The sequence below is a fragment of the Leguminivora glycinivorella genome, chromosome 12, assembly GCF_023078275.1.
Source record: "Leguminivora glycinivorella isolate SPB_JAAS2020 chromosome 12, LegGlyc_1.1, whole genome shotgun sequence".
Lineage (NCBI taxonomy): Eukaryota > Metazoa > Arthropoda > Insecta > Lepidoptera > Tortricidae > Leguminivora > Leguminivora glycinivorella.
The window spans coordinates 2,146,246-2,434,603 of record NC_062982.1 but is presented as its reverse complement, the minus strand read 5'-3'; the positions used below and the strand labels follow the sequence as shown (position 1 = coordinate 2,434,603).

General features: G+C 38.9%; 7 protein-coding genes and 3 long non-coding RNA genes across 10 annotated transcripts in view; 3 read left to right on the top strand and 7 right to left on the bottom strand.

Moving 5' to 3' along the window:
• LOC125231951 (GTP-binding protein REM 1) overlaps positions 1–45,280 on the bottom strand; it is a 288,730-nt gene extending 243,450 nt beyond the window's left edge. Inside the window, exon 1 of the mRNA XM_048137557.1 lies at positions 44,791–45,280. Coding sequence (XP_047993514.1) covers positions 44,791–45,280 — 490 coding nt within the window. The remainder of the gene's footprint in view (positions 1–44,790) is intronic.
• Positions 45,281–81,293: 36,013 nt separating this feature from the next.
• LOC125232172 (beta-1,3-glucan-binding protein-like) lies at positions 81,294–108,795 on the top strand. The gene is given in 10 exon segments (XM_048137802.1): positions 81,294–81,337; positions 94,188–94,405; positions 98,421–98,645; positions 101,272–101,528; positions 102,380–102,513; positions 105,834–106,000; positions 107,141–107,365; positions 107,910–108,055; positions 108,607–108,616; positions 108,619–108,795. Coding segments are annotated over 10 exon segments (1,581 nt in total). The 5' UTR covers positions 81,294–81,308; the 3' UTR covers positions 108,789–108,795.
• LOC125232175 lies at positions 82,826–91,568 on the top strand. Its single transcript, XR_007177718.1, has 3 exons — positions 82,826–82,975; positions 84,029–84,031; positions 91,537–91,568. It is a non-coding gene; the product is annotated as an uncharacterized LOC125232175 (long non-coding RNA).
• A 1,212-nt stretch (positions 108,796–110,007) lies between the features above and the next one.
• LOC125231950 (beta-1,3-glucan-binding protein-like) lies at positions 110,008–130,712 on the bottom strand. Its single transcript, XM_048137556.1, is given in 11 exon segments — positions 110,008–110,311; positions 110,817–110,903; positions 121,884–121,897; positions 124,085–124,164; positions 125,009–125,153; positions 126,148–126,219; positions 126,222–126,313; positions 126,742–126,875; positions 127,491–127,690; positions 128,023–128,247; positions 129,956–130,712. Coding segments are annotated over 11 exon segments (1,281 nt in total). The 5' UTR covers positions 130,086–130,712; the 3' UTR covers positions 110,008–110,209.
• Positions 130,713–132,630: 1,918 nt separating this feature from the next.
• On the bottom strand, positions 132,631–140,384 carry LOC125231949 (beta-1,3-glucan-binding protein-like). Its single transcript, XM_048137555.1, has 9 exons — positions 140,021–140,384; positions 139,378–139,600; positions 139,122–139,126; positions 137,575–137,762; positions 136,502–136,620; positions 135,471–135,634; positions 134,601–134,825; positions 133,733–133,863; positions 132,631–132,838 (listed from the first exon to the last, which is right to left on the bottom strand). Exons 1-9 carry the CDS (start codon positions 140,190–140,192, stop codon positions 132,656–132,658), a joined length of 1,410 nt encoding a protein of 469 aa, XP_047993512.1. The 5' UTR covers positions 140,193–140,384; the 3' UTR covers positions 132,631–132,655.
• A 1,753-nt stretch (positions 140,385–142,137) lies between these two features.
• Positions 142,138–162,610, top strand: LOC125232173 (beta-1,3-glucan-binding protein-like). Its single transcript, XM_048137803.1, has 10 exons — positions 142,138–142,294; positions 145,923–146,031; positions 147,376–147,494; positions 155,299–155,480; positions 156,094–156,230; positions 157,810–157,976; positions 158,475–158,599; positions 158,856–158,973; positions 160,007–160,137; positions 162,062–162,610. Exons 1-10 carry the CDS (start codon positions 142,159–142,161, stop codon positions 162,260–162,262), a joined length of 1,425 nt encoding a protein of 474 aa, XP_047993760.1. The 5' UTR covers positions 142,138–142,158; the 3' UTR covers positions 162,263–162,610.
• Positions 162,611–174,201: 11,591 nt separating this feature from the next.
• On the bottom strand, positions 174,202–270,937 carry LOC125231617 (calcium-transporting ATPase type 2C member 1). Its single transcript, XM_048137082.1, is given in 19 exon segments — positions 174,202–175,639; positions 176,439–176,578; positions 178,474–178,711; positions 179,790–179,953; positions 189,630–189,799; positions 191,000–191,126; positions 201,006–201,191; positions 204,439–204,618; positions 205,122–205,324; positions 209,866–210,011; positions 211,883–212,049; positions 213,179–213,310; positions 213,532–213,769; positions 216,278–216,536; positions 217,144–217,300; positions 229,713–229,799; positions 229,802–229,877; positions 246,679–246,777; positions 270,767–270,937. Coding segments are annotated over 18 exon segments (2,868 nt in total). The 5' UTR covers positions 270,869–270,937; the 3' UTR covers positions 174,202–175,639; positions 176,439–176,441.
• Positions 256,155–257,582, bottom strand: LOC125231618. Its single transcript, XR_007177639.1, has 3 exons — positions 256,492–257,582; positions 256,329–256,414; positions 256,155–256,236 (listed from the first exon to the last, which is right to left on the bottom strand). It is a non-coding gene; the product is annotated as an uncharacterized LOC125231618 (long non-coding RNA).
• On the bottom strand, positions 259,206–259,991 carry LOC125231619. The gene is made up of 3 exons (XR_007177640.1): positions 259,543–259,991; positions 259,380–259,465; positions 259,206–259,287 (listed from the first exon to the last, which is right to left on the bottom strand). It is a non-coding gene; the product is annotated as an uncharacterized LOC125231619 (long non-coding RNA).
• Positions 270,938–272,324: 1,387 nt separating the features above from the next.
• LOC125231846 (NADH dehydrogenase [ubiquinone] flavoprotein 2, mitochondrial) lies at positions 272,325–279,060 on the bottom strand. Its single transcript, XM_048137425.1, has 7 exons — positions 278,918–279,060; positions 278,659–278,784; positions 277,583–277,773; positions 276,628–276,775; positions 275,264–275,323; positions 273,456–273,532; positions 272,325–272,485 (listed from the first exon to the last, which is right to left on the bottom strand). The coding sequence occupies exons 1-7, from the start codon at positions 278,951–278,953 to the stop codon at positions 272,386–272,388; spliced, it is 738 nt and encodes a 245-aa protein (XP_047993382.1). The 5' UTR covers positions 278,954–279,060; the 3' UTR covers positions 272,325–272,385.
• Between the last annotated feature and the right edge of the window lie 9,298 nt (positions 279,061–288,358).

Here is a 288,358-nt window from a genome sequence, read left to right as displayed (position 1 = left end):
AAGTTAAAATCACTCTGCTACTTACTTAAATAAGTAGTTTAAACTTATAATAAACTTTTTTCTTTATTTTTCACCATTTCATTCATTTCATTTCGTTGGAAGTGGAAGACCTAGGCGAACTTTTCTTGATCAAATCGGGGAAATATTGCAAAAAGGCCAGGTCAGAAGTAGTCGAAACCGACGAGCGTGTATGAGAAACGTTATGAAAGTGTGTGAAGCGAAAGTGGTTTGTCAGGATCGTAGTAAATGGAAATCCGTGATCTCTGCCTACCCCTCTGGGAAACAGGCGTGATTGTATGTATGTATGTATGTATGTTTCACCATTTCGAACACTATTAAGTAAAAGAGTTAAAGATATGTTCAAAAGTCTTATTTCGAATGAGTTGCTTATAACCATTTTGTATAGACATAATGGTTTTAGACATAACATACATACATACAATCACGCCTGGATCCCACAAAGGGGTAGGCAGAGCACATGAAACTATTCAGGTTTCAGTGCCACTCTTAGCAAACAAGGGGTTGAAAGAAAAAGAAATTGTGACATTGCAGTGACAGGTTGCCTGCCCCTCGCCCACGTCACAATTTAACCCATATCCCACAGTCGACTTCACGGGGAAAGGGGGTGGTGAAATTCTTAATCCGTCACCACACGGGACATAAATAAAAACTTAATGGATTAATTCACCACCTCAGAGACTTTTTGTTTTAGATCATTTCACCTAGCAAATATTATCCTTAGTCAAAATGATTTTAAACATATATTCCTAAAGATACAATGTTCTACTTAGATCCACAGCTTACCTACATTAGCCTTCACTATGCATATGCAACCCTACTTCATTAAAGTAAGGTAATGCAAAGTTACTCTCAGAATGCTACCATACGTGCTGCGAGTGCCCTATATAGTTACGCCATGAGCTTTTTAGGGGAATTCTCTTTACACGGATACCTAAGTATCTGTGCACTGAGAGAAAAACAAACAGTTTTCATGTTCGTTCAACAAGTTTTTTGGTTAAAATAGCGCCTACGTGCTCTTTGGTTCAAACAACAAGCTACTTGTCATTTGAATCGGCAATATATTTGAATCAACAAGTCGATTTTATAAAAACAACCTGACACATATTGTTTTAAACATACGTTTGGCTGATTCAAACGGATAAACCGCAACAAGTCGAACTTGTTAAATTCACAATGCAAATTTCTCTCAGTGTGTGGTGTCTGTAAGTATGTATAGTATGATTTCCATTATCTTATTGAGGTTTTTGAAGAAACATCAATATTATTTTATTGCAATATCAACTTGAATTTATGATTTAGGTTTCTCACGAATTTTCGGCCATTTTTGAGTTGAATAAAACACAGCTTATGAAACTAAAGACAATTGTAATTTTTCCGTATCCTCCAGGCAGGTTCAGAGATGAGCATTTCTTTTTTTTTTTTTTGCCACAATCTAGTCTCCACCAGTGGAAAGACCACCAGAGATTTGCTACGTGGATGTTTTTGTCTGCCAATCAACTGGACCCGTTCTTACCAGTACTACTCTACATCTACAAGGTGATATAAAATGAAGTCGGAATGTAGGTATGTATGGGGCAGCCATATTTTCCCCGATTTGGGCATTGATCTCATAATAAAAGTTGTTCATAATGACCCCAAGAGTCACTAATATGCATAGTATGGATGGTCCTTTTTATTTCATGTGTATATGGATATATGGACCAATATATACTGGTATTATTGGTGATTATCAAACACATCTGTAGCACGTCTCTAGTGGAAAGACACCCTGAAGGCTTTGTCACTTGTTCTTTATACCAACCTGGGATATTGGCTCAATTTTTAGTGGTTTTGCCGTCTTTATTCTTTAACTCTTCTTTCTTGTCGTCTTTATTGTTTTTGAAGACCGGTCTGGCCCAGCGCGTAGTGACCCTGCCTGCTACGCCACGGTCCTGGGTTCGAATCCCGGTAAGGGCATTTATTTGTGTGATGAGCACATATATTTGTTCCTGAGTCATGGATGTTTTCTTATGTATTCATATAAGTATTTGTATATTTTGTATATCGTTGTCTGAGTACCTGCAACACAATCCTTCTTGAGCTTACCGTGGAACTCAGTCAATCTGTGTAAGAATATCCTATAATATTTAATTCAAAACGTAAACTGCTGCATTTTGTGCCAAACTTTATTTAAATACAAGCCCGAGTCTCGCAAAAAGGATAATGTTTGTCAGACCTTTGTTAGCAAACATTACTAATTTTGTCGCAAAGTGGCTGCATTTAGGACAAAACTTTCTTAACGGTGTATGTTAGTTTTAACAAATTAGTTTTGTGGATTGTCATTGTAGCCATTGCCAAGTAGATATTATGTGACTTTTTCAACTAAAAGCTACCACGTTGTCGGTGGACGATAAGATAGAGTTTATGGTTGATGCTGTTGATGCCATATGGAAATAGCGCCTTTTTGACCCGTACCATTTTTACTAAAAATAAAATAAATAATAAATATTGGGGGACACCTTACACAGATCAACCTGGCCCCAAACTAAGCAAAGCTTGTAGTATGGGTGCTAGGCGACGATATACATACTTATATAGATAAATACCTGACTCAGGAACTGTGTTCATCACACAAATAAATGCTCTTACCGGGATTCGAACCCGGGACCGCGGCTTAGCACAATAGCACTTATGGTTGAACATATTTTTATGCTGTTATTGAAGCGAGACACAGCGATGGGACTATTCATTCGCGTTTGCCGACTGTTTTAAGTGTCGTGGCTGGGCCGTTAGACATTTTAAAAACAATTCATGAAGTTTATCTAAATCACATTGGATTCAAGCTTTCTATCAGTTTACAAGTCGCTTCTTATAACTAAACTAGCTTAGGCCCGCGGCGTCGCTTGCGTTAAATTCTAAAATTTCTGAGTGCTCCATACAAACTTCCTGGGAGGTGGGAGGTTAGAAAGAGATCAAAGTAGTCTATTTCTCTCTCGATCCCTTCAACTATCTCCACTTGAAAAAATCTTGTCAATTCGTCGCTCCGTTTTGCCGTGAAAGACGGACAAACAAACAGACACACACTCTTCCACATGTATAATCCATACTTCCATACTAATATTATAAATGGGAAAGTGTGTGTGTCTGTTCGTTTGTCCGTCTTTCACGGCAAAACGAAGCTACGAATTGACGTGATTTTTTAAGTGGAGATATTTGAAGTGATGGCGAGTGACATAGGCTGCTTTTTGTCTCTTTCTAACGCGAGCAAAGCCGCGGGAAAGCTAGTGTTACATAAAGTATGGATTAACTTCATTAATAAATTCATTATTTTTAAATACTTAGACCGCCTGTTGTTTACCTTTGTTCGTGTTTCTTCCTTGTTTTGTATTGTTGTATTTTATCAAGGTGTGCAATAAAGAGTATTGTATTGTATTGTATTGTATACTTTGCAGATTACAGTAAACATTTGACAGCAAAACGTTTAATTATCCGAGCTCATTACATTTTCAAACCACTTAGGAGTAATTTTTCCGGCACAATTTTATAAAGCTGTTCTTAATTAAAACCTGATTTTACTGACGTTTGAGTAATTGTATACTTTAATAAAATTATTTTTTTCTTTGTTTTGCATAGAAATAAGTCGGCAAGTAGTTAAGTTAGTTAGTTAAATAAGTTTATTTAAAAGTACATTATACAAGAATATAGCTATTTTTACAACTACGATTCTCTTACGCAACTTTGGAAAAACTCACATTATTTAACCTTATACGAGTATATTGACAACCGGTCTGGCTCAGTCGGTAGTGACCCTGCCTGCTGCGCCGCGGTCCTGGGTTCGAATCCCGGTAAGGGCATTTATTTGTGTGATGAGCACAGATATTTTGTTCCTGAGTCATGGATGTTTTCTATGTATATAAGTATGTATTTATCTATTTAAGTATGTATATCGTCGCTTAGCACCCATAGTACAAGCTATGCTTAGTTTGGGGCTAAGTTGATCTGTGTAAGGTGTCCCCCAATATTTATATTTATATATTTAAGGACTGTATCGATAAGTATAAGGACAAAACAAACCTCGTCTAAATGTTGACATGTGCATAATTTTATATTATTATGTTCCGAGAGTATGATCTGAAGGTATTGGTAAGCACTATTTGATATAAGAAGGTCTAATTTTTTATTTATTTTAGAGACTTTATGGTACTTTCATTAAGGTCTAGCAAATAAATTTCGGACAACCCCTATCTGGCTTAATTTGAGAATATTTCAATGACTGTTTGTACGATTTCAACAAACAAAGGTTAATATGCTGCCAAAATATATTCTTTAAGAGTCCTCTTCATGGTTTTTCAATTGGGTACTTGCAGAATAAATGCGGTGAATTTATATAATTAAAAAAAACGCTATTTTGAGCAACGTTCCGGATTGTCGTAAATTTTTGATGCAAGCAGGATGAGAGAAACAGATAAAAAATTTAGCCATAGGCCAAAGTCTAACTGACATTCACGGTGTTTGAACAGTGCCTAAACCAAATCGATATAAACAGTGTATGATAGTTAAATTCGACATCAAAGTCGGAGTTAGAGGAAGCACCATGCCACATTCTCTAAATGGCCGCCATACACAGATCCTGGGTGGCTAGCCGAATGGCACAATCGCTCACGAAACGCTTACGAAACGAAGCGCTAGTAGATATCTATCTCTATCGCGCTTGCGTATAGGCGCGACAGAGCCAGCGGCGTATTGCTTTCGTTTGGCGTCGGAGAAATGCCATTCGGCTACGGGGCCTGAACTTTATTTCTTAAAAATAACTATGGCTAGACTATGTCCAGATATTCTGCTTTGTGTCTTGTTTTAAGAAAAAAATATAATAGCAAATAAATACGGCTACTCAAAGTTGTCCTCATACTTAACGATACAGTCTTTATATATTTAGGTTTTTGTGATCACACTACTATAAATATGTAGTATCATGTCAGAACAAAGTGGTTCAGTTCGAATCTGGCCTTTTCTACTTATGAAGTTGGCTATCTCCTTTTATTTCCATAATTATTTAATCTTAATTCAGTTTTGAATTCGATCATACACTAGGCCAGTAGGCCATAGCGTCTATTTCAGATGATTCATGGTGCAATGTCCGAGAAACATCGCTTTTGATGACTAAAGAGACCTATGCGAGAGCGAACATATTTTTCCCCTCACTAGCTCGGAAACACGTGTTTTGTCCTTTAATACCAGCGGGTAAAAACGTATTTTATCCACTAGTGGGTAAAGTAATTTGACCTTGAATAAAGTTAAATTAACTGCTTTAAAATTGATAAAAGTAGGTGAATCTAGTAATAAAGATGATTTACCACCTGTGGAACTACTGGAAGCAGTGATAAACGCATTTTTTGCGTTGTAGTTTCCTCGCTATAGTGAGGGGAAAAGTTTTGTGTTACACTCGGGTGCAAATGTATTTTACTTCTCGTGTGTTAAAAAACTCGCAAGTTCAGGATTCTATTCTCGAACCACTCGCTTCGCTCGTGGTTCAACTATAGAATCCTTTCACTTGCTCGTTTTTCAATTCCACACTCGGCGTTAAAACACAACTTTGCCCCCTTGTATAACAAATAACTATTGCCACTTAGCTGAGAAGGGAATAATGCAATAAACATACTAGTAATTATGTTGTTTATTCACTTCTTTTGAAAATAAACCGTTACAAAAAGAAATACCCGCAGAATAACTCAACAATTCCGTCCCACGTCACAAAATATGGTTGCCCAAATTGAGACATTATACTTCAATAGGAGCTTAATTCACTTTTTTCCCTTCGCAACGCTGAAAAAAATAATTCTCTCCGTTTCTCGTATAAATTACCTTTTCCCCCGTTATATTAATACTAGCTTTTACCCGCAGCTTCGCTCGCATTAAATTCGAAAATTGCGGAATGCTTCACACAAACTACCACCTCCCCTTTTAGGGGGGTTATAAGGAGTCAAAAAGTAGCCTATGTCACTCTTCATCCTTTCCACTATAATATCGACTTAAAAAATTACGTCAATTAGTCGCTCCGTATTGCGTGAAAGACGGACAAACAGAGACACAGAGTCACAGACTTTCCCATTTAAAATATTAGTGTAGATAAGAGGGAAAGAAAGTCTCAGTTACAATTACTATAATATATATAGAATATTGTTTTAAATAGAATATTGTTTTTTTTTGTCTGATTTTTACTGTTGTGCTATATTTATACCTATTGTTTTTATTTTTTAGTTTTACAGTGCTTTGGTTTTACTGTTATGCTGTGTAACTTATTTGAATAATAAATAAAAAATAAATAAAATAAAATATTTTTCTGGGTTACAATTATTATGCACGAGTTGCCAAATTTGTTTAGAAAAAGTTGCAGAATATAACAATTCTGTAGTTGTATTTTTTAAAGGTGTTGAAAAAAATCAATTTTATTGAAAATTTTATTCTCAAACATGGTAGAAAAAGCACACGAAACTGCTCGTTTCAGCGGCACTCTTAGGGCCACTTGCGCCAACGAAAATGGAGGGTTTACCCACCATTTTATATGAAATTTGATAGATGACCGCCCACTAACCCTGAGTTAAGTGGTTGGTGCAAGTGGGTCTTATAATAGCAATATAGGGGTTGTCAAAAAACGATACGCAGTGACAAAGGTTTCTAGGCTGTCGCCTACACTACAATAAGTTAAACTTATAATTATCACATACTCGACTTTAACGACACACGAATTCTTAATCCATCACCCGGAGACAAAATATGTATATGGTACGAAATAAATAATATTGGTGGACACCTTACACAAATCAACCTAGCTTCAAACTAAGCAAAGTTTGTAATATGGGTGCTAGGTGACGATATACATACTTATATAAGGTCCTAATTTATTAGATACAGATATTTTTACAGCTGATAGTACTCGGTCTCTGGAGTATATTAAACCGTGAAACATTATAGCTTTTACGATGTTTTTTGGAGAAAACGGAAAAACAAATTTGTACGTAAAAACACCCTGTTTATGTGATTATTAAATGAAAACTCATTGAACAGATTCTAGTACCTCTTTTACGTACCACTTAACTGTAACTGGCCACTTCAATGACATGTGCAGTTTTCCCGCCGAACCTTTACGACATTTACAACAAACAATTGTTGACATGACAGACAGTGTTATTGTGACATGTGATAATGCACATGATGATTTTTTTAGACGAAATTATAATAAATTTTTTGTTAGGAAAATGAAATCAAAAAAGTTACATGAAAAGATTTCTTAATTTATATTTAAAGTTAATTATTTTAATGTAAAGTATCATGTGTTAAAATATCTGCAACGAATAAATTAGGACCTTATATAGAGAAATACATACTCGGGTTGGAAGGTCAGATGGCAGTCGCTTTCTTAAAAACTAGTGCCTACGTCAAATCTTGGGATTAGTTGTCAAAGTCGACCCCAGGTTGCCATGAGCCGTGGCAAATGCCGGGATAACGCAAGGAGGATGATGATAGAGAAATACATACTTATAAACATACTTAGAAAACATCCATGACTCAGGAACTAATATCTGTGTTCGTCACACAAATAAATACCGGGATTCGAACCCGGGACCGCGGCTTAGCAGGCAAGGTCACTACGTGCAACTACGCCAGACCGGTCGTCAATAATATGATTTAGACCACCCTTTCTACTCGTCGGAAGCCGGTAAAGTTTTAAGGTAAATATTGGATTCACCCTAATTGTAAAGGATTGTCGCCTCAAAATCCTCCATAGAGCCTGAAAAGCTGTGGCAAATGCGAACATGTTCATGTTCGCATTTGCTTAAGCGAGTTAAGCGAGTTACTTAAGCGAGTTAATTATTTAAAAGCTCCGAAACCTCCCAATAATAAACGTAAATTGTAGCTCAATTCAGTGCGGCTACCATTAGTTTTAAATAATTTACTCGATATCGTACTGTAACTATGTAAGGTGATGTGCAATGAAACAACGACATGATGGAAGTGTTCTTTATTCTTATGTCTCACTGGCACATTCATACTTTATACATAAGTTTGTCTCTTTCATTCTACCTGGGTTATTACCTATCTAATGGACGTATTATGGTTCGATCCGAATATCGTCTTTTGCCCTTACAGTAGAAATAAGATGACAAATAAGAACTGTCAAAGACCGAAAGTGATATCCAAAACTCAGTTTGAAGTGTCATTGGGACTATTAAAATTCAAAAATTATAGAAACGTGAATAATTTACTTTTCCCCTCACTAGCTCGGAAACACGTGTTTTGTCCTTTAATACCAGCGGGTAAAAACGCATTTTATCCACTAGTGGGTAAAGTAATTTGACCTTGAATAAAGTCAAATTAACTGCTTTAAAATTGATAAAAGTAGGTGAATCTAGTAATAAAGATGATTTACCACCTGCGCAACTACTGGAAGCAGTGATAAACGCATTTTTTGCGTTTTAGTTTCCTCGCTATAGTGAGGGGAAAAGTTTTGTGTTACACTCGGGTGCAAATGTATTTTACTTCTCGTGTGTTAAAAAACTCGCAAGTTCAGGATTCTATTCTCGAACCTTCAACTTTAGAATCCTTTCACTTGCTCGTTTTTCAATTCCACACTCGGCGTTAAAATACAACTTTGCCCCCTTGTATAACAAATAACTATTTCTAACTGTTAAATTGAAACCCAAATCATCTACTGTATTCTCCAAACACAGCTTTTTGTACTGAAAAGTCCGATTAATCCGTTAAACTTAAATTGTGTAGGACAGCTTTATTCCACCGTCCCCATTCTACCATTTTACATGGCCGGTTTTCATTCTTACTTGTTAGATATTCCGCTAATTCGCACGAAGCGCTTTGCTTCTTATTTTCAAACTTCAAACTTCAAAATTTTTTATTGCCACAATAACTTACTAAACAACTTCATATAAGTACTTTTCTTATAAGCACTACCAAGGAGTGGAATTCCTTGTCGGCGGCTATATTTCCGAACTCATATAACCCGGCAACCTTCAAATCAAGAGTGAACAGACATCTTCTGGGCGAGCTCACTCCATCGTAGGCCACGTCTTTGCCTTTGGCTAGTCTGTGTCTGTGTTGTGAGTAAGCCAATTTATAAAAAAAAAAGATAGCTACCGCTGTTGTCAAAAATGGTAACGTTTTTTACATTTGTATTCTGCCTCTTTCACACTCATGGGATCATTTAAGTGACAGATTCTCTTTTGCAAAATTCAGCAGTTTAAGCGTAAGCGAAATGATAGATCCAGGTCGCAGGTTCGAGCCCTACCGGAGGTGTGAAATTATCCAGTTTTCCTTAATTTTAAAATATATAATACCTTTATCTAGTAGTAAAACTACATCGTACAATCAACAACTGTTTACACAGCTGTGAATATAGACAAATATATGTATACAGAACTTTATTGAACGTAGCTGAATGTACAAACTGGTTAAAATATTTATGAATTCATTGATAAATGGGCCATTTTTTTCAAAGTTGTCCCCCAACTTTTTTGTAACATGGGTATTTTTTACGCGATTCATACTCAGAATCGAGAGCTCTTTCGATCCTGCCGGCGTATCATGCTTCCAATTTTATCACTTGTCCACGTGGATAAGACAACTGTCACTCTCACACTGACATACTTGCCAAAGCGTGACGGATGCTTTATCCACGTGGATAAATGATAAAATTGGAATCATAATACGCCGGCTGATAGGAGAAAAAAATGTCCCAAGATTTCCATACATTTTTTTCGAACCTTCCATTCCGTTACCGCCATACAAAATGTATGAAAAAACGGTAACCTTTTTTCTCCTATTAGGATTGAAAGAGATCGCGATTCTGAGTAAAAAAATAACATAAAAAAATCCAAATACAAAAAAAAAGTGGGGTGGACAACTTTGAAAAAAATGGCCCAAATATACCATGCACTTTTGCAGCTCACTTTAAATTAGTGTTTACATATTTTTGGCACTTTAAATTCACAGCTGTGTTGTTGACTGTACACTGTACAAGCACCAGCTGTTGACAGTACGCACTGCCGCTTTCAATTTATTACACCAGAATAAATGAGTCTTTTTGAACAGTTACATCTACTTTTACAATTTTCACCACGCCAACTGGTAATAAATTTTACACTTATTTTACAAAAAAATGTTTTCCAGATTATTTTATTACCATCGAATTGAATAATATATTGTTATATTTATTCATTTATTTATTATTATAATATATTGATAATGCTGAACAGAAAGTTGCATTTTATATTGTTATATTTATTCATTTATTTATTAAAATGCAACTTTCTGTTCAGCATTATCCAATAAAGCAATGTTTTCATATAAAATACCTACTAACGACACAGCTTTAATTCATTACATCATTAAAACAACAATTTTAATTACTTAATCATACCCCATCAATCCAATTCAGCATACGTAATTAAGAACTGAAAACATTACCTGTTGTTTCAGTCAACAGCGGCAGCCATGTTTTAACGAACCGCCTTTCAAAAATATCGCAACACTTTATCACTAACTCCTTTGAAATTTTGTATACATCTTTATGAAAACGATATCTGAGTGATATTCTCAAGTACAGCTTTAAAAAGGTCGTATGTGTATATGAATTCGTAGGGAGATAAGTCTTTTGGGTTTTACAGGACATTTTGTGCTGACAGTGCTTTTTTAATGATCGTTATGGACTGATGGTACAATGTGATTGTATGTTTCATAAAGCTTAAGGTCCCCCCACATCTAGCGTCTCGCGAGCGTAGCGTCGTTGAGCCAACTGTATGGAAAAAGACGCAGCGTCGACGTCGCGTCGTCAGGCTTTGCCCATACAGTTGGCCCGACGCGACGCTCGCGAGACGCTAGATGTGGGGTGAACCTTATTTGGTTACTTCATGAGCAATTTAAGCATTCGGTTATTTGTTGAGCTTTTTCATTTAAAGATATTTAAAAAGTATTTACCTATAACTGCATTTATTTATTTTACGAAAAAATAGTTTAAAAAAAAATTGTTAAGTTTTATAGCTTCAACGAAAGCTTCTCCAAAACCCCCAATAAAGTGTAATTTTAGCGAGTTTAGTACATTTTTACGACCAAGTAAACTAGACATGTTTAAGGTTTGAGTGTGTATTACCTGAACGCAGTAAATTACTTTGGTAAAACGTTATGTTATATAATTTTCAGAGCGCTAAGGTTGAATTTATAGATTTTTCATATGATTCGCAAAGTTGTCAAAACTTTAATAGTAGTAGGTATGTCTATAGCAAAATATTAAAATCATACGTCTTCTTGAATGAGTACTTTGCCTAATTTATATCTTGTAACAAAATACAAAATATTTATTCAGCAAATAGGCCACAGGGGCACTTTTACACGTAACATACATTTTAACAAAATTTTTATGTTTGAATTTAAATTACACACTTGATACAATACTAATTTTACCTAATGTATAACGCTACTACAATATATTAGAGATGTATAAGGTCTCTTCAAGTCGAATTACAACTAAAACTACACATAATATAAAAAAAAGTACAAACAGACATAAAAATCAAAGTCTAAAATTACTTTAGAGGTACAAATGACTCTAAATGTCACAACTTAAGATAACATGTATAGTATACTAATCTATTTATCCTCAGAGGTGTATAGGGTCTCCAAGTGTCAAAATCATGTAATTAAAATATTAACTTAAAAAAAAAGAAACAAAGAAACAAACTAGAACCGAAGTAAGTGTGAAATATAAATCAGGATTCAAGTTACTAATTTGTTTTAATAGCCCCTGGTAGCTTAAACAGACCGGTCTTCACAGACAGCACCCGTTCACGAGTATGACGCGTATCTCAGCCATCTCAGCGACGACACAATATAATATTGTCTACAGGAAAGACATCTCCATTCCCGAACGTTTCCTGCCTCTTCTTTTGCCATCGCTATTATAGACGACAATATTTCAAACAATCGTTTAGAGTATGATATCTTTCAAAGATATTTCTCAAATAGGAAATAGGCTAAAGTCGTGGCTCGAAGAAAATATTTTTTATAATTATCAAGATTTTCTCAATTTACCGCTAATGTGACATTATATTTTTTTTTCTTAGCCTATTGGAGTGTCCCACTGCTGGGCAAAGGCCTCTCCCCTGGCTCTCCATAATTCCCGATTCTCCGTTACTTCCGGCCAGTTATTTAGGAAGTCGTCAAGGTCGTCCCGCCATCTTTGCCTGGACCTGCCCCGCCCACGCTTTTTCGTCGGCATCCACTTGGTGACATTATATAAATTAGCAAATTCAATACAAATTGTAACAAATATAAATAACTAACATATTTCCTGATTTATAACTGTATGTTACGAATAAAAAATTTCATTTCATTTCATTTCATTTTTCAAGCAAAAAAATGGCACAGTCATATTTTAAATTAAATTTGCAGTTGATTTAAATAACTATGATTTGCAAACGACATGATTTGATTGACACGCAAACGATTGTTAATGGATCATATTAATATTAATTAATGCCCGCATGGTGGTAACACACTATTTATAGCAATTTCAAAGTGAATTTTCAAGGTTTTAACCTCTAGTAACCTTTACATAAAAAAACCGGCCAAGAGCGTGTCGGGCCACGCTCAGTGTAGGGTTCCGTAGTTTTCCGTATTTTTCTCAAAAACTATATTTCAAAATAATTTTCCTAAAAGTTTTTATAAAGTTCTACTTTTGTGATTTTTTTCATATTTTTTAAACACAGTTCAAAATTAGAGGGGGGGGACGCACTTTTTTTCCTTTAGGAGCGAATTTCCGAAAATATTTATATTATCAAAAAAGATCTTAGTAAACCCTTACTCATTTTTAAATACCTATCCAACAATATATCACACGTTGGGGTTGGAATGAAAAATAATTTGCCCCCAATATTCACAAGGGGGGTCCTAATAAAGGGGTTTTTTTCCATTTTTTTTTTTGCAGAAAAAATAATAAATTTGTTGGCGTGATTGATATACATATTGGTACCAAATTTCAGCTTTCTAGTGCTTACGGTTACTGAGATTAATCCGCGGACGGACGGACGGACGGACGGACGGACAGACAGACATGGCGAAACTATAAGGGTTCCTAGTTGACTACGGAAAAAAACGTATTACGTAAGTATAATAATATGAGTTCTAAAATCACATACAACCTTTACAATTAAGCCCTTTTCATACTGATTCGCGTTTACAGAAATGAAATTGTATTTTCTCCGAGATCTTTATACGTTGTCGACTTGTCGAGACGGGGGAATATTAATTTCTCTCAAATTAAGATTTTATGAAGATTTTACAAGAAGTAACGCTAGAAATCAAATTTGGTCGATCAAAATCATGGGATTCTTTATTGTTACACGATTATTTACGCATGGTGACGTTTTTAGAATTTCGCCACCCTCTTTCCTCCGTGAGTGTCGTAGAAGTCGACTGTGGTATATAGGTTTCATTGTGGTGTGGGGAATGGGCTGGCAACATGTTACTGTATCACAATTCTTGTTTTCTTTTTACTCTTTAATTTGCCATGAGTGGCACTGAAACTTACAGTTTTATTTATTTATTTATATATTTTATCTTTTTGAAAACATATTTCAATGACATTACAGATAATCCAATGCGTCATGAAACTTAAATAAAAAAAAAACAGTAAATAAGAACATGAAAAAAAACAAACAATAAAAGTTTACAACTAAACAATTGATTTGGGCGATGAGGGAACAGCGTGGCTCCGTTGCGTCGTTTGCCCCAGTATAGGATTCGGCAGGTTGCCCCGGAACCGCTGAAAAACCGCACCTTTCGGCCAGAAGTCTGCGCTCGCGATGGTGTCCTGCAGCGGCCGCGGCACGCGCACAACAAACGAGCTGAAGTGCACGTAGTGACGCGACTGCAGCTGTTGCACCCTCAGCATGTAGCCAGTCTTCCAGCGAACGTAGTCCACCACCTCGTCTGCCACGGCGAAGTAGTGCAGGCGAGACACAGAGCGCCCTACTCGGTGTTGCGACCCTTAGACCAGAATTAACCGGCTCTGCAGTGCCACACAAAGTCTTTCGAGGCGCCCTGCGTGTCTTTTTTTTTCTTTCCACCAGTGTGAATCCCTCCTTATACACACTGGCGCGGGAGGACTTCTTGAGTGGGGCCCGTTCATCACACACCTTAGTAGGTGCCTTGACCCGGTCAGCTGTTCGAGGCTGACCCACAACATCGGCATAAGCACGCTGAAGTAGTGTCGAGTTTACCGGGGGCTGTCGCGCGCGCAGGAGGGTTTTATTAATGTATATAAAATAAATGATTCAAACAATAAATCCATATCAAAATTATTTTACGTTATCTACTTAATACCATCAGAATAGGCTAGTTTCCTTTCATTTAAAATAAAATATTTTATGCAGTGCAAAATGAAGCACCGCATAATTAGAAGAAAAATATGGACAGTATTTATGTTTAAACATAATTTATATTAAGTCAAAGAGAAAGATATAAAGTAAATGAATTGATCGTGACGTCACTCCTCAGTATTTCCAAAGAGGATCGAGTTCGAGTATTATAGACAGTTATTGTGGAAGTAAAATGTGTAGTCACAGTGCATCTTAGACTTCCATCTATTGACACAGGCTTAAAACTTTTGAACCTCAGTTTTGACAATTTGGCCCATATTCTTAGCTTGATATGTGTTAAAATGTCAAATATTAATTTTAGCGCCATCAAGCTGAGCGTACCCTAAAGGTGTAATGCCATCCGGGCCACGGTACCTTTTTCTGTATGGTGCTGAGGTACGTTTTTTTCTTAGACTTTATCTGGCTATACGGAGTTATATGTCTTTGGTATTTCATAGTAATTCCATATTGGCAAATCGTTTTGACAGTTCTTAAAAAGAAGCTGATTTGATCAGTAGGAAACTAGCTTATACACCAGACCTCCATTTATATAAAATGGTCCTTCGAACCGGATACCACATTAATGTAAATAAATCACAATGCTTCAATTCAAATTGAAAATCGACAAATATTATAATCAAGCTCGGACCCAAATGGCACGATGTCGGTTACAGCCATCCGGCAGCCGGATTCGGAACCGGATGCGGTCCCGGACCCAAAATTGATTCGCCTTTACCTGTCGTTCGCAAACATTGGATTGCGGAGGTGTAAAAGTGGATGTTGATGTTGATGTAGGTTTAAAAAGCCATTGACAACATTTTAGGGACGGTTCTCAATTTATTTGTGATGTTAAATTGAACTGAAAAGGTACACAATTTTGAATATTTATTTTTAACTACGCCTGTTGTGTCCCAAAATACACATTATCCTCACTTCGCCTCATTTCTTTTCCGTTATTTAGCCTCGATCCCGGCGGAGAACCGGGATAATCCCGCGGGATACGGGCAAATTGAGAACTTCCCGGATAAGATACCTTATCTAATATCTGAACTGTCTTTTGGTAGTAAACTTGGGTAATTGTTGTCAGAACTTGAAGGTACGAGCTACGTGGTTATAACTAAAGAGGTTCAATATGATAGATATGGCAAATTATGAAGATGTGGATAGGACAAATATAGTATCTAATATTTAAATAAGTAAGGGCCACTTGCACTGACGAAAATGGAGGGTTAGCCCACCATTTTATATATGGAAAATTTGACATTTGACAGCCCACTAACCCTGAGTTAAAAGGTTGGCGCAAGTGGGCCTAAGCAGTTTAAGTACAATTACCAATCACTCACTTAATAATTTATTGATATTTTAACAAATAATTGATATAATAACCACGATACCAAATAAAAAAAAACCCGATATAGTGGGCCGACTGTCACCAAATACGGCTAAGAACACTCCTGACTAATTCAGCTTTCAAACAATAAAAAAGCGAAATCTAGTTCGGTTCATCCGTTAAAAAGCTACGATGCTACAGACAGACACACAGATAGACAAACAGACAGACACGTCAGACTTATAATACCCCGTCGTTTTCGTCGGAGGTTAAAAACGATGACAGAAGACCAAAATTCCCTGCGTTGTGATTTACTCTTATTGACTGCTTCTAATTTTGTTATTCTAGTTGTAGATAAACTAAAAACTACAAACTACGACAAAAAGCATGAACATAAATATAACTATTAAACTCCCGTGAGACTAAGACGGGAGAGAGAGGCGGGGTCGTTACTCTTGAAAAAGCTCCTCGGAAATTGAGCGAAACATGTCGAGCGTTATATCGACTTAACACGTATGTGAGTAACCTACTTAAAATATTTTATATTTATTTTATATTTTTGGCAGTCCTCAACTGTGCGTTTCTCCAGAAACTTCCTGCCCCGCACAGCTAAACTGTGGAATGAATTATCGCCGGCGGTTTTTCCGGACCGATACGACCTTCAAACCTTAAGAAAAATATTGTGAAAAAACGCTACGGACGGATTTGAATAAAAAAAATAAAAGCATTTCAAATAAAGACATAAAATTAAATCCCCACGCACTTCATCTATTTGAAAAGAACGGTAAACAAAACAGGTTAACCCATCAAGGTTAAAAGAGCTATCAATCGTAAAGTTCACAAGAAAAGTGGTAACAGACAGCCGGATAAACAAACAGCGTAGTCTCAATCAACAGGCCAATTCGACACACACTAATTTGACATCTGTAGGATATCATATGTCTGGCATTTTTTTATGTGCTTACTGGTAGCTATATTGGCGCAAGACGCATAATTATATGATAACAATAGTACCGGCTAATAACCTATCACATAATGTATTATTCAAAACAGATAACAATGAATGAATTCATTGATAAATTCGCCTTGCATTTTTGCAGCTGATAGTACATTGCATGCAACTAAATTTTTTTAGAAAGTTTATATAGTCCAAGATTTACTTGTAGAATTAAGGGCATGGTTAAACTACGAGTATGTTAGATGGCGCGCATCCCCCGAGCCCCAAAAAAAAACTTGCTGGTAACGGAAGACATATATACTTAACTCCGTATAGACAGATAAAGTCTAAGAAAAAAAAACTTGCCTCAGTACCATATAGAAAAAAGTACGGTGTCCTACATGGCATTACACCTTTGGGGTACGCGCAGATGGCGCTAATATTAATATTTGACATTTTAACACATATCAAGCTAAGAATATGGGCCAAATTGTCAAAACTGAGGTTCAAAAGTTTTAGGCCTGTGTCAAGAGATGGCAGTCTATGCACTGTGATTACACATTTTACTTCAACAGTAACTCTTTATAATACTCGATCCTTTTTTAGGGTTCCGTAGTCAACTAGGAACCCTTATAGTTTCGCCATGTCTGTATATTTATATCTAAAGTCCGTCCGTCCGTCCGTCCGTCCGTCCGCGGATAATCTCAGTAACCGTTAGCACTAGAAAGCTTAAATTTGGTACCAATATGTATATCAGTCACGCTAACAAAGTGCGAAAAAATGCCGAAAAAATGGACGCAAAAAATGTTTTATTAGGGTCGCCCCTACATGTAAAGTGGGGGCTGATAAACTGTAATGCTGTGTTACTTTTTGATTAAATAAATAAATAAATATAAATAATTATATTTTCATTCCAACCCCAACGTGTGATATATTGTTGGATAGGTATTCAAAAAAAATGAATAAGGGTTTACTAAGATCGTTTTTCGATCGATTTCCGCTTGCAATATTATTACTTTCGGAAATAATCGCTCCTAAAAGAAAAAAAAGTGCGTCCCCCCCCTCTAACTTTTGAACCATATGTTTAAAAAATATGAAAAAAATCACAAAAGTAGAACTTTATAAATACTTTCTAGGAAAATTGTTTTGAACTTAATAGGTTCAGCAGTTTTTGAGAAAAATACGGAAAACTACGGAACCCTACACTGAGCGTGGCCCGACACGCTCTTGGCCGGTTTTTTTCTATATTAGCCGTACTCTAAAAATTGATACCATTCAGATATCGTTTTCTCAGTGTAGTTTTGAATCGACCAGTAAGTCTCCATCAAGTCGCGGTTAAAAATACCCCACGCGTCACGTCAATTTCGGTTAGAATGTGTACTGATGAGGCGTAATGGCTTCCCGAATACGGGATGCATTCAGTGGCTCAGAGGGCTTACATTGAAACGCGATTACGGCCCAGCCACGACATTGGTCTAAGCGCGGCAGCGGCGAGCGGCGGCCATACATTGAAGCGAGACACAGCGATGGGACTTTTCATTCGCACGTATATGGCTGCCGCTCGCCGCTGCCGCGCTTAGACCAATGTCGTGGCTGGGCCGTTATAGAATTCAGTTATCAGTCTGTCCATATCAATTATGCAAAATAGATATTCGAATAACGCTTTTAAAATATGAGTAATGTTAACTTTTTCCTGCGGCTTCGCTCGCGTTAAGTTCGAAAAATATGGAACGCTCCATACAAACTTCCACACCCCATTTTAGGGAAGTGGGGAGTTAGAAAGATACAAAAAGTAGCCTATGTCACTCTCAATTTCTTCAAGTATCTCCACTTAAAATAGCACGCTCATTCGTCGCTCCTTTTGCCGTGAAAGACTGAAACAACACACACTTTCCCATTTATAATAGGTAAGTATAAGTATGGATGTCGTTAAGGCATACGAAATTGTTCTTTCGGTCAGGCCCATTACTTATTGACAAGAATATTTCCCTTATTATACTATTTGCCACTTAAAAAAAACCGGCCAAGAGCGTGTCGGGCCACGCTCAGTGTAGGGTTCCGTAGTTTTCCGTATTTTTCTCAAAAACTACTGAACCTATCAACTTCAAAATAATTTTCCTAGAAAGTCTTTATAAAGTTCTACTTTTGTGATTTTTTTCATATTTTTTAACCATATGGTTCAAAAGTTAGAGGGGGGGGACACACTTTTTTTTCCTTTAGGAGCGATTATTTCCGAAAATAATAATATTATCAAAAAACGATATTAGTAAACCCTTATTCATTTTTAAATACCTATCCAACAATATATCACACGTTGGGGTTGGAATGAAAAAAAATATCAGCCCCCACTTTACATGTAGGGGGGGTACCCTAATAAAACATTTTTTTCCATTTTTTATTTTTGCACTTTGTCGGCGTGATTGATATACATATTGGTACCAAATTTCAGCTTTCTAGTGCTAACGGTTACTGAGATTATCCGCGGACGGACGGACGGACGGACGGACAGACAGACATGGCGAAACTATAAGGGTTCCTAGTTGACTACGGAACCCTAAAAAACCCTGGCGGCCTAGCGGCGTGCGACTTTCAACCGGGATAACGCAAGGAGGATGATGATGTCTACATTGTATATTACTGACTCTGTAACTGTGTCTCTTTTGTTTCCTTTATGTACAACTAGCTTTTGCTAGCGGGTTCGCTCACGTTAGAAAGAGACAAAAAGTAGCCTATATCACTCTCCATCCCTTCTACTATCTCCACTGAAAAAATCACGACAATTCGTCACTCCTTTTACCGTGAAAGACTGATAAACAGTCAGACACACACACTTTCCCATTTATAATATTGGTATGGATAACGCTTACATACATACATGACTATTCACCACTTAAATTCTACACTGACTGAGACGTTCTGTCACTTTAAACCGCTCAATCTCATTTCCCTGAAGCGTCGCCGTCCCGTGTCTAAAGTTGGCATGGTGACAAAAAGAATAGTTTATTTACTAAATAATCGAGCGCTCCAGACAGACTCGTGCGTAACGTATTAATAACGTTTAAAGCTAGGAACAAAATATGGGACGCGTCACACTGACGCGGCTGACGACTGCGACTGATAAATGTGATGATGATGATGATGTGTTCCTGTTATCCCTCACTAGGGACATAGGGCTCTTAGAAGAATCTTCCACTTTTCACGATCCTGGGCGACTGCTTCCAAATCCTTCCAGCCTAGTCCACTTGCGCCAGCCTCCTTCTCCACTGACCGCCTCCACGTGGTACAAGGCCGCCCCGATCGTCTACTGCCAGCCAGTGATTGCCAGCAGAGACCCTGCTTGGACAGGTGGTTGTCTGCTCTGCGTAGCACGTGCCCTATCCATCGCCACTTCCGTGCGCGTATTTCCTGGCCTACGGGTTTTTGTCCCGTCATCTGCCACAATCTAGCGTTTGAAATAGTTGTCGGCCAGTAAATACCCAAGATGCGCCGGAGACACTTGTTAATAAACACCTGCAACCGATTGGTGATGTCCTTCCTCACAAGCCATGTTTCGCAATTGTACAAAAGGACCGACTTGATGTTAGAGTTGAACATTCTAATTTTCGTACCCCGAGTTATTACGGTGGACGTCCAAACAGGCTTCAGCTGGGCATACGCTGCTCTCGCTTTATTGATGCGACTGATAAGTGTGCACAGTCTTAAAACATCCAGCGCGCCAGAAGGCCACGTCCATGGCTTACGTCCGATAGTTTCTCCGATAGTAATTCAGTGTATATTCATTATCTAGATCGCGGCAGTGGACGGCGTCCGCCGGACGCGTCCCTTTTGTTCCTATAGTTTCAAGGATTAGGCGCGTAGACAAAATACCAATCAGTCACGATTCATAGCATAGCTATCTCTTGCTTTCGCTCTTAGTGAGATAAAGAAAGATAAGTACAATACGTTACGGAGGGTGAAGGGTTTTCCACTATTACACTATGATGTTGAGTTTTACATGTTTCCACTGAGCACACCTACCATAATATATAACCGGTGGACACTCTATTTAATAGTGCACTCTATTTAATTTTAGAACAAAACGGGACTTAATTGTGTAAACACTTACATTTATATTTGGCCTGACGTATCGAACATCACATTATGCAATTTCTCGCCAGTCTACCCGTGACCACGAACATAATGTGATGTTCGAAACGTCGGGCCAAATATAAATGTAAGTGTTTACACGATTAAGTCCCGTTTTGTTCTAAAATTATGAGTGCAAATCGTGTTATTCTAAATCAATACACTCTATTTACCATTGTAAAACATGGAAAAAATGGATCAGTTACATTTGCCCCTCAGTCGGGATTTGACCCGCTATACCTTATCGTTAATTGGTGTCTAATAAACAAACTTCTGAATATCCCAGACAAATTTAATTACGGATTGTGAACTTTCCACTCCAGTTTTGCGTACTATTTGAATTTGTGATTGACAATTAGCGAAAACCGGGCGTTTGTCTGCGGGTTCCCATTTCTCCCCACCGGGTACAGATGGGAATAGAGTTGTGCCAGCTCGTTCACTGAAAAGATCGCTCCCAACTAGTACGTTCTCCGAAGTGTACATATTTATCTAGTAAAATAATGTGTCATAAATAGTATAAACAGCAAAGTAAAAATAAAACGCACTTGTTTCTGTATAAAACAACACTTCTGGTGTTTCGGGTGTCCATGGGCGGCAGCGATCGCTTACCACCAGGCGACTTGTCTGCTCGTTTGCCTCCTATCCCATAAAAAAGCGAAGCATTCTAAAGGCCCAGGACACGAAATTTTATTTTCAATTTTCCTTTAACAGTAAATCGGTATTCCTCTGCAGGTTCTGAATAAATGTTTATTAATAATTAACAGCTGTTAAGCTCTCGCTGATGAAATCATTTATTCACGGGGTAGTGCGTTATTTCAAAGGTTGTACAACAAGGTAATTTATGAAACTTAGGGCCGGTTGCATCAAACCGTCTTGTATCGTTAAAGCGTTTGCTAAATTTTATTGTATGGGAAGTTCCATAGATGTCTGCTGCGTGACGATGATGTGTCTGCCAAATGTGGTTGATGCAACTGGCCCTTAGCCTTCTATTGCAACAGTTATCTAGATGCCTACATACTCAGATGCATACAAGCATACATACACTCAGTCCCAAAAAAAGCATTAATACTTATCCTTATATTATATTATGAATAGAGAAGTGTGTTCTGTCTATCTGTATATTACCTTTTCACGCCTTAACAGCTGAATTACTTTTTAACTGTTAATATTTTTTTATCCCGCAAACTATTCCTTAATAGGATTGAAGTTACCTTAGTTCCGCCCAACTGTGAAATAAAAAAAATTCTGATGGCCCCTGGTAATTGATACAAGCATTATACTCATGGATTGTTATTGCTCGTACTTTTTTATCAGGCGCAGACGCTATACAAATGCCGCACACGCAGAAGAAGCTGGCAAAAGCTATAATCTTATTACATATTTTAAGCAGCTTTATTGTATAGATTATAATTTACTCTACGCTTCTATTATTCTACGTTGTCCAAAAACCTTTTGTCCCAGCAGCCTATTTCGGAAATTCCCTAACGTCCCAGATTCGTATCTGAAAGCCGTTTTGTCCTATAAATGTGACGTTCTTATAAAACGTAACACGTTTTCTATACAGCTTCACAATCCCATGACACCTAAGACAGGCGTTGTTCCCGATGCTTTCCACATCGTATTAGTATCTATAATAATTCATTTTCCAGAGCCTACTGTGTTTTCCATTCTTTTCTGTTTAGTGTTATTTCTGACCAAAGAGGATCGAGTATTATAGAGAGTCACTGTCAAAGTGTAATTACAGTGCATAGACTGCCATCTCCGACACAAGCTTAAAACTTTAAAACCTCAGTTTTGACAATTTGGCCCATATTGTTAGCTTAATATGTGTTAAAATGTCAAATATTAATATTAGCCCCATCTATCCGATCGTTTCCCAAAGATGTAACACCATCTAGGCCACCGTACCTTTATTTCTAGGGTTTAAGGTACGTTTTTTTCTGAGGCTTTATCCGTCTATACGGAGTTACATACGTCTTTGCTTCTGAACAATATGATGCATTCAATATGCTGCGCTCCATAGTTCTCTGGCAAACAACGAGTTTGGACTGCTGTGGTTTCGTCAAAGACCAGGTTTGAGCATCGTAGGTGAGACGCACAAATGTCCATGAGCCTACGTTTGATTGACAGAGGTAGGTCTCCTTTCATTAGGTGTTTCATTGACCAATAGCTCTTCCAGCTCTTCATTGTCTAGAAGCATACCAAGCTATATTGGCCGCGATGTAGATAGCCTCGTCGGTGAAATTTGAAACGTCACTATGGATGACGACTACTTATATACATAGAAAACATCCATGACTCAGGAACAAATATCTGTGCTCACCACACAAATAAATGCCCTTACCGGGATTCGAACCCGGGACCGCGGCGCAGCAGGCAGGGTCACTACCGACTGCGCCAGACCGGAATATGGATATCATGGATATCTCTCAAAATGACTTTCTTCAGTCAAAAACTGACAAACAATGAATAGTCTCGGTTCACCAGAGTCGTCAACTCTAAAAGCGATGAAAATTACACCCTAGGAGACAATACCTTTCATTGTGCTAACTATCTCTTCGCGAAACTCTTTGTGAGACTCTCCAATATAAAAAGACCCCTAGTGTCCTGACTGAACTACTGTATAGAAGGTCAGGGTTATTCTGGTCTTCGGATTGGTAGAATAGTATTTTGCATTATGTTGACGGCATTGTTGAATCCGTTTAGATAGGCGCGTTTTGTAGAACACTTTGTAGCGCTTTCTGTCATTTCAAATTGATAAGATAAGGTAGATCTTCTTCTTTATATTTGGGTTATTTTATTTAAAAACATTCAAGTGGGCTACTTCGACAAAATGACATTGACATTTGACACAGACAATACTGTGCCTATTTCTGGGTTGATAATTTATTGTATCTCAACGTCAATATTTTCTTGTTGAACAAGCAATGAACGGCAAATTGTCACTGTCGCGCGATAAATGTCATCATTGTCAAATGGGCCACAGATAAGAAAATTGACATTCAAAATTCGCATTCAAAACCGGGTGGACATAAATTAAAAGACCAAAGGGGTTTTAAATTGGCACAAATTAAGAATTCCTTCTTTCCAGGTGAATCTTAAAACATTTTACATTACGAAAGGTAAATAAGGTCAAATTATACATATTACTTTAGAAAGAGACAAAACGTAGCTTATGTCACTCTCCATCCCTTCAACTACCTCCACTTAAAAAATCACGTCAATTCGTAGCTCCGTTTTGCCGTGAAAGACGGACAAACAAACTGACACACACACTTTCCCATTTATAATATTCGCGAGTCAGTTTAAAAATGCGTACAAAATGAGAGAATTTAAAGTTACATTATATTGAAGCCCGTGATGACTTGAAAGTTAAAAAAATATTCGTAGCTCAGCCGAAACAACAGGGTGCGTAGCCGAATGGCACAAACGCTCACGAAACGAAACGCAACGCTCACGAAACGATATCTATCTCTATCGCTCTTGCGTATTGGCGCGACAGAGCCAGACTACCTTTCGCGGCGTTTCGTTTTTGTTTCGTGTCGGAGAAATGCCATTCGGCCCCGTGGCCACTACATTATTTTTTTTTATACCACGTCGGTGGCAAACAGGTATACGGCCCGCCTGATGGAAAGCGGTCACCGTAACCTATGGACGCCCGCAACTCAAGGGGTGTCACGTGCGCGTTGCCGACCCATTAGAAACTTAAGACACAAGTGCGGAAAAGAGGAAGTTTTTCAGTACAAATGTTATGGTCCTCTGAAGTTTCGAACTGACAAGAATGAAACCACTTAAAACCACCATATATATCTACACCCGTGTGGTGACGGGTTAAGAATTTCACCACCCCCTTTCTTCCCGTGGGTGTCGTAGAAGGCGACTGTGGGATATGGGTTAAAGTGTGGCGTAGGCGAGAGGCTGGCAACCTGTCACTGCAATGTCGCACTTTCGTTTTCTATCGACCCCTTATTTGCCAAGAGTGGCACTGAAACTTGAGTAGTTTTATGTGCTCTGCCTACCCCTTCATGGGATACAGGCGTGATTGTATGTATGTATGTATGTATATATCTACAATTTTGTAAGTAAATTTAATTTCATAGTATACCTACTTTGTAGTCGTTCAAAATCTTCCATTGATTATTCCACCGACCGATTCGACCGGTCTGGCTCAGTCGGTAGTGACTACCTGCTAAGCCGCGGTCCTGGGTTCGAATCCCGGTAAGGGCATTTATTTGTGTGATGAGCACAGATATTTGTTCCTGAGTCATGGATGTTTTCTATGTATATAAGTATGTATTTATCTATTTAAGTATGTATATCGTCGCTTAGCACCCATAGTACAAGCTAAGCTTAGGTTGGGGCTAAGTTGATCTGTGTAAGGTATCCCCAATATTTATTTATTGCTCAAATAACCACAATATTGTTTTTCAGAAGAAAGCGTTACTCGCGAGGCGTAACGATTTCTGAAATTGACTGACGTTTGCTCGTTTAGTTGTTCCGTGGCATATTTCTGACAGTTCCCCTTCATCCATTATCGCAATGTCAAGATTTGCCACACAAAGTGAGGTGAATATAGTACGAAAAGAAATATAACATATTTGGACGTATTTGAACGATGCGATCTGCTAGTGTAAAAGTAATAAAATGTATTATATATCGTATACTTTTAAACGAGCAATTCTTTTTTATATATATATATACAAGTATTGCTCTACATATATATATGTATGTATATACCGACGATCTCGGCAACCGCTCTAACGATTTCGCTGAAATTTGATGAGGGGTTTTCGGGGGTGAAAAATCGATCTAGCGTAGCCTTAGATCCCGGAAAACGCGAATTATCGAGTTTTCATGAGTTTTTCTTTCGCGTCAAATATTTTTTTTTTGTATTCATAAGAGTTTTTTTATCTAAATACGTAATATAATAAAATAGCTGAACCGATCGAAGCTCGGTCGCCCAGATATTATTGATTTAAACTAAACCGATTTAACGTACAATCTATTTACCCTTCCGTGCTGGGCGCTGTGAGGGCTGTATCTGGTCGCGCCCTATCCTTGTGGGGCGGTCTTAGTCGACGTTTTGAGGACGACTGGGATGAGCGAGCGCCGGCCGCGCGGTGGCTTATAAAGGGCTGCGCGCGCGCGCGGGTTAAGTGCGTTTTCACATTATCCGATCCGATATCGGAAGTAGGACCGATATCCCGTACATTTAAGGCGCCGTCTTGGATTTTCGCCTTTGAAATCCTTCCGACATCCGATATCGGATCGGATAATGTGAAAACGCACTAAGGCGGGCTGCTAGTACCGGGCTTATTGAGGAGCGCTTATAGCTCATACTTTTACTACGCGCGTTGGTTTCTTTTTACGTTGCATTATAACACGTTTATGTGAAATAGTTTTTGAGTTAGAAGGGGGTCAAATGTGGCTCCAAACGGTTCGTGTAATATTACACACTGTGCTGCTTGCTACTTTTGTTACTTGAACCTGGCTTGACACGCTACCGCGTCTCTATAAGAATAAACATATTGTTCATAAACAAATGAGTTTATTCCTTTATTGTCCATCTTTTCCCTTCCATATCTCATGAACGATTGGTCGCAGATAAAAAGTGTATAAGACTTTTTTGTAGAGAATTTTATGAAGATTACTTGTGTTTTAGAACATTTTTTGCTATGTGCCACAGTTTAAGAGTTATTCGCGAAAAACTAAAAAAAGGGACCTTTACACCCCCCTCCACCCGTTAGCTCCTCCCCTACCCATCAGTACTTTGAGTATGTGGATTAGAACACCATTCCCTACAACTATGCCAAAATTCGCCTATACACGAATTATTTCCCGCGAGATAGGCTTCATTGAGTGTGCTATACTATAGAAGGAAAGTACGTGAAGCGATTTAAATCAGGAAACATCGTAATTTCAACCAAAATGAAGAGCAAGGGATTCCATCTTCGTGGAATCCGGTGATAAGCAAGTCTAAACGTGAGAAAACTTCCGGTCACACACCATGGGATGTCGTGAGTGTTGTATGTAGGCCACAGAGAACCTCCTATAGAGTGGCAATCTTGTATATTTTGTTCGCGATACGAGTCACCAGTGTTTGGGGTGCGAGGAGCGGGCGGGGAATGTGTTAAGCGCGCTGTGATTGGCCGTTTCAAAGACGGCGGGCAGTCGCGCCAGATGAAAAGGGACAGAAGTATGACTGTCCCTCTACTGACGCGTAAGTGGCCAATGTAAGTTGACCTATGCCGGCTCTGAATAAATTATAAATATGACTTATTTGTGGAATGTAATGCCGTCTTTTTTTAAATTTGAGCTTCTTGTTACCTTTCCACACCATTTCACACTACAGGTGGACATCTTTAAGGCATCAAAATACCCTTATCCAATTTTTTAGTGCGAAAAACACGCGCTGCTTTCGGGTCTGTTACTTGGTCGATACTGATCGGGCACGGCGAGCGCCCGCGCTTATATCAGTGCAAATACTAGGAAGGCTGGCGACCGCGAGTCGTCTTGTAATGGATGTCTATAGGGGTTGGTCTGTGATGTAGGCAGAGTGGCAACCACAGAACTAGATTTAGATAGAAGAAACAAGTTCATCTATTTGTATGGCGGCCGAGCGTGTCATTTTGTACTGAAGTTGTTACTTGCCTGTGTTTTTAAATATGTCTCAGGCCTCTGAGTATTCATAATTTTTGTGTTGTTGTAATTAAATATCACGTAACGAGGCATTTTTAATGTTTTTGTTGACTTCAACTTACAAAATCTGACGCACGAAAGCTGCAAGCTGCGATTAAAGACGGACAACTCACTGGATTTTACTGAGTTCATTTGACACGCTAAGTAGATACGTTTGCTTGATCTATGGTATATATGACATCTGTGGTGGCAACCCTAGCGTAAAAGTGACTAATGACAATCAAGTGCGGGTAGTTCGATAAACTCGTACAGCTAAAAGATAGTATCAACATTTTCTAGCTGTGGCTGTAGGTGTACATATTATTCTAAAGTGCCGAAATATACGACTTTGTGGCATCAAACCTGGCTTATCGACCTTTATTTACACTTTATTTCAGTTTATTTCAATTCAATACTTCAGCGCGTTTCCAAGATCAAACAGAAGGACAAATGCACATACCGATAGATGGACGTACAACAGTGATCCTATAAAGGTTCCATTTTTTTGAAGTACGGAACCCTAAAAATAGCTCACGACAGGACTGGCTTCGCTCTAAGCCCCACGTTATAGGTCATTTAAATGCTACACGCAAACTCTCATTTAAATGGCAAGTTTTTTTCACAAATGCAATTTAATCTGGGAAACTGCTTATTTATGTATAATGTTTCGCACAACAAAACGTTTTTGTTTAGTTCTTATAGTTTCGGACAGTTGAGTCGCGGAAATAGATATTTGTTATACAAGGGGGCAAAGTTGTATTTTAACGCCGAGTGTGGAATTGAAAAACAAGCAACTGAAAGGATTCTATAGTTGAACCACGAGCGAAGCGAGTGGTTCGAGAATAGAATCCTGAACTTGCGAGTTTCTTAACACACGAGAAGTAAAATACATTTGCACCCGAGTGTAACACAAAACTTTTCCCCTCACTATAGCGAGAAAACTACAACGCAAAAAACGCTCTTTATTACTAGATTCACCTACTTTTATCAATTTGAAAGCAGTTAATTTTACTTTATTCAAGGTGAAATTACTTTACCCACTAGTGGATGAAATGCGTTTTTATCCGCTGGTATTAAAGGACAAAACACGTGTTTCCGAGCTAGTGAGGGGAAAAATAATATACATTATACAGCTAGCTTAGCTATTTACGTACAGAAAGAACACTTTCTACAAAACCAAAGGTGCGTACCACACAGTGCGAGAAGTGGTTCATTATGTGACAGGTCGAAACTTCGAAGGGTCATCTGGCCCCGTAGCCGAATGGCATTTCTCCGACGCCAAACGAAAGCGATACGCCGCTGGCTCTGTCGCGCCAATACGCAAGCGCGATAGAGATAGATATCTACTAGCGCTTCGTTTCGTGAGCGTTTCGTGAGCGTTTGTGCCATTCGGCTAGCCACCCTGTACTGAAAAACGTCGTACGGTACACGTGCAAACAAGAAATTCGTATACTCGTGTCGATTTAAAACACTGCCTTCGGTCGTGTTTTAATTTATCGCCACTCCTTTTGAACTTCCTTTTTCGCACTTGTATCGTAATGTACTATTTCAGTAGTTGCTTTTCTTACGCACTACCCAAGTAACAATTTCTGGTCCTATAGTGGTCGAGAGCACCAAATTAAATCACATTAAATGGTCCTATAAATAGTCTATATTGGTACTGTAGAGCCGATTTGGCGCAATTATGCAGCCATTTAGTGATATAATAGGGCTATAGCAGTATCATCCGTGACGTTTAAGGTCTATAATGGTGATGTGATGATGACTATTGTGCTAATTTGTTGACATAGAGGACACAGTAACGCTATAATAGTATCAATTTATGCTATAGTAGCATTTGAGATCCCGTTATACAGGTTTTTTGTTCTGTAATAGCAGTTGCCGTCCCTTTTAATGCGAATGAATGAAATTTCTAAAATAATTTAATGTGTGTAATATTTAACAAAAACTGTTCTAAACGAGGAACTTTATGAAAAGTGGCGTGTGAACTTGTGAAGTTTAGTGTCAATCAAAATAACTTGGATTTCGTATAATTCTATCATTACTGCAAAAAGGTATGCGATGGAAATTTTACCGTTAAAAGAATATTAGTTTAATGGAGTATTTTAAGTGCGCCCTCGATTTATACCTGTTTTGAATAAAATAAATAAATATAATTGAATACAATAAAATTATTGGCACCATAGTTTCTACTATGGATCCAAGAAGTAAAACATACGCTTTTATAGTTCGACTATGTCACTTATCATACGCATTCACTGCCATAAGCCCGCCATTGTGGATTCAATTAGGGTTGCATGAGACTTTAACTATGTACAGTTTAACTTATAAGTTCTTTATATAGAAAACAATACTTGTTTTCAATGTTTTGCTATAGAAAGATCTTCTAAACAGTTTTTTTTTATAAAACATATAGTAAACTCAGCTATAACGCTATTGTGTTTTAAAAGAGATACCGAAACCATTATTCCACAGTTCTGTGATATAAAAGAGTCATTGTGACGTATACGGCGATGAGATATAAAAGGCATTAGAAAACGACTATTAACGCTTTTCAAAGCTATATAAACGTATCCTGAAAACTTCATTATACAGCAAAATAGCTCTATAATGGTATTCATATCACTACTACAGTGTTAAATACTGTAGCAGTGTTTTCCAAAGCCACTATATCCCAAAATAGTGGTATAGTTAGGTTTTAATTTCTGTTAAAATACGACTACTAAAAATACTATAAGCGGCTTGTTGGGAACCTTAATAGCGCAAATTGATAGCATTACAGTGATTCCTAACACTATTATACAATAATATTGTTCTTTAGTAGGTTATTTGATCCTGTTATAGACCAGGCCTATAGCAGCTCTATAAAATGGTGATATAAACGTTTACATCACTTCCTAATAACACCTTTTAGCTGTATAACACAACAACTATAGCGGCTTGTCGGGAACCTTAATAGCGCAAATTGATTGCATAACAGTGATTTCTAACACCATTATATAATAATATTGTTCTATAGTAGTCATATTTGATCCTGTTATACACCAGGCCTATAGCGGCTCTATAAAATGGTGATATAAACGTTTACATCACTTCCTAATAACACCTTTTAGCTGTATAACGCAACAACTATAGCGGCTTGTCGGGAACCTTAATAGCGCAAATTGATTGCATAACAGTGATTTCTAACACCATTATATAATAATATTGTTATATAGTAGTCATATTTGATCCTGTTATAGACCAGGCCTATAGCGGCTCTATAAAATGGTGATATAAACGTTTACATCACTTCCTAATAACACCTTTTAGCTGTATAACACAACAACTATAGCGGCTTGTCGGGAACCTTAATAGCGCAAATTGATTGCATAACAGTGATTTCTAACACCATTCTAAACCCCACTTGATTCTAAACAGCTTCAGGACGACTTGACTCGCATATCGAACTGGTCCACTAATAATAAATTACCGCTAAACATAGGAAAATGTAAGCATATAAAATTTACGAAAAAACGCATTCCTATAAATACGACATACACTATAGACAATATACCCTTAGAAGAAGTTTCGCACATAAGGGACCTCGGCGTAACGCTAGATAAGGAACTATCGTTTATTCCGCACCTTGACAGTATAATAAAGCAGGCCAATAAACTTCTTGGCTTTATCTGGCGCAACTGTAAACAATTTAAAAATATTTCTGCACTAAAGACAGCGTTTTTCGCCCTAGTCCGCAGTTTGCTAGAATATTGTTCTAATGTTTGGAATCCCTTCTACAAATGTCACATAGAACGTATTGAAAATATACAAAAGAGATTCGTATTTTTTCTATCCGTACACCGTACACCAGAAGAAGCTCCGCTCTCTAAATTCATACTCTAAGCGATTAAAATATTTTAAATTGATATCTCTCGAGGACCGTCGTTGGATTTCTGACCAAATCTTACTGCATAAAATTGTCTCAGGCACGTTAGATTGTCCAGAACTTTTAAATAAAATCAATTGGATAGTACCACGACGGAACTCTCGAATAGTTAATTTTCGGCCCTTCTCATGTAAATCTTATAGAACCAATGTTGGATCTCATAGTATAATATCTAGAATCTGTAAAGAACATAATTTACTATTTAAACAAAACAAAATAGATATCTTAAATACCTCGTGTAACCAGTTCAAAACATATTTGTACAGACTTAAAGCCAATGTTAATTTATAAAATCGTTATAATGTTATTATGTATTATTTTTACTTCACGCTGAGTTCCTATGTATCGTTGATCACTGTTTTCTTTTGTCTTATTGCTACTTCTCTGAATGTGTACCTACCGTTTACCTCACCTTAATTTCACCACTTTAAAGTACAACTGTAATAATGTATCAACTTACTATTTAGAATAAGTACTTATTATGTAATTAAGTAAACAAACTTTCACTGTTAAACGTAAGCATGTCGTGTTTGCCTGTAATTGGGTGAATACCAAAGCAAGTTATTTTATTTTCCATTTAAACATGTAAGATTATGTATTACACCTGTTGGCGAACCTTAAATAAAAGAAATAAATAAAAAAATCAAAAAGGTAATCACGGTCTATATCCCGGTCAATATAAGTCTAACAATTTTCTTCTTTTAATGAAATATTACGGTTTTCAGCCTGTTGAGCCCCGTACCGGTCACGGCGAAGTTTTCCAATTTTCTCTTTTCTAATTAGTTATGGATTGCTAATTAAATGGCTGTAAGACTTCGTATTGCTTTGGAAATATTCATGCATCCATACTTAATATTATAAATGGGAAAGTGTGTGTGTCTGTTTGTTTGTCCGTCATTCACGGCAAAACGGAGCGACGAATTGACGTGATTTTTTAAGTGGAGATAGTTGAAGGGATGGAGAATGACATAGGCTACTTTTTGTGTCGTTCTAACGCGAGCGAAGCCGCGGGCAAAAGCTACTAATATATATCCCCGTAATTCTCTGTTTGTGGTTTGTTGGACAGTGCAAGCGACAGAGTTCTATGGAGGAAAAGAGGGGAGGCAAAAATACCCGTAGCGTCAAAATCCAGGAAACTGTGTATTTCACGAAAGTTATCCTAGAAAACTATTAAAAAAGTAAGTGAATGGTCGTACGTCAAAGAGAGCATACAACTAGTGGCCTGTTTCAAACTACAATAACGGATTGACACTTGCGTCAAACAATAGCCCTTATTATGCTTGCATTAGCATGCAGAGGCTATTGATTGCCTTGAATCGCTTAGTGAGAGCGCTTCGTATCCTGTCACTTGATATCCAGGACAATACTTAATCATGAAGCTATTTTGGGTTTCATCGGTAGAAAATTATCAACTCGCAGCGATCTAGACAAAATCGTACCTGCAGTAAGGTAAAATATGCATCGAAATTAAAAAACTTCTGAAAACTGTCTTCACTTTCCGTCAACTGTGACTAGGATCAATCCCCGATCAGTTCGTAATAAAAAAAGTACCCACATTACGATACAACTGCGGAAAAGAGGAATTAAAATTACACCGAAGGGAGTGTTTCAAATCGACACGAGTTACGAATTTCCTTTTCGCTCGTATATCGTGCGATGTTTTCAGTACAGATGGAGCCCTCTGAAGTTTCGACCTGACAAAAACTTAACCACAAAATTAAAATTTTCATGAAACATGGCTAAGAACACTCCCGACTAACTCAGCTTTCAAACAAAAAAAACTAAATCTAAATCGGTTCATCCGTTCCCGATTTAGATTTAGTTTTTTTCGTTTCCACAGATTTATTTCAATTGAACCTTAATTTGAATAGTTTATTTATTTATTAAAAACACTTTTTTTCTGTCTGTCTGTCTTTGTGTGTCTGTCTGTGAGACTGTGTCTGTGTGCGCAGACAGACAGACAAACAGACAGACAGACAGACACGTCAAACTTATAACACCCCGTCGTTTTTGCGTCGGGGGTTAAAAATTCATCACTGTGCGCACTAGTATACGGGCTAACAGCACCATCTATGCTGAATATAGGTAACTATTTCTTTCAACCCCTTAATTGTTAAAAGTGGCACTGCAACTTCAGCAATCAGCAGTGTTATGTGCTTTGCCTACCCGATTTTGGTAATGTGTGTGTTTGTGGATTCACCTAAATTATTAATAATAACATGACATAACATGGCATCAAACAATAGGTACCCTTGTTAGCTGTGCTAGCATTAGATCTGTGAATACAGGATATTGATTTGTTTGACATTGCCTGCCGAGTGTACCGGAGCGAATTGTACGTACGTTGTGTGTTCTACTCATAGCTGGGCACCGTTAATCCAATAAGTAGTTAAATTCGATTCGGGTTAAGAATTTCACCACCCCCTTTCTTCCCGTGGGTGTCGTAGAAGTCGACTGTGGGATACGGGTTAAATTGTGGCGTAGGCGAGAGGCTGGCAACCTGTCACTGCAATGTCACAATTTTCGTTTTCTTTCAACCCCTTTTTGCCAAGAGTGGCACTGAAACTTGAGTAGTTCATATGCTCTGCCTACCCCTTTATGGGATACAGGCGTGATTGTATGTTGTATGTTGTTGTTTAAATTCGATAATCGTTAATCCGTTACTAAAAAAGTTAACTTCGTTAATCGTTAAAGCATAACGACAGATTTACAGACAGATAGATACATTTCGACAGATTTAACGTAAGTTAAAGTTAATCGATAATCCGTTAACACTGGACTTGGACTCTAATTTGCTACTCTGACACTAGTACAGTAGCAAAACCCAGGATTCACCAAATCAACGTTGGTGAAAGTGAAGCGACGTGAACCATACTTCTTTAATATTCCGGGCTTTTTGCGATCGGAATCTGGAAAACCTAGGATTTACCGGTAAATCTTAGGATTAGGATTAGCTTTTATAATAGTGTTCAGAACGTGTTTTTCGCGGTACAACTGGCGCGAACCGTGTTGGATTAACGATTAGCGGACTCGGATAAATTTAACAGAAGTTAACGAGTCCGTTAACATTTTTAAAGTTAACTTAAATGTTAATCCGTTAATCGAAATGTTAACTTCGTTAATTAACGATTAACGGATTAAAGAGTTAATGCTCAGCTGAGCATTAAATTTCTTTTTTTTATTTTGCCAATATATTTTTTTTATTGTTTTAGGGATTTTTTTTTTTCAATCTCACTGGGAGACAAAAAGTGTCCCAGAATTTCCATAGGTACATTTTTTTACTTTCCTCTTTTGTTACCCCATACAACATGTACGGAAAATGGTAACAAAATAAGAAAAAATCGTATGGGACATTTTTTTAACTACTAGGATTGAAAAGGCTAGTAATTCTGAGTAGAAATAGCATTTTTTTTTTTCAAAAATATTACACTTCATAAAAGTGGCAAAAAAAAAGAAATGCTCAGCTATGATATGATTCTACTGCACTGCCCAAACCTCGATTATATGTATTAGGAAACATACAATTGCTAAACCCTGTACTCCTTTTGGATGTGAGTCTATATTTTGTAAACATTATATTATTCTAAATGTTCTGATATAGGTATCTGTTAGTTTTAATGTTAGTGACAATCGTTGACGCTACTTGGCGATCCGAACGCCGTCTGTCTCTGTCGCGCCACTACATAAAATAGAGAAAGCTAACTACGATATGCTTACGAAAAGTATACTATGTAGTCTATGTACATATTATAACACGAGCTACTTAAACTGCGTGCGTAGCGGAATGCACAAACGCACACGGAACGAAACGCTCGTAGATATCTATCTCTATCGCTCTTGCGTATTGGCGCGACAGAGCCAGACTACCTTTCGCGGCATTTCGTTTTCGTTTCGCGTCGTAGAAATGCCAATCGGCTACGGGCCCTGAGCGTTCGACTCAAACGCTACTAGAATAGCCCTTGATTGCCTGATTCAGTTAGTAGACTATCTGCGGGCCGATTTTTGAGTCTCACGCGTTCGAATTCAGAAAATTGACACTGAAAATAATAAGCAAGTCACCGTTTTCAACCGATATTTTAGTACTGACCCCCACAACTGATATTTTAGTACTGAGCCTGTGTGGTGACGGGTTAAGAATTTCACCACCCCCTTTCTTCCCGTGGGTGTCGTAGAAGGCGACTATGGGATATGGGTTAAATTGTGGCGTAGGCGAGAGGTTGGCAACCTGTCACTGCAATGTCACAGTTTCGATTTCTTTCAACCCCTTATATGCCAAGAGTGGCACTGGCATTTAGTAGTTTCATGTGTTCTGCCTACCTCTTTATGGGATACAGGCGTGATTGTATGTATGTATGTGTATGTATTTTAGTACTAACAAAATCCCGTATGCGAGATTCTAAAATCGCCCTCCTGAGCGGAGCGTTCGGTGAAACTGCGTACATTCTATGCAACGTCGACTCAGGGCACTTGTATGAGCTTCAATTGTTTGACATGCACGCTCACTTACCGATAGTCAAGACACTTGAATCACACCTCGGACACTGGCGATCAAATATATGAAAGAAGCGCGTTCCTAGCACACAGTCTAAGCTCGTGTAGGTGAACGCGTACCATGCTTGTATGAGTGAGATATGATATGACAGGTTGACTGTTCGCGTTTTTGACAAGTGGTAACTGTGAGGTAACCGAGAGGGGGTGGGCGGCACTTTCAGCGGGGAGCGGGAGTGGCCATACTGTACGATAGTACTCTTTATTATACTGTGCTCAGGCCATACACTTAGCCAAACATTGATCGCAGTTGTATGTTTTCCATCAATGCTCAAATGTTGGTTCAGCGATGTGTTTCTTAGATAATAACGCTTTGCGCAGTTCTTGGAGCAGAATAATTTCGCTATAAGAGGTGTTCAAGTGGAAAAGGGGTATGTGTAATGAACCTTTAAAATTGTTAATGTCAGAACTACCAGAATAGGGATGACGAATAAGTACATATAAAAAAATGGCATTCTGTTTAGTCCGTCAGTTAGATCGTCCAAAAATACTGAACACATATTTTTTGCGTTTTCTAATTAATGAAAAAATACAAGGATATAGAATTTTAGATCATCAAAGTTCCGGAGTGGGGGCTTGTGATGTCACTTCTAAGTAAAAATTGTACCTAGGCGTGACGTCACGCGAAACTTCAACGCACTGTACCGTCGTCATTTTTCGTTTACGAGAAAAAAGAAAAAATACGTGTCTAAAATTCTTTGATAATCTAACTGACGGACTAATTAGTTTTTTTTAGTCGCCTCGCCTATGAACAACAGGGATTTCAAATATCTAGTTTTCCCTTTGTCGATATTTTCCTGTGCTTTCTTTCAACAATTACTGTATGTTATGATTGGGGAATCAACATTGAAATAGTACATTACGATATTTACGATACAAGTGCGGAAAAGAGGAAGTTCAATACCAGTAAGTAAATCGACGCGAGTATCGAATTTCCTCTTCGTTATAGTCAACCAATTGGAACCCTAGGTACTTTACAACCATGTCAAAGTGACAAGCAGTAAGAGATTTCTTACAATCTGATTTTTAACGTCACTATGACATAGTTCCTATTAGGGTTCCAAAGGGTTGCAAAGGGGTTTGGTTGACTGTATGAAAAGGAAATTCGTCACTCGCGTCGATTTACTGGTATCAAACTTCCTCTTTTCCGCACTTGTATGGTAATGTATGACGCTGACGTACGCATGCTTTCAACTATCTGATGGATTCTTCACATAACAAGCGATATCTCATACTTGAAATGCGGCAACATATCTCATACCTACTCGATGCTGATAGAGTGACTTCACCCTTACCTATCAATTATAATAATTCAAAAAAGAAAAACCGGCCAAGAGCGTGTCGGGCCACGCTCAGTGTAGGGTTCCGTAGTTTTCCTTATTTTTCTCAAAAACTACTAAACCTATCAAGTTCAAAACAATTTTCCTAGAAGGTCTTTATAAAGTTTTACTTTTGTGATTTTTTTCATAATTTTTAAATATATGGTTCAAAAGTTAGAGGGGGGGGACGCACTTATTTTTCCTTTAGGAGCGATTATTTCCGAAAATATTAATATTATCAAAAAACGATCTTAGTAACAACAATATATCACACGTTAGGGTTAGAATGAAAAAAAAATGCTTTACATGTGGGGGGGGGGGTACCCTAATAAAACATTTTTTTCAATTTTTTATTTTTACACTTTGTTGGCGTGATTGATATACATATTGGTACCAAATTTCAGCTTTCTAGTGCTAACGGTTACTGAGATTATCCGCGAACGGACGGACAGACAGACATGGCGAAACTATAAGGGTTCCTAGTTGACTACGGAACCCTAAAAACTAACTGATCTAAACAAATATACACTAAATAATACTCTACTCTCTTCTTTAGTTAAGTAAGTGATTATAACTAGTACCCAATAGGTACGGAAGTAGATAAAAATACGGAAGTCTCATTAATCTTTTCAAATATTGTAGAAAATCTGATATTTTCCGACAAAAATTATACATTAGCGTTTGATATATCGAGTCGTTTATTACTATTCTCACGCCTGTCACGGTCAAACTCCTGATGTCATTTCAGTGGCTGAAAAATGGATATCCGCCCCCGGTTCTATATTTCACGACAGAGTTCATAGACACGAACGCTAATAAGTGTGTCTTCCGTAGTAGTAAATTATTATATTTTTGTATAATTTTATTTTATAATTTTGCTTCGTCGCTAAGATGGTTTTTTGTTGGGTGTCTATATTGGTTCCCATAAAGTCATAGATAGATAGATAGATAGAATACTCTTTATTGGCACACCTCAGCAAAAGATACAGTGGAGACAAAACAAATGATTATAAATAGAGGCAGACAACAGGCGGTCTTATCGCTAAAGAGCGATCTCTACCAGACAACCTTTGGGTAGCTGAAATAACAAACATAATCAAAAAGAGTAGGTGCTTCGAAAAAAAAAAAACATAATTTATCGTTTGTCCACATTTTCGTTAGTCATAATTAAAAAAAATAATCATAATTTATCGTTTGTCCACATTTTCGTTAGTCATAATTTTAATTTTCTACGATACGCATAACTTTTCAGGATTGTCATAAAACAAACCTACCTAATCTACAGATGACCATAATGAAAATCCTGGCCATGACACTATGACTTTCAATCATTTTGTCAAACAAACAGATCCGTTATTTGTTGTAATAATGTATTTGTATTTTTATTAGGGTTTCCTACCAAAAAGGTATAAAAAGAACCAGGGTGCGACTCCGTCCGACTGTCAGTCCGTCACATTGCTAAATATATCAGAAAGTAGGTACTTATATTATCGCGCGGTTTCTCTTATATAAACAGGTACTATTTAGTACGATCGTTTGTGTCTCTTCTTCTGGAAGTGTGTGAGAGAATATCATTTCCGGGACTCTGAAGTAAAGCAGTGAAGTTAATAAGCAATATTGTTTGATGTAGGTAACATATGTGCCGAATATGGAGTTTGCCGAATACGGATAATCCACAGAATTTTCACATTATAATAAAAACACAGTATAATAAAGAGTACTATCGTACAGTAAGGCCACTCCCGCTCCCCGCTGAAAGTTACCGCCTGTCAAAAACGCGAACAGTCGACCTGTTATATTTCAAACATACAAGTATAGGTAAGGTAGTACGCGTTCACCTACACGAGCTTAGACTGTGTGCTAGGAACGCGCCTCTTTCATATATTTGATCGCCAGTGTCCGAGATGTGGTTTAACATCTTAATAATTAAGTAGCCAATCCCTGATTGCGTCCGTCCGGTGTAAATGCCAACATGTCTTGAAAATGAAAATGAAATATTTATTTTTCAAGTAGGCATATTACAATGCGCATATGAACGTCAAATAAAGCTACGCCGGCTCTAACCCTACGCCTCAGCCTCGAGAAGATTTCAGTCCCCCCTCAGTTGGGAGGGGGGTATCCACTATGGGACCGGCAAGAAACTCGGCGGGCAACTTCTTTTCAAAACATTACATCTTATAACTAACATGCATTAAATAACAAGATACAATTTAACATGCAAAAGTATTCATCAAAGAATATGAACAGACTAGGTACTCTATGGAAATTAATTTCAATAAATTATATTATTGCTTAATAATACGTCGTTCTTCTTCAGAGAAAACATATCAAATTGTCACAGAAGAAAAAGATAATATGAATCTCAATATCATTAAATATGTAATTTACCTACACAACATAAAATATAAAATATTTGATGTGCTTTCTTATCTGAACTGTGTCCTCTATACATAATACAATTATTTTAATTGCTATTCGTTTTTTGTAGTTTCTGGTTCGGGCCATGCATGTTTGTCTGTCAAATAGTCCTCGACTCTGTAATAAGCCTTTAACATCAATGATTTTTTTTAAGTAGTTCTTAAGAGCTGGGAGGGGTAATCTCAAAGCAGTGTCAGGTAACTTATTATAAAAATGAATGCATTGCCCAACAAATGACTTCTGTACTTTACGGACACGAAACTTCTTTATGGCAAGCTTATTTTTGTTTCTAGTGTTATAATTATGGATATCAGAATTCTTAGTGAAACAGTCTAAATTCTTAACAACATAAATTATACTATCATAAATGTATTGGTTGCAATTTGAACGCTGAAAAACTCGATCAGTCGTTTTAGGCTTTTAAATGACATGATGTCTAATATTCATGGTAATTCAATTCCAACTTTACCAAAACTGATTACCTATTATGTGGCTTTATTATCACACGTACTAACTTAACCGCGATTTGATAATTTCCGAAACTTAATCCAAGTTTAGAACACCGCGCCAAGTTAAATTCATATCTTCTGTAAGCAGATTAGGGTAATTTTCTCCCTGGTTGCCCCAACTGACTTGAGGTAAGAAGAGAAAAAATAAAGACTGTCAATAACCAGCCCTGATCGATAGAGATATCTACTAGCGCTTCGTTTCGTGAGCGTTTCGTGAGCGATTGTGCCATTCGGCTAGCCACCCTGATCTAAAATAACTTTTGACACAACTTTAAACTTTAGTGAGACAATAATAATCATCATCCTCATCATCCTCCTTGCGTTATCCCGGCATTTTTCACGGCTCATGGGAACCTGGGGTCCGCTTTGACAACTAATCCCAAGATTTGGCGTAGGCACTAGTTTTCACGAAAGCGACTGCCATCTGACCTTCCAACCCAAAGGGTAAACTAGACCTTATTGGAATTAGTCCGGTTTCCTCAAATGACATTTCGCACATAAGTTCCGAAAAACTCATTGGTACTCGTGTTCGAACCCGCGACCTCCGGATCGAAAGTCGCACGCCACCGCTAGGCCACCAGCGCTTCGCAATCTTCGATATGCAATAAATAAACATCTGGTAATTATGTTGTTCCCAAAAAAGGAAGGTTACACTATGAGTTGACAGATATCCTAATACAATGATATTTATATATAATACAATGACACCAGATTTAGAGCTTAAATCATTTATTTAAACTTTATTACACAACAAAAGAAAGAACAAATTGAAAACTAACATTTTCTACCAGTTAATATTTAATATAGCAAAAAAAAATTCTCAAATGTGGGTGCAGTGAAAATGTAATTAAAATAAATAAATAAATATTGGGGGACACCTTACACAGATCAACCTAGCACCAAACTAAGCAAAGCTTGTACTATGGGTGCTAAATACATACATAGAAAACATTGGGTTAAATTGTGGCGTAGGCGAGAGGCTGGCAACCTCTCACTGCAATGTCACAGTTTCGTTTTCTTTCAACCCCTTATTTGCCAAGAGTGGCACTGAAGCTTTAGTAGTTTCATGTGTTCTGCCTACCCCTTTATGGGATACAGGCGTGATTGTACGTATGTATGTATGTAGAAAACATCCATGACTCAGGAACAAATAAAGAGAATTAAGAGAACTTGTCAATAACATTTATGGAGATGACAAATCCAAATGCCCTGAAAATTTAATACCCAATCTGTAGTTTACTGGTCTTTATAATAAAATGAATTCAGGATTATTTACTTGACTGAGGCTAGGCGGATTGTACGAAATAATATGCTAAATAAATGCAGGAACTTTTCGAGAAAAACTTGGAACAAAGGGTTCGATCCAACTACTCATAATAATGTATTCATTCTTGTATTTGTAGGTAAATATGAAGAAAAAGAAGGGTCAGGTCAACAAGTCTGCCGTGGCTGAACATTTGTTAGAGTCAGGACCAAACCACTAGATCGAACTACATGACCCTAAAGTCCTTTCCACGGAACGTCATTTCTACAGTAGAAAAGTGCGTGAAGCCATTGAAATCAAATACATCGCAATTTCAATCGGGACGAAGGTTTTAGGATCTCATCCACATGGAATCCTGTCATTAATAAGTGTAAAATAGGTGTATGTAATATGTAGGGGGGGTACCATAATAAAACATTTTTTTCCATTTTTTATTTTTGCACTTTGTTGGCGTGATTGATATACATATTGGTACTAAATTTCAGCTTTCTAGTGCTAACGGTTACTGAGATTATCCGCGGACGGACGGACGGACGGACGGACGGACGGACGGACGGACGGACGGACGGACGGACGGACGGACGGACAGACAGACAGACATGGCGAAACTATAAGGGTTCCTAGTTGACTACGGAACCCTAAAAAAAAGAAATAGTTATAAATATTGCCCCCTTTTCTGATAGCAGAGCTGGTAATTAATCAAGTCTAAAACTTTGCGTGGCAGTAGTTAGTAAGCTTACAGTACGTGAGCAATAAAATCGGCTACTAATCTAAATTAAAGGTAGGAAACTTCAGACGGCCAAGGCTGCTCGCAATTTATTTCTCCTGGGAAAACCTTTTGCTAAAGAGAGAGAATTAGGTTATATTTAAAAAGGAAATATCGTCACTACTTTTAAAAAAACTTGTATCTTCGTCTGTCAATGAAAAGAAAATTGTAGTAAGTATGTATGGAATATAGACTTTTAGCATATAGACTTACTGCGTTTTAACTTTGAGGAACAGCGTGAGATACGAGATTTTTAAAAGTAGTGACGATATTATACATTGTGTAAATGTAATACGGGCGAATCTCTTAACGGTGATTGGTATGAGACATAAGAAATGTAATTAAATAAGTATATTTTACGTAGAATTAAAATTAAAATTTTACTGATACAAAATAATTCGGTCCACAATGTAGTACAAACACACTCGCGTTAAACTCTAGTTGCCAGTTACTTTTAAAAGCTCAATATGTCATGTCATTAACTGTCATCGCAACCATGTTTGCAGTAATTTTAAAAAATGAACGTTTAAACCACATCTTAATTAATTAGCACTAATTAACTATGTCTAGTTTAATTTATCGCCCGTATAAGGATTACACACTGTATAGGGATGGATAATTTTATAAATGTGTCTCTCATCACAAAAGGGTACTTGTACCTACTTCAAATACCTATAATAAGAACGGTTTCATCTGAAATTAAATTTGAAATCTGTCCTTATCCCCAATAAGTATTTCTGGTTTAAGACATTTATAATCTCATAAAGAATTTACAAAATTCGCTTACATGAGATGTTAATTTTATATAAGTAAAGATATTTTATGGCTAGCGTGCAGTTCATACAATCATAATACATATTTAGGTTTACAAGTTTACAATAAGTATTTTGGGATCAATTTAAATTACATAATTATGCATATAAAGCAAAATACATTATTTTGGTTTGTCACTTAAGTACATTTTCCATATAATAGCCGAACGTAGGAAAGCTTTCCCGCTAAACTGAAACGGAAACCTTGGTTTCGCTCGGTCATTGAATGGTTGACCTAATCTTGCCTAAATGTTGTAATACATTGACGTCAAATGCGTTTCCTAACGTCACACTATGCTGATGGATATAATCGTAAAGTCCACGGTTTTATTTTGTATAATATTATAGGAAAAAGCCAATACTTTTGAAAACGGGTGCGTAACGATCGATATAACTTTTTTTGATATATTTTTAGTCGTAATAACGATCATTTGATATAATTATTGAATCATTGTTAAATGTTAAATAATATACTAACAAATTGTACAATTCTTTTTTAATATAATGATCAATTTTTCGAATAACATTTTTTATAACATACTTTGAGTGTAAGCTGATTGAAATGAAATGAAATATTTATTTTTCAATTAGGCATATTACAAGAATAATAAATTTCCGATAATAAATAAATTGTATAACACTAATTTCTTCCAAAGCACAGTTAGAATAAAAAAAATGTACAATAAATTAGATAGATTAGATTAGATTAGAACTGTGACCCTTAAACAGAAGTAGATGTAGGTACTGCTATCAGAAAAGTAGGTTAGGTTAGAACTGTGATCCCTTAAAAAAAAAATCGACACGAGTTACGAATTTCCTTTTCGCACGAGTATCGTACGTTTTTAAGGACAGATGGCCCTCCAAAATTTCGACCTGACATATAATGAAACACTTCTTGCACTAGTGCGTAAAAAACCACCATCTGTACCTACTGAAAAAAATTGTAACAGAAAACTGAATACAGTTTTTGAAATAATGAACTAAACTATGATATAATAATCGGTTTTAAAAAAATGTACGGGCATCGCTGTTAAAATACATGAAATTATATAAAAATAATTTCCAAAATTTCAATATATCTAGAAAGAAAAATAGGGAACACATTTGTATAGAAAATGTAGAACGTATATACCTACTGTTCAATATTCTTAAAAATGATTTATTTTTATTTTCACTTACGGATTCAAAACTGTCTCTAAAATAACGGCTAGTTTCAATACCGCACAGTCAAATAATTAGAATCCTAGGCCACTCTAGAACCCTGTCGTATTGAGACCGTGCTTTATTTGCTGAAGAAGTCAGTTTGACTTTTACTGTGAAAGAGTTCTAAAGACGCCTAGGATTCCGATTGGTTGACTGTACTTTGCTATTACAAGCATTGTTAAAATGTTTGTTTATGTCCTAAAGATAAATTAGAGCACTAGATGAGAAAACGCACACATCCAATCCGAAGCGCACACTTTCCGCGAACTCATTAGCGAATTTAGTTTCCGTGACGTCACTCGTATAATTTAGGGAAGACCGGGAACACTGGACTGCTTTTTTAAGATAAACACACGGGTAACCTTCTACCTCGAGTGTGCGTTTATTTTTACCGCAAAAGTAAACCGTACTGATTTACAGTAGCCTTTGAAGATACGCAGATGTTTCTAAATCTAAAACTTGTGCGTTGCCAACTTTGAAAAGAAAGTTTCGGTTATAAATAGCGGAGGTGAACGTGGGACACTGACCTCCTTTCTGTGTGATGTTGAAGGTGCGGAGTCTGTAGGAGTCCTCATCGGGCTCCTCCTGTTCTTGTTGATGTGGTTTAGGGACGTCTAGGAAGGCGTTGGAGCGGCGTGGTTGGGTGTTGTGTCCTGGCGGAGGTCTGCGTCGAGCTGACGCTTGTCTGCGAACTTGTGGGGGTGTTTCGGCTTCGGCTAATCTCGGTTCGGAGCTGTAGCGCGCTCTGGTCTCCCTGTCCAGTTGTTGTTGCTGTTGCTGCCGTCGGTGTCTCACGCTTCGGCCTCCAGTGATCCTGGCTGACTGGGAGCGGGCTGCGGGCCTCCTGCGGGGGGCGGGGGTGGTTTCCATGGGGGCGACTAAGGCCTCCATGCTAGCGGAGGCCGGCGCGCATATCGATTGCGAGCGCTTCGTACGTCCGTCCGATGCCATGGTCGCGGCGGTACTGACGGGCGGGCGGGCGGCGGACTTGTTGCATCGCTCCCAATTCAAAAACATCTATACAAACATATATCCCAAAGACATGTATACACGTTTCTAAGCTAGTGACTAAGACCGTGTATACATATATTTGGAATGTTCGGAAAGTTTGTAAACTCGATTGTTAGCCCATATAACCATAATCGGTCGCCGTTCCTACGCAAATCCTCCTATTTTGTGTACACACAGGTCTTCGGGTCTCAATGCTTAGTCGCAGTACGGTCGACGTTTAGTCGCGGCGACCCAAATGGGGACGATTGGTAACAGGCACAAATGGTCACAAAAGTGACAGAAGTGTGCACTACGCGTGCACACATTGTTACCGTTTGGCGACTACTTTCCCAAAATCATTCGTTCATTTCATTCTTTTCAAATGGCGACTGTCAGAGACGTCAAAGTAAAAAAGAAATAAAATCATTTGACATTAAAATGTAATGGCGTAAGAATTTGTTAAAGATAAATATTGTTTGCATTTGTAATATAATGTGGGCTAATTACCATGGCCAATTAAATTGCTCGAGTGATTTCATAAAATAAGTCTAAATTTATCAACGCGCCATCAATTTAACTCAGTTTAACCAGTAATAATATTATTGACTACTCGGTGTTTGCGTGTTATGTATATTGATTGGTGAAATTTTAGTGCTCCGGTGCATATACTATACTGAAATAATAAAAATAATGCCTAGACAACCAATAAAGTTGTTAAAATATGGATTAAGACGGTAATATTCCATGTAAAAAACAGTCGCCAAACGGTCACCAAACGGTCGACAAACGGTCGCAAAATGGTCGCAGCGTACACGCGTGACCGAAAGCAGTGAATATTGATTGGATTTTCAAAATGGCTAATATATTCATTTTTTCCAGGTATCCTCAAACTTTATAAACAATTAAATATGCCGTCGTACTCAGTTGTCCTCACTAAAGAAGATTAAAAAAAATTGTAACGTGCGTACCGAGCTGCTGGGTTGTAAAAGATCGGGGATCATATTATTATGGTCTTCTATAGAGCAACTAGTATTTTGCGGCATTTCACAATTGACACTTGTTGAAGTAGTCTTCATTAATATTACTATCAACATTCATTTCAGCGATCTGTACTTCTTTTGTCAAGATTTTTGTATAGCACTTATCTATACATCTACAACTTTGTAATGTTAAAGAGACATAAATAAAACGTAGTAGAGTAAATAATGTGTTTTTTTTTGTAACCCAAACAAAATACTTGTAGATACGAGTGCGGAAAAGAGGAAAATCGATACGAGTAGCGATAAATTAATACACGATCGAAGGGAGTGTTTTAAATCGACACGAGTTGTGAATGTCCTTTTCGCACGTGTATCGTACGACGATTTTCAGTACCTAAATCTAAGCTAAGAGTTTCGACCAGACAAGAAATGAATCATTGCTTGATTTGCTCGCACTACTGCGTTAAAAAAAGCAGCATCTGTTCTGAAAAAAACTATCATTGCGCAACAGAAATTCTATTAATATCACAGTAAATAGGTACTCTATTTCATTTGATTCCTACTTTTATTATGTAAAGCAACACTACACTTCATTTTTATCAATAAGAATTAAAAATTATATATTTAATACATTAAGTAACTATAAAGTGCTTATCTATTTGTATTATCATTCTGCACTTTTCTTAACTTTCCCACATTTCTATAAAATGTCGAAGAGTGCTTAAATGGTCGTCGTCGTTTATTATTATTTAATTCGCTCATATTTAAATGATTCAAAGCAACCAGTCCACAACTTCACAAGACAGTTTGAGAAACCTTCGTATTTCAGATTGTCATTTGCGGATACAGTGGTTTAGGAGCAGTTCGGTAATCAGACCTACACATGTGTGTACAAATTCTGTCAATGTCACTGTCAGAAACCGTTCTGACAGTGACAATGACAGCCACAAATTCGTCCACATGTTGTTACCGTTATGTGTGCAAACGTCGACTAATAAAGTGTCGTTAAAAGTCATTCTGACAGTGACATTGACAGCCACAAATTCGTACACATTTTGTTACCGTAACGAGTGCACACGACGACTACATTTTGTTATTGTATCAATACGGTCGCATTGTTTGCACGACGTTACCACGCGTTATGTCACATTTGACAGTTAGTTACTGATTTGAAGATTTTGCGACTGAAATGGTTGTATGGGAGATTAATAATGGATCAAAGCGGTGTTAAATATTTAACTGTTGGACTATAGGAAAGTTTGGTAATTTACTTTGTTCTGATGATTAATTTGAGTTTTAAAGTAGCACCCTGTTTGGAGCTTTGTTAGTTTGATTTAACTATTGTGTTTTCTTCTTCTTCAACCTAGCGTTTTCCCGGCCTAGCGCCAGGGTCCGCTTTCCTGCTCAGCCTTCTCCACTTTGCCCGGTCTTCGGCATCCTGAGGTGAGAGATTGTTCTCTTCCATGTCCGCTGTCACGACGTCCAGCCATCGCTTCTTAGGCCTACCGCGGCCGCGTGACCTAGGGCCTTGACGGTGAGGTTGAGGCATCTGTTTCCGACGTAGTCTACCGGTGTTTAGTCTTGTTTAAATTTTACTTGTTTCGGGAGCTCCCTGTTTCTTCCGTTATTTTTGTTATTACTTTAAATTGGCATAAAAAACATCACATTGTAGTAAAAATCCTTTTGTTGCTTTTACGGTACACATTTAGAAATAATCTTTGTGATTAAACTGAAAATTTAGTTTAGGACAACAATGATAATAAATAATGAATGATAATACTAACTTTGTATGGGTACCCTGTTTGTTCGAAATAAAAAAAATGTTATTATAAAACATTTGCATGCTTAGTCAGCAAAATATGTCTTTGTACACAAATACTTTTTCTACTTGTCGACTGTAATCTGTCAATTAGGCCACCACAGACTAAACTATAAGTGCTAACTTTTCAGTGTTGGATACTCTATGGCAGTTCCGACTCAATTATAATAAGCTCATTATAGTTATTTATTTATTTATTTATTTAATCTTTATTGCACAACAAAATAAGGTACAAATGGCGGACTTAATGCCTCAAGGCATTCTCTACCAGTCAACCAATGGGCTAAACCAGAAAGATTAAGTAGGTGCAGTGTCTTAATAAAAAGAAGGAAAAGGAAACTGTAACCTAAACTATGGATAGCTATGGTTATAGTTGATTTTAGTTAACTGTAATAATTTCAAAAATAGAACTTCATACAATTTCTATACTAATTTGCTATACCTGGCAAATTTTCCTGCATCTGAAACACATTTTTTTTTATCTGTCGCGTTATTGGCCAATCAGAGACAGTTATTACAAACAATTGGTTGCTAGGTAATTCGATGTTGATACAACGATGAACGACTCTATTAACATTAATTTTAACTTGCATGAATGATGATATTTCCGTCCATGATGATTCGTAGATAGATAGAATACTCTTTAGTATACAGAAAAAAGATACAGCGGAGACAAAACAAATGATTATAAATACAATAGTGATATAATTAAGCTTTTCACTCTCGTACCGTACTATTAGGCCACTCAGCAAGCTTCGTGGCCTAAACATGGTACTCGACTGAAAAGCTTTGTATTATATCACGATTGTATAAAATACTATTTCAATAACACCTTATTGTACCATAATTATATTTTGCAAATAAATAATTTTTCATTTTCATTAAATTTTTCATTTCATTTCATAAATACTAGCTTTTATCTAAGTATCACATTAGTATCAAAAAATCCTCATTTCCACAGATATCCAAAGTAAACTTTAAGGTAGATTATCACGCCCTAAAACCATTGTTTTCCCAAGTAAAATGGTACTCAAATAAAACATATCTTTGGGCGATAAAGTCGTTGATAAGCGCTCGATTGTCTACCGCCCTCCGTAGATAACGGCTTCGGGCTCTGCATTTTTCCGATGAATGTTTGCGACGAAACAGGAATTTTTTTTGAGGAAAATGGGAAAATGTGTGCTTTGTGGACTACTGCATTGCTGAGTGGAGACCATTTCAGCTTCACATATTCTTTTCATCTGTTTGAGTAATGTTTTCTTCTTCTAGATTTTATAATTGTTTCTTTGTACTTTATTTGTTCTTATGTAATGCAATGATGTGTGTTGCCTGAATAAACATCACAGAACTAAATTTAGATAAAAGAAACAAATTAATATATTTGTATAGGGGCCGAGCGTGTCAAATTTTGTACTGAAGTTGATTCTTGCCTGTAATTTTAAATATGTCTCAGGCTCTTGATTGTTCATAATTTTTGTGTTGTTGCAATTGAATATCACGTAACGAGGCATTTTTTATGTTTTGGTTGACTTCAACTTACAAAAAATGACGCCCGAAAGCTGCAAGCTGCGAGTAAAGACGGACAACTCAGTGGATTTCACTGAGTTCATTTGACACGCTAAGTACGAGTAGATACGTTTGCTTGATCTATGGTATATATGACATCTGTGATAAACATTATTCTATTCTATTCTATTCTATTCTTTGAACGCGAATATGTGCGGAACTGTGGAGGTTTTAGGGAAATGGTGGAATATTCAAATCTGTGTCGAATATTGCGATTCATACTTTTATGGTGTTGGTTACATGTTCATTTATTTATAAGAATAACCTAACGTTAAACTTAAATTTTGAAAAGACTCCCGACCGCGACATAGTGGGCCGATTTTCATGAAACATGGCTAAGAACACTCCCGACTAACTCAGCTTTCAAACAAAAAAAAAACTAAATCTACAAGTACCTACTAGCTTTTAGCCGCAGCTTCGCTCGCGTTAGAAAGAGACAAAAACCGGCCAAGAGCGTGTCGGGCCACGCTCAGTGTAGGGTTCCGTAGTTTTTCGTATTTTTCTCAAAAACTACTGAACCTATCAAGTTCAAAACAATTTTTCTAGAAAGTCTTTATAAAGTTCTACTTTTGTAATTTTTCTCATATTTTTTAAACATATGGTTCAAAAGTTAGAGGGGGGGGACGCACTTTTTTCCTTTAGGAGCGATTATTTCCGAAAATATTAATATTATCAAAAAATGATCTTACTAAACCCTTATTCATTTTTAATTACCTATCCAACAATATATCACACGTTGGGGTTGGAATGAAAAAAAATATCAGCCCCCACTTTACATGTAGGTACCCCCCCTACATGTAAAGTGGGGGCATAAAACATTTTTTTTCCATTTTTTATTTTTGCACTTTGTTGGCGTGATTGATATACATATTGGTACCAAATTTCAGCTTTCTAGTGCTTACGGTTACTGAGATTATCCGCGGACGGACGGACGGACGGACGGACAGGCATGGCGAAACTATAAGGGTTCCTAGTTGACTACGGAACCCTAAAAAGTAGCCTATGTCACTCTTCATCCCTTCAACTATTTCCACTTAAAGAAATCACGCCAATTCGTCGCTCGGTGCCGTGAAAGACGGATAAACAAACAGACACATACACTTTCCCATTTTGAGGTATAATATTAGTATGGATTATAAAATCGCTTGCAATAGACATCAAAACAAAAAGAACTTGTATTTCGAATCGATTACTATAACAGAATAGTTGCAAACCTCATGTCTATAAAATTTCTCATAATATGGAGAAACTCAGATAACAAGATAATAGTTCAAATAACTAATGAATAAAACTGAACATCCACAAGTATGTCATTATTTTGAAGCACGTATGCTGACTCGGGAGCGTATTCACAAACTTGTTTATTATTTTAAAAATATTGGTGATAAGTTGATAACGAAGAAAGCATGATATCGCAACAATCGTATCTCTAAATTACGGGTAGGACCTGCAACCAGTGGCCTATTTTGCAACAGTAGCCTGTTTTACCACGGAGACATTTAGTTGCCCGACATGATACTTCGCCGTACACTGAGAGAAATTTGCATTGTGAATTTAACAAGTTTCACTTGTTGCGGTTTATCCGTTTGAATCAGCCAAACGTATGTTTAAAACAATATGTGTCAGGTTGTTTTTATAAAATCGACTTGTTGATTCAAATATATTGCCGATTCAAATGACAAGTAGCTTGTTGTTTGAACCAAAGAGCACGTAGGCGCTATTTTAACCAAAAAACTTGTTGAACGAACATGAAAACTGGTTGTATTTTCTCTCAGTGTAGGTACATAGCATGCTTGGTAGGTTAGCTTTATGTATCTCTTTAAGTTTGGGTTAGTTTTTGTTACGTATTTATATGTAGGCACAAAAGTTTAATAACTTTTGCTATCATATTAGATACTTCTGAATAAACACCTTCATTCCAGAGTAAATTCAATAGAGAAGTTCCAATAACAAAGTTGAAACATTTTTATGTTATGAAAGTGGCTGAATTTCAAATTTTTACATTTTTACTTTATTAACTTTGAAAGATCGGTCTTTCTGGAGATGATGTAAAAATATAGCTGCCAAGCTCCATTTTGATTACAAAAACCTAACCACAAAATTAAAATTAAAAAAAAACAGACATAGTGGACCGATTTTCATGAAACATGGCTAAGAACACTTCCGATTAACTCAGCTTTTGAACTAAAACAAACTAAATCTGAATCTGTTCATCCATTCAGAAGGGTTCCCCTTGTTTTGGCATAATTTTACAATCGAGAATTCTTTTTGGCATAATCTATATTTAATATATTTCATGCATAAAGGTTATTCTCCGAATGGTTTTTATGCATAAATTATTTCTGCATAACATGGTTTAGTGGAAATTTACTACGCAGAATTTTTATCATAGGTAATACTACTATATTAATGTTGCAGTTCTAACCTAACCTAACCGAAATTCTTGACAAAATGTTTTATTTGTTGAGGTCGCACTTCTAACCTAACCAAACCGACTCTCTTAACAACATTTAGTATGGGTGGATATTCTGATTTTAAGAAATATGCCAAATACAATTATGCGAATTAATTTTATTCATAAAAACAATCGGCGTAAACAGAATTATGCGAACTTATTTTCGGACAATGTGTTATTCGTATTATTTTCGATTATGACAAATAAGTTTTCTGCCAAATTAACATTCGGCGAAAATCGATTATGCGAAGTCTGTTATGCGAAAATCGTTTCGGACAATTAAAGTTATGCCAAATAGAGGGAACTCATTCAGAAGCTACGATGCCACAGATAGACACACACACACACGTTAAACTTATAAATAATACCCAGTCGTTTTTGCATCGGGGGTTAAAAACTACTTTTTAACCCCCGACGTAAAAACGACGGGATGTTATAAGTTTGACGTGTCTATCTGTCTGTCTGTCCGTCTGTCTCTCAGTCTGTCTGTCTGTCTGTCTGTCTGTCTGTCTGTCTGTCTGTTTGTCTGTCTGTCTGGCTGTGTGTCTGTCTGTGGCATCGTAGCTCCCGAACGGATGAACCGATTTCGATTTAGTTTTTTTATTTGAAAGCTGAGTTAGTCGGGAGTGTTCTTAGCCATGTTTTATGAAAATCGGTCCACTATGTCGCGGTCGGGAGTTTTTTCATTATTATTCTATGTATCTATCTGTCTATAGCAGCCTCTAAAGCGCCCGTCTTCGGACATAGGCCTCCTCTCCATTCCTCCACGCTTGTCGGTCCATTGCCATCCGCATCCAGTTATCGCCAGCTAGTTGGCAGATGTCGTCTCTCCATCTAAGGGGGGGAGCTTACCGCGACCGCAGGTGTTAGCGGGCTTCCACACCATAGTTCGTCTCGCCCAGCGACTATGGCCCATCTTGACAATGTGCCCAGCCCATCTCCACTTTCTGTGTCCAATTTGCAAATGCTTCCAAAATTGCGAAATTCTCCACACAAACTACCAACCCCCATTTTAGGGAAGGTTGGTCACCATCCCTTCGACTATCTTCCCTCAAAAACACGTCAATTCGTCGCTTCTTTTTTCCGTGAAAGACGGACAAACAACCAGACACACACATTTTCCCATTTATAATATTAGTATGGATTATACTTTATATGGTCTAGGCAAAACTATTTTTGTTGTCAGTTTTGTTTCTTAGTACAGTCACCGGCATAAATAAGTGATGATAGCTGTACCTTGTCACATTAACGTCTTATTTGAAACTAGCTTTTACCCGCGGCTTCGCCCGCGTAATAAAAGTATTCTTATTGAAACGTTTTTTTCATTTGGATCCGTAGGTTTCTTTGTAGGTACATCTGTCCGCGATTATTTCGATTAAGGTAAAGCGGGGCAATTCTCGACTGGGGGGCCATTGTAACTGATCTATTTGCTGTACGGTCAGCCAAGAACCTTACACTGCTTTTTGGCTGACTGTACCTTACACATATTACTATTGTTTTAAAAGAAATTCTTGCAATGATTGTAGAATTGTTACACAGCGACCACAGCGTAGGTAGTAGGTACGAAAGTACGAATATGTATGTATTTTACCTATATAAATATTTATACTGGGGAAACTTCATACAACCCACATAGCCAGTATCTCGACGCTATGGTCGGTAGGGTAAAAAGTACTACCTTGCATTATCGCTTACAATTTTTTCCATTTTGCTTATACTTATTGCAAATGTAAACATATAAAAGGCAAGCAAACAACGATCTTCTTACAGCACATTGAATATAATAGTTATCACGGATGCAGGATACTCGCCGATGCCTACTTACTAATCCCTTCCCGCTGAGCCACCTGCATTTTACACTGCCTAGATAGCGATTGCCGACCGGAATAATTTCCGACCCCAATCCCTATTCTTATCCCCGTCCCCATCTCTATCCTTGTCCCCGTCCCCATCCCGTCCCGTCCCTGTCCCCGTCCCTCCCCTATCCCTATCCCCGTCCCCGTCCCCTATTTTTATCCCTATTCCTATCCCTATCCCCGTCCCCGTCCCCGTCCCCGTCCCCGTCCCCGCCCCCGTCCCCGTCCCCGTCCCCGTCCCTGTCCCTGTCAAATTATCATGCTAGGAGGTGAACTTTGAAAAATCCTTCCTATAAGGAACTTCCGTGTCAATTTGAAATCTTGAACCAGAAGTATAGATAAAAATAAACTTTTTAACAAAAAATAAAACCGCCTTCAAAAATAAGCGCGTTACAAAACACGGAGAAACTAAAAAGCCAAAAATAATAAACCTTTCAATTCAGATTTCTTATCGTATTGCAATAAGCTAAACATCCAAATTATAAACAAATCAATTATTTTTGTAGTCGGTACCAGACCTATTCGTCGCCTTGCTATTGCCTGTTTGCCCCACCCAACCATACACAGGCTGGTACCGACTCCAAAAATAATTGATTTGTTTATAATTTGGATGTTTAGCTTATTGCAATACGATAAGAAATCTGAATTGAAAGGTTTATTATTTTTGGCTTTTTAGTTTCTCCGTGTTTTGTAACGCGCTTATTTTTGAAGGCGGTTTTATTTTTTGTTAAAAAGTTTATTTATTTGTTGATTTTTAGTGGTTCCTAGTGATATTATATGTATCAGTCCGAATACATGTACAGAAGTGAAAGAATTATCCTTTAACTCCTAACCATTGAGGAGTTGACCTTCCATCATCAGCTCAGCCACATAAAATTATTACCATCAGACGTAAATACTGGTGTACCTTTGAAAAATAGACTAAAAACATTACATGTGCCTATAACATTTGAAGAGTTCCCTCGATTTCTCCAGGATCCCATCATTAGACCCTGACTTGGTGCCAATGGGACCATCTCGGGGTTATACCGGTTCGATCAAAAAAAAAATTTTGAAAATCGGTCCACGTTTCTCGGAGATATCGAGTAACATACATACAAAAAAAAATAAAAAAATAATAATAAAAAAATAAAAAAAAAAACATTCAGTCGAATTGAGAACCTCCTCCTTTTTTGAAGTCGGTTAAAAAAAAAACATTCAGTCGAATTGAGAACCTCCTCCTTTTTTGAAGTCGGTTAAAAACTAAACCTACACTTATGGCTATTTTGGATATTTTAACCCCATTGCACAACAACAGGGGAGAAAATATCTTTTCCACCTCATTAGATTTTAAAATCGTTGTATTTATCGTGATCAGCGACCCGATAAACCATAAAAACGATACCCATATTGTGTTTTTGACTTTACCTCCTTTAGGGGTCAAATTTTCAAAAAACCTGAAATATGTATTTAGTCATATGTCTTTAGGAATCCTCCTGTGAAGTTGTCCCTGTCCCTGTCCCTGTCCCTGTCCCTGTCCCTGTCCCTGTCACATTATCATGCTAGGAGGTGAACTTTGAAAAATCCTTTCTTAGTGCTCCTCTTATGGCTATGTTGGATATTTTAACCCTAGTTGTGTTTTTGGCTTTACCCCCTTTGCACCCCTTTAGGGGTCAATTTTTCAAAAAACCTGAAACATGTATTTAGTCATATGTCTTTAGGAATCCTCCTGTGAAGTTTAGTATAAAATAGTCAAACTAATCTTGTTTCCCCATACAAACTTTGAACCCCCATTTGAGCCCCTTAGGAGGCGAATTTAAAAAAATCCTTTCTTAGTGCTCCTCTACACTATATAAGGAACCTACGTGCCAAATTTGACATCTCTAGGACCCGAGGTTTCGGCTGTGCGTTGATATGTCAGTCAGTCAGTCAATATCTTCTTTTATATATATTTTTAATATTTAAACCCCATTGCACTACAACAGGGGAGAAGGTATTTCACTTCCGCCTCGTTAGATTTTAAAAACGTTGTATTTATCGTGATCAGCGACCCGATAAACCATAAAAACGATACCCATATTGATTTTTTGACTTTATCACCCCCTTTTCACCCTTTTAGGGGTTACATTTTCAAAAAACCTGAAACACGTATTCAGTCATATGTCTAAAGGAATCTTCCTGTGAAGTTTCGAATAAAATAGTCAAACTAATCTTGTTTCCCCATACAAACTTTGACCCCTATTTGACCCCCTTAGGAGGTGAATTTTGGAAAATCCTTTCTTAGTGCTCCTCTACACTACATAAGGAACCTATGTGCCAAATTTGAAATCTCTAGGACCAGCGGTTTCGGCTGTGCGTTGATATGTCAGTCAGTCAGTCAATATCTTCTTTTATATATATTTTTGATATTTAAACCCCATTGCACCACAACAGGGGAGAAGGTATTTCACTTCCGCCTCGTTAGATTTTAAAAACGTTGTATTTATCGTGATCAGCGACCCGATAAACCATAAAAACGATACCCATATTGATTTTTTGACTTTATCACCCTCTTTTCACCCTTTTAGGGGTTAAATTTTCAAAAAACCTGAAACACGTATTCAGTCATATGTCTTAAGGAATCTTCCTGTGAAGTTTCGAATAAAATAGTCAAACTAATCTTGTTTCCCCATACAAACTTTGAACCCCCATTTGACCCCCTTAGGAGGTGAATTTTGGAAAATCCTTTCTTAGTGCTCCTCTACACTACATAAGGAACCTACGTGCCAAATTTGAAATCTCTAGGACCAGTGGTTTCGGCTGTGCGTTGATATGTCAGTCAGTCAGTCAGTCAGTCAGTCAGTCAGTCAGTCAGTCAGTCAGCTTCTTCTTTTATATATTTAGATGTCATACGAAATTGTCAAACGATTAAAAGCGACAAGGTACAGAAATCATCACTTCTCTATGCCGGCGACTGTAAGTTTCGTGTCCGAATATTGTTCGTAATACTCTTTGTGAAAACAAGGGCTGGTAGCCTAGCGATATATGAATATAAAAGTAAAATACAAAAACGCATACAAAATAATATAAAAAACATATAAACAGTAAACACATTATAAAAAATCTAACCTAGGGTGCCGCAAGCAGCGGGGCAGGGCCCAAGCTGTCGGTGGTTAGGGCTGCAGAGAGAGGAACCGTCGGGCTATCCGCGCTGTGTTTAAGATCACCGCCTTCTGCATCTGGCCCTTGATTCAGCCACCTAGCGAGTGAGTTATAAACTGGCCAGTGACGACAAGACCGAAGTTGTAGCTCACTGGTTCAGTAATAGTCTATTCACTCTTCACTTGAATACACCCAGATTGTATTTGGCCGGGAGTATTTACAGAATAAATAAATATAAAAGGTTTACACCCAAAGGTATGCATTTGACTTGCTTTATGCTTTTCTGAGAAAATTTATTTTGATGCTGATAGTACTACAATATTATATTTCCAAGTGTTTCCACGATTTCTGTCGCCAAGACAAGGCAACCACTGCCATTTTTGTTTCTTGTAGTTGATTGTCAAACCAAAACCACCAAAACAGTGTCACTAGACGTTAAATGTTCAACTGTAACTGTGATAAAGGTTTTAAAGTGAAAAGTTTGTATATTTATTTAAAGTAACATATCATAATACACCTTAGATAACTACCGTTGACAGCGCTTTAGACTCTCTCAATGAAACCTCAGACGTATTTGCAGCATATACATATTCCTATTGACTGATTTTAATGTTGATGTACAATTTCTGGACAGACCTAATGCCAAAAAACTATCTACATTTCTATCGCAGAGAAGTATGGAACAAATCGTTAATGAACCTACTAGAGTCGCAAAAAATTGCTCTTCTATAATAGATCTCTTTATAACAGACAGTCCCGCTATCTGTAAAACAATAAATGTGCATCATAACCCTACTCTAAGCGATCATGCTATGATAATCGCAGAATTAATTTATGTTAAACCCAAACCAGTCAAACAGTATATCTATAAAAGATCTTTGGATGGTATAGATATAGATAATTTCCGTGCAGATCTTATACAGATACCTTGGAGCCAAATAAAGGACACAACAGACCTAGAAAGCAAAGTAAGTCGATTCAATTGTTTTTTATCTGACCTATTTGACAAGCATGCACCAATGCGTCGATTGCAAATAACGGATAGGTCGCAACTCGCAACCTCGCAACCTTGGATCACAGAAAATATTAAGACCATGATGGGCCTTCGCGATGCTGCTTTCAAGAGAGCTCAAAGAACAAATAGTGAGGTACATAGAAAATATTATAAAGATCTTCGTAATTACACTACTGGGGCATTGGAACGTGAAAAGACTGCTTACTTCAGTTTTTACATCAATAAGAACCAATCACGTCCAAAACAGATGTGGAAGCACTTAAAATACTCATCGAGTATAGGAGGTACGGATAGACACACTATACCTGAACATCTATGTAAACCAAATGATTAAATTAAATTAAATTAATAACTACTTACCTAATATCTTGTTATGTTGTCATGTTGTTGCGACGATGAAATTAGTTGTAAGTATATATTTTAAATATGTTCTCATGTCAGTGATGTATTATCTTTATGAGAATAAATGTCTTTAAACCTAACCTAAACCTAAACCAGATGAAATAAACAACTTTTTTTTACGCTGCCAGGGAGCTCTAGTACAGATAAAGAAATGCAAAAAATATTTGAAGGTAGCCGACTAATAATGTCTTCGACATTAAGTGCTGTTCAGATAGCGACGTCCGTAAAATAATTGACTCAATAAAAACAAGTGCAAGTGGTCACGATAATATCAACATTGATATGATTCGACTTACGCTGGATGTGACCCTGCCGATAATAACCCACTTAATTAATACCTTAATTTCTTCTAGAATCTTTCCCGAGGCTTGGAAATTAGCGAAGGTGATGCCAATACCGAAGTCCAGCAAAACTGAGCAGTACAAAGATCTGCGTGCGATTAGCATCCTCCCGGTGCTGTCTAAAATAATTGAAAAAATTGTCAGTCAGCAACTGTCTATGTACTTAGAAAATAATAATGTACTACCTAGCATACAGTCCGGGTTTCGTAGTAAGCACGGAACAGCAACTGCCTTGGCTAACGTGACAGATGACATTATCGCGGCATCAGACAGAGGAAAAGGAACTATCCTCGTTTTGCTGGACTTCTCACGTGCTTTTGATTGCCTTAACCCAATACTGCTGCTGTCAAAAATAACATACTACGGTGTTTCCGCACACACGTGTCAGTGGTTTGAGTCATTTCTGACAACTCGCAAGCAGTACGTGGAAATACCGAATAATAAGGGTGAGTTGTCGCACTCATCTACACAGTGGCACTCCTCAGAGGTCTATTTTAAGTCCTCTGCTGTTTATTCTGTACACGGCAGACCTTGTAAAAAACTTAAAGCACTGTGAAGCACATCTATATTCAGATGACACTCAAATATATTATTCAATTGCACCAAGTGAACTTAGTTCAGCAGTGAGTAAAATAAACGAAGACCTAAACATAGTGGCGGATTGGGCAATCAATAATAACCTGGTTTTGAACCCGTCTAAGTCCCAGTTCGTAGTAATGGGCACTAAACATCAGCGCTTAAAAATCAAAACACAAAAACCAAGAGTCTGCATTAATACGGAGATAGTCACTGAAGCAGAACACGCGAAAAATCTAGGACTTACCATTGATGGAGAATTGCGTTATATGGAACATGTAAATATAAATATTCGGAATGCGTTCTACAGACTTAAGGTGCTATACAATATCCGCAAATATCTATCGGTTAAAGCCAGGGAAATTATAGTAGAGTCACTAGTTCTCTCACTGTTCAACCATGCCGACATTGTTTATGGACCGAGACTACTAGCTAAAACAAAGAAGGCCATACAGCGGGTGCAGAATGCATGTGTTCGATTCTGCTATACAGTTCCATGCAGATCACACATCACTCCATTTCTTAATAAAAACAATGTTCTAAACATGGAAAATCGAAGACGACTGCATTTGGCTTGCGCCGTTCAGAAAGTGTTAGACCTTGAAAAACCTCGTTACCTGTTTTATAAACTAAAATGGGTAAACGATACGCGCTCAAGGTCGCTCAGAAAATGCACGAAACTGTTAATCCCACTTCACAAAACTGCAGCTTTCAGAGGGAGTTTTAAATTTGCCGCCAGTAAGGTCTGGAATGACCTACTACCCCCATTGCGAGAACCGTTACCATTTTTAAAATATAAGCAATTAGTTCGAACACATTTCTTAAATATCCAAAGTAATTTGTAAACTCCAATTCTTTATTTATTTACTTATTTGCCTATTCATTTATTCCTTAGTACCTTTTTCCGGTTTTATTTATCTGTTTATATATTTATCTTCTCTATGTAATGTCAAGACACACAATTAAGTACGCTATTACTCACACCTTACACCACATACAGTACACGTACAAACCCCACGTACCCTAAAAAGCACAGAAAACCCTACTTTACACACGCTAGCAACGACCGTCCCCGCTCCGTCCGGGACCAGTCTGAAAACCAGCGCAGAGCCGTTGGCGCTGCACACGCTGAGACTGGGACCCTTTGCCTCATCATAACATAATTATTATAATAGGTTAACGATAGTTCTTAGGTTAACTTAATAAGTTTAAGTTTGTTTTGTTTTGTTTGTTATCCTACTTTGTCTGTTATTCTTACCTTTAAACTGTATAATGTAATGTTGTGTATACTTAGTATTAAGATGTGGCAATAAAGATTATTTTATTTTATTTTATTTTTACCGTTTGTTACCAACAAAATGTAAAAAAAATACAATCTCGTATAGATGACGCGCCAAAACAATCTGCCACATCTAATATTTTTTTTACAATAAGAGATAAATATTAAGTTTGATTCAAAGATCTAAAAAAAGAAGAAGAAGATTTGCAGCGCATTACATACTAAGATAATAAGATAATATTATATTTTCTGACATAATCTAATACGTTACTTTTGATTCTGGCTGTAATACAATAATAATACTTCCAAGTATTCCCAACGTTTGGTCAGGCTGTCACCGAGACGAGGGTGGAAGGGCGTACGGCAGACGTGTGACGTCACGACCAGCGCCATTTTTGTTATTTGAAGTTCATTCTCAAGCAAAAACAGTGTCACTAGACGCTGAATGTTCAACTTTAATAGTGAAAAGGCTGTAAAATGAAAATGACCAACTATATCGCAACTTACCATTATCATTTGTTACCAAAGAAATACAAAACATTGCCAATTTACCATTCGAGTTTGTATTTTAAACGCTGACTGTACTAAGTACAATAATATTTCCAAGTGTTAATTTCCACCATTTGGTCAGGCTGTCACCGAGACGAGGGTGGCAGGCTGCGTGCGGCAGACGTGTGACGTCACAGCCAGCGCCATTTTTGTTCTACTTACCTGAAAGTTATGGGACTTTCATAAGTGGGTATCGGATGTGAAACGATATAAACAGCGCCGGTTATTTGTAGGTATTGTGTAACAACTGAATTAGCTATAAAGTTTTGGTACAAATGTGGTATAAGATATATATTTTAACACTTCACCACACTTCACTTATCCATACTAATATTATAAATGGGAAAGTGTGTGTGTCTGTTTGTTTGTCCGTCTTTCACGGCGAAACGGAGCGATGACTTGTCGTGATTTTTTAAGTGGAGATAGTTGAAGGGATGGAGAGTGACATAGGATACTTTTTGTCTCTTTCTAACCCTGAGCAAAAGCTAGTTTTTTTTTATACTACGTCGGTGGCAAACAAACATACGGTCCGCCTAAAAAATATTTTAATATATATTTTTGTAGGTATGTGTGTATTTGTGTAGTTTCTTAAAAAAAGTTACTCAACTCAAGCTTAGGAACACCTTTGAAATTAACGGACTTTGAAAAAAACACGTTATTTGAATCTGTCACTGTCAGGTAGAGGTAAAAATGCAGTAATTAGGTTTTACGAGAGAGATGCATGTTGGAGAAAATCACGTCACTTATATCAAATCCTCGTGAACAAAAAAAAAACAAAGAAAATATGGAATATTTAGCAATAAGTATTTAATTTATTTTAAGACTAATGTATGTAAGCGGGGCAATTCAGCGCGATATCACAGAATATATAGTAGTACAAGTACAGAAGGCCCACTGCTTTGATGTTCACGAAATGCCGCCTTTTTTGAATGCTTACAAAATTCTAACAAAGAAACAAGCCGCACGTGCGCAGCGTCGGACGATAGGGTTGCTTAATATGGATTAAAAGGAATAAAATACTCAGATAAAATTTTATAATTACTAATATTACTGTTATACATGTTCAAGTCTTGGGTACTTTCTAGGTATTTGTACAGTATTTATATATTTTTTCTCAAACATGGTATGAAATATTGATGTTATGTGCCTTATATAGTCCTCCTCACCGATTTCGGCGATGGCGACCTCAGCAACTATGGATTACGCCTGTTATGGGCTCTAATATGGCTGGCCAGGCCGAACTTCGTCTTAAAGACTCTTTGGCAAGTGCTACAATAGAGTTGGCCAGAGGTATTGTATGTATATACGTAGGAGGGCTTCGGTCTGTCTTTGCGTTGCTGGCGTTTGGCATCTAAAGTATTGAGGCGTCTTTCCTCGAATACTTTGATATTCTTAAAGATTGTTGATCGCCAAGATGACCTATCTGCAGCAAGCTCCTCCCAACGCTCAGGGTCAATGCTGCAAGCGTTCAGGTGCCGTTTGAGCACATCCTTATATCGCAGATGCTGACCGCCATGCTTCCGCTTGCCGTCCACCAATTCAGAGTAGAATACAGTTATGTGCCTTATAATTTGGCAGCGAAGTATGACGTTGCAGGTGCGGCTAGGACGATTGATAGATAATGGAATTTCATACAAACCTTGCAGGCCAAGGCCGGCAAAGTCCTCTTTTTTAATTTCCAAACACAGATAATTGTGACATAACATCCAGGTATTTAGCCAATTAAAAAAAAACTATAAGGGGCTTTATAGACGTGCCGACTGCAACTGGTACGGGCCCTAGACAATATTTGATTTTGGGTGCGTTTTCGTACAAAAAAATTTTTTTCGTTTTTTTTTGAATTTTTTTTTAACTTTTTGTTTTTTTTATAAGCGTATACGGGGCATCAAAGGGGAACGAAAATTCGATTATTTTTGCGCTACGACGCACCGTTTAGGAGATACAGCCATCCAAAGTTACTATTTTCAGTAGACTTTATTTATTTCATACCATGTTTGAGAAAAGCACTATACATACCTCGGCGGGAAATGGGGTTGCCCGCCTCAGACCTATCCGTCTATATGTCTTCGGCCGGCAACCCCCTTTGTCCCGGCCTCTGTAGTAATGTACTATTGTTTATGTCCCAACATCACAAAGCCTTATTAAACTTTTCCGTGGGACTGAGCTCTGTGTAAGATTGTCCTAATTTATTCATGACGTCTAGTTAACTAAGCATTATCAGCCATTCCACACGCGGACATCGCATATAAACCTTTAAAAAACTCGCGACGTAAAGTAACAATAGAAAGTGCTAACGTGCGTTTCGTGAGAACGCGCGCCACGCCTGATTAGGTCGCGAACTCGCGGCCGGTAGCATGTACTTGTAGCGCGGCGATAGAATCGCGGAGTGAGCCGCCCCTGGCGATATTCGAAATTCGCGTAATAGTGAATCCGCCTGCATTTTGTTAAGAAAATTGATGTAAGGAGTGAGCACTCTATCCTTATTTATTTATCTATGGCCGCGCTCATCTCACAGAAAGGTCGCATTCTAAAGAGTTTAAAATAGCCATGACGTCACAACAATGGCGTTATTTCTTCCCTTTTTACGTCATTCTTCCATAATAGCGGTGAGTGGAAGTTACTCGTATTGCGTATTTTTAACACGCTTTTATTAGGTCGTCGTGTATGTAACTAACTATGTAATGGAATCTGCGGAGGCTAATTTAACCAACTTCCAAGGATCGTAGCGTAATGAAAATTGGCAGCTGTATGTAGTTCTGATGACAATACAATAATATGATACTGTTGAACTGATCTGATGATGGAGCCGGAAGATATGAACTGGAACTACATGATGGAACATCGTATCATAGCTGTTTTTGGGTTTCTTAGAAAAGTCTTGTAATAAACTTTGACTACGATTAGGTTTCAAGGTCTGATGATGGAGCCGGAAGATATGAACTGGAACTACATGATGGAACATCGTATCATAGCTGTTTTTGGGTTTCTTAGAAATGTCTTGTAATAAACTTTGACTACGATTATTTTTCAAAGTCTGATGATGGAGCCGGAAGATATGAACTGGAACTACATGATGGAACATCGTATCATAGCAGTTTTTGGATTTCTTAGAAAAGTCTTGTAATGAACTTTGACTACGATTAGGTTTCAAGGTCTGATGATGAAGCTGGAAGATATGACCTGGAACTACATGATGGAACATCGTATCATAGCTGTTTTTGGGTTTCTTAGAAAAGTCTTGTAATAAACTTTGACTACGATTAGGTTTCAAGGTCTGATGATGAAGCTGGAAGATATGACCTGGAACTACTTATACATGATGGAACATCGTACATTAGCTGTTTTTGGGTTTCTTAGAAAAGTATTGTAATGAACTTTGACTACGATTAGGTTTCAAGGTCTGATGATGGAGCCGGAAGATATGAACTGGAACTACATGATGGAACTTCGTATCATAGCTGTTTTCTGGTTTCTTAGAAAAGTCTTATAATGAACTTTGACCACGACTAGGTTTTAAGGTCTGATAATGAAGCCCGAAGATTGGCACTGGCATTCCATGATGGCATGGCATCGCAAAAAAAAGGATCAACAAAGTATGTAAAATAAGTTGGGTTAGGGTTTTCTTGTGACCCTTAAGAGCAAAACTAAAGGAGGTTCGGGGGCCGACCCCCGCATAAAAGAAAGATCAACGTAGTATTTAAAATAAGTTGGGTTAGGGTTTTCTTGTGACCCTTAAGAGCAAAGAAAGGGGGCTCGGGGGCGAAGCCCCCGCATAAAAAAATGATCAATGTAATATTTAAAATAAGTTAGGTTAGGGTTTTCTTGTGACCCTTAAGAGAAAAAGAAAGGGGCCTCGGGGGCCAAGCCCCCGGCATAAAAGGAAGATCAATGTAATTTTTAAAATAAGTTGGGATAGGGTTTTCTTGTGACCCTTAAGAGCAAAAGTAAGGGGGGCTCGGGGGGCGAAGCCCCCCGCATAAAAGAAAGATCAACGTAATATTTAAAATAAGTTGGGTTAGGGTTTTCATGTGACCCTTACGAGCAAATAAAGGGGGGCTCGGGGGGCGAAGCCCCCGCAAAAACAGGATCAACGTAGTATGTACAATAAGTTGGGTTAGGGTTTTCTTGTGACCCTGAAGAACAAAACCAAGGGGGGATCGGGGCAAAGCCCCCCGCATAAAAAAAAGATCAACGTAATATTTAAAATAAATTAGGTTAGGGTTTTCTTGTGACCCTTAAGTGCAAAACTAAGGGGGGTTCGGGGGGCGAAGCCCCCCGCAAAAAAAATATCAACGTAGTATTCAAAATAAGTTGGTTTACGGTTTTCTTGTGACCCTCAAGAGTAAATAAACAAAAGGGGGGCTCGGGGGGCGAAGCCCCCCGCATAAAAGAAAGATCAACGTAGTATGTAAAATAATTGGGGTTAGGGTTTTCTTGTGACCCTGAATAACAAAACTAAGGGGGGATCGGGGGGCGAAGCCCCCCGCAAAAAAAAATATCAACGTAGTATTCAAAATAAGTTGGTTTACGGTTTTCTTGTGACCCTCAAGAGTAAATAAACAAAAGGGGGGCTCGGGGGCGAAGCCCCCCGCATAAAAGAAAGATCAACGTAGTATTTAAAATAAGTTGGGTTAGGGTTTTCTTGTGACCCTTAAGAGCAAAAGTAAGGGGGGCTCGGGGGGCGAAGCCCCCCGCATAAAAGAAAGATCAACGTAATATTTAAAATAAGTTGGGTTAGGGTTTTTTGTGACCCTTACGAGCAAATAAAGGGGGCTCGGGGGCGAAGCCCCCCACAAAAAAAAGGATCAACGTAGCATGTAAAATAAGTTGGGTTAGGGTTTTCTTGTGACCCTGAAGAACAAAACTAAGGGGGGATCGGGGGCGAAGCCCCGCAAAAAAAAAAAATATCAACGTAGTATTCAAAATAAGTTGGTTTACGGTTTTCTTGTGACCCTCAAGAGTAAATAAACAAAAGGGGGCTCGGGGGCGAAGCCCCCGCATAAAAGAAAGATCAACGTAGTATTTAAAATAAGTTGGGTTAGGGTTTTCTTGTGACCCTTAAGAGCAAAAGTAAGGGGGGCTCGGGGGGCGAAGCCCCCCGCATAAAAGAAAGATCAACGTAATATTTAAAATAAGTTGGGTTAGGGTTTTTTGTGACCCTTACGAGCAAATAAAGGGGGGCTCGGGGGGCGAAGCCCCCCACAAAAAAAAGGATCAACGTAGCATGTAAAATAAGTTGGGTTAGGGTTTTCTTGTGACCCTGAAGAACAAAACTAAGGGGGGATCGGGGGGCGAAGCCCCCGCAAAAAAAATATCAACGTAGTATTCAAAATAAGTTGGTTTACGGTTTTCTTGTGACCCTCAAGAGTAAATAAACAAAAGGGGGGCTCGGGGGGCGAAGCCCCCCTCATAAAAGAAAGATCAACGTAGTATTTAAAATAAGTTGGGTTAGGGTTTTCTTGTGACCCTTAAGAGCAAAAGTAAGGGGGGCTCGGGGGCGAAGCCCCCGCATAAAAGAAAGATCAACGTAATATTTAAAATAAGTTGGGTTAGGGTTTTCATGTGACCCTTACGAGCAAATAAAGGGGGCTCGGGGGCGAAGCCCCCCAAAAAAAAGGATCAACGTAGCATGTAAAATAAGTTGGGTTAGGGTTTTCTTGTGACCCTGAAGAACAAAACTAAGGGGGGATCGGGGGGCGAAGCCCCCCGCAAAAAAAATATCAACGTAGTATTCAAAATAAGTTGGTTTACGGTTTTCTTGTGACCCTCAAGAGTAAATAAACAAAAGGGAGGCTCGGGGGGCGAAGCCCCCCGCATAAAAGAAAGATCAACGTAGTATGTAAAATAAGTTGGGTTAGGGTTTTCTTGTGACCCTGAAGAATAAAACTAAGGGGGGTTCGGGGGGCGAAGCCCCCCGCATAAAAGAAAGATCAACGTAATATTTAAAATAAGTTGGGTTAGGGTTTTCTTGTGACCTTTAAGAGCAAAGAAAGGGGGGCTCGGGCGGCGAAGCCCCCCGCATAAAAGAAAGATCAATGTAATATTTAAAATAAGTTGGTTTAGGGCTTGTGACCCTTAAGAGCAAAAGTAAGGGGGCTCGGGGGCGATGCCCCCGCATAAAAACGATCAACGTAATATTTAAAATAAATTAGGTTAGGGTTTTCTTGTGACCTTTAAGTGCAAAAGTAAGGGGGGCTCGGGGGCGAAGCCCCCCGCATAAAAGAAAGATCAACGTAATATTTAAAATAAGTTGGGTTAGGGTTTTCTTTTGACCCTTAAGAGCAAAGAAAGGGGGGCTCGGGGGGCGAAGCCCCTCGCATAAAAAAAAGATCAACGTAATATTTAAAATAAGTTGGGTTAGGGTTTTCTTGTGACCCTTAAGTGCAAAAGTAAGGGGGGCTCGGGGGGCGAAGCCCCCCGCATAAAAGAAAGATCAACGTAATATTTAAAATAAGTTGGGTTAGGGTTTTCTTGTGACCTTTAAGAGCAAAGAAAGGGGGCTCGGGCGGCGAAGCCCCCCGCATAAAAGAAAGATCAATGTAATATTTAAAATAAGTTGGGTTAGGGCTTGTGACCCTTAAGAGCAAAAGTAAGGGGGGCTCGGGGGGCGATGCCCCCCGCATAAAAAAACGATCAACGTAATATTTAAAATAAATTAGGTTAGGGTTTTCTTGTGACCTTTAAGTGCAAAAGTAAGGGGGGCTCGGGGGGCGAAGCCCCCGCATAAAAGAAAGATCAACGTAATATTTAAAATAAGTTGGGTTAGGGTTTTCTTTTGACCCTTAAGAGCAAAGAAAGGGGGGCTCGGGGGGCGAAGCCCCTCGCATAAAAAAAAGATCAACGTAATATTTAAAATAAGTTGGGTTAGGGTTTTCTTGTGACCCTTAAGCGCAAAAGTAAGGGGGGCTCGGAGGCGAAGCCCCCCGCATAAAAGAAAGATCAACGTAATATTTAAAATAAGTTGGGTTAGGGTTTTCTTGTGATAAAAGAAAGATCAATGTAATATTTAAAATAAGTTGGGTTAGGGCTTGTGACCCTTAAGATCAAAAGTAAGGGGGCTCGGGGGGCAAAGCCCCCCGCATAAAAAAAAGATCAACGTAATATTTAAAATAAATTAGGTTAGGGTTTTCTTGTGACCCTTAAGTGCAAAACTAAGGGGGGTTCGGGGCGAAGCCCCCGCAAAAAAAATCAACGTAGTATTCAAAATAAGTTGGTTTAGGGTTTTCTTGTGACCCTCAAGAGTATATAAACAAAGGGGGGCTCGGGGGCGAAGCCCCGCATAAAAGGAAGATCAACGTAGTATTTAAAATAAGTTGGGTTAGGGTTTTCTTGTGACCCTTAAGAGCAAAATTAAGGGGGGCTCGGGGGGCAAAGCCCCCCGCATAAAAGAAAGATCAACGTAATATTTAAAATAAGTTGGGTTAGGGTTTTCTTGTGACCCTTAAGAGCAAATAAAGGGGGGCTCGGGGGGCGAAGCCCCCCGCATAAAAGAAAGAACAATGTAATATTTATAATAAGTTGGGTTAGGGCTTTCTTGTGACCCTTAAGAGCAAAAGTAAGGGGGGCAAAAGTAAGGGCTTTATCAACGAAAAATTTCACGCCACGCCACTGTTAAGCACGTCGCGAAGGTCTACAGATCCCAGAGCCACTATCAGTCTTTTAGTTGCTTAGCAAACTGTCGCGTCCACGTTCCATATCCAGGTTCAACCCCACGCAAATATACTAGAGAGCGACTGAGAAAATTCAACCTTTTGTCTTTTTCCTACTCTGTAAGATGAAATCCTTAAGTTCTGTATTGCATTAATCTTCAAATTAGCGCAGCACTATGAAAAACTTTTTAAATGAATGACTTTATTGCGATAAACTTGGTACCTATACATCAGGTGGTATTAATTCTTATTAAGTAGCAATACGTGTTAAGCCACAAATGGCTTGCGAAATTCGCCTACTTGAAATAATATTTTTGTTTAAATTTTAAATATATTTCATTATTAACGACTAAAAAGTATAAAATAAATTTATAGTTTAAAAAACTCTAGAAAAACACGCTTTTATAAATGCACGTAAAAGCCAAAAATAAATTATGGATCGTTCAAGTTGTCTCTATTGCTGGGATGAAGAGTAAACTATGTGCTTTTAATTATAATATTTGATTGTAAAAGCGTGGGGCGCTGCAGTCGTGCTGCAAAACCAGTTAGCGCGCCAATCTGTGTAAACTGCTTCTCGTAATATAGCTTAATTTGATTTCACAAAAAGTTTTTCCTGTTACAGCGCCCCACGCTTTTACAATCAAATATTATAATTAAAAGCACATAGTTTACTCTTCATCCCAGCAATAGAGACAACTTGAACGATCCATAATTTATTTTTGGCTTTTACGTGCATTTATAAAAGCGTGTTTTTCTAGAGTTTTTTAAACTATAAATTTATTACTACGGATTTTTATAACAATGGTTTTTAAATATATTTAAACATCAATTTAAAATTCTTGTAATAAATAAACACAGATGCCATATCGTCACTACTTTTAAAAAATCTCGTATCTCACGCTGCTTCTCAAAGTTAAAACGCAGTAAGTCTATATGCATTTCATACACACTTACTACAATTTTCTTTTCATTGACAGACGAAGATACAAGTTTTTTTTAAAGTAGTGACGATATATTAATAGATCAAGCAAACGTATCTACTTAGCGTGTTAAATGAACTCAGTAAATTACACCGAGTTGTCCGTCTTTAATCGCAGCTTGCAGCTTTCGGGCGTCAATTTTTGTTAGTTGAAGTCAACAAAAACATTAAAAATGCCTCGTTACGTGATATTTAATTGCAACAACACAAAAATTATGAACACTCAAGGGCGTGAGACATATTTAAAATCACAATACATATTTAAAATTAATTTATGTTGTTAAGAATTTAGACTGTTTCACTAAGAATTCTGATATCCATAATTATAACACTAGAAACAAAAATAAGCTTGCCATAAAGAAGTTTCGTGTCCGTAAAGTACAGAAGTCATTTGTTGGGCAATGCATTCATTTTTATAATAAGTTACCTGACACTGCTTTGAGATTACCCCTCCCAGCTCTTAAGAACTACTTAAAAAAATCATTGATGTTAAAGGCTTATTACAGAGTCGAGGACTATTTGACAGACAAACATGCATGGCCCGAACCAGAAACTACAAAAAACGAATAGCAATTAAAATAATTGTATTATGTATAGAGGACACAGTTCAGATAAGAAAGCACATCAAATATTTTATATTTTATGTTGTGTAGGTAAATTACATATTTAATGATATTGAGATTCATATTATCTTTTTCTTCTATGACAATTTGATATGTTTTCTCTGAAGAAGAACGACGTATTATTAAGCAATAATATAATTTATTGAAATTGATTTCCATAGAGTACCTAGTCTGTTCATATTCTTTGATGAATACTTTTGCATGTTAAATTGTATGTTGTTATTTAATGCATGTTAATTATAAGATGTAATGTTTTGAAAAGAAGTTGCCCGCCGAGTTTCTTGCCGGTCCCATAGTGGATACCCCCCTCCCAACTGAGGGGGGACTGAAATCTTCTCGAGGCTGAGGCGTAGGGTTAGAGCCGGCGTAGCTTTATTTGACGTTCATATGCGCATTGTAATATGCCTACTTGAAAAATAAATATTTCATTTTCATTTTCATTTTCATTTTTTACAGGCAAGTAACAACTTCAGTACAAAATCTGACACGCTCGGCCGCCATACAAATAGAGATGAACTTGTTTCTTCTATCTAAATCTAATTATGTGTAAATAAATAAACTACGAATATACCTATGTACTACGTACACTACGTACTAAGTACACTACGTACTACGAATGTACAGTCATATTATAATCCTAGACTACTCTAGAACCCTGTCGTATTACTTGTCGATACCGTGTTTTATATGCTGTAGAAGTCTGACTTTTAATGTTAAAGGGTTCTATAGTGGCCTCGGATTCATTGACTGTACAACCGTATAGATTTGATACCGATTTTCTGATTTTTTCAAATCATCATCATCATATCAGCCCTTTATCGCCCACTGCTGAGCATAGGCCTCTCCTCTAGTACGCCACTTCTCCCAGTCCTGGGCTAATCTCATCCAGTTGTGACTTGTGACCCGCAGTTTTTCGGATGTCGTCGACCCAACGGGCCAACGGATGCCAGGCACTTCTTACATTTGTTAGCGGCCACCATTCCGTTAACATCACTTGTACAAAAAACTTTCAATCTTAAACGTTAACTAGACAAGCAAAAAGTGTGGGCAATTTTTTTTCAAGGCACTTGTAATAATAAAAAATCTTCAGTAACTAGGTAAATGCAAAAAGTGTGTGCAAATCATTTATCCCACATGTTAACACAACGCGGTTTGTTTAAACAGGCAATCTGTTTGTTTCGGCCTCCAGGGCTGTTGTGAAGGCAAAGTTTACTTACCAAATAATTCATACTGGAGATCCGTGTGAATTACTTTTGGGAGGAAAAACATTTTTGTTAGCCTTCATCGTTGATGGTGCGATTATTTCAACGGGAGCTGAAATTGCTTGTACTTAGAAAATTTAAAAATTAAACACAATAGTGTCACACCTCGGACACTGGCGGTCAAATATAGTTTCAAGTTTCTTTATTTGGCCAAGTAACAAAACACGTTACATCTAGCAAGTCAATTATTAAAGTTATATGAAAGAGGCGCGTTCCTATACGCACACAGTCTAAGATCGTATAGGTGAACTCGTAGTCTCGTACCATGCTTATATGAGTGAGATAAGACAGGTTTACTCGTCGCGTTTTTGACAAGCGGTAACTGTGAGGTAACCGAGAGGCGGTGGCAAATCGTTCCAACACTTGGTGGCAGCGAAACGGAAACAGTGAGTATGTCACGCAAATGGTATTAAGTGTCATTGATTATGCCCATTCCATTTTGATTTTCAGTAATCATATTGACAAAAATATGTTTACCTAAGCATTAAACTTGACCAAAAAAATTCACGGGAACATCCGGCTATACGAAATCGTTTAGCTCCGTTAAAACGAAGACCTTTCGCTGACGCTTCGGTCTATAAATATGAGTTTAAGCGATTATCCATACTAATATTATAAATGGGAAAGTGTGTATGTCTGTTTGTTTGTCCGTCTTTCACGGCAAAACGGAGCTACGAATTGACGTGATTTTTTAAGTGGAGATAGTTGAAGGGATGGAGAGTGACATAGGCTACTTTTTGTCTCTTTTTAATATAAAAACAAAACCCGACACGCTCTTGGCCGTTTCTTTTCATCGTAAATCATCGCTATTCATGATTTACTGAGGGCTCTAAATCTAGAGCTTTTTCATTAATAAATTACTTGAGAGCTACCTCAGACTGAGGCGAGGTAATATGTCAAAACAGACTGCTTTGATACCCCATTATTTATTTAGATTGAGTTGGTTGAAATGTTGACGGCAAAGGGACTTTATATACGGAGTGGATTGCCAAAATGATAGAATTATTAAATTATGAAAAACCGGCCAAGAGCGTGTCGGGCCACGCTCAGTGTAGGGTTCCGTAGTTTTCCGTATTTTTCTCAAAAACTACTAAACCTATCGAGTTCAAAACAATTTTTCTAGAAAGTATTTATAAAGTTCTACTTTTGTGATTTTTTTCATATTTTTTAAACATATGGTTCAAAAGTTAGAGGGGGGGGGACGCACTTTTTTTTCCTTTAGGAGCGATTATTTCCGAAACTGTTAATATTATTAAAAAACGATATTAGTAAACCCTTATTCATTTCTTAATACCTATCCAACGATATATCACACGTTGGGGTTCGAATGAAAAAAAATATCAGCCCCCACTTTACATGTAGGGGGGGTGCCCTAACGAAACATTTTTTTCCACTTTTTATTTTTGTACTTTGTTGGCGTGATTAATATACATATTGGTACCAAATTTCAGCTTTCTAGTGCTAACGGTTACTGAGATTATCCGCGGACGGACGGACGGACGGACGGACGGACGGACGGACGGACGGACGGACAGACAGACATGGCGAAACTATAAGGGTTCCTAGTTGACTACGGAACCCTAAAAATGAAAATGATTTTTATGAGATATGAGGCAAGGACACAGACGGATCGGCTGTTGGTCGGCAAAACTGCGGGCAAAAGTTAGTTTAAAATAAAACTAAGATTATTATTTTCAGATCAGTGTTAAATTTGATTCTATACCTGAATCCAAATACATTACTACAAGGATATTAATAGGTATTTTCATGGCTTTAAGTACTCTAAAATGTCCACTTAGCAAGTTTTGTAAAAGTTTTGCTCCCATAGTTCCGATCACTGGTTACTACCCAACTCCCTAGTAACTCCCTTACTTACATATTTGGCACCACGTAATATCACTATTTTCAATGAACATTGATAACGAGATACATCAATAGTCAAATACATTACAAAGTGCTATTTTCGATCGATCATAGTAAGTGTATTATCCTGTATTAATAATCTATCACGAGTACCGATAATGCATGAGGTCTCAACTCTTCACCTGAATGACGCCACAGTTGCGTCATGACGTCACTGTTATCGACACTCGACGGGATACATTATGATATTGAAAGCACTGATGGCCTCTTAAGGACTTTCTGTATTGATAATATCGATATGTATCGGTATTTATGAGGAATATTTTTTTAAAGTACATACAGATGTAGTGTTGTTCTTATAAAAAAATAAAAACACGCAAAAATATTTGGGGAAAATATGATTTTGGCCACTCTCAGGCCGCCAAACAGCGCGATTTAGTTTTAAGCCTAAAAGAATACATTTTTTAGAGGTAAGCTTTTTAGGGTTCCGTAGTCAACTAGGAACCCTTATAGTTTCGCCATGTCTGTCTGTCCGTCCGTCCGCGGATAATCTCAGTAACCGTTAGCACTAGAAAGCTGAAATTGGGTACCAATATGTATATCATCACGCCGACAAAGTGGTAAAATAAAAAGTGGAAAAAAATGTTTTGTTAGGGTACCCCCCCCCACCCTACATGTAAAGTGGGGACTGATTTTTTTTTCATTCCAACCCCAACGTGTGATATATTGTTGGATAGGTATTTAAAAATGAATAAGGGTTCACTAGATTCGTTTTTTGATATTATAAATATTTTCGGAAATAATCGCTCCTAAAGGAAAAAAAAATGTGCCACCCCCCCTCTAACTTTTGAACCACAAGTTTAAAAAATATGAAAAAAATCACAAAAGTAGAACTTTATAAAGACTTTCTAGGAAAATTATTTTGAACTTGATAGGTTCAGTAGTTTTTGAGAAAAATACGAAAAACTACGGAACCCTACACTGAGCGTGGCCCGACACGCTCTTGGCCGGTTTATCCCTAAATATTTGCTATAAAAAATCATCCCTGAATCCCTCGACACCCAAACGGCGATAAACAAACGTATGTAGGCAGTAACTTTGTGTGCTCACCAAATTGCATGCAAACTGTCGACCTCGCGGCATTTCTGTGGGTTTCACTTACTGTCACACCGTAACGAGTGTATCAATCAATCAAAATATTCTTTATTCAAATAGGCTTACAATAAGCACTTTTAAATTGTCAACAATGTACAAAATTCATCTTATTCTAAATATCAGAGCAATTTATTGGTGCAATAAACAATATTGTTTTAAAACTTGAATTAATAAAATGATAGCAATTTAAATTGTATAAAAAAAATACTAGTCTAAAAACTTCTAGAATAAATTCTAAATGTCAAAAAAAAATTGTATAAAAATACATTGAATTATCAATATCATCATTAATAACATATATAATTAATTGTTTTCAGCAATACTTGTATCCCACGGTGTTTCATCATTCATGTAGTCTTGTGTGCTATAGTAGGCTTTAGAGATCAGTATGCCACGCATATGCCACGGCTCATGGGAGCCTGGGGTCCGCTTTGACAACTAATCCCAAGATTTGGCGTAGGCACTAGTTTTACGAAACCGACTGCCATCCTGACCTTCCAACCCGAAGGGTAACTAGACCTTTCCTCACGATGTTTTCCTTCACCGAAAATCGACTGGCGAATATCAAATGAAATTTCGCACATAAGTTCCGAAAAACTCATTGGGGTTCGAACCCGCGACCTCCGGAACGAAAGTCGCACGCACTTACTTCTAGGCTACCGGCGCTTCCTACCGTAATGAGTGTTTCTGTATATTCAGCTTTATCCCCACCCGTGTGATGGAGGGGTATGAATTTCACCACCCTCTTCTCCCGAGGGTGTCGTAGAAGTTGACTGTGATTCCCACACCATAATTGAACGCTGAGTTAGTGCGTTTTCACATTATCCGATCCGATATCGGATGTCGGACCGATATCCCATACATTACAGGCGCCATCTTGGATTTTATCTATTGAAATCCTTCCGAAATCCGATATCGGATCGGATAATGTGAAAACGGCCTTAGTCGGGAGTGTTCTTAGCCATGTTTCATGAAAATCGGTCCACTATGTCGCGGTCGGGGTTTTTTCAAAATTTTAATTATGTGGTTATTTTTCTTAGACTAACTGTCTATATACAGTCTTTGATACAATACAAATATCAATTCCGTAATTCAGTTAAGCCTGCGAACGATTGAGTGGTTTCCCGCTGCGTCGCCAATTGAATGAAAGCGATATGTCGCGACTATTTCGCTATCGTTTGTAAGAATGATTTACAAGTTTCTACTAAGTAGGTTATCCTCCTTTTTTCACCACAGGGGGTAATCAAACTTGCCTATATATTATTGTCTCTTTATGTGTCTATCTATACATACAACGTGTTTTTATTGATTTCAGTTAAGTAAGGTTCTTTAAGTCAATTACAATTAATTTCTCTAAGAAAGTAGGGTCAGAACTATTACTGCTACCGAGTTATTAATAAAATCAATGTCTCATTAAGTGTAGTGCGGCCTTTACAACTTCCTCGTATTATTTACTAGCTTTTGCTCGCGGCTTCACTCGCGTTAGAAAGAGACAAAAAGTAGCCTATGTCACTGTCTATCCCTTCAACTATCTCCACTTAAAATATCACGTCAATACGTCGCTCCGTTTTGCCGTGAAAGACGGACAAACAAACATACACACACACTTTCCCATTTATAATATTAGTATGGATTTCATGTGCCGTTAATGTTGTTTTTAAAGGTCTTCCCAGGGTTTCTATATTTGAATCCAGGGTTTCTATATTTGAATCCTGTGCGTAGTGAGAGTTTCAAGTAAGCTGCTTCTTACACATCACCTGTAAAGGAGATTATTGTGTTCCAATGGTTCCAATTTATTATTAATATTATCTCATAAGTAACTGAAAAATATGAATAAGTTTTTTGCAAAAAAAAAAACATTTTTGGCACAAGCTTTTATCGCCAACTGTACCTTTCTTTCATCAGTCATCTACTGCTCTCCGAGACGTTTCTAAAAACCCCTTACTCGATGGGGAATTGGGGATACGACGTTTCATAACAGAGTTCCTATGACCACCTTTCTGCTCCATCATCAGATCAGCTCCATGATACCATAATATTGCATTGTCACGTGATTTACATATGTGTGCAGAATTTTAAATCAATCGGAAACCGGGAAGTGGTCAAATTGAGCTTCTATTAAGTTTTGACCCAAACTAACATACTAACAAGGAAAGTAGAATAAAAGCTTGTAAAAAAAATTAGAAGAACAAAATCATCCTCCTTGCGTTATCCCGGCATTTTCCACGACTCATGGGAGCCTGGGGTCCGCTTTTACAACTAATCCCAAGATTTGGCGTAAACACTAGTTTTACGTAAGCGAGAACAACAAAAAGCAATTTTCATCCCTCCTAGCTGAGAATAAATGTGTTACTTTCATCTCGCCTAGCAACGAAGGAAAGTTATCTTTTCAAATATTCGCAACTATGGGAACAAATCAAATTATTTTAACAAATATTTTGATTTGTGTTTTTTAAGTAGTCACACTACTATATATAAATTAAAAATCGAAATAAGAATTCATATATTAAAGGAAAAATGACGAGCACCACCAGTGGTGAAGGCTGGATTCGAACCGGCGTTTTTTTTTTTTTTTTTAATATATGACATCTTATTTCGATTTTCAAATATTGTTTTTTTTTCCAATAAATAGGTATGGTGTGAAAGCTGAAAAGTCGGTGGACAAACAAAGCGTTTAGTGTAAATCGATGGCAGCAAACAACGCGCCCAATTAGTAGAGGGTTATTTTACGACAAACATAATAGGAATATGTTTACACGAATATGTCGTAAAAATAATGGAGGAACGAGAGAGAAAACAGTAATTGGTCCCATGTGACATGGCGTAACATTTCAGCAGTTCTCAAAAGTTGGTACAGTCTCCAGCATAAAGAAGTAATGATTTCTGTACCTTGTCGCTTTTAATCGTTTGACAATTTCGTATGACATTTCAAACAAGACTTTAATATGACAAGGTACAGAAATCATCACTTCTTTATGCCGGTGACTGTACAAAAATTAAGGAAAAAGTTTTTTCCCCTCATTAGCTCGGAAACACGTGTTTTGTCCTTTAATACCAGCGGGTAAAAACGCATTTTATCCACTTGTAAATTAATTGAGATTGAATAAAGTCAAATTAACTGCGTTTAAAATTGATAAAAGTAGGCGAATCTAGTAATAAAGATTATTTACCACCTGTGGAACTACTTGAGCAGTGATAAACGCATTTTTTGCGTTGTACTCTGTATTGAGGGGAAAAGGCGTCCATTTTACTTCTCGTGTGTTACGGTGTTCCGCTTCGAACATCGCTTCGCTCGTGGTTCCTATAGAATCCTTTGACTTGCTCGTTTTTCAATTTGTTTGCCACCGACGTAGTATAAAAAAAATTTAGTAGGTTTTATGTCGTCATTACGGTTATCTAGTATTTATATTTTCCTAATTACCACAATTGTCTTTTTGAAAAAACTGACAGAGGTCAGCGGTGACCGTAGGGCTGGCAGCTTCCTCGCCCAAAGAATAAGCATTGGCAAGAATAAAATTTACAATCTTCATACTAAGAATCGTACTCATTTTTTTAGCGCCGCCTATTAAATACTATCTGTATATAACCTAACCACAAAATTAAAATTTTGAAAAAACCCCCGACCGCGACATAGTGGACCGATTTTCATGAAACATGGCTAAGAACACCGACTAATTGAGAATTCAAACAAAAAAAAACAAAATCTAAATCAGTTAATCCGTTCAGGAGCTACGATGCCACAGACAGACACACACACAGACAGACAGACAAACAGACAGACAGACAGACAGACAGACACGTCAAACTTATAACACCCCGTCGTTTTTGCGTCGGGGGTTAAAAACTACACTGATGATGCCTACAATTTTTTTTTTTTTTTTTTTTTTTTTTTTTTTCAAAATGTGTCAATTATGATATCATGATATTAAAATAAAGAATCATGTCATTTGTTCTTATAAAAAATAAAAACACGCAAAAATATTTGGGGAAATTATGACTTTGGCCACTTCCAGACTGCGAAACAGCGCCATCTAGTTTAAAGCCCAAAAGGCCCATATATTTCAGTGGTATGCTTTTTTGTATGGGCTTTGTCAGTCCCTGTATTATATCGTCCTTGCAAGTACTATTATATCGTTCTTGATAAGTGATGATATCCTGTTATCCCTCATACATTTAACTAAGCTCTAAAGGTACTTACGCAAATTGTTTCATTATAGGTACATAAAGCGCTTTGCGCTGGTGGCCTAGCGGTAAGAGCGTGCGATTTTCGATCCGGAGGTCGCGGGTTCGAACCCCGGCTCTTGCCAATGAGTTTTTCGGAACTCATGTGGGAAATGTCATTTGATATTTGCCAGTCGCTTTTCGGTGAAGGAAAACATCGTGAGGAAACCGGACTAATCCCAATAAGGCCTAGTTACCCTTCGGGTTGGAAGGTCAGATGGCAGTCGCTTTCGTAAAACTAGTGCCTACGCCAAATCTTGGAATTAGTTGTCACAGCAGACCCCAGGCTCCCATGAGCCGTGGCAAATGCCGGGATAACGCAAGGAGAATGATGATAGGTACATAAAGTCAACCTGCAAAGTATAGCCTAAAATGCTCATTTTAATTAACACTTCCAATGCTGAATATCAAGCTAGAGTAGTAAATACTTCGCAGTGAGGGTTAGCGCGAGACGTGACCGAAAAGGTGAGCTGAATAGTGCATGTTCAAATTATAAGACTACTTACTAGCTTTTGCCCGCGGCTTCGCTCGCGTTAGAAAAAGACAAAAAGTAGCCTATGTCGCTCTCCATCCCTTCAAGTATCTCCACTTAAAAAAATCACGTCAATTCGTCGCTCCGTTTTGCCGTGAAAGACGGATAAACAAACAGACACACACACTTTCCCATTTATATAGGTAATTAGTAATGAGTAATATTAGTAATTAGTAATAGCAATTAGTAATTGGTAATTAGTAATAGTAATTAGTAATTAGTAATTGGTAATTAGTAATAGTAATTAGTATTAGTATTAGTATGGATTTACCTGGGTTTACCTGCGCCAATGACCTTCAATATCAGATCGGATCGAATCCATTGATATTATATTAACAGCATCGGCTTTAAGAACAGTAGTATCTCATAATTACTTCACAGCTCATTGTTTCTGCGATATTTAGTATCAATGTTGAACAATTTTAGGACAAAAACTGTTTTTTTTGTCATAACTTTTGTTTCAATTAGTTTCAATTAGTTTAAATGCGGTTTATTATAATGTTCTAAAAATATAAACATAATGTTTCTGGTGAAGATATTAAAACGTAAGACGCAGTTCTGTTAATTCCTAAATAGTAAAATAGCTATTCACTTAGAAGTGTATACATTAATATTTTTACATCATGCGCTAATAATTGAACTGCAGGATCAAAAGTTCTTTTTCACATTATCCGATCCGATATCGGATGTCTGACCGATATCCCATAGATTTACGCCGCCATCTTTTATTTTTTCCTTTGAAATCCTTCCTACTACCAATATCGGATCGGATAATGTGAAAATACTTGATCTAAATCGGTTCATCTGTTCAGGAGCTATTACGATGCCACAGACAGACATCCACACAGATAGACACGTCAAACTTATAACACCCCGCCGCTTTTCCCTTGTTTCTCGTAGATAACCAAGTTTGATAATTGGTTTTGTATGAGGAAAAATAATTCTTCTTAGCTAACTGGGTTATGAAATAGGATTTTTTTTCCTCGTAGAAAACAAATATTTTTTGCAGTTTTCATAACCGAGTAAGCTAAGAAAAAAAAATCTTCGTAGAAAACTGCATACAATAATGGTTTTCTTTGAGAAAAAAAAATCAGGAAGAAGAAAAGTTCTTCATAGAAAACTGCATACAAATAATGGTTTTCTATGAGGAGAAAAATCCCATTTCATAACCGGGTAAGCAAAGAAGTATAGCAATGAAAAAAATAAACGAAGAAAAAAATCATAACCCAGTTAGTAAGAAGAATTATTTTTCCTCTACAAAACCAGTTATCAAACTTGGTTATAATGGTTTTCTGGCGCACGAAGGAAAGAAAAACTGTCATAACAGATATTTGTTCCAGTTAGCTATGTAATAAGTATTTATATATTAAATATATTTTCTCGTACAAAACCAGTTATCAAACTTGATTATCTACGAGGAACAAGGGTCGCTTTTGGATCGGGGGTTAAAAGTCAGCCATGTGTCTCCATCTTACCCAAAAGTCAACCCACTAGTAGTCAAATACAAACAAGACCCTAATCCTGAAAACCAATGTCACGTCCTGAAAGTTGCGCATAGTTTTATAATTCTGTCTCCTCTCTCCTTAAGGTGCCGCTTATAGTCAGACAGCAATATGACTGAAGCACGACGTTACTGTCAATAGTTTTGTAACCAGCATGTGTAACCGAATACATAAACGCTCACGAAACGAAACGCTCGTAGATATCTAACTCTATCGCTCTTGCGTATTGGCGCGGTAGAGCCAGACTACCTTTCGTGGCGTTTCGTTTTTGTTTCGCGTCGTAGAAATGCCATTCGGCGAAGAGGCCAGAAATGACAGTGTTCAAGTGTCTTGACTATCGGTAAGTGTAATGGCTCAGCCACGACATTGGTCTAAGCGCGGCAGCGGTGAGCGGCGGCCATACATTGGAGCGAGACACAGCGATGGGACTTTTCATTCGCACGTATGGCTGTCGCTCACCGCTGTCGCGCTTAGACCAATGTCGTGGCTGGGCCGTAAGGCCATGCAGGCATTGAGCGCGCAGCGGGGCGGGGCGCGGCGTGCATGTCAAACAATTGAAGTTCATACAAGTGTCCTGAGTCGACGCTGCATAGCGTGGACGCACGCTCGCCCGCCTCGCTGCACGCCCCACCGAACGCTCCGCTCCGAGCGTCCATTCAGGCCTTATACGTCGATGGTTAGAAGCCGAGCAAGCTCTTATGAATAGTTAAATAACCTAACCACTTTAAAAAAAACCCTGACCGCGACATAATGAACCGATTTTCATGAAACATGGCTAAGAACACTCCCGACTAACTCAGCTTTCAAACCTAAAAAAATCTAAATCTAAATCAGTTCATCCGTTTGGGAGCTACGATGCCACAGACAGACACACACAAAGACAGACAGACAGACATGTCAAACTTATAACACCCCGTCTTTGCGTCGGGGGTTAAAAATATATAATATTCATTTCATCATCAATGATAATAAAAATCTCTCTTCACTCTCACTATTCACCCATGATTTTAAAAGATCTAAGTTCCAGTGGGCTGGAAATAGACATGCAGGAAGGGTTCAACTTGACTTGTTGCCAGCCTGAATCCGGACGGCACCTTTAGCTGTGTTATCTCATCAGAAGTTTGGGACATGTTTGACCTGATCATTATCAAGGTTCGACCGTTTGGCTGTGATAGCTGTTACAATATAGGTTGGATTACGGTATTAATTTGGAGACTGATTCAGATTTGTGTTTCGATATTGTCGACTGTCGGTAATAATTGACATGGTCGTGTCAAAGACAGTTTGAATGAATCATAAATTTTAAATCAGAATCGATCTCTTGCCTACATAATACCTAAACTACTTATTTTATGTGTATGCCATTATTAGTGAGGAAATGGCGGACGATCTAGACGGTCTTTCGAAAAGAGAGGACATTGACATAGACGGAGACGCGTGGAAGTAAGAGAGGGGGCGGGGGCGGCTCCCATCTCTTGCGGCCTTGAGGCCTTGAGGCCTTTATCTATATTCCTATTTTGAATTAGCCGGAATTATTATTATTTTCTTTTTTTTGTAATTTTATTAGCCGGAATTATTGTAAACAAAAGTGTGGCCAGCCAGTGCTATAAAAAAATTGCACCATTCGAATGGTGGTCAACATTGCCGATATTTTACAGGTCTATTAAAAATCTGTGGGATATGGGTTAAATTGTGGTGTAGGCGAGAGGCTGGCAACCTGTCACTGCAATGCCACAGTTTCGTTTTCTTTTAACCCCTTATTTGCCAAGAGTGGCCCTGAAGCTTTAGTAGTAGTAGTAGTAGTAGTAATTATTGAATATAATGATAATGAGATATTCGATAGAATCGAGTTGTGCCTAAGAGGCCACAGTACTGGCTGTTGAAGGAATACTGTCATATTTTGTATTTGGTATAGCAACCGATTCTTTGATATGTTTGTTTACGTTTTGTAAGTCAGTCGGTCAATAACAGTTCTCATGTAAACACTGAATAAATTCCTGGTGTACACTTTCTTGGTTTCCTTGTGCTATAGATCTCTGCTATATAGTGTTAGACCTGTGGGATATCCCCCACAGTGGTTATGGTCCCTCGTACGAATCAAGAATTGTGTTAACAGTAAAAGGAAGAAATTTTCAGCGGAAATGAGTAGTACTGTGAAAATTGACCAACTCAACGAGAGTAATTATGAGACGTGGAAGATCCAAGTAGAAGCAGTGTTAATAAAAAACGACGCCTGGGGATACGTGAACGGGAGTATCAAGAAGCCAGCTGGAGAAAGTGGAGAAGCCGAAGTAGCGAAATGGGAGACAGGAGATTCCAAAGCTAAGTCTGACCTAATTTTATCCATAACTCCGAGTGAATTGAGGCACCTGAGAGGTTGCAAGACATCGCGTGACGTATGGTTAAAGTTAAAAGATATTCATGCTTCCAAGGGACCTGCGAAAAAGGCTATACTGCTAAAAGAGTTGTTACTGCGTAAATTGGATGAAAACGGCGATTTGAGGGAACATGTTATGAGATTTTTCGACATTATAAGCCAATTATCTGACATGGACATTGAAATGCCTGACGATTTGACTTCTATAATGCTTCTGTATAGTTTACCGTCCAGTTTTGACAATTTTAGATGTGCAATAGAATCTAGAGATGCATTGCCAAAGCCAGACGCACTGAAAGTGAAGATTTTAGAAGAGGAACATTCCAGAAATCAGAAAGAATGTGTAGATAAGGCACTTCTTGTAAGAGGAAAGAGATCTTCTAAGCCAAAGAGTGGCATAGAGCAACGTCAACGCGCAAGTGATGCCCCAGAGCAGGCTAGATCAAAATTCAATTATAAATGTTTCAAATGCCATTTACACGGTCATAAAGCCTCGGATTGTACTCAAAAGAAGAAGGAACAACGTAATGACAGTGCAAAGTATGTGTCGAACTCAAGTGATTTACATGATGTTGATTCCAATTTTGTAACATTCAATTGTGTTTCAGATGTTAATGCTGTTGGGAACGAGAATGGAAATTGGATCGTTGACAGTGGGTGTACGTCACATTTGTGTAACGATGCAGATAAATTTGGTACTTCATTACTACCGTTGTCCGGTAAGCTAAATTTAGCAACGAATTCGAGCACAGACGTACAAGGTAAGGGGACAGTTAGATTTTCTTCATGTGATAATGGTTCTAAAACTGAAGTGCAATTGCCAAATACATTATTTGTTCCGGATTTGCGATGTAACCTGATTTCAGTAGCAAAAATTACCGATCAAGGTTATAGCATTACGTTTAACAAAAATATAGCTAGTGTTCAAGATAGCTATGGTAATACTAAACTGGTCGCAAATCGTAAAGGTAATTTATATTACGTCGAGGAACATTGTGGTGTAGTGTCAGCGATTTCTGAGCGAAAGGTTGACGTATGGTCGTGGCACGAACGTCTTGGTCATTTAAATGCGAAAGATCTTGTCCGAGTTTTAAATAAATCTGGCATGAATTTAAAGATGTCAGATGTAACAGAATTGTATGATTGTAAAATTTGTGCGAAAGGAAAAATAAGCAGGTTGCCATTTTCTAGCTCGAGTGGACTATGCAATGAAAAGTTAAAAATCAAACATAACGTGAAGATTGATCCGTTTGAAATCGATAAGAAAAGATCGGCAAATACTACAAATCAACCTTTATCGGTAGATGTAGAGTTCCATCCGGCTCAGACTAGTGGAAATCCGGTAGAACAGATCTCTGATCACGAGGATGTGAACATAAGGTCATCGAGTGATCGTGATCCTGAACCCGAGAGAGAAGAGGATGTTCCTGTTGAAGCCCGTCAAATGACAGATGTTCCAGGTACTGTCGCAGAACCATCTCAACATGATCATCATCAAGATGAAGTTCATGTTGATGGGGGGAGGATAGTGAAGAGAGGTCCAGGACGACCGCGGCTGGAGAGAGGTCATGTTGGGCGTCCTCGGAAGATATACAACACAGTTATCGTAGAACCGGATCCTGTTATCGTAGAGCCAGTGATTGTCGTAGAGCCAGAGATTGTCGCAGAGCCAGAAGTTGCCATAGAACCAGAGGTTTCTGCGGAAGAAGGCTTTGAGTCAACTGAGGAGTATGGAGACTGCGAAGATTTCGTTGGAGTTGCCGAGATTAGTCTGAAAGAGGCCTTATCAGGTAACGAGCGAAAAGGATGGAAGGATGCAATAATGTCAGAAGTCAAAAGTTTAATTAAAAACGACACTTTTGATATCGTCAAGAAACCCATGGGCCGAAATGTCGTTGGTTGCCGATATATTTTAACGACGAAGTTAAATATCGACAAGACTGAGAAGAAGAAAGCTAGACTGGTGGCGAAAGGCTTTAGCCAACGTTACGGCGTCGATTACCAGAAAACCTTTGCGCCAGTCGCTAGACTTGATTCAGTGAGATTATTAGTTGCACTTGCAGTGGAACTGGATCTTGAAATTCATCAGTTGGACATAAATACGGCATATTTAAATGGATTATTAGTGTTAGAGTAATTATTTATTAATGCCTTATTTTGATTTATCTTACTGTCATTTATGATGAAAGTATTAAAGAATATCAATTGACTAATAGTAGTCACTGGGTTTCCGCCATGTTGGAATGTTATAAAAATGGCGGACAAGCAGTGACGGGGGCCAGTTCGAGTACAGACGAGTAGTAGTGAAGAAGTCTTGAATTATTTATTGTAAATTGGTTGTTAATATGTTTGTTATAAGTGAATAAAGTAAATGTGATGGTACAAGTAATAGTTTTCATCATCAACCTGGTAATATCCCCAACAGTTCAGAAGTTGGACGAAACAAAAATCGATAAGATTTTTGCCACGCCGCACAAGTGTAAGGTTTTTTTTTTTTAGTCAAAATAATGTAACGGATTTATTTAACGAAACGTGCATTTAAATTGCTTTGGTAAGTGAGACATGTATTATATTTATTTCTTAAAATTAAACTTCATGTTCTGAAACTGGTTTGATAATCTACCCTCATGGCAGTATAAATTGATGAACTCTCATTATTGTTTTATTTAAAAGATGACTTACTTTTGTACCTAAAAATCTTTTTACAAAAGGTGTGTAACATTACATTGCCCATTAGTTATTGAAACACATAAATCTGATAACTATATGACTAGTATATTCTGGATACACAATAAGCGCCGTCATATGATACGTCATTCAGTTTGTGACAGTAAAATTTCATAAATTAATTGGCATAAGGAAATCGTGGAATTATGAGTAAAGTAAATTTGTATCTTATCAATAGAAATAAAGTTCTGATTAAACGACTGCTTTATTTAACGATGCCTCGAGTTGTTAAACACAAGCCATTTTATGTTGTTTCCGAAAAGTGGTGTAATTTATTCCAACGAGGCAATTGTCCTGCTGTTGTATTCTGTTATTATAATATAATTATACATATTCGAGCTTATCAAGTTATACAGATCAGATAAACAATTAAACATTCATGCTGAATGAAATACGCTGTGTAAAATATGTTCTCATAAAGTACTTCAATAATTTAATCCCTCGTGTCCGGTAACACAAGATTGGTAAAAATTATGTATACTTATGAAAAGTTGATCTCAATTCAAACTGAGAATTATAATGCAGTTCTTAATTTTGATATTTAATGCTTTAAGTACGATTTTGAACAAAAACGATTCCTGTTCATTTGCAAATACATATTTAATAGTGAATTTAACATATTATATTAACCGTTAAAATTGAAGTTGTGCAATTGTGGGTAGTTTAATTCTGTTAAGTACTGAATTTAAATAAACAACTTTGATAATAAGGTTGCCAATCCCTGGTATGAATAATGGAGAGTAAGTTGTATCTCTAATCATCTTCAGATATTTTATGATAACTCGTTATAAAAATGTTTAGCGTTTTAAAGTTTTAAAACTCAACGAATTGTAATGTGTTGTTTTTCAACGTTTTATTTCACGAATTGGACTGATTGATCTCATTTTGATTGTTGACGGTATGCTACCACATTTATGAATACTATTTTATAATGGCCAGTGATGGCAGAATTATTTAATCAAAGTAACGTATAAAACAAAATTCTTCGCATTTTACCATGGTGATCATGAGTGATAATTCGATGGGAAATCGAAAAATTACATCTATGGTGTGAATAAATATCATTAAGACATGTTTCAGACTATTAGTAAATAAAGTAATATCTGTTTGCTTCTTAAGAATAACGATTCAATCTTGATATGCTTATATATTATGGTGCATGTGACATGACATGGGTGATGGTCACATGTAGTCATATGTAGAGTCATATGTAGAGTCATATGTAGAGTCATATGTAGAGTCATATGTAGAGTCATATGTAGAGTCATATGTAGAGTCATATGTAGAGTCATATGTAGAGTCATATGTAGAGTCAGTCATATGTAGAGTCAGTCATATGTAGAGTCAGTCATATGTAGAGTCAGTCATATGTAGAGTCAGTCATATGTAGAGTCAGTCATATGTAGAGTCAGTCATATGTAGAGTCAGTCATATGTAGAGTCAGTCATATGTAGAGTCAGTCATATGTAGAGTCAGTCATATGTAGAGTCAGTCATATGTAGAGTCAGTCATATGTAGAGTCAGTCATATGTAGAGTCAGTCATATGTAGAGTCAGTCATATGTAGAGTCAGTCATATGTAGAGTCAGTCATATGTAGAGTCAGTCATATGTAGAGTCAGTCATATGTAGAGTCAGTCATATGTAGAGTCAGTCATATGTAGGTCATAGAGTCATATGTACGCGTAAACTCGAGTATTTTGGCCCCAGTATAAAATAATGACTTGAGCCAGGGTATTGCACAATGAATCGTATCTTGTGGAATAAATGGTTGACGCACGCGGATGGACGTGCGGGATTTAGAGCGCGTGGATGAACGTGCGAGATTTAAAGCGCGTGGATGAACGTGCGAGATTCAAAGCGCGTGGATATACGTGCATAACATTTAAGCACGTTGATGAACGTGAAAGACTTTCATTTCAACCTTTATAAATACATGAAACATGAATATAAAAGTACAACATAAATGACTGTGCCTTAATATCAGAATGTATATTATTTGCGACTTTTGATTGGATAAAGCAGTACAGCAATAATTACATATTTATCTTTTGGCTACGTGTAATACGTGTATCCAGTTCTTTACATGTTTTATAGTCTTAGGTGATCAAGAATAAAGTAACAAAAAAAGAGACTTTATTGATAACATATAAAACTTATTACCTAGCAGGTTTAGCTCGTAAAATATTAAAAGTGAAGTACTTAAACTTTGTATCGGTTATGAAGAGACCTATTAGATTTAAAATAAAATCGTTACTAACGACTAGTTTCCCTTTCATAGATAAAAGAAATAAATTGAAAATGTGCAATTTGAAATCTAGAGAGCAAACATTAATAATCTTTTGTCTTTAAATTCGCGATAGCTCTTCATGAAAAGAAAATATATACTTGCTTTATGTGTGAATAGATCTTTTGATAATTAAATGAATTGCTTACCACTTGCGGCTTGTAATCAGCGCGAATAAAGATACGTCGGATATCGTATTTGGTTTTTCATACGACACGGTATTTATAAAAAAAAGAGATTATGTATATAATGTCTGACGGGTGTCGCTATTGTTGACCTGTAACCTAAATAGTATATGTACAAAGAGTTTTTCTATTTCGGCATACTATTGCATCAATCTTAGCTAGTACCTAAAATAATAATAATAATAACAGGATAAAAAAAAAAAATAATAAGGACCTACACCGTAGTCGTGTACTTGCGATTAGTCTTAAATGGTTGCGTAATATAATATGTTTACGTTACAAATGGTAAATATTAACTAGGCGCGATATTTTATTGACAGGTCATTTGAGTATTTAAAGATTCTGTAAATGTGTATGATATATACATCTGAAAAATCTTGAATATAATTACTCAGTATATATAAACAGTAGATATATTAATAGGCGATGACAATAATTTAATTAATCATAACGACTATCGATACATTATGACTTATTGAATTGATTACCGAACCATAATCGTTTTACCATAATTTCGAAGACAGTCGAAATTATGTTCCTAAAGAAAGTGTTGCAAGTTTCAGATCAAGGACCGAGGAGCGTCCAGGTGAAAGGGCCAGGGTCTGGTATTCGTTTACCACCCAGGAGTGCCCAGGTGAGAGGGTCGGGGTGTAGATTCACTTCCGACCCAGGAGTGCCCAGGTGAGAGGGTCAGGGTAAAGATACCTCTGTTTCGATCGTCCACCGTGGGTCCTCATACGCTGGCATGGTATGCGAGCTTGCGTCTGGCGGCGCAATGTCCGGCGTCCGTGATGAGCAGCATCGGCAGCACTATCCAGGCTGACAGAGCTTGGGTGGCCCATGATGCTGTTGCAGCGGACGGGTACATCATGTTGCCAAAGCCCGTGGCGGCACGGGAATTTCATTCAATCGTGTGATGAGGTGGTGATGTCATAAAACCGTGTAAATGTGTTCTTTTTGCTTGTTTCGCGAGTGAAGTGTGAAGTGAAGTGTTGCATTGTTTACTTAAATATGTTTATAACTTGTGAAATTAATTTAATTATCATAATTTAATTAGATGTAATGAATTCAATTGGATGTAATGAATTTAATTAGATGTAATTAATTTAATTGTATCGAAGTTAATGTTATTCATATATTTATTTTTCACGGGCCTATATTTCTTGATAAGATTTATGGAAATATTTAAAAATCCATTTTATAGGATATCGTAATTATGGGGTAAAGGTATCGGTATGAAGTGAAGTGATGTTTTGTGTTTCTATTGTTTAAGAATTATTTCAAATGCATATTATACTACACTTTTATAATCTTTTTCTTGTATAAACTGATATTGTCTTTCTTTTGAATTATTTCACATTAAGTTTTGGCGAAGGGTCTCGCCTCGAACAGGATGGCCGAGCTGTTAGAGTAATTATTTATTAATGCCTTATTTTGATTTATCTTACTGTCATTTATGATGAAAGTATTAAAGAATATCAATTGACTAATAGTAGTCACTGGGTTTCCGCCATGTTGGAATGTTATAAAAATGGCGGACAAGCAGTGACGGGGGCCAGTTCGAGTACAGACGAGTAGTAGTGAAGAAGTCTTGAATTATTTATTGTAAATTGGTTGTTAATATGTTTGTTATAAGTGAATAAAGTAAATGTGATGGTACAAGTAATAGTTTTCATCATCAACCTGGTAATATCCCCAACAGAGCCATGCCTTTATTTTAAAAATATAGACTCGCAAACTAAACTCTTTGTATTAATTTATGTGGATGACATACTCGTCGCATCGCAAAGAGGTGAATGCATCGAACATTTCAAAAAGGAACTGGCCGAAAAGTTTGAATTGAAAGATTATGGCATTGCGAAGTATATGTTAGGCATAGAGTTTGACAGATTTGACAATGGAATGAAATTGTCACAACAAAAATATATTGACGATTTGTTAATTAAATTTAATATGAATGAAAGTAAACCGATATCTACGCCTATGGAATTTAAGCAAAAGATAGAAAAACCGGTGAATAAGTGCAGTGCGCGTGAACAATACCCATATCGCGAAATTATAGGTTCGTTGATGTATCTTTCTACGGGAACGAGACCTGATATTACGAATACGGTGGCTGTATTGAGTCAATTCCTGGATTGCCCTAACGAGGAATGTTGGAATGCAGCAAAGCGTGTCTTGAGATACCTGAAGCATACGAAACAATATGGACTTATTTACAAAAAGACAGGTAAATCATTGCATGGTTATTCGGATGCTGATTGGGGAGGTTGTTTGATAGATAGGCGTTCTTATTCTGGTTATGTTTTTATGTTAGGAGCTGGTTGTGTAAGCTGGAGATCAGAAAAACAGAGATGTGTGAGCACTTCATCTTGTCAATCGGAGTATATAAGCTTGGCATCGGCAATGAAGGAAGCTATATACCTGAACAGTTTGCTTACTGAAATTGGGTTACGTAAGTATGCACCATTATCTTTACATGTAGATAATCAGGGGGCAATATGTCTTGCGAGCGATCCAATGTTTCATTCTCGGTCCAAACATATTGATATAAAGTATCACTTTGTGCGAAGTGTATTAAAGGACAATAAGAGTATTGAGTTAAAGTACTTACCGACCGACTCAATGCTCGCCGATATATTAACGAAAGCTTTGCCTAGAGAAAAGCATTATACGTGCATGCGCGGTTTGGGCATTGCTTGTTAATTGTTTACATTTTTAATAGTTGTTCTTTGATATCACTTTAGTTTGTTGTATGTTTTATTGTGTTACAATTTATTTTGAATATGCACATTAAGGGGGCGTATTGAATATAATGATAATGAGATATTCGATAGAATCGAGTTGTGCCTAAGAGGCCACAGTACTGGCTGTTGAAGGAATACTGTCATATTTTGTATTTGGTATAGCAACCGATTCTTTGATATGTTTGTTTACGTTTTGTAAGTCAGTCGGTCAATAACAGTTCTCATGTAAACACTGAATAAATTCCTGGTGTACACTTTCTTGGTTTCCTTGTGCTATAGATCTCTGCTATATAGTGTTAGACCTGTGGGATATCCCCCACAGTAATACACTTTATTGTACAAAGATAAGAACACACACAGTAAAGAAAAAAAGAACACACACATCATTTGTACAAAGGCGAACTTATCTAGCTTTAGTAGTTTCATGTGCTCTGCCTACCCCTTTATGGGATACAGGCGTGATTGTATGTATGTATGTATGTATTAAAAATCTTTACATATTCCATTACACAAATAATGCCTCTGTTAAAGTTAAAACGAAAATAAATTTCAACACTAAACGTTTTGGTATATTTATTGAAATTAAAAAGCCGTTTTTGTTGGGTAGTTTGTATATTGCACTGGTATTACTGTGGAAATGTACCTGGGCGACCAAGTATCGGGCCGCTAAACATTATTTTTCAGCAACTTTTGAGACTAGGTGGTAGTGATTTTTAATAGCTAATTAAAACCGTCTTCAAATGCGATGGTAATAATATGGTGGTTATAAATTTAATTATTGGTTTTGTAAGTATCTGATATGACAGAACTTCGTCAATTTTGGACCGATTTTTATATTGACTTGCATGGGATCAGAACATAATACATATAACAGTCATTGTGTTCGATCGCTTCACGATTTTAAGTATGTAATAGAGCGACCGTTAATAACTAGTTAAAAGTTTTTTTTTTCTCTCGGCCCTTTACTATGAGAACCCCTGACTTGAGCTGCACGTGTTACTTTGACAGTGACAGCAGTTTGTTTACGTTTATTCCGTTCAATTAGTAATTGGAATATAGCGGTGAGCACTACAGGCTATGATATAAATAAATAATGACATTAATGCGTCGGCTGAAACCTCTTTAAATTCCCGAAAATATGCATAAGAAAACAATACAATCCAACATTGTCTTCGGTTACCGCGATAGTTACTCATGAAATAAAACTATGGAAACGTTGTTTCGAACACTTTACAGCATTCGTGGGCAACGGGTGACTGAGGAAAAATTACAATGTGCAAAAGCTACCCACATACAAGAAATTTTAATGAACCATGAGACCATGACCAATAAATAATGCAGATTTTTAAGGCAGGTTCACCCAGTTAATAAAGCTAGATATACAATAAACAATAATTAAACAATAAATAATATTCAATTACGGCTGTATCCTGCTGGGGTACCAGTTAGTGATCTCTTTACTCCACGTGACTCCACTACCTGGTATCCCTAATATACAATATTAATTAATGAATCTACGTGTCGGGATGAATTGTAAATTCATTATACGCGATATAATCCGTTTCCATAATTTTATTTCATGAATACAATCCAATGTTAATAAGTCACTATATTTGAATGACCGGTCTGGCCTAGCGCGTAGTGGTGAACCCTGCCTCATAAGCTGCGGTTCTGGGTTCGAATCCTAATAAAGGCATCTATTGGTATAATAAACAAAGGAACTTGTAGTACAAAACAATTACGATTACTCATAAAAAGACACAACAAACTAAAATGAATCGTCATATAATTATTTTGTCGAGCTTTGTTAGACCTTAATGGCAGGGAATAAGAACTCAATCAAAAACAATATGATCTTGAAGAAAAATAATGACCGGTAAAACCAGACGAGTCTTATTATAGACTTAGAAAAGTTGTAGACGACTTAAATATATTATGTTTAATAATGATTATTAATAAATTGATATGAATTTTAATCAAATACCTCTAGCAGTCACAGCATTATTTTTTTATGTTTATTTATTTATTTCTTGAGAAAACCAACAGCGATACAGAGTAATTTTATAATATCTTATATGATAGTGTACATAGGTACCTATGGCCAATTACAGGATTTCTTTTGTAACTCCTCCACGGGACAGGCATCTGCCTAGTGTGTAGGTCAGTTTAATTGTATAATTTTTTACTTGTATTGTATAGAATATGTAGATAACATCAAACAGATTTTTTTTATAGGAAACATGTTAAGTTACGAGTAACCTGAGAAGTGCACATGGAGTGCAGATATAATATATTTAAGGTACAGCGGGGCAAATCTCGTCTGGGGGGCATTGTAACTGGTCCATTTTTTCATGTTTTACAATGTTTGCATTATTAAACACATGTAAAAATCAACATCAAACACTGTACAAAGAAATAAAAACGAAATCTAAATCGGTTCATCCGTTCGTAAGCTACGATGCCACAGAAAGACACACACACACACACACACACACACACACACACACACACACACACACACACAGACAGACAGACAGACACGTCAAACTTATAACACCCCGTCGTTTTTGCGTCGGGGGTTAAAAAAGGAACCTTTGTAGTTCGACGTGTCCGTGTGTCAGTCCGTATGTCATAACCATCCCCCGACGACGCAAAAACGACGGGGTGTTGTATGTTTGCCGTGTCTGTCTGTCTGCGTATGTGTCTGTCTGTGGCATCGTAGCTCCTGAACGGATTTTTTTTGTAAGCTGAGTCGGGAGTGTTCTTAGCCATGTTTCATGAAAATCGGGTCCACTAAGTTGCAGTCGGGGGTTTTCTCAAAAAAAATTGTGGTTAGGTTATTTATTCTGCCATTTCTACACGTTCCTAGGCCCGCTTCGCTGCGTACACGCAGAGTCATTAGCCACAGACAGACCATTTACTCAGTCTGTGCCGAACCACCGCCGCGGTCAGACGTCATGTACAAAACTGTTGTTTACTTGTTTTTGGTCGCCGCGTGCCACGGGCAGCCTCGGGCGGCGCAGTATGTTGTACCCAATGCTGTGCTGGAAGCTATATATCCTAAGGGGCTTAGGGTATCTGTGCCAGGTATGTCTATTTAACTATACATAATTGAGATGGGCCGAATATTCGGTAAATATTCGGTGTTCGGCAAGTTTTTCAATGTTCGTATTCGGCCGAATAATTCAGTTGCATTGCCGAAAATTTACCGAATAAACAAAGTAAATAACTTATGAAGATGTTACGTATTCCACTGGATAATAAGCTCCTATTTTAGTAGCTTTTTAAGGAACTGCTAAAAAGAGAGAAACCTATGTCAAAATATAAATACAATTGTTTTGTAAAAAAGTTCAAAAACTGTAGTTTAGAGTTGAGAAGAGCTCAGAGTTGTTTTAACTAAGTTTAAGTTATCCTCTAAATGATAAAAACATAGTTCTATTAACATATGTAACCATTATCAATCATTTAAGTTTAAATTGACATCCCCTTTAAAAATATGGCGTAACCGAATATTCGGCCGAATGTTCGGTTCGGTAAGAGCTGAACCGAATATTCGGCCGAATATTCGTGTTCGGCAAAGTCCATATTCGGCCCATCTCTAATACATAATATATTTTATAAATAAACAAACTAAATAAGTCACAATAAGTCTTAGAAAGAAATTAAAAATCAAATGTGGATTCAAAAAGAAATCAAAGCTAAGTAAGTTACACTTGTTACTTACTGTTGTAACGTTAGCAACATTATGAATAAACGTACATATATACATACATACATACTATCACGCCTGTATGCCATAAAGGGGTAGGCAGAACACATGAAACTACTAAAGCTTCAGTGCCACTCTTGGCAAATAAGGGGTTGAAAGAAAACGAAACTGTGAATAAACGTACCTGCTTTTAAATCTCTTTTAATTAAATTATAAACTTTTAGAGGTAGATTTCGATTTTTTTTATTAAAGTTGGTTAACATTTAAAAATTCTTGTTGAAAGACTATACCATAAAAATATACCTACTTAATTAGTGACTTGATTGACCTAAAAATAGAGAAAAATAAAGAAACAGTATTTCTTTTGTATTTTAGCTTTGCATTAAACATGGTATTCGTATCTTTAATAAGCATCAGCAATATTATAATATACTCTGATACTTTATCGAATTTGTCGACCATTAGAGTAATTCAACCTTTAGTATCTTAGAGATATGAACAGGAAAAAAGAGAAGTAAACAAATTAATACCAGTAGGTATTCCTATTTATCGCGAGGCTATTAAATATAACTTGCTTGAGTGTGTAATATTGTCTTCGGTTACCGCGATAGTTACTCATGAAATAAAACTATGGAAACGGATTAAATCGCGTATAATGAATTTAAAATACATCCCGACGTTTCGAACTCTTTACAGCGCACGCGATACGCGATTAAATCCGTTTCCATTATTTTATTTCATGTTGCTTGAGTGTGATTTCTTAGAAGAACACATTTTTGTTTTTTCTGTGTAATGTCACTGTCACTTATGGTATGTTTATTCAATTTACATTTCATACATAATAATCAGTGAAATAACCAAGAAGTAATTTTTCATTCTGGCCACTTCCCACATCCCATCTTATTATGGTGTTTCTTGGCTTGCATCATAAATATCCTATTAGCCAGTTAAAGTATTACCTAATGACTACATATTATAATTTATGTGGTTATTTATTTTTAGGTAATACATATATTAAGATAAGATCACAAACACTAAAGACTAAAGATTGCAAATACTAAGATAAGATTTACAAAGTTCCATTGTAAGCTCAAGAAATCTTGTGTGTCTGATGATGTGGTGATATCAATCAATAATTGGACAGTGTTATGGAATAAGCGATCAAGCGACAGTTAGTTGAAATCGAGAAAATGAGCTAGAAAGATTTGAAATTTGAATCAGTTGTTGTAAGTTCATTTATAAAGCAAAAAAGTTAATTTTGACATTGAACCTATAAAAGTGTTCATAATTTAAATTGATAAAAAAAATAACACCATACCTATTCAAGTTTCGAAGTTATTAACGTTTTTCCGCTTGATTCTTTCTTGAACTAATACTGCGATGACGTTAATTTATTTCGCCGTAGCGTACTATGAGACATATTTTGTCGCTTGATTCTTTAATGCAAATTGTTAGAGGTAAAGTGAATACTGGAATAAAATAAAATTCCATAATATTCCATATATTTGAGTAAATAGTGCTATTGTAAATAAATTAACAACAATGTTTTCCTCCACAATGATTAGGACTAATCCGTCTAACAATTTAGTTTTGTTCTGCAATCAACTTTTTTAAATAAATGTCAAAAAAATCAGCATATATGGCAAAATTGGCATTGTAACTAATATGGCAAAATTCATTAGTACTAGCCAGGATTACACACATAAGATATTATGATATAACAAAACCTCTTGATACTTAGTTCTCATTAAGCGAAATATCCTGCAATTTCAAATATGTAACAACGAATTAAACGACACCAATAGGGCGGTTAAATCGATATTGCGTTTATAAATCATCAAAACTTTAAACCAAAACGAATTAATAACATCTTTATGGCGTTTAACTCGATTTTGCGATTTAGAATATACGCTTATTATAATTTGTAAAAGTAAATTTGGCGTTCAATTCGTTTTTACGTAACGACTTAGTACACAGGGCCATACAAATTTTAACGTGTCGCTTGATTCTACCCCTTAAAATAAGGCTGTAAGCATGATTTTTCAACAAAGAAATAATCAATACTATAGATTATCACATTTATATCCGAACTGCATTCATAACTTTTTTTTCGGATATTGGCGCTTAGTTCGCTATTCCATAACACCGTCCAATTATTATAAAAATACTATGACTTGAAGTTACTAAATAAAACGAAACTTAAAAATATTACATTTGTATTAAAGTATTTTTATATTATTGACTGATATTACCACATCATCAGACGTCAGAATATATTACATCAGCTTTTGCCCGCGGCTTCGCTCGCGTTAGAAAGAGACAAAAAGTAGCCTATGTGACTCTTCACCCCTACAACTATCTCCTCTTATAAAATCACGTCAATTCATTGCTCCGTTCTGCCGTGAAAGACATAAGTACGGCATGTGGCTATAAATGCTGACTGTACTAGATACTCGTATAAAAATTCCCATTTCGTCCAGTCATTGCCTCCTCGCATCATGATTACCGCTAGCTCCCCAAAAAACTGCGCTGGCCAAAGCCATTGACCTATTATAATCTGTGTGCGTAGCCGAATACACAAACGCTCACGAAACGCTCACGATAACTCTTTCGTAGCTATCTATCTCTATCGCTCTTGCGTATTGGCGCGACAGAGCCAGACTACATATCTGCTGCGTTTCGGTAACGTTTCACGTCGCAGAAATGCCATTCGGCTACGCCCCCTGAATGCCTTAAAAACTATAAGACTTGTGTTAGATACGCTGTTTTTATCTTAGAGATCTAAGGTTTGTTAGCCCGAGGTACCGGTTTGAATTATTTTTGATGGACGTTAAAATTGTTGCTTTAATTTAGTTACTCTAAATTGTGTTTGTGTAATTTGGGTATGAAGGCAATTTGGATTATCTTTCGATTAGTTTCGCTGTATGGGTACTATCTTCATACCACGATGTATTTGATTTAATTACATACTTATGTATGTATATCCGCTTCGTGTAATATTAAGTTTTACACGATTTCTGACAGACTTATCTTTTGTCAACTTTTTTAGTTTTGAAATAATACTTAACCTATCTAAGCGTACTGTACGCTGGCGACTAGTTTTCATCAGACAACTAATACTTATTCTGATAATTATATCAAGCCCAACTACCACCTTCTGTGACCCACTTTACACACTTTGGAAATAAATGGCGCAGCAACTCTAGAAAGCTTATGTTGTGGGTACTCAGACAACAAATATATCTGTTCTCGTCACACAAACAAATGGGCTTACTGGGATTCGAACCCAGGACCGCGGCTTAGCAGGCGGCTTAGCACCTGCTAGGCCAGACCGGTCGTATAAAAATAAAACCATCTGAAATAAAACAGAAGTTCGCACAATTTTATTTCCAGACGATGGTTTCTCCCTCTTCGCCTTCCATGGCAAGCTGAACGAAGAGATGGAAGGTCTAGAAGGTGGGCACTGGTCCAGAGACATCACCAAAGCCAAGGACGGACGGTGGACGTTCAGAGACCGCGAGGCGCAGCTGAAGCTTGGAGACAAGATATACTTCTGGACGTATGTGATCAAGAATGGACTGGGGTATAGGCAGGATAATGGGGAGTGGACTGTCACAGGTAAATTTTACATCATTACTGACTTTTATAAGTAAAAAATGTGTCAATCGGAAACCACAGCATATGTCATTGTCAGTCATTACAAGGTTTGGCAGGTGATTTCTGTGGATAAGGAACAAGAGAGGCTCCAAAAGTGATCATTTTGCTACATCCATGATACCAGTATCCAATGTATCCATTCATATAAGTAGGATTTCAGTAAGCTCACGGTAAGCACAGATAAATGTTGTCTCTTTGTTGAGTAACAAAGAGATGGAAGGTTTAGAATGAGGTCACTGGTCCAGAGACTACATCAGGTAAATTTTACATCATTCTGTTTTTTACTTTGAAAACAAATGAAGTACCGTGGCATTAGCAAACGATAACATAATATTATGGCAGGTATCAGGGTTTGGCTAGTTATTTATGCAGACAAGGAAGAGTAGATGACCCAATATTGATCCCTGTGGTACACCCATACAAAACGATGACCCTGGTGAATTTTAGCATGGAACATCAAGGTGTTTTCAGATTTTATATTGTATGCACAACGGTTATCTCTCAGTTATTCTAAGGTTAGCTGGAAGAGATCTTTTAAACCGATAAGTTCGCCTTTGTACACAATTTTCATTACTTCATTTTTCTGTACTTTATATGTTTGTTTTGTGCTATAAAATGTTTTACTACTACTACTAAAGTAACATTGATATGTTTGAAAATGATTTTCACAACTTCATATGATACACCGACAACGCAATAGAATTTTACTTTCAAATGCAGTAGTTATCGTGTTTCCTATAAATCCCTGCGGCTCAAAATCATGTTCAGTTTCAGCTCTAAACTCAATACCTATGCAATCGAATAGTCGAACGAGAATTCTCGCGGGCCTGTCAGGTTTCCTCACAGACTACACACACAGACACCGCCATAGGAAGTGCTTATAAAGAGTGTGTGGTCACCAGACACATGGCTAATTTACCTGGTTAAATACCACAATTTGAGCAACGCAATTGAGTGACATCATACACCGTTACATATCATAACAGACCCGGGCCATAATCACCAGACAAATGTACAATTTTAGTGGTTAAATACCACAATTTGAACAGCAAAACTGAGTCTGCTTCTTACAACTACTACATAGTATAATAAGCCGGGTATAGACCCGACCATAGGGTCACCAGATAAATGTACAATTTTAGTGGTAAAATACCGCAACTTGAACAGCATTACATAGGCTAACAACTCAGGACTGACCCTAGCAACCAGTAGCTAGCCATATACGTACGGATCTGCCCGTCGGATCTATTGGAATCCTATAGGAGGTCCGTGGAACAATAGGAACGCACTTTGGATTACCGAAACGTTATTTATATTAATTAGAAAAAACATGTTTACTTATCAAGTTCTGTCAAAAGAGTGGTTGTTTGAAGTCTCGAAGTCTGTACATAGACAATCTGAGCTTCCAAACTTAAGACTTAGTCAAGCATGAGTCGATTGCATATTCAACCTTCACAATAACAGGATCTGCCCGGCACATCCGTCCGTGTGCGGTGAGAAATAGACACGGATTTGCCCGCCGGGTACCCGCATCCGCTGCCCGTGCTCAAAACCAACGGATCGGGCACGGCCCGGGCAGAATAGATCCGTCGACTGCCCGCGCGCGTGTGTGTAGCGCGGGTGTACCGAATCGCACCTTAGTTAATAGCAAGGATATAGTCCACCGGGCAAGCCGCGGATCAGATCCGAGCCCTGCCCGGCGGACCAATTCGTACGTGTATGACTAATTGCGGATCAGATCTGAAGCTTACCCGACGGACAAATCAGTACGTGTATGGCTAGCTAGAGGCCGTATCACGCTCGTGTTCTTGTCACTTTGTCATTATAAGTAATGCGTCACTTTCGGAGTTACATACTTCTTAGAACGTGACAGACATGGTAGACAGCCGTCCGTCTTAGTCCTGCAGCACTCGTGTAATATTATTACACATATCTAAGTCATATATATTCATTGAATATATGCCATTCGGCTACGGCACCAGACCACCTCAACTACTAGATGGAGCATTCAAGCCAAGTCAAAGTCACCACAAATATGCTCTCCCGTGTAATTTTAGTATGGGAATGCAATCGCTTTATCTAGTTGCTTCAATGTGTATATATACACATTGAAGCAACTAGATACACCATTCTGCGACGCGAAACGAAAACGATACGCTGCGAAAGGTAGTCTGGCTCTGTTGCGCCAAAACGCAAGAGCGATAAAGATAGATATCTACGAGCGTTTCGTTTTGTGAACGTTTGTGCCATTCGACTAAGGGTACGTAATAGGTTTAATAGTAAAATCGGAAAATGTATTGGCTGTTCGCGTGCTGCAATTAATGATATTTGTTTGTAGTTGGTTAAAAGTTTAGCAAAGTTTTTGTTTCGGAAATCACGCAGCTCGCAGCCAAGCACGGATATCTGACTATGTATAGTAATATTGGTTTGCATCACTAGGCACTACCTACTGTAGGTAAATAAATAGTTAATACTTTTATATCGTACTAGTTTTTGCCCACGGCTTCGCTCGCGTTAGAAAGAGACAAAAAGTAGCCTATGTCACTTTCCATCCCTTCAACTATCTCCAGTTCCGTACCTCTTTCAGAATTCGTCTACGAAAACGGCACTAAGGCGGACCCCGGCAACAACCCGATCTACCAACCAGACAAACCACTACCAACCCCTGTCCAGCCAACCCAACCTCCCCCCACCCAACCACCTCCCACTTGTAAACCAAGCCCCACCCTAGTCCTGGGGAAGACCGTGTGTAAGGGAGAGGTCATCTTTAGTGAAGAGTTTGATAAGAGCGCCGTGAAGGATTTGAAGCTTTGGGAGGGGGAGAATAAGTTTCCCGATGAGCCGGTAAGCGCTATTGGTGTATTTATATGATTAGTTTCAACTTAATTGCACATGACAGAAATGTAACTGTTGATATGTCAACACACATAACAAAGTCTAAGTATATTACATTATGTATTTATACAGTGTGGAAAAATCGAATGCCACATCAATGGCAACTACCTTAAATATTGTAAATAGCACATTTTGTGTAAGGGAGACTTTCCTTTGTTTTTAAAAACAATAAATTCTGCATTTAAGGATTTATGAAAAATCGCTTGCCTCAGTCGGGACTCGAACCGGTCAAATGTGACAAAAAATAACGTGCCGTATTTTATGATGCAGATTGAAAGGGTTACTGATAAGGTTCATTTTTCTCTAAATAACAAATACAATCAGAATAACGGAAGACCATGAAAATTTGGCACATTAATTGGCACGTTATTTTTTGTCACATTTGACCGGTTCGAGTCCCAACTGAGGCAAGCGATTTTTCATAAATCCTTAAATGCAGAATTTATTGTTTTTAAAAACAAAAGAAAGTCTCCCTTACACAAAATGTGCTATTTACAATATTTAAGGTAGTTGCCATCCATGTGGCATTCGATTTTTCCACCCTGTATATAGGTACGTAATTTTTGTACTTTTAACTCCCGACGTAAAAACGAAGGGGTGTTATAAGTTTGACGTGTATGTCTGTCTGTCTGTGGCATCATAGCTTTCGAAGGGATAAACCGATTTAGATTTCGTTTTTTTTGTATGAAAGAAAATTTAAATTTTGTGTCGTACATCGTAGTTAAAATCAAGGGGAATTCATATGTTCTCTGATTGATTTAATATTAATGATGATTCATCAAAATGAGAATTATTTGCAGGATTATCCTTTCAACGTATATATGACGAAAGGAACAATGGAACTGGAGAATGGACAGCTCATCATCAGCCCCAAGTTGTTAGACTCCATGTATCATGAGGGTTTCGTACAAGAGTCCTTAGATTTAAGCGATATGTAAGTTTTTAATAAAGAACTATAAAATGAGAATAGTTTAGAAATGAAGACAGGAATTTCTGGGTAATAAGGACCGTGAATGATTTTTATCACATTAATCAGTGTTTTGTATCACATTGTCAAACTTTAGACATAATGACCTGATTATAATATACTAGCTTTTGCCCGCGGCTTCGCTCCATGCGCGGATCGGGGGGGGGGGGGGTCCTGGGGGTCATTTGGCGTAGGCACTAGTTTTTACGAAAGCGACTGCCAACTTCCAACCCGAAGGGTAACTAGGCCTTATTGGAATTAGTCCGGTTTCCTCACGATGTTTTCCTCCACCGAAAAGCGACTGGCAAATATCAAAAGACATTTCGCACATAAATTCCGAAAAACTCATTGGTGCGAGCCGGGGTTCGAACTCGCGACCTCCGTAACGAAAGTCGCACGTACTTTAATAAACAAAGTTTTTAATAACCATTATAAAATGAAAATAGTTTAGAGTTTAGAAGAGATAGGAATTTCTTTCAAATAAGGACCATGAATGATTTTTATGATTTGTTTTTCAATTTCAATTTATTTCAATTAGTGTTTTGACCGGTCTGGTTCGAATCCCGGTAAAGGCATTTATTTATGTGATGAGCACAGATATGTGTTCCTGAGTCATGGATGTTTTCTGTGTATACTTATATATAAAGTATTTATTTATAACTTTTTATAATTTATGAAATTAGTTTACATAGAGTACGTACCTAGTCTGTTAAGGCACGTATTTAACCGGGCGACTAAATAACCATAGAAATGGGTACCAAATATAATAGTTTGGCGACTAAAATGGGGCCTCAAATTATTTCAATATGAGGTAGCATTTTAATGTCATTACGGCTACGGTTTATTCAGACGCGAGTACCAACTATTTATTTGGCAACTGAATTATTATATTGGAAACAATTTAAGAGAGACAGTTTAATAGGAAAACGGCTATCTATTAATATAAAATATACAGTTCTTTTAAAATATTTATATAGCAAATTAACATAAAAAGTACATTTAAAATTTATACATCGGCACTCATCACATGAGCTGTCATTTTAATAAAAAAAAGGATTCTTATAAAATATAATGGTCGACAAAATATTGTACTTATGGGTATGAAATTAGGTGTTTGGGAGTGCTGGCAACTTCGTCTCTATACAATGAATTTAACTTTTCATGACGTTTACTCTATCGAATCTAAGGCCGGTCTTACGTAGTCTTAACGTCACTCTGAAAGATTCATTTTTTTGGCAGGAAAACCTTACTCAGAATATGCCTTGGCATAAATCGTTCCGCAGATTTTATAATATCCAATCTTATGCTGGCATAATGTTAATGAGCAAAATAATCTTCTAAATTAAGAGTACTTCCGTAGATTTTTTTTTTGCACAATATTTAGGCAGTAAAAAGTTGGCCATCTTCTTCCTATTTCTGTTTTGATAGCGAGTCTTGTGTGTTGGGGATGCAAGATACCTAACACTCCTCCTCGCTTCGCTCGTCGTCGTACCTAACGGTGCCTCTGGGACTGTATTTCATTTCCTTTTTGCTATCGTTGTTTTGTTCATACAAAGTACCTAAGAATTATGCCATAGCAAATTTGGTAGGACTTATATTCTACTAAAAAAATAACCTAACACTAACCCACTTTTCTGCTAGCAGAAAATAATTCTGCTCCACAGACCAACCCCTATAGACATCTATTACAAGACGACTCGCGGTGGCCAGCCTTCCTAGTATTTGCACTGATATAAGCGCGGGCGCTCGCCGTGCCCGATCAGTATCGACCAAGTAACAGACCCGAAAGCAGCGCGTGTTTTTCGCACAAAAAAATTGGAAAAGGGTATTTTGATGCCTTAAAGATGTCCACCTGTAGTGTGAAATGGTGTGGAAAGGTAACAAGAAGCTCAAATTTAAAAACAGACGGCATTACATTCCACAAATAAGTCATATTTATAATTTATTCAGAGCCGGCATAGGTCAACTTACATTGGCCACTTACGCGTCAGTAGAGGGACAGTCATACTTCTGTCCCTTTTCATCTGGCGCGACTGCCCGCCGTCCTTGAAACGGCCAATCACAGCGCGCTTAACACATTCCCCGCCCGCTCCTCGCACCCCAAACAGTGGTGACTCGTATCGCGAACCAAATATACAAGACTGCCACTCTATAGGAGGTTCTCTGTGTTCTGCTCCTATACCTCTAATATTATACTATACGATTAACACGGTACTTTTTTTAAAATACCATGTCGGTGGTAAACAAGCATACGATCGGCCTGATGGAAAGTGGTCACCGTAACCTATGGACGCCTGCTACTCAAGGGGTATCATATGCGCGTTACCGACCCATTAGAAGCTTATACACTCCTTTTTGCTGTGTATTTATTATAAAATGATTTGGTACGCGTTCCCTTATAGAGATATTTAAATACTACTCGTGGTTTACGGGTCGCAAATACGATGTTTGAATAGAATAAGTAGAATAGAATAGAATAAACATTTATTCGTGAACACAGGCAAGACAAAATACACATAATAACAACAAGACGGAAAGGAATGAAGTGCCACGAAATGGCCTCATCTCAGCGTGTTGCTGGTGACTTCCAGCGCTGATTTTCCGATGGGACCATCGTTTCCATAAAGAAACGATTTTATATGTTTGTTTAAAAAAACCTACTTCCCAGTAATTTTTTTAGTTGCCTCCGCAATTTAAATACTACTTTAAACGATGAGCTAAGTATAATTATTTAGGTGCTAACATCTATATGACTACAAATATTAAAAATCTTACGCTTTACAATACTAGGTGCCAATTATTATTTTAGTCGCCAAAGTATTATTTAATGTTCCTCGGCAATATTTTTGTCGCTTGAAATTTGCTGCCGTTTTTTCAATAATAATGATGCTTGATATTTGAGGCTCATATATTTTTTTTGTCGCCACAATATTAAAACACAGCCAAATTATATTATTGTATGCCCGACTTAACTTCCCGTTTAATATTTTAGTTGCCCGGTTAATTATATGCCGTCTGTTAATATTTTTTTTTTGATGAATACTTTTGTTTTTTAAATTATATCTTGTTTCTTAATGCATGTTAATTATAAGATGTAATGTTTTGAAAAGAAGTGGCCCGCCGAGTTTCTTGCCGGTCCCATAGTGGATACCCCCCCTCCAACTGAGGGGGACTGAAATCTTCTCAAGGCTGAGGCGTAGGGTTAGAGCCGGCGTAGCTTTATTTGACGTTCATATGCGCATTGTGATGTGCCTACTTGGAAATAAATATTTCATTTCATATTACAGATGTACAGGCACCATAGACACCGCACAGTGCAAACGAGTGGCGAACGGAGCGGACATCCTACCCCCCGTCACCACGGGAAAGATCACCACCAAACACAAGTTCAACTTCAAGTTCGGAAAGGTGGAGGTGATCGCCAAGATGCCTGCTGGCAGCTGGTTGATACCTGGTATGTGACTATCTATAAAAAGCAATTAAAATTGCTTTAGGCACTGATCCCACCAAACGCGAGTAAGCATAGATTAAATATAAGAAGATCATACCATCCCATACATTAAAATGCGACCGCCTAATAACGCGCATACACTACACCACACATAGATGGCGCCACAAAAAATGCCTTGTTGCCATCGTTTATTTGTAGATTGGCGTTGAGTGTCACTTTCGAGCCATAAATCTACGTCAAAAGTGACACTTGACGCCATCTACAAGTATCTCAGAAGAATGATCCTATAGACTTGACGTAAGCGTACACCCGTAAGGGACAGATATAGAATAATGGAGCGAAATTAAGAAGTACTTTATAGCGGCGGAAAAGTGAAACTATGACAAAGACAAAAAACAACATTTTGCTCTCTGTCACTCTTATTATAACTTGCATGAGACCATCTTGTTGGGTAGTGGTAATTATTATTTGGCTGTCAAGTCTATAGGATCATTCGTCTGAGACAAGTATAATCGAAAGGTACAAGACATTTCTTTTGTGTTTTGTGGTGTAGTGCATGCGCGTTCTTAGGCGGTCGCATTTTAATGTATGGAGAAAGCGACGAGCTACCGGTGATAAAAACTAAGATAAGATTGTTGGTCCGTGTAAATAAAATAAACGTTTAGGTTGTTAAGTATGGATAAGGATTTAAAATATGTAAAAACTTACCGCGAGTGTTGGTACTGATAATTATCTGTTTGTTGCATGAACGATCACAAAAGCTGATACGGATACAGTAAAATACGAACAGCGCGCGGTTTTGTTCAAAAACTCCCAAATAGCACCAATTTTCCAAATATGCACATTTTTTTTATTGTCTCTCGATACAAAGAGCATTTCTAATCACTATATTCTGTTCTAAATTTCGCTATATTTTCGCTGACATTATAAGATATTATATGACATTATAGTTTAATAATGTGTCAAAAACTGATTGGCATTATTCAAGTAGGTATTAGGTACTCTATGGTTCACTCTTACTATTTTGTTAAAAAGGTTTGTGGCAAACCTTATTTAAAAAAGTTAATTACGATAGGCAAACGGTTTAATTTAATAATTTTCTTTTTTATTCCTAATTTTCATACTTCTTTATTTTTTATACAGAAATCAACCTCGAACCCCGTGAAAACTTCTACGGTTACCGCCGCTACGAATCCGGTCTTATCCGAGTCGCCTTCGTGAAAGGCAACGCCGAGTTCGCCAAGAAATTATACGGAGGCCCGGTACTGTCCGATACGGATCCGTTCCGGTCGCAACTGATGAAGCAGAAGATTGGCATTGAGAATTGGTGCAGTGGATTCCATAATTACACCATGATTTGGAAGCCAGGTGAGACTTTTGGCATATTTTGGTAGATTAAATTTTATTTTGAAACTGTACGGAGGTCCGGTACCTACTGTCCGATACGGATCCGTTTCGGTCGCAAGTCATGAAGCAGAAATTCGATAATGAGAATCGGTGCAGTGGATTCCATAATTACACCATGATTTGGAAGCCAGGTGAGACTTTTCGCATATTTTGGTAGATATATTTTATTTTAAAACTGTACGGAGGTCCGGTACTGATCGATACGGATCCGTTTCGGCCGCAACTGATGAAACAGAAGATTATAGTATATAAACTTGAAAAAGAAATACCTGGGTGCGTCTCAAATAATTCTTATAAATAAAATAAATTGGGTGCTAGGCGACGATATACTTACTTATATATAAATAAATAAAATACATAAATCAATATTGGGGGACAAATATCTGTGTTCATCACACAAATAATTGCCCTTACCGGGATTCGAACCCGGGACCGCGGCTTAGCAGGCAGGGTCACCAACTACGCCAGACTGGTCGCCAAACAAATTAACATTATTTATTCACAGACGGCATGGTGATGCTAGTGGACGGTGAAGAATACGGGAACATCGAACCCGGCGAGGGTTTCTACACAGCCGCGCGGCAAGCTGCCGTGCCGCACGCCGGCAATTGGCTCCGGGGGAGCAGTGTGATGGCTCCTTTAGATCAACTGGTAAATATCGTATTGTAAATAGTGAACCCACTCGTTGTTGCTGAATAAGTGTGGTTTTCTATTGTCATTGAACTGTACAGTAGGGAGGCTATTGCACAACACCCTGCATTGTGCCTGCGTTGTTCCTTGGGTGGCCCCACGGTGGCCCTGAGTAGATAAAGACCGGGAGGCATCGAGAGCCCTCTTAATTTAGGAGTGAGGAGGGGGGAAACTGGCGCCGCCGCGCTTCCTTTGAAACCATATTTCTCTAAAACTAAAAGCACTAGTAGCCTAGCGGTAACAGCGCGAGGCTTTCAGTCCGGAGGTCACAGCAGGTTCAAATGACGGCTCATAGGAAATGTCCCTAAAATATTTGCCATTTACTTTCGGTAAAGGAAAATAAGAGAGGAAACCGAACTAGTCCCAATAGTGTCTAGTTTGCCTAAACCAAATCCTGAGATTGATTGCTACTACTTACAGACCTCAGGCTAGTAAGAGCCATAGAAAAATTCTGGAATAACGCAAGGAACAAAGATGTATTCAAAATACATAATGTTTTTTTTTCTTTTCAGTTCTACATCTCCTGGGTCTCCGCGTGGGCGGTGTCCACGATTTCGCGGACTCCGCGGATAAGCCATGGAAAAACAAAAACAACAAGGCTGTCCTCAAGTTCTGGGAAGCGAAGGACACCTGGTACCCGACCTGGCACGACGCTAGTCTGAAGATCGAGTCGGTTAAGGTTTATGCTTTATAAGGAATCATACACAGGAAATAGTACATTACGATACAAGTGCGTAAAAAAGAAAGTTCGAAACGAGTGGCGATAAATTAAAACACGACCGAAGGAAGTGGACACGAGTTACGAATTTCCTTTTCGCACGTGTATCGTACGACGTTTTTCAGTACAGATGAGCCTCCGAAGTTTCGACCTCGCATATAATGAACCACTTCTCGCACTAGTGTGTAAAAAAGCACCATCTGTACTGAAAAATATATTTAAAATATAAAACCCAATGGTTGGCTAGAAATTTTTGAAAGTTGTGTGGTTAATCTATATGTGTTATGGATGGAGAAGTGAAAGAATACTATGAGATTACATTTACATCATAATATCTTTCGAAAGGGTAACTAGATGGCGCTCTACTTCAGTACGTTTTTGATTGTGATACAAATCTACCCAATATATTTTGCTTAACTAAATATTGTTATAGGTAAATAGATATCATACACGAAAGAAAAAACGACAAGGCCCACTGGTGGCGAGCCGGGAATCGAACCCGGGTCTTCAGCGGCGCGGCTAAATATTGTTGTTTATGAGGAAATTGTGTAGAACTATGCTATACTGGTTACTTGTAGCATTACACCATTTTCAATGATATTTCAAGGTTACCTATTTTCTGATATACCTAAGTAATTATTTTGTTAGTTGACATGATTGTAAGAATGAATACAAGACTTCGTTATGAAATACTCTAGAGGTATATTTGTAAGTAAGATAAAAAAAAAGTATTCGGAATTTATGAATATGTTCCTGTTCAAGGTACCTACTTTGTCAATTAAAATACAAATTAGGAACAAAACGTTTTATTTTTTATTTATGTAAGATGTCTTCCAGAGTTAATTATTTTAATAAGATGTAAATTACACATTATAAAAAGGCAGCGACATCTACCGTACGAAGCAGGTAAGACACTATACAACCATAAGAACATCTAAAATTATCACAACGTTACATTTACAAAGTTTTTAATAAATGTAAATTACATAATTTATTCTGCCACATCATAAATTAAATATAAGAAGATCATACTATCCCATACATTAAAATGCGACCGCCTAAGAACGCGCATACACTACACCACACATAGATGGCGCAACAAAAAAACATGTCTTGTAGCTTTCGATTATACTTGTAGATGGCGTTAAGTGTCACTTTTGACATAGATTAATGGCTGGAAAGTGACACTTAACGCCAATCTACAAATAATCGATGGCAACAAGGCATTTTTTGTGGCGCCATCTATGTGTGGTGTAGTGTATGCGCGTTCTTAGGCGGTCGCGTTTTAATGTATGGGATGGTGTGATCTTGGCCACATAACTCCATTTAAAGCTGCTTCTTTTCCTGCCAATTAAGTGGTCCCATTTTCATCAATTGTTAGACACTGTTCTTCTCGTCTATAAAGCATAAACTCTCACGTAGTCCACTTGGAGGGCGCTAGTGTCGTCGTACCATGTGGCGTACCACTGGTCTCTGCTATTCCAGAAGTTCAACATTGCCTGGAATATTTCGAAACAAATCAATACCATTGAATGAATAAGTTGGACGTAGGTACGCAAAATGTTCGAAGAAATTTTAGAATTTAATTAGGTACATTATGCTTGTCGGTTGATTTTTTTTTGCGTAGCTTTTGATTTTTTTAATGACTTTATTTCATTTGGGTAATATTGACTTCTTTCTTTTAGCAAAGAACGTCCTTTGCCACATAATAACTACAATAAAATGATTGTGCGATATAAGCAACGCCAGGCAGCGCCATCTATCGATGATATACGGCTTATGCTCTATGTGCCCTGCGGCGAGAGGCGACAGTCATATGCCCTGACAGTGTTGTAAAGGCACGTACGTACCTACGCGCACATACCTAAAGGCACTACTAAAAGGAATGGAAAAATTATGAATGAATTTATTGATAAACTCACCATGCCCTTTTGCAGCTCACTGTACATGCACGTTATGATTTACACATTTATTTATATTATTATAAAGGGTTCATATTCATACCTTATTTGACAAATTCTTCCAAGGTTTGCTCGCGCTGTCTGGGAACTCTCGTATTCCACCCACGTTCAGGCCAAGGGATATGTAGAACTATAAACAACATAATAACTTTACTCAAAGAATATTTAGGGTAAGAAACTAATAACATATTGATAAAAGTCGGGACAAAGACTGTCACTAAAAATAAGTTCGAAATTCATATTTTCTATGGACTTTAAATCTTGAAATGCACGTTATTTCAATATTTTATTTTAAACTAGCGTTTGCCCGCGGCTTCGCTCGCGCTAAATTCGAAAATTGCGAAAAGCTCCGTACAAACTTCCAACTCCTATTTTAGGGAAGTGGGGGTCAAAAAGAGACAAAAAGTAGCCTATATCACTCTCCATCCCTTCAACTATCTCCATTTAAGAATACACGTGAATTCGTCGCTTCGTTTTGCCGTGAAAGACGGACAAACAAACATACACACACGCTTTCCCTTTTATAATATTAGTATGGATACTATGAATGTTATGGTTCGTCGATTATTCCGCCAACGTCAAGGTTTAGTAAGTTTAGGAAGACAATTGGCCATTGAGCCCTATTTTTTTCAAACGCGCTGCCTTTTTAGGGTTCCGTAGTCAACTAGGAACCCTTATAGTTTCGCCATGTCTGTCTGTCCGTCCGTCCGTCCGTCCGTCCGTCCGTCCGTCCGTCCGTCCGTCCGCGGATAATCTCAGTAACCGTAAGTACTAGAAAGCTGAAATTTGGTACCAATATGTACATCAATCACGCCAACAAAGTGCAAAAATAAAAATTGGAAAAAAATGTTTTATTAGGGTACCCCCCCTACATGTAAAGTGGGGGCTGATATTTTTTTTCATTCCAACCCTAACGTGTGATATATTGTTGGATACAGGGATCGGAACCCGTTCCCAAATACCATTTGATATCGTTCTTAAACCGTTACCTATAAATTTTGTTCAATGGGAACAAAATAATTTCGGTTACGGTTCTTATATCGTTCCCTAAACGAACGGTTCATTATAAATTTTGTTCAGTGGGAACAAAATAATTTCGGTTTCGGTTCTTATTTCGTTCCCTCAAAGAACAGTTCCTTACAGTAACGTTTAAATGAACGAACAGAATTTTAGCGTTCCTAAAACCAATATTATTTCGTTCCGAGCCGCGCGGGAGTAGGTATAGCGACTGTAGCGAGCGCCGGAGCCGAGCGTTTTCGCCGACGCACGAGCCGCCTTTCGCTGTCTCTTTTTCACAGGAAGTTCATGTATATTTCTGTTTCGGTTAGCCGGCCGGCCGCGGCCGGCAATGAAGGTGAAGGTAGGTTGTTTGTTTTGTTTACTTCATTTACTTGAGTTGCAACTTTCGGCGTATAAACAGCGAACGTGCAGTGATAGTGTATGCTTGATATTGAAACTATTAGGATAGGAAGAAACAGCATAGAATATACACCATGTATAAAGGGCGGCAAATTTTAAAATTGTAGGGCTCACCGGCCAATTGTCTTCATAAAACCTGTCTACTTAAAGTTTCACGTTAACGGAATCATTAAAGGATTAAGACGATACAGGAGGCAAGCACGAATTCAGATTTTTAGGTCTTTATCGCCGTCGCGTTGACGGGGGCGGAACCCACAGAGAGGCCCTGTATAGTAAAGTTGTGTGTGCGCGTGGCGCACGCACACAGACGCGTACGCCGGCGGCGCAAGTACTCGCGCTCGAGCCGACCGGCGCCCGCAATCGCTCTCTATAGTCTCTATCTATATTTCTCTAGTTTTGGACTTCTGATTTGCGTATAGTTTTGGACTCCGTGAAGTATACTCGTACTGATTTGAATAGAATGCAAATTTGTCATATTTTAGGTATTCTAAATATTATTCCTTACCTTATACATAATGTAATTATCTTAAAAGGAATCATGATACCGAAATAAAGTTATTCGGTATGTAAAAAACTAAAGCCTTTTCGATGTCAAAAAGAAAGTTTAAAATAATTTTGTGATAAAGTAAATATTTTCTGAAAGGATTGGGTTATACCTAGGGATTGCAATAATATAAAATCCGGATTTCCGGATTATTTTTAGGGCAAAATCCGAACTCCGGATTAAATCCGGATTTTTTTTAGTAACTAAAGCCTGACAAGTTTTTATTTGACCCTGGAAGAGTGTCGCTACAAATCGTTTTCATATGGCAATAATGTGCCGACGTCATGTATAATCGGGACAGAGAGTACTGGGTTTCGTTTCGCGTTAATATTTGTAGAAAATTAAAGCATGGTTTTAGAGAATGACAATTTAATAAGCTAGGTTTGAAGACTTGCTACTTCCACACAGCCTAAAATTCATGAAGCTTGTGCCTGTATCGAAGTCGTCGATGTTTATTTTCTTCTTACGTGGGACCTTGTTTTGTACTGGTGGCGATGATGAAACGGCCTCCTTATTTCTTTAAATATTTTTCACGGCAGAGCTAAATACAGACACCATAAATAAGAACAAAAAATATATTAAGCTAAATCGAAACCAACTAATCATTGCATGAGAACATTATTAGGGTGCCTGCCCCCTACACGTAAAGTGGGGAGAGATTTTTTTTTCATTTCAACCCTGACGTGTGATATACCTATTGTTGGATAGGTATTAAAAAATGAATAGGGGTTTACTACTAACATTTTTTGATATTGTTAATTTTTTCGGAAATAATCGCTCGGAAATGTATGGGACATTTCAGAGGTAAACTTTTGTATGGGCTTTGTCAGTCCCGGTATCTATCGTCCTTGATATTAGGCAACTACTGAAATAATATTTGTGTGCTCTAATTCAATGTGCACCTCTAACGACTCTTACGCAGTGGCCATTGAGGCCAATCAATTAAAGGTGAGGAAACAGTCTCAGCTGTTGCCATTAGATTTGGTGAAAATAACATTGATCGCGTTGGATATGGTAAGTATGGTTAAGAAACTAAAGCCTGACCAGAAATATAAATAACTATTGTCAGGCAGGAGTGCGCTGTTATTCTGATGTATGGAGTGACAGTTCAGTATAGTATGATGACTATGAAGAAAATAGTTTTAATGAAATTCCGCTACATGGCGCGTAGTCATATATTTCTGGTCATGCTTTACATGTGTATAAAATAAAACAAAACTTATGAATCTTATGATATAATCTTTCCAGTAATTGCCTATGGGAAAATAACATTGTAGTTACCACTGGTAACAACTTAGTGGTAACTCTGACTAGTGGAATAACCCTTATTTTATAACGATATTTCACTAACGAATGTACCAAAATATGATTGACTTTTACACTGAAGCTATAATTATGATAGAGTACACATAATCTTGATACACATTTAATAATATTTTTCTATTTTATTTTCGAGATCTTCTAAACAAGCCCGTAAATTCTCTTCGGGAACTTGTTCTAACTTTTTCTTATAACGACTGCAACTATATTACGCTTGCATGAACAAGGGCACATCGCGTCCGGTTCCGGTTCACTATAAATGGATTGCATGGGTTGTGCTCTCTCAAGGACTGCATCTTGGTCCTTAAAAACATTTAAAAACATATCACTATTACAAATTCACACAGATTAAGTAACACACATATTTATACAAATTAGTGCAGATTATATTTTATACAGCTTTCTCACACTATAAGCACTTACATCCAACTCAAGGTCATCAGAATCGCTTGGATATGGGGTAGTTTTTTCTCTATATATATTTTTTTGAAGGCTAGATCTTCATCATCTATGTCAAAGCTTTTATCTGCAATAAAAATATCTTATTTATTTTGCATAAGTACTTACATTTCTAGAAAATTATTACAATAAGTTACAAGCTTTTGAGAATTGGGCCCTTGGTGTATCTACATGGAATACACAACTGTAGTTGGCGAGTTTATTATGTCTACACTGTCTACAGACGACCAAACCGACCAAGGTCCAACAAGTACGGGATTGTAAGAGCGGGAGAGCTACGTCAACCGGGGTGGCTTTAGGAAAATTTGGGGTTACTTTGATGGTATTTGAACGGCTTTAAAATTAACATCATTCATTATTTACTGAAACTGTTCATGTAATTAGTAGATAGATAATAGATCAATAAATATTCTTGTAAATCTACCATAGAAAATCGCGAATTTACTTACAGTATGACTTTAAAACTAAATTTTCAAAGTCACCCCTGCGTTTTAAAGCCACCCCGGTTGACCGTATAAGGCTTTCTCATTTTTTTACAAATAACTGCGTCCCTAATTGACATATGTCGGTACGGTCGCCTGTAAGTACCTACTTTAGGAGTGACACCGAATAGGGCTTGTATTGTAATCCGGATATATCCGCTGATTTTGAAATTCGGATAATTTGCACGTTAAAATCCGGATAAAACGAATAATTCGAATATTGTGAATGACAGAAATACCATTGCAATTTTTAAGAAGCTCATTTGGAAAACAAATTTTAAAGTAAAATTAACACATTTACGATATTAAAGCGATTTATATCAAAAATTACTCCTTGAGTGGCACTACTACCTTATTTAATAATAGTCATACTAGTTATGAAAAGAAAGCTGCACTTTTGGATGGAAGCAAGTCGCTTTGCATGGTGATAGTAGACATCATAGTAAACGATTTTTTCCGAGGATATCGAAATTTCATCCCTTAGGAAGCCGAGCGTAGCGAGGTGTTTTATGAAAATTAAAAAAATTCTATCTTTTTATTGTATCGTCCGATTTTGACAAAACGTATCTCAAATGAAAGGTATTAATTTGTGTAATTTAAAAAAAAATACAAAGAAAAAAATTTAAAATAAAAGTAAGAAAAAAAAATAAAAAAAAGTAATTTTCCGTCTCGCACTGAATAACTTCAAAGAATGACAGACAAAATGTACAATGTCGATATACAATTTTTTTTAATCGAAGACAGATAAATTTTTAGTTGAAAACTGAAGACCGCATCGAAATCAGATCAGCATTTTTTAAGATACAAGTTGCCAAAGTTGGGAAAGATCGCTTTATATGGCCACTTTGAAATTCCTTTGCCAGAAAGTCAGAAATAATATGTTTTTCGGACACAGAAAAATACATAGTAACAGTACACATCAAAATAAAATTAAAAATTCCGAGGATATTATAATTTCATCCCTTAGAACGACGAGCGTAGCGAGGTCGGTTACGAAAACCGAAAAAAAAATCTCATTTTTTTGTACGTCGTCCGATTTTGACAAAACATGTTTCATTTGAAAGGTATTACTTTATGTAACTTAGACATCATAATAAACAATTTTTTACGAGGATATAAAAAATTCATCCCTTGGAAAGCCGAGCGTAGCGATGTCTGTTACGAAAAACAAAAAAAAGGCAGTTTTTTTTATTGGATCGTCTTTGTAAGGGTTTCTAAGGAATGAAATTTTTATATCCTTGTAAAAAAATGTTTATAATGATGTCTATTACCTATGCATACTTTTAACTGTAAGAAAAATATAATGTTTCTGACTTTCTGGCTAAGGAATTTATATTATAACTATTATAAGCGACCATATAAACAAACTAAGCCAACTTTGACAACTTGCATCTTAAAAACTACTGATTCGATTTCGATTCGGTTTTTAGTTTATAATCATGCATTTATTTGTCTTTAATTTAAAAAAATCATATATCGAAATTATACACCGTGTCTACCGTTTTTTGCGGTTATTCAGTGTGATACGAAAATTAAGGTTTTTTTTTTAAAATCTTACATTTTTTTCCAATTTTTTTCAATATTTTTTTTAAGTTACATAAAGTAATACCTTTCAAATGAAACATGTTTTGTCAAAATCGGACGACGTACAAAAAAATTAGATTTTTTTTTCGGTTTTCGTAACCGACCTCGCTACGCTCGTCGTTCTAAGGGATGAAATTATAATATCCTCGGAATTTTTAATTTTATTTTGATGTGTACTGTTACTATGTATTTTTCTGTGTCAGAAAAACATGTTATTTCTGACTTTCTGGCAAAGGAATTTCTTCAAGGATCTTTCCCAACTTTGGCAACTTATATCTTAAAAAATGCTGATCTGATTTCGATGCGGTCTTCAGTTTTCAACTAAAAATTTATTTGTCTTCGATTAAAAAAAACTTGTATATCGACATTGTACATTTTGTCTGTCATTCTTTGAAGTTATTCAGTGCGAGACGGAAATTTACTTTTTTTTTTTTTTTTTTTACTTTTCTTTTAATTTTTTTTTCTTTGTATTTTTTTAAATTACACAAATTAATACCTTTCATTTGAGATACGTTTTGTCAAAATCGGACGATACAATAAAAAGATAGAATTTTTTTCATTTTCATAAAACACCTCGCTACGCTCGGCTTCCTAAGAGATGAAATTTCGATATCCTCGGAAAAAAATCGTTTACTATAATGTCTACTATCACCATGCAAAGCGGCTTGCTTCCATCCAAAAGTGCAGCTTTTGGCCAAAAATTCTCCATAACAAGTATGACTATAAGTAAATAAATAATAAACAAAAATATTGGGGGACATCTTACATAGATCAACCTAGCCCCAAACTAAGCAAAGCTTGTACTATGGGTGCTAGGCGACGATATAAATACATACTTATATAGATAAATACATACTTATATACACAGAAAACATCCAAGACTCAGGAACAAATATCTATGCTCATCACACAAATAAATGCCCTTACCGGGATTCGAATCCGCCGGGACCGCGGCTTAGCAGGCAGGGTTTTTTTCATGAATATTTGTGGATAATCTCATGTAAATGTATATCAATTTAACTCAATCAATCAAGTGACACTGAGTACCGTATCAAACGCTGCACTTTCATTATTGTTAGCATCCGAATACATTATAAATAAATAAATAAATTGCAAACAGAACTAAAACTGTTCAAATTTTCTGACAAAAAGAAGTCTTCTATGTATCCCGCGGCGGAAGACCTGTTTAGTATTGAACTGCAGAACAAGATGAAGTAGTTAAGCAGATACGCTTTTACATTTTATCCTTTCAAAATAGGTTGCAAGTGTTGCAACACCAAAACTTTTTCGCTGTATACGTAACGTAAGGCCCTCTGGCTAAGAACGTCTACCCGAGAGTCCCAAGTGTAACTGGAATGGAGTCACGAAGTCATCAAAGATAAGAGGTGAAAATTATTAGAGAGAAAGATCATTCAGCCTTGTTATTTAACAAAGCTAAATGGTGTTTGTAATATGTCATAGTTCTTTTTGCATTTGAATAAATCGGCAATGAAAACCTCGTAAATGCAATCTGATATTTAAACAAGGAGTAGGTAGGTAATACCTTTTTTAGGTAATATTCGATCTAAACGATCACAACATGACGTTTTGCCTCATATGGCAATCAGATTATGTCTCTAGCATTAAAATTCATTAATATCAAATATTAGTCAAAATTACATAAAAATAAAATCATATATCTTATGGGCAACTGAAGTCATTTCATAAAAACCGGCCAAGAGCGTGTCGGGCCACGCTCAGTGTAGGGTTCCGTAGTTTTCCGTATTTTTCTCAAAAACTACTGAACCTATCAAGTTCAAAACAATTTTCCTAGAAAGTCTTTATAAAGTTCTACTTTTGTGATTTTTTTCATATTTTTTAAATATATGGTTCAAAAGTTAGAGGGGGGGGACGCACTTTTTTTTCCTTTAAGAGCGATTATTTCCGAAAATATTAATATTAACAAAAAACGATCTAAGTAAACCCTTATTCATTTTTAAATACCTATCCAACGATGTATCACACGTTGGGGTTGGAATGAAAAAAAAAATCTGCCCCCACTTTACATGTAGGGGTGGTACCCTAATAAAACATTTTTTTCCATTTTTTATTTTTGCACTTTGTTGGCGTGATTTATATACATATTGCTACCAAATTTCAGCTTTCTAGTGCTTACGGTTACTGAGATTATCCGCGGACGGACGGACGGACGGACGGACGGACGGACGGACGGACGGACAGACAGACATGGCGAAACTATAAGGGTTCCTAGTTGACTACGGAACCCTAAAAAAGGCAAGAATGAAATAACTAAGTAACCTAACCTAACATTAAGGTTACGAACAACAGCTCAAGCCTGATTATAAAATAACAATTTCCTACGACGTGTTTTTCGTATCGTAGTACATAATTATGTTACTAATTATGAGATTTATTAAATAAAATAAAAAATATTCGAAATATCCATTTTATCCGAATATCCGGATTTTCAAATATCGAGTCGAATCATCCGGATTTCGAATTGGACGGATAATTGCAAGCCCTAACACCGAACCACCGGGCAGAGTTTCAGTATTTAGGTTTATGAAGGTTTAGTATAGGTAAGTACTTACTCAGTGGCTCATTCTGTGCATCGATCAAGTCATAAATATCATCATTAGTGCCCCTTTCACTCGCAGCAGTATAAGAACATTGGATGAATTGGGATTCTTCGAGTTCTGGGACACGGGAGTGTTGAATACTAAAAACAATTTATTTTTGTGACTAATTGCACATTTCACATCTTTCATTGTGACGTTTTTAGACTAAGGGCCCGTTGCATCAACCACATTTGACACACACATCATCGTCACGCAGCAGACGCCTATGGAACTGTCCATACAATAAAATTTAACGAATGCTTTAACGGTGACAGACGGTTTGGTGCAACTGACCCTAAAGGTCCATTGTTGATAGTAGCTGATGTAATTTCTATGGTAATTGACTATCTACAGTACCAACGACACAATTAATGGGAAAGTAGTGTATATTGTACACACGCGTACGCACACGCACACGCACACGCACACGCACACGCACACGCACACGCACACGCACACGCACACGCACACGCACACGCACACACACACACACACACACACACACACACACACACACACACACACACACACACACACACACACACACACCTGAGATGACCGTACCAAGGTCAAATAAGGATGCTCGCTCTTGCTAATAGCGGCGTCCCGTCCTTATTTGACCTTGGACTGTACGATTGCCTGTAAATAAATACTTAAGCGTCGTGACATTACTTAAATTTTAAAATCGGTAAAATTGAAAGCACTAAGTTAAAAGAAAAAAACTTACTTCATTGTGGTTGTGGTGCAGAATGTTTTCGACGTATTTGTTTCGTTCGACGCCACGTTTACTCACCGCTAGTCTCAAATCAAACTAAAGTTACTAAAGTGATGGCCGTGGCCGACACCGCTTGCACTGTTCGTTCAAATTCTTGGAAATAGAAAAACCGAAATAATTTCGTTCCTGCGAACTGTTCTTTAAAGAACGTATCATTTAATTCCGTTCCCGCGAACTGTTCTTTAAAGAACGTATCATTTAATTCTGTTCTTCGGAACAGTTCTCACTCATAAACGTTCGTTCACTGAACGAAAAAGAATACCGGTTAATGGAACCAGAAACGCTAAAGTAAAGTTCTCGGGTCAACGTACGGAACCGTTCCGAAAAAAATACCGGTATCCGATCCCTGTTTTACGTATTTTGGTCAAAACTTACTATATTACTATTCAGAATCAATGTTTTTAGTATTTATATACATTATTAGTTTTTTATTCCGAGTTTAGGTATATTTATATAACCCCCGTTAACTTGACCATCACATAATTTTGATTTTAATACGTAAAAGAACTTAAATGCACATAACATTTTTATTAATAGCAATTGTCCTTTCCGAAGACTCCAGAGATAATTTTCTACAACTTCTGTAGGGGGCTACGGAAACATATATTAATACAAAACATACTTTTTGCTTCTCGTCTAGGTTATACTGAAAGATAAAAGAGTCATACAAAATAATATCAAAATACAAGGAAATAATGATAACATAATAACATAATAATTGCAAATTTCGCAGCCTTTTTCACAACCGCAATTGTCCAAGTATACATATTCATACCATATCTCCCTGTTTTCAGACCACTGCAGTACTCAACTATCATTGTACGTCTTCCAACCCCAGGATGATGGCATGGCATAGGCACAGAAGTAATATCCAGAATATGGGGCGTTGTTATACGACACGGAGTGCTGCCGATGTTGGTTAGGTTAGGTACTAATTTATTTTTGGTGGTAAACAGTTTCTTGCTCACCAAGTTCAGGTGAACTTTTCAAGCATGGCGATTATTCCTCCAGGAAGACTTTGTAGTTACTGCGATGTTTCTATCAAAGCTGGTATAACTTCAGTGTGTGTGCAAACAATGTTTTAGAACATGATTTTTTCCTTTTGTATTGAAAAAAGAAGTGGTGTCAGACGTAAAGGCGTAAAAAGTGTAAAAACCATGAATAGCAGTCGGTCTTCTAAGATCCAAAGTGTTAGCTACTTTATAACTTATACTCCGGTAGGTTATTCTCATTTGAAGTATTAAGAAAATATACTAGATAAGAATTGGAAATTTCCCAATATAATTAGCTCCATAGATAACATGCTTAAATGCCAAATTGGGACCGTTCTTAACACATATTTTAGTGAGCAAGCATGGACTCAGGCCTGTTTACCGGTATGGTTTGGCGGCTTAGGCACTCGTAAAGTGTCGTTTTGCTGACATTCCTGCCTCCATTTACATCACGTCCGATCTTGCACGTAACGCCCTGAAAGCCTCCACGGCTACAAATTGCGAGATAAACTCAACGAAGGGCATGGGACACTCTAGCATCCGTTACCACCCTGAACTCACTCGAGGCCTCACATGAGGCAAAGACCTTTCGAGGCTCTAAGCTAGGTCCAAACCCGAATCTGGCCACTGACTTTACGTCTATCCTTCACCCGAAGACTCCAATGGTTTTTATTTAAATACCAAGACATCTGTATCGGAAGATGTGATGATACGCGTGAGTCCCTGTTCCGCTATATCTTTTGCGCGAGGTACAATGAGGCTATCAGCTTCTTCCGGTTACGTTCCTATGGTTTACCCTGAAATAGCAGAGTAGTTAAATGTTCTCTGAGGAAGTAAATGGTTTAGAAAAAAAAGTCACCACACTTATAACATCAACGGGCTACAGTTTCTGGAAAAAGCCTTGTTGGTTGTCATACTGAACAGTGTCTTCCTGGAGGAATAATGGCCAAGCTTGAAAAGTTGATCCGCAGACTCAAAATTTATCGGTTAACTTGGTGCGCAAGGAACTGTTTCCAACCAAAATTAATAACCAGCATCCCACCAACATCGCCAGCACTACAAAAACATACGCTCCTTGTCGCAGAAAACAAGTTATTTTATACATAGATATTTCTGTAGCCCCGGCCCTACAGAAGTTGTCGAAAATTATCTCTGGAGTCCTCGGAAAGGACAATTGCTATTAATACAGATGTTATGTTATGTGCATTTAAGTTCTTTTACATATTAAAATAAAAATTATGTTATGGTCAAGTTTACGGGGGTTATCTAAATATACCTAAACTCAGAATAAAAAACTAATAATGTATATAAATACTAAAAACATTGATTCTGAATAGTAATATAGTAAGTTGTGACCAAAATAAATAATCAGTCTTGCCTGTATAGCGGTACCAAACGATACGATGCATCACATATCAAGTGCAAAGACGTCTTTCAAACCCGCGCGCTTCATTTTCAATGCGTATAGTTCAAAAACTACTGAACAGGATTTTAATGTTTTTTGTTTTATTTTGCAGATGTTAATATCAGATTTTATTTAAATAAATAAAAATGTGTCCATTTGGTAGAAAAACTATTTGTAAATTTCGTGAGAATAAAAAAAATTGAAAATTTCATATTTTTTTTATTATTCGGCCGCCATCTTTATTTTTTAAATGATTTTAATTTTTATGTAAATAAATGTTTTAATATAAACTGATAGCTACCCCAACCATCAAAATCGGTGCAGCCGTTATGATTCCAAAATTGTTTACATCACGTGCGAAAACGTCTTTCAAATCCGCGCGCTCCATTTGAAATGGGTATAGTTCAAAAACTACTCAATGGATTTTCATGATTTTTATTTTATTATGTAGATAATATTATCAGGTTTAATTTAAGCACATAAAAATGTGGCCATATCATAGAAAATTTATTGGTAAATTGCACGAGAATGAAAAAAAAGTTTGATATTTTCATATTTTACTTATTATTCGGCCGCCATATTAATTATTTTTATGATTTTAATTTTTTATATTAATAAACGCTTCAATACGATACGATAGACACCCCAACCATCAAAATCGGTGCAACCGTTACGATTCTATAAATTTTCAAAAATATGCGGCCGCCATTTTGGAAAATGTCCGCCATCTTGAATTCTAGTGGATGAAAATCGTGTTTCCTGGGATGAAATCATTTGTATTGGTCCCTAGTATCACTGTGCAAAGTGGTTTGCTTTCTGCATAAAATGCAGTTTTTTTCCGTAAGCCCTATGACTAAAAGTTGTAATTTGCTATTTGATAGCGAGTTGGATGTGTTGGGGACGGAGTGTTAGGTATCTTAACACTCCTCCTCGCTTCGCTCGTCGTCGTACCTAACGGTGACTCTGGGGCAGTTTTTCTTTTCTGATAGCGAGTAATAATTCTGCTAGTGTAATATTATGCTATAAGATTATTATGGTACATACAATTATGCTAAATCAAAGTCGACCAAAGTAATGTTCTGTAAAACAATATTCTGCCAAATGTATCTTATGCGTGGTAGTAATAATGCCAACTAAGTTTTCTGCAAAATTACCATTCGAGCAAAATTACCATTCGACCGAAAGTGTTTCTGCGAAACATGTTATGCGAAGTGTGTTTCGGACTAAAATTATTCTGCCAGATGAGGGTAACCCGGTTCATCCGTTCGGAAGCTACGATGCCACAGACAGAGACAGACACACACAGACAGACAGACACGTCAAACTTATAACACCCTGTCGTTTTTGCGTCGGGGGTTAAAAAGAGGATTTATCGCACAAAAGCGAAGGAAATTATTTAGCCCTAAATCACTGACGTACGAATGTGGTCATTATGACATCGCGTCATATTCGTTCACCGCAAAAATACGTCAGTTGTTAAAGGTAGACAAGACGAAATGAACTACTTTACTGCCCTTAACCCATATATGCCCATAGGGTCGTTTTCGACCCACTGCTGAAAACATGCTACTAGTCATTAAAATAAGTAGGAGAAAGAGGTTGTCGCCTCAAAAATAGGGGAAAAAATATGTGTTGGGCACATATGGGTTAATACTTAATAGTGGTGAAATACCTACAATCAAGCTGCTTAAAATAACTGTCATTTTTACTTACTTGGCTTCCATAACAATGTGTAGTTGTGGAAAGCTGAATTCCAATTATCAAATCCAATTTTCTCTTTCAAATGCATGGATCTGAAAATATTCAATATTTTAATTTAGTATTAACGTCTGCAAAATGACCTGTCGGAGAAGAAAAGAGGCAAAGGAGGCCCTCCTTCAACATGGTGGACCATCAGCATGGCAAAGCTCCTATAATCTACCTGAACCGACAACCCTCGACAAAATGTCGTGGCACACAATAATTAGGAGAGCCGACCCCACTTAAAGTGGAAAAGAGCAAGGAAGAACAAGATAACGTCTGCAAACAATGTTATAATATACCATATGGTGGAAATGTCTATGTTTATGTCTAAATATTCGCTGTGTTGGATGGTGCCTCTGTAGCTCACATGGAAGACCACTTAACTTAGAGATTCAGTTGTTGGAGGTTCAAGTCCCAATCAAGAAGGTGAATCAACCATTTTTTACAAGCTTTTATTCAACTTGCCTTGTTAGTATGTTAGTGTGCGTCAAAACGTAGAAGCTAAGTTTGACCCACTTCCCGGTTTGCGATTGAGTTGAAATTCGGCACACACATATGTGAATCACGTGACAATGCAATTATCATAGAGCTGATCTGGTGATGGAGAAGAAAGGTGGTCATAGGAACTCTGTTATGAAACGTCGTATCCCCATCGACTAAGGGGTTTTTAGAAACGTCTCGGAGACCAGTAGATGACTGTTGAAAGAAAGGTCGGCAGGCACAGTCGGCGATAAAAACTTGTGCCAAAAATTAAATTTTTGAAAAAAAAAATATTTTATTTATCATTTAAGTATTAAGCTACAGTTATGTATATTCCTCGTCAAACTGTAATTGCGTTTGTTGACGAGACTTTCATTTATTAATTAGCAACTGTCAAATTAAGATTATGCGTACCTATAAGGTTCCGTATCGCACATGATAGGTCCCCCATAAAGCTGCTTAGAATACTGTTTGTTCCCTTTCATACACGCGATGCGAATAACGCCCGAAGCGTATTTCCATATGCCATACTCTTTGTCTTTTGGCTCTAACTGGATCTCTGGAAATTAAAATGTCTATTAGCATTGAACGTTGGCATCCGTTGGCTGAGTTTGCTCGTTGGGTCGACGACATCCGAAGAACTGCGGGTCACAACTGGATGAGATTAGCCCAGGACCGGGAGAAGTGGCGTACTAGAAGAGAGGCCTATGCTCAGCAGTGGGCGATAAAGGGCTGATTGATGATGATTGAACTTACCTATCCCACAAAATGAATGCGACCAAACTCAATCATATTATAATCATACTATGGTTTTTCCAGGAACTACCATTTTAGGAGATGAGAATCCACCAAAAATTAAGGATCAAAGGCCTGACCTTTTTATAACAAGCCCTCTAAATAAACTGATAAGTTAATAACATAGTCGTAAAAAATCTTCCAAACCGTTGGGAAAAATAAAAAGCCGACGAGTTAATTAAAAAAAATGTGTAATAATGTTGAATATGTGTAAAAATCGTGAAAGTTTAAATCAGTGTTAATACAGATAGTGCGAAAAGATTTGCCTTCGAATTGTTACGGAAACGTACGAACGTGTCATGCTATTTCAGTCAGTGTCAGTACAAGATGTACTGACATTGACTGAACTAGCATGATAAATACGAACGCTTCCGAAGGAAACCCTTTTCGCACTACTCTGTAACAAGATCGATAAAAGTTAGAAAACAACGAAACAAACAAACAAACAAAATAATTTATTCAGCAAATAGGCCGCCGCAGGGGCACTTTTACACGTCACATGTACATATTTAGAAAATATTTAAAATTGAATTGAAATTACAATTGATACTATACTAATTCTAAGTTCTAACTAAAGTAGGTATAACTCTACTACTACCAAATACTCTATGAAGAGGACAGTCTCTAGCGATTTTCTCAAGTACCTAAACTACCTCTACCTCTAGTTATGTACTATATAATAGCTGCATGGAGAAGTTGCAATAAGTTATTGTTTGTTTTACCATGTCGATAAGCATTTCACTCGTTCAAGATCTTACCCGGATACAGCCAGTCTCCCAGCGGCATTTTAGCGCTGACTTCCACCCTGCCGTACTTGAAGCTGAACTTATTCTAGTTGTGATCTTGGCTGTGATGATGGGCGGCAGGATTAAAGGTCCAGAGGCCACTTGTTCACAGAGGGGAGTGCCGAGTAAACCGGTGCATCTGGAAAGTATACCTTCAGTTCAACAACAACAAAGAATTCTTACTGGACGCTTTCCCTAATAAGGATGCCAGTATAATGTGCTATTCCAGTGATACTTGAAACCTGGCCAAGGTTCACGATATAGACTACAAAAGCCGCGTAACCAACGTTACCATTCACTGAAGCTCGGTAGGAAACGAAACTCAACTGTCATTGTCGTATAGAAGAATGATGGATAGACAAAACGTTTTGCTGTCGCTGCGGAAGCGATTGTCACTTTGGTAATATTTGTTGAAGTGTTAAAAGGTGTTTACAGATCCTCCTTGCTCACGTGATCTGTGGGCCTTAAGGTGTCCTTGACTTTCATAATGTTAATGGAACATCAACAGGAACGCCAACTACCGATTTTGAATTTTTGGTGTTACGAGCCTTTCTTTATTAAACTTACCTAGTGGATAAGTCCAAAGACTGCCTCACGAAGTCGTCTCCGTATTTGGACTCCAGAGTGATAGGTTTGATGATCAACCGACCATCTTGAACGCGGAGGTTGCGGTCGCTCAAGTATACATTGAACGGGTAATCCTGCGGATGCCAGAAAACAAATTAATACACTAGGAATTTTAATAATTACAAGAAGGACGTTCATTATTACTGTATGGATATTTTTCCTCCAACATTTTTTTAAATGTGTGTAACTTTTCGCTGGGAGGACATTGTGGTGGCGGATCTGCGTTGGCTTCAAGTCAGTGACTGGCAAGAGGCTGGACAGGATCGGGGCAGGTGAATCTTGGCCTCGTTTCGGAGGCCAAGATTCACTTTGGATCACTGAGCCAAAATAGTTAGTAACTTTTTGGAGAAAACTCTGCAACGTTTTTTATTTATTTTATAGTCAGGAATTGAGAAAACGATCCGTCCGATGCAAATTCTTGAAGAACCCTAAGTCGCATAGGAAATACCTCACCAGTTAATTTATTCTACGTCCTGCACGATCTGGGAAAAAATTGTGCGTTTTAACGCTTTTATTTAAAACGCTAATCTTCCTCCGAAAACCCGAGAATTCTTAAATCGAGGGTATTTCTCCTAAGACCTCTTTCACTTAGCAGCTCGGAATGTGCAGTTTCTTCGATCTTCAGTATTTTCTACGCATTCTGGCTAGGGGAAAAGGCTTTCAAAAACCACAAGCTATAAAATACTCACCGGCTCCTCTGGGAACTTGATCTCGGGCGTCCAGATGTTCCCCTTGGCGACGCCCGAGTTGAAGTTGTCTTCGAACAGCAGCTGCCCTGCGCAGACGTAGCCGGGCGTCGACACCTCCGTGCTGGATATGGCGCACGGGAACCCGGGAGGGATATATTCTTTCTCAGTATTCACCGGGTTGCCAGATTCGTCCACGTATTCTGGATAGGAAAAGGGAAAATCAGAAATCATTGTAGACTACGATTTGTTACGTGACGATGGCTTTTGTCGTGTTTGAACATAGTGAAAACAAACATCATTGTTGACAGATTGACATTCGCTCTGGTAGCACCGCCACCCAAAACAGCTCGGAACACTTATTTGCTATCTCAGAAGGCTGGTCAGTAGTCACCATGGGTCAGCTCTAAATAATAGAAAGATGGATGACGTTGGTCCTATTTAAGCAAAAAATCTCATTCGCCAGTTTTACGCCACTTTCCCGAATTTCTTGAATGCCAACAGATCGCTACATACGTTTCTTAAATCTACTCACCTGTGACAGTCCACTCCCCATTATCCTGCCGATACCCCAGTCCATTCTTGATCACATACGTCCAGAAGTATATCTTGTCTCCAATCTTCAGCTGCGCGTCTCGATCCCTGAACGTCCATCTTCCGTTGACCGCTTTGGTGATGTCTCTGGACCACTGGCCACCTTCGAGGCCGTTCATCTCTTGGTTCAGGTTTCCGTGGAAAGCGAAGAGGGAGAAGCCATCGTCTGGAGGTGAAACAATTGTTATTTCTATGACTGTATTAGCTAACTATCTCTATCTCTATCACTCTTCCGCATTGGCGCGACAGATTGCGTTTCGATCGACATCAAGCGTAAACGATTGTCATTTGGCTAGGCCGGCTGGACTTGATGTGATGCTCTCAGCAGCAACCCCCTTTTTACAAGCTTTTATTTAACTTGCATTTAGTATGTTAGTTTGGGTCAAAACGTAGAAGCTAAATTTGACCCACTTCCCGGTTTCCGATTGAGCTGACATTTTGCACACATATGTAAATTACGTGAAAATTAAATGTTATGGTATCAAGGAGCTGATCTGATGATGGAGCAGAAAGGTGGTCATAGGAACTCTGTTATCAACTGTCGTATCCCCATCGATTAAGGGGTTTTTATTTTTAGAAACGTCTCGGAGAGCAGTAGATGACTGTTGAAAGAAAGGTACAGTTGGCGATAAAAGCTTGTGCCAAAAACGAAATTTTTGCAATATAACTTATTCGTTTTGGGTTTTGATTATACGAAGATTTCGTATACAATAGGTGCTGAATTTGTACGTACTTGAAATAATTTTTACTCAAATCAAATTACGTAAATGAAGACTGAAGGAGCAAAAACACGATTAAAAAAATATATGTTGTACTTGTACCCACTACCAACCGCGACTTCGACGAAATACTTTTGACGTCATTTTATTAGCACACCCGTTGACCATCAGCGGGCCTACCGCAAGAAAATGTTCAAACAATCAATTAAGTACATATTTTTTCCTGTTTTATGTAGTCTAAGAAATTACCAATGCGTCATGTCATGTACAAACGATTCAATTAAGTAGTGTTAAATTAATTAAGAATACATCGAAGGAAGATAAAAATTAGTTGAATGTTATTATAGTGATGTGTACCTAATTATACATAGTGTATAGATAATAATAATAAAATAATAAACGACAATAAATAAGAGTTTAACGATAAGTGGTGAAGGTCGTTCATAATTATACAGGGTGCCCGGTAATTAATAGACAGCCTTTTAACCACCAAGAGGGCATCTTATACTGGTCCAGAAAATCGACTTTAAGTTTAGTAAAAATGGTTAAAAGGTTGTCCATTAATTACCGGGCACCCGGTATATGAAAAAAATAAGGCAATAGTTTTTTTTCGCATTTCCAGCACCTAGGACCTATAATGAAAGTGGTAAAAACAATCCGGTTCTTCCCACTCAATACGATATTTGTTCAAATATTATGATGTTTGGTCCTAAAACTCCTGAGTCATAGGTATAAGGTTTTCTACTGTTAAGTATTTGTATCCATACTAATATTATAAATGGGAAAGTGTGTGTGTCTGTTTGTTTGTCCGTCTTTCACGGCAAAACGGAGCGACGAATTGACGTGATTTTTTAAGTGGAGATAGTTGAAGGGATGGAGAGTGACATAGGGTACTTTTTGTCTCTTTCTAACGCGAGAGAAGCCGCGGGCAAAAGCTAGTATTATATATATCGTTGTCTGAGTATCCACCATAAAGCCTTCGTGAACGTCCGTGATGGCTCAGTCAATCTGTGTAAGAATGTCCCTTAAATAGTACCGGTCTGGCCTAGCCTTTACTGGCCCGGCCTGTGAACTCTATGGACGACGCTATCGAATCCTGGGACGGGCATTTGTTTGATATTTATTCAAATTGAATAAAAAATATAAGGTACTTACCAGGGACTGACACCCTCAATCCTTTAGGATGTATCGCCTCCAATTTAACCGGAGGCACTTCATAACACACAACTACACTTGCACAAACACACAAATACAATAAATACATTGTATTTTTATTCGAACACATAATACTGTCCAATTTTATGTTCTATTCCGAGAGAGAATCACTAGCACATCATATTTATAAGAATAAACAAATATTTTATAGGTTACCAGTAGTCAAACACACAGAACTGATCTCACATGAATCTTATGACCATAAAAGTAAAGTTTACACTAAGTTATTTATAGATGGTATAAATGATGACCATACACATCAACATCTAATTACAAACTGACCACAAATAGACATTATTTATTAACTTTTCCTTGTCATTTTAACATTTAATACCTTATGAAGTTACCTTTAAAGTCTAATGTTGTATGGCTGGTTATAAAAGCAATTAATAGTTAACATAGGTGAACTATTAGGTACTCATCAGCAAAGCAATTTATGATATAATTGTTAGAAGTTAAAGTTTAATTTAAAGTGGCAGGTGAAGTTTTTTGTATTGGTACCGGATCTTCCTAAATAAGTGGTTTGTTATTAAAGATGGTTCACCTTTGGCAAAAAACTAGTTTTTACTTGATGATTGAATTCATAACTCGATTGCGTCAAATACGTAATATTTGTTGTATTGTATATATTTATTGGTGAAACAAATCTTGGCACTAATAAAAGGCGGCAAGTTTGAAAAATGTGGCGGTTTTTTTATCCCGTAACTCAGTATATTGTCCATCATTTTCATTCAGTAGCCCAGTTAAAATCATTTCAGACTAGATTTTTATTTTAAGTTTTTGAAAAAGAGTAAACTAGCCTAAGGCGAATTCAATTTTTTTCAGAAATTACCTAAAATTAAGTGACAATTTCTTTGAAAATCTACATCACATCGAAGTAAGTTTTGTACTAAATTAATCTGCAACGTTTACTTAAATTGCTGTTATGCCTTAGTGATTATAAATTGCTATTAGGGCTTGCATTCCGGAATTCCGGAATCTCGAAATTCCGGAATTTCGGACAATTTTTCCGATATTACAGTTCCGGAATTGAAACACATAATCTCGAAAATTCCGGAGTTGAAAAAAGATATATTTTTGGACGAAAACGTGTAATATCAGCCTGGTTATTTTACAAAACTACCACCGCGTCTATAAAAGATATGTAAATTCATTAAGTAAGACACTGCTCGGATTCAGGTAGTGCCTATTTTAGGACCAAAGGGTTGCATCCAGGGCTAGTTAGAGCGAGATAGTGTAGTTTTAACCCGCTAATATTATACCATTGTCACTTTCTGGTTTTGCTCTCAATTGTTTTAGCTAATGAGTGAAATATATAATCAGTTTAAAGTAAATATGTGTTATAGAAAGTTGTGTTTTGTGATAATTTAAAATTACTAGCCGGGAGTTGAGTGTTATGCTCGAATACTGAAGGACAATTAAATATAAATAAATAACATTAGGTACATTATTATTTTATTAGCGTTATTTATGCTCAATTTATTAGATCGAACTTAAATTTCAGTAATAATCTAAATTAATCGGTATTAAAGCGGCATAAACTCAAAATGTTACTTCTTTTCTCATAGCACTGAACATTTTAGGCATAAAGAAACTTAAGAAAGTTCAGACGCAAATCGTAGTATTTGGTATTACATTCATTCACAAGCACAAGCAAGTCGTAGTTACTTTATACACTTTTCACAAAGACGTGTGCATATTTTACTAAACTCTATCTAAGTCTATTACCACTTACCTCAAAATCAAAAGATTTGAGAAGCAAATGTATGGAAAATGATGAATACGAAAAGAATGATTTATTTTTTTACAAAAAATTAAGTTGCATGTAGGTACCTAGGAATAAATCATAAAATCTGTCTTTTTGGGCTAGCTTGGATATCTTTTGTCCCTACTCGAATCTGATAAAGGTAATTCAATATTTCTTTTATTACAGTTATGTGAACAAGACGCTATGCCATTCTTGTAAATTATTACTTTTATATTATTTCGATAGACAATGGATAAAAAAATAACTTTAACGTTGACCACTATCAGAAAACTGGCACTAAAACCTCGTTTGTATCGTTAACTGTAGTTCGAAATACCTTGCAAGACCGATTTTGACACAAAATGGGCTTTCCTGTAAAATTACTAAAATGAAAATTTCAGTGTTATATGCCTTTCAGGTACGGAGTTATTGTCTTAAACGTCGATTTATAATAAATTTCAATTTAAAATTGTATTATTTCATCAAAAACCCACCAGAAAACCAAACCAAAAAAAATTGTTCAATTCCGGAACTAGTTCCGGAATTCCGGAATTGAAGTCCAATCTTATTTATAAACTACTCGCAAAGCCCTTTAATTTGATACCACACACGGTATGATCGAGCGCTCGTTTGCGATTTCACTATTTTTAACACGAAAGCCCTCTTAATTTTAGATTTCATCAAACTGCGAATAGTCCTTACACCCTGGCGGGTGCTGTCTCTGCGTTCGTCCCATGATACGAGCTGCAATTGCAATGGCATCCGCTCAGTGTTCCACTTCAATTGCATTAAAATGTCAAAAGGGCCTCTTCGTGTTGGCTTCGGCTCCGCCCACGCCTCCCGAATTTCCGGAATACCCAATGGAATGCCACAAATATTTTATTGATTAACATTCACAATGCAAACACTCTAATATAATCCACTTTTAGTTCAGGACTTGTCCAGGTGGGTATCCAGGATCCCTTGGCCTTCCAGAAGTCACCTTCAGGTTTCTTAGAGCGGTTCTTCCAGGGTTTGGTCGAGGAGTTTTCGAAGTCGTTCACACCACCAACGCGCAGACCAATGGAGAGGTAGAACTGAAAAGAACAGAGGTTCCTTGTTCGTAAGTTTACCGGCAGACCTATTATAGTCTTGACTGGCTATTGTCGTTTATAAACAGTAAGTATATTTTTATAAAATAATAAAACATACTGTGAGTTTTCTAACAACTATTTACTATAATTCCTATGACGAATTAAGAAATTAGGCATAGGTACAGGAGTTCACGCGACGGCTAAATTGGTAGCATACCGTTAGGTTACAGACGTTACAGTCGCTTTAATGTAAAGAAAGCGTCTGTGGAGTGTTTGTGTGCGTTGTTCTTTATATCGCAAAAAGTTACGCGCACGATATCCCAAAATCGAGATGGCGACGTCCAGTTCGGGGGCGGCTATAGTTCCAGCTATTGAGAAACTAAATGGCATGGGGAACTACGGGTCATGGAAATTCATGATCAAGATGATCCTGATCCAGGAAGATTTGTGGGAGTGCGTAGAGAGTGACGATGGTAAGAAACCACGCTCTGCTACCATAATAGAGGAAAACCACTTTAATTAGGTAAAAGTGTGTTTATTCCGTGGATGACATAATAAGAGTGAAGTAGAACAGTCAAAAGTAATTTCAAAAATACGTTGCTATACAAACAACCAGTAGTAATATCTATGATATAGAACATGTAGTTTACATAGGTTCCAACAGAGTCGTGGGTCGCGTCGCGTGAACTCTTATATGCCTGAAGAGGGGCCTCCGAATTGGCCCGAAACATGTCGCAACAATAGCGATATAATAACGTGAGTACAACCGTAGATTCATTCATTATTTGTTATTAATCCTAATTAACTATTCTAGATGGCTTCGGACATATATATTCATTTAACGCGACAATGCTTTGCTTTGCAATGATTAATAAATATCGAATTTCGAGCAGTCACCAATTTATCCAGCGGAGCCATAAGTGATCCATCCAACCAGCTCCTCTCAACAGGAACGATGTCTTCTCGGGTGATCCAGTCAGCAGGAATGGAACCATATTGCTCACTGTCCACGTAAAGATCTAAGCCATCTGCAAATTAAATCTCGGTTAGGTTAGGCTTGCCAACTCATTACCCCCGACACAGTGGACCGATTTTCATCAAACAAGGCTAAGAACACTTCCGACTAATTCAGCTTTCAAAAAAAAAAAACAATTCAGACGTTCATCCCTTCGAAAGCTACGATGCCACGGACATATTGTAACTACTTTTAAAAAAACTTGTATCTTCGTCTGTCAATGAAAAGAAAATTAATAATAATAAATATTGGGGACCCCTTACACAGATCAACTTAGCCCCAAACTAAGCAAAGCTTGTACTATGGGTGCTAAGCGACGATATACATACTTAAATAGATAAATACATACTTATATACATAGAAAACATCCATGACTCAGGAACAAATATCTGTGCTCATCACACAAATAAATGCTCTTACCGGGATTCGAACCCAGGACCGCGGCTCAGCAGGCAGGGTCACTACCGACTGAGCCAGACCGGTCGTCAATTATTGTAGTAAGTATGTATGGAATGCATATAGACTGCAGATGCAGCGTCAAATACGAGTTTTTTTTTCAAAGTAGTGACGATATACACACACAGACAGACAGACACGTCAAACTTATAACACCCCATCGTTTTTGCGTCAGGTCTGTATGTTTGTGGTGTAGTAATTCCTAAACAGATGAACCGATTTCGATGCGTTTTGTTTCTTGATAACAAGTTTCCATGAGATGGTCCTTTCGTCCTTGGTGATTTTAATTTTTACCTGGTTTCCAAACCAGAGTATAATTATGAAAATCGTGACTCCAGTTCTCAGCGCCAAGTTTTTCCTTCAAAAGCTTAGATCTGAACGGCTCGCTACTCTTCAAAATGGCTCCTCCGTACAACTGCTTGGCAAACTGAAGGTTTCCTTTGACAAAGGCCAATTTTATTAGACCGGAGTTGTAGTTGTGCTTTCCATAAGCGTTTTCAAAGGGCTCCAGATTTATTTCTGTGAAAACACATGAAAGTTAGGAATTCAATTCATTCCTTATCTGAAATATTTTTTTTCCAAAACTGAAGTTTACAACCTGCCAGCTCTAGACATAGCTCAGCCATTTGTGCCTCAAAGTAAAATGGAACGAGATGTCTGCCCTTAAATCGTATCTGGGACTAAAGAACCTTCTCCCCTCACTAGCTCGGAAACACGTGTTTTGTCCTTTAATACCAGCGGGTAAAAACGCATTTTATCCACTAGTGGGTAAAGTCATTTGAGCTTGAATAAAGTCAAATTATTTTTTTTTTGCTTTAAAATTGATAAAAGTAGGTGAATCTAGTAATAAAGATGATTTACCACCTGTGGAACTACTGGAAGTAGTGATAAACGCATTTTTTGCTTTGTAGTTTCCTCGCTATAGTGAGGGGAAAAGTTTTTTGTGTTACACTCGGGTGCATAATATAATCAAGAATTTTACTTCTCGTGTGTTAAAAACAAATTTTTGTGTGTCCTCGCAAATTCAGGATTATATTCTCGAACCACTCGCTTCGCTCGTGGTTCAACTATAGAATCCTTTCACTTGCTCGTTTTTCAATTCCACACTCGGCGTTAAAATACAACTTTGCCCCCTTGTATAACAAATAACTATTAACAGGTTACCTGGTATCAACCAGTCACCAACGGGCATTTTGGCACGAACCTCCGCCCTTCCAAACTTAAAGCTGAACTTCTCTTTCGTAGTAATCTTGCCTGTCATCACACGTGGCAGGTTACCATCTGCTGCCTTTCGCGTGCATTTGTTTGTTCCTATTTTGCCTGTGCACCTAAATCAGAATAAATGGTTATTAAACTTATTAATGATGATGTACATATAATCCAATGTTTTTTTATATATAATATATTTTGACATTTAGAATTTATTCTAGAAGTTTTTAGACTATTATTTTTTATAAAATTTAGATTGATATAATTTTATTAATTCAATGTACCTAGTTTTGAAACAATTGTGTTTATTGCACCAATAAAGTGCTTTGATATTTAGAATAAGATGAACATTGTACATTTTTGACCATTTAAAAGTGGTTATTGTAAGCCTATTTGAATAAAGAATATTTTGATTGATTGATAAATATTTAATTTTGTTTGATGATGATTTTGTTTCATTGCAATTAAAGTTACTGTGGAGGTTGTAGGAAAGTTGGAGCTAAAACATTAATACTAAGAAAGATGACTTGAAAATGATTCACGGTTAGTTTCATTAAAATTATATTGACCGGGATATAGACCGTGAGATATGGTCAGATAGCAGTCGCTTTCGTAAAAATTAGTGCCTACGCCAAATCTTGGGATCAGTTGTCAAAACGGACCCCAGGCTCCCATGAACCGTGGCAAATGCCGGGATAACGCAAGGAGGATGACGATTTGAGGTCCCGATATTTCGACGAAGTTGCATGCACCATGATCACGGGAAACTGAAGACGGCGGGTCCACTTTCAATAAAATTCAAAATGGTAATCACGGTCTATACCCCGGTCAATATAAGTCTAAGTATCACAATAACCGTAAATTAATGAACCAATTGTTAATTACGTTTTTCCAGATCTAACCGTAAATTAATGAACCAATTGCTCATCACGTTTTTCCAGATCTTCTCTATCACTTAACATTTATTCCATAATGTACCTACTCACTTTTGTCCAAAAGTAATTTCTTGAGCATGTATTCCTGGGTGGTCGTGCACTGCAGATATTACAAGATTACCATTCTGATATGTGACTGCTTCGTCAGAATACATGTTGAAAGGGAAATCCTTAAACAATCGTAAGAAAAGTAAAGTTTCTTATATTACGTACAAAATAAAGACATTGAAACGTTTTTTATGCTAAATGTTTGAAAACGAAACCTATTATAGTTACTTATTTATTCAATCAAACGTATAATAACCTAACCACAAAATTAAAATTTTGAAAAAACCCCCGACTGCGACATAGTAGACCGATTTTCATGAAACATGGCTAAGAACACTCCCGACTAAATCAGCTTTCAGACAAAAAAAACTAAATCTAAATCGGTTCATCCGTTCGGGAGCTACGATGCCACAGACAGACACACATATAGACAGACAGACAAACAGACAGACAGACAGACGGACGGACGGTCAGACAGACAGACAGACACGTCAAACTTATAACACTCCGTCGTTTTTGCGTCGGGGGTTAAAAAAGGTACAAATTAGGCTACATAAAACTAAACTAGAATAAATAAAACTAGGTAAATACAATCTAAAAAACCTAAATAGGTAACTCTAAAACTATATAATATACATTAGGTATAAAAAAACCTACAGTAAGAGGCCTCCTCGCGCAACCCCTGGTGCAAAAAGGTGCCCATTATACTCGTCGCGTTACCGCGCTGAATAGCAATGATCAATTACACTCATCGACACAGTGTTTACCCAGAAGGTTACACTTTTATTTGTCTAAATTGTGCTTCCTTAAAAGTTTAAGTGCTATCATACCTGTTATTTATGAGATATGCTTAATAGGGGAGACCGGGGCTAGTTGACTATAGGGTTAGGTTGACTAAAAAAAATGGCTGAAAATAAAAGGTTGGCTCAAGTTTGATTTTTTAATAGTTAGTCAACCTACCCCTATAGTCAACTAGCTCCGGTCTCCCCTACCTGTATTGATAATTTACACAGTCAAATTAAAGGTACTACGGCTACCCCACAGTCCCTATACTCATATTTAAATGTACAACTTACTGGTCCCCCAGGAAACACATTTTCCGGCTTCCATCTCCTCGTCACCAGCGCATTGAAGCTGTCCTCAAATAGCAGCTGCCCTCTGCAGACGAAACCGGGTGCAGATATTAGTGTGCTGGAGACTGGGCAAGGGAATCCTGTTGGTGGCGGCGGTGGAGCAGGGTAGGGCTCCAGGAATTCGGCGTATTCTGTATTCAAAGTAACGGTAAGTATCTACAGTACCTAGGTACGTGTTTCCATTTATTTCTCGAAAGCAAAAGTATAGAATAATTCAGATATAGACGGTCAAGCAAATCTTGGCACTAAGAGCCCCCGCACACTATGGCCACTAGTCGCCACCACTAAACGCGACCACCAGTGATTTGGTCAGGCTCAGACGCGGCCACTCAAACGCTCGGTGTGCGCCGATGCCATACAAAATGTATGGAGAAACGCGTCCGCAGCTACTAATGGCCAATGTGCGGGGGCTCTAAAATAAGGCGGCTGAAAAATGTAGGGTTCACCGGCTAATTGTCTTCATAAAACGCGTGCCTTCCTAAACCTTGACGTTGACTGAATCATCAACGAGCCATAACATTTAAAAATTGATTGAAAATTTAGAACGAAGGAATACCCATAGAAAATTAGAATTTCTTGCCTTTTTAGGGTTCCGTAGTCAACTAGGAACCCTTATAGTTTCGCCATGTCTGTCTGTCCGTCCGTCCGTCCGTCCGTCCGTCCGTCCGCGGATAATATCGGTAACCGTAAGCACTAGAAAGCTGAAATTTGGTACCAATATGTATATCAATCACGCCAACAAAGTAAAAATAAAAAATGGAAAAAATGTTTTATTAGGGTAACATGTAAAGTGGGGGCTGATATTTTTTTTCATTTCAACCCCAACGTGTGATATATTGTTGGATAGGTATTTAAAAATGAATAAGGGTTTACTAAGATCGTTTTTTGATAATATTAATATTTTCGGAAATAATCGCTCCTAAAGGAAAAAAAAGTGCGTCCCCCCTCTAACTTTTGAACCATATGTTTAAAAAATATGAAAAAAATCACAAAAGTGGAACTTTATAAAGACTTTCTAGGAAAATTGTTTTGAACTTGATAGGTTCAGTAGTTTTTGAGAAAAATACGGAAAACTACGGAACCCTACACTGAGCGTGGCCCGACACGCTCTTGGCCGGTTTTTTAGTGCCTATACTTATTTGGTTGACCATTTATAAAAGTTGTGTAGGAATTGGGGATTCCAGAACGTCAGCAACTTATAGAATTGATCAATGCCATTAAACAGATATAGTGCGAAAAGATGTGCCTTCTTATTGTTACGGAAACATATGAACGTGTCATATTCTTTCAGTCAGTCTTAATACAAGATGTACTGACATTGACTGAACTAGCATGACAAATACGAACGTTTCCAGAAAAATACGAGGGAAACCCTTTTCGCACTACATTCTGTACACTGAAATCTTTCACTTCCCGTTGACCCATTGACGGCACAGAAATAGCAATAAATATAAAATACATTCTGTACATGTCACTTAAAACTCGCTCACCTACACTGAGAGAAATTTGCATTGTGAATTTAACAAGTTCGACTTGTTGCGGTTTACGTTTGAATCAGCCAAACGTATGTTTAATAAAACAGTATGTGTCAGGTTGTTTTTATAAAATCGACTTGTTGATTCAAATATAGTGCCGATTCAAATGACAACTTATTGTTTGAACCAAAGAGCACGTAGGCGCTATTTTAACCAAAAAACTTGTTGAACGAATATGAAAACTGGTTGTATTTTCTCTCAGTGTACCTGTTATGGTATCTCTTCTTCAGACTTATACAGCAGACCATTCTTCTCCACAGATATCCAATAGTAAATAACATTTCCAATCTTCAACTTCACGTTTTTATCCCGGAAAGTCCATTTTTCCAGTCCGTTTTTAGGTCTGACGTGATCTCTGTTCCATTGTCCAGCTTCGAAGCCGTTCATTTTGGTGTTAAAGGTGCCGTGGAAGGAAAACATGGTGTAACCATCATCTGAAATGGGCACCAATTGAATTAGTCTACTTAGTACAGTCACCGGCATAAAGAAGTGATGATTTCTGTACCTTGTCGCTTTTAATCGTTTGACAATTTCGTATGACTTTTCAAACAAGACGTTAATATGACAAGGTACAGAAATTCATCACTTAGGTACTTTTTTTTTTTTTTTTTTCAAAATATGTATTGACGTGATATCATGATTTTAAAATAATGAAATATGTCATTTGTTCTTATAAAACATAAAAACACGCAAAAATATTTGGGGAAAATATGATTTTGGCCACTCCCAGGCTGCGAACAGCGCCATCTAGTTTTAAGCCTAAAAGGTCCATATTTAAGGGGCACGCTTTTTTGTATGGGTTTTGTCAGTCTAGTATTAAATCGTTCTTCGTCAAAATTAAATCTTTTACATACCCGGTATAGAAACTCTCAGTCCTTTTGGATAGATAGCTTCCACTTTTGCTTTCGGTAACTTATACACATTTTCACCCACTACAACTCTCGAAAACAGAAATATAAGGAAACATAACCAATCCATGGAGTCTACAATGTCACTTATTGTACACGTTAAACTTTCGTGAGACATATTCAAATAATTAATGAATCTACGGTTGTACTCACGTTATTATATCGCTATTGCGAATTGGCCCGAAACATGTCGCAGCAATAGCGATATAATAACGTGGTCACTTATTGTGTTAGGATTTACTGGATATTGAATCAGCTACAGGCTCTGTCATCAATATTATATACAAATGAAGTAATCCGCAACAGGCTTTGTCAAACTAAAACACTTAATTATTATTAAATAGGTATTGGTTCAATTATACTGAAGAAGAATTAAACTTTATTGGTTAGCTGTTAATTAATAATATAAGTATGTATTTGTAAAGTTTGTTTTCCTGTTGCGTCATTTTACTAAGAATAGCTTCGGCTACAGCAGCTACAAAATGGGAAGTCAACTGTACAAGTTCGAAAATAATTTATATTCCTTTTGTAGTCAGCCCAACTGTAAAATACTAGATGTGTAATAAAAGAGCAAAATGAGATAATTGCGGCGCGGGCGAACACTGAATCCTGAGCGTAGTGATCGAGGAATTCAAGAAGGTGGTCACTAAGGCTGGTAATGTTGCGCGATCGCTATCAACTCGACTAACTTGCAACAATCTAGTGTGATAATTTGAAAATAAAGCTTGACCACAAAATATATCGTCACTACTTTTAAAAAAACTTGTATCTTCGTCTGTCAATGAAAAGAAAATTGTAGTATGTATGGAATGCATATACATAGACTTGCTGCGTTTTAACTTTGAGGAGCAGCGTGAGATACGAGATTTTTTCAAAGTAGTGACGATATGACAATTTGTCAAGAGGGCGCTATTCTGATGTAGGTACGCGGTGAGAGTTCAGTTTAGTAAGTAATAGTTATTTGTTATACAAGGGGGCAAAGTTGTATTTTAACGCCGAGAGTGTGGAATTGAAAAACGAGCAAGTGAAAGGACTCTATAGTTGAACCACGAGCGAAGCGAGTGGTTCGAGAACAGAATCCTGTACTTGCGAGTTTTGTAACACACGAGAAGTATAATACATTTTCATCACACCCGCACTTTAAATGTGCTATAATGCTATTCCACGCAGGTGGAGCGTGAGTTATAGAAAAATCGTTCTCCCAAGGGAATAACGAAATTTCTTGTACCGTACTTACTTTTTTACATCTATTTACAGTATTTACATATTTTTTACATTGCGAGTGTGATGAAAAACGTTGTGTGTAACTCGGGGAGTATGAATATTACTAACTCGAGTCTTTAAATCGCTCCGGCAAGCCGTCGTGATTTAACTTACTCTTGTTAGTGATATTCAACTTCCTCCCCTTGTTGCACAATGTACCTACTATTGCACCCGAGTGTAACACAAAACTTTTCCCCTCACTATAGCGAGGAAACTACAACGCAAAAAATGCGTTTACCACTGCTTCCAGTAGTTCCACAGGTGGTAAATTATCTTTATTACTAGATTCACCAACTTTTATAAATTTTAAAGCATTTAATTTGACTTTATTCAAGGTCAAATTACTTTACCCGCTATTGGATAAAATGCGTTTTTATACCTACTGGTATTAAAGGACAAAACACGTGTTTCCGAGCTAGTGAGGGGAAAAATAATTTTAAATTCCGCAACATGGCTCATAGCTAGTCATATATTTCTGGTCAGACTTAAGATAGTTTCAAAGACCTATATAACTTCGTAAAGACCGATAAAGTCTAAGAAAAAAACGCACCCCAAAACCATACAGAAAAAGGTACGGTGAGCTAGATGGCGATACACCTTTGGGGTACGCTCGGCTAGATGGCGCTAATATTAATATTTGACATTTTAAAACATATCAAGCTAAGAATATGGGCCAAATTGTCAAAACCTGAGGTTCAATAGTTTTAAGCCGGTGTCGAGAGATGGCAGTCTATGCACTGCGATTACACATTTTACTTTGACAGTCATTCTCTATAATACTCGATCCTCTTTGATAGTTTGTAAGCTCAACTAGTATCAAAATGGCGTCGTCCGCGTTCGGTCGTGCGCTCGCGCTGGTCGCGCTGTCCTGTTTTACTCGGGCCGATGACACGTACAATGTGCCCGAAGTCGCCATACAAGCGTTCAAGCCTAAGGGCTTCCGGGCTTCCATACCAGGTATTTAGAAGGATAGCTAAATGTGATAATATTTTATGTAAACTCATCTTATGTTGTAAATAAAAACTTGAAAGTTTTAAAACATACGCATAATTTAATAATAACATAGTTATTAATTTTACCGATTTTTTATATTTAACAAGTGTTAAAACATACCTTACCGTCAAAATAAAACCCTCGATTTACTTACCATTTTAAATAATGAATTGTAAATACAATTGTGAACTGCAGTTTTCCCGTACGCTTTAACTTTTTCTGATTAGAATATGTAAATTATATATTACTTACTAGCTTTTGTCCGCAGCTTTGCTCGCGATAGAAAGAGACAAAAAGTGGCCTAAATATGTCGCTTTCATCCCTTCAACCATCTCCACTTAAAAAATCACGTCAATTCGTCGCTCTGCAGCCTTACCACGATCTTTTTAACAACGATTCAAACGCAGAGCAGTTCAGTTTAGGTCCTAAAATGAATCGCGTTAAGAGATCATGGTATGGCCCCTGTTTTGCCGTGAAAGACGGACAAACAAACAGACACACACTTTCCCATTTATAATATTAGTATATATGGATGTTACGAAAGTGAGGTGTGCGTAAGTTTAGTACAGTCACGGACTTTAATTGTTGATCCACTTTTAGCTCATTTTATACTGGAACTACATAGCTTAACTATGCTTAACTATTAAATATCCAGTATAAAATGAGCTAGAAGTGAATCAACAATTAAAGTCCGTGACCGTACGGGTGCATTGGGGTAATTTCGAAAGTCACATCAAATTCACCATTAAGTCTATCACATCAAGATTCCCCTTTCGAAATTACCCGAGCATTTCTTTACCTAAGTACTTCGAAGTTACCAATGCTTGCATAAAATGGAGTGTCTTTTTGGTGTGTTTATGATTTGACCTATAATGATGTAGGTATACTGGCTTATAGTTAATATTTAAAATAAAACCTCCTTATTTTACAATTAGTTTAATTTAAATTAATAATACCTAACTTCCTTGAACAACATGCAAGTGTATACAGCGTGTGTATTCCATACGGGCGAATATCTTAATAACGATTAGTATCGGACCTAAAGAGCCTGACTACATGTTTTTTTTTTAAATAAATGAGAATTTTCTTTTCATACATAATAATTCAGCACGCAATGTATTACGTCCACACCAATTAGCGTACCTCCTAAACGTCATTACGACATGACGTTTATGTCATGTAAAATTAAGTTGGACGGCGTACATTGCTGCTTGGTCAGACTAAAGAAATTAGTTACTCTTAATTAATAACACTTTTTAACAATATTATTATCCTATACGATTCGTATAATCAGATACTATAACATCATACATTATTCGCCCGTATGGAATCCACACGCTGTATAAAGCTAATCGCTATTAATTATATTGACTTCAAATTACAATAACACTAATTAAAAACATAAAATTTAAACCGGTTTCCTGTTAACCAGACTATACGAAAACGTGTTTGTCTACAATTGATATATTATGTAGGGAATCCCTGTGTTTATTTATCCTAAGAATCCATACTAATATTATAAATGGGAAAGTGTGTGTGTCTGTTTGTTTGTCCGTATTTCACGGCAAAACGGAGCGACGAATTGACTTAATTTTTTTAAGTGGAGATAGTTGAAGGGATGGAGAGTGACATAGGCCACTTTTTGTCTCTTTCTAACGCGAGCGAAACCGCTGGAAAAGCTAGTAAATCTGCTAAATAAATCCAGCGAAATGAGTCACAAAGTAGGTAGGTACAGTAACTGGCAATAACAAAAAGAACCCTGCAAAAATATTTGACACAATTTAATAAATTCGCCATGCATTTTTGCAGCTCAGTGTACAACTTTACGATATAAATACATTCTCTTACTTGTGGGAACAGGGAAGTACCTACTGATACCTAGCCAACGTCACAATCTTTACGCTTCATAAGCGTATTGTAGCTAGTTCTCCTTATCGCTCGACTGTATACGCAAGGCAGGATTACATAAAATCGATGTCAATAGAAATTGTCAACAATGTAAACAAACCATTACCTATATAAAGCATCAATATTTTGGCACAATTTTAATTTTTTGAAGGTTGAGGATCAAAATGTAATAAGAATTGATTATATAACACATGGATTTAGCCAGTATCTGATGAGTTAGAATGGAAATTAGAAAAATTTTGACTACAAGGTTTGTTTACATTGTTCACAAATTGACGGCGACTTTAGCCTCGAGCATCGCCGTCGAGTTGCGTCCTTGTTCGTCTTCTACCGGATACATTCTGGAGAGTATGCACAGGAACTGCATGACCTTATTCCTCCTTCCCCTTTCCATCACCGGACAACCCGGAACAGTTTCACCCTTACGTTGTCGACCTTTTATTCGCACGAAGAGGTGTGCCTCTTCTTTCCCAATGCGAACTGCTAAGGAATGGAACATGCTCCCCACATCCGTATTCCCGGCCGAATACAATCTGGGTGTATTCAAGAGTGAATAGGCTATTACTGAACCAGTGAGCTACAACCTCGGCCTTGTCGTCACTTTCCATCAGGTGCGACTAAGGTCAATCACTGGTCAGTTTATAAAAAAAAAAAGTGGCGTGACAGAGCCAGACTGCGTTTTGGTCGCCAGGTCGCCACGTAGCGTTAACGATTATCAATTTGGCTAGGCCGGCTGGGAAGTACCTGTTATTTGAAATCCCTGCAAATATAAAACGACCGAGTGATAAGTTGATAACCTTCATGTCCTTGACCTGAACATTTAACTTAATGCTCTCGCGCGACATATCTACATTATCTACTCGTATTACGATGTTTACGTTTGTAAATACATAATCGTTTTTAGAGTTAAGTATGTAGCTGAACTGTGAACCTCGCTAATAATTATATTTTATTTTCTTGTCACTTTCATGAGCATCTCAAGAACCATTAAGAATAAGGCACCTATATAAGTAAGTTATCTAATACCTGTATCATCATCCTCCTTGCGTTATCCCGGCATTTGCTACGGCTCATGGGAGCCTGAAGTCCGCTTTGACAACTAATCCCAAGATGCCAAAGCATAGGCACTAGTTTTTAACCCCCGACGCAAAAACGACGGGGTGTTATAAGTTTGACGTGTCTGTCTTTCTGTTTGTCTGTCTGTCTGTGTGTGTGTGTGTCTATCTGTGGCATCGTAGCTTCCGAACGGATGAACCGATTTAGATTTAGTTTTTTTTTTGTCTGAAAGCTGAGTTAGTGGAGTGTTCTTAGCCACGTTTCATGAAAGTCGGTCCACTGTGTCACGGTCGGGGGTTTTGTCAAAATTTTAATTTTGTGGTTATTACGAAAGCGACTGGCATCTGACCTTCCAACCCGAAGGGAATACCTTATTGGAATTAGTTCAGTTGCCTCACGATGTTTTCCTTCACCGGAAAGTGACTGGCAAATATCAAATGACATTTCGCACATAAATTCCGAAAAACTCATTGGTGCGAGCCGGGGTTCGAACCCGCGACCTCCGGAACGAAAGTCGTACGTTTCTAGATCTACTTACCGCTAGGCTACCAGCGCTTTTTTTCGTCTAATGCTAATTTTAATTCAAACTAATAAAACTGATGGCTCTTGTCTAACAAATATTTTTCAGATGCTCCAGATCTAGCTCTGTTCGTGTTCCAGGGGAACGTCAACAGAAAAATCGAGTCCACACAAGTGGGAGAAATCCATGGAGAGGTGCTGTCACCCAAGAATGGGAGGTTAGTAACCTATACCAAACTAAAGAGGATCGAGTATTATAGAGAGTTACTGTCAAAGTAAAATGTGTAATCACAGTGCATAGATTGCCATTTCTCAACACAAGCTTAAATAGCACACTCAATGAAGCCTATCTCGCGGGAAATAATTCGTGTATAGGCGAATTTTGGCATAGTTGTAGGGAATGGTGTTCTAATCCACATACTCAAAGTACTGATGGGTAGGGGAGGAGCTAACGGGTGGAGGGGGGTGTAAAGGTCCCTTTTTTTTTAGTTTTTCGCGAATAACTCTTAAATTGTGGCACATAGCAAAAAATGTTCTGAGAAACACAAGTAATCTTCATAAAATTCTCTACAAAAAAGTCTTATACACATTTTATCTGGGACCAATCGTTCATGAGATATGGAAGGGAAAAGATGGACAATAAAGGAATAAACTCATTTGTTTATGAACAATACGTTTATTCTTATAGCGCGGTAGCGTGTCAAGCCAGGTTCAAGTAACAAGAGTAGCAAGCAGCACCGTGTGTAATATTACACGAACCGTTTGGAGCCACATTTGACCCCCTTCTAACTCAAAAACTATTTCACATAAACGTGTTATAATGCAACGCAAAAACAAACCAACACGCGTAGTAAAAATATGAGCTATAAGCGCTCCTCAATGAGCCCGGTACTAGCTCTCTTCCATAAATAGTACCTATCAGTTTTCGTATAATGAAAAAAAAATTACAGGTGGGTAGTGGATCTCGCGGGAAATAATTCGTGTATAGGCGAATTTTGGCATAGTTGTAGGGAATGGTGTTCTAATCCACATACTCAAAGTACTGATGGGTAGGGGAGGAGCTAACGGGTGGAGGGGGTGTAAAGGTCCCTTTTTTTTTAGTTTTTCGCGAATAACTCTTAAATTGTGGCACATAGCAAAAAATGTTCTGAGAAACACAAGTAATCTTCATAAAATTCTCTACAAAAAAGTCTTATACACATTTTATCTGGGACCAATCGTTCATGAGATATGGAAGGGAAAAGATGGACAATAAAGGAATAAACTCATTTGTTTATGAACAATACGTTTATTCTTATAGCGCGGTAGCGTGTCAAGCCAGGTTCAAGTAACAAGAGTAGCAAGCAGCACCGTGTGTAATATTACACGAACCGTTTGGAGCCACATTTGACCCCCTTCTAACTCAAAAACTATTTCACATAAACGTGTTATAATGCAACGCAAAAACAAACCAACACGCGTAGTAAAAATATGAGCTATAAGCGCTCCTCAATGAGCCCGGTACTAGCTCTCTTCCATAAATAGTACCTATCAGTTTTCGTATAATGAAAAAAAAATTACAGGTGGGTAGTGGAACTTCCCGACGTCGCCTTGGCGGTCGGCGATGTGATAAACTACCATGTCTTCGCGTCTGTCAAGAGTACCGGTTACGTGAAGGATAAACTGACGTTCACTGTCACCCGTAAGTACCTAGCTGACAATTTAGTGCGTTTTCACCACGGTTTTCACATTATCCGATCCGACATCGAATGTATAATGTCAGGGGCGGCTCACTCCGCGATTCTATCGCCGCGCTACAAGTACATCCTGGCGGCCGCGAGTTCGCGGCCTACCTAGGGGTGGCGCGCGTTCTCACGGAATGCACGTTCGCACTTTCTATTGTTACTTTACGTCGCGAGGTTTTTTTTAGCGATGTCCGCGTGTGGAATGGCTAATAATACTTAGTTACGAGTAAATAGACATATTGAATAAAATAAATACCATAAGACATTCTTACCTAGATCTACTACTGCTACTGATTAAGTTCCACGGAAAAGTTCAATAAGGCTTGTGAATCTTGTGATGTTGGAACTTGAACAAAAATATATAAATACAGTATATAAACCTAGAAAGTACCCAAGACTTGAATATAATAGTATAACATTTTATGTGAGTATTAATTCGTTTGGATCCATTGGTAACCCTATCACCGGACGCCGCGCACGTGCGGCTCGTTTCTTTGTAAGAATTTTGTAGGTATTTAAAAAGGCGGCATTTCGTGAACATCAAAGCAGTGGGCCTTCTGTACTTGTACTATTATATATTCTGTGATAATGTATAAGAAATAGCCAATATTGCCATGCCCTACCGGGGTGCCATGCGACCTCCTTCGTACTGTAACATCTGTAATGTAATACCATGGTTTGCAATAAATGATATTGATTGATTGATTGATGTAGGACCGATATACTAAGTATACAGGGTTTGTATTCCATACGGGCGAATATCTTAATGACGATTAGTATCGGATCTAAGGAGCCCAACTACATGATTTTTTTTTTAATAGATGAGATTTTTTTTTTTCATACATAATAATTCAGCACGCAATGTATTATGTCCACATCAATTAGCGTACCTACCTAAACGTCATTACGACATGACGTTTATGTCATGTCAAATTAATTGGATGGTGTACATTGCTGCTTGGCCAGATTTCAAAAATTAATTACTCTTAATTAATAACATTTTTTAACAAAATGATTATCCTATACGATTCGTACCATCGGATACTATAACTGGGTACATTATTCGCCCGTATGGAATCCACACGCTGTATATTAATTAAAGGCCCTATCTTTGACATTAAATTTGCCTCTGACATCTTTCCCACATCCTCCATCTTTTCCCGAACTGATCGCCCACTGTTGTGCAATGTCACACCTCGGACACTGGCGATCAAATATATGAAAGAGGCGCGTTCCTAGCACACAGTCTAAGCTCGTGTAGGTGAACGCGTACTATGCTTGTATGAGTGAAATATGACAGGTCGACTGTTCGCGCTTTTGACAGGCGGTAACTGTGAGGTAACCGAGAGGGGGTGGGCGGCACTTTCAGCGGGGAGCGGGAGTGGCCATACTGTACGATAGTACTCTTTATTATACTGTGGCAATGTTACTATTCAATTCAATCCGTGTTTATCATGAACGATTTAACACTGGACTGACAAAGCCCATACAAAAACCGGCCAAGTGCGAGTCGGGCTCGCGCACAAAGGGTTCCGTAGCAGCAAATATAATAAACCAATAACTTAACCAAAATTACAGTTAAATCAACCTATCTCAAAAACTATAAGAGATACTTTGATCAAACCAAAAATCGTTGAAAGAGTTAATTAGCATGCATCACCTCTATTTTTTTTAGAATTTTATACCCCGTAGTTATAAAAATAGAGGGGGGGGGACATACTTTTTACGACTTTGAGAGCTGATATCTCAAAAACCGTTCACTTTAAGAAAAATGTTTTTTAGAAAACTTTATATCATTTTAAAAGACCTTTCCATTGATACCCCACACGGGTATGTACATCGAAAAAAAAATTTTCATCCCTCAGTTACATGTATGGGGGGCCCCACCCCCAATTCTTTTTTTTACTATTTAGTGTCATAATTTTGTAGCGGTTCATACAACACATATTCCCATCAAATTTCATCACTGTAGTACTTATAGTTTCCGAGTAAATCGGCTGTGACAGACGGACAGACGGACAGACGGACAGACGGACAGACGGACATGACGAAACTATAAGGGTTCCGTTTTTGCCATTTTGGCTACGGAACCCTAAAAAGCGTACCCCGTAAGCGTATGGACCTTTTAGGCTTAAAACTAAATGGCGCTGTTCGCAGCCTGGAAGTGGCCAAAATCATATTTTCCCCAAATATGTTTGCGTGTTTTTATTTCTTATAAGAACAAATGACTTATTTCTTTATTTTAAAATCATGATATAACTTCAATACACGTTTTGAAAAAAAAAAATTTAGGTATCATCAGTGCAGTTATTATTATTTTTTTTTATTATTATTTATTATTATTAATGCACAGTACAGGTCTTAAATCTAAGCAAGTTCCTGCAAAACTGTATATACAGTTTGACTGCAGGTATGAGTCTCTTTGTATCTCATGTTTATACTTATATTTTATTTTACTTAATCTAACTGTTCACTTAAGTGGCACTTGCATGTATGCAGTTGTCACTCAAGTGTTTGCAACAAGTACAGTTTCAAGGCGCTTTTAAATTTATTTTTATTTTTCTCTTGTCGAATGGTCTCGGGTAGACTATTCATTAAATACGGAATTCTTTTCCTTAGAGTTCTATCTCCAAAATAATTACTAACACGGGGAACATCAAATTTTCGCGCTGTTACTGCCCTTGTTCCATGCTTATGTTCTATCAGTATTGAGTTATGCTCTACATTGCCATGGTTGTTTACTGCTAGAAGGAATTTATGCTTTAAGCTAACGGGTAGTATTTTGCAAATTTTGAATAATTTATAATAATTGTTTTTACAACTGTTTCTAGTTTTCTTATTAACGAGTAATTTTAGGAATCTAATTTGCAGTGCTTCTAATTTGTCTATGTATGTTTTGAAAGTAAGACCATAGCAATCAAGTGCATAGCCCAATACGGAGTCAACAAACATTTCAATGTAGTAATTGGCACTTTATAACTTAAATGATAAAATTTACCCAAAAGTATTCTTAATTTGCTACAAATATGATCTGCGGTGCAAAGAAAATGCGGTGTCTATTTTGACTCCTAGATATGTCACACAATTAGCTTTTTGTATTGGTTTGCACTGACAATCTTTTAATTTATTATGGTAACAAGTAAAACTGTGGGTATACATAGGTAATGGGTCTTCTATGGTGCGTATGTAGGGGGATTGAATAATGAGAAGCTTGGTTTTATCTGAATTTAAAATAATGCCATTATCGTGTGACCATTTAACTATTGAGTCTATATCCTGCTGGACCAGATGACAAATGTCGGAAATATTCGTTCCCGCACATATGGTGCAAAGGTCGTCGGCAAACATATATGCAGAACAGTTTTGTATGACATCGCACAGACTGTTCACATGCATGAGATAGCACACAGGCCCACATACAGAGCCTTGAGGTACTCCACATTGCACCTGCGTTTCGTCACTTAGGTCATCAGCGATTTTGACTCGATATGATCGTGATGTAAGGTAGTCACGGAACCAACAGTTCAGTGGCTGCCTCACACCACACTCGTCCATTCCATTTAAAAGGGTATTTGTTTCTAGGGTATCAAATGCTTTCTTGAAATCATAAAAGATGGCTACAACAATTTTCTTATCTTCTAAATATGTATTTATTTCATCAGTGAATTTAGACAGCAGAGTGGCTATACTTTTGTTTTTTTGGAAACCATGTTGATTATTATTTAATATACTATGTTTTTGTAAAAAAGAGCTGGTTTGATTAATAATACATTTCTCAACTATTTTGTCTATACTAGAAAGGATGGATATGGGTCTATAGTTAGAATATACTTTGCGGTCACCTTTTTTATGAATTGGACGAACTATCGATTCTTTGAGCTTATTAGGATACTAGCTTTTACCCGCGGCTTCGCCCGCGTAATAAAAGTATTCATTAAGATTTTCATTTGGATCCTTAGGTTTCTCTGGTATATTTATCTGCGATTATTTCGATTGCACATAATACTTTTGCTTGCAATGATTGTAGAAATATTACACATCGACCACAGCGTAGGTAATTCTATATACGCTGGGGAAACCTTTATAAACATCCCACATAGCCCGTATTTCGACACTATATGATCGGTGGGTAAAAAGTACTTTTTTCTATTATCCCTTACAATTTTTTACATTTTGCTTATACTTATCGCAAACGTAATCTTCAAGCAAGCAAACAACGATCGTCTTAGAGCACTTTGATTGTAAGAGACCGCCGACCGATTATCCGTATCCCTCTAACGATACCCATATTATCCGTATCCGTATCCGTTTCCGTATCCGTATCCGTATCCCTATCCGTATCCCTATCTCTATCCCTATCGCTATCGCTATCGCTATCGCTAACGCTATGGCTATCGCTATCCCTATCGCTATCCCTATCGCTATCCCTATCCCTTATCAAGATAACACTAAGTTCTCGCGCTTTGTACACATATTTAAAGTCACATACAGGTCGAAAGCGATTAATTAACATTATTTTTACCTTTTTTCCCAACGTTTCGGCCAGGTTGCACTGGCCGTGGTCGCGGAAGACTGACGTCCCAGCAAAATGTCACCGGAGATGTAAACAACACAAAACTACCCGATATTAATTTATATAAATGTTCGGGGTAGACAAATAAATATAATTTACCCGCATGTAATTATTTACGACATCACATTAGAAACCTCAAAAATAACAGTACTTCTCCACTATTTAATGGATGTTATTATACATATAAACCTTCCTCTTGAATCACTCTATCTATTAAAAAAAACCGCATCAAAATCCGTTGCGTAGTTTCAAAGATTTAAGCATACAAAGGGACATAGGGACAGAGAAAGCGACTTTGTTTTATACTATGTAGTGACATCGCTATCCCTATCGCTATCCCTATCATTCATTCATTCATTCATTCATTTATTCCTTTATCAAACATAGTTTTACATGTCAACAAAATTACATATAAATACATTCTTCTTTGTTATTTTTTGTTATTAAGTGTCTACAGTCGGCACTTATAACTTACATAGTTAATGCAAACATGCTGTCGAAGATACATTTCAATTTTATAATTCAAAATGGTTGGTATAGTGAACCAGTTCAAGAGTGCACGTCGTTGAAAAATTCGTCAACATATATTCTGTGTAACTGATAAATTAATGAATTTGGCTATGACTGGGACTGACTTTATCTATTACTAGCTTTAGGTCAGACATACGTACAAGATCACTTCCCGGTGCTTTATTTTTATCTACTTGGTTTATAACGCGCTTTACATCTTTACTGCGCACGGGTTGCCATCTCATAGATACCTCCGCCTTATTTACATAGTTATTTCTATCTAACCATTTATTTCTGCAATTATGTTTTATTTGCTCTATCTCGTCTTTAAAAGTAAAAGCAAATTTATCACAGATATCTTTAATACTATTTTGCATTTTTATATTACTAAGTACTGTTTTGTCTAACGAAGACTTATTATTTCCCAATAAACTATTAATTTTTTCCCATACTTTTTTAATATTATTATTGCACTTCAAAATACTTTGCTTATCATACTCATTTTTACATTTTGATATCGCTTTGTTACATCTATTTCTATATTTAGTATAATTGAGTCTTTTAAGCATATTCTTTGGTTCATTACACCATATATCGAATAGTCTATCACGTTCTGAGATCATTTTTTTTAAATTATTAGTTACCCAATTTTTATTATTCCTAGTGTTACACTCTTCTCTAATTATTTGTGTTTTATAACAGACATCATAAATATTTTTAAATATAAGTGTAAATGCTTCGTACAATTTAATCGGGCATTGTATGTTTAACAATTCTTCAAAATTAGTTTCTAATAACCTTTCTCTTACTAGCCGATTATCGAGTACGCGTCTAGTAACAGGCGCAGGCGGCGCGCGCGCGCTCGCCACCGCTACCGGCCCGCCGCGCGCGCCGCCGCCTCCCGTCACTAGGCTCGGTTCCCATTGTATCGCGACTGACGTGAAATAGTGGTCGGAAATCTTATGCGTAATTATTGCCGAGTCTATAATGGATGATGGTGTTCTAACGTAAATATGGTCTATACATGATTCTACAATTTTTCCCATAACTATTTCCCGTCGCGTCACATCCTTAATACATTTTATAAATCCGTATTCTGATAAAATATTTTCATATGCTGTAACTTTACTGTCCTTATTATCTAATAAGTTAATATTTATATCCCCACAAATTATGACCTTTGAACTTACAGGTAAGCTGTTTAAAAGATTACGAAACTCAGTTAAAAACTCTAATATTCTATCCTGTTTATTATAGCGAGGAGGTCTGTATATAGATATAACATAAACATGTTCATTATTATAATAAAATGAAATGGAAACACACTCTGCGGCTCGCATGACACTCGCGGTGGCCAGCGCACCCGTCTCGCTCGCACGCGCGGCAAGCCGCTCGCGCGAGTAGACTAGCACGCCTCCTCCGCTGCGGCCCTCGCGAGTGTAGGCATCTACTTTAAAACCTTTAATTGTAAACAATGGCAAAGATGAGTAGTGGATATTTGCTTCGGTAATTACTAGAATATCTATTTGCTGTAAATGGTCATTAAGAATAGCTAGAAGCTCGTTGAAATGTTTTTTGATTGAACAAATATTGACATGTAATAGGAGTAAGTCTTTTAAATTATTATTTATTTTCCAGTTAGAAAAACTATCGACGCAATCATAGTTCACGGGTTCATTTAAAATATCTAAATAATTTAGATCTGCGAATGTTACATACTAAAGATAATCACATTAAACAGTACCTTTTATGTCGTTTAAAAATACCTCTATGCACTATTATTGAGTTCGATTATGTCGCTTTCAGCACATATGCGAATGGTTTTATCTCCGTCACTCTTTTTGACTAATACTCGTCCGTTAGATACCCAGATATACTTGTAGGTTGCTCGTAGATGTTTTTTCGTATTCCATAGAAGTGCTCGTGCAGAATGGGTCAGGTCTTCGTTGATAAAGAGTTTATTCGCCGCGGCTCCGTTGGTAATAATGTTGCTCGTGATCTCTGCCGCCTTGCGCCGCTGCGCGAGCCAGCTGTCCCGCGCGGCCGCGCCGCCGCCGCCGGCCTTGAATCCGACGAGGATGGGCGCGGGCTTGCGGTCAGCTCTCGGTTGGCGCGCGCGCTTTGCCCATTCGATGTCGTCAGTACTTAAACTTAACGCCTCGCCCACTTTGGTCACTATTTCTTTAACATTTTCGCCCGGAATTTGCTCAACGCCTGCTATTTCTATATTATTATTTCGCGATGTTTGCTCGAGGTCATTCACCTTTTGCTCGAGGGCTGCATTGCTTTTCTCTAGGTAGACGCATTTGTTAGTTACCGCAGCAATCGTCTTCTCTAGTTTGCTTATTTTTTGTTTAGACTGTTCATGTTCGATGATGAGTGTATCATATTTGTCAGACAACAGGTTTAATGTTTGGTTGATGTTGTCTAGTTGTTTTTGAAGTCCTGGGATGGCACCTACTTTTTTCAGTATTTCTTTCAACATTTTTGACTGATTTGAGCAGTCTTCTTGAGTCTCCTCGTCCGATTCGTCCTCCTCACAGTTATTGCAATAAATTCTATTTTTCCCACTTTTGAGATCTGCCGCCAGTCCTTTAACACACGTGAAAGACGGACAAACAAACAGACACACACACTTTCCTATTTATAATATTAGTATGGATTCTTGGTGTCTACAGAACTGGAAGACTACGCCCCTCTCGACGGCCCAACGACCCCCAGAAACCCGAACTGTGCGCCGACGCTTACTCGGTTGCGCGGAGGCGTCGCGTGCGCAGGCCAAACCATCTTTGAAGAGAACTTCGACTCGTTAAGGACAGACATATGGCAAGTGCAGTCGTATGTTCCTGTGGACCATTCTGTAAGTATGCCATTGTATTTAATCGACCCTAAGAACTGTGCTATTAATTTTAAAAGCACCATTGTAACTAGCAAATCCCAATAAAATATATAAGTAACGGCCCATTAGCCACGACATTGGTCTAAGCGCGACAGCGGTGAGCAGCCATACGTGCGAATGAAAAGTCCCATCGCTGTCTCGCTACAATGTATGGCCGCCGCTCACTGCTGTCGCGCTTAGACCAAGGGCTTCTTACGGCCCAGCCACGACAATCGTCGACGCCAGGCGCCGACAGAAATGCAGTCTAAGCTCTGTCGCGCCAATACGCAAGAGCGATAGAGATAGATAGCTACGAAAAAGATATTATCGTAAGCGTTTGTGCATTCGGCTACGCACACCAGGATAAGCATACTCTTTTTGACTGCGCGGTCTAATATCACCATGAAAATATGACATGTCTTTATGATAATCCCTCACCTTCAAATCGGTGCAAAGTTTATCTAGAATTGTATGGCTTAGAATTGTGCTATAAACCGGTATGGATGTTTGGAATTACGTAGGTACATAACATACGTCTTCCGGGAATTCTTATTCATTTGTTTGTTTGTCTGTTATTGTGTTTGTATCTTTCCAGGAGCATCCTTTCATATCGTACCAACGCTCCGCAGTGTCTGTGCAAAACGGGAACCTCCGTATCGTCCCATCACTACAGCAGAACCAGCCAGGATTCTCAGCTGACAAGATGCTGGAGTCCTTGGATTTATATAAAGGGTAAGGCAACGGATCCAGGTCTTTGTCAACCGCTGTCTTCGCCGCATTCTCGAAGTATACTGGCCCGAGAAAATCTCCAACACAGATCTGTGGGAACGCTGCGGCTGACTCCTATCAACCAGCAGATCAAACGCCGCAAATGGGACTGGATTGGCCATACGCTCTGAAGGGACCCCGACCACATACCGAGGCAAGCCCTAGACTGGAACTGGAATCCCCAAGGAAAGCGAAAACGTGCCCGCCCTAAGCAGTCCTGGCGGCGGACGATCACTGCAGAAGCGAAGGCGACAGGGATGACCTGGAGCGAAGTAAAACGCGAAGCTCAAAACATCTAGGGGACATAGGACATTAAATCAAGACACGGTCTTCATATGTATAACGGGTAAACAGGAGTGTAAACCCCCAACTCCTTAGGACTCGACAAATACATCAAACCTTATGACAGATAACCGTCCTGTCCCTTGTCTGTATTATACAATCCTCAAATCCTGAATGTGTTTTAAATTGCGTTAGGTAAGTACTATGGAAGATATTCCCGCTCTCATTCCATATGACCCAATACGAGATAATCATGAAAATCGGTGCTCGTGTCTTCCTTCCCAACCAAAACGTTAAAATCGTTAAGTTTGGTGCTCGATAAAAATTGTCTTCCATGATTGAGCAAGATCCACTAGGTTTCCCAAAATGTCCTAGGTTGATTGTAAAACTTTTTTGTTACCGAAAATGTATAGAAATCTGGTAACAAAAAAGGAAGGTTTCATACAAATATAGGACATTTTGGGAAACCTAGTGGATCTTGTTCAGCATCATGGACTCTATAAGCCTACCAATTTTTATCAAAATCGGAGACGTGATCCAAAAATGTACAAACTAAACGGGAATTGCCTACCTAAAGCCTGTCTGTCCTTCTGGTATGGGGCCTGTAACAAAGGCGAAGAATTGAACTCTAGGCTATTCTCCTTATACTGATCAACATTTGTTCGGCGACTTTTAAAAATAACTTGTATTTTGATTTTTATCACCCTTGAAAGTTTTTTCTAAGAGGTAATGTATTGCGAATTCTGTTAAGTCTAAAGTGTGACAGACAACGTCAATGACAACAATAATGGCGTACATTGAAGCTAATATTTATTTTGTATGAAAAATTAAAAAATTAAAGACTTCATAATTTTTAAAAGTCACTGAACAAATGTTGATCAGTATTAAGGAGAATAGCCTACAGTTCAATTCTTCGCCTTTGTTACAGGCCCCACTCTGTATATTTATAACTACACGCCATGTTTCGGAATTGCATGAGAACTATTTTCTTCATACTATACTGAACTGTCAACCCATACAGTCATCAGAATTACAGCGCCCTCCTGACAATAGTCATATATTTCTGATCATGCTTTACATACCAGGCGCTTTCTGTAATTGCGAAGATGATGCATCGACGTCTTAAGGTCTTGTCACACTTCATTTCGTTCGTTCACAATCACAAGATCTTACCACTAGATCATTACCTAGAGCCAGTGTGATATTGGCCTTTTTGCTTTACTCGTATCTGCCACAGTATCCAAAACCTTGAACTTTTCAGGTGCACATCAGAAACCTCAGGCGCCTGCTTCGTCCAAGCTAACGACGGTAGTGGCATCATACCACCGGTGGTCAGCGGTCGCATAACAAGCAAACCAGGGTTTGCTTTCACGTATGGAACAGTCACTGTGAGAGCCAAATTACCACAGGGAGACTGGCTGTACCCAGGTTAGAGTTAATACTGTTTAACCTACTTCAACAAGAAAATTAAATTGTTTAAAAAACCCCCGACCGCGACATAGTGGACCGATTTTCATGAAAGATGGCTAAGAACACTCCCGACTAACTCAGCTTTCAAACAAAAAAAACAGACAGACAGACAGACAGACACGTCAAACTTATAACACCCTGTCGTTTTTGCGTCGGGGGTTAAAAAGGAGTAGGCTTTCAATTCGTCGGGAAGACTTTAAGGGAACAGAAGAGTTTCTTCAAAAACCCTCGATTGCTCTATCTGCTGGACCCAGGTTAGAGTTAAGAAATAGACAGACTACCGCAATAAGATTGACTAAATTCAGGTACTAACCTGAACCTACCGAGTGGCGTCCATGGAATTCAAAACAAGAAACAGTTAAAAGTGATGATCCAAAACATCATCGTCATTATATGCCTTTAATTTATTAATCATTTGTTCACCTGAATTTGACATAAGAATTTTTCCATTTTCAGAGATCTTGCTGGAACCCTTGATGAAGAAGTTTGTCTTCGGTAGCGTGAACTCTGGAGTTGTGAAGATTGCGTGTTCAAGAGGCAACAAAGAACTAAATGTAGGATACACGAACTATGGGAATAAAGTAAGAAAAATTAAGTTAATACGTTTTTATTTTGACGACCGGTTTTTTATAACTATATCGTTGTCTGAGTACCCACAAGACAAGCCTTCTTGAGCTTACCGTGGGACTCAGTCAATATGTGTAAGAATTTATTTATTTTATTGGGTTGCTTCGAGATCCATGGGTCAAACTAAATAAATAAAGGATTTCCAAGCTTAAGGTATTTAGGAGCAGTTAGCAATGCTATCAAACCTACTTTAGATACATGTTTTGACAGGTATTATACAGTGGGCCAGTCATCGATACGACTTGCCATGACTCATTGCTAGTCAAGAAGAACTCAAATGCCTTCTGGGGTGACGGCTTCCACGATTATTCTGTCAAATGGACTCCAGGTGAGTGGACACAAGTCATCAATTGATTCATCATTTTTAGTCGTGTCTATGCCTAAGGTATAATACTTTAAGTCATCATCATCCTCCTTGCGTTATCCCGGCATTTGCCACGGCTCATGGGAGCCTGGGGTCCGCTTTGACAACTAGCCCCAAGATCTGGCGTTGGCTCTATAGTTTTACAAAAGCGACCTTCCAACCCGATGGGCAACTAGGCCTTATTGGAATTAGTCCGGTTTCCTCACGATGTTTTCCTTCACCGAAAAGCGACTGGCAAATATCAAGTGTCACTTCGCACATATATCAAGTTCCGAAAAACTCATTGATACGAGCCGGGGTTCGAACCTGCGACCTCCGGATGGAAAATCGCACGCTCGTACTGCTAGGCCACCAGCGCGCTTCAATTAACTTAATTAATTAGGTATCGCGATAATGCACGTAAGGTATAATACTTTAAGTCATCATCATCCTCCTTGCGTTATCCCGGCATTTGCCACGGCTCATGGGAGCCTGGGGTCCGCTTTGACAACTAGCCCCAAGATCTGGCGTTGGCTCTATAGTTTTACAAAAGCGACCTTCCAACCCGATGGGCAACTAGGCCTTATTGGAATTAGTCCGGTTTCCTCACGATGTTTTCCTTCACCGAAAAGCGACTGGCAAATATCAAGTGTCACTTCGCACAAATATCAAGTTCCGAAAAACTCATTGATACGAGCCGGGGTTCGAACCTGCGACCTCCGGATGGAAAATCGCACGCTCGTACTGCTAGGCCACCAGCGCGCTTCAATTAACTTAATTAATTAGGTATCGCGATAATGCACGTTTGGCCTAAGCATTTTTTCCTTCTCCTTAGTATGGCCCTAGCATTACTTTCTATGCGGTGTTGACTCGGGACACTTGTATGAGCTTCAATTGTGTGACATGCACGCCGCACGCCCTCCCCGCTGCACGCCCAATATGAGCGTGCACTCAGACCTCACACTAACAGTTTGAAGACAAATCACGAGATAATAAAACACCGCATCTATTTTTACAGAGCGTCTGATACTATCCGTGGACGGACTGGAATATGGTCGCGTGGAACCGGCATCGAACGGGTTACGAGGTCTATTACCGGCCGGTTGCTCCGCGGTGCAACAAACTGGAATGGCACCTTTCGATGATCACGTAAGTTGTAACATAAAATATCTGCACTATTATATATACTGTACCACAGAATATATATAAAAGTACAAGTACAGAAGGCTCACTCTCAACATAGCTGGGCACCGTTAATCAAATAGTTAACTTCGATAATCGTTAATCCGTTACTTAAAAAGTTAACTTCGTTAATCGTTAAAGCGATACATTTCGGTAGATTTAACGGAAGTTAAAGTTAATCGATAATCCGTTAACACGTCATAAAAATAGGACTCCACTGTAGGTATTATGTATTTCTATTTACTAAGTATCCACCAAAAACCATTAAAACCTGTGACGCCAATCGGTAAAAAATCAAAATGTAATAATTACGGTCTCTTCGGGCTTTTACCACCGTTGGTTGGCTAAATCCTAGGTTTTACTTCGGATTGGTAATTATTGGGTCATTCATGCGGTCGCGATCGTGGTGCGTCGGTTCTTCAGATTGAGATTTGAGATGACAACTCGATGCTATGGGCCACGATAGCTTGGTAGAACTACGGGCTTTTACAGTAGCAGTAAGAACAACCTGATTAACGATTAACGGGATTGTTAACGAATGCGTTAACATTTTTTGAGTTCTATTGCGCAGCGTGAAGGTTGTCGACAGTTCTATTGCGCATGAAGGCACGCGAACTCGCGACCGTCGAAATGTGCGGAAGAAACGCGGAGTGAGCCGCCCCTGACTGTACATTGATCTTATTCGATAGCCCAGAATAAATACCTACAGATTTATCTCTATCGAGCTATCTAGACAGTTATTCAGGATGTCAGATACTTTTGGTACGTTGTTTCATCCGTTCTTGATGCAACTGTACCTACGTATAAAATTGTGAGTGTGTTTAGTAAAACGTCCCACTTTGTCGGTTACCATTAAGGCGAGATTTGTATCGTTTTATGAAAAAACTGACCCCTTGTTCCTCGTAGATAACCAAGTTTGATAACTGGTTTTGTATGAGGAAAAATAATTCTTCTTAGCTAACTGGGTTATGAAATAAGATTTTTTTTTCTTCGTAGAAAACCATTATTTTTTGCAGTTTTCTACGAAGAATATTTTTTCTTCTTTGATTACCCGGTTATGAAATGGGATTTTTTTTCCTCGTAGAAAACCATCATTTTTTGCAGTTTTCATATTCGGGTAAGCTAAGAAGAAAAAATCTTAGTAGAAAACTGCGTACAATAATGGTTTTCTTTGAGGAAAAAAAATCAGGAAGAAGGAAAGGTCTTCATAGAAAACTGCATACAATAATGGTTTTCTATGAGGAAAAAAGATCCCATTTCATAATCGGGTAAGCAAAGAAGAAAATATTCTCCGTAGAAGACTCCAAAAAAAAATGGTTTTTAAGAAGAAAAAGAAATCCTATTTCATAACCCAGTTAGCTAAGAAGAATTATTCTTCCTCATACAAAACCAGTTATCAAACTTGGTTATCTACGAGGAACAAGGGAAACTGACAAAGCGGCTTTCTAGCAATCGACAAAGTGGGACGTTTTCGCGTTCACACAATTTGTTCTCCCCGTTTAATGAATTGGGAATTGTGACCCACCTGTCGACTTTGGCTTCACCGAGATGTTTAAAATGCGGACATTTGTCGAGCAAAAACTCCATCGACGAAGGCGTGAAAAGTTGTGTGACGTTTAGGCACTGGTCCCACCGCGAGCTAGTAAGCTCTATGAGCTATCGGCTATAAAAACAAACAAAAGAGCACTCCCGTGCAAATAAAAGAGACACTGCGATTTTGATAGCTCACCGCTGGGCGAGGTCTCTTTTATTTGCACGGGAGTGATTATCTTTTGTTAGTTTTTATAGCCGATAGCTCATAGCTTACCGGCTTGCGGTGGGACCAGTGCCTTATCACAAGCCTTCGAGTATTTTCTTTTTTGTCTCCTGAGGAATCTACCATTTGTTTCAGTTCTACATAACCCTCGGCCTGTCAGCGGGCGGTCACACCGAGTTCCCCGACGGTGCCCTATCACAGAACAGTCACGAGAAACCCTGGAAGAACCAGGCTTCGAAGGCTCCTCTCAGGTTCTGGAACGATGTCGACGCGTGGGAACCGACGTGGCGGCAACCAGAGCTACTGGTTGACTATGTGAAAGTGGTTGCCCTGTGATTAAGAGTAGTACAATAATTATATTATTGCAACATTAACATTACCTTACCCTATGGTCAAGAGAGGGCGACAGTATATTATAATGTGAAAGGACTAGCAATGCACAGAAGAGAATTTTCCGAAATTGCGAATATGCTCAAACTTCAAATTAAGCGATCGTCAACTGTTGAGAACATTGCGCATCCTAATTCCAGGAAGGACTAAGAAAAACCTAAGTCTGTTTTTTTGAGTAAGTAAACTAGGCTAGACTTAATAAAAATAAATGTATTATTTCTCTACGTGCCATTTATATTTAGTATATAAGAGTTGTCAAACCTTCCAATAAAAGAGAACTTTCGTATAATTTGTTTTGCCTTGTTTCCTTGTAATAAAAATCTTACTTAAATTTACAAAAATGTCTTGAAAAATCAAGAGATCTAATCTCACAGCGTCTAAAACTTTAGTTTAAAATGTTTAGGTATTCTCCTGTATAATTAGGGCAAGGTGGTTGACAGTGGGTCGCTGGTGCACAATGGGTCACGCACAATGCGACAAATCCAAATAGGTACACGATTTCCTTCTCAGCTTTTATGGTATTATCTAAGTGCCCTCTTCTTCAACAGCGTTTTCCCGGCCTAGCGCCAGGGTCCGCTTTCCTGCTCAGCCTTCTCCACTATGCCCGTCTTCGGCATCCTGAGGTAAGAGATTGTCCTCTTCCACGTCCGCTGTCACGACGTCCAGCCAGCGCTTTTTAGGCCTACCGCGGCCGCGTGACCTAGGGCCTTGTTTATAAAAATATCAAGGATGATTAAAAAGGTGACAATAATAAACAGTTTTTCATGTATTTCTTTTATTCATACCAATAATTTGCAACTTTCTACATTACAAGAGCTTGATGCCTCTATAAGTATCTTAATATCTACAGAGAGTCAATCCCTATTTTTTTATAATTTATTAAACATTAAGAAAACATCAACAAGCGGACAAATGAAGTGTTTATTTATCTTGACTATTAAATTGTATGATTTTTAACCCTTTTGCAGAAAATATAACTTTAAAACTTCGAAGTCTGGTTCAAATTTCATCGCACTTTTGGAAAATATGGTTTGTATTCTAAATATTACCTATGTACATATACATATGTTTTTTAGGATAGATTAGTGAAGCCTGGAAAAGGATTAAAGCGTTGCGACTTACGAGGAATATATAATGTATGGACTACTTTTATTATGGGAACAATTTCAAACCCTTTCATAATTTAAACGTACCAGTGCTCCACAGTGTACCAGTAGATGCCACTTATTCTTTAATTGTCAATAGATACATGTGACAGAAGAACGTGGGTACGGGGTCCAAAGCCGGGCGGCTTGGGCGCCCTAATACTACAGAATATATAATAGTACAAGTACAGAAGGCTCACTCCTTTGATATTCACAAAATGCCGCCATTCTAAATTGTTACCTATTTTATTACAAACGGACCGCACGTGAGCAGCCGACATTGAATTCTATTGCGCCGCGCGAGGGTCATCACCACTGAATGGGCCGCGAACTCGCGGCCCCCGGCATGTACTTGTAGCGCGGCGATATAGAATCGCGGAGTGAGCCGCCCCTGCCCCTGCTAATACTGTTACGTACACTACATTTTATAGAGTATTGGTACGTTTATGTTATGTTACATAGATTCAAATTCATATTTTTACCTTTTAGGATTCCCTAAGTAAAAGCTACATTATACTTGTAGTATGTAGCAACCTTAAAACATCAATAACGTGCTATGCGAACTGCAATTGCATTTATTTGCCATTTAATACAAAGTTTTTTGCAATAAACATTTGATAGTAAAGCCATGTGATAACGTTCAACAAATATTAATATTTAGGTTTCAAATTGTAATCTGGTAGTTCAAAAATGTTAAAACCGTGTAAGAGAAATTTAGTTGCTCGGTGTAAAGGAGCCCAAAGATCACCCCAAAGATTACCAGTTCACTGGGGGATATTAGCCTGTCTACTATTCTGCCCTCGTAAGCCGAAAAGCGCTAACTCAAACAAAAATCCATAGCTAACTTAGGGCCACTTGCACCAACGAAAATGGAGGGTTAACCCATCATTTTATATGGAATTTGACAGATGACAGTCCACTAACCCTCGAGTTAAATAGTTGGTGCAAGTGGGCCTTATACTTACGTATTTATAGCTGACAGTTCCATTTTCAAAATAATTTGGTTTTGAGATAGCGCCACTCGGCTTAACAGGGCAGTATTGCCAAGGACAAGCCGCTATTGAGCACGGTTGTGTGCGTGCGCGATGACACGAATAGCTGGTCGGTTCACATGAACACAGACACACAAGCGCAGTAGCCAATAGGGGCGTCCTTCTACTAGTGTGTGTGTGGGAAAAAAGACTTTCCGTTGAGAAAGAGATTTATTTTTATAGTTATTTGTTATACAGGGGGGCAAAGTTGTATTTTAACGCCGAGTGTGGAATTGAAAAACGAGCAAGTGAAAGGATTCTATAGTTGAACCACGAGCGAAGCGAGTGGTTCGAGAATAGAATCCTGAACTTGCGAGTTTTTTAACACACGAGAAGTAAAATACATTTGCACCCGAGTGTAACACAAAACTTTTCCCCTCACTATAGCCAGGAAACTACAACGCAAAAAATGCGTTTATCACTGCTTCCAGTAGTTCCACAGGTGGTAAATCATCTTTATTACTAGATTCACCTACTTTTATCAATTTTAAAGCAGTTAATTTGACTTTATTCAAGGTCAAATTACTTTACCCACTAGTGGATAAAATGCGTTTTTACCCTCTGGCATTAAAGGACAAAGCACGTGTTTCCGAGCTAGTGAGGGGAAAAAGATTTTCTCTTACCTCACATTTACCTTACATTGTATTGTCGATTGCCTACTCATTAATCAATTTCATATCTTGTAGCATTTATTTGTGTGTTTAATTTGTGTAGATTAAATATAATTACAACTGGCCAGCGGTGTTTTTATAAATTTTAAAGGTGTGAATATAAAATTCTAATATGGCATGATTGACAAGTATTGGTAACTTAGACCTTTTATCTTAAGGCACTGGTCCCACCGCGAGCTAGTAAGCTATGAGCTATCGGCTATAAAAACGAACAAAGATAAGGACTCCCGCGTAAATAAGAGACACGGCAATGTGTATAGTTACTCGCCCAGCAGTGAGCTATCAAAATCACCGTGTCCCTTTTATTTGAACGGGGGTGTTTATCTTTTTTCGTTTTTATAGCCGATACCTCATAGCTTACTAGCTCGCGGTGGGACTAGTGCCTTAATCGAGAAGGAATTATATTATTATATTAAACTACCAATGTATATGCCGACCAGTAAATACTAATACAGTACTAATCTAAGCTGGGTTTTCTTTGAAAGGTCACTTCAGAAAATTTCTATAGGCCGTTGGAGGTGATTTAATTTACAGTGGCATTATTTTATACATTCTAAGGATAAACTATGAAAGATATAGACGCGAGAAAATGACTGCAAATATTTGAAAATAAGCTTTATTGATTGTATTTGTAGTTCAATTCAATGTGATTTAGATTGGAACTGTACTTGCAGCGTTCAAAACGTATATCGGCTATGTCCAGTCGATACCGTTTTACGGGACCATTATATGGGGCAATTTCTTTATCGAAATTAAGTAGTCAAAGCACAACATACAGGAATACTGACACTATTAATATTTCAGGTTTTGAACAACGATCAAATAATTAAAACTTATTGAGAGTAAGGTTAGACGGAGTAGGAATAACATACGTATAGTTTATTTTACTCGGAGCAAGCAACATTACTAAGATTTCCTTCAAACCTTGGTCTTATCACATCTAACTTTGGACGACTGAAGTATAACTCCATTTCAAATTCACGCACTTTCGCAATATTTTCGCTTTGAAATGTGCCAATATAAGTGCTCCTAATTGGATAACAAAAGGCAAACATTGCAACGCTTTTTATTAAGCTTCAATACGCTTCGTATTTTTACGGAAACGTTCGTATTTGTCATGCTATTTCAGTCAGTCTCTGTACAAGATGTAGTGACATTGACTGAACTAGCATGACAAATACGAACGTTTCCGGAAAAATACGAAGTAATAGCTTTTCACACTACATCGGTATCAGATATTCGTATTTGAAATACAGTTTAACGCTTCGTTTTCTCGCGTCTAAAATGGAAAGCGCGAAAGAAATGCCAAATATGTACATGTTATCTACTTATTATATTTTATAGAAGATATGACTCATCAGATTGATACGTAGCTATTGAAAATGCCTACTTAAAAATAATACACAAACAACCCGCCTTTGTCCTTCTTGATTTATGTGCTACATCTTGTTATGTATACATGTACAGTCATCAGAGATATCGGAGCTGCCAAACCTCTCATAAATATCGAAACAAGCACTGCAAGTGTAAGCAGTTTTTTTATGGGATAAGAGGCAAACGAGCAGACAGGTCGCCTGATGGTAAGCGATCACTGCCTCCCATAGACACCAGAAACACCAAAGGTGTTGGAGGTGCGTTGCCGGCCTTTAAGATGGGTGTACGCTCTTTTCTTGAAGATTTGAAGGTCGTATCGGTCCGGGAATACCGCAGGCGACCATTCATTCACACAGTTTAGCTGTGCGGGGCAGGAAGTTTCTGGAGAAACGCACAGTATGAAACCAGTAATAATTCTTCTAACAAATTACCAAAATGCCAAATACCGATCGCGTCGCCGCTACCGGAGATTAACTACTGAGTCGTCCTTACACTGTGGTGTGGATCTCGCTCTAAATCTAGAGCAGAGCTCGACTGGAGAAGTACCCCCGCCTTACAGAACACAGCAAAATAACACTAGACCGAACCTACTCATAGTGTTGTGTTCCTGCCGGTGAGTAAGGCTGCCAGAGCTCAACGAGGGTGCGGTGTGATTGCTGACGGAAGGACCTACGGAACTAATTTGTTCCATCTATTGTCCTTTGAGTCATCGGCAACCTGAACACTCCTTAGAACTTGTACACTCCTTTTTGCTGTGTACTTAGCAAAAAGAAGTACAAGTTTCTAATGGGTTAGCAACGCGCATGTAATACGCATTGAGTTGCAGGCGTCCAGGTTATCGTGATCGCTTTCCATCAGGCGGACCGTATGCGTGTTTGCCACCGACATAGTATAAAAAACTGTACTGTACGCTCTCCAGCGTCGACTCAGGACACTTGTACGAGCTTCAATTGTTTGACATGCACGCCGCACGCCCTCCCCGTTGCACGCCCAATATGAACGCGCACTCAGGCCTTGACCTTATTAAGATCTTGACAATAGAAGTGTTTCCAGCTATTTGTGGGAGCTGTAGCGGTTCCGATATATTTGACGGCGACTGTATTTAGTGGCTTTTATGAAAGTGGATATCGTCACTACTTTTAAAAAATCTCGTATCTCACGCTGTTCCTCAAAGTTAAAACGCAGTAAGTCTATCTGCATTCCATACATACTTACTACAATTTTCTTTTCATTGACAGACGAAGATACAAGTCTTTTTAAAAGTAGTGACGATATTTCATATTTAAGTAAGAATACACGTGGTGTTCCATGCCTATAGGGTCCTTATGCTTTTTAAATAAAGAACTTCAGAAAATAACCCTTAGGGCTACTTGCACCACTCACTTAACTCAAAGTTAGTGGGATATCAACTGTCAAATTCCATATAAAATGGTGGGTTAACCTCGGTTTAACCCTCCATTTTCGGTGGTGCATGTCACCCTTAGGCATGAGAAGCCACATGAATGAAGATGAGATAAGAGCTTGATGGAAGCTAAGTTATAACTCATACACTTCATTTAAAAAAAATTACAATCCGCCACTTTTGAGGAAAAGCGTGAATGAAATTAACTACTTATTTAAAGTACCTAACAGAAAACATATAGAGCACCATATAGACAATAACGCAAATATACCAAAGTTTGTTATTGTGTTGACAGAACTGCGTCAGTTTCATAACAAAATACTGACGAATTTCAACTTCAGAAACTCGATAAGATACCACGAAATAGTGATGATGGTGAAACAGGGTCGCAGGCAGGGAAGTATGGTCGTGCGATAAAAGATAAAAACATCAATTCAATTCAAAATATCCATATTCATGTAGGCCTAGTTACAAGCTCTTATGAATAGTTCATCAGGCCGTCCCTATCGCACTATTTCTAAGTCCGGCCTGATGTTTTATCATTTATCGCGCGACCATGCTTGCCTGCCAGATTTAGGCAAGTTACCAATTGTTTGAGCCGTAGTGAACAAAATGCTAATAACTGTAGAAGAGCGATAACAGATTACCTTTCCCATGCGGCGCACACGATTGCTAACTTGGCTAGGCATTCAGTGGGCTATTTCACAGTGACACATTGACAATTCTGTGCCTATGTCTGGGTTGACAAGTGACATTGTTCCTTAGAATCAATATTTCCTTGTTGAACAGGCAATGAAAGGCGAAGGGACAGTCGGGCGACATGAAATAGGCCACTGATGGTATATTTTGTGCAAATACAACAGAAAAGTGTGTTTCGAACATTTTATACCAAAAACAAAATGTATGTATGAGCAGACATATATAACACCGTATAGACAGATAAAATCTAAGAAAAAAACGTACCTCAGTTACCATACAGAAAAAGGTACGGTGGCCTAGGCGGCATTACACCTTTGGGGTACGCTCAGCTAGATGGCGCTTATATTAATATTTGACATTTTAAAATCAAGCTAAGAATATGGCCCAATTGTCAAAACTGAGGTTCAAAAATTTTAAGCCTGTGTCAAGAGATGGCAGTCTATGCACTGTGATTACATATTTTACTTCGACAGTAACTCTCTATAATACTCGATCCTCTTTGGTATGAGTTTTGCTACTGTTTTACATTAAGTATTTTAATTTTATAATATAACCAAACCAAAATTTATTTTGAATTTGGTAAAAAGCTCACATTGATATGACTGACTGAATGATATCATTCACTGGATCTCATTCATTCAATGGTATTCATTCTCACTATATAGATTGTTGATGGAAGTTAACTATGACCACAGAATATATAATAGTACAAGTACAGAAGGCTCACTCCTTTGATGTTCACAAAATGCCGCCATTCTAAATTCTTACCTACATTAACAAACGGACCGCACGCGAGCAGCAGACATTGAATTCTATTGCGCCGCGCGAAGGTCGTCACCACTGAATGGGCCGCGAACTGTCGCTGACACGTACTTGTAGTGCGGCGATAGAAGCTCGGAGTGAGACGACCCTGCTATGACCAGTGACCACAGATTATTAATAAGTTACTAACGTAACAGATCCTTCATTTGCCCGCAAAACGGCAAATACCTACGCTTTATTTAACTAATACTAATAAGTTACTACGTTACACTCAGAAGAATAGTAGGTACGTGCCACGCGACTACACAGGCGGGCGCGTGGCGCCCCTTGGCCACTTATTCATTCGAATGAACGGCTAGCGGGTAGGTACTAGGTACTAAACACGCGAACGCGAGCGAGTGACGTAGGCCTGCTATGGCTTACAAAAAATACAAAATAAACGGGGTAGGCAGAGCACATGAACTGTACAACTTTAGTATCACACTTGGCAATTAAGAATTTATTAAGAGTTTTGAATGATTCACGGTTATTTTCATTAGACTTATATTGACCGGGATATAGACCGTGATTACCCGTGATCAAAAAGGTAATCACGGTTTATATCCCGGTCAATATAAGTCTAAGAATTTATTGTCATGTTTAAGTGACAGGTTGCCAGCCCATCGCTGACACCATCATTGAACCCATATCCCACAGTCTTCTACGACACCCACGGGAGGAAAGACAACAAAGGGTCCAATCAATATATTATAAATCGGGACTTCCTCCGACGTTTCGAGGACTGCATTGTCCCTGTGGTCTCGTAGAAGACTGAAGATTATTACCCAGTTACAAGTTAAAATTTGTAAAAATAGTGAAAAATTGAACCAGTGAGTTTATTATTGCGTGTTTAAGTTTTGTTATCAATTCACATTTTTTTTTATATTTTAGATGGCATATTTGAAATCGTCTAAAGATAACTTCCATCAAACAATAAATGGTCCACAATTCGAATAAAAAAATGCAAATTTACATGCAACTAACTTGAGATTAAACTCATACTGTCCCTCTCTCGCACTATACAGACGAAAAGGACAGACATACATGAGACATACAAGTTTTAACATCCTCTATTTCTAACATGAAATCACAATTAGTACTTTAAGCACTGTCTAGATAAGTATAACAATTAATAATATTTGTTTAGAAAATGACAGGAGACTTGAACCTTGAAGTGTCAAATCCAAATATCTGTGTATTCGCATATAAAATATGTATTTTTAGCAGATACTTAGGAAGCCAATAAGAAGAGGAATTGCTTCATGGTAAGCAATTACCGTCATCCATGGATACCTAACAGCAGAGGGCTTGCAAATGCGTAGCCGGCTTTGAAATGGGACTAAGTTGCTTTATAGTATTTTATGCAACTGGTGGTTAAAAGAGGTCAAAAAAGGTGAGTGGCGTGGGTAACAATTTGAGGCGAAGCCGAAAATTGTTAATAAAGACGCCACGAGCATTTTTTGACTCAGTTAAACACCGTTGCATACAATACTTTTTCTACGACCAAGCACTTATTTTGAAAGAAAATTATAAATCAACAAATACCTACTTTCAGTCATCTTAGTTATCTAGTGGACCGCCTACCATTTTGAATATGCAGTTTGAGTGCAAACATGAAAATAAAACTGTCTATGGTATGGTTCTTTGAAGCCTGGCCACTAAGACGAATCGAGCCGAGTTGAGTCGAGTTCTAATACATTTGAATGCGATTCGACGCGTCGACAATGAACGCAGTAGAAAACGAAGGAGTCTCGACTCTGCGAATTGGTTTGTTAAGTTGGTAGCAATGTAATTACTGAACTGTAACAGATAGCTGTTACGATATAGATCGTGCTACCGCTACTAAATGTTTTCAGGGTATAGACTAGATAGACTTGTCCTGACATCTTTTATGTAGGGTTTTAAAGTTCTATGCACGACCTTGTAACTCACGAATAACAGTACGGGAGTAGAAAAAAGGTTTTAATGACGTTTAGGTTCGTATATATACCACAGGGTATGTAGCCAAATACACAAATGTTTACGATAGTATCGATATCGGAGCTAGTTATCTCTATCGCTTTTCTGTATTGGCGCGACAGAGCATTTCTTTTTATTATTTTTAATTTTTTAGGGAATTTTAGGTCAATTGTACTCAGAATCATTTCAATCTCACTGGGAGACAAAAAGTGTCCCAGAATTCCCATGCATTTTTGTTAATTTCCTCTTTTGTTATCCCACACAACATGTACGGGAAATGGTAACAAAATAAGAAAAATCGTATGGGACAATTTTTTTAACTACTAGGATTGAAAAAGCTAGTGATTCTGAGTAGAAATAGCATAGTTTTTTTTCAAAAATATCACATTATAATTAATTATTTCTTACCACCGTTTCGCTATCCGAAGGTTGTCTGTAAGAGATCGCTCTCCAGCGATAAGACCGCCTGTTGTAATCTGCTATTTTAGTCTTGCCTTTGTAAATTGCATCTTGCACAATCATGCACAACATAAAGTTTTTTTTTTTTATTTCATAAAAGTGGCGAAAAAAAAAGAAACGCTCGACTATGCTTCGATCGGCGGCAAGCGTCAGCGATTGTCATTTAGGTAATATATATATATTTGACCCTTTTTAACCCCCGACGCAAAAACGACGGGGTGTTATAAGTTTGACGTGTCTGTCTGTCTGTGGCATCGTAGCTCCCGAACGGATGAACCGATTTAGATTTAGTTTTTTTTTTGTCTGAAAGCTGAGTTAGTCAGGAGTGTTCTTATCCATGTTTCATGAAAATCGGTCCACTATGTCACGGTCGGGGGTTTTTTCAAAATTTAAATTTTGTGGTTAGGTTATTATAATGGTTCAAGTCTCCCAAACTTCCACTAAGCTATACAGTATCGGACTTAACTGGGTAGCAAACATTTAACAGAAACCTTAACTGACGTATCACTATATTTATCAGATGTTTATTAGTAATATCTAAATGGTATAACTTGTCCTATGACCATTATACAATAATCATAGATTAAACATAAGAAGATCATACCATCCCATACATTAAAATGCTACCGCCTAAGAACGCGCATACACTACACCACACATAGATGGCGCTACAAAAAAATGTCTTGTAGCTCTACTCTACTTGTAGATGGCGTTAAGTGTTACTTTTGACATAGATTTATCGCTCGAAAGTGACACTTAACGCCAATCTACAAATAATCGATGGCAACAAGGGATTTTTGTGGCGCCATCTATGTGTGGTGTAGTGTACGCGCGTTCCTAGGCGGTCGCATTTTAATGTATGGGATGGTATGATCTTTAGTCCATCTCTTTTACATTTCAACATAATATCGGAATTATACAAAAGATCTTTAAAAAATGCTGAAGATCACTGACTATGTATTTTTGTCATAGTTGCGAACCCTCTCTGTTACACTTTATTTATCAGAAAGAGAGAAAAGATTACAGCCTTTTCCCTTTCATTTCAGCTTTTTTTTTAAATGTTTTAAATTCCGTCTCTACCTAAAGATTGAATAGAATAAGTATTAATTTGAATACTTATATTAAGAGACCCTATACGGCTATTATATTATATCATGGATTAAATTATAAGAAGATCATACCATCCCATACATTAAAATGCGACCGCCTAAGAACGCGCATACACTACACCACATATAGATGGCGCCACAAAATGTCTTGTAGCTTTCGATTACGCTTGTAGATGGCGTTGTCACTTTTGACATAGATTTATGTCTCGAAAGTGACACTTAACGCCATAAATAATAATTGATGGCAACAAGGCATTTTTGTCGCGCCATCTATGTGTGGTGTAGTGTATGCGCGTTCCTAGGCGATCGAATTTTAATTTATGGGATGGTATGATGTTCTTATATTTAATCTATGATTATATCCTAACTGTTCCTACTTGAAATGTTCACAAAATTATCAGAGAAACCTCTTGGTGAAAAGTGATATAATTTATTATATAATATTACAGATATTTATGTTGAAAAAAAGAAAAAATGTGAGAACTACGTAATATGTATATATAGACCATAATTTATTTAACTATTGGCCATGACTATAAGTTACGAATCAAAAACTACAAAAGTTATTTATTTTATTATTTTGAAAACAAAATGAACAAGCTAGGCCGTTCAATAAGTTATTATATTTACATAAGTTTATTTTAATGAAGGTAGAAATGCTACTATTTTGATATTTGGTTCTAATATTCCTTACACATTAGACCACACTAAAACATGACACAAAAATAAGACTATATATTCTCAGTACAAAACTAAAACTAAAATTCATTTACTTAAAAAAATCATAATCACAACATATTTTATTAGATTACACTTATAAATAAATAAGTTTAAAAATTCGACAAAATACTGAGGCATTTACAAAAACCTTAAAAAAATAAATTAAAATCAATAGGAAAATATGAAGTTACTATTTTCTTCCGCTAGATGTCACCTCTTTTGTGTTCGTACATTTCAAAATGGACCTTACGTACATGAAAAAAGTCCCATTTCTGATCCTATCGTTTAAAATTAATTCAACATGCAATCAATGCAACCATGCACAGAAATATCTAAGCGGCGAGGTCTTCAAAATAAACTTAACACTATTTTATTATTAAGAGAACCAATGTATATAATTCTGAATATCTCATTCGCTTAGATACCTTTGTTGTACAGTCGCCATCAGATATATAAGAGCGCCCGAGGTACTCAAAAATATCTGAACACGCCTCTGATGTGATGGCGACTGTACAACCATTTTCCATTTCAACATTTATTATAATATTTTTTAGCACGAGGTGACAAACTGACATGTTAGCTCGTCAGATGGCGTTACTATAATCGCTTGCTGTCACAGTTATTAATTTAATTCTCAAATAACTACGACAACTACAATCATATGACATAGTATATCAATGTAGATTGATTCAAATAATAAGTTACAGAAATGTTGAGTAATTCTACATCCGAGAATTTCCAAATTAAGATATTCCTCAAAAATATTAATTCATTTAGAAGACAATTTATGTAGATTAGATATTACAGATTTCACACATAATATTATTGAGTTTTCCATTAAAAAGTATTTAGTCAGTATTATGACGTTCCACACAAAATGGAAGTAAAGCGTCATGAAACTGACAGTAAATTGGAAAGTAAGACAGAGTCAGACCAAGCTAATTCTGCATGGTTTTTCATTTGCAATGACTGTTTAAATGTCACCAATAATGTACACAATAGAAACACTAAACATCTACTGTATCTAATGTACGTTCAACCAATTTGAATCCTAGAACCCTGTCTCATTAACACCGTGCTTTATTTGAATTATTTGCTATATAATTCACATTGACGTTTACTGTGAAAAGGTTCTACAGTTGCCTAGGAGTCCAATTGATTGCACTGTCCAATTTTGACTCTGAAAATGTGTCCCAAAACTCGTTATTTTAGACTTTAATAATACCGAAATTTAGTTATGCTTGCCGCAATCCATGTGGCGACGGATGTTATAGTACTATCCCTCTCTAACGCACTGAGTCTCCATTTGCATGAAAGAGATAGCAATATGACTTCGCTAGTTAGTATTGCGGCGAGTATAGTCTACTAGGAACACCTAAAAGTTTACTAAATTCTAACCAGTCAGCACTTTACTTTCACCATCCAAAGATTCACCGAGCCAGCTACTAAAACATTCACCCTCGTCGGTATTAACCGCTCTATACAGATCTTTGGCGTACTCATTGTCACTTCGGGAAAGAAACACGTCGGACACGCGAAGTTGCACCGGGTCAGTGGGTGAAGAGTCTCGGAGGTGACCAAAATTATTTATATGGTGAAATTCGGTGAAAACCGTGTTGTTTTCGATGTTAACACTTGATGAAGAATCTCTGAGTTGCTCAAAATTATCACTATGAGATTTAAACACGTTTGAATCTCTAAACAAAGTTTCCGCACTGGAAGAGTCCCTGATGTGAACAAAATGACCATGAGACTCAAAATGTGCGGTGTCGCTTGAATCAGCGCGTTGCGCTCCGGATGAAGATTCTCCAAACTGCACAAAATTATCACAATTTGAGGGGTCTGGTGAAAAGTTTAGGTTCACTGAAGATGATGGTAGAAAGTTTTTTATACTGTCCGTTTCGCCACACGATTCTTTGAGTGCGCTGTGGCTTACTGCTCCTTCCGCTCCTCCTAGAATAGAATAGAAGAGAATTTTAGCAGTCAATTGCAAACTGTGAAGTGATTTGAGTTGTAACTACCCATTAAAACAAAGATTAACTGAGTATACTGGAGCAAATATTACCTGTGATACCCCAAAGGTCCAAAACTCAACGGCAAAACAACTTTCTTTGAGCAAACGCTCGACTAACTTCTTTCTTTACATACATACTCTCACGCCTGTATTCCCAAAAAGGGTAAGCATTGCACATGAAACTGCTCAAGTTTCATATGCCACTCTTAACAATGAACAGGTTGAAATAATACGAAATCGTGATATTATTTGTACATTGACAGGTTGATGGCCCTCGCCACAATTGAACCCCGCCCCAGTCAACTACCACTACACCCACTGGAGAAAAGGGGGTGGTGGTCGTATCTCGTCACCAATTTCACAAACACACACATTCGACGACCGGTCTGGCTCAGTCGGTAGTGACCGTGTCTGCTAAGCCGCGGTCCTAGGTTCGAATCCTGGTAAGGGCATTTATTTGTGTGATGTTCCTGAGTCATGGATGTTTTCCTATGTATATAAGTATGTATTTATCTATTTAAGTATGTATATCGTCGCTTAGCATCCATATTACAAGCTTTGCTTAGTTTGGGGCTAAGTTGATCTGTGTGTTGAAATATTGGGGACACCATATTTTTATTTTTATATTCTTTCAACATTTTCATTAAGCGATACATCAAACGCTAACTGAGGCAAACCGTACCTGACATATGTACGAAGTATGTAATATATATGAGAGTAGACTGGGGTAAGTCGTACCTGTCATACGAAGTCCAGCGCATCGTGCGACTTGGTCGGGAACTTGCCAAAAGAACGCTTCTTGAGCGAGCGCTCTACCAACTTCTTTATCTCGCTTACGATGAACACGCTCGACGTTAGACAGACTAGGAAGATGATGTCTGAAACAAAGAGATTTTAATGTTTAAACGCAAATAAACGCTACTATTAGAATATTAGAACAAAAAATTAACGATATGCCGCAGCACTTCTAGTATGAATTTCGTCTAACCAAAGACATATGTAACTCCGTATAGACAGATAAAGTCTAAGAAAAAAACGTACCTCAAAACCATACAGAAAAAGGTACGGTGACCTAGATGGCGATACACCTTTGGGAGACGCTCGGCTAGATGGCGCTAATATTAATATTTGACATTTTAACACATATCAAGCTAGGAATATGTGCCAAATTGTCAAAACTGAGGTTCAAAAGTTTTAAGCTTGTGTCGAGAGATGGCAGTCTGTGCAAGTGTGCACTGTGATTACACATTTTACTTTGACAGTAACTCTCTATAATACTCGATCCTCTTTGGTCTAACTTATTGCACGTATAGCTTGTAAAATATCCTAATTTTTGTAATCAATAAACGGGCTAGTGTTTCAAGATTGATTATACTATAATTTATAGTTTTAAGTTAGGTTTTACGTAAGTAGGCTGAAACGTATATCCAGCTTATGAATCTGGAAAAAAATGTCTACACAATTGGTCTACATTGCAAACCTTGCGAAATGGACACGAATGCTGTTGAAATATCCTTGGTGAATGTAGAAATATACAGTATATATACCTAGGCCCAAAAAATATTTTCGGTAACTTCGATATTTTGGTTTATTTCAACATTTTCCTGTTCTTTGTCAATGTAATTTTGGGCCACTCTGTACACTCACCCCTGTAGGATCGGGCACAGATAGACATTCAAGCGCGCGCAGCGCGTTCTTACATTTCAGCAGGATGGGTAGCAAAACTCCGTAGCATAGCGCGCTTATACATTCAGCAATACGAAGTCTGAGCTTATACCTTCTCCAGTACCTACACTTAATCCTGTAGGCGATTCGGACGCGCGCAGCGCCATCTTACATTAAGCATATAACCACTGACTTCAGCTCTACTTGGATCTCAGCCTACGGCTATAACCCCCCAACCGGAAAAATATGTATACAGAATTAAAATTTTATTGGCTGTACATTAAGGTGTGTATACAATTTTGGCACTTTGTCTGTGCAAGACTGCACTGCACAGTTTTTAGGGTTCCGTAGTCAACTAGGATCCCTTATAGTTTCGCCATGTCTGTCTGTCCGTCCGTCCGTCCGCGGATAATCTCAGTAACCGTTAGCACTAGAAAGCTGAAATTTGGTACCAATATGTATATCAATCACGCCAACAAAGTGCAAAAACAAAAAATGGAAAAAAATGTTTTATTAGGGTACCCCCCTACATGTAAAGTGGGGGCTGATATTTTTTTTCATTCCAACCCCAACGTGTGATATATTGTTGGATAGGTATTAAAAAATGAATAAGGGTTTACTAAGATCGTTTTTTGATAATATTAATGTTTTCGGAAATAATCGCTCCTAAAGGAAAAAAAAGTGGGTCCCTCCCCCTCTAACTTTTGAACCATATGTTTAAAAAAATATGAAAAAAATCACAAAAGTAGAACTGTATAAATACTTTCTAGGAAAATTGTTTTGAACTTGATAGGTACAGTAGTTTTTGAGAAAAATACGGAAAACTACGGAACCCTACACTGAGCGTGGCCCGACACGCTCTTGGCCGGTTTTTTTGTATATTATTTATTATTTTATCTTTTTAACCCCCAACGCAAAAATGACGGGGTGTTATAAGTTTGACCTGTCTGTCTATCTGTTTGTCTGTCTGTCTATGTGTGTGTCTGTCTGTGGCATCGTAGTTCCCGAACGGATGAACCAATTTAGATTTTTTTTGTTTGAAAGCTGAGTCAGTCGGGAGTGTTCTTAGCCATGTTTCATGAAAAACTAACAAACTAATTCCACTCACCATGTCCGGTTAGAGATTCAGTGAGGAAGACCCTCTGCAGCGGCGGGAAGTACACCACCAGCATCTGTCCCACCAAGCTCAGCGTGACGGCCGCCAGGAACATCTTGTTGGAGAACAGGCCCACTTGGAACACGGACTTTGTCTGCGAGCGGCACGAGAGGGCGTTGAACATGTCGAACAGGACGAAACAGGTGAAAGTCATGGTTGTGTCGCGGGGGGTGATCTTGTTGTCGGACATCTGTGGACAATTTGAATAAAAATGAAATAAAACTATGGAACCCTACTCATAGTGTTGTGTTCCTGCCGGTGAGTAAGGCTGACAGAGCTCAACGAGGGTGCGGTGTGCTGGCGACGGGAGGACTTACGGAACTCATTCGTTCCGTCTATTGTCCTTTGAGTCGTCGGCAACCCGAATCCTCCTTGGAACTTGTACACTCCTTTTTGCTGTGTACTTAACACAGCAAAAGGGAGTGTACAAGTTTTTAATGGGGTGGCAACGCGCATGTGACACTCTTTGAGTTGCAGGCGTCCATAGGTTACGGTGACCGCTTTACATCAGGCGGGCCGTAAGCTTGTTTGCCACCGACGTAGTATTAAAAAATAAAAATGGAAACGGATGAAATCGCGTATAATGAATTTACAATTCATCCCATAGATCAAGCAAACGTATCTACTTAGCGTGTCAAATGAACTCAGTGCAATCCACTGAGTTGTCCGTCTTTAATCGCAGCTTGCAGCTTTCGGGCGTCAATTTTTGTAAGTTGAAGTCAATCAAAACATAAAAAATGCCTCGTTACGTGATATTCAATTGCAACAACACAAAAATTATGAACAATCAAGAGCCTGAGACATATTTAAAATTACAGGCAAGAAACAACTTCAGTACAAAATTTGACACGCTCGGTCCCTATACAAATAGATGAACTTGTTTCTTCTATCTAAATAAAGTTCTGTGATTCATCCCGACGTTTCGGCAAGTATAACAATAACACATTTGCAGTTCGCACGTAGAGTTTGAAAAATATCCATATAATTGTTCCGTTTGCATGTAACGGAAGGGTTACCACGGAAGACCAGGGTCAAAAGTATCCAAAAGGTACTTTGACACCAAGCCGAGTGGAAACTAACTTGAATAATATTCTTAAGGGTCTCTCACACTTAATTAATTCATTTATTATGTATGAACACGATGAAATATTTTTTTTTTGCGAATTTAACTAAAAGTGATATACAGGATGGTTCCTGATAACGAATTAACGAACCTAACTACATGTCGAATTTAACGGAAAACAAAAAAAACACGGTGTATTAGTTACCTCTCTGTTGAAGACCCAGAGCGTGCCGGCGATGATGATGGCGGCGGAGAGCAGCACGTTGGCGAGCAGCGCGCGCGAGATGATGCGGCGCGAGGTGTCGCGCGGGCGCCGCCGCGTCACCTCGTGGTCCACCGGCTCCACGCCCAGCGACTGCGCGGGCGGCCCTGCCGACAGTATAAATGTGTCACAATCATAGATGTGGGCGTGGAGCCGGTGGACCACGAGGTGTCGCGCGGGCGCCGCCGCGTCACCTCGTGGTCCACCGGCTCCACGCCCAGCGACTGCGCGGGCGGCCCTGCCGACAGTATAAATGTGTCACAATCATAGATGTGGGCGTGGAGCCGGTGGACCACGAGGTGTCGCGCGGGCGCCGCCGCGTCACCTCGTGGTCCACCGGCTCCACGCCCAGCGACTGCGCGGGCGGCCCTGCCGACAGTATAAATGTGTCACAATCATAGATGTGGGCGTGGAGCCGGTGGACCACGAGGTGTCGCGCGGGCGCCGCCGCGTCACCTCGTGGTCCACCGGCTCCACGCCCAGCGACTGCGCGGGCGGCCCTGCCGACAGTATAAATGTGTCACAATCATAGATGTGGGCGTGGAGCCGGTGGACCACGAGGTGTCGCGCGGGCGCCGCCGCGTCACCTCGTGGTCCACCGGCTCCACGCCCAGCGACTGCGCGGGCGGCCCTGCCGACAGTATAAATGTGTCACAATCATAGATGTGGGCGTGGAGCCGGTGGACCACGAGGTGTCGCGCGGGCGCCGCCGCGTCACCTCGTGGTCCACCGGCTCCACGCCCAGCGACTGCGCGGGCGGCCCTGCCGACAGTATAAATGTGTCACAATCATAGATGTGGGCGTGGAGCCGGTGGACCACGAGGTGTCGCGCGGGCGCCGCCGCGTCACCTCGTGGTCCACCGGCTCCACGCCCAGCGACTGCGCGGGCGGCCCTGCCGACAGTATAAATGTGTCACAATCATAGATGTGGGCGTGGAGCCGGTGGACCACGAGGTGTCGCGCGGGCGCCGCCGCGTCACCTCGTGGTCCACCGGCTCCACGCCCAGCGACTGCGCGGGCGGCCCTGCCGACAGTATAAATGTGTCACAATCATAGATGTGGGCGTGGAGCCGGTGGACCACGAGGTGTCGCGCGGGCGCCGCCGCGTCACCTCGTGGTCCACCGGCTCCACGCCCAGCGACTGCGCGGGCGGCCCTGCCGACAGTATAAATGTGTCACAATCATAGATGTGGGCGTGGAGCCGGTGGACCACGAGGTGTCGCGCGGGCGCCGCCGCGTCACCTCGTGGTCCACCGGCTCCACGCCCAGCGACTGCGCGGGCGGCCCTGCCGACAGTATAAATGTGTCACAATCATAGATGTGGGCGTGGAGCCGGTGGACCACGAGGTGTCGCGCGGGCGCCGCCGCGTCACCTCGTGGTCCACCGGCTCCACGCCCAGCGACTGCGCGGGCGGCCCTGCCGACAGTATAAATGTGTCACAATCATAGATGTGGGCGTGGAGCCGGTGGACCACGAGGTGTCGCGCGGGCGCCGCCGCGTCACCTCGTGGTCCACCGGCTCCACGCCCAGCGACTGCGCGGGCGGCCCTGCCGACAGTATAAATGTGTCACAATCATAGATGTGGGCGTGGAGCCGGTGGACCACGAGGTGTCGCGCGGGCGCCGCCGCGTCACCTCGTGGTCCACCGGCTCCACGCCCAGCGACTGCGCGGGCGGCCCTGCCGACAGTATAAATGTGTCACAATCATAGATGTGGGCGTGGAGCCGGTGGACCACGAGGTGTCGCGCGGGCGCCGCCGCGTCACCTCGTGGTCCACCGGCTCCACGCCCAGCGACTGCGCGGGCGGCCCTGCCGACAGTATAAATGTGTCACAATCATAGATGTGGGCGTGGAGCCGGTGGACCACGAGGTGTCGCGCGGGCGCCGCCGCGTCACCTCGTGGTCCACCGGCTCCACGCCCAGCGACTGCGCGGGCGGCCCTGCCGACAGTATAAATGTGTCACAATCATAGATGTGGGCGTGGAGCCGGTGGACCACGAGGTGTCGCGCGGGCGCCGCCGCGTCACCTCGTGGTCCACCGGCTCCACGCCCAGCGACTGCGCGGGCGGCCCTGCCGACAGTATAAATGTGTCACAATCATAGATGTGGGCGTGGAGCCGGTGGACCACGAGGTGTCGCGCGGGCGCCGCCGCGTCACCTCGTGGTCCACCGGCTCCACGCCCAGCGACTGCGCGGGCGGCCCTGCCGACAGTATAAATGTGTCACAATCATAGATGTGGGCGTGGAGCCGGTGGACCACGAGGTGTCGCGCGGGCGCCGCCGCGTCACCTCGTGGTCCACCGGCTCCACGCCCAGCGACTGCGCGGGCGGCCCTGCCGACAGTATAAATGTGTCACAATCATAGATGTGGGCGTGGAGCCGGTGGACCACGAGGTGTCGCGCGGGCGCCGCCGCGTCACCTCGTGGTCCACCGGCTCCACGCCCAGCGACTGCGCGGGCGGCCCTGCCGACAGTATAAATGTGTCACAATCATAGATGTGGGCGTGGAGCCGGTGGACCACGAGGTGTCGCGCGGGCGCCGCCGCGTCACCTCGTGGTCCACCGGCTCCACGCCCAGCGACTGCGCGGGCGGCCCTGCCGACAGTATAAATGTGTCACAATCATAGATGTGGGCGTGGAGCCGGTGGACCACGAGGTGTCGCGCGGGCGCCGCCGCGTCACCTCGTGGTCCACCGGCTCCACGCCCAGCGACTGCGCGGGCGGCCCTGCCGACAGTATAAATGTGTCACAATCATAGATGTGGGCGTGGAGCCGGTGGACCACGAGGTGTCGCGCGGGCGCCGCCGCGTCACCTCGTGGTCCACCGGCTCCACGCCCAGCGACTGCGCGGGCGGCCCTGCCGACAGTATAAATGTGTCACAATCATAGATGTGGGCGTGGAGCCGGTGGACCACGAGGTGTCGCGCGGGCGCCGCCGCGTCACCTCGTGGTCCACCGGCTCCACGCCCAGCGACTGCGCGGGCGGCCCTGCCGACAGTATAAATGTGTCACAATCATAGATGTGGGCGTGGAGCCGGTGGACCACGAGGTGTCGCGCGGGCGCCGCCGCGTCACCTCGTGGTCCACCGGCTCCACGCCCAGCGACTGCGCGGGCGGCCCTGCCGACAGTATAAATGTGTCACAATCATAGATGTGGGCGTGGAGCCGGTGGACCACGAGGTGTCGCGCGGGCGCCGCCGCGTCACCTCGTGGTCCACCGGCTCCACGCCCAGCGACTGCGCGGGCGGCCCTGCCGACAGTATAAATGTGTCACAATCATAGATGTGGGCGTGGAGCCGGTGGACCACGAGGTGTCGCGCGGGCGCCGCCGCGTCACCTCGTGGTCCACCGGCTCCACGCCCAGCGACTGCGCGGGCGGCCCTGCCGACAGTATAAATGTGTCACAATCATAGATGTGGGCGTGGAGCCGGTGGACCACGAGGTGTCGCGCGGGCGCCGCCGCGTCACCTCGTGGTCCACCGGCTCCACGCCCAGCGACTGCGCGGGCGGCCCTGCCGACAGTATAAATGTGTCACAATCATAGATGTGGGCGTGGAGCCGGTGGACCACGAGGTGTCGCGCGGGCGCCGCCGCGTCACCTCGTGGTCCACCGGCTCCACGCCCAGCGACTGCGCGGGCGGCCCTGCCGACAGTATAAATGTGTCACAATCATAGATGTGGGCGTGGAGCCGGTGGACCACGAGGTGTCGCGCGGGCGCCGCCGCGTCACCTCGTGGTCCACCGGCTCCACGCCCAGCGACTGCGCGGGCGGCCCTGCCGACAGTATAAATGTGTCACAATCATAGATGTGGGCGTGGAGCCGGTGGACCACGAGGTGTCGCGCGGGCGCCGCCGCGTCACCTCGTGGTCCACCGGCTCCACGCCCAGCGACTGCGCGGGCGGCCCTGCCGACAGTATAAATGTGTCACAATCATAGATGTGGGCGTGGAGCCGGTGGACCACGAGGTGTCGCGCGGGCGCCGCCGCGTCACCTCGTGGTCCACCGGCTCCACGCCCAGCGACTGCGCGGGCGGCCCTGCCGACAGTATAAATGTGTCACAATCATAGATGTGGGCGTGGAGCCGGTGGACCACGAGGTGTCGCGCGGGCGCCGCCGCGTCACCTCGTGGTCCACCGGCTCCACGCCCAGCGACTGCGCGGGCGGCCCTGCCGACAGTATAAATGTGTCACAATCATAGATGTGGGCGTGGAGCCGGTGGACCACGAGGTGTCGCGCGGGCGCCGCCGCGTCACCTCGTGGTCCACCGGCTCCACGCCCAGCGACTGCGCGGGCGGCCCTGCCGACAGTATAAATGTGTCACAATCATAGATGTGGGCGTGGAGCCGGTGGACCACGAGGTGTCGCGCGGGCGCCGCCGCGTCACCTCGTGGTCCACCGGCTCCACGCCCAGCGACTGCGCGGGCGGCCCTGCCGACAGTATAAATGTGTCACAATCATAGATGTGGGCGTGGAGCCGGTGGACCACGAGGTGTCGCGCGGGCGCCGCCGCGTCACCTCGTGGTCCACCGGCTCCACGCCCAGCGACTGCGCGGGCGGCCCTGCCGACAGTATAAATGTGTCACAATCATAGATGTGGGCGTGGAGCCGGTGGACCACGAGGTGTCGCGCGGGCGCCGCCGCGTCACCTCGTGGTCCACCGGCTCCACGCCCAGCGACTGCGCGGGCGGCCCTGCCGACAGTATAAATGTGTCACAATCATAGATGTGGGCGTGGAGCCGGTGGACCACGAGGTGTCGCGCGGGCGCCGCCGCGTCACCTCGTGGTCCACCGGCTCCACGCCCAGCGACTGCGCGGGCGGCCCTGCCGACAGTATAAATGTGTCACAATCATAGATGTGGGCGTGGAGCCGGTGGACCACGAGGTGTCGCGCGGGCGCCGCCGCGTCACCTCGTGGTCCACCGGCTCCACGCCCAGCGACTGCGCGGGCGGCCCTGCCGACAGTATAAATGTGTCACAATCATAGATGTGGGCGTGGAGCCGGTGGACCACGAGGTGTCGCGCGGGCGCCGCCGCGTCACCTCGTGGTCCACCGGCTCCACGCCCAGCGACTGCGCGGGCGGCCCTGCCGACAGTATAAATGTGTCACAATCATAGATGTGGGCGTGGAGCCGGTGGACCACGAGGTGTCGCGCGGGCGCCGCCGCGTCACCTCGTGGTCCACCGGCTCCACGCCCAGCGACTGCGCGGGCGGCCCTGCCGACAGTATAAATGTGTCACAATCATAGATGTGGGCGTGGAGCCGGTGGACCACGAGGTGTCGCGCGGGCGCCGCCGCGTCACCTCGTGGTCCACCGGCTCCACGCCCAGCGACTGCGCGGGCGGCCCTGCCGACAGTATAAATGTGTCACAATCATAGATGTGGGCGTGGAGCCGGTGGACCACGAGGTGTCGCGCGGGCGCCGCCGCGTCACCTCGTGGTCCACCGGCTCCACGCCCAGCGACTGCGCGGGCGGCCCTGCCGACAGTATAAATGTGTCACAATCATAGATGTGGGCGTGGAGCCGGTGGACCACGAGGTGTCGCGCGGGCGCCGCCGCGTCACCTCGTGGTCCACCAGCGACTGCGCGGGCGGCCCTGCCGACACGTCACAATCATAGATGTGGGCGTGGAGCCGGTGGCGAGGTGTCGCGCGGGCGGCCCTGCCGACAGTATAAATGTGTCACAATCATAGATGTGGGCGTGGAGCCGGTGGACCACGAGGTGTCGCGCGGGCGCCGCCGCGTCACCTCGTGGTCCACCGGCTCCACGCCCAGCGACTGCGCGGGCGGCCCTGCCGACAGTATAAATGTGTCACAATCATAGATGTGGGCGTGGAGCCGGTGGACCACGAGGTGTCGCGCGGGCGCCGCCGCGTCACCTCGTGGTCCACCGGCTCCACGCCCAGCGACTGCGCGGGCGGCCCTGCCGACAGTATAAATGTGTCACAATCATAGATGTGGGCGTGGAGCCGGTGGACCACGAGGTGTCGCGCGGGCGCCGCCGCGTCACCTCGTGGTCCACCGGCTCCACGCCCAGCGACTGCGCGGGCGGCCCTGCCGACAGTATAAATGTGTCACAATCATAGATGTGGGCGTGGAGCCGGTGGACCACGAGGTGTCGCGCGGGCGCCGCCGCGTCACCTCGTGGTCCACCGGCTCCACGCCCAGCGACTGCGCGGGCGGCCCTGCCGACAGTATAAATGTGTCACAATCATAGATGTGGGCGTGGAGCCGGTGGACCACGAGGTGTCGCGCGGGCGCCGCCGCGTCACCTCGTGGTCCACCGGCTCCACGCCCAGCGACTGCGCGGGCGGCCCTGCCGACAGTATAAATGTGTCACAATCATAGATGTGGGCGTGGAGCCGGTGGACCACGAGGTGTCGCGCGGGCGCCGCCGCGTCACCTCGTGGTCCACCGGCTCCACGCCCAGCGACTGCGCGGGCGGCCCTGCCGACAGTATAAATGTGTCACAATCATAGATGTGGGCGTGGAGCCGGTGGACCACGAGGTGTCGCGCGGGCGCCGCCGCGTCACCTCGTGGTCCACCGGCTCCACGCCCAGCGACTGCGCGGGCGGCCCTGCCGACAGTATAAATGTGTCACAATCATAGATGTGGGCGTGGAGCCGGTGGACCACGAGGTGTCGCGCGGGCGCCGCCGCGTCACCTCGTGGTCCACCGGCTCCACGCCCAGCGACTGCGCGGGCGGCCCTGCCGACAGTATAAATGTGTCACAATCATAGATGTGGGCGTGGAGCCGGTGGACCACGAGGTGTCGCGCGGGCGCCGCCGCGTCACCTCGTGGTCCACCGGCTCCACGCCCAGCGACTGCGCGGGCGGCCCTGCCGACAGTATAAATGTGTCACAATCATAGATGTGGGCGTGGAGCCGGTGGACCACGAGGTGTCGCGCGGGCGCCGCCGCGTCACCTCGTGGTCCACCGGCTCCACGCCCAGCGACTGCGCGGGCGGCCCTGCCGACAGTATAAATGTGTCACAATCATAGATGTGGGCGTGGAGCCGGTGGACCACGAGGTGTCGCGCGGGCGCCGCCGCGTCACCTCGTGGTCCACCGGCTCCACGCCCAGCGACTGCGCGGGCGGCCCTGCCGACAGTATAAATGTGTCACAATCATAGATGTGGGCGTGGAGCCGGTGGACCACGAGGTGTCGCGCGGGCGCCGCCGCGTCACCTCGTGGTCCACCGGCTCCACGCCCAGCGACTGCGCGGGCGGCCCTGCCGACAGTATAAATGTGTCACAATCATAGATGTGGGCGTGGAGCCGGTGGACCACGAGGTGTCGCGCGGGCGCCGCCGCGTCACCTCGTGGTCCACCGGCTCCACGCCCAGCGACTGCGCGGGCGGCCCTGCCGACAGTATAAATGTGTCACAATCATAGATGTGGGCGTGGAGCCGGTGGACCACGAGGTGTCGCGCGGGCGCCGCCGCGTCACCTCGTGGTCCACCGGCTCCACGCCCAGCGACTGCGCGGGCGGCCCTGCCGACAGTATAAATGTGTCACAATCATAGATGTGGGCGTGGAGCCGGTGGACCACGAGGTGTCGCGCGGGCGCCGCCGCGTCACCTCGTGGTCCACCGGCTCCACGCCCAGCGACTGCGCGGGCGGCCCTGCCGACAGTATAAATGTGTCACAATCATAGATGTGGGCGTGGAGCCGGTGGACCACGAGGTGTCGCGCGGGCGCCGCCGCGTCACCTCGTGGTCCACCGGCTCCACGCCCAGCGACTGCGCGGGCGGCCCTGCCGACAGTATAAATGTGTCACAATCATAGATGTGGGCGTGGAGCCGGTGGACCACGAGGTGTCGCGCGGGCGCCGCCGCGTCACCTCGTGGTCCACCGGCTCCACGCCCAGCGACTGCGCGGGCGGCCCTGCCGACAGTATAAATGTGTCACAATCATAGATGTGGGCGTGGAGCCGGTGGACCACGAGGTGTCGCGCGGGCGCCGCCGCGTCACCTCGTGGTCCACCGGCTCCACGCCCAGCGACTGCGCGGGCGGCCCTGCCGACAGTATAAATGTGTCACAATCATAGATGTGGGCGTGGAGCCGGTGGACCACGAGGTGTCGCGCGGGCGCCGCCGCGTCACCTCGTGGTCCACCGGCTCCACGCCCAGCGACTGCGCGGGCGGCCCTGCCGACAGTATAAATGTGTCACAATCATAGATGTGGGCGTGGAGCCGGTGGACCACGAGGTGTCGCGCGGGCGCCGCCGCGTCACCTCGTGGTCCACCGGCTCCACGCCCAGCGACTGCGCGGGCGGCCCTGCCGACAGTATAAATGTGTCACAATCATAGATGTGGGCGTGGAGCCGGTGGACCACGAGGTGTCGCGCGGGCGCCGCCGCGTCACCTCGTGGTCCACCGGCTCCACGCCCAGCGACTGCGCGGGCGGCCCTGCCGACAGTATAAATGTGTCACAATCATAGATGTGGGCGTGGAGCCGGTGGACCACGAGGTGTCGCGCGGGCGCCGCCGCGTCACCTCGTGGTCCACCGGCTCCACGCCCAGCGACTGCGCGGGCGGCCCTGCCGACAGTATAAATGTGTCACAATCATAGATGTGGGCGTGGAGCCGGTGGACCACGAGGTGTCGCGCGGGCGCCGCCGCGTCACCTCGTGGTCCACCGGCTCCACGCCCAGCGACTGCGCGGGCGGCCCTGTCGACAAACAAACATTCATCAATAATTGTAATTACGAACGGATGACATAAAAAACTCCTGACATTACGAAGTCTAGATTGTCTATGGGTCGCAATGTTGGGATGACAACTTATCGTTATGAACGACCGATATTAACGTTAGAGTTTGTATAGCTTGGAAAAAATGCGTTGATATTAACTACAATAATTTATGAGATTTTTAACCGACTTCTTTACGTAGAAGGAGGGTTTTGTATTCAGTTTCGTATTTATGTTTTATGTACTTATGTTCACCGATGACTCCGAGAGCCACGATCCGATTTTAATAATGTATCTGAAGAAAGCGAAAGTGAGACAAGCCTTTTTCACAGGATTATTGCAAATGTGACGAAAAATAATTAAACTTTGGTTTTAACATAGATATTGTGTGACGGAAAATTGAAAATCCTCTGATGACGTCAGCAGCAAAATTATCGTTAATACATCATTTTATCGACACTTCCAATCCCTAGTAATTGTCTTTGACCATATTTGACGTTTCGTTTGTTTACTATATTGGAGAAGTAAGGCTGAACAGACTTTACTAGATGGTGTGCTCAAATTACTGCACCCATGCGATTAAAACTGCACGAGGCCATGCGCCTGGCGAGGAACAGACGCCTATGGAGGGACGAGGGACCTAGTCTTCAACAGAATGACATGATGTCATGATCTTCAGCATTGAAGGAATGACTAAAGAAAAAGACCATACAGAAAAGGGTACGGTGGCCTAGATGGCATTACATCGTTGGGGTACGCTCAGCTAGATGGCGCTAATATTACTATTTGACATTTTAATACATATCAAGACAACAATATGGGTCAAATTGTCAAAACTGAGGTTCAAAAGTTTTAAGCCTGTGTCAAGAGATGGCAGTCTATGCACTGTGATTACACATTTTACTTCGACAGTAACTCTCTGACTCTATAATACTCGATCCTCTTTGGTAATAGTTATTTGAGAGGGTGGGAGGAAAGAAGCGCTGGTAGCCTAGCGGGTATAATCTTAAACTACATCCAAAAGAGGTCCAACTGCGGTTGCGTCGCCTGGGATATACGCTGTTTGCAACCGATTTAAAGGGACTTACCGTCCATAATAATGTTGATCCACAGTATCTGCATAGCGTTGAGCGGGTTAGGTATGCCCATGAGCGTAGCGAGGGCTATTAGAGAGAGCGCCGCGATGGATGTGGATAGTTGGAAACGGACGAAATTGCGGATGTTGTAGAAGATGCATTTTCCTTCTTCTATCGCAGCGCTGGAAATAAAAATAACCTTATTAAAATGAAAGAAAACTATGGAAACGAATTAAATCGCGTATAATGAATCGTGTCACTGATACCCGTTGACCACGAACGCTGTAAAGTATTCGAAACGTCGGGATGAATTTTAAATTATTTTTCGCGATTTAATCCGTTTCTATAGTTTTATTTCATGAGTAACTATCGCGGTAACCGAAGACAATATAATCTTATTAAAACTGACGACAGGTTTTTTAATATATATCTCGCAAATTACAAAGCCCGTCAAATATTTTCTGTTCAACTAATTATTATGGCATTTCGGGCTTGATAACAATAAATAAATAAGTAAAATAAATATTGGGGGACACCTTACACAGATCAACCTAGCCCTAAACTAAGCAAAGCTTGTACTATGGGTGCTAGGCGACGATATACTTACTTACATAGATAAATACATACTTATATACATAGAAAACATCCATGAATCAGGAACAAATATCTGTGCTCATCCATCACACAAATAAATACCCTTACCGGGATTTGAACCCGGGACCGCGGCTTAGCAGGCAGGATCAATAAGCGATAGGCCAGACCAGTCGTCAACAATATCTTAGACATGCGCATTGCGCACCTTTTTTGAACATAGATTTTCAAAAAAAATAGGACCGATTGAAACCTCTAATCTAGTCTGAACTAGAATAGAACTCTAAATAATATAGTCTGAACACACATTTTAAAATTGTTACTTTCAGACCTTCAGTTGCCTGTGTGGTGACGGGTTAAGAATTTCACCACCCCGTTTCTTCCCGTGGGTGTCGTAGAAGGCGACTGTGGGATATGGGTTAAATTGTGGCGTAGGCGAGAGGCTGGCAACCTGTCACTGCAATGTCACAGTTTCGTTTTTCTTTCAACCCCTTATTTGCCAAGAGTGGCACTGAAGCTTTTTATTAGTTTCATGTGTTCTGCCTACCCCTTTATGGGATATAGGCGTGATTGTATGTATGTACTTTCAGACCTCACAGAAATGCCAGACAAGTCATCTATCGTAAAGTGTTTATACTTAAAGTTCTTATACGATTCAGTTACTATTATACTGTTGATACTTCTGCTTCTGGCCCCGAGTAATCAAATTAATTTTGAAGCGTTTGCTTGCTTATATTTGTAAGATCGAATAAAATAGGAAACAATACATAAAGCGGAATGCGATATCTTACATAATGGTAGCAAAGTCATTGTCGACTAATATCATATCGGCAGCCTCCTTACAAACATCTGTGCCATTTCCCATGGCGATACCGATGTCTGCCCGTTTTAAGGCCACTCCGTCGTTAACACCATCCCCTGAAAACATACAATAATTCGTAAATTTATTATTTATTTATTTATTGGTATTTAGGACAACAACAGCCGTAAATATTCAACTTACATAGGTATTTTTACATAGTCTTAGGCCAATAACAGTTATCCGTTGAGTGAAAAGTAATACACAATACACAATATGTTACTAAAAAAAAATTGTGTTACATATTTAAAATTACAGTGAAAATATGCAAGCCACACAGAAAACAGTGAACTGATGCAAACAATACATACAACGAAAAGTGAAGTTGGAGGTCGATACACAGGTTAAATATTACCCTACCTTAAGAGGGGGTCGTACGAAATCCTCGAAAAGTGCATTCGGCGTTTAACAAATGCTGCTCACATTTCTAAATTAAATGAAATAAAATAAATGTAGTTATTATCTTAAAGAGTGTGTCTACAACTTTTGACTATTCACAATCTCCAATTATTAACGGTGTAATAACTAAACCCACACAAAGTTGACCTAAAATGAGAAAAACGTATGTCGCCGTTTAGTAAACTTTGTTAAAAAAATTCAATACTTTAGTTATAACATTAAGTGATTCTAAAAGCCAGATAAATGGACTACAGGTTTTGAGGTTTTTTATATTTTTCCTCTCAAAGGCAACAAAGAAATTTTACCTTAAATTTAAACTATCGTAAAATTTCCATACATTCGCCATTGCTGTCAGAATTCTCCTTTCGATTAGACGCCCTGAGCGGCTCATCGGAGGCAGACGTGTCGCCGGTCGCTCCGCGTTGACGTTTAAATTTGACAAATATTTTGACAGAAAATAGTGTACGTACACGAAAAACCATACCAGTGTAAAACTGTGCTCAAAATAAATAGGGTAAATCAATAATGTCAGGTGGAGATCCAATCTCATTTAAAGTTTAAAGGTGCATGGCTTGTGCATAAAAAATAAATAAAAATATATCACATTATTAAAGAAAATAACGAACACAACCGAATGAGTATAAATGATTTCATTCTAGTTCGGTTAAATTGAAAAAAGTTTCATGTTTTCTTTTACTCATCGGAATACATTTTCATTACGCTGGTATTAACAGTACGTCATTTTAAAAATATATATGACAGCATCTACGTCAAATTTTGTCAACCAAACTTCACAGGCTGTATGTAAACAATTACAATTTAATTTATTCATACATATATTCAGATACTTATTAATTGATTCTTACTTAGAAAAGAAAAAAGGGGAATGCGAGCGGGTATAGGTTTAGTGCTTGTAGTTCAAATTTAATTGTATATATAAAAAAATGTCTCAATTTCATTAAAGATTTACTCTGTGCATACCACGAACACTTAACCGTAAGTTGAAAACAATAATAATTATAAAGTACCAGCGGACCGCAAGGCGGTATGGGAGAGCAAGCAGCTACACGGGCGGTTCTACAAGGCCCTCACGGGACCCGATGTAGACCTGCTCGCATCGGTGAACTGGTTACGATTCGGGGACCTCTTCGGAGAAACCGAGGGTTTTGCCTGTGCAATTGCCGACGAAGTTATGATGACGAACAACTACCGGAAATATATCCTGAAGGACGGTACGGTCGACATTTGTCGGGCATGCCGCCGTCCCGGAGAGTCACTCAGGCATATCATCTCCGGTTGTTCTCATCTAGCTAACGGTGAGTACTTGCACAGGCATAATCTCGTAGCCAGGATCATTCACCAGCAGCTTGCTCTTCAATACGGCCTTGTGGACCGCGAAGTACCGTACTACAAGTACATACCTGCGCCAGTTCTCGAAAATGGTCGTGCCACGCTCTATTGGGATCGATCTATTATCACTGACAGGACTATTGTAGCCAATAAGCCTGACATTGTCATAATAGATCGATCGCAACGCCGGGCCGTGCTCGTCGACATCACCATCCCCCATGATGAGAATCTCGTGAAAGCCGAGAAGGACAAGTCCAGTAAGTACCTAGACTTGGCTTACGAGATAACCGCCATGTGGGATGTTGATTCGACGATCATTGTCCCGGTAGTCGTTTCAGCGAACGGTCTCATAGCGAAGAGTCTCGACCAACATCTAGAGAGACTCTCGCTAGGTGGTTGGATCAAGGGTCAGATGCAGAAGGCGGTGATCTTGGACACGGCGCGTATAGTCCGACGGTTCCTCTCTCTGCAGCCCTAACCACCGGCAGCTTGTGCCCTGCCCCGCTGCTGGCGGCACCCTAGGTTAGGTTTTTTATAATGTGTTTATATATTTTGTATTGTTTTGTAAGTGGTTTTGTATTTTACTTTTATAATCCATACTCCATACTAATATTATAAATGCGAAAGTAACTCTGTCTGTCTGTCTGTTACGCTTTCCCGCTTAAACCACGCAACCGATTTTGATGAAATTTGGAACAGACAATCTTTAGACCCTGAGACAGAACATAGGCTACTTTTTATTTCGAAAAAAAGGGATGAAGGGGTTGAAAAAGAGGTTGAAAGTTTGTATGGGATTTCTTAATTTTAAAAGATAAAACCATGAAACTTTATATTTTAGCACTTGATAAGAAATCATTAAACATCTTGATAAGGTCGAACGCGATTAATTAACATTATTTTTACCTTTTTTCTTTTTTTTTGTGTGTCGTGCGGTGGGAAATAAACATTAACTAAAAGCGGGTAGATTATATTTATTTGTCTACCCCGAACATTTATATAAATTAATATCGGGTAGTTTTGTGTTGTTTACATCTCCGGTGACATTTTGCTGGGACGTGAGTCTTCCGCGACCACGGCCAGTGCAACCTGGCTGAAACGTTGGGAAAAAAGGTAAAAATAATGTTAATTAATCGCGTTCGACCTGTATGTGACTTTAAATATGTGTACAAAGCGCGAGAACTTAAAGTGTTATCTTGATAAGGGATAGGGATAGCGATAGCGATAGGGATAGCGATAGGGATAGCGATAGGGATAGCGATAGCGATATCGATAGCGATAGCGATAGCGATAGCGATAGCGATAGCGATAGCGATAGCGATAGGGATAGAGATAGGGATACGGATACGGATACGGATACGGATACGGATAATATGGGTATCGTTAGAGGGATACGGATAATCGGTCGGCGGTCTCTTACAATAAATGTGCTCTAAGACGATCGTTGTTTGCTTGCTTGAAGATTACGTTTGCGATAAGTATAAGCAAAATGTAAAAAATTGTAAGGGATAATAGAAAAAAGTACTTTTTACCCACCGATCATAGTGTCGAAATACGGGCTATGTGGGATGTTTATAAAGATTTCCCCAGCGTATATAGAATTACCTACGCTGTGGTCGATGTGTAATATTTCTACAATCATTGCAAGCAAAAGTATTATGTGCAATCGAAATAATCGCAGATAAATATACCTACAGAGAAACCTACGGATCCAAATGAAAATCTTAATGAATACTTTTATTACGCGGGCGAAGCCGCGGGTAAAAGCTAGTCATATTATAAAATAGCCTAGCCTGAGATTTAAAATGAATAAAGAGAATTATAAAGTACCTAAATATATATTTAGAAAGTTAACGCTCGTTTTGAATGGCACTTCTCCACTCAACTAGACTAGACCAAATATTCATGGAACAGTCACCAGCATATATGACTATGAACGGCCGTGCAAAAATATCTAATTTTCTATAGGGGACCATAAGTATATGACATATTCCCGGCGTAAATTTGTGATGCTCCGTGACCGGCAAAAACATCGTCTCTCTTTCTAGCGTCTCGCGAGCGTAGCGTCGGGCCAACTGTATGGAAAAAGACGCCGCGTAGGCGCGGCTTAGCCATACAGTTGGCCCGACGCTACGATTGCTAGACGGCAGATGTGGGGAGTGTCCTTATCCGCAGAAATATCTGATCGGGTAGCTTAAAAATATTTGATTCCTTATAAATAAAAATCTAAATTACACTCTCACTCGCATAAATATCTATCCATTGTTAAAGCAAATATATATCTTACGGGCTAGAAATCATTAATATGTAATTAAAGTGCCATAACAAACCCTACCTTAGTTGCCTTAGAGCGGTAAATTGTATGAGGTGATTTGACATCAGACTCACGAAACACGTGCAGTATTGTCAGTGCATATGTCTGTCTCATCTGTTGTTAAACTATGACAAGTAAACTTATTACAAATCTGATATCAGAAGCCTTTTTACAAGCTTTTATTCAACTTGCCTTGTTAGTATATCTTAGTTTGGGCCAAAACGTAGAAGCTAAATTTGACCCGCTTTCCAATTTGCGATTGAGCTGAAATTTTGCACACTTATGTAAATCACGTGACAATGCAATATTCTGGTATCATGGAGGTGATCTGATGATGGAGCAGAAAGGTGGTCAGAGGAACTCTGTTATGAAACGTCGTATCCCCATTGAGTAAGGGGTATTTAGAAACATCTCGGAGAGCAATAGATGATTTTTGAAAGAAAGGTACAGTCGGCTAAGGTAAAGCCTGTGCCAAAAATGATTTTTTTGCAAAAAAACTTATTATAAATTGGGAGGTGAATTTTTATATTATCTCTACATATCATTAGGAAGAAAAACCGGCCAAGAGCGCATCGGACCACGGTCAGTGTAGGGCTCCGTTCCGTAGTTTCCGACATTTTACATATTGACAATTTAATAAATACCGTAATTTGGGGTGAATAGGGTTCCCGGGGTATATAATGCTATTATATTTAAATAATATATTTTATGATTTATGTAAATAATATATTTACAGACATGAAAATGTCTTGATTTAAACTAACACGATCTTCACTCATATTATTAAATTAAAACGGGACTTAATCGCGTAAAATCGTCGGGTTAAATATAAAACGTAAGTTTTACGCGATTAAGTCCCGTTTTAATTTAATAATATGAAAATGTCTGTCAAAGTAGGCATTCAAATTTATTGGATTTTTTACTCATTTTAACTTCATTTTTGTGTGAAATTTTGCTAAGAATTTGTTCATTATCCTTTTGAATGTATTTCTAAAGTTTATGTTTAACAGAAAATCATAAGACATATTTTCATTTTTATAATGGTTTTCCTGAAGAAAGCGATGCAACTGTGTTGGGGAACTTTTACGGGATGAACAAATATCCGCGGCCTGAGGGGTGAATAGGATCAATAATGGGGGGAAACGGGTCGCAAAGGGGGTGAATAGGTTTACGAAGGGGGTGATAAGGGTCGGAAGAGGGGTGAATTGGGATGTGTAGTCAATGGTTGTCAAATTGTATAAAAGATATATAACTTACCTAAAGTGATGTTTTTATGAATGACCTCTCTGTATATGGACGCAATTTATACGTCAATGTATTGCTTCGTAGTTAGACTAGATACAATAAATTAACATTTAGAAATGTTAATCACACTTCTGTCAACCACAAGTCAACGTTTCTACTTAAGTCCACAAAAATCACCCATGGTTGCTATAATATAAACGGATTACTTTAAAATAAAAATCATAAGTATGAAACTATACATCTAGGGAAGAAATAAAATTATTTTATTGAATAATTTTTGATTTGTTATTTTCAAGTTTATATAAATTCTCAATTCGCTCAAAGGTTGGAAGAGATCCCTTATAGGTATAAGTTCGCCTTTGTACACCATAACTACATATACTGTATTTTTATGTCCTAACTTGTCTTATGTACAATAAAGTGTTCACATACATACAAACATAAATTGAAATAGATATCATACACGAAAGAAAAAACGACAAGGCCCACTGGTGGCCGAGCCGGGAATCGAACCCGGGTCTTCAGCTTACGCAGCTAACGTCATTACCACTAGGCCACCCGCCCGCCGTGTGGTACCCGACGAAATTTCTCTAGTGTATGTTATCTCTGATAGGCACATTTTGACCACCTCGTATATGAATCTTTAAGGCCCTTTTGCACCAACCACTTAACTCAGGGTTAGTGGGCTGTCAACTGTCAAATTCCATGTAAAATGGTGGGTTAACCCTCAGGTTAACCCTCCATATTCGTTGGTGCAAGTGGCACTTAGAGGATTAGGGTATAGCGAGAGAGATGGCGGGTTCGATTCCCGGCTCAGCCACCAGGAGGCCTTGTCGTTCTTACTTTCGTGCGTGATATCTATTTCAATGCATAAGTATGAAAACGGTTATGACTTTATTTTCAAGTAAGTAATTTTTGCTGATAAACTTTTTTTCGGCATTCAATTTTGTAAGGTATGCTCCCAGCCGAAGATCAGCGCTGATGAAGAGGCACCAAAGAAAACACGTCCGTTCCATACAAGATTTATTAGCAGAGAGCGAAAATATAACCTACCCACAATCAATCGGCGCCTAATTACTAAACTACCCACATTTGTCACAAAATTATTTCAAAAATACTTAAGTCATTATCAGTTTGCCGTTAATATTTGTGGGATATTAAATTGGACCAGGAGTGATATTTAAAAAAAACTATACATTTATAACCTTTTGAATTTTGGAATTCGGTTAAAAAATCCGGCCAAATGAGAATCTATTTTCGCACAATTGTAAAACTAAATTATCTTTACTAGTTACCTCCAAAATACTAAATGAAATGACATCTATTGCGACTTAAGTAGTTTGCATAAATTAGTAACCCAATTCACCTAGAGATGGCGCTGTACTTTGGGCTACTTAGTACATCGTTTTCTGAAGATTTTGGATTCATGGGGTCGGAACGGGTATGAACTAACTTAATTTGTGGTGAATAGGGCCAAAACCGACTTTTGAACGTCGATAGCAGTTTTTTTATATGTGCCATGCTAATTTTTTACACAAAAAATCTTCCAGCGGTGTGAACTTCGGGTTGTCTTTGAAAATATGTCGTTTTATTTAGTAATTTTCGCTCACCCTAACGTTGGGGTGAATAGGGTCGGGAAGGGGGTGAATAGAGAAAAGTGCTAGGGTTGATTTTTTTGGATTACGAACAAAACCTGACCTGTCACGAGCATATTATATTTATTTTATCAAAAAATAAGGAACTAATATGTTATGAGTAGTCGGTAATGTATTAATAAAATAAATTTATCGAAATCTAGACATATGATAACCCTAAACCAACCTTTATAGTTATATGGTGCTCTGACGCAGTGAACAAGTAAGTATGGTCGTGGGCAGTGCGGATAACGTGTCAAAATATAAGCATAGTTTGTTGCTATTTTTCATGTTTAAATAACTTCTTAACTAACGTAGTGGGTATTAAAGTAAAAGGTTCTCAGTGAATATTAGCTTGCCAGACATGTGTTTAGCTATACCATTGTATTGAGTGTTGTATCATAAAGTCAAACTAGGCATTTATTACTAATTATTTACTATGTGGGGTGTCTTTGATCACTTGCATGGGGTAACATTGACCATAATGACACATAGTTGATTATTGTCTGATTATGTCACGGTACTTGTTGAGACTGATAATTTGATCTCTTCTTGTGATAAATATTGAAACAATTGCAAATAAAGGTGGTTTTTCGAAGATGGTAATTTTTATTTTTAATCAAAGTAACCCCAAAATAGCGTTAAAGAGTTGTAATATTTGACTCTGCGAACCGTTTTTTATCTTTTCTTGAGATAAAATACTTTTGTAAGGGATTACATTCGATTACCATTAAAAAAATACATAGGGTATCAAAGTAACCCCAATGTCAGTTTAAGTTTGATAACATCGTTTTTTTTGCGTACATTATTTTGTTACCTTTCTAGATTTTTAGCAGGAAAAGACTAAAAAAGTTGATGGTCCCATTTTTTCTTTCTTTGTTACGTTACATTGACCAATTATGGAATTTATACTTCTCTAACTTCTACATTTAATGGGTAAAAACACCCATTAAATGTAGAAGCTAGAGAAGTTTAAATTCCCAAATTGGTCAATGTAACCCCAGTTTACGGCAGACACCGTGAACCTTTTCTAATAATTCTCTTTTTATTTGAAAGAAAAATCGTTACGATACTAAAATATGCAATCTGAGATAAAAATGCTTTTCATATAGTTACAAACTTAGTTCAGAATTTTTTTCTGTAAAACTTTTATAAATTGTTCTACCTATCAAGTTCAAAATAATTTTCCTAGAAAGTCTTAATAAAGTTCTGCTTTTGAGATTTTTTCATATTTGAGAAAACAGCCCTTATTGCCTGAAATACGGCGACATTGATATTTGCTTTTTCGTATTTTGATGGTATTTTGACTGCACTGTTGTATTTTTTGCCATGCTAATTTGAACCTTATCTCTGAGCGATGTTTTTTAATTTTCAGTCACGTCACAGATGTTTATGACATAACATCTAGGTATTTAGCCATTTAAAAGAAACTACAAGTGGCTTTACAGACGTGGCGACTGCAACTGGTACAGGGCCTAAGCCATAATTTAAAATTATATTGTGATTTTTATATGTATTTGTGTTTTATTTAATGCTAAGTATGAGTTTCAACATTTTCAACTCAAGAAACTGAAATTAAGAGAAGAGACTAGGAAATTGGGTAAGATCAAGAGTCTGATGCAGATAGCGATGGCGGTATTGGATATGATAAGATATGCGTCGATATTCCCTGTCTTCCTTTGGGTCTCTGACTTGACTGCTGCTAGCTGTACTCTATTCATTAGGTTTTTATTTTATACACACGCTTTATTTTTGTATAAACTAAATGATAAAAAAACCTAACGACCAAAAAGAATAAAGAAAATATCTGATAGTCTTTAATACAACCCGCATATACGTAATGCACAGCTCAGGCCTCTGAAGACCTGCAGGGCAATCATGGTCGCGCGATAAATGATAAAACATCGGGCCGTCCCTATCGCACTTACAAATAAAGCGATAGGGCTGATGTTTTATCATTTAGCACGCGACCATAATTGTTTGCCTGGAGGTATCGGCCTTCACACACGTCTTTGAAAAATGTTTGCGGGGATAGGCGGGCTGACGATTTTTAATCTAAGTATAGAAAAGTAACGCAAAATGAAGTGCAAAGTAATTTGAAATACACCTAGGTAAACAATCAACTGAGTAAGGAACGTTATCTACATATTTAGGTAAATTAAAGTCACATGAGACATGGACAGAGAAGGAAAGCTAGATGACGCGTATTTTTTCTCTGTCTTCTTGTATGCTACCTTTTTTACAGTTTTAATTTCTCAAAGGAGGTCAGTAGTTGACTACAAACTCAAAATAACACTCTTGAAAAAAATTAAGGGTCACTGACCTTTCACAGTAAATTGAGGTAGTGTGAGTGAAGGGTGTTTGTGTGTGTAATGGGGTAATTTGACAGATTCTGAAAATTCTCCCTACTCTACCCCCTCTTAATACTTTTTATAGGTACTTGAATTTAGCGATTACCTATAAATAATTCTTATAATCACGCTTATACCCAAGGATCACTATATTACGCAGATTAAGCTCTTGTAAGAAATGACTATTGTTCTACTTTTTTTTTATATATACCCTTCCATATTATAGTTTTGTAGATCTGCCTGTCCGTCAATTTACGGCTTATAAATAAAGAAAGGTCCGCTAGCATTGTATCCCAATCCGCACATAGACTATTGTAAAACATGGAAAAAATGGACCAGTTATATTTGCCCCCCAGTCGAGATTTGCCCCGCTGTACCTTAGTTAATTTTTAACCCCCGACGCAAAAACGACGGGGTGTTATAAGTTTGTCTGTCTGTGTGTGTGTCTGTCTGTGGCATCGTAGCTCCCGAACGGATGAACCGATTTAGATTTAGTTTTTTTTTCTGAAAGCTGATTTAGTCGGGAGTGTTCTTAGTCATATTTCATGAAAATCGGTCCACTATGTCGCGGTCGGGGGTTTTTTCAAAATTTTAATTTTTTAAGTTTAGGTTAGTTACTTAACGTCTTACATTTCTTTTTACACTCACCAGTCATCCCAACAATATTCCCGAGCCTCTGAAGCGACTTGACAATCGATAGCTTGTGTTTGGGAGTAACTCGATAGAAAACGCTGACAGAGTCGATGACTCGGTCCAGTTCGTCATCAGACATTGTGTCCAACTGGTCACCAGAGAGAGACTGGGAGTGTAACACGTCGAGGCCGACCATTTGAGCTGGAAACAAACAAGCTTTTGTTAGGATGAGCGATTAGTGAATCACTAGATGTCGCTGTAACGAGCGTGAAAAATCCTACATCGCGCTATTAAGATTTTTCCGCTAAACATGACCTCCGCTTGGTGCAGGATAAAACTAATCCACAAGAGAATTTCATATATAATAGGGTATTTTAGTTGCAGCAGAAATGGGCCGTTTTATACAAAGTTGTCCACCCCACTTTGTTGGATTTAGTAGAGCGGCGAGAGGGTCTCGGAAAAAGTTGATGTGACTGGAGGAGAGTATACTGCTGACAAGTGGTATCGTTGTGATCGGTAGACTTTACTGAGTACGAAATAATGACTTGTCGCATTCTCAGACTGTGGGGGGGTTAACTATGACGTCACAAAGATCGCGGTCCCGGGTTTCAATTTTTTGCCAATTTGTCTAGAAGGGCAATGAAAACGGCCACTTAGCTAAAAAATATGTTATATAAATCATTTAACTACATTATTAAGCTATCTGTTGCTTTTTGAATTTCTACGATCGGATAATAAATGAGCAAACTACAACCACATACCTGTAGGCGGGGAGTACCGCTTTACACGCGTTCCCATACATTCGGCGTCTACCAAATTACACCTCGCGCAAAATTCGTTTCAAGCAGATATACCTCTAATCTTATTCATCGTAACCTATCAATATTGATATCATTTGAAAGCACAATTAAAGTACTTTAAAAAACAATGTCAATCATTTTTTTTTAATCAATAATCGCCAGTCTGTGGTGGTTACAAAGGAAAAAAGTGGGTATGCAATTTGACTGGTTTCCTAGGTTTGATACCCTAGACGAGTTTAAAAGGGGAGGTAAAGGTGACATATGGGTTGTTCTCTGGCCTAAAAGCTACAGAGAAGGTCAGGGGAGAAAAAACTAGGGTTTAAGTTTAGTTTTAGTTATTTTTCCTTTATTTGTTGATTTTATTGTGTTTAATTTTTTTGTAATTTTATCAAGGATACACGTTGGTTTCTTTTGCTAAAAGTTGCCTTTTTTATGAGAAATGTTATGAATTTTATGGCTTTTTCCGATAGAGACTAAAATTAACTTTCAAATAAGGCCACATAGTCATACTTTTACTTATATAATATTAAGGGTATGACTATGTATCAGTAGGCCACATAGTCATACTTTTACTTATATAATATTAAGGGTATGACTATGTATCAGTATGACTATGTGGCCTTATTTGAAAGTTAATTTTAGTCTCTATCGGAAAATGCCATGAAATTCATAACATTTCTCATAAAAAAGGGAATTTTCAGCAAAAGAAACCAATGTGTATCCTTGATAAAATTACAAAAAAATTAAACACAATAAAATCAACAAATAAAAGAAAAAATAACTTAAAACTAAACTTAAACCCTAGTTTTTTTCTCCCTGACCCTCTGTATAGCTTTTAGGCCAGAGAACAACCCATATGTCACCTTTACCTCCCCTTTTAAACTCGTCTAGGGTATCAAACCTAGGAAACCAGTCAAATTGCATAACCACTTTTTTCCTTTGTAACCACCGCAGACTGGCGATTATTGATTTTAAGAAAATGATTGACATAGTTTCTTAAAGTACTTTAATTGTACTTTCAAAAGATACCAATATTGATAGGTTACGATGAATAAGATTAGAGGTATATCTGCTTGAAACGAATTTTGCGCGAGGTGTAATTTGGTAGACGCCGAATGTATGGGAACGCGTGTCAAGCGGTACTCCCCGCCTACAGGTATGTGGTTGTAGTTTGCTTATTTATTATCCGATCGTAGAAATTTAAAAAGCAACAGACAGCTTAATAATGTAGTTAAATGATTTATATAACATATTTTTTAGCTAAGTGGCCGTTTTCATTGCCTTTTTAGGTCACAAAAATCAAAAAAGAGAGTAAAAAAAAAAGTATTTTTTGCATTATTATTAATTAAAAAATAACTAACAAAACTATACTTTTCACATATAATAAATCTTAATCAGCATGTTATACGCTTTCAATCGACACCTCATTTTTCAAAATTGGATAAGGGGTTCTAGACAAATTGGCAAAAAATTGAAACCCGGGACAGCGAACTTTGTGACGTCATAGTTAACCCCCCCACAGTCTGAGAATGCGACAAGTCATTATTTCGTACTCAGTAAAGTCTACCGATCACAACGATACCTCTTGTCAGCAGTATACTCTCCAGTCACATCAACTTCAAAACTAGACGACTTTTTTCAATTCCGCCGCCTTACTAATTTAGAAATTTATATGTGGGTTCCACTCAGAATCGCGGGCTCTTTCAATCCTAATAGGAGAAGAAAGTGACCCAAGGTCTTTTTCCCATTCCGTTACCATTTTTCATACATTTTGTATGGCAGCACAGTATAATAAAGAGTACTATCGTACAGTATGGCCAGTCTCGCTCCCCACTGAAAGTGCCGCCCACCCCCTCTCGGTTACCTCACAGTTACCGCCTGACAAAAACGCGAACATTCGACCTGTCATATCTCACTCATACAAGCATGGTACGCGTTCACTTACACGAACTTAGAATGTGTGCTAGGAACGCGCCTCTTTCATATATTTGATCGCCAGTGTCCGAGATGTGATCGTGGTAACGGAATGGAAGGTATGGAAATCTTGGGACATTTTTTTTTCTCCTAAATGGATCGAAAAATCTCGCGATTCTGAGTATGAATTGCGTAAAAAATACCCATGTTACAAAAAAAAACTTTGAAAAAAAAAATGAGGCTAGTAAGAGAGAGAGACACTGATTTAAACTTTCACGATTATTACACATAATTATTTTTAAAATCGGGACTTAATCGCGTATGACTACATATAGTCTTCTCCGAGACCACGGGGACAACGCCGTCCCTGAAACGTTGGAGGTCAGTGTAATATGTAGTCATACGCGTGGGTGCGAGCTTATTCCACCGTAGAAGCACGGCCGGTCTCCATCCTTAGTAGATATTCCACGAATTCGCACGAAGCGCTTTGCTTCTTCTTTTCTTATGCGCACTGCCAAGGAGTGGAATTCCTTGCCGGCGGCTATATTTCCGAGCTCATATAACCCGGCAACCTTCAAATCAAGAGTGAACAGGCATCTTCTGGGCGAGCTCACTCCATCGTAGGCCACGTCTTTGCCTTTGGCTAGTCTGTGGCCAAGAGTAAGCCCATTTATATAAAAAAAATTCCCAATTTTAAAAATAATTAAGAGAGAGAGTTGCTAAGATTTACGTACCAACAGCTAGAGCAGTAGGTCTGGCATCTCCCGTCAACATCTTGACATCGACAGCAGCCCTACGTAGAGTCGCGATGGCGTCACACACAGTTGGCCGTGGCGGGTCACACACACCGCATACGCCGGTGTATGTGAGAGCGTCGAGAGAGGCACCGCGCGCTAGGGCGATTATTCTAAGACCTGTAAAAAAGTTTTAATTTTAACATTGATATTAATTTACAAAATATTTATACCTCTTAGAGGCCACAGACACTGTTAAATAACCTTTGGAAAATCCCCCGACCGCGACATAGTGGACCGATTTTCATGAAACATGGCTAAGAACACTCCCGACTAACTCAGATTTCAGACAAAAAAAAACTAAATCTAAATCGGTTCATCCGTTCGGGAGCTACGATGCCACAGACAGACACACACACAGACAGACAAACAAACAGACAGACAAACAAACAAACAAACAGACAGACAGACAGACAGACAGACAGACAGACAGACAGACAGACGGACAGACAGACACGTCAAACACCCCGTCGTTTTTGCGTCGGGGGTTAAAAATATTGATATAGTACATTACGATATAAGTGCGTAAAAAAGGAAGTTCGAAACGGGTGGCGATAAATTAAAACACGACCGAATGGATTGTTAGAAACTAGTAAAAATAACGAAACAACTCCTTAACTTACCCATTCTGCCAATATTGTAAGCCTCTGTCATGAAATCATTTTGCTTTTCTTTGGTGACCGGGGAATAGTTGCCCGCACTGTCGATATACTGTGTGCAGAGTGGTAAAATCTTCTCTATAGCTCCCTTGACGAACACTTCTTCTTTCAGCTTACCATCGTTGAATTTTGGGGCGCATTTCACTACCATCATCTTCGTTTCTGAACTGTAACAATGTAAATATTTTTATTACAAACTTTTATTCAACTTGCCTTAGCGCTGGTGGCCTAGCGGTAAGAGCGTCCGACTTTCAATCCGGAGTTCATGGGTTCGAACCCCGGCTCGTACCAATGAGTTTTTCGGAACTTATGTGCGAAGTGTCATTTGATATTTGCCAGTCGCTTTTCGGTGAAGGAAAACATCGTGAGGAAACCGGACTAATTCCAATAAGGTTCTAGTTACCCTTCGGGTTGGAAGGTCAGATGGCAGTCGCTTTCGTAAAACTAGTGCCTACGCCAAATCTTGGGATTAGTTGTCAAAGCGGACCCCAGGCTCCCATGAGCCGTGGCAAATGCCGGGGTAACGCAAGGAGGATGATGATGATTCAACTTGCCTTGAACTTGTAGAAGCTAAATTTGACCCACTTCCCGGTTTCCGATTGAGCTGAAATTTTGCACATATTATGTAAATCACGTGACAATGCAATATTATAGTATCATGGAGCTGATCTGATGATGGAGCAGAAAGGTGGTCAAAGGAACTCTGTCATGAAACGTCGTATCCCATGGAGAAATGGGTTTTAGAAACATCTCGGAGAGTAGTACATGGCTGTTGAAAGAAAGGTACAGTCGGCGATAAAAGCTTATGCAAAAAATGTTTTTTTTTTCAAAAATTAAAGGAAAATATGGAAAATTTTACGCTTCGTGCATTGCGCTTAACCAATTGAGCTACGGAAGCCGCGTCGGACCTCGCAAATCATCAAATGTGGATACAATAAATTATTGACAAATTTATAAAGTCGAAAAATATGCAGAAAAATTCAATATTTTCTATAAATGTGTAAAAGTGAACACTTAGATGAATATAGGTACATACTACATTACAGATCCAGTGCGAAAAGATTTTATTTCGTATTTTTACGGAAACGTACGAACGTGTCATGCTATTTCAGTCAGTCTCAGTACAAGAAGACTGACTGTGTGAACTAGCATGATAAATACCATATAGGATCGAGTATTATAGAGTTACTGTCAAAGTAAAATATGTAATCACAATGCATAGACTGCCATCTCTCGACACAAGCTTAAAACTTTTAAACCTCAGTTTTGACAATTTGGAACATATTCTTAGCTTGATATGTGTTAAAATGTCAAATATTAATATTAGCGCCATCTAGCCGAGTGTTCTCCAAAGTTGTAACGCCATCTAGGCCACCGTACCTTTTTCTCTAGGGCTTTGAGGTACGTTTTTTCTTAGACATTATCCGTCTGTACGGAGTTATATATCGTCACTACTTTTAAAAAAAACTTGTATCTTCGTCTGTCAATGAAAAAATTGTAGTAAGTATGTATGGAATGCATATAGACTTACTGCGTTTTAACTTTGAGGAGCAGCGTGAGATACGAGATTTTTTCAAAGTAGTGACGATATGTCTTTGAACTTATTTAATAAATGAAAATGACGTATTCGAAACACAAACGTCATGCAAAAAATTGTCTTAGTCTCTATTGAGACTATATTGAGACTATTAAGGAATATGTCTTGAAACAGATGTAAAACCACAGATAATACTTGAAGCACCGTACTAGGATATACTAAAAGAACATACCGTTAGTCAGTTTCTGCTAAGAACAGCGACATCTACCGGCAAACTTAGGCAATATGCGTTTTAGTACACAATATTATTGTTTCTGGCCATTTTTTTTTCACGCCATAGTAAAGGTTATTTGGTATAGAATGTTGTCTATAATTTCGCCCTTGGTACCAGCATGCCTCAGATAATGACTATCAAATATATGAAAGAGGCGCGTACCTACGCACACAGTCTAAGTTCGTGCAAGTCACCTTGCTTGTATACTCTGTCAAACAAGTCTGTCAGTAAACTAAGAAAACTATAGGTATCCTTAGGGTTGTAAAAAAACGGTTTTTTTTCTGGCTTGAAAAAAAAACATGAAAAAAAACCGTGAAAAAAAAACAGTTTTTTTTCTGGAGTATGTTTTTTTTCTAAAGTACGAAATCTCAAAATTTGCAATATAGTTAATACTTTTATACGGTTTTTTTAGACTTAATGTTAACTATTAAACGAATTTAATCAAATAACTTTAATTTCTGGTCTTATAAAAGTAACATTTACGAAATCTGTAGTTTGTAGTTATCACTATTTACTGTTGGCAACACCACCGCCTCTCCACGCTACACGCCGCATCGGGGATTCCCCAATAAACGTTTGTATACTGAATTAAAATGTACGTTATTGTTATTGAAACACGTTACAACTCACAAAAACCGTTATTGTCGTATTATTTGTTCATCTGAAAAAAAACCATATTTAGAAAAAAAAACCAAGGTGCTCGGTTTTTTTTCATGTTTTTTTTCATAATTCTGAAAAAAAAACATTTGGTTTTTTTTCTATTTACAACCCTAGGTATCCTTTTCTCCAGCACCCTAAAGAAAAGGATGCATACAGTTTTCTTTGTTCTTATTTACTGACAGACTTGGTTGACAGAGTATATGAGTGAGATGAGGCAGGCCGACTGGGCGCGTTGTTGACGCGCTCACTGCGGGAGCGGGAGCACAATAGCACTCAAGTGTGGGAACAAATCTAATTATTTTTAACAAATATTTTGATTTGTGTTTTTAAGTAGTCACACTACTATACATCGCGTTTTTTTGACATGGAATATACATTATTTATTATGGGACCAATGCTGAAATATACAATAGTACATTACGATACATTAAATAATTTGAAATTAGAAAAAAGTTCCGGAAAAAGTGTTAGCCAACGTGGGGGAGGGCAGCACCATCGTCGAAACCAAGCCATCTGGCAGCGGGCTTGAAGCGGTGGCGAGTGCCTCGAATGCACATACTTGTAGCGCGTATTACTGCGACATTAATTCTCGCTCGAAGCCAGCCTAGGATGGTACTCAAGGAGCGATTCCAGCGTTCAGATATGGTTTCTGCCATATGTTTAATGAAGGAAGACATTTGCGGAGCAAAGACACCGTCGACCGATGTTACGAGTGGGGTGAAAGTTGCATGTCGTAATTCACAGGCATTATTATATTTTCTATGTTTTTCATCTTCGGCTCATTTAAGGATGGAAGATACGGGTCTTGAGATATAAGAAGGAGCGTCGGTGTCAACAACACGGATGTCAAATAACGCCTCCCTCTGAGCATCCCATACCCCACGGCAAGAAAGGTCTGCACGTAGGCCGCAGTCGTTTTCAGCTATTATTGGTTCTTTTGTTACATTGCCCCAAGCGTATTGGCAGAGTTCGCAGAATAGATCCCTTATCTCGTTATGACGCCGTGTGATAAGGCCGCCGGTTTTACAACAGAGTGCATGATCGATGTTGAAATGGTTGTTACCACAACCGTCGCACGTCTGTGGCATAGCGTTTGGTGATCTATGGTAATGTATTGAAAGTGCATCTCTGAACTCCAATGGGGATAGGTCGAAATGATCCTTCTTTGTGGGAATAACTGAAAATCGCGTTTTTTTTTGTTTTCCGTTAAATTCGACACGTAGCTAGGTTCATTAATAGGAAGTTAGGATTAGTTAGGAACCACCCTGTATAGCAGTTAAATTCGCAAAAAAATTTTTTCGTCATAATAAATGAATTTATTAGTGTGAGAGACCCTTAAGAATAACATTCAAGTTCGTGTCAAGTGATTGACGGCACATGTCAAAACAAATAACATTAGAAATTGGTAAAGGCTGTCACACAAGTGTTCAGTAATTATCTTTATTTTTTTAATAACTCGATAACCATAGGAGTTAAGACCCTAGTTTCTTAGAGAAGCTAATTTGTATTTGATCTAAAGAACCTTCCCTTAAAGTTAACGGAATTGAACAAAAGCAGGGTGTGAATAAATTAAAAATCGAAATAAGATGTCATATTATATTAAATAAAAAATGACGGACACCACCAGTGGGGAAGGCCGGATTCGAACCGGCGTCTTTAGCAATCCGGGCTAACGCCATGAACCCCTAGGCCACCCCGTCACAGCGGAACCCGGCTAAATTTATTTTCTACATGCCATCATTGTAAGACTAGGCGTCTTTGACCAACTCTAAAGGCCGCTGTACACATGTGGCCACCAAGGGCTGGAGCAACCGTTGGCCCCATGTGTACAGCGGCCATAAGGGCAAGCAGTTGGTGCTTGCACCTATACGAAACCTTTACAGGTCTACGATATACCTCGAGAGACTGGTGCTGCCATCTATACGCAACTGTAGGAACAAATCAAATTATTTTGTCAAAAAAAACAATAACTATTAATATTAGCGTCATTTTTTCTTTAATATATGACATCTTATTTCATTTTTACAATAGTACTCTTTATTATACTGTGCTACTAGCGCCATCTATCATAACAACCTCTAAACTTAAACCTAGTATACTGTTCTCTGACCTCTGACGTCATCCATCCCGTTTTTCATGGCGATGGCGAGTAAAACGCCCTCTATCGTCTATCTATATACTTTCAAATATCGCCAGTATGATCACCAACGCCATCTATCGTCTATATAAATCAGTACCTGAATGGTATCTCATGAAGCCTGGTGTACTGTTCTCTGATGTCATCCATCCCGTTTTTCATGGCGGCGGCGAGTAAAGCGCCCTCTGTGGGCTGCCCGTATAGAGTTTCGTCGCGAATCACGGCGTTGTTGCATAGGACGCCAACCTGGAATGAAAATATTTCAATTTAATTTTATAGTTATGGAATACAGTGTGTTTTTATTAATCGACCAAGAAACAATATAATTTGAGAAAACCAATGAAGTTTTAATTTCAATTTGTCTTTTCTCCAATATGCTAGGAAAGATTTACTTAACCGTAACGAAAATCAACAGGAAGTTCTTTATGGTCATAATCAAACCTACAGTCGGTTCACTATTGTCTCGCAGACACTGCTAGTTATTGGCAGAAGTCACGTTTGGCAGAAACACGTTACGCAAAATATGCTTTGGCATTAATCATTTCGCAGATTTTTATAATACCGAACCGTTTGTTGTCATAATGTTGATGAACATAAAATAGTCTTCTAGTCGAATAGTACTATCGCAGATAATATTTGTGCATAATATTTAGGCGGCATAAACTTGTAATTTGCTATTTCATAGCGAGTCGGATGTGTTAGGGATGCAAGATACCTAACACTCCTCCTCGCTTCGCTCGTCGCCGTACCTAACGGTGGCTCTGGGTCAGTATTTTCTTTTTGATGGCGTGTTGGTGTTTCGTTTTGATAGCATACTAATGCTATACAATTATTATGGTTCATAAAATTATGCCACACCAAAGTAATGTTCTGTTAAACAATATTCTGCCAAATGTGTCGTATGCGTGGTAGTAATAATGCCAACTAATTTTTCTGCAAAATTACCATTCGATCGAAAGTGTTTCTGCGAAACATGTTATGCGAAGTGTGTTTCTGGCCAAAATTATTCTGCCAGATGAGGGTAATATCCGACCAATCGCACGCGTGAACTCATCAACCAATCACATTACAGTTCCACAAAGACGCACGAACGCCACAAACCTTGTCTATCCGGCCAATCGCACGCGTGAACTCATCAACCAATCACATTACAGTTCCACAAAGACGCACGAACGCCACAAACCTAGTCTATCCGGCCAATCGCACGCGTGAACTCATCAACCAATCACATTACAGTTCCACAAAGACGCACGAACGCCACAAACCTTGTCTATCCGGCCAATCGCACGCGTGAACTCATCAACCAATCACATTACAGTTCCACAAAGACGCACGAACGCCACGAACCTAGTCTATCCGGCCAATCGCACGCGTGAACTCATCAACCAATCACATTACAGTTCCACAAAGACGCACGAACGCCACAAACCTTGTCTATCCGGCCAATCGCACGCGTGAACTCATCAACCAATCACATTACAGTTCCACAAAGACGCACGAACGCCACAAACCTTGTCTATCCGGCCAATTGCGCGCGTGAACTCATCAACCAATCACATTACAGTTCCACAAAGACGCACGAACGCCACAAACCTTGTCTATCCGGCCAATCGCACGCGTGAACTCATCAACCAATCACATTACAGTTCCACAAAGACGCACGAACGCCACGAACCTAGTCTATCCGACCAATCGCGCGCGTGAACTCATCAACCAATCACATTACAGTTCCACAAAGACGCACGAACGCCACAAACCTTGTCTATCCGGCCAATCGCACGCGTGAACTCATCAACCAATCACATTACAGTTCCACAAAGACGCACGAACGCCACAAACCTTGTCTATCCGGCCAATCGCACGCGTGAACTCATCAACCAATCACATTACAGTTCCACAAAGACGCACGAACGCCACGAACCTAGTCTATCCGACCAATCGCGCGCGTGAACTCATCAACCAATCACATTACAGTTCCACAAAGACGCACGAACGCCACGAACTTAGTCTATCCGGCCAATCGCGCGCGTGAAGTCATCAGCCAATCGCGTTGCAGCGTTCCAAAATGGCGCATCAAAGAACGTGAATTCGAAAAATTGTTTAAGCATTGGTTTCACCTCGAGCATGGCCCGCAGCGCTGCGTTAGCGACGTCGGTGTCGCGGCCCTTGTACGCGCGCAGCTGGATGTCGCCGCGCGCGTTGTACCCGGCGCCGCGCACCTCCGCGATGTGCCCGCCAGATGTCGACATGCAGGTCACTGTCATCTCGTTCTTCGTCAGGGTCCCTGGAAATCACATGAGAGAAATCACGCCTCTTTCGTATATTTGATAGTGTCCGAGGTATGTCGGGGGTAGGCTTGGGACTTTTGGATGCTCGCTATGGTTCTGTTCTGGCCATTATGTTAAAAAAAATTTTTCGAAGTCAAAGTCAAAGCCTGGAAATAAAATATCTAACAACAATATCTCTATCCAATTTAACAACAAGCTATATTAACCACACTTTTTTTTGATGGGATACACTTTTAATATGGTTAGCAATAAATACTTTTTTTCCGGCTTTGAAATGAACATCACATAAATTTAATAGTAAAATATACTACACTTTTCTTCATCATATTTTAATTCCTAATACGGCTCTAGCCAGGATTTAATTTCGCAAGTCGTAAAATTATTCATTTTAAAATTTTGTTACAAATTACGTAAACGATATTTCATCTGAACTGACAACTTATTACTCAAGTGTTTTTATTTTCATTTGAAATAGATGTGTGTAGTCAGTCAAAAAAAACACAAGTATCAAAGAGGATCACAGATGTCATATATATACCATAGATCAAGCAAACGTATCTACTTAGCGTGTCAAATGAACCCAGTGAAATCCACTGAGTTGTCCGTCTTTACTCGCAGCTTTCGGGCGTCAATTTTTGTAAGTTGAAGTCAACCAAAACATAAAAAATGCCTCGTTACGTGATATTCAATTGCAACAACACAAAAATTATGAACAATCAAGAGCCTGAGACATATTTAAAATTACAGGCAAGAATAAACTTCAGTACAAAATTTGACACGCTCGGCCCCTATACAAATATATGAATTTGTTTCTTAATCTAAATTAAGTTCTGTGAAGAGGATGCATAGTAAAGTAAATCGTAGGTACGTATATAGTATATATTATGCATATCGCGTCAACTGTGAACTTCGACACGTATGTGTAATAGATTTGTGATAAAATTAATTGCATATTGTTATAGGTATACGTATCATGACATCTAACATGTTTTATTTTCAGGCTTTAACTTTGACTTCGAAAAATTTTTTTTAACATAATGGCGACTCTGCGGATGCCAGAACCATAGCGATCATCCAAAAGTCCCAAGCCTAGTCGGGGTTTAAAAAGTAATGTTGAATACGAACCAGTCTTATCACTGCAGATAACATTGACGCAGCCAAGTGTCTCGACGGTAGGTAGTTTCTTCACAATCGCGTTGCGTTTCGCCATGCGCATTACGCCCAACGCAAGTGTCACGGTCACCACGATTGGTAGCCCTGAAATATGGAAGATGAGTCTTTTAGAATTGCCTATTGAAAGTACATAAAGCTTATACAAAGAAAGTTTTTTTCCAATGATACAAAAGGAGTACAGATACCACCGCTGGATACCAGAGTATCCATGGACTTTTGTACTGAAAATGGCTGGATACTAGAGTATCCATGGACTTTTGTACAGAAAATCCCTTAAACATTAAGTTTTTGAGTCAAAAACTCACCCTCAGGAATTGCAGCAACTGCCAAACTGACACTGATAGTAAACATCTCCTGGAGAGCCTTTCCCTGCAGCCAGCCAGCTACCATGATGAAACCAATGATACAGAAGGAATACAGAGACAGCTGGGCCCCCAGGGTGTCCATGGACTTCTGCAGGGGGGTTTTTGGGGCCTCTTCTGCTTGCATCATGCGGAAAATGTCGCCGAATTCGGAGCGTTCGCCTGTGCTCACCACTATGCCCTGAAAATGATAAAAAAATCTTGAATACGAGAAATAGCAACGAGATACGTTAACATTCTTCAAATTTTCAGTAAACTATATAAATCTTTTACTATTGCAGTCGCAGCATTATTTTATTCAGTAGTAGTCATTAGTGCTTGCTCGGTTTTTTTTAGTAAAGTGCAATATATCTAAAGCCCTTATGAAGCCAAAACTTAAGCCTAATTCTCCCAACCAGCAGCCTTATTCGGTAGAATATTCTTGACCGAGGGTTCCGTCTCTACAGTAAAGGAACTTTCGTCTATTTATCTTTTCATGGTGTTTTATAATCTTTGCTTTCCTATTCTTAAAATAAAAAGAGTCGCCAAACCTATAAAAAATAAGTGGCTTACAAAGGGAATAAAAGTCAGCTGTTTAAACAAAAGAAAATTATACAGGATAGCATCTCGGACGACGCACAAGAACGGGTTTTTAAATCACTATAAAAATTATATCAAAATTTAAAAAAAGTGTCTCTATAAAGCACGACAGATTACAAATAGTCGATTCATTAATAAATTTAATAACAAATGTAAAGCATCCTGGCTAATTATAAAAGACAATTGTAAAGCAGTGCCAATGGATCAAGAGATATAAATAAATAAATAAATATTACAGGACATTCTTACACAGATTGACTGAGGCCCACGGTAAGCTCAAGAAGGCTTGTGTTGTGGGTACTCAGACAACGATATATATAATATACAAATACTTATATACATAGAAAACATCCATGACTCAGGAACAAATATCTGTGCTCATCACACAAATAAATGCCCTTACCGAGATTCGAACCCGGGACCGCGGCGCAGCAGGCAGGGTCACTACCGACTGCGCCAGACCGGTCGTCAAAAATAGTGATCGGTTCTGACGCTTTTAATGATCCTCAAGATATAGCTGACAAAATGAATGACTACTTCATAAATATCACACATCAATCACAACAGCGAGTAAGTCGTCAGGCCAACAATATACCCCAAATCGAACACAGTATGTTTCTTACACCAGTAAATAATTTAGACATTATAAAAGTTATACAAAATTTACGTAATACAAACTCTACAGGTTACGACGACATATGCACTAAAGTCCTTAAATTATGTGCTACAAGTATTTCAACACCTTTATGTCACATCATAAATCTCTCATTTACACAGGGTATTTTTCCAAAAAGACTCAAATACTCAGTGGTAAAACCATTACATAAAAAGGGGAACAAACACGACGTTACCAATTATAGACCTATCACTCTAATACCGGTTTTCTCGAAAATATTCGACAAGGTACCTAATGCATAACAAAATATGTAGCTTTTTATTAAAATATCAGATATAAAAAAATGAGCAATATGGGTTTCGGAAAAACAGTTCTACTACTAAGGCATGCTTTCAATTAGTGAAATCTGTAATAGAAAACTTGGACAGTAATGTTCCTGTAGTCGCAATACTGTTAGATATGACTAAAGCATTTGATTTCGTAAATCATAAAATACTTTTAAATAAATTATGGAAATATGGCATAAGAGGAATTGCTCATGAATGGCTTAATAGTTATCTTAGTAACCGCCAGCAGTGTATGGAAACTACGAGAATAATTGGTAACAATAAAACAACTTTTAGGTCATGTTATAGAAAAAAGTCGACAGGAGTACCGCAAGGAAGTATACTAGGTCCACTGTTGTTTCTGCTTTACATTAACGACCTACCCAATGCTACAAAACAGGAGTGTATCTTATTCGCCGACGATACTACCTTACTCGTAAAATGTAACGACACTATGACCTTTAATGATGATATAAACGACGCAATAAGAGACATAATAATATGGCTAGAAATCAATGACCTTAACATTAATTTAAACAAAACCAAAGTGATACAATTTTTAACATGCAAAAGTAAGAAAATGAATTTGAAGGTAACCTATAATGACACTATAATTGAAGAAGTAGAGGCAGCTAAATTCTTAGGTATAACATTGGACAGTTTCTGTAATTGGAAAGCTCATATAGATGACCTGCGTATACGGCTGGATCGCTTTGTATATGTTCTAAATCGCGTGCGAAATGTAGTTTCGGAGGAAGCAGCTCTTACCGCATACCATGGTTATGTGGCATCCATATTGCGATACGGGCTCATACTATGGGGTAACTCAGTAGACGCAGATATTATATTTAAATTACAAAAAAATGTATCCGAACTCTATGCGGAGCAGAATTTTTAGCGCCTTGTAAGTCTTTGTTTCAATCCAAACGTATACTGCCTCTTCCGTCACTTTATATTTTTGAAATGTGTGTTTTTCTATAGCAAAACAATCCGTAGAGTATTACTAACCTTAGCGTTTCCACAGCGCACAAGCGTCCCCATAAACGCTATATTATCCTTATTAACCCTCCCAGCAGCAGCCTTATTCGGCAATATATTCTTAACCACCGGTCCGTCTCCCTAGTAAAGGAACTTTCATCTATAGCCAAATACGTAGAGTATTACTAACCTTGGCATTTCCACAGCGCACCAGCGTCCCCATAAACGCTATATTATCCTTATTGACCCTCCCAGCAGCAGCCTTATTCGGCAATATATTCTTAACCGCTGGCTCCGTCTCCCCCGTAAAGGAACTTTCATCTATAGCCAAGTCCGTGGAGTCGAATAGACGTAAGTCGGCTGGGACTCGATCGCCGACGTTCAGATGCACTATGTCGCCGGGAACAAGGTTTCGGGCGAGGAAATGTTCGATGCTGCCTTCACGGAGGCTGTAAGGAGAATTATATGAAGTTTAATAAAAAGTTGAAGGTTGTCTAATCTGGGCCGAGATTTTGGAGGCATACTTGTGAATCGAATTTTATTGCATATTAGCACTCAAGAGTTTAAATTGAAAGTCACAAGTAGAAAGAACGATATTATGTTCTTAATGATAGAGATACTTTAGTACGAGCGCTTGATAGGTAAACGAGGGTGCGGTATGTTGACGACGGGAGGACTTACGGAAGTAATTTGTTCCGTCTATTGTCCTTTGAGTCGTCGGCACAGAAAAGGAGTGTACAAGTTTTTAATGGGTCGGCAACGCGCATGTGACTACCCTCGAGTTGCAGGTATCCATAGGTTACGGTGACCGCTTTCCACCAGGCGGACCGTATGCTTGTTTGCCACTGACGTCACAGTATAAAACCAGTAATAACTCTTCTAACAAATGTTGCGCCGCGCGGCTTGTCCTTGAGTAGCGCGCACGCAGCGCAGCGAGGTGCAGCGAGTACATGCGGAACCGAGGATGCCGGTCGCGTCAGTACGAATCGTGTCGGAGATTGACTATTGAGTCGTCCTTATACTGTGCTAACGTGGTATTCAAAAAAATAAAATTACCAGTTACAAGTAGGCGGGACGAGTTTATTAAGTTCTTCCAGCGACTTCTCGGAGCGATATTCTTGGACGAAGGCGACGGTGACCACTATCATGATGGCGACTGTGATGGAAATCGCGTCGTCGTACTGACGCATGATGATGCTTACTACGGCGGAACCTGTGAACAATGAAAAGAGCGTTATTATAATCCATACTAATATTATAAATGGGAAAGTGTGTGTGTCTGTTTGTCCGTCTTTCACGGCAAAACGGAGCGACGAATTGAAGAATTAAGTGGAGATAGTTGAAGGGATGGAGAGTGACATAGACTACTATTTGTCTCTTCCTAACCCCCCACCTCCCTCAATTGGCAAAAGGGAAAAAGCTAGTTAGTAATGCTATATAAATCCAAAAGTAACTGCTTTGATTGTTACCTCTCTAAGCTAAAGCACATGTGTTTGAGGTGAAATTTGGTATCAAGATAATTCGAATCGTAAAGGAAGAAAATAAATATAATTCAGGTTTTCATAAATCATCGTCACGCAGAAGTTAGTAAGAAATTATTTACATGAATGAACTTTATGCCAATTTTTTTCTGCCAGACTTTTCTCCACAGAGTACCCAATGCGTTTTCTATATAAACATGACGAGGCTTTGAAGGTAAGGCTTTTCAGGTACCCGCTTTACGACCACATCAGACATGTCGCACTTTATTCAGAAAAAAAGTAATGGTCGGGTGTAAAAAAGTATCAATCTATCAATATTTATTGCACCATGGTAAATATACAAAAGATGTTACAATTAGGTAGTACTGGTAGTACATGCAGTCTCTCATGGACCCTATAAGGGTATATAGCAAACATTTCCTTAAGCTAAGTTTAATCAATTATTAAATGATGTTACTCTAGGTACTGATTAAGTAGGCCACGTCTTTGCCTTTGGCTAGTCTGTGGTCAAGAGTAAGGCCCTCCGCTCACGAGGCTACTCTCAAGCGACTTTCGTCTCATACGCGTATGATACGCGTCGCTCGTGAGTAGCCTGCATACAAATTAACGTCGCTCCGCACACGACGAGACGCGTCTACGACCCGTATGCTACCAGTCGCACGCGACTGTCATTACATTAACCTACTACAAACTGTGAAGGGGTGAGTGATAAATAACGTCACGATTCAAAATTCATCGTGTTTCATCATCTTGTACGCACGAATGTTGCACTGCAAATGATAAAAATCGTCTCAGTTGCGTAGCACTGTGTGCGGAAACGAGTAGCATACCAGTATGCAACCATGAATTGCATTGCAATCGCGTCGCTTGAGAGTAGCCTCGTGAGCGGAGGGCCTAAGCCCATTTATAATAATAATAATTAAAAAAAAACCTTGTAAACTGTTCTCATTTCGCGACCTAAAAACCGTGTCTATAAAGCACTCCTAAAAATGAATACTGCAGTATACACGGTATTTGGTCATAACTTCTCATTTCACACATCACGGCTATGAGCTACCCCTTTTTGTGCTCCCATACTATACTACACACTGTTTTATATACAAATATGTACGTAAACAAGGGAACATTTCACCGAGCGCTCTACAAAAGACAAATACACCCCAGAGCAACCGAAACGGGTGATTCTGTAGTATTCCTTCCACAGACAAGGACCTGTTTCACTTGCTCTCGTGTACGTCGAGGCAACTGAAAGCAAACATAGCTTTATATTAGTCGCTCGTTTTCCTGTACCGTAACACATGTGCGAAACATACCGTGAAATTATTTTCGGGAGGCAAATGAATGTGTGTGTCTTGAACATTTTTGGGATTTTCATGGCGTATGTGGCTTTCCATGGGAATAGGACTATTCTGTGATAGAAATCCACAAATTTATATTTACTTCAAAACGTTGATTCTGGAAAAAAATATTCCATTTCATATACTGTCAGCTGCCAAAGTGCATGGAGAAATTATGAATGAATTCATTGATAAATTCACCATGCGCTTTTGCAGCTGATAGTACCTATGGCCAGATTTCATCGTGTACGATTTCACGTAGTCTTTATAAAAAATAAAAAAAAAATAAAAACATTTATTTCAGACTCAGGGTCCATAGATGGTTAGTAGAACATTACAACTCTAAAGAACTAATATTAGTGTTAGTAAGACATTTATTTACCTAATGCTAAGACATAAAAAACTAAAACAATAGATGTCTTTTGAAATAAACACATAGCTACATGTACAACAATTTTCAGATTCACTGAGCGTAAACTACAATATGCGTCATAATATGCCATTGCATGTAGGTATATGTTGAATTGAATGTAGAAATGACGCGTGAAGACTCAATGACGGCGTGGTATCATCATGACCATGATATGTGTTGACAGGCATAAACATGAAGCGGTACAAGTTATTGGAAGTTATTGTTATTGGACGAATATGATATTCTGTAGTTACGGATCCCCTTTTCGCACGTGTATCTCCCGATACGATAGTCGCTCCCGTGTATACATCCTAACGTGGGTCACTATCAAATTGACCTTATCGCTAAAAGACTATAATATATAGCTGACACGTCTGGATTGTGTTATGTCTTTGTGGCTACGTAGACATGAATGCTAAAATGTGTCTTTAGCAAAACGTCTGGATCTTAAAACGTAACAATTTAAAATGATCTAACTGCAAAACATCTTCATCTTCGAATGTCTGTATTACAAAACAGACATGAACGCTAAACGGTCAAGGAGCAAAAAATCTGGATTGTTTAATGTTTTTATTGCTAAATAGAATAAACGCCAAACGACCCGTTAGCAAAACGTCTGGTTTTAAAATGCATAAGTGTCTTGAGAATTCAAACCTTCTCGCACTGTTAATAAGTACTTTATAAACCATGGCGATGACACATTATATTTCCGGACGTTTTGCTACTGAATAGTTCTGTGTTGACGTCAATTAACTAACTACACTTTTGGCTTTTTAGATATGCTAATCATACGGACTATGTTTATTTCCAGACGTTTGGCTACTCATTCATTCTAAGTCTTAGCCATCCAGTTAAATTTACTTTTTGCTGATTGAGTATTCTACTTTCATGTCATCCCAGCTGAATTGACTTTATACTGACTGTATATTTAAATTTTCTGACATCTAGCCGAAATAGTCGTTTAGCGATAAGGTAAACTTGATAGTGACCCCCTAACGTGACCTAACCACAAAATTATAATTTTGAAAAAACCCCCGACCGCGACATAGTAGACCGATTTCCATGAAACATGGCTAAGAACACTCCCGACTAACTCAGCTTTCAGACAAAAAAAAACTAAATCTAAATCGGTTCATCCGTTCGGGAGCTACGATGCCACAGACAGACACACACACAGACAGACAAGACAGACAGACAGACAGACACGTCAAACTTATAACACCCCGTCGTTTTTGCGTCGGGGGTTAAAAAAGGTACAGCGGGGCAAATCTCGACTGGGGGGCAAACTGGTCCATTTTTTTCCATGTTTTACAATGTTTGCGTTATTAAATGAGCGTTGCGTTGTTGTGTCCACTGTTTATACAACGTGTTTCCTGTATCACTCAAAATCTCAGACACCCCAACTGATTTTTATTTTTTTAAACTCATCTCGAGTATTCATCTTTTAATCTGATGGTTACTTTTTTTTTAAAGTGAATTTTTAATTTTCTGTGCAGCTCTACTTGACTTTTAACTCTACACTCAATAAAATAATTGCTAACTACCATCATAAACCATTAAACTATTTATTTGTGTAGGTACGTTACTGCAACGACATAAGGTTTACCAATAGACAGCTAAGATGTCACTGTAAAACACTTTAAAGCTTTGTCACAGTAAACTTCAAATTGGACAGGTAATAAAACAGTAAGCAAATTTAAACCTAATATTCAAAATGACAAGGTTGTAATTAGGTACGAGTTCAATTTGTTATGGCTTATGATAAACACACGATAAACATTAAGATGAAATTGACAAACAACGACAAACTCGTAGCGGAAAAAATAATCGTCCAAGTAACCAGCCAGTATTAATACCCCCAAATACTGAAAAAGGTAAACAACCTCTAGCAATGCGATATACACAATGTTGTATTATGAATACAATAGAATATGCACATAAAAAATAACTAATAATACTAATTTAAATAAAAATATTACCCCCATCAAGATATAGCTCAATCGATTCTACTCTCGATTCTGAACAAACGGTTATCAGGTTTTTAGTGTTAATTTCTATCGTCTTATTCGTTTCTATCGTCGATAGCTCATCGCTTTGTGTCTAATATACACTATATGATTGACCCCTTCGACCTCATCATAAAGAAATGGAAAATTTCCATTAAAATAGAGCCGGTTTTCTACTACTTATATTAAAGTACACCACGTATTCAAACATATATGTTGATTGCCCTAAATTACTGCCGGCAACGTATTGAGTAAGTTATTATTCATAAACGTACGTTATGCTGAAAGCAATATGAATTAATAAAACATAAAGTACAGCGTAGCTGAAAGTTCTAGAAATTAAATGTCATTATGTTACACATTATAATTCTATATTTGATATATTATCACGAATATAGTTTTCCTTTTTTAGTAAATCTTGTGGATTTTATATTAAGACTAGCTTTTGCCCTCGACTTCGCTCGTCGCGTTAGAAAGAGACAAAGAGTAGCCTATGTCACTATCCGTCCCTTCAACTATCTCCACTTAAAAAATCACGACAATTCGTCGGTCTGTTTTGCACTGAAGGACGGACAAACAAACAGACACCCACACTATCCCATTTATAATACCTAATTATGTAAATCTAATCATAGTAAAATCAAAAATAGAAGTCTCTTTAGCATTTAACAAAATTTAACTCCTATGGAGTTGAACAATAAAAAAAAACTTTGTCGCATACAAAGTTCCTTAAGGAAAATACACGCACACACACTTTATTATTAAAACCTTTTTATTGGACATATTGGTTTTGTTATTATTTTCTGGACCTACTTATGATTACAGCCAACTTTGAATATGGGACCATCTTCTAACACATTACTTCAAAATCTACATCTCCATACAAATTATGAAACCAACTTTTTGCTGATTCATTAATATGTCTTCATATTCATACTGACCCGTGTGGTGACGGGTTGATCCCGTGGGTGTCGTAGAAACTTGGTGGGTTAAATTAATGAATCACTGCAATGTCACAATTTCGTTTTCTGTAAACCCCTTATTTGCCAAGAGTGGCACTGAAACTTGAGTAGTTTCATGTCCCTACCCCTTCATGGGATTTTGTATGTGTATGTATGTCTCCATACTGATCCCTTGCAAATTTGAGTACATATTAATGAATAATGCGTGCATGTGAATTAATATAAGTCCCTATTTTTTCTATAGCGTAGTCCAATAAAATCAAGTCTTTAGTGTTCTTTACATATCCCGCACCTTTTTTGGTCTTCTCTGTTTGGCCTAAAGGTTGACTGGTAGACAATGCCATATGTAGCATTAAGTCCGCCTTTTGTAACTGTATATTTTTACTGTGCAATAAAGTTTAAATAAATAAATAAAATAAATATTAATGAACTCGATACCAGTATTTACACATTTTTTTTGCCGAATTCGATATGTCAGTAGTAAAAGTTGATTGTAATCGTGATTAGATCCAGAAAATATTATTTTGTATTACCAATTTGATTTCACATGTATATACCGTCAAACCGCGAGTCGAACCGGGGATCCGGCAGACCACACCACATTTTTGACTAGACAGAGAAGATTGTGCCCAGCAGTGGGACACAGTGGGCTCTGAATAATAATAAATTACATATATAGCGTGCCTCTCTGTATGTAACCTTACCCACCTTCTATATTCCATTGCATTAATCTCAAAAGCCAGGGCTAACCCTTTCAAGGGTCAGCTTGGATGAGATAGGATCATATCTTACATCAAGTCAGGATTAATATCACTTAAGCTTCTGTCAAGACAACAAAACGTATTTGATCCTTTGTCTCGTTTCTTAAAACACTTTTGTTTTAACGCCCCTCATTATGCACCAGTCACATAAAACGCTTTTAGGTTTCTTTTAGTCATAGTGACACAGGTTAAAAACATTTTCATCACAATTTTTCCAATTTGACCTGTATCCTTTACTCGATATGTGTTAAAAATTGACACCATCTGTCCGATAATCTAAATCAACAAATATAAAATTGTATAAAGGTTTTTTATGGTTTCGTTAGACTATATATTTGTTTTTCATGGAGTTAAAACTTGACCAGAAATATATGTCAACTGTCAAGAGGACTGTTATTATGATAACAGTAACAGTTCAGTATAGTATGAAGAAAATTGTTCTAATGAAATTCCGCAACATTGTCCGTAGTCATATTCTGGGCAGGCTATATATCGTCGCTACTTTAAAAAAAAACTTGTATCTTCGTCTGTCAATGAAAAAAAATTGTAGTAAGTATGTATGGAATGCATATAGACTTACTGCGTTTTAACTTAGAGGAGCAGCGTGAGATACGAGATTTTTTCAAAGTGGTGACGATATATGTCTTTGCTCTAATTAAGAGACTGTTACCGTCTGGTGAGTGAGTGCTTTCATGTTATGAGAAAACAGATTCTCATTCACATAACATTGCCTCATTGTCAGGCAAGGATCAAAAACATTTTTTGTCAATGAATTGTATGTGTAACTAGTAATATAAGTATGTATCCAGTTTTCTATATACTTTGAAATGAAATGAAATGAAATATTTATTTTCCAAGTAGGCATATTACAATGCGCTTATGAACGTCAAATAAAACTACGCCGGCTCTAACCCTACGCCTCAGCCTCGAGAAGATTTCAGTCCCCCCTCAGTTGGAGGAGGGTATCCACTATGGGACCGGCAAGAAACTCGGCGGGGCACTTCTTTTCAAAACATTACATCTTATAATTAACATGCATTAAAAAAACAAGATACAATTTAATAAGCAAAAGTATTCATAAAAAAATAAATATTAACACAAGAAATTATACAAAGTACAAAGCTATTATGATTATTAATAAGAGATGTTAGAGATGTATAGAGTCTCTAAGTGTCAAAGTACATCTAAAAAAATTATACATGAAGAAAAAAAAAACGATTTGGTCCTTCGGTCTGTGCTGAATCATTTCTCCTAAGATGTTTATATAAAATTAAAATAAAATGTTTATACATATAACAAAGTCACTTTAGAGGGTGCGGGGTGCTGACGACGGGAGGACTTACGGAACTAATTTGTTCCGTCTATTGTCCTTTGAGTCGTCGGCAACCCAAACCCTCCTTTGAACTTGTACACTCCTTTTTGCTGTGTACTTATACTTAACACAGCAAAGGGGAGTGTACAAGTTTCTAATGGGGTGGCAACGCGCATGTGATACTCTTTGAGTTGCAGGCGTCCATAGGTTACGGTGACCGCTTTCCATCAGGCGGCCGTATGCTTGTTTGCCACCGACGTAGTATAAAAAAAATACTATATATTTTAGACTGATTCAATATTATTATGTTATGAACAATAATTAGAACAATAAATTGCAATAAATTCATAATTCATATTCATATTCATATCATTTATTGCATACACATGTGTTTACAATAGGTGTTTTTATAGATTAGGTCACAACATGCATCCGTCAGGGTATAGCAACATAGAAAACTTACATACTGAAAAAATGAAAAATGAAAATGAAAAAATATTTATTAAGTAAAGAGTACATTACAAGTTGATTAACATTGGTAACCGCACTAGGCATGCCTGTATCGCGGCAACCAATAACAAACGTTGTGCCAAAGTACGATTCAACCGGTTGACAGATTTGAATGTTTGGTCAATGTGACTACGCCTACAACTAAGTATAATACTTACAAAATAATGAAAGAAACAAAACAACATACATCAACTATCCTTATGAAATTTCAACTATTTCGAGTTTGCCATTCCCTTAAAAGCTGCTTGGTTTTAAAAACTGGTTTATCTTTAATATCTACGTGTTTAGTGACTGAATTGTATGCGAAACTGGATATGTAAGGATCCAGTTTCGCATACAATTCAGTCACTACTACTAGTACTACTACTAGATTCATTCATTAAAATGCTTATTATTAAATAAGAATTACATTAATTGCTTATTTCAAATTTAGATAGCTACTTAAAAATGTCAATTATTCACTACATTATACATAAAACTAATTAATCAAAAATGTCAGTAAAGAATTCATCCACAGAATAATATCATTTTTGTTGTAAAAGTGACTTGATACTTTTATAAAATAATTGAGATGTTTCCTGTGACTTAATATTATTAGGTAACTTATTATAAATTCTTATGGCTGTATATTGGGAGCTGTTAGATAGCATTTTCATTTTTGAAGGAGGGATTACTAACTGATATAATTAAGTAGATAAGATTAAGATTATAAATTATTACATACATGTAATGAACTAGGTATTCATTTTTAAGAGCTTGTAATTAGGCCTACATGAATAGATATTTTTGAGTTTGAGTTTGACATTAGGTAAGTCTTAGTTTCCCTCTTTTGTAACCCCCGACGCAAAAGGGGTGTTATAAGTTTGACGTGTCTGTCTGTTTGTCTGTGTGTGTTTGTCTGTGGCATCGTAGCTCCCGAACGGATGAACCGATTATGATTTAGTTTTTTTTTTTCATTTGAAAACTGAATTAGTCAGGAGTGTTCTTTGCCATGTTTCACAAAAATCGGTCTAATAATAAGTCGGGGTGTTTTTCAAAATTATTGCACTATTTATATCGACGACTTCTAATTAATTGACTACTGTTTTTAACCCCGACGCAAAAACGACGGGGTGTTATAGTTTGACGTGTTGTCTGTCTGTTTGTCTGTCTGTGTGTTTCTGTCCGAACGGATGAACCGATTTCGATTTAGTTTTTTTTCATTTGAAAGCTGTGTTAGTCGGGAGTGTTCTTAGCCATGTTTCATGAAAAATTTTAATTTTGTGGTTTTTATTGATAATGACATAGTTAAAGTCAGTGGAGGGTATAATGATAATCACCTGGTTGCCACGGGGTCATTGGCCTCGCGTATGCAATTATATTTAACAGGCCAAATGTGATCTCTATTTCAAAGAAATTAAGTCTACAAATGACCAGTTTGTTAGTTTTAGTTAAATTCGCACACCTCTTAATATCTCCTTCGAAAGGAGTTAAGGTATTTACAACTTTAAGCAATAGAATAGAATAGAAAACGTTTATTAGGTGAAAATATACAAAAAAACAATAGCCTTAATCTTATATACATCTTAAACTAAACACACCAAAAAGGATGCCACTCTGCATATGCCAATGGCTAATTGGTATTAGCCACGGCGCTGGTTTTCAGGGCAACCGAGAAAACAGGATGGGATTTCAATATTTATAAAATTAACTATGGTGGACGAGGTCGCAAATGTCGCAATCAATACAATTATAATAGTCCACTTACTTATACATTTAAAAGTATTGTCCCAGATTTGTAAGAACCTCTTTTTGACACATGACAGCGACCACAAAACGTAAACTCGCGCAACCTAATGAAACTTTAAATAAAATCGTGTAATAATATTAAAAAAACTAAAGTACTAAAAAACAATATTCCGCTTACTTTAAACATAATCTAACACATGTTACATTTTTGCGGATCTTCATTAATGAGTATTTTACGATATTAATTTATCACCCAGGATTTACTTATTATGTCATTTATCATTCATTTTTATTTTTAAACTAGTGATGTGGCAGAGTCTGGCATTTCGATTACAATGACATTTCACTAAGTTGATAGAAATCGTATATTTGTTTAAGCCCCTCCTTGTAGTACATAGGGCCTAATCGATTCAACCAATTCGAAATTAATCGTTAGATTTGGCAAACGATACGTCTTAGCCACATCGCAACATACCTCAAAACAAATGTGTCAAAAATGTGAACTTACTAATCTGGGACAATAGTGCTATTTTAACTGGCAGACTAGAATTCGCAAATAGTGACATATGGTGTAGTATTGTCACATGCGTCTCTATGACAATGAACTTACATGTAATATATGTATAAGTAAACATTTAAAAGCCCGTTGCGTTCTCCAGTATGTTGTCATGTTGGCAATAGTCGTAGACGCAAAAACTGTGACGGATATCGGTACATTGAGATTATTGGGAGGTCAGTGACCGTTAGGTTTGCAATACAGGTTTTGTACAGCGTATACGCATGAATGTAAACAAGGTAAATAAGTAACAATAATATCTCTACGAATGTATTTTCTATGATAGAATTATTTAAAATTGAATTATGTAATTGGAAATAACGAAAATTTGTGTATCTACGTAGGCGCGCGGTTACTTGTTTTGATTGAAACTGAATTATTACTGTACCTACTCAATAGGAACCCCAAGTAAGGGTAATCCCTTGATAATGGCAAGTAGAAAACATTTTCCCCTCACTAGCTCGGAAACACGTGTTTTGTCCTTTAATACCAGCGGGTAAAAACGCATTTTATCCACTAGTGGGTAAAGTAATTTGATCAATTCCACACTAGGCGTTAAAATACAACTTTGCCCCCTTGTATAACAAATAACTATTCTAGCCCTTTTCTATCTTGGTGTTAAACAAATGCTTTCATTTTAGCCGTCTTCTTTTTCACGAACGAACGTCCACATCTATTCACAAACATCAATTTAAAAATATACAATCAAGAATTTACTTATAATTGAGATGTAAAATAAAATAAACAGAGTTCCAGATAGACGAAACAAAAGTCTTAACATTTCACTTTCAGACATTTAATAAAGACAGTTAATTGTTCTCAGCCGGGAATCGAACCGGGCTAATGCCAAGATAATCCACAGCTAGCCGCAATTTTCTAAAAATATAAATATAAAGCTAGATATCATATCATTAACTTCGCATAGAACAATAACACTGTTTTTTTAAGCATTGTTATTTAGCAATTAAATTTTGTCACAGAAAAATTAGATCATTTTTAATGTATTTATGAATACTAAGTCGGTGGTGAACAAGTAAATGGCACACCTGAATGCGTTTTTACATTATCGATCCAATATCGGATGTCGGAAGGATTTCAAAGGCAAAAATCAAAGATGGTGGCTTGAATGCACAAGATATGGGTCCTACATCCGAATCGGATCAGATAATGTGAAAACGCACTGACACGGTAATCAATCTACATAACCTAGGTACATAATGTGCGCGTTGCCAAATCTAACACTCTCTCGTTGAGTTCTGGCAACCTTACTTATGTATATTGTGTATCAATTAACCAGGGTAATTGCAAGTCACTTTCGTTATATTATTAATAACTATCGCCGGTTTCACACCTCTAATGAAAGGACTGCGGTAGTTAGTGGCAAACTTCCAACTCTCAGGTGTTAGACTACATTTCGAAATGTCGGGAATAGTTTTGAGAATATACAATCACTGCAATTTCACTACTTTCTTTATAGGTAACTATTAGCTTTTCTCCGCGGCTTCAAACGCGTTAAATTCGAAAATTGCGGAATGTTCCATATAAACTTCCACACCCCATTTTAGGGAAGTGAGGGGGTTAGAAAGAGACAAAAAAATATATGATTAGTATGGAAGTATGGATATAAATAGGTATCATCAGGTCACGGCGTCACGATTATGGAAAGAATATCTAAAAACGCTTTGATTTTCGATGAGACATCAGATGGTTATGAATACTGGTAACGAAAAAAATCCTCGTCCTTCCAAAAGAGACAAAAGTATATTATAAAGAGACAAGACAACTCACGAAATTGCACCAGTATAATTGGATTCTGGAACTGCTCGATATACCTACCTAATTACCTAATTCTTCCATAGCAGTCTCTCACCTGGAACTCGTTGGGACCAACAAAGTCCATTTGATCTTTATTTTACTAGCGATGGAAGTCAAGAGACAGATATCTATTAAAACGAGACAGCACTTACCAAGTACCAGCTGGTCATTTTTCACCTGGAAGTCATGGGGCCCCAACGAAGTTTTCAGATGAATATTAGTCCTAGTAAAGGGGAGAAAGCAGCCAGCAGCACACGCACAAGTAGCAGCAGTATAAGTGGGTTCTGGATTCTGGAACTGCTCGATATATATTTCTTTCACAGCGTATCATCTTTCACCTAGAACTCGTTAGGGCCAACAAAGTTCACCTGATCTTTCACCTCATCCAAAAGAGACAGATGCATATCAGAAAGAGACAACTCACCAAATAGAAGCAGTATAAGTAGATTCTGGAACTGCTCGATATGCTTCTTCCACAGCGGGTATTTTCAACATAGAACTCATTGAGCCCTAACAAAGTTCTCAGGTGAATTAGTCCTAGCAGAAGGCAAAAAGCAGCCAACAGCACTCACCAAGTAGCAGCGGTATAAGTAGGTTCTGGAACTGCTCGATATACTTCTTCCACAGCGGGTCATCTTCTTTGGCCTGCAACTCGTTCGGGCCGAGAAAGTCCTTCCGATTGTTTCTTCATTCGGGACGGAAGTCCAATAGAGATAGCCGTCTATTAAAAAGAGACATCACTTACCAAGTAGCAGCAGTATAAGTGGATTCTGGAACTGCTCGATATACTTCTTCCACAGCGGGTCATCTTCTTTCACCTGGAACTCGTTGGGCCGACGAAGTTCATCCGATCGTTCGCCTCTCGCCATGACAGTCCGCGACGGACGTCCACGTGGAGACGATCGGCCACCTGAGGAAGAGATAAAACTTATTCATTTTCACAACGTTTTCAAATAAAATAAAAAATGTGGTGAAGACAACGGGTACTTTATGCGCCTACCCATAAGGTTGGACGTCAAAATTGGAAATGATAAAACAGTCTCGTTTGTGACTTTGGTACAAAAAGGGGAACCAAATGCTCCATAATTCCATTCCATAGTTCCCTTGCGCTCTACCCTGATTGAGTACTCCGGAGCACAGCTGGCCCTGGGTCACGGGCAGCTCACTCAGAGCGACAAGTACATGCCGGCGACCGCGCATTTCGGCCCATTCAGTGGTGAGTTGGTGACGCCTTCGAGAGGCGCAATGGAACACAATGTCGTACTCGCGTACGGTCCGTTTGTTAATGTAGGTAAGTATTATGAAAGGCGGCATTTTGTGAATATCAAAACAGTGAGCCTTCTGTACTTGTACTAAGTATTATATATATATATACTAGCTTTTGCCCGCGGCTTCGCTCGTGTTAAATTCGAAAATTACGGAATTCTCCATACAAACGTCCATCTCCTATTTAAGGGAAGTGGGGTTAAGGGTCTCCCCACATCTAGCGTCTCGCGAGCGTCGCGTCGGGCCAACTGTATGGAAAAAGACGTCACGTCGACGCGGCGTCAGGCTTTGCCCATACAGTTGGCCCGACGCGACGCTCGCGAGACGCTAGATGTGGGGGGACCCTAAGAAAGAGACAAAACGTAGCCTATGTCACTCTCCATCTCTTCAACTATCTCCACTCAAAAAATCACGTCAATTCGTCGCTCCGTTTCGCCGTGAAAGACGGACAAACAAACAGACGCACACACTTTCCCATTTACAATATTAGTATGGATTCTGTGGCTGGGTAAAGAGTTGGTTATGCTGAAAGTGTAAAAGCGGAGGTTATAAAGGACATCGTCCTTTTTTATTAAACATTTAAGTTCGTTAGCTGCGTGCGTCACTGTGACGGATTGCATCCAATTTCTTAAAGTCAAGCGGAATGAATTAATGAATGAATGACTTATTTGCATGTGAATATTGGGTTTACAATTTACATTAGTAGGTGTAGGGTGCACAATTTTAAATTTGTTTTTCCAATATGCTAACAATACTAACATGTCTAGTATTGTAAGGATCTTAAAAAATATTAAACTGAAGGTCCAGTGAAATGCAACAATATGTATCGAAAAATCGTCTCATAAATGGTACTACGCTCTTATTACACCGGACTAAGATGCTATGGGAATGGGACATATTTTTGAGTAAGATGTGTACCTACACCCTATATTTTTTATAGTTGACTGTCCACAACCTTAAATTCCATGCAATGATTTTTATACACGTAGTGTCAATTAATAGCAACAGCAAAAAACCGACACAGTATTTATGTACATGGGTTTTTATCGCAGTAAGTTCTTCTTCTTATAAGAACTGGATAGTTCTTTAGCAACTGATAATTACTCAATTAGTACGAGTTATTTTTAAAAATAACCCTGTCTTACAGGTAGACTGGTTTTTACATGATTCTTTGTTAACATTGTTAATCATCAATTACTAAAACGACTTCGCAATATATCTAGTTGGAATACAGTAGTGATGGCTTATCATGGATACGTAGCGTCTCAGCTAAGATATGGACTCCTTGTATGGGGTAACTCTACTGACACAATTAGGGCTTTTATAGCGCAAAAAAAGTGTGTAAGATCAATGTGTGGAGTACCCCAACGAGAATCTTGTAGGCCACTATTCGCAAAGCACGAAATTTTGACACTGCCTTGTATGTATATTTTTGAAGCTGCTGTGTTTGTAAAAAAATATCCACATTTGTTTGTCAAGGCTAATCAAGTATTCCATAGAAACACAAGAAATCCGAATAGGCTTGAATTGATTTTGTTCCTAATAGTGCCCTTTTTATGAAAAGCAGTTATAACATGTGCATACAAATATTTAATGCTCTCCCAGATACAATAAAAGATCTTACCCTTAATTCATTTAAGACACAACTCTATCGTTGGCTAAAAATTAAAATGTTTTACTCTATTGACGACCTGTTTTGCATGTAATAGTATTACTTTAAGTATTTAGTTAAGTTTAGGTTAAGTGTATTTGCATGCTGAATCAGCAAAATATGTATAGCTCGATAAATGTATATATACCTACCATCTCATTGTACCATATTTTAAGCGAATAAAGAATTTATAGAATTTATTTTATTATATCAATTGCTCTGGCAAAAAAAAGAGTACATATTAAAAAGAGGAACCAATGCAGTGTCGTACCTTTTCAGGCAATAATAGGGAATATTACAGCAAAGTTTTGCCGACAGAGTGCAGCACTATCAGTACTATCACACATACAAAAACCATAGAGTAACATATAAATACTATGCTTCGAAACAGTTTTTTTACTATGAAATGGCTACATCAAAGCGGTTTCTTAAGAGTCCCTGTCGAACTTACGTCCTATTTTACAAGTGCAAAAATAATAGAAATGGAACTAAATCTTTTCATGATAGCCACACTTATGCCTCTGCACACTAAGCTCCTCGCGCTGCCGCGATGTTGCCCTCTCCGGCCACACACTGCCCTACTCGCGCGATAATCGCACTAGGTTGTTGCCGGCCCGCCGACTCGCGGCAAAAAACCGACAAAATAGGAAGCGGTGGGCATGACCAGGACTACGAGCATGACGAGCGGCAGGACGAGCAAGGCTCGGAACCGGTTTATTTTTTACCGGTTAAAACCGGTTTATTTTTTACCGGTTAAAACCGGTTTATTTCAATTTTACTCCGAACTTTTTAAAGAACGCGAACGTTATGAGAACTTTATTTTAACCGAAATAAACCGGTTTATTCGACGAGCGGCGAGACGCACCTAAATATTTTGTTTGGTTAGAATACTATTCCCTATCAAGCTGCGGAATAAACCGGTTTATTTTGTTCTAAACCGGTTAATCGAACGGAACCTTTATGAAAGAGTTCTCCTAAAAACCGGTTTAAAAATAGCGGTTTTTCGAGCGAAAACGAAATTTAAAGGTTTGTCCGCAAGTACATGATAACGGTATGAAAATTTAACCGATATCCAATCCCTGAGGACGAGTAGCGCGGCCACACTATGCCTCTGCCTACTTCCCTCGCTACATCCCACACCGCTCCTCCAGTGTATGGCAGCGGTATTACTTTTCTAATGCAAAAGTGACTCAATAGTTACCACATGCAAAACGTTTGATATATTAGACGGTGGCAATGGCGCCCCATTAGTTCTACTCTTTTTTGCCAGGCTATAGTTCTCGGTGTGCTAGCAGCGCCATCTGCGCAGATTTTTGCATAATATTGTAGGAAATGGGACGTCACTACAATGTTGCCACTTAGGTATTCATTTCTTTAATTTTTGGTACGATCAAGTAAGTGAATGAAATTCGCAATCACACGTGGTACGCTTTCATTGAAACAAACTTGATACGATAAGATAATTATACAAATATACGCCCAAAATCTAAGCTAATGTAATAAAAATCTATATTAACATGATAAGGTTTTATCATTGAATTATCTGGTTTCCCATGGCACGTACGGATACTTAGTACTTAAGTCTGTTTGTTTAGAACTTTTAGAGCTGTACATGCAGTTTCACGGCTAACTGGTTTATGATTATTATGCGAGTATGTGACCCAGACCTGATATTTTATTATAGGAAAAAAACTTGATTCCCTTCAATCATCATGATCATATCAGCCCATTATCACCCTCTGTTGATCATAGGCCTCTTCTAGTAGGCCACTTCTCCCAATCCTGATCCAGTTGTGACCTGCTGTTTTTCGGATGTCGTCCACCCAATGCCAGGCATTTCTTACGTCTGTAAGTGGCCAGTGTGGCCACCATCCCGTTAACATTTTAGTCCACCTTTTTTTTTGACGGAGTGAGAATGCTGTTACGCACGATGTGTGGGACTCGCCGTTTCTTTCCCCTCCCCTAGCGAGAGGGGGGAAACTTGGCCCTACCCACTAAACCCACTCCGGCGTTTCATCCTCTTTGCCGTTCGTGAGGGCGCGGTGGGATCGATGTATGTTCATCATGTCATGTCATTCACCACGGCGCCCTATTTTTAGTCCACCTGCCATCACTCTGCCTAGCAACATCCCTTCAGTACGTAGTAGTAACTGTACAAGTGTAAACTATTTAAAAACTAAAATATTTAGCTGAGGTTGTTATTTCGAGTGAAAGACAGGCATGTGTATTAATAATATACCACAAAGTTGTTGCCAGTGGGTTTTTTTTACCACTGGTAAAATTTAGGTTTAATATTTCTGATAACTTTGAGGGCAATATTTCTACTATACCAATTATACATATTGTTCATTATCTTGAATTCCAGCAAAATGTTAATGGTCAATGGAAAAAAGTCCAAACTGATGCAAATCGCGTAAAAGCTAGGGATAAATCCAACAATATATTGAAATAATCATAATATCATCAGCCCTTTATCGCCCACTGCTGAGCATACGCCTCTCTTCTAGTACGCCACTTGTCACGGTCCTGGTGCCGTAGCTGAATGGCATTTCTGCGACGCGAAACGAAAACGAAACGCTGCGAAAGGTAGTCTGGCTCTGTCGCGTCAATACGCAAGAGCAATAGAGACAGATATCTACGAGCGTTTCGTTTCGTGAGCGTTTGTGCCATTCGGCTATGTATCCTGCTGAGCTAGTCTCATCAAGTTGTGACCGGCAATTTTTCTGGTATGAAAATTGGTGGTAAAGTGGCAATAACCACAGTGTATAATAGCAATGCACATAAAACATGAACTACCTAATACTAAAGACCTTTGTAACTCCGTATAGACGGATAAAGTCTAAAAAAAAACGTACCTCAAAGCCCTAGAGAAAAAGGCACGGTGGCCTAGATGGCGTTACACCTTTGGGGAACGCTCGGCTAGCTGGCGCTAATAATATTTAATATTTGACATTTTAACACATATCAAGCTAACAATATGGACCAAATTGTCACAATTGAGGTTCTAAAGTTTTAAGCTTGTGTCAAGAGATGGCAGTCTATGCACTGTGATTTTACTTTAATAGTAACTCTCTATAATACTCGATCTTCTTTGCTAATACATAGAGAGCAGTCACTAAACGTTTTGCATAATATTAACATACATTTCACACCATTCTCATGCGAGCGTGTTGATAAGTCGAATCAGTAAGATATGCTTCAGTGAACTTCATTGTGAATTTAAGTTTCAGTTTTGTTTTCTACAGTTTTCATTGTAAAAATAAAAAGGCAAACTGACATTTTTCATGCTAAGTGGCGCCATTATAAACGCCTGCGTCACTGTCAAATGACGAAATATTGACCAGGGCTCGGATACAGGTTAAATTTTCAAACCGTTATCGTGTACTTGCGGACAAACCTTTAAATTTCGTTTCCGCTCGAAAAACCGCTACTTAAAAAACAGGTTTTTAGAAGAACCCTTTCATAAAGGTTTCGTTCGATTCACCGGTTTGGAACTAAATACACCGGTTTATTCCGCAGCATGATAGGTTAGGTTAGATTAGGTTCTAACCAAACAAAAAACTAGCTGTGTGAACTTAGGTATTTAGGTGCGTCTCGCCGCTCGTCGAATAAACCCGTTTATTTCGGTTAAAATAAAGTTCTCATAACGTTCGCGTTCTTTAAAAAGTTAAGAGTAAAATCGAAATAAACCGGTTTTAACCGGTAAAAATAAACCGGTTCCGAGCCTTGATGTTGACGACCGTCCTGGCCTAGCGCGTAGTGACCCTGCCTACTAAGCCGCGGTCCAGGGTTCGAGTTCCGGTAAGGGCATTGTTCAGCTAAGTCAGTAATAATATACAACACATATACCTACTATACTTAGGTAAACCCTTCCTTATCTTTGTCCTCAGCAATTAAACGCCGCACGTCAGTTTCAGTTATTGACTATATCACATGAACTCCGCATTGCATTTTTTTTTATTATTATGAATGGGCTTACTCTTGACCACAGACTAGCCAAAGGCAAAGACGTTGCCTACGATGAAGTGAGCTCATCCAGAAGATGCCTGTTTACAGTGTTTACCCTTGATTTGACTCTCATGAGACATATACACAGATAGAAAATATCTCTTCAACCAAAGAAACCTATTTGAACCAAGAGATATCCAGTTTCCCATATCAGGAAGATTTTAATTACTTGATATAAAACATAAAATGTCTCGATTAATTAAGTAGTGTAACTATATTATTAATATATTTGTATGCCAATAGGCACGACATAGTGATACTGAAAACAATTATTGAACATCTTGTAACTTACCTATGTTGAACAAATAAATCTTTGAATCTTTGAATCTTTGAATCTCGATGTTTATTACTTGCACTAACCATTTTATATCTTAACATGATTAGCAAAACAATCTTTTTTTTAAAACTTAATCATTTATTCCAAGAGCGTAAACGTTTTGTTCAGTGATAATTATTACTCAGAAGCAAATCAGCAAGTTCTTAAAAACAAGTATAATATTTCTTGGTTCTAAGTAATAAAATTGTTGTATTAAGAGTTATGACGGTTTTCGGTTAAGAGTTATGCATAATTAAAGTAAAAGTTAATGTTTCTTGGGGTGAAACAATTAGTTACTTACACCAAATATATACATTTTTCATTTTAAAAGTTCTGACGGTATTAGATGAAGATTTACATGTTTGAAGTTAGATTTAATGTTTCTTGGGGTGAAACAGTAAGTATCTTAAACCAAATATACTTACTTCTTGGATGTAATTTATCTTATTTCATTTAAAATATGTAATTTCTTGAAATGAAATTTTATATTTCTTAGATTGAGTAAATAATGTTTGTAGCGGGGGTGCGCGCGGGGAGAGAAGGGAAAGCCGAAATGACGTGAGAGGTGTGTATTATGTTCAATAACCCGTACGTTACAAGCTTATAACTCAGAACGAAGACGAGTTCCCCAGCCAGTTAGAGAGAGAGAGAACTGGAGCGGAAGCACGTTTAGGATAGTCCTCAATAATAGCGCGTAGTTCCCAGAGGGAAGCAGGGGCTATTATGTCGGAATTTGTATTCCTATGATTCGATACATATCAAGTTCCAACCGGCGAGCCTAACCAAATCGGGAAAAATCTTAACACCGCGATGTACGAATTCTATGGGCTGGGGTCAGCGCCATCTAGCGGGTTTTTTGGTAACTAAACCGGTGTCGCCGCTCGGCGCGCGAACTAAATCTTGAAGCAAAACTTTATTATTTTTCGATCTAAACGTGTTGATTCTTAAATGGAACTTGTAGGCATTAAATCAAGAATTTGTGATATGAAGCCAAGAATGTAATAAATCTTGACCTAAGTCCGTGTTGATTTTTTATTTAAAACCTGCTCGAATTATGAATGAAGTCTATAAGCATCAAACCAAGAATTATTATAATCAAGCCAAGATTGTTCTAAATCTTGAAGTAAAACCTTGATATTTTTTGATTTGAACTTGTTGATTCTCAAATGGAGCTTGTAGACATTAAATCAAGAATTTGTGACACAAAGCCAAGAACTTAATAAATCTTGACATAAATCTGTGTTTATTTTTGTTTTAAGTTATTCTGGAACTTTGAATGGAGTTGCAAAGCATCAAATCAAGAACTATTAAAATCAAGCCAAGATTGAACTAAATCTCGACGTAAAACCGTGTATTTTTTTTATTTAAACTTTTATGTCTTGACTGTAGAAGTGTAGAACGTAAAAGTTAAATTAAGAAATTATGATTTCCTATTAAAAACGCAGAATTCTTGTAGTTAAATTGTGGTGAATCTTCTTTTAACAGGTTTTTATTTTTGCTTTGATAAAGGTTACTTGAACCAAAGACGTTTTTTAAGAACTAGCATATTCATACTAAAACGGTGTAATATTTTGTTGCAAATAAATACTTCTTTGATTCAAATCTGTCCTATTTGTACCAAATGTATATAAAGTTACGACTGAACAATTTTGATTCTTCTTTGAAAAAGGAATATCCCTTTAGGTTAAGACCATGTTATTAGATGAAGAATTATATTATTCCTTTTAAATAACAGTGTTTGAGAGAGTTTTCCGTCTTAAATTAAAATATCTTTTCTATCTGTGTGTGTACCCTTTACTCGTATTTAGCGAAAAATCGCTTTCTCACTCATTCTTGAGATCATAAATTATTATGATCTCAAGAATGAGTGAGAAAGAACATATTCTATGAAAATGTTTTATTGCTTAAGCATTTTTATGAGAGCAAGTAAAACATTTTGGTAAACTTACAATCAGGCATCGGACAAAAAGTGCGGATGACGTAAAAATGACGTAGGTAATCTTCTACACAGGATGTTGGTATTTAAACTTCCGTGTGACATGTAGTAACAAAGTAGTATTAATGAAGTAACAAAATAATCGTAAATAAATCTATGGAATTCATAATACAGGTAGGATGATGTTAGTGAATAAAATATGTATTCACGAGATTTGTTAACATAAAGTACGATTATTTGAAATTAATTGAAGGGATATTTACAAAAACAACATAACTGCTTAGAGCGGTTGACACTTTTAGAACAACATTTTTGATCGTGACAGGTGTCAACCAGTGTAGTCAGTTATGTTGTTTTTGTAAACATCCCTTCAATTAGGACTGAATAAATCTGTGGGAACCTCAGATAAATAGGTTTAAAACTCAAAGGTGGGAACAGTAGATAAGATTAGTAAAAAACGTAACGTACGTACTTACTCATTTCAAGTTTAATAACGAGGTTGATAAACAGATAAGTGATAATTGTTTATGAAAATCATAGATACTATTTAAAATCATCCTATAAGTGGTTTGACGTCATAGGCACTTTTTGTCCGATGCCTGCAGTTACAATTAAGTGGCCATTTTGAAAAATATTCCTAAGTAGCTAACTTTTTGGCTCTCACAAATGTTATGCTGGCGTCCCGCAAGGAGGCGTTCTGTCTCCCTTACTATTTTCAATTTTTATAAATTCTATTACTTCCAAACTTCTTTCTTCTTATCACCTCTATGCCGACGACCTTCAAATTTACTCCCAAGGCCTGCCAGACGATTTACCTCATCTTATTCATTCCATTAACGCTGATTTGGAACGTATATCGAAATGGAGCTCTTGCTATGGTTTGAAGGTTAACCCATCTAAAACTCAAGTCATTATAATTGGCAGCCCAAGAACCATAGCAAGAGTTGATTTTGAAAACCTCCCTGGTGTTTTGTTCGATGGAGTATCGATTCCTTTTTCAAATCAGGTTAAAAATTTAGGCGTAATTATTGATCGTACTCTATCCTGGATTCCGCAGATCAGCGAGGTGAGCAGAAGGATTTTTGCTACTGTTGGTTCTTTACGTCGAGTCCGTAACTTTCTGCCTTTGACTACTAAAATTGCGCTTGCCCAGTCTCTCCTTCTGCCCATCTTGGACTACGCTGACACTTGCTATATGGATATCACCGAAGAGCAGTTGAACAAACTTGAACGACTCCAAAACGTTTGCATTCGATTTATATTTGGGTTGCGAAAATTTGACCACATTTCTAGTTTTCGAGCACAGCTCAAGTGGTTACCTATTCGTCTCCGACGCAATACTCATATTCTTTCTCTCTTGTATGCCACCTTGTTTCACCCTAATACTCCTTGTTATCTCAAATCCCGATTTAAGTTTCTTTCTTCCCTTAGATGTGCGCAAAATCTGCTGCTTGTCCCACCTCCTTCCACTTCAAAATTCTACAACAACTCTTTCAGTTTTCGTGCGGTTCGACTGTGGAATAATCTGCCCATTAATATTAGACGTGCAACTTCATTACCCATTTTTAAAAAAATGTTGAAGGATCATTATTTGTCTACTTCATAAACTTTCTGTTTTCCAAGAAATTCCATGTCGTTGAAATGGTCTCCATAGTTAAATCTCATATATTGTTGTATTTATTAGTATATGTAGTCTATCATAGTTTTTATATTTGTAGTATATGTATTTTATTATATTGTACATTTAGGTACTAGCCTTCTGTTCTTCTTTGCACCACCCGTAAATTTTATTCCGATCGCCACTCGACTATCTGAAGGTTGTCTGTAAGAGACCGCTGTTTTAGCGATAAGACCGCCTGTTGTTACCTACCACGTTGTATCTGTTCTGAATTATGTTTCTTTTTCTTCTGTAGTGTGCAATAAAGTATTTTATTATTATTATTATTCCTCTTTATTCATTTTAATTCTTAGGCTAGGTTTTATAATATGATTATAAAAGTAAAATACAAAACCACATACAAAACAATACAAAATATATAAACACATTATAAAAAACCTAACCTAGGGTGCCGCCAGCAGCGGGGCAGGGCCCAAGCTGCCGGTGGTTAGGGCTGCAGAGAGAGGAACCGTCGGACTATCCGCGCTGTGTCCAAGATCACCGCCTTCTGCATCTGGCCCTTGATCCAGCCACCTAGCGAGAGTCTCTTAAGATGTTGGTCGAGACTCTTCGCTATGAGACCGTTCGCTGAAACGACTATCGGAACAATGATCGTTGATTCAACATCCCACATGGCGGTTATCTCGTGAGCCAAGTCTAGGTACTTACTGGACTTGTCCTTCTCGGCTTTCACGAGATTCTCATCATGGGGGATGGTGATGTCCACGAGCACTGCCCGGCGTTGCAGTCGATCTATTATCACAATGTCAGGCTTATTGGCTACAATAGTCCTGTCAGTGATAATAGATCGATCCCAATAGAGCGTGGCACGACCATTTTCGAGAACCGGCGCAGGTAAGTACTTGTAGTACGGTACTTCGCGGTCCACAAGGCCGTATTGAAGAGCAAGTTGCTGGTGAATAATCCTGGCTACGAGATTATGTCTGTGCAAGTACTCGCCGTTAGCAAGATGAGAACAACCGGAAATGATATGCCTGAGTGACTCTCCGGGACGGCGGCATGCCCGACAAATGTCGACCGTACCGTCCTTCAGGATATATTTCCGGTAGTTGTTCGTCATCATAACTTCGTCCGCAATTGCACAGGCAAAACCCTCGGTTTCTCCGAAGAGGTCCCCGAATCGTAACCAGTTCACCGATGCGAGCAGATCTACATCGGGTCCCGTGAGGGTCTTGTAGAACCGCCCGTGTAGCTGCTTGCTCTCCCATACCGCCTTGCGGTCCGCAGTACTTAGTACCACAGGTTTGCGCCAGTTCTGTTTCGCCAAGGAGAGCGGCGTGAGGTTTCCGTCCACTGCCACCACATCACGATGCATCCCGCACTCGTTGTTAAGGAAGTAATTCCTGAGATTGTACACCTCACGGTTGTGGAGATCTTTGGCGTTTAGGAAGCCTCGACCTCCGCACTTCCGTGGGATGTACAATCTCATAACAGACGAGCGCGGGTGTAACATACGGTGTGTGGTAAGCAGTGAGCGGACCCTCCGATCCAGGGCGTCCAGCTCAGTCTGGGTCCACCGTAGTATACCAAAGGAGTATGTGAGTAGAGGCATTACCCAGGCGTTAAAGGCGCGCACTTTGTTGCCTCCTGACAAAAGACTGTTAAGGACTTTTGTGAGCCGACTGAAAAAGCGCTCCTTCACCGACCGTCTAATGCCAACATCCTCAATACCCAACGACTGTGACATACCAAGGTACTTATAGGTTTCTGATTCAGAGATAGATCTGAACGACATCGTCTCAGAAAGTTGAAAATTTTCTGAATTTACAACCTCCCCCCGCTGTACATGCATGACCGCACACTTATCGACACCAAACTCCATTCTGATGGCGGTACTGAAAACTTCTGTGGTTTTCAATAGCACCATCAGGTCTTGGGTGTTCGGTGCAAATAGTTTGAGATCGTCCATGTACAGAAGGTGAGAGATGACTTCACCCTCTCTCCGAAGCCGGCAACCTAGCCCAGAATCCTTCAGCAGCGTGCTGAGGGGATTCAGAGCTAGGCAGAACCATAATGGACTCAAACTGTCACCCTGGAATATTCCTCGCTCAATCCTTATGAAGTCCTGCGGGCCAGGGGGGTCATCCCTGCCTCCTGGTTGACGAAGGACTGTGGTCCACTGCCTCATACATGCAGCCAGGAAGGATATTAAAGCTGCATCAAGTTTATACAGCTCCAATACCCTTCCCAGCCATGAATGAGGCACCGAATCATAGGCCTTCTTATAGTCAATCCAAGCGGCTGAGATGGCCCCCTTGTTCCGCCGAACTTGTTGGCAGATGGTCATGTCTATGAGGAGGAGCTCTTTAGTACCACGGGACCCAACCCTACATCCATTTTGAGCTGGAGCCAGAATGTTGTTAGCGACAATATGCGCGTTAATTTTTGCTCTCAAAATGGATGTAAGGAGCTTGTAAAGTGTAGGCAAGCACGTAATGGGTCTGTAGTTTTTGGCTTCCGTGGTACTACCGGACTTATAGAGCAGGAAAGTAACACCAGTTGTTAGGGAAGGTGGGAGAGAACCAAGATCGAGGGCTTGTTGAAATTGCGTTGCCAAACGCGAGTGCGAGCATCGAAACCATTTTAGCCAGAAGTTGTGCAATCCGTCCGGCCCAGGACTTTTCCAGTTCTGGGCCGTACGGGCAGCACAACTTACGTCGTCGGGGCTGATGGTGATAGCCCCCATAGGTTCGATGTTCTCGCACTCGCGTTCGACAACGGTCATCCACTCACCCTCCGTGTGTTCGACGGGCACCGACCAGATGCTACGCCAGAAATCAGACATGGCAGTAGCATCCGGCAGCCGCACGTCAGACACACGAGGGTCGGTTTCCTCCCACCTTCGGTATACTTTCCTTTGGTCGCTTTGAAAAAGACGATTCTGCTGGAATCGGTCCACACGCTTTCTGTAGCGGCGAATACGGCTTGCCCATGCATAGACTTTCTGCTTCAGGAAGTCGATGCGCTCTGTGACATTGGCCAAATAGTCGCAGGGCCTGATGCCCGTCCCCGCGAACGCCTGGTTCACAAAGCGCATTACTCGGGGGCGATTATTACCCCCTCTGAAGCAGATCAGCTTTGCAATGAGAGTCCTAAACGAGTTGATACGACGCTCGATCCGTACTTGCCATGCAGGGACACCTCCGACGGTCCTAGTTGCACGGTCAGCGTCCGGAAACTTGACTCGAGCAACACGGCACGCCGCGATGGCTCCGCAGTACATGATCGAGTGTGTATCATCTAGATCTTTACTAGTCCGTATAAATGGCTCTAGTAAAGCGTTTAAGGCTCCCATTAACGCTAGATTGCGTCTATTCATAGGCAGACGTGGTAATCGTGGCCTAGGATTGTTTGTGGAGCGATACTGCGTAATCGCCTCTTCCAAAGACCTCCTCAGTTGCTCATTAGCAGGCTCACTCACGCTCTGACTCGCGAAGTCCCCGCCGTCGTTACCGGAATCAACCCGCGGCGCCTCCGGTGCCAGGTCGGGTTCGGGCACCGGGTCCGGCGACATGGCGGGCAAATCCCGCCCCGAGGCGGGGTCCGCGCGAGCAGCGAGTGCCTCCTGGCGAAGCCGATCAAGTGTGGCGTCATCCAACCGCTTTGACCGCTGAATGACGCGCACCTGATCCGATAGACGCTGCTCCGATACGGTGATGGACGGCTCGAGTGCCTGAAACAGAAGCAGCATTCTCGGACGATACGCTGACAGCCTAGTTCCCCCCTCTGTAGCCCCATAGTACGCTCGCATGACGTTCTCGTTCATCAACTGAGACCATCTCATGCGGCGCACTACACCACCGGCAGCGGGAGCCGTGGGCGGGGCAGGATGTCCCGCAGGCCCCAAGCGTGCCGGCAGCGGTGGCCGCCCTCGTCGCGCAGGTGGTCGTGGCGGCGGTGGCGGCGGCCCGCTCTCGTCGCTCGACTCGCTGGTGTCGGCCGCGGTGGCGAACTCGTCACTCGACGGCGGTTGCGAGGAGACGGACGAGGCGGGCGAGGGTGGTGGGCGTGCGCTACGTTCTGCTGCTCTGGTTCGCGATCTTGTGATCATCTCATATCCTTATTTCATCATGTTTATAATATCGCCGTTGGACTTGACGTTTCGTGTCATGTGTATTTTGCAGTCGTATCTAGATGTTTCCGTATACATATATAGGTATCTTCCTTGATATAGATGGTTTTTTTTTTTTTTTTTTTTTTTTTTTTTTTTTTTTATTATGTAATTTCAACGTGGTTTAAAAACTCGTAAAAAGACACGAAGCCATACTCACAAAGAGTTGCGACTTACCGACATCTATTGGTCATATTGAACAACATTTCTCGCAGAGCGCTTGATTCGCGAAAAAACTTTTGCTATTAACGGCAAGGGTAAGTGATCTGTGATTTCATTAGAGGCAGCTCGTGATATTAATTGACAATTAGGCGTCCTTTGTGTTGAAGGGTAAAGGTCTTGACCTAGACGGAAGAGGGCTCGAGCGGAAGCGAAGCTGCCTAGGTTACCTACATACTTAGGGATTTATAGACGAGAAAACCGAAACCGTATGGTGACGGGTTAAGAATTTCACCACCCCCTTTCTTCCCGTGGGTGTCGTAGAAGTCGACTGTGGGATATGGGTTAAATTGTGGCGTTGGCGAGAGGCTGGCAACCTGTCACTGCAATGTCACAATTTGGATTTCTTGCAACCCCTTTTGCCAAGAGTGGCACTGAAACTTAGTAGTTCATGTGCTCTGCCTACCCCTTTATGGGATACAGGCGTGATTATATGTATGTATGTATGTATGTAAAACCGAAACATTTTTTAATCACTCATTTTTGGGATCTTAACTTGGAATAGTAGATACATTAGTAGTAAATCGACACGAGTTACGAATTTCCTTTTCGCACGTGTATCGTACGACGTTTTTCAGTACAGATGGCCAACCGAAGTTTCGACCTCACATTATAATGAACCACTTCTCGCAGTAGTGCGTAAAAAAAACACCATCTGTACTATTTCGTATATTTTAGGATTACGGCCTAGACCTTTTCTATTGGTGAGAAAATGTATGTTACGTTTTTGGGATTTACCTCATAGTAAAAGTTGCTCATTATGACCTGTTCTGTTGTTCAGCCCGTAAAAATTACAGGCGAAACAGCTTGTATAAGATTTATTATACAATCTATTCCAATATTTTCATTAATAACGGGATGACAAAGAAGAAGAATAATAAATAAATCATCTATATCATTAGAGCCAGCACAGCTCCCGATATTATTGATAATTAACCACCCTTCAATCTTCATCTTGAAGGGTAAAGGTCAGCACTTGAGTGAAGAACCTGTTGACCTAGACGAAGAGAGGGTTCGGAATGGATCTAGACAGTAGACATATATATATTGATTTAAACCAAAGAGGATCGAGTATTATAGAGAGTGACTGTCGAAGTAAAATGTGTAATTACAGTGCACAGACTGCCATCTCTTGACACAGGCTTAAAACTTTTGAACCTCAGTTTTGACAATTTGGCCCATATTCTTAGCTTGATATGTTTTAAAATGTCAAATATTAATATTAGCGCCATCTAGCTTAGCGTAATGGTGCAAAGGTGTAATGCCATCTAGGCCACCGTACCTTTTTCTGTATGGTACCTACTGAGATACGTTTTTTTCTTAGACTTTATCTGTCTAAATATACGGAGTTATATATGTTTTTGATTTAAACTAACACGATCTTCACTCATATTATTAAATTAAAATGGGACTTAATCGCGTAAAACTACGCAAACGTAAACGTAAGTTTTACGCGTGCTATAATAATATTATTTATAATATGAATATCTAGGCATATTAGAACTATAGATTTTCTATTCGGGGGATGAAGCTTTTACCTTGTACTTTCTACTATACAACACTAAAAGTGACTTTGAAGGTCCAATCACCATTTTCTTAACTCTTAAATAAGCGAAGTTTGCTGAATTTTAACCTACTCCAATACCAAAACTGGGAAACTGTTGGGAACTAACACTGTGGAGGTACGTAGGAATGTGGACGAATTACCAATTGCACGTTTCTGCGTCCGTGGTACACAAATGGTCTCGCCGGAAGATCAGCGCTGACCCTGTGGTTAGTATTACGCTGAGGTGGGACCATTTCGTGGTAAACTATTTTATCGATATGTGTTTTTTCTTGTTTTTTTTTGTTAACTTTTGAATGTGCTTGTATTGTTTTATATGTGTTGTATCTTGTTTATCACGAATAAATGATTTGTATTGTATTATAATTGTAGATTAGAATAGGACGAAAAAAAACAATTGTAGAAAAGGATTGTAGGGAATTGATTGATAGGAAAGTGACGGCGTAAAATGGCGATGAATCTAAACTTAGACTAATTGGCTTTAATGATAAGGTTGTAAGAAGAGTGACATGACAGAATAGGATTGTGGACGAAACTATCCTGAGTTAGGGTTTTACCACAATCGATAGACAACATCGATAGTTTAGTCATCGACCTAGACAAATAGATTGGTTTTAAATAAATAAATAAATAAAATTCGTTTATTTCAGATCCATCATTGATCCATAAGATGTTAGTACAAAAAATAAAAATAAAAATTTAAGAGATATGTTAGTTAGTTTCTACATTAAACACTAAGATAATAACTAAAACTAAGACCTACAGCAAGTACCTAAAGAACTAACTGTTTTGTAACATCGCATCGCCTAAGTATCATCCATAGTTGCCCACAGACACTTCCATAGAGGTCGAAGGTTTGATTTCGTCGCGCCGCGTCGCGTCTAATCGCATCGTCGTCGCGTGCCCGTCGTCCACGCAAACCACGGTGTTACTTGGTTAGGGGAAGGTGGGGTATAACTTACCTCCTCCCAGGTGAGGATGGAGCCTTCTACGGCGCTGATCCACATGTCGCCTGCGCCGACGCCCACGTCGATCACACGCCGCTCTTCTGGATTGGAATGCTGGAACAAAATATACAATATGTTACATACATTACGCCGATCCAGAGGCCGTGAGTTCAAGTCTCACTCAAGGCAGACATTTTCCAAACCCAGTGGCATCGATTGCAGACGTTTCTGCTAATCAGAAAGTTATGGGATTACGCCTGAAATGTGAGTGTGCACGGGAAAACGTCCCACTTTGTCGATTGCTATAAAGCCGCTTTGTCAATTTATTCATATAGATACAAGTAAATATCGCCTTAATGGTAACCGACAAAGTGGGACGTTTTACTAAACACACTCACAAATTTTTCAGTACAGATGGTGCTTTGTGCCCGCTCTAGTCACAAAACTCACAAAGAGGTTAATTTCTTGTCAGGTCGAAACTTCAGAGGGCCATCGGTACTGAAAAATGTCGTACGATACACGTGCGATAAGAACATTCGTTACTCATGTTGTTTTAAAGCACTCCCTTCGTTCGTGTTTTAATTTATCGCCACTCGTGATATATATAATAATATATCATGCTAATACTTGGTTATCGGTTTTCGATATTCAAACAAGTCTGTCAGTAAATAAGAACAAAGAAAACTATATGCATCCTTTTCTTTAGGGTGCTAGAGAAAAGGATAGGATAGTTTTCTTTGTTCTTATTTACTGACAGACTTGTTTGACAGAGTATATAAGTATAGCAGCTTAGCAGCACTGTAAAATGTAATCACAGTGCATAGAGTGCCATCTCTTGACACAGGCTTAAAACTTTTGAACCTCAGTTTTGTCAATTTGGCCCATATTCTTAGCTTGATATATATGTTTTAAAATGTCAAATATTAATATTAGCGCCATCTAGCTGAGCGTACCCAAAGGTGTAATGCCATCTAGGTCACCGTACCTTTTTCTGTATGGTACTGAGGTACGATTTTTTCTTAGACTTTATCTGTCTATACGGAGTTATATATGTAATTATGTATTTGCTAAAACTATAAATAGTAACATCAATTTTGCGCAACTGGGTGTTGTCAGCCCCTTAATAAAAGCAATATCGCTCTGCCAATAAACCCAACATATCAACATTATCAACCTAGCAGCGTGAAACGATTTCGATTCATCATTAGTTCCGCCAAATCACTATCACAATCGATGTGATATTAGAAGAAAACGAAAGGAAATTGGCCCGATTATTGTGACATAATTATCTACATGTATTCAGCACACCTGCTACTCGTCCCGCGCCGTAGACTCGCTAAGGCTCGAAAATCACTCGCTGTCATCGGTGTTAAGATCTATAATACGCTACCGAATCATATAATCGCCTCCGCGACTGATAGCATATTTGCTCGTAAATTGAAAGCAATGTTAATTGACTTAAGTTGCTACACTGTAAATGAATTTCTATTCAGGGATCGTTAATATGTGTAATTAATTATAAAGTAATTTCTTTATTTTAATAAGACTTACCTATGTAACAAATTAAATTGTATACCTAAAATGTATAAAATGTTAATAAGATTTTTGAATATTAAAATGTAATAATAAAATTGTTAATTAAGATGATAAGTAGCTCTGTAACTATAATTTAATAATTGAAATATTTTGACGTGTAAAAAATGTAAATTTTTATCAATAAATGTATCTTATCTTATCTTATCTTATCTATTCATTGATACATGAAAAGCACTATCTGTAGGCCTAGCACATGATGGCCGCGGGAGTATGTCGCCGCGAGATAGATGACACGTCTTTGTCTAATTGTATTAATGACATAAGGACAGGTAGTCTATCTCGCGGCGACATACTCCCGCGGCCATCATGTGCTAGGCCTGCTGATGCAATAAAATAGGCGAGACGACTAAAAAAACTAATTAGTCCGTCCCGTCAGTTAGATTATCAAAGAACTTTAGACACGTATTTTTTTTTTCTCGTAAACGAAAAATATCGACGGTACAGTGCGTTGAAGTTTCGCGTGACGTCACGCCTAAGTACAATTTTTACTTACAAGTGACGTCACAAGCCACTCCGGAACTTTGATGCTCTATGTCTTTGTATTTTTTCCTTAATTAGAAAAAGCGAAAAATATATGTTCAGTATTTTTGGACGATCTAACTGACGGACTAAACAGAACGCCATTTTTTTATGTAGTCGTCATCCATTGTTGTAGAGAAATGCTGACAACAAAATTTACAATTAGTAATATCTTTGGACTTAGCGCCCCCCATATCTAGCGTCTCGCGAGCGTAGCGTAGGGTTAGCTGTATGGCAAAGCCTTTTTTCATACAGTTGACCCGACGCTACGCTCGCGAGACACTAGATGTGGGGGGGCTCTTAAATATAGTTAGGTGAACATAATCATGTATTCGATATGTCTTTGGTTATACTCCCCTAGCCCCGAACTGTGTGCGTAACCGAATACACAAACGCTTATGAAACGCTCACGATAATATCTCTTTCGTAGGTAATGTAGGTATCTATCTCTATCGCTCTAACGTATTAGCGCGACAGAGCCAGACTACATTTCTGCGGCGTTTCGGTCGCGTCTCGCGTCGCAGAAATGCCATTCGGCTACGGGGCCTGATTTCCAATCGCCAATCCTCCCGCGCGGTACTTCGTATAGTGATTAACGGCTATGAAATTAGCAGCAGTCAGCTGCCGCTTTGTTGTTGGTGGGTTGAGCAATGGCAATGGCAGCCATCTAAACACGTAAAAAAATGTAAATTGTCATCGCCTTCCGTTTCATACTTTGTCAGCTTAGAAACTATTAAGAAAAAAGTGAGTCGATCGCAGCATTCACGGTGGAAAAACCAATTCTACATACTCGTACCTAAATACTACAGTAAATTAAAACTATTGTATTGTATGTATAATTAAAACTTCATTTGTAACATGGAACGACACATTTTATGTTCACGCAATTGTAATAAAAATATTAAAATATATAACTTGACTAACCACCACGATATCAAATAAAAACTATAGTGATATCATGTAATGACAATAAAGCAAACGTTTATTCATGCCAACAGTTTTTATTGAGGCGATAATTAATTCCAATGTCTGCTATGTTCGAGTAGAGAACTTTTAAACAATAGTTATTTGTTTTACAAGGGGGCAAAGTTGTTGTTTAACCGCACGTGCCAATATTGATACCCGAGCAAGCGAAAGATTCCAATATTGAAAATTCAAAAAGTGGAATCTTGAGCGTTGCGAGTGTTTCAAGGCACGAAGATTAAACAAACTTTGCCTCCGAGTAAAACACATTTTTCACCACACTAACACGAACAAAATACTGACTATAAAACATGAAACTAAATGAAGTCCCATCAATGTATTCAATATTTATGATTCAAAATCATCAATGGTAACCACTGACATGTAATTTACTACTTATTAGCAATAAAAAAAATATGAATATGAATAATTCTACGGATGAACCGATTTAGATTTCGGTATTAATCGGGAGTGTCTTACCCATGTTTCATGAAAATCGGTTCACACGTCGCGGCTTTTTTTTTTCAAAATTTTAATATTGTGGTTAGGTTATATCATAGGATTTTTTCACACATATCGTCTAAGCCCCACGCGGTAAGCTCAAGAAGGCTTGTGTTGTGGGGGTGCGTATCGATCGGTATAACTTTTTTTGATATATTTTTAGTCGTTATAACGATCATTTGATATAATTATTGAATCGTATAACAACAAATAATATACTGACAAATTGTATAATTCTTATTTAATATGATGATCATTTTTTCGAATAACATTTATTATAACATACTTTGAATATAATGCTTATTTCCTATAATAAATAAATTGTATAACACAAATTATTTCTAAAGCCCAGTTAGAATTGCACAATAAATTAGATCCATCATTTACCAGAAAAGTGTATTAGGTTAGAACTGTGACCCTTACACACAACGCGCTGCTACCAGACAAACAGGTTAGGTTAGGTTAGAACTGTGACCCTTAAACATACGTACTGCTATCAGAAAAGTAGGTTAGGTTAGAACTGAGATCCCTTCAAAAAAGAATAAAATTAATTCATGAAATGTTTTATACTGTTTCCTAGTTATATTATACTAGTCGTATATCAATATATAGTTATACCATACCACGGTTATTACAAATAAGTGTTATACGAAATAATGATTATACAAAATAAAAGTAGATATTTTGTGGTTATACCAAATGTTAATTATGTCAACCGTGTTGTGGGTACCTAGACCACAAACTACATATCCAAATATTACATACACAAAAAATATCCATGCCTCAGGAACAATTAAATTCCCTAGCCGGGATTCGAACACGGGACCATCACCTAGCAGTGTTTTATAAACTAGTATCGAGTTAATAAGACATCAGGAGAAGTGCTCATATCTGAGATTTAAAGGGCAGCAAACAGACACAGTATAATAAAGAGTACTATCGTACAGTATGGCCACTCCCGCTCTCCGCTGAAAGTGCCGCCCACCGCTCTCGGTTACCTCACAGTTACCGCCTGCCATATCTCACTCATACAAGCGTGGTACTCGTTCACATACACGAGCTTATTAGAATGTGTGCTGGGAACGCGCCTCTTTCATATATTTGATCGCCAGTGTCCGTGACGTGATACGGACCAGACGGCATTCGCACAGCTCACGCCAAGGCCTCTATTAACGTGATTAATTCACTCTACGCAACAGCCGGTTTGTACAGGACATCTGTACAAACGCAAACATACGTACTATACAAGTATACATATCGTCACTACTTTTAAAAAATCTCGTATCTCACGCTGTTCCTCAAAGTTAAAACGCAGTAAGTCTAAGATATGCATTCCATACATACTTACTACAATTTTCTTTTCATTGACAGACGAAGATACAAGTTTTTTTAAAAGTAGTGACGATATATCAAGTACACAAGTACGGTCAGCCAAGAAAGTGGTTTACCACTTTTCGACTCTATTTGAAACACATAAGGTCGAAAAGTATCGTATTTATAGATGGGGAAAAGAAATCCGCGTTCTTCTTACAAACATAACAACAACATACAATCACGCCTGTTTCCCATAAAGGGGTAGGCAGAGCACATGAAAACTGCTAAAGTTACAGTGCCACTCTTGGCAAATAAGGGGTTGAAAGAAAACGAAACTGTGACATCTTTTAATAATATCAAAACAGGTGCCGGAGCCGAATGGCATTTCTGCGACGCGAAACGAAAACGAAACGCCGCGAAAGGTAGTCTGGCTCTGTCGCGCCCATACGCAAGAGCGATAGAGATAGATATCTACGAGCGTTTCGTTTCGTGAGCGTTTGTGCCATTCGGCTACGTATACGTACCCACCCAGGTCCAGAGACATTGACTTATAGAAATTATATGGACTTATATAAGGTCCTAATTTATTAGATGCAGATATTTTTACAGCTGATAGTACTCGGTCTCTGGAGTATATTAAACCGTGAAACATTATAGCTTTTACGATGTTTTTTTGGAGAAAACAAAAAACAAATTTGCTACGTAAAAACACTTATGTGATTATTAAATGAAAACTCATTTGAACAGATTCTAGTACCTCTTTTACGTACCACTTAACTGTTAACTGGCCACTTCAATGACATACTGTGCAGTTTTCCCGCCGAACCTTTACGACATTTACAACAAACAATTGTTGACATGACAGACAGTGTTATTGTGACATGTGATAATGCACATGATGATTTTTTTAGACGAAATTATAATTATTTTTTTTGTTAGGAAAATGAAATCAAAAAAGTTACATGAAAAGATTTCTTAATTTATATTTAAAGTTAATTATTTTAATGTAAAGTATCATGTGTTAAAATATCTGCAACTAATAAATTAGGACCTTATACAAATATAGCAAAGACAGGCCTCGCTACAACGAAATCAGATATTATATTTTTCTTATGATGCGATTTCTGTATGAATCCACTACTGGCTTACTACTTATAGCTCGAAAAGTAACTTAAATGTAAGTCCATGCCTTGCATGAGATTGAGACCTACGTACCTACTGAGAGATTGACGACCGGTCTGGCTCAGTCGGTAGTGACCCTGCCTGCTAAGCCGCGGTCCTAGGTTCGAATCCCGGTAAGGGCATTTATTTGTTTTAAGGTAGCTTTAAGGTAGCTTAAAAGTCGTCTGCGCAATCACGACACACATTCATTTATATAAGAATATTATTCTTGTCAATTCAAGTCGAACCATATTCGACCTTACTCATTGTATAATTGAAATTATGATGAAATTAATTAATACTAATTAAAAATATTTTCCTATTGTTTAAATTTAGGTACGACCTGTAACTTTTTTGTTATTAATAAAGAATTGTATTGTATTGTATTTGTGTGATGAGCACAGATATTTGTTCCTGAGTCATTGATGTTTTATATGTATATGTACTATATAAGTATGTATTTATCTATCTAAGTATGTATATCGTCGCTTAGCACCCATAGTACAAGCTTTGCTTAGTTTGGGGCTAAGTTGATCTGTGTAAGGTGTCTCCAATATTTATTTATAATTATTTATGCCTTGAGATTGAGACCTAACTACCTAGATGCTGTGAATTAATGCATTGTGAGACGAAAGTGACACCTCGGTCAGTAGGTAACATAACTGCCCACCAAATCCATCAATATATTTTTCCCCTCACTTGCTCGGAAACACGTGTTTTGTCCTTTAATACCAGCGGGTAAAAACGCATTTTATCCACTAGTGGGTAAAGTAATTTGACCATGAATAAAGTCAAATTAACTGCTTTAAAATTGATAAAAGTAGGTGAATCTAGTAATAAAGATGATTTACCACCTGTGGAACTACTGGAAGCAGTGATAAACGCATTGTATGCGTTGTAGTTTCCTTGCTATAGTGAGGGGAAAAGTTTTGTGTTACACTCGGGTGCAAATGTATTTTACTTCTCGTGTGTTAAAAAACTCGCAAGTTCAGGATTCTATTCTCGAACCACTCGCTTCGCTCGTGGTTCAACTATAGAATCCTTTCACTTGCTCGTTTTTCAATTCCACACTCGGCGTTAAAATACAACTTTGCCCCCTTGTATAACAAATAACTATTCTATACGCGGTGGAATAAAAAGGACCGACCGTTCAAACTTTGCATTGTGACTTTTGAGGGCATAGTTAGTAACTTTTATCATGGGACCAAAGCTGAAATCGCAAAAAAATTCGTCTGTTCCATAACTTCCGAATGTCATGTTGCCGCTCATTTCTATGGGGAACAGCGAATATTCGGCCGAACATTCGGCGAATATTTACCGAATATTCGGCCCATCTCTAATTGGTACCATAGTAAATTATTCGTAAAATTTGTAAGGTGATGTATGAAAGGAGGAAGTGAGATTTTATCAAATTTGACATTTACATTTTGATACCTCGGAACTTATTTTTTTTTTAATATATTTTATTTTATTCTACGTGAATTAATGATTATTTTACTGACATTTATTTTAGTTCTATTTGATTCAATTTCGCTTCCATGGTTTTCAATTAATTTATTTATACTAATTTTGTAATGACATTGTTAGAAAATTTAGATTTAGATTTGTAGAATACTAACCATATATTTAAGTTATTTATTATTATGTAATTGCGTACTAACAACAATGATCTCAGTTGGTCCTTTAAATAAATGAATTGAATTGAATTGAATTATGACCTCAAAAGTCATTACGCAGTCTGAACGGTCCTTTTAACCCCCGACGCAAAAACGACGGGTGTTATGTTTGACGTGTTTGTCTGTCTGTTTTTCTGTCTGTCTGTGTGTGTGTTTTTTTTTTCGTCTGAAAGCTGAGTTATTCGGGAGTGTTCTTAGCCATGTTTCATGAAAATCGGTCTACTATGTCGCGGTCGGGGGTTTTTTCAAAATTTTAATTTTGTGGTTAGGTTATTATTTCATGTGTCTTTACCTTTTTTTCTTTTCAGAAGAGGGGCATAAGCACTGCAAGCTTACATTTTTAGTGTTTATTTTCATAGCACTATTCCTTAGACATGTGTACTTATAAAATTATGTATAATGTTGCATTTATTGCCACATTGTAAAACCTATGGACCTGCTGAGTGCTGACGTAGAATAAATAAGTTATCTTTGAAATGTATATAAATATTATTCTTCCCCTATGAATGTAAGCCAGCCAGACTAACAGAAATATTTATTACAAGTCTGTTCAGTTTCACTGTATGAAGTGAATGTGCTAAATATAAACTGAGTGAGTCAAGTTTAAAGAAAAAATATTTTGTAAACAATAAGAATGTGTGAACTGTTTCAGAGCAAGCTAATTACGAGTGATTGAGTGTACACTGTACAGTAATCATCAGATATAACTAATGGCAACTCGACAACCGGTCTGGCTCAGTCGGTAGTGACCCTGCCTGGGCCCCATTTAATAAACATTACAATTCAACAATTTTGTAAATAAGGCACTGGTCCCACCGCGAGCTAGTGAACTATGAGCTATCGGCTATATAACCTAACCACAAAATTACAATTTTGAAAAAAACCCCGACCGTGACATAGTGAACCGATTTTCATGAAACATGGCTAAGAACACTCCCGACTAACTCAGCTTTCAGACAAAAAAAACTAAATCAAAATCGGTTCATCCGTTCGGGAGCTACGATGCCACAGACAGACACACACACAGACAGACAAACAGACAGACAGACACGTCAAACTTATAACACCCCTTCGTTTTTGCGTCGGGGGTTAAAAAGTGACATATTTGTAAAGTTTTGCTACAAGTGCTGTTTAATAAAACCTACAATTAGAAAACGTAAAATTGTAACCATTGTAAAAGCCGTTTAATAAATATTTAAATATGTAAAAAACGCCTGTAGTTTACAATGACAATATTGTACTCACAAATTTGTAATGGTAACTTACATTTTCAACAAGTTCTCAATAATTTGGTTTACCGTTTAACTGTTTCATATTATTAAGAATGCAAATCAACAACAAAATTAAAATTTGATCTCTCATTTACGTAAACAAGGATATTTTATTTGGTCTGTTAAGTGAAAAATTAAACGCACGAGATTAAAATAAAGAAGTGGAAAGAGATTGCCAAGCAACTGAAATCCTTGAATATGTATAAAAAAGGCTAGAATACTCCATGTGCATCTGCTACCGCATGATATTGAGAGCCACAGCTCATCCAGTGCAATGCACACACAATCTGTTCAGTGGGTGAAAGAGCTGCATTTCTATTAGTCTCACTTTGAAGATAACCCCCTATTGCCCTATTTTTAAAAGTAAATATTCGACGGTAGTTTTGCTCATCCGGAATTTTTCGTTGAACTGACCTTGGGGGACGTCTAACCGAATTGAGGAGAGGTGGCCGCTGCAGCCACGGAATGGGAGCTCTTCCATACCGATCGCCACAGCCTCCTGTCCACCGGTCCAGGCTCGGGAAGCATCAGCTCTGCTCTGTCTTCGAACGTTAACCTCCAAATCTGAGGACCTGAAATAGGTTTAAAAAAAAACAATGACCCTGAGGCTTCCACCAACCCTTAGCGAGGGTTAAAATATTACTCGAACGAATGTGAAACGTACCCATTCCAGAAAAGAAGCCGGCTTGTGGTTCCGTGCAATCATGTCAATGGAAGGGGTCCTCAGTAATTTTATAAAATTAAAATCATCTGAAAATAATGGACACAAGAATTAGCACTGAACGTAACACAACAAACTGCATTCGAATATGGAAGAAAATACTTACGATTATGCGATTAATTCGCGATTTAAAAATTAGAATGTGGCGCATTGGCCCTGAAGAATTTGAAAACCACCCGTCTACATCCTTTCCAATATGCAAAGTGTCGGCTGACAGCTCGGCCCACAGATACGTGACGAGATGCATTCGCCTATAGACAACAACTTTAACTTCTGTCTTAAAGAGGGTAATAAAATATTTCCAAAAAGGAACGAAAACTAACAATACAATAATAAATTGAGTTTTATTTTTAATAAATGAAAATTCAAAAGGGATTTTGGAAGGAAATAAATTAACGACGATCGACACGCCATCTTTTGTCATTCTAGCTAACAGCAAACTGGGTTATCAATACAATCCTGCCGATAGATGGCTCTGCCTGTACGAAACCAATAGTTACTTGAGTATAATATCAGCTAAATAAAAATATACCTACGAGGTTTGAAAAAATATTGTTACAGTACTCCCCTCCCCAGAGAAAATTTTGACGCAGGCAAAATTTTGAGCTGGTCCCCAGCTCCAAACTACAGGAAATATGGGTAATATAACAGCTACAACTCGAAATCTATAATCGATAACAAAAAAAACCATCCAAATCGAACCCACGCACTAAACCAGATAAGAATAGCCCCTTTTTTTTTAGGTAAATTACTACATTACGTCGCATCGTCTATATTTCTTGGCGGCACAGCGAGCTATACCAGACAGCGGGCTGTACGTCCAAGCGATATAACGGAAGACGGCTTATAGCTAAATGAAATTTCCCTAACAAATATCGGTGACAGCTAAGAATACAAAGAACAGACAATAACACCAGAACAACGAAGCGTATATACCGGCTGCGTCTATGTACGACACAAGACGGAACGTTTCGACACAACATTAGACATAAGTACAAGGGTTGACTGTACAGACCGCGTCTCAGGCGACGCAAGTCTGTCGGTCCGACAACACAAAAGAACGCCAACGTTCACGCATATGATTTAAGTCATATCGCAAAGCATCAACAAGGGTACAACACTGCTATTAAGAATTCTCCGTTTAAATCCGCAAGAATCCGACCAGCCAGTGAAGCTGAAATGCTGGTTTAAAACGCCAGCACCAGAAAACTACGTGAAGAGAACTTTTAAATCGTCCACTCACCACCAAACATCGAAAAGGTAATACTTGTGTACGGACGTATTAGTACCATCCGGACACAATGTACTTAACTCCCACTTCCAACACATAAAAAAAACGCCTACTATACATCAAAACAAAAAAAACTACCTATCACCGATAACTGCTAATAAATGAATACCTACTCCTTAAACGTAACAACAATATGGAAAAACTCTTGTTAAATCTAACCCACCGGAAAGTAGGTAATAAAGATAACGCCTCGTAAACAACTTAGATCACGAACACTTTCACAACAAAATATTTATTCTAAAGTATTTTCAACCACAAAGGAAACCCACGAAAAATATTAAATGTGCACGCTGGACTAATTTAAATAATAAAAGGTCCAAACAATCACCCAATTATTTAAATATAAAAGTTAGGTTAAATTATTATTATTAATTTTTTTTTTTCTAATCACCCTGTATGCTCTTTACATGTTTAACTTTATGTAGTAAAACTCAATTAAAATACCTACATAAATATTTGTACTAAATTTACAACACCAACTTCAATATCGTTAAGGTAGGAAGAATAAAATAGGTAATTTAGAAAAACAAGACACCAATTATTACGACTGGCTGTAGGTACTTTAAATTACTTCAACTATTATCATTAGGTAAGAACTATGAACAATTAAAATTAACCACCTTGTAGAAAAATATGTAGTCTAGTTAAATACAATATAAAATAAAGTTAATTTGCTAGTCACACCTTTCACATCAAAATGTAAAAAAAAATCCTGATTTACGAATTACAAAATGCAGTAGGTACCAAGCGTTTGGTACTATTCAGAATTAAATACAAGCAAATTTTTCTTACTTTTCACTAATATAAAGAGACAAAATGGTTTTGTAGGTAGATATAGTACTGTTGGCAATGAATAAAAATAACCAGATTTGGTACCCACCAACTAACAAGAGGTAATAATTATCTATTTATATGGTACTATACATTTAACACACAAAGAAAGTAATACGGAAACCTTTCCTTTATTTTTAGTAAGGAATTGATTTTGCCAACAATCTTAGGTAGGTATGTAAATAATCACCAATACTATGTTTAAGAAAATTTATAAATAGGTACCTACGCAACCAACGGTCTTCCAGTCTGAACTCTCTAAAGCCACACGTAGGGCTGCCACTGTTACAATTTTGGGGATTACCTAAGGGTAAATAAAGTAAACTAGGTATTTATATAGAAAATAACTTTTTAATTAACTTACTTTTTAAAAATAATTTCGAAAGTAATAATACACTACTTAGTAACGCCTAACTGGTAGGCAATGAAACTACCCTTATTATAAATTATATCGCTAGCTCAGTCTATTTACTTAAAAAAAAAAAACAAATACCTAAAATTTAGAGCATAGGGGTGAGTCAGTAGTTCTGGTACTGGAAGACCGGGTAAAAGGTAAATTATTAATTAAAAAATTAATTTATGTTGGGCGCCTTTTTGAAAAATAAACGAGGAACGCTCTGACCTTGGGGGACGTCTAACCGAATTGAGGAGAGGTGGCCGCTGCAGCCACGGAATGGGAGCTCTTCCATACCGATCGCCACAGCCTCCTGTCCACCGGTCCAGGCTCGGGAAGCATCAGCTCTGCTCTGTCTTCGAACGTTAACCTCCAAATCTGAGGACCTGAAATAGGTTTAAAAAAAAACAATGACCCTGAGGCTTCCACCAACCCTTAGCGAGGGTTAAAATATTACTCGAACGAATGTGAAACGTACCCATTCCAGAAAAGAAGCCGGCTTGTGGTTCCGTGCAATCATGTCAATGGAAGGGGTCCTCAGTAATTTTATAAAATTAAAATCATCTGAAAATAATGGACACAAGAATTAGCACTGAACGTAACACAACAAACTGCATTCGAATATGGAAGAAAATACTTACGATTATGCGATTAATTCGCGATTTAAAAATTAGAATGTGGCGCATTGGCCCTGAAGAATTTGAAAACCACCCGTCTACATCCTTTCCAATATGCAAAGTGTCGGCTGACAGCTCGGCCCACAGATACGTGACGAGATGCATTCGCCTATAGACAACAACTTTAACTTCTGTCTTAAAGAGGGTAATAAAATATTTCCAAAAAGGAACGAAAACTAACAATACAATAATAAATTGAGTTTTATTTTTAATAAATGAAAATTCAAAAGGGATTTTGGAAGGAAATAAATTAACGACGATCGACACGCCATCTTTTGTCATTCTAGCTAACAGCAAACTGGGTTATCAATACAATCCTGCCGATAGATGGCTCTGCCTGTACGAAACCAATAGTTACTTGAGTATAATATCAGCTAAATAAAAATATACCTACGAGGTTTGAAAAAATATTGTTACAGAACGTAAAATCCGTTACATTCCAAAGTAAAATGTATCCTTTTACGAAAAAATCGTCGATATTCATAATCGTCCCATTACTGTCGCTACTAGTTGTTAGAACCATATTTTTTGATTATGCAGATCGTAAAGCACACTTCAAATCGAGTTTTGACACAGCATTAATCTCCTGTCAGAATTGTACTACAATTTACATAATATGTAAACTTGTAATTACAATTATGTGTTCAATAAAGCACATTTCCTTACAAAATTGTTAAAAATCACCTGTCAAGTGAAAATGTTTATTGAACAGAAATATGTAAAATTGTAGCTTAACTCCTAGGGCCTGCTAAGCCGCGGTCCTGGCTTCGAATCCCGGTAAGGGCATTTATTTGTGTGATGAGCACAGATATTTGTTCTTGAGTCATGGATGTTTTCTATGTATACGTTAGGGTGGAGCGAAAAAACACTTTTCTGGAATTAGCAAACCTAATAGTTATCAATCAATGCCCCTTAGTCTATGAAGCCTTTGTGCAAATTTTCAGCTTTTTAAATCAACATCTTCTGCCTCCGCATTAGGTTTGAAATTTTGAAAATCTCATACAAACCTGAAAATTCAACTTTTAGATAAAAAATGTTTTTCAGCAGTATTGTGTTCAGTATACATTATTGATACATATTATTACAAGATACTACCAAAAATTGCGAAAATAGCGTTGAAAATCGCCAATTTTCAGTATTTTAGCGGTTATTTTGGCAGGAGAGTGAATGCTGGGAATAGAGTGAATGGAGCACTAAACGCTTTTATGGGCAGCCAGAAAGTGTCGCAAAAAGCACGCCTGGCGGTGCATAGAGGAGTTTTAGTGCCTACACTTATGTATGGTAGTGAAAGTTGGGTGTGGGAGAAAAGACATCAAAGTCAAGTGAATGCCGTGGAAATGAGAGCGTTAAGAAGCATGGCTGGTGTGAAGTTGAGTGATAGGATCAGAAATAGCGTGATAAGAGAGAAATGTGGAGTGGATGTAGATGTGGTGACAAAGATTGAGATGGGTATGTTAAGGTGGTTCGGGCATGTAGAGAGGATGGATGAGAGGAGAGTAACGAAGAAAGTATATGAAAAAAGAGTGGAAGGGTCAGTTGGACAGGAAGTGGAAGACCTAGGCGAACTTTTCTTGTTCAAATCGGGGAAATATTGCAAAAAGGCCAGGTCAGAAGTACTCGAAACCGACGAGCGTGTATGAGAAACGTTATGAAAGTGTGTGAAGCGAAAGTGATTTGTCAGGATCGTAGTAAATGGAAATCCGTGATCTCGGCCTACCCCTCTGGGAAACAGGCGTGATTGTATGTATGTATGTATGTATTTTGGCAAATTTACTGAAACTAGACAAACTTTGGCGATTCTTGACGCTATTTTCGCAACTTTTTGTAGTTTCTCATTTTGTAGCTTATCAATAATATAATATACTAAACATAATACCTACTGCCGAATTTTTTTTAAATCTGAAAGTTGAATTTTTAGGTTTGTATGAGATTTTCAAAATTTCAACCCTAATGCGGAGGCAGAAGATGTTGATTTAAAAAGCCGAAAATTTGCACAAAGGCTTCATAGACTAAGGGGCATTGATTGATAACTATTAGGTTTGCTAATTCCAGAAAAGTGTTTTTTCGCTCCACCCTAGTATACGTATCTTATCTTATACTTTTAAACGAGCAATTCTTGTATATTTATTTATTTATTTATTTATATATATATTTATTTACACTGACGATCTCGGAAACCGCTCTAACGATTTCGCAGAAATTTGTTATATGGGGGTTTTTGGGGGTGAAAAATCGGTCTAACTTATCCTTAGGTCCCGGAAAACGCGAATTTTCGAGTTTTCATGCGTTTTTCTTCGCGCGCCATCTCGTGTTCAGTAGTTGTACTGTTGAGACAGAATTCTTTCGGTCGATGTAAGTACTATTTATTGCAAACACTAGATGGCGACACAGGTCAAGGCTAAAACGAATAGAAAATACACTATTTGAGTTTTTGTGGCGAAATGCGCGCCATCTCGTGTGGAGTAGTTGTGTTGTTAAGGCTGAGAATTCTTTCGCTCGATGTAGGTACTATTCATTTTTGAACTAGATGGCGACACATGTCAAGGATACGAAACAGAACCGAGCGAAGCTCGGTTGCCCAGATATTTTATATATAATGTACATAAATATCGTTGTCTGAGTACACACAATACAAGCCTTGTTGAGCTTACAGTGGGATTCAGTAAATCTGTGTAAAAATGTCGTATATTTATTTATTTATTTATATAGAATAATGTCAGGTTGATATGTGGTGGTGACTTGATCACAGTAGATTCATATATTTAAATTTAGAAAAGATAGAAAAGTGGAAAATTACTGTCTTAGGAGCATTCCATGGGATGTCTCATACAAACGTTTTGTATGGGACAGCCCATGGTATTTCGTGTGTTGCAATGTCTTTTTTAACCCCGACGCAAAAACGACGGGGTGTTATAAGTTTGACGTGTCTGTCTGTGTGTATGTCTGTCTGTTTGTCTGTCTGTCTGTCTGTGTGTGTGTGTCTGTCTGTGGCATCGTAGCTCTCGAACGGATGAACCGATTTTGATTTAGTTTTTTTTGTCTGAAAGCTGAGTTAGTCGGGAGTGTTCTTAACCATGTTTCATGAAAATCGGTCCACTATGTCGCGGTCGTGGTTTTTTTTTTTAATTTTAATTTTGTGGTTAGGTTAGTTAGCATTTAAAGCAGGCGATCATGTTTCTGTGCATAATTTTGCAGATTGAACACGAAAAATTTCATTTTATACCCAGGCAATTTTCAGAAAATTCGCATTTTTACGGGACAACGGTTGACTATTTCGTGGAATGCTCCCTTAGGTGAAACTTGACCTCCTCTGAAGCACTGTATAATAAAGAGTACTTATCTTACAGTATGGCCACTCCCGCTTCCCGCTGAAAGTGCCGCTCACCCCCTCTTGGTTACCTCACAGTTACCGCCTGTCAAAGACGCGAACAGTCGACCTGTCATATTTCACTTATACAAGCATGGTACGCGTTCACCTACACGAGCTTAGATTAGACCGTGTGTGTGCTAGGAACGCGCCTCTTTCATATCTTTGATCGCTAGTGTCCGAGGAGTGTCTGAAGTCTAACGCCGTGGCTTGCGACTCGCGCGACGGCGATGCGACGCATACGAAATCAAACCTTATCGATATGGAAGTATGAGACGCGACGGCGACGGTCGCGCGACCGTCGCCCACGCAAGACACGGCGTAACACTCACCCAAGATAGTAATTTTTCCACTTTTCAAATTCTAAGCTTAATACCATTGGTTGTAAACATTTCTGCTTATTAAAAAATAAATGCATCTCACATTTAGAAATGAACAAACTCTAAAACACCGTAAACACATGTAGGTACTATTTTTTTAACAGTATCCTCATACAAAAAGACAAGGAAAAGCTATCAATGTTTTTGGATCCACCTAAACAGGTTTGCTCAACATAATAAAAGTAAATTGATATTAGGGTTGTCTTGTCTTACTTACTACCAACTGGTATGAACCACTCCGTAGCCGAATGGCATTTCTGCGACGCAAAACGAAAAGCCGCGAAAGGTAGTCTGGCTCTGTCCCGCAAGAGCGATAGAGATAGATATCTACGAGCGTTTCGTTTCGTGAGCGTTTCGTGAGCGTTTCGTGAGCGTTTGTGCCATTCAGCTACGTACCCTGAAGTGGTTTGGAAACTTAAATAACATGTAAAATTATGAAGAGAATCACTAAGTGACAGTGACATTCCTAACTTTATGAACTATGAGACACTGTGTGGACATGGCTCATTAGCCAAATAGCTGCTCAATTTGTTTTTTTTTATCGTGCAGAAACATCTGCGAGCGATATTACATATTTTTGAATTAAAGGAAGAATTGAAAAATTCACACCTCCGCAGGACTCGAACCTGCGACTTCGGGCCTTATAGGGGCCATCGCGATTGAAACTGCGCCATGGAGGCCTGCTGGACGTGTGCGAATTTATCCATGCCTTCCCTCAATACTCAACCGCCTTGCAGCAGTTGGATGCGCGATGGCCCCGGCAAGGCCAGAGGACGCAGGTTCGAGACGTTCGAGTCCTGCCGGAGGTGTGAATTTTTCCATTCTTCCTTTAATTCAAAAATATCAAATAGCTACTCGCATGTAGTTATATAATAACTAGCTTTTTACCGCGGCTTCACTCATGTACTAAAGTCACAAATGTTTAGGAATACCCATGTGATGTTTCAAATAAAATAGTCAAACTAATCTTGTTATCGCGCAAATGTTAATGCGCAAATGTAGGACTAGAGATGAATCTCGAAAAAACTAAACTTATGACCAATAATAAAGAGATACCAATTTTAGCAAACAACACTGCACTCGAATATGCCCAAAAATATATATATCTTGGTAAACAAATATCATTTAACCCTGAAAGACATACAGAAGAAATAGAAAGAAGAACTCAACCATATTATGTGCCTGGCTGTTAAACTTGGACCCTAAACCAGTCAACCAAAAATAAAATACAGACCACGCAAAGAGCAATGGAAAGAAGCTGTTTAGGCATCAAGTTAAAGGACAGAATAAGATGCTCAGATATTAGACAGAAGACGCAAGTAACTGATGCCTTACGCTTTGCTCAAAGCAGGAAATGGAGATGGGCGGGTCACGTGGCAAGGCTAAACGATGACAGGTGGACAGGAAAGGTTACAAAGTGGAAAGGACCACAGGGATCAAGAAAGAGAGGACATCCACTATCCAGGTGGCAGGATGACATTGTGGCTACTGCAGGCAAGGAATGGCATAGCATGGCAAAAGATAAAATAAAATGGAAACAGCTGGAGGAGGCTTTTACCCAAAAGGGGTCTACAGAATACAATCAATAATAAAAACTAAATTGAAAGAAGAGAAAATCTTTCTGTAGAATAATAAAGCTTAAATAAATAAATATAATCTTGTTATCCCATCCAAATTTTGGACCCCCATTTTATCCCCTTAAGAGGTGAATTTAGAAAAATCCTTTCTTAGTGCTCCTCTACACCTTGTAAGGAACCTACGTGCCAAATTTGAAATCTGTAGGACCAGTGGTTTCGACTGTGTGTTGATATGTCAGTCAGTCAGTCAGTTTCTTCTTTTATATATTTAGATTAGGTAATGACATCTAAGCTATCGAAACTACATGTTAGATCTATATCCCCACACACGCCTTATAACTGACTGGGTTTGAAACACTCAAGAGTTTTAAATGGAGATAAAAACAGTAATAAATTTTATCTATGCTAAGGGAACAGTTACCGCCATTACCAGCAATAACATCATACATAACTCAGCTTGCAGACAAAAAAAACTAAATCAAAATCGGTTCCTCCGTTCGAGAGCTACTATGCCACAGACAGACACGTCAAACTTATAACACCCCGTCGTTTTTGCGTCGGGGGTTAAAAAAAAAAGGCTGCATAAATATCTAAAACACTCTTATGGCTCTAGACATAAAAATATGTCAGGTATTTTTGCAGCCTTCTTTTTGTGCCGTTATTTCAGGTGACTGTAGGTAGTAATTCCACAATTAGTGATGGTAATATACGTAGTTAGTCACATAGCTTTATCAGACTTAAGGAAAACCCATATCAGTGGCCAATGTAAATATAAAGAATTTAAGTAGTAATTTAAATATGTTACTGTAAATGAAGGTGACTTTTGCCCTAGGTAACTTCAGGATTCATTTGATCCAGGTTTTATTATTATCATTGGATCTAACTATGATTTTATCATTTTCATTAAATAAATAAACTGGTTTCGTCTGATTTTACTTAAATAATAAATAAATAAAATTAAATAAATAAATAAATATTATAGGACATTCTTACACAGATTGACCGAGTCCCATGGTAAGCTCAAGAAGGCTTGTGTTATGGGTACTCTCGACAACAATATAATATAATATACAAATACTTATATACATAGAAAACATCCATGACTCAGGAACAAATATCTCTGCTCATCACACAAATAAATGCCCTTACCGGGATTCGGACCCGGAACCGCGGCGTAGCAGGCAGGGTCACTACCGACTACGCCAGACCGGTCATCTTGACTATTCCTGTTAAAAATTAAAGGTAGAGCAGATAAGCTAAGGGCTTTGCTTGCTTGTTGCTTAATATTTAAAGAAGTTATAATTACTTAGTCGGTATACCAGACTAAGAGAGAGAGCTAGACAGGAGAGCTGGAGAAGATTTACAGAAGACATAGACAGCTACTCAGAAGGTGCGAGGGTGGTAAAGCTGTTAGCTGGAGACCGGGCGTGCCAACTGGGGAGCCTAAGAGTGGACGGAGACTTAATCACAGAACCGGAGAGGGTACTGAGTATTATGCTGAGCACACATTTTCCGGGCTGTGAAGAGGTGACAGAGACAGATGAGCAGTTAAGCCGGGTGGAGGCCGACTGGGAGGGAGCAGCGGAAGTGGTGGAGGAGAGCAGGATAGAGTGGGCGCTCTTCTCCTTTGCACCCTTCAAGTCTGCGGGTCCGGACGGAGTCCTACCGGTACTACTGCAGAAAGGGTATGAGCACATAAAAGACGACCTACTGGAACTATACAGGGCAAGTATTGCTCTCAGATACATTCCAAAGGTGTGGAGAGAGGTAAGGGCGGTCTTTCTACCTAAACCAGGCAAGAAATCATATCAAGAGGTCAAATCATTTAGAAGCATAAGTCTATCGTCTTTTGTCCTAAAGACCCTAGAGAAGGTGATGGACAAGCATATTAGAGAGAAGGTCAACTGCAGTGAACACCCGCTTCACGGGAATCAGCATGCATATATGGCTGGGAAGTCAACGGAGACGGCTCTTCATAACCTAGCTGTGCGGGTAGAAAGGGCACTAGAATCAAAACAGTACGCTCTAGGCTGCTTCTTCGACGTGGAGGGGGCCTTTGACAGGGCTACTTTCCAGGCCGTTGAAGAGAGTCTAGAGAGAGAAGGCATCCGACCGACATTAGCGCAGTGGATAGGCAGTATGCTTAGGTGCAGGTCTATAACGGCGGAGTTGGGAGGTACAACAAAGACGATTAGTCCCAGGAGGGGGTTCCCGCAGGGAGGCTGCTTGTCACCCTTGATGTGGTGTCTACTTCTGGATTCTATGGTAAGAGAACTCAACAGGGGAGGCTTGTATATGCAGGCCTACTCTGATGACGGAGTACTACTGGTGAGAGGTATGGTCCTTAGTGTCATGAGGAACATAATGGTAAGAGGTCTCAGGCAGGTACTGGGATGGTGTAGAGGGAGAGGACTGGATCTCAATCCGTCGAAAACTAAGCTGGTGTTATTCACTAACAAGAGGAAAAAAGAGATGGAACCCATAAAGATAGAGGGTGTAGAATTAGAAATGGTAGACGAGCTCAAATATCTGGGTATTACTCTTGACAGTTCACTCAGATACAGGACTCATATCAGAGAGCAGACGGCTAAGGCCATAAGAACGCTGTATCAATGTAAAAGGGCAGTGGGGAAGAACTGGGGACTGAAGCCGGGTATGATCCACTGGATTTACAAGGCTATTATCCTACCCAGGGTGCTATATGGGGCAGTGATCTGGTGGCACAGGACCCATATTGGAGAATATCGGAAGAATCTGACAAAAGTACAAAGACTAGCCTGCCTCATGACGACGGGGGCTATGAGAACCACCCCGACTCATGCTATGAAGGTGCTGATAGGCTTAAAGCCCCTTTGGATTGAGGCAGAGAAGAGAGCCATGGAACAGTGGTACAGAATGAAAGCATGTAAGGAATGGAGAGGAAGTTGTGTGGACAAGAGACATGCACTGATACAAAGAGAGGCACTATCAAAACTAGAAATGCTGATGGCCAATAATGACCTCATAAAGAGGGAGGAGATTTTCGATAAGAAGTACAGGGTACATATAGGAGAAAGAGACAACTGGAAGGTAGGGGTCGTGCACCCAACGACTATATGCTTCACAGATGGCTCTAGGAGAAGCTCTACAAAGTTAGCAGGGGCGGGAATAGTAATCCCGAAACTAGGAGAAAAGGTGTCAATACCACTAGGGAGATACACTAGCGTGTTTCAAGCAGAGGTATGTGCCATAGCGCGCTGTGCACGTATAATAAAAGAAAGTGACATACAAGATGGAGCCGTGGTAATATACACTGATAGCCAAGCGGCGCTAAAGGCTCTGAAGAGAATATCGGTGACCTCGTCCCTGGTGAAAGAATGTAGGGAAGAGCTCAACTCGATAAGCAAGGATAGAAGTGTAACGGTTGCGTGGGTACCGGGACACCAGGGAGTTACAGGTAATGAGAAAGCGGACGAGTTGGCAAGGGCGGGGGCGGAGACGGAATTCTTGGGTCCGGAACCGGCTCTGCCGATGTCAGCTGACGTCACGAAAGGAGTCATTGAGAAGATAAAAGAGATGGAAGCACAAAGAGACTGGGAAAAAGAGACCAGTTGTAGACAAACGAAGATGATGATAGAAGGTAGAGACCAAAGGAGAACTAGGTATCTTTTGAAACTAGGTAAGAATAGTCTAAGAATGTTGACCGGCATCGTAACGGGACACAACACTCTCAACAGACATATGAAGTTAATAGGTATCAGTAGCGACGAATCCTGTCCACATTGTGGTAAGGAGGAGACTAGCTTGCACTTACTAGCAGAATGTATCATGTATGCGGCACCGCGATATGATACATTCGGCAGAGACAATTTGGGAGAAGATGAACTCAAGGATGTCGAACTTAAAGATGTCCTTCTGTTCTGCAGGAAAACAAGAAGATTTGAGGAGAGAAGTGTGGGAGGGCAGCCGGGACAGTAACCTGCAGCTCCAACTCCAGGGAATTGGGCTGAATGAACGCACCAGCGATCGACAGCCCGCCTGTATCCGGCCAGGCGTCCCTACACTACATCTACATCTACTTAGTCGGTCCTAAAGTTCTGTCACAAATGCTTTAACTGATAAAATTGTATATAAAGGTTTTTATTCAATAAAAAATACATGATATCAAAACCTGTTTTATACTTATTAAAATGTGATATAAACGATCGAAAATGTAGATCGTGATTTTTAAGAATCCTTGATTACTTTGAGTTTGTCGATAGACGTCAGCACGCGGAAAAATAGACTTCGCAAAAGAAAGAAAAAACATTGTTACATTAGCCAAATAAAATAATTATTTTTTTAGTATGAGTTCTCTGAATTTGGGCATATTGAATTACTGGTATTTCATTTTCCTAGAAATCTTTAAGTCTGCTAGTAACCTTTAGAACTTGGGTACTTTTCAGTAAAACGCTTAGATTTCACAATCATCAATGGGAATGTGCAACAAAACGTTGTACAGTAGCAATATTGTCCATTTAATTCACAAAAATCATATACAAACTTAAAGATAAAAGATCCAGCGTTTATAATAAGTATCATTAAAGCATATTAAGCCAACCAAAAATAAATAAAAAATAAAAACGTCCGGAAGAGGTCGCGTGTTTCTTGACTTGTTTTTTTTACCAAATTTTCAGATGTTACAAGGAACCACGCGAAACTGCGACAGCAAAGTACTTTAAGTAATATTGCAATTTATTCAGTATGAAACGAGCTTTCAAACCATGCATATGCATAGTAAGAAATATCTGTCAATAAAGTTTTTATCACTTAAAACCTTTGTGACAGAACTTTAGAACTGACTAATTATAGCAGAATTAGCTTTTGCCCGCGGCTTTGCTCGCATTAAATTTGTGAAAATTGCGGAATACTCCATACAAATGTCCACCCCCATTTTAGGTAAATGGGCGTTTAGAAAGAGACAAAAAGTAGCCTATGTCACTCTCCATCCCTTATCTATCTCCAAATAAAAAATCACGTCAAATCGTCGCTCCGTTTTGCCGTGAAAGACGGACAAACAAACAGACACACACTTTCCCATTTACAATAATAGTATGGATTACTACATGTATAAGCACAGTAAACTTGTAATGTCTTGACTCAATTCCTCAATTTATTGTGATATTTATGATAATAAGGAAAGCCCCAACTAACTATATTACTGATAAACGTTGACCCTTTTGCATGTTTTCATTTCAAATCCAGGCAATAAATAGTCTGTAATTTAAATGACTAGTCCTCCAATTTATTTATTTATTTATTAATCAGGCAGGCAGATAACAACTGATAGTTGCCTGTATCCAACAATTCTTTCTTAAGATGTGTTCTTTAAAACACATCTTAAGAAAGAATCAAATTTTAACAGAGAAAGAAAGTAACTTCATTACAAGGTCATTGTTAGTTTAAAATTCCTTTTACTTGTTGAATTTTATAAAAAATAAAAGCGTTTCTCACGTCGCAGAGAAAGTGTGAAAAATAAACACGCGAAGTGACTCATTGGAAATGGGTATTATAACTCGACGATAGATACCATACGTGTACTTGCAATTGCATGTGAAAAGTCAGTGCTTAAAATCAATAGTTAGTGCATTGCGTCCAAGTAGAAAGATCTAGGTCGTATTAAAATGACGACGTACACTGTGCCGAATTTCTACACAACCTGACCCCTACCGGAATCCGCCCCTAAAGCCGCTATAGCCTATAAAAGCTATCATACCCCTCCTAGATACCTTTATAATTACTAGGCACACATAGGACACCGCTACAACTAACCCTAAACACTACCACTACCTAAATCAATAACATCTCAAAAGGTACACAATACGAAATCAATAATTTCTACTAACCAGACTGGCGGTGTCTTGACTGTCTAGCGAGTATTTATCCGTTTCCTTCCCTTGCTGTTCGTTGGTGAAACTCTCATATTTACGACTGGGACTATTTTTCATTGTTAACACAATGTATTTGGGCTTAAGCTTCGAAATACATTTTTGAGCACCGAAAACCACAACACAATCCACCGACGACAGACAAAAACTGACAGGTGGTGAGTGAATGGCGTTGACAACAAAAAAGGAGTGAATGAACGTAACGAATGCATTCATTGAATGATACAATTTGACAAATAGACTGTTGCCAGCTGTAACGAATATACCAAAATGCCGGGAATTTCGTTTCTTTATTTTCATTTAGTTAAATTACAGATTCCATGTTTTTAATCTTAAAGCAGATGCTAGTAATTTCACTATGAATAATATAACTTAACTTAATCACGTCCAGAAATAAGGGCAGATAACCACACACTTACTTTTCTATTGGGAGATGAATCCAGTGTATCCTCCATCGGAATTTGTGTGTATTCCTTCTCAACATCGTTACTTTTATTGCGGCGGAACATTTCAAATCACAATTCATATTCGCTAACACATTTCTTTATTCAAAAACTTTATTAACTAATTATCAACTTTTCACACTAAACACTACGCTCTTCTAGAAAATAGATCGTTTAGAAAATAAAAGAGATACAACTGCTCCTACACATTGTGGCAATAATACTGGACCTACTTATACTATAAAACTCGAATATTTATCAGTTTCTTATCAGTTACGTATGAGCGCTTCGTGTAACTATTAAATGAACACGCCGAATTCGTGCCTTATCTACTTGTAAATAATCAGTAGAGATGAAATCTTTTTAATAAAATTTATAGAAATTTTCTCGTCTTTAACACTTTCGCTACCAAGAACCCGACTGTCGGGCACACCGCTCGTAGAAGCGTAGCCGATTACATGGGTTTCCCCGTATGTAGCGAAAATGTCGTAGCGCCACGTAGAGCCCGGTTTCGAAAGTGTTAATTGTACTGAGTACATCATAGGAACCTTGTCAAAAATTGAATGAATTTGGAGGTAAAATAATTAACTTTGACATTTGAAGTTTCATCTTTTTAATGTCTTATTGACAAGTCTGTTTTTTATATTTAAGTAGATACATATTCCCTGTGGTTGGTTCACCTTGCAAAAAAATACAAAACCTACTTTTTTGCAACGTACATACTACAGTTAGTAGTAGAATTAGCGTAGCAGAAAGATTACCTATTCAGAATCAGAGGTACAGACATTGAATACTAAGAAAATGAGATTATTTTAGTTACTAAAGTCTGTCAAAACATGTCCCGTCACTAGCAAAAAAGCTACAACTAGGGAGGAAAGTTTATCGCCCCATAGAAAATTCGAATTTCGTGCCTTTTTTTAGTGACAAAGTGGCTATTATAGTACTGCTGACTGTGTCCTAAAGCCTTTAGGCCGGTTGTTTTTATTTATTACATGTCCATGGATTCAAGTCCTTCAGTCTTCATGGACAGTGGTCAGTGTTGCCAGCACGCAGCACAAGAATAAAACTCCCTCTGATTGCTAACATGATCTTTATTTAAATTACCTATTAAATAAAATTTACAAAATCAACGATTTATGACTTGAGTGCGGGTTGGACGCCGTAGCCGGGGCCTGTGGGCTCCTCCGTGAGAGAGGTTAGGCCACCGAGGGGCTCGGAGGCGAAGCGGCCGTTTCTGAAAACAAAAAAAAATACAATTGTAAAATTTCTCACGAAACGTAGTAAATTCGGGGCACCACTAGCGTAAAGAAGTTTCTAACGGTGTGCTGGATAAAGGACAAAACTAGATTTTCTATATTTACGTTATTAAAAAAGGAATTTTATTTTATACTAAAATTAAAATTGACAGAGTACTACATATGCCTATACGTTAAGTTTCTTAATATATGGCATTCCATAGGTGTATTTAATTTAAGCGAATGACTTTTCCAAACATTCTTGAAAAACGACGTATTTCAGGAATATTCATTTTTTGTCACACTACGCTTTCGAAAACTTTTCTTCCCCGCTAAGACGGAGCAACGTGACACTTTTTTGCATGATTGCGTATGTAATATTATTTTAAAAACTATATTTATTTTTATAATATTTTTTAGGTGACGTGAAAACCAGCGGTAGTGTTAGTGTAGCATGGTAGCAAAATTATTCCACCTTAGGTCAACACTTGACGCTCAAGATTCTATTTTAGGATCCTTCGCTTAGATCAATAAACGCCCTCGCCGTAAAAAAAATTTATATTATTTTGCTACCTCGTGACATATATTTATACTCTGTCAACCAAGTCTGTCAGTAAATAAGAACAAAGAAAACTATATTCATCCTTTTCTTTAGGGTGCTAGAGAAAAGGATACCTATAGTTTTCTTAGTTCTTATTTACTGACAGACTTGTTTGACAGAATATATATTATCTGCTTTTTCCGGTTTTGGGGTAATAACAATTTTTGTCATAGCATTATTCATTCTGTCAAGTTGAATTGAATTGAAAGTCAGGGTGAACCAAAGTATTTGATTTCAGAAAAGTATACATTTGTACACACATACATACATAGATACAATCACGCCTGTATCCCATAAAGGGGTAGGCAGGGCACATGAAACTACTGTAGTACGCATTTGTATTTTTGAAAAAGCATGTGAAATATTACCTCGGTCCTGGAAGGGGTTTCTCGTCTTTTTTCAACTTCTGGATAATTTCTTTGGTGTCCTCTACGGTAAGATCTTCCTGTGAAGTGAAAACATGTACATTACGCTACAAGTGCGGAAAAGAGGTATCTCAGAAAGCAGTGGCGATAAATTATAAGCACAAAATTAAAATTTTGAAAAAACCCCCGACCGCGACATAGTGACCGATTTTCATGAAACATGGCTAAGAACACCCGACTAACCCAGCTTTCAAACAAAAAACACTAAATCGAAAGCGGTTCACCCGTTCGGGAGCTACGGTGCCACAGACAGACAAACAGACAGACAGACGTACAGACAGAGTTTGACGTGTCAACTTATAACACCCCGTCGTTTTTGCGTCGGGGGTTAAAAACGACCAAGGGAGTGTTGTAAAACGACACGAGTTACGAATTCCCTTTTCGCACATGTAATCGTACAAAGTTTTACAGTAGATATGGCAATTTTAATTTTTGGCATAGTTGCGTAATGAGCAGGGCTTGGATACCTTAATGAGCAGGGCTTGGTACTTGCGGACAAACCTTTAAATTTCGTTTGCGCTCGAAAAACCGCTATTTTTAAACCGGTTTTTAGGAGAACTCTTTCATAAAGGTTTCGTTCGATTAACCGGTTTAGAACAAAATAAACCGGTTTATTCCGCAGCATGATAGGTAATACTGTTCTAACCAAACAAAAAACTCGCTGCGTGTACGTAGGTATTTAGGTGCGTCTCGCCGCTCGTCGAATAAACCGGTTTATTTCGGTTAAAATAAAGTTCTCAACACGTTCGCGTTCTTTAAAAAGTTTGGAGTAAAATCGAAATAAACCAGTTTTAACCGGTAAAAAAATAAACCGGTTTCGAGCCTTGGTAATGAGCACATTAACTAGTAACTCGTATTCTTGTTCTAGCCCTTGTAACATGTTTGTAACTTTGTAATTTAAGGAAAGTTAGTGTTTTAAAACAAACCTTATAGCAAAAAGATGTCCGACGGGCCAAACTAGGTAATATGCAGACATTAAACGTCTACGAACTTTACATTATCCCAAAGTTTCATCATTGAGAAAATGAGGAAGGTGTGGCGGCTCTGGGCTCTTAGCCCATAAATGTAGTCACAAATGCAAGAAATCTTATATTATGCTATTCTCAATAAATAAATAATAATAAAATAAAATAAATATTGGGGGACACCTTACACAGATCAACTTAGCCCCAAACTAAGCAAAGCTTGTACTATGGGTGCTAAGCGACGATATACTCGTACATACTTAAATAGATAAATACATACATAGAAAACATCCATGACTCAGGAACAAATATCTGTGCTCATCACACAAATAAATGCCCTTACCGGGATTCGAACCTGGGATCGCGGCTCAGCAGGCAGGGTCACTACCGACTGAGCCAGACCGGTCGTCAAATGACTATAATTATGCCGAGCGTCTGACCACTGACCTTTAGTTAGACCAATATAAATAAATAAAGAATAAATAAAATAGCCTTTATTTTAGACAAACATGTATATATTTTCTAATTTTGGTCTGTATGCCTCTTGCAGGCAAAGGCCTCCCCTAACTCTTTCCATTTGTCCCTGTCCTTTGTTGTGTGAGTTGTGTGAGTGAGACCAATATAACTTAGAACTTATTATAACCTACACTGCGCTGAAGCTTATTCATTCGTCATAATCTCATACAAACTTAATTTTAATACACTCACGGTCTTTTCTTACATACATTCCTATACTAGTGCTTTACATAAATAGGTGGCAAGATATTGTAAATAACGAAAACTTACATAATAATCGTCATTGATTTGAACCATGGGTGCATTCACGCAGGCACCCAAGCACTCCACCTGAAATTAAGGAATATAAGTATTATTGACTGTATGAAGAGGTCTTTATCACAAGGGATCGGATATCGGTTAAATTTCAAACCGTTATCATGTACTTGCGGACAAACCTTTAAATTTCGATTTCGCTCGAAAAACCACTATTTCTAAACCGGCGGAGAACTCTTTCATAAAGGTTTCGTTCGATTAACCGGTTTAGAACAAAATAAACCGGTTTATTCCGCAGCATGATAGGTAATACTGTTCTAACCAAGCAAAAAACTGGCTGCGTGAACGTAGGTATTTAGGTGCGTCTCGCCGCTCGTCGAATAAACCGGTTTATTTCGGTTAAAATAAAGTTCTCATAACGTTCGCGTTCTTTAAAAAGTTCGGAGTAAAATCGAAAAAAAAACAGGTTTTAACCGGTAAAAAATAAACCGGTTCCGAGCCATGTTTATCACATCCTGAATAATGCTTGATATCCAAATTTTCTTTACAGGTTGCTTAATGTATATTTTAATAGCTGGGTCCACACAGAACGAGGCAATGTGCTCAGATTACGTAGCCGAACAAAACGCATTGCCTCGGACGAGGCAAGTCTACATAGCATACGCGCTAGGAAATCGCCTCGCGACATGTCCCGTTCTGTGTGGACACGGCTAATCAATATTTGTAAAATTTAGTTCATAAATTTTGATGCTTAGACAGTTTTTATGGCATTACTAGTCTGTGAAGATGGTGGCAGCCTGGGATCCTCCTGTTTTAAGTTTTATGGAATCTCGCTTTTACTAATATAAGACCTCAAATACGGTATTCGTGTATTTGAGGTCTTTGCAAGAATATTTGTATCTCATTCTGTACAGTCTGCCAAAAAAGCGTAGAAATTAATGGGGGCGCCACCGTTTATATAAACCCTTGCATGTGTCAACTATTCACCCACTTTTGAAAACAGTAACTAACTTAGTTATGCCATAAAAAAATTAGCCCAATTCAAAAGTCTGTTAGAAGGAATCCTATTCTGGCGCACCACAACCGACCGGTCTGGTGCAGTCGGTAGTGATAGTGACCCTGCCTGCTGCGCCGCGGTCCCGGGTTCGAATTTGTGTGATGAGCACAGATATTTGTTCCTGAGTCATGGATGTTTTCTATGTATATAAGTATTTATATATATTATATATATCGTTGTCTGAGTACCTGCAACACAAGCCTTCTTGAGCTTACCATGGTGCTCAGTCAATCTGTGTAAGAATGTCCTATAATATTTATTTATTTATTTTATTTTATTTACAACCACATGTTAAACCCTCCAAATAATGCCAGACTCTTACCTCAGAAAGTGTGAACTTGCCGCAAGGGCTGTTGCCTCCGACCTCACATCCCGTCTCTTCCTTCAGAGCCTTCATGATGGCGTCAGAGCCCCGCAGCCAGCAGGGGGTGGTTGTGCAGATTTGGACATGGTATTTACCTACTGGTTTTCTGTAACATAAAATTAAGGTGTTCAATTATTCAAAGTGGCCCTCACCTGGAATATACCTGGCAAGCAGCAGCCCTAAAACAACTTGGTATCGCTCTGTTCAGCAAGAGCTCAGGGGTGGGAGGAGGTTACCCAAACTGCCCAAGGCCGGAGTAAATGGAGAAATATGATTCGAGCCCTACAGCCCTACAGCAGAGGGTATTACAAAGTATTTTTTAGGTTACGATTTCTGCAACTAAAAATGGTAATTCACAAAAAATTTGTTTCGTCACTGCACAGATGAGATATTCGCCCAATGATTTCAAATTAAAAAGAAACTTGATTTCAATAGCATGTTGTGTTCATTCAGTGAGCCGAATTGAATTGAAATTAAGATGATATATCACTTCACTGACATCACTTACATGTATGTTTGTATGTGGTTAAAAAGGCCTGGACACATTGACATGATCATCTTTTGAACGCGTAAAAAGCATGAATGGCATCAGCAAAACATTCGTTATAAATTACCTGTATACATACATACAAGCACGCCTGTTTCCTAGAGGGGTAGGCAGAGATCACGGATTTCCATTTACTACGATCCTAACATACTTTCGCTTCACACACTTTCATAAAGTTTCTCATACACGCTCGTTGGTTTAGAGTACTTCTGACCTGGCCTTTTTGCAATATTTCCCCGATTTGATCAAGAAAAGTTCGCCTAGGTCTTGCCAACTGAACCTTCCACTCTTTTTTCATATACCTTCCTCGTTAAATCTAAAAATTTATCAAAATACACCATTTACTCAACAAATAAAATCACTCACCTAATAAACATAGTGTAGAACGTAGCAACCTCATACACCCTCATCCTCGGCAGGTTCAAGATCTCAGCCACCTTGTGCATGGCAGATATGGGCAGCCAGCCTCCGCTCTGACGCTGCGCCAGATCCAGGAGCGGCATCATGGCTCCTCGCTTGTGGCCTTCCGGATAGATTGCTAGGATTGCTTCCATACGCTGGAGGTAAGTATAATATCAATTGTATTTGAATGATTATAGAAGGGTAATAGACTCAAACACTATACTATACACCGTGTTTCACTTAACACTAAAAACTGTTTGTTTAGAATCGAGAGTAGAATCGATTGAGCTATATCTTGATGGGGGTAATATTTTTTGTTTTAATTTGTATTATTAGTTATTGTTTACGTGTCCATTCTACAAATTCGTAATACAACATTGTGCATATCATATTGTTAGAGGTTGTATACCTTTTTCAGTATTTAAGGGTATTAATACTGGCTGGTTACTTGGACGATTATTTTTTCCGCTACGAGATAGACGTTGTGCGTCAGTTTAATTTTAAAGTTTATCATAAGTCATAACAAATTGAACTCGTACCTAATTACAACCTTGTCATTTTGAATGTTAGGTTTAAATTTGCTTACTGCGTCACCTGTCCAATTTGAAGTTTACTGTGACACAGGTTAAAGTGCTTTACAGTGACATAGCTGTCTATTGGTAAACCTTATGTCGTTGCAGTAACATACACAATTAAACAGTTTGAAGGTTTATGATGGTAGCTAGCATTTATTTTATTGTGTAGAGTTAAAAGCCGAGTAGAGCTGCACAGAAAATTAAAAATTCAATTAAAAAAAAAAAATAATCATCAGATTAAAAAATGAACATTGTAGATACGTTTAAAAAAATAAAAATCAATTGGGGTGTCTGAGGTTTTGAGTGATACCGGAAACACGGTGTATATTATACTTAAATCAATAATCACACATAAAACACGGATAAAGAAGTCGTTCTAGAAGAAACAAAATCATTTCATCAGTAACTAAATCTAAGAATACATAAACAGAAGACGTATATTGAAAACAATTGAAGGTTACGTACCTTTTTATTTTCCGGCGTAAATTCGAAGGGAATACTCGGATTGTCTTCGGGAGTGTCGCGATGGACGAACAGGTTGTCGCTCTGAAGGGTCGAGCTCGTCTGCAGAGCCCTGGACGAGGCACGCCACTGTAAAAGACATTTTTATCTGAACCATCGCGATGGTGACCCAAGAAAAGTAAGTGTCAAACCGATATTATATAATTGATTATTTATGACAACAACAACTTTTACACATGTCATACGTATGGAAATAACGTACTATTCCCTGAACTCCAGTTCTGAGGCTGGACAGCATGTTTGTTATTGCTGGTTTACGTAATTTTGAAGTGCAGAGTTGCGAAGCACTGTTCGCGAACAACTCGTTTTGACGATAACTTCAAGCGAAATACTTTGCAGCAGTTTGACAAGTACGTTCGGAAATACTATTTAGATAAAGAATTATAAATCATTTTAGTTTTATTTTGCATCGCTATGGAAAACTTCCATATTTGTTAATATAAGTATAAATTAGTTTGTATTTGAGATATAATATTTTACATTGATATCAATATTTTTTTAAATTCATAAATGTCTTTTTGAAATATGTTAACACGAATTGGTTTCCGAATGTACAATCTGTAACTTGCGGCTAACTTCAGAGTAAAACTGCATTCCACTTGCTCTTTTAAAAACACAAAGTGGAACGCACGGTAAGCTGTATTTTTCTTCCAACAAATTTTTTTGTCGCAAAAATACATACGCGAACTGTCTGAGCAGTCACGGTTATATGTTTCGTCGATAGATGTCGCTATTTGTAACGTTTTGTTTTATTTATATATAATAAAAAGAAATAGACAAAAAATCCCTTCAACTATCTCCGCTTAAAAAATCACGTCAATTTGTCACTCCGTTTTGCCGTGAAAGACGGACAAACAAACAGACACACACACTTTCCCATTTATAATACGTGTATGTAAAGTATGGATTTGATTTACTTATGTACCTATTATTTATGAGGCAGCCAACATAAAATAACTCGAAAAATAGTAGCTGTACTGAAACACAAACTATGCTACTCGCAATACGTGCAACATACGTAGTATCTTCTTAGTAGTTTGTGAATATTACCTTTGTATTGAAGGAGTAATCCGTTGATATTTTGAATTAAAATTTCGTCTCATGGACCCAGCAAGCATCGGTCAAGGGTTAATATGTACCCTTCCTTAAAATATAACTCCAGCAAAAAATATCTCAATTTCAGTTAAATGACTTTTAAATGGCAAACTAGGTTGTCCTACCGAATAAAAATAAGTATTAAATTAAAAAAAGTAGGAAAAAAATAATATTGGTTGGGTGTTAAAGATGACCAAAATAGTATAATACAAAGTTTAATATACTGCCCCGGTAAAGCAATTAGCGGTATCTCAATATCAAAAACATTTGAAAATGGAACTGTCAGTTAGAAAACTTAAGGTATATGTTTGCATTAAAATTTTATTTGGGATACCGCTGATTGCCTTATGAGGGCAGTATAATAGTGTTCAAACTAGCTGTCAAACAAAGGTTTGACCTTTAGCTTTTTATGGCCTGGGGCCCGTTTCTCGAAAGGTACAAGCCTTGTTTTACAAGTGCGCGAACTGTCAAATCGTATGGGTTGTCATGGAAATACACTTGTAATACAAGGCTTGTACCTTTCGAGAAACGGGCCACTGGACGCATTGAGTATGCGACCTACAGACGTTCTTGGAATCCTCTACCTAGAGCTTTAACTGCCGATTTATTGCTAAAACTAATTCCTAAATATAAATAAATGCATATTTACAATGGACAACGTTAATCATGTTAGGTTAGGTTCCTATTTAAGTTGTATTATCGTAGATCGCTGGATAATCCCAATAGGACCCAGAGTGCCCTCTGACTTTCAGGTCGCATTTGCTTTTAAAAATTAATGTCTACGCCAAATCCAGGGATTGATTGCCAAAGCGGACCCCAGGATTTGCCGCCCCGTGGCAAAAATGCCGGGATAACGGGAGAGAAATCCGGTTCGGAGGACCACCACATATCTCTTTTGTGAGATTTTCGTTCCAAATAGTTCTAGCTACTGAGACCTGTGAATAGTCATATTGCTTTATATTTTAAATACAGTTAAAGGAGTGTATTGCTGTCTTTACCTCGAATATTGACGCGAAATTCAAATAATCTTTAGGAAATAAACCTTCGCCCCAGTATAATAAAGAGTACTATCGTACAGTATGGCCCCTCCCGCTCCCCGCTGAAAGTGCCGCCCACCCCCTCTCGGTTACCTCACAGTTACCGTCTGTCAAAAATGCGACCAGTCGACCTGTCATATCTCACTCATACAAGCTTGGTACGCGTTCACCTACACGAGCTTAGAATGTGTGGTAGGAACGCGCCTCTTTCATATATATTTGGTCGCCAGTGTCCGAGGTGTGCCTTCGGTTTTTAAGTGTTATGTCTCGATGATTCCGCCAACAGAAGGTTTAGGAAGGCACGCATTTTGACCGGTGAGCCACATTTTTCAAATTTACCTCCTTTTTTAGGGTTCCGTAGTCAACTAGGAACCCTTATAGTTTCGCCATGTCTGTCTGTCCGTCCGTCCGTCCGTCCGTCCGTCCGTCCGTCCGTCCGTCCGTCCGTCCGTCCGTCCGTCCGCGGATAATCTCAGTAACCGTAAGCACTAGAAAGCTGAAATTTGGTACTAATATATATCTCAATTACGCTAACAAAGTGCAAAAATAAAAACTGGAAAAAAATGTTTTATTAGGGTACCCCCCCTACATGTAAAGTGGGGCCTGATATTTTTTTTCATTCCAACCTCAACGTGTGATATATTGTTGGATAGGTATTTAAAAATGAATAAGGGTTTACTAAGATCGTTTTTTGATAATATTAATATTTTCGAAAATAATCGCTCCTAAAGGAAAAAAAAGTGCGTCCCCCCCCCTCTAACTTTTGAACCATATGTTTAAAAAATATGAAAAAAATCGAAAAAGTAGAACTTTATAAATACTTTCTAGGAAAATTGTTTTGAACTTGATAGGTTCAGTAGTTTTTGAGAAAAATACGGAAAACTACGGAACCCTGCACTGAGCGTGGCCCGACACGCTCTTGGCCGGTTTTTCTTGTGCTAAGATTAGCTTGACCGTCTATAGCTGAGTAAAAGTCAGCGATAATGCAACGTGTGGATTCCATACGGGCGAATAATGTATCTGATCATACGAATCGTAGAGGATAATCATTTTGTTAAAAAGTGCTATTAATTAAGAGTAAGTAATTTTTTTTTTATATCTGACCAAGCAGCAATGTACGCCGTCCAATTTAATTTGACATGTGGACATAATACATTGCGTGCTGAATTATTTATTATGTATGAAAAAAAATCTATTAAAAAAACATGTAGTTAGGCTCTAATAGGTCCGATACTAATCGTTATTAAAATATTCGCTCTTATGGAATACACAGAATACACACGCTGAATACATATTAGGGTTTGTAAATAAATAAGGTAGGCTGCACCCCCCAGCCATGCAGAAGTCGTGAGCACGATATAACTTTATCTACACACTGCTCCATCACGCCATAGGCACATTTGGCTCTAGTTAAAATAACCAGCCTCAAATTATAGGGCTCTACACGTAATTGTTTTTTATTGCTGTCTGTAGAGCCCCACGGCACGAATCGCCGCTTCTTTATAATATCTTTGATTGAAATGTGCGTTTAGATAAACAAAGATGGAGTAGAAATGCACAAAAAGCTTATTTCGCAAATTAAATAGAAGCTACTAGCAATTTAAAAACGTCTTGCGATTCTTTTGTCGTCACTTTCGTTCATTCATTTTTAGTAGCTTCGTTTTCGTACACAAAAGAAAAAAAAAAGACAAAAAGATTTGGTTTAATGTTCTTTTCTGGGACCGTTGCTCTATATAAACGGATAAAGTAGTTTCGCGATGTATGGATATATCCACGACTTCCACGTAATAATTCAATGCTCTTTAGATATATCGTAAAATAATTTTGAATGAGCACTACAGTTAACCATTATTTTTATACAACATGTGTTGTCTTTAACCGACTTCAAAAAGGAAGAAGGTTTTGTAGGTACGATGTTTGGTAGCTCAGAACTCTGTCATCTTTAAACACATGTTGGGATCCATGGAATTGGGAAAATTTTAAGAAATTCGGCCTTTTCTTTCTTTTAAGAAAATAGGCCTATGAATTTTCATCACCCGTCCTATTCCGCCAATTTCATCAAAAGTTGGTAACGAACTTCCAACACTACAGTTTTTCAGATGTCAGGTGTGCATAGGTGTATGTGCGCTTACCACAGGCTGCTCATTTGCCACCAACACAAAAATTGGCCAATAATAAAATTGCAATTTTGGTATCTAGTTTAGGATATGAAAATAATCTAGTTTATCAGCTTTCATAGACTCTCGCACCTCGCCTGAATCAATCTATAATTCAATTGATGCACTTTACTGTTATTTATCAGAATGATTCAAATCTAGCGTCCAATTTCACTAGCATTGTCGCAGCTCCCAATTCGGTGTTTAATGTTCCCAATTTAATTTCTTATCTGTAGCGTCGGACCGTTATTTAATTTGAACGAATGGAACGACGCCATGTTTGTGGCTCGTTGCGCGCTTTTAATTTTGGAAAATGTGTTGTATAATTGGTATAATGTGTTGTAGACTTAATGTATTATGGAGGAAAACAGCCTTCTAGTAGCAGAACGTAAGGTGTTCAGTATGATTCTGGGACCCGTGAAAAGAGACGATGGCAGTTGGAGAATCCGAAAGAATGCAGAAATTCAATATCTAATAGACGAACCGGATATAATAGGTGAGACCATGAGACCAAGGCACATCGTCTCCGCTGGCTTGGCCAATAAGGATGGGTGAGGATCGGGCAGTCAAGAGGGCCTATCTGGATTGTCCAACTGGACGCCGTCCCGTTGGCCATCCTAAATATCGTTGGGCAGATAGAGTGGAGGCAGATCTCCGTGAACTCGGCGTCAACGAGGGCTGGCGAGAGGTTGCTCTGGACCGCGTTTAGTGGCGTCGTGCTCTTCTGTTGGAGGCCAAGACCCACTTTGGGTCGTCGCGCTAACAAGATTAGTAAGTAAGTAAGTTACGGACTTAAAAAGTTTATTTGGAAAACGGAGAGGAAATAATGCATAACACACCTAATTTTTCACCAAAGTGTGATGTTAAGTAGGTACACTATTTTGTCATTGTCAGTGATTCCAGTGTCACTTATTCAGAGTAGGTAATTTAGTTCGACTTTCCGAAAGAAATAACACAACCTATCCAAATCAACTTTTCCATACTTACCTAGTATTTAAGTGGGTTTCTGTTGCTTGAGATCAAGGTCCACTTTAGGTAACCTAACTTCAAAAATTATAAGAAGGAGCCGTAGGGTATTCGAAACTCCACGGCACGCGGCAGTCTAGACCATAAGACCACTACGCTTAATCCGGACAAAACATTCACTATCATATCTATTGCCATCAAAATTCAAAAATTCCCCTAAATTCTAAACCTTGCATTTAAAACCTAGAACATCCATCCCCCTTAACCCTTTTTCTCCCACGGTCTCGTAATCAGGTCACCAACGGCATCCAAAATTCAATTTTAAAGTCAAAACGTCAAAGTCGTTTTTCAGCTAGCATATTTAGAGCCCTGGGACTCAAGGGACACAGCTAGAGATGACCTGAAGAGCGGTTTTGGAATACCGGTTATTCGAAACCACTTCTGGGCCGAATACCGGATATTCGAAGTGATATTTGTGCTATGAAAACTGCACATTTATTATGAACAGTTGTGATGTGGGCGAGCTATATTCTGTCAAACAAGTCTGTCAGTAAATAAGAACTAAGAAAACTATAGGTATCCTTTTCTCTAGCACCCTAAAGAAAAGGATGCATATAGTTTTCTTTGTTCTTATTTACTGACAGACTTGGTTGACAGAGTATAGCAACCAGTCACTGCAATATATCACGATTTAGGTAAAAAATAAAAAAAAGTAATTTATAATCTAATTTATAAGTTTCAAAAAATGGAATATGTCCTTTATAAATCACATTGGGCAGGACCAAAGAATATATAAAAGTACCCAGGTAGCAAACTGACGTCAGCGACGCACAGGCGACGTCACTTATAGGTCATAATAAGGTCGGTCATTTATTCGTCGAGAGAGGACGTTTTAATGACGTCTATTTGGGGTCAATATCAGGACGTACCTTTTAGTCACAAAATTGACGTTTCAATGACGTCTATTTACGGTCACTATTAGGACGTACCTTTTTGGTCACAAATACGACGTTTTACTGACGTCTGTTTGGGGTCATTATCAGGACGTACCTTTTTGGTCACAAAAACGACGTTCTACTGACGTCTTATTAAGGTCACTATTAGGACGTTCCATTTTAGTCACAAAGTTGACGTTCTACTGACGTCTAATTGGGGTCACTATCAGTACGTACCTTTTTGGTCACAAATACGACGTTTTACTGACGTCTCATTGGGGTCACTATCAGGACGTACCTTTTTGGTCACTAATACGACGTTCTACTGACGTCTAATTGGGGTCACTATCAGGACGTACCTTTTTGGTCACAAATATGACGTTTTACTGACGTCTCTTTGGGGTCACTATCAGGACGTGCCTTTTTGGTCACAAATACGACGTTTTACTGACGTCTCATTGGGGTCACTATCAGGACGTACCTTTTTGGTCACAAATACGACGTTTTACTGACGTCTTATTGGGGTCACTATCAGGACGTACCTTTTTGGTCACAAATACGACGTTCTACTGACGTGTAATTGGGGTCACTATCAGGACGTACCTTTTTGGTCACAAATACAACGTTCTACTGACGTCTAATTGGGGTCACTATCAGGACGTACCTTTTTGGTCACAAATATGACGTTTTACTGACGTCTCATTAGGGTCACTATCAGGACGTACCTTTTTGGTCACTAATACGACGTTCTACTGACGTCTATTTGGGGTAACTATCAGGACGTACCTTTTTGGTCACAAATACGACGTTCTACTGACGTCTAATTGGGGTCACTATCAGGACGTACCTTTTTGGTCACAAATACGCCGTTTTACTGACGTCTCATTGGGGTCACTATCAGGATGTACCTTTTTGGTCACTAATACGACGTTCTACTGACGTCTAATTGGGGTCACTATCAGGACGTACCTTTTTGGTCACAAATATGACGTTTTACTGACGTCTCTTTGGGGTCACTATCAGGACGTGCCTTTTTGGTCACAAATACGACGTTCTACTGACGTGTGATTGGGGTCACTATCAGGACGTACCTTTTTGGTCACAAATACGCCGTTTTACTGACGTCTCATTGGGGTCACTATCAGGATGTACCTTTTTGGTCACTAATACGACGTTCTACTGACGTCTAATTGGGGTCACTATCAGGACGTACCTTTTTGGTCACAAATATGACGTTTTACTGACGTCTCTTTGGGGTCACTATCAGGACGTGACTTTTTGGTCACAAATACGACGTTCTACTGACGTGTAATTGGGGTCACTATCAGGACGTACCTTTTTGGTCACAAATACGACGTTTCACTGACGTATCTTTGGGATCACTCTCAGGACGTACCTTTTTGGTCACAAATACGCCGTTTTACTGACGTCTCTTTGGGTCACTATCAGGACGTACCTTTTTGGTCATAAATACGACGTTTTACTGACGTCTATTTGCGGTCACTATCAGGACGTACCATTTTAGTCACAAAGTTGACGTTTCACTAACGTCTAATTGGGGTCACTATCAGGACGTACCTGTTTGGTTAGAAACATGGCGTTTCGCTAACGTCTATTTTGGGTCACTACCAGGACGTACCTTTTTGGTCACAAATACGACGTTTTACTGTCGTCTTTTTGGGGTCACTATCAGGATGTACCGTTTTAGTCACAGAACCGAAAGAAAAGAGAAGAGAGATTTGGGCGGCGGTTAAAAATGGACGTTTCACTGACGTCTATTTGGGGTTGCAAATCGACACTATTAACGGTTGCAAACCAGCAATTGAGTGGATAGGCATCCTTTATTTTAGGGTGCTAGTACTAGTGTAAGTCAAACATAGTATTATTAGTCCAAGGATATAAAAATTTCATCCCTTAGAAAGCCGAGCGTAGCGAGGTCTGTTACAAAAAACAAAATATTTTTTTTTAATTGGATCATCTGATTTTGACAAAAAGTATGTCAGTTGAAAGAGATTTATTGATGTAACGCATCGATCTAAACTACCGGAAGTTTAAATCGATGATGTAACTTAAAAAAAATAGAAGAAAAAATCTCACAAAAAAAAGGAAAAAATAAAAAAATGTATATAAACAAAATAAGCCAAATTTGGCAACTTTTATCTTAAAAACTACTGATCCGATTTCGATTCGGTTTTTAGTTTATAATCATGAATTTATTTGTCTTTAATATTAAAAACTTACTTCTCGACATTATTGTACATTATTTCTACCGTTATTTGCAGTTATTCAGTGTGATACGAAAATATAAAATAAAACTATGGAAACGTATTAAATCGCGTATAATGAATTTAGAATACATCCCGACGTTTCGAACTCTTTACAGCGTTCGTGGTCAACGGGTGACTGAAGAAAAATTACAATGTGCAAAAGCTACCCACATACAAGAAATATTAACGAACCATGACCATAAATAATATAGATTTCTAAGGCAGGTTCAAAGACTATTAATAAAGCTAGTTATACAATATTCAGAAAATTACCATTACTATGTTAAAAAATAATTAACCAATTAATCTACACAAAATTGACAAAGAACAAACTGCAAATGTCCAACACCATACAACACAAATGCCTCACAGCCTTCGTCATGCTAGTTCCATTATCAGATGTACTACTGGATCCCAAGCCGGTGGTAAAGTAAAGCCATCTTCTCTATTAAAGTTAGGATATTTCTGGGTATATATCGCTTCTCCTTAGCAAGAACCAGAGGCTTGTCAAACTTTATAGCATGATTGACTTTATCCATGACATGTTCAGAGACTGCAGACCTTTGTCGATGGTGCTTGACATCCGCTATGTATTCCTTCACCCGTGTGGAAATACTTCATTTCGTCTGTCCCACATATGACAGGCCGCACTCACAGTCTAGTCTTTACACTCCCGCATTTTATAGAGGAGTTTGACATTTCACAGGCCTCAGGAATTGGGACATCTTCTTCATAGGCTTGAAATAAGTTTTAATAGAAGCCCGTTTCAAGATGTGGCTGATCCTATCCATGACCCCTCTAACAAAAGGCAGAATAGCAGGCCGGCGCTTGACTGTAGGGATCTTCAAGCGGGCCTTCTGCTTGACACGCGGTATCTTGAGCTCGTTCGCCAACAGCGCCTGCCTGGCATGTCGAAGCTCCGCTGCCAAATGCTGGTCGTCACATATCCTTTGGGCTCTCTGAAACAAAGATTTGCCTACAGTAGCTAGTTGACTGGGATGGTGGTGGGATTTGCCATTTAAGTACCTATCAGTATGAGTAGGTTTTCTATACACAGTGCGACCTAAGCTATTATCAGGATTCCTCAAAATGAGAACATCCAAGAAGGGAAGAGAACACTCTTTTTCCAACTCCATAGTAAATTGTATTTTACTATGGATAGAATTTAAATGGTCTAAGAAAGTTGA

Bases quoted from the DNA above. Each gene is read 5' to 3' on its own strand.
- LOC125232173 (XM_048137803.1), top strand. From the start codon at position 142,159: ATGGCGTCGTCCGCGTTCGGTCGTGCGCTCGCGCTGGTCGCGCTGTCC. The intron at 157,977-158,474 runs GTTAGAGTTAAT...TTCCATTTTCAG, and splicing joins GGGAGACTGGCTGTACCCAG to AGATCTTGCTGGAACCCTTG. The intron at 160,138-162,061 runs GTAAGTTGTAAC...CATTTGTTTCAG, and splicing joins TGGCACCTTTCGATGATCAC to TTCTACATAACCCTCGGCCT.
- LOC125231949 (XM_048137555.1), bottom strand. From the start codon at position 140,192: ATGTCTCACGAAAGTTTAACGTGTACAATAAGTGACATTGTAGACTCC. The intron at 135,635-136,501 runs GTGAGTAGGTAC...ATTCTGATTTAG, and splicing joins GAAATTACTTTTGGACAAAA to GTGCACAGGCAAAATAGGAA. The intron at 132,839-133,732 runs GTGACTGCTCGA...TGTTCTTTTCAG, and splicing joins TGGCTCCGCTGGATAAATTG to TTCTACCTCTCCATTGGTCT.
- LOC125231846 (XM_048137425.1), bottom strand. From the start codon at position 278,953: ATGCTGTCCAGCCTCAGAACTGGAGTTCAGGGAATA. The intron at 275,324-276,627 runs GTAAGAGTCTGG...CCTTAATTTCAG, and splicing joins GCAAGTTCACACTTTCTGAG to GTGGAGTGCTTGGGTGCCTG. The intron at 272,486-273,455 runs GTAATATTTCAC...TTTTGTTTTCAG, and splicing joins AAACCCCTTCCAGGACCGAG to AAACGGCCGCTTCGCCTCCG.